This window comes from Coloeus monedula, assembly GCF_965178545.1.
Source record: "Coloeus monedula genome assembly, chromosome: 1".
NCBI lineage: Eukaryota > Metazoa > Chordata > Aves > Passeriformes > Corvidae > Coloeus > Coloeus monedula.
This window is the reverse complement of record NC_138781.1, coordinates 136,848,957-137,069,729: the sequence shown is the minus strand read 5'-3', so window position 1 is coordinate 137,069,729 and position 220,773 is coordinate 136,848,957. Positions and strand designations below refer to the sequence as shown.

At 40.4% G+C, this 220,773-nt stretch overlaps 4 protein-coding genes and 1 long non-coding RNA gene across 5 annotated transcripts; 2 read left to right on the top strand and 3 right to left on the bottom strand.

Annotated features, from left to right (window-relative positions):
* The first annotated feature begins 4,232 nt into the window (after positions 1 to 4,232).
* On the top strand, positions 4,233 to 8,096 carry RPL30 (ribosomal protein L30). Its single transcript, XM_082279885.1, has 5 exons — positions 4,233 to 4,330; positions 4,418 to 4,468; positions 5,363 to 5,508; positions 6,614 to 6,744; positions 7,989 to 8,096. Exons 2-5 carry the CDS (start codon positions 4,448 to 4,450, stop codon positions 8,036 to 8,038), a joined length of 348 nt encoding a protein of 115 aa, XP_082136011.1. The 5' UTR covers positions 4,233 to 4,330; positions 4,418 to 4,447; the 3' UTR covers positions 8,039 to 8,096.
* Positions 8,097 to 9,906: 1,810 nt separating this feature from the next.
* Positions 9,907 to 70,709, bottom strand: MATN2 (matrilin 2; the record flags this gene model as incomplete). Its single annotated transcript, XM_082282643.1, has 25 exons — positions 9,907 to 9,957; positions 12,842 to 12,939; positions 13,178 to 13,282; positions 13,833 to 13,904; positions 17,910 to 18,062; positions 20,550 to 20,963; positions 22,894 to 23,016; positions 23,182 to 23,304; positions 23,771 to 23,893; positions 24,058 to 24,180; positions 24,274 to 24,396; positions 24,488 to 24,610; positions 27,700 to 27,822; positions 28,030 to 28,152; positions 28,245 to 28,367; positions 28,760 to 28,882; positions 29,049 to 29,171; positions 30,038 to 30,160; positions 32,372 to 32,494; positions 36,404 to 36,526; positions 40,515 to 40,637; positions 47,064 to 47,186; positions 51,376 to 51,498; positions 55,635 to 56,204; positions 70,583 to 70,709. 25 exons carry the CDS (start codon positions 70,707 to 70,709, stop codon positions 9,907 to 9,909), a joined length of 3,681 nt encoding a protein of 1,226 aa, XP_082138769.1.
* A 22,953-nt stretch (positions 70,710 to 93,662) lies between these two features.
* On the bottom strand, positions 93,663 to 155,357 carry LAPTM4B (lysosomal protein transmembrane 4 beta). The gene is made up of 7 exons (XM_082297201.1): positions 155,225 to 155,357; positions 137,433 to 137,544; positions 130,318 to 130,391; positions 129,589 to 129,711; positions 121,756 to 121,854; positions 115,008 to 115,103; positions 93,663 to 95,628 (listed from the first exon to the last, which is right to left on the bottom strand). Exons 1-7 carry the CDS (start codon positions 155,318 to 155,320, stop codon positions 95,554 to 95,556), a joined length of 675 nt encoding a protein of 224 aa, XP_082153327.1. The 5' UTR covers positions 155,321 to 155,357; the 3' UTR covers positions 93,663 to 95,553.
* A 96-nt stretch (positions 155,358 to 155,453) lies between these two features.
* Positions 155,454 to 197,647, top strand: LOC309575096. The gene is made up of 3 exons (XR_014226584.1): positions 155,454 to 155,644; positions 155,821 to 155,893; positions 197,512 to 197,647. It is a non-coding gene; the product is annotated as an uncharacterized lncRNA (long non-coding RNA).
* MTDH (metadherin) lies at positions 169,432 to 204,078 on the bottom strand. Its single transcript, XM_082285308.1, has 13 exons — positions 203,465 to 204,078; positions 197,483 to 197,587; positions 193,123 to 193,204; positions 192,533 to 192,712; positions 191,055 to 191,123; positions 188,330 to 188,581; positions 185,576 to 185,662; positions 183,668 to 183,766; positions 181,408 to 181,532; positions 180,734 to 180,853; positions 178,197 to 178,316; positions 174,197 to 174,353; positions 169,432 to 172,579 (listed from the first exon to the last, which is right to left on the bottom strand). The coding sequence occupies exons 1-13, from the start codon at positions 203,867 to 203,869 to the stop codon at positions 172,509 to 172,511; spliced, it is 1,872 nt and encodes a 623-aa protein (XP_082141434.1). The 5' UTR covers positions 203,870 to 204,078; the 3' UTR covers positions 169,432 to 172,508.
* Positions 204,079 to 220,773: the final 16,695 nt, after the last annotated feature.

Genomic DNA, 220,773 nt, shown 5'->3' with positions numbered 1-220,773 from the left:
TCCACCAGTGATTTTTCTTGCAGTGTTCTCATTCCCTAATTCATACCTCTAACTGGTGCTTTCTTACACAACCTTGTCAGCATTTTAGTGGGGAAAAGTGGTGAAAGAACTTCAAGACCACTGCTCTCTGAATTAAGTTCTCTCTCTTTGTTGGAAATCTTGCTCCTACCCTCTCTTCAGGCAAGCACAGAGTTAGGCCAGGGTGAGGAGTGGTCCTGCTTTCCCCAAGTACTCTGCATTCCCTGCATGCTCATCTTCACTGCCAAACTGAGCATCAGCCTGCAGAGCCCTTGAGCCAGAGTAACACTGACTCAGCCTGAGAAGCAGTTGACCTCCCTGGCTGAGCATGGTGGGGCAGGCAGCGGGGACCACAGTGCCTGCTCTTAGTGCTGGGAGGGGTGCCACTGCTTTTTCTGAGGTTTCCAGCCGCTCCCTGGATTGCTCCGGCTTGAGACTTGTTTGTTGGAGATGAGACATTGCTGCTTCCCTGCCTTTGTCCATCTCTGCTGTATCACGACCTCGTTGTGGAGGGGAGCTCAAGATCCCGTGCTGAGGGTGCCTGGGTGCCAAACTTTCCCTGATGTGCCTTCCCTCATTCCTTAATTCTCAAACAGCTGCTGTCAAGGCCCATCCACTCCCAGCTGCTGTTTTTAACAAAACAGTGGCTGTATAATATTGTTTAAGGAATTTTAGTGGGGCAAAAGCATTTTCTTTCTTCTAGTGTAATTTTCATCTGATTTGGACTGGCCCTTTGTCTTTATAAAGGACGTTTTATGGACCACAGAGCCCCAGGAGAGGCCTTCACAGAAGGGAGATTTGGGGGGTGAAAGACAATAGTGCCCATTTCTGCATGTATTCCCACCGCCCCCAGCCTAATCCTTATTCACTCTAGATTTAGGGACAGAATTTAGGGTCCAGTGCCAAAAGTGTCTGTCAGAAAGTTCTTTCCGAAATGCAGAGATTTTTAAAAAGCACATTACTGGAAAGAACTAGTTTTATAAACTGCTAAGGGAAGTACTTTGTTCTCTCCTAACCTGAGTGGAGGTTGCAGGGTACCCTTGGAAACAGCTCCCTCTCCCGGAGACATGCATGGCTCCCACATCTTGCAAGGTGTCCTAAATCCTGGAATAGTCAAAAGGAATGGCACCGAGGACTTCAACAAGAACGAGAATTTCAACAAGAACAGAAGACGAATGTTTCACCAGACCACAGCCAACCGAGTAAAAGAATAAAGAGTTAAAAGCAAAGTCAGAGTTTGATGGGGAATAACAGCAATGCACCTGAGGGATGGGACAAGGGGAAAAAGAGGAACAGGAAAAGAAAGACATAGAACGGAGTTTTCTTTTCAGTTGCCAAAGAAAAGTTCGAAGTATACTTCAAAATTAATTTAATCATACTCTGTAAAGGACGAAACTATTTTGTTTCAATAAAAGAAATTGGACTATAGAGACACATCAAAATGTAACATTTTTATATTATTATTTATATACTACATGGATCATTTATGTGCTTAATAGAGACATTATTCCCAGAGAATTTTACCTTTAGAGATGGAGTTAGTCTGAGTTCGTTTCACTTGGGATATTTCAACTCCACTTAAGTTTGGTGACATACCTTTCTAACATACCTTTATCTCAGTGTTAGCAGTTTAGATGTTAATCTAGGTGCTTAAACTGATCAGTCAAAACCTAAGGTTGTTACCCAGAAAAAAAAAGTTTGGGATGATGGTTTGCATTTTGACCAAAGGATGCCTGTCACTGAGAAGGCCATCCTGTTGGAAATATTTTGGTAAGGTCTGTGATCATACACCAGGAAAAGGTTACCAAGGAGGTAGCCATACCTCCAGGAGAAGGGCATAGTAGTATATATTGCTATAAATTATTTCCCTTATTTGAAATAAGATCTATTAATATAAGCATACTAAAATAATTGAATGCAACGTTTTGTCTCATCCTTTTAGTTTGTTGCTCCATATTCCATATTGATAAAGGCATCAAACTTCCAACAAGCACAATACATTCCCATGCTTGTGCTAACCTGGGCGAGTCTAACAAAGCTCCTACGCTAGTTTTGCAATTTCATAAGAAATATACACGCTGGGATGCCTTTCCGGTGCAGTGTGTTAAGAGCACAAAGTCACACCAGCCAGCAGACCTGCTGTCTTGAGGCTGGATCTCTGAGCATCCTCTAGAGGGATGTCACAGGCAACCCCCGCAGCTCACACTCTGAGCATCCACACTGCTCATCCCTGCAGGCGCCAGCTGAGCTGGTGCTCTCTGCTGCTCCCTGCGCCAGCCTGGGGTGCTTGTTCTAGGGTGGACAGCACTGTGGGATCGAGCACAAATGTCCTTGGCCTGAAAATGGGAGCTTCATGTCACGGCCGTGTTCCCAAACAGTGCAGTGCGTGTGTGCTCAGTGAGATGGTTTTCAAGCTGGTGGTTTCCAGAGTGCACGGGGAGGCAGGAGGAGGTTTCCCTGCACTGTAACTCCGGCAGAGCCATAGCCTGAGCTGCATGGGGATGGGATGTTCTGGTGATACTCTGCCTGAAGTACTGTATTCAGCTCTGGGGTCCCCAGCACAGGAAGGACATCGACCTGTTGGACTGAGTCCAGAGCAGGCCATCAAGAGGATTAGAGGGGTGGAGCACTTCTCCTATGAGGAAAGGCTGAGAGAATTGGGATTGTTCAGCCTGGAAAAGAGAAGGCTTTGGGATGACCTGATTGTGGCCTTCCAGTACCTGAAGGGGACCTACAGGAAAGATGGAGAGAGACTTTTTTTCCACAAGAGCATGTAGTGGTAGTGACAGGAAAAAGGGAATGGCTTCAAACTGAAAAGAGATTAGACACTGGGAGGAAGCTTTTTACTGTGAAGGTGGTGAAGACACTGGTGCAGGTGCTGTGGATGCTCCCCAATCCCCGGGAGGTGTTCAAGGCCAGGTTGGATGGGGCTCTGAGCAACCTGGTCTAGCGGAAGATGGCACGGCAGCGGGGCTGGAACTAGATGAGCTTTAAGGCCCCTAGCAACCCAGGCTATTCTGTGATTCCATAATGGGAAGCTCAGGCCGCTACGGCTCTTCCCTCATGAGCGCCTGAAACCTTCCGCTAGGCTGTGATGTGAAACACGCGTTCAAAGCCGCTCTGCTTTTGGGAGGGACACGGCGGAGATGAGAAAAGGCAGAAGCAGTCAGCCGGCCACACCCTCAGCCGAGCCCGCCCCTCAGCCGGCCACACCCTCAGCCGAGCCCGGCCCTCAGCCGAGCCCTGTCCCTCAGCCGAGCCCCGCTCCTCAGCCGAGCCCCGCCCCGCAGCCGAGCCCGGCCCGCAGCCGAGCCCCGCCCCTCAGCCGAGCCCCGCCCCTCAGCCGAGCCCTGTCCCTCAGCCGAGCCCGGCCCTCAGCCGGCCACACCCTCAGCCGAGCCCCGCCCCGCAGCCGAGCCCCGCCCCTCAGCCGAGCCCCGCCCCGCAGCCGAGCCCCGCCCCTCAGCCGAGCCCGCCCCTCAGCCGAGCCCCGCCCCGCAGCCGAGCCCCGCCCCGCAGCCGAGCCCCGCCCCTCAGCCGAGCCCGGCCCTCAGCCGAGCCCGGCCCTCAGCCGAGCCCGGCCCCGCAGCCGAGCCCAGCCCGCAGCCGAGCCCCGCCCCGCAGCCGAGCCCTGTCCCTCAGCCGAGCCCTGTCCCTCAGCCGGCCACACCCTCAGCCGAGCCCCGCCCCTCAGCCGAGCCCGCTCCTCAGCCGAGCCCTGTCCCGCAGCCGAGCCCGCCCCGCAGCCGAGTCCCGCTCCTCAGCCGAGCCCGCCCCGCAGCCGAGCCCCGCCCCTCAGCCGAGCCCGCCCCGCAGCCGAGCCCGCCCCGCAGCCGAGCCCCGCCCCGCAGCCGAGCCCCGTCCCGCAGCCGAGCCCCGTCCCGCAGCCGAGCCCGCCCCGCAGCCGAGTCCCGCCCCTCAGCCGAGCCCGCCCCGCAGCCGAGCCCCGCCCCGCAGCCGAGCCCCGTCCCGCAGCCGAGCCCCGTCCCGCAGCCGAGCCCGCCCCGCAGCCGAGTCCCGCCCCTCAGCCGAGCCCGCCCCGCAGCCGAGCCCCGCCCCGCAGCCGAGCCCTGTCCCGCAGCCGAGCCCCGCCCACACAGGCTCGGCCTCCTCCCCCGTTCAGCCAGGCCCCGCCCACATGCACACAGTGCCCGCCCCCGTTCAGTCAGGCTCCGCCCCGCCCCGCGGCCGACGTGGGCCGGGGCCGGGAGTGTGCGCGCGGCTCTCGCGAGAGCTGCTGTGGGGTTCGCGCGGTGCTTGCTGGGAGCTCGCTCCTTTCTGGCGGCCCGGCCATCTTGGCGGCGCGTCTGCGGTGAGCGGGGTCGGGCCGGGGGCGCGGGGGCCGCTGCGGGCGCTGTTGCCGGGTTCTGACCGCTCCCCTCCATCCCCTGTGTTCCAGGTACCGCCCGACCCCGCGCGAGGCAGCAACATGGTGGCCGCGAAGAAGACGGTGAGTGAGAGCGGGGCCGCGCCGGGCGCACGTGGTGGCGGGGGGGGGTCCGGGCAGCGCCGTGGTGCGGTGGGGGGACCCCGGCATGGCCTGGGTTGGAGGCCGGGGGTGTTGGGGGGCCCTTGGGCACAGCTCGTCGCGTCCCTCAGAGCTCGGATCGTGCCCTCCTGACACTGGCCGCGCCCCTCGGCCGCTTCCCGCCGGGCTCGCTGTTCTCGGGTCTCTCCCGTGCGGTGTCCCGGGGTGCTTGCAGAGCCCCTGAGGTGGTGCCGAGTTCCTAGTGCGGGTGGAGTTCAGGTTTTGCCTTTCCTGCCATGTTCTGGCCTTTCTTCAGAGTGGCTCTGACAGATCTGGGTTTGTTGTTCAAAGCGGTGGCCCCGTCCGTGCAAATGCGCCTAATCTGTTGTGAGCATCACGCTCACCTGTTGTAATATCAGTTTAGTATTATACAGAATCACTTCTTTCTGTTGCCCCATATAACGTTGTCATTGTGCACCCTGGGGAGAGACCGATTAAACCTGTCTTAGATTTGCAAGGCAGAAGTGGTATTTACTTGGCCTTGACCAACTGAGCTTGACAAGAGCCTCTCCGATATGCGCAGATGTCACTGATTGATGTAGATAGCAGCAACAGTGCTTTGAGATGTATTTTCCTATTGTGAGAGATGGGGGTAAGAAAGAACTTTCTGAACTTGTGAAAACACAGTATCAACAACGCCCTTATCCATAAGCTTTCTTATACTCAAGTAACTGATTGGCTTTTCTTATTCCATGTTTCACATTATAGGGAGATTATGAAAAATGCATGTATTTGAAATTTCTTTAATTTTTAATGTTCTCCATTGTTTTGAAAATTGTGAAGTAACACAATAATGCTTTTTTACTTCTTCTTCAGAAAAAGTCCCTGGAGTCCATCAACTCCAGGCTTCAGCTGGTTATGAAAAGTGGCAAATATGTGCTTGGGTACAAACAGACCCTGAAAATGATTCGTCAGGGCAAGGCCAAGTTGGTCATCCTTGCCAACAACTGTCCTGCTTTGAGGTAAGCAGATGCGTGAGAAAATAATTCTAAAACGGGCTCTTTGTACAAATGCATTTTGTGCTTTATGCTAATTTCTCCAATGACTTAAAACAGAGGACTTTGCTGACATATTCTAGCGTGCTCTGAAATAAAAGTGACAGGTAATTTGCTGTGTAATGATTTCATGTCTAGAAGTGTCAAAATGCTTCCTGGTATTTTTCTAGCTTTCTAATTCAAGGAGTTTGGACTAGATAAAGTACTGGAAGCTTTTCACACTTGATAGCATTCACTAAGGGTGTAATGAGGCTGAATTCCCACGTTTTTCCAAAGTAGTGTATTGGAAAATAATTTTACAGCTAGGAAAACTGATAATTTATTTAAAATGTTTGAAGCACACAAAATTTGCTATTGAAGTTAGTTATAAATTTGGGGTCCTGGCCAGTGAAACTGGTTTTTTGAGAATGTAATCTCTACTAATACCGTGACATTTTCCTCATTGAATATCCGGGCCCTTTCTGTTGTCAAGGGATATTGACAGGCTCAAGAAAATGTAAATGTGAAACGCAGAAATTAGATACTTGAGAAATAGTAGGACTGTTACAGTAGGCAGCAATCCCAAATATTAGTGGGGATCCCAAAAGCGCTTAGGAAACATTGACTGCTAGACTCTCCTAATGGAACTCAGAAGAGAGGGCAGTATAGATGGACTTTTTGTTTTAAATTAAAATACACAGTTCCTTTTTCAGCTAGCAACAGCTGTATCTGTTCAGCATCTGGCCACCAGTGGGCATCAACATTAACTCTCTTAGTTTATGCACTTTGGCACAGCTCCTATGGCCTTTCAGAGGTCTGCAAGTGCTGAAACTTTTTACCGTGTAGAAATGAGCCTGTGTAGGAGCAGCCTGAAGGGTTTGTTGTTACAAACCTTCAGCAGACGTCTGAGTAAAGGTTCCTGAGCCACAACCCCAGGGTGATTTTGCCTTGCAAGGAACAGATGTGTTTCTCTGGGTGGGAAGGAGAAGCATCTTAAGGTTTAAGTGTGGTAGGGGTTAAAGTTGCTCTCTCTGTATTGCAGTCACTCAGAATTGTTTGTGGGTACTGCTAACACCCAGTTTTTGGATTTCAGAAAATCAGAGATTGAGTACTACGCTATGCTTGCCAAGACTGGTGTCCATCATTATAGTGGGAACAACATTGAATTGGGCACAGCATGCGGAAAATACTACAGAGTGTGCACACTGGCCATCATCGACCCAGGTAATTCCCACCTACAGTGTAGGGACCAAATGAGGAGGTGTCTGTGGATCCTCCCTTCTCCTGTGAGTGGCAGCACTGAGCAAGGAACGAGTAGGAGTGATGACACATTTTACTGCCTTTTTCCATCAGGTTTAACACGTAATTATAATTTCCTCTGACCAAGATCCTGTTCTTCTTTTGTGAGTCCTAGGTTCTTAGAACCTGGAAGGACTGCTGCTTCTCTTCTCTTGCTAAGCCCTGTGAGCATTTTGTCTACTTGTCAATCTGTAGGGAGGTTTCTGTGTCTGAGAAGTAACTGTATGGGACCTGTTTCTGAACCCCTAAGCTAGGACATGAACTTGCACAACATGCTGTTTACAACAGCCCTGTTTTACTGTTCTTAATCTAAGACAAAGGATTATGACTTGTCCTGTTTCCCAGAATAATACATAGAAAAATAACCAATAGGCAGGTGGATATTCATCAAGGGATGAAAATTATATTAAACACTTCATTTTAAAACTGTAAGTTTGTATGTAATTACTGTGGTTTGGTAGCAGTCTTTGTCCCAGAGAGTTGCTCAGATTCCTTATATAGAATGCTAAGTAGGTGACTTCCCATCCTCTTTCCAGAATGTTTTAAGAGAAGAATCAATCCCATGTTCTGTTGACCAGAATGCATACTCATGGGTTTAATGATTTCTGTAATAACTTAAACCAAATAATAGCTGTTCCCTAAGTCACAATGATTTGAATTTCCTAGTTCTTCAGAAAACTTTATTTAGCTTGCTTGTATTCAACTAGTAGCTGTAAACTTAGTTTTCAAAATGTCACTTTAAGGTTTGGTTTTGGGTGGGGTGAGAGCTGCAAGTAAATCCTAATGCTCTGTATCTAACAATGCGAATATTCTCGCTGTCCTGATATTTCTGTGATCAGGGGAGGCTAGACATTCGCTATAGTAAAACTATGCATTGTGTCCTCCAGGACTAGATTGTTGTTCTAGTACTGGCTTTGTAAATGCTGGTGACAGGTGCATAATTACTGGAAAATACTCTATTTGGATTAGAAAAACACAGTTACAAGTATTTTTTTATCAATCCATCAAAATTACTTGCTTTTTTCCTAAGCAGGCTATCTGTTGCTTTTAAATTGTTTTCTTTTTCTAGACTCACTGTGGTGGTTTTATGGGTGGGTTTTTTTCTTATTTTTATTCCTAAAATCATCTTTCTGTGGGACCTCTTTTAACTGTACATTTTTGTTTTACAGGTGACTCTGACATCATTAGAAGCATGCCAGAACAAACCAGTGAGAAGTAAATGCTGTAAAGGTGTTATTTCTACAATAAAACTGGTTACAGATATCTTTTAAGAAAAATTTGTATTATACCTTTGTTGGTTTTAGGGAACAAACTTTATAAATTAAGATTCATTACCATTGCTGTGCTTCCTGTTCTGTTAAGAAATAACCTTCACATGGCAAAATTTGCCCTTCGTTCTGTAGGAGTTGTGGATCTTGAGAGGTAAGTGAAGGAAGGCTTGATCATGGCAAGTACGGTGCCAAATCCCAACTGGCTAGGGCTTCCTTTGTGTTTGCTTTTGGAGTGCTAATGCAAACACAGGGCATAATGTGAGGGACAGTAGCAAATTTGGGATGTTGGTGGGGGGTCCTAAAGGGTTTACTTACATTAAAATAATTCACACTGTTTTTACCAAGTGAATCAAGTACTAATGTGCATTATTCCCTTTGTCTTTTCCTTCCAAGAGTACATATCTGTAAAAGGGCAAACAGGATATAGCTTCTAGATGTGTAGGTGTGTAACATACACTTTCAGTAAGATACCACTTAACTTCATAGAGCAGTTTTTAAATTAGTAGCTTTTTTTTTTTTTTTTTTTTTTAGTTTTCTGAAGATGCTGGAGACAGATAAGTTGGTGTTCTCGAGTCACAATTGCTGAGAGCATCAGTATCTTAAGAGATTTGTGCCTGTTTTGTGTGATACCATGACTGCAGGATGTTCCTTATTACTAGGGATTGTTAAATGAAGTGCCAGTGCTTTTCTGACATGTGGTGAAAGAAACACCTCATGAAAATCAGAAGGTACCTGTAACCTCACAATTCCAAAGTATACCGAAGTACCAGGTACCTGTCAAAGCTTGCTGTTGGGTATCCATGCACGCTCATCAGCTTATCTGAGATCACTTAATCACTTCAGTTCTGCTGCAACTACTTCTGTTATAAAATGGATGAAGTTGTGCATTGCCATTTGGAGATAGTCAAGAGGCAAACTCCAGTGTGTGTCAAAGCAAAAGAGGAAGTGCTGGTGTCTTTACCTATTAAACCACAAATCCAGATGAGTTGCAGCCAGGGGGAGGGAGTGAGACTTAAAGACACTTCAGTTGGCGACAATAGAAGCAATTTGCTGGGTTTGGTTGTGTTTAGTGTTTGACAGACAGGTGTGCAGCTAGGTGAATTGACCAAATAATGCTTTCAGAATTAATATATTACTTGCATTCAGGAAAGAGAATCTGAATACTGACCAAAGGACAGCAGGGAGAAGTTGGATAGTCTGGTCACGATAAGAAAAAGTTCTTGAAACTTCAGGTTGTGATGCCCTGATAATCCAGCAGACTTCCCACTTTAAACACTGACTTTCATCACAGTTCAAACACAGAATTTGTATTTTTACTTCCTCCTGATTTCAGTAGTTACTCTTGTTTGAAGAATCCAAGTCAAGCCTAATGGCTGTGAATGCTGTCCCACTTGTTCTGTGTATTTATGTATACATAAAACTATATATATACACACAAACTGTGCTTAAGATACTAAGAGGGGAGGAGGGAAATACAGAAAAGAAAGCCAAATAAATTCATTCCCTAAAATTACTTCAAAACATGGAGGTTTCACTTCAAAAAATAACAGCATTTTATTATTTTGCATAGCTTATTTCAGTTGTTCTGCTTAATTAGAACTTTTGCTAGTTACTAAATTGTTTATATAAAATTTTCAACATTTCTTATTTGTTCAATGCAAGACGGAACACATGGTGTATAGATGCAAGGATCCAAAATATTCTTTTCAACTTCAGACACAAAGATTTGTTATTTTACTTGGAACCAGTTTACGAAAATAGCTCTGACAGGTCTGTATGTATAAATATACAGTGTAGCATACACTTAAAATTCTGATCAGTATTTTAGCCTGTTTTCCAAGTCTTCCATTCTCTTCGTCATTTCTTCCAGTAGATAAAAGTTAAGGAAAGAGAGCTACTGATAGGATGCACTAATAGAAAAAGTCAGCTGCCTGATTGCTGTGGTCCATAAGCATTTTCTTGTTTCTCCTCTGACTCCCAGTAGTTTCTTATATGATACTCCCCTGTATTTTGTTATGATTTGATGAGCTGAGTTGAGAAAGCTGTGTGAAGCCCCATTCCTTAACAGGCATATCTTAACATGGAGTTCAGACTGCAGCTTATTAAAAAGGCTGGTTCTGAAAATTGATTGCTTTTCTCTCTTTTACAGGGAAGATTAATATTTATCTAGTTAATGCTGTTTAAAAAATGTTTCACTTAATCACAGGGAAAACTGCATGTAACTTAACAGTAGATTATAAAACTATGGGGCTCTGAGACCCCAGTAAGAAGTCTGTCTGCTCCTCATGATCTGCTTCTGCCCACATTTGTGATGGTGGTTTCCAGACAAATGTGGAATAGAATGCAACCAACTCCATGGCATCTAGGGCTGGTTCCATTTCCAGTAAGAAGCTGTAGCAAGGCAAAGTAGTGTTACAGCATCCCTTTCCTGATAAGCACTCCCAGTTGGCAGGAATTCTGTCTGCTGCAGGAAGAGGTTGGACCAATAGGGTTTACTTCAGCATCTCTCTCTGAGTGCCATGGAAAGGCTGCAGCCAGGGGAAGCTGAGAGGAAGAGGAGGCCTGTCATCAAGGGAAAACTGAAGGCACTGAGATCTACCTCAGAAGGATGAATTTGCTGCACCCCATTCCTTGCTTGTTTGACTAGGGTCTTGATTTCAACATCTTAAGGTCTTACACAAGGGAAGATAGAGAACTGGGCATATAGATTGGGATCTTGGAATGTTGCTGTTAGGAATTTTTTGGGGCAGACAGGCAAACTGGCCTCTTGAGTTTGGCCAGAACAGCAGGGACATGTACTATGTCCCCCCACTGACAGCAGGAGAATCTCTTGCTAGTAAGAGTGGGTATCCTGCTTCTGTGTGTGTTCAGTCTGCCTGGACATGGGGTTTGGTAATTTCTCATCTGTCTGCTGCAGCAAGGATTACTCTGTGCATTGGAGCACCATGTGAACTGCATTCTCTTCAACAACTGTATTTCTCAAGTGTTCACAGAGGCAAAGTTCAAGCAGTGAAACTGCACTCAACCACTTACAGAAGTTAATGTGGTTGGACACAAAACAGTTTGGACTGGTCCCTCTAAATTTGTATTGTGTAACTGGAGCTACTTTTGTAGCCAGTTCTTGGTCCCCCACCCCTCAGGTATCTGGATGAGGGGTCTGCAGTTATCAAGAACTAATGTATCATCTCCTACCTGAGCTGCTCTTGAGATAAGGCAGAGAAATTATGTTTCTAATAAAGAGGAAACTGGATGGTTCATACTCTGTTCAAAGCAGTGCCTGCACAGCGCTCTGAGAAAGTGCTTAGCACTGTTCCTATCAGAATTCCTAGTCTCTGGCTCAGTGTTGACAGGTTTTCATGACCTTGAGTCCTTGGAGTAGAAATCACAGGGTTGCCTGGTCAAATGGTAAAGCAAAAAACCACATGTTGCTAAGCTGCTAAGCTTAGCAACTAAATTCTTTGAGTAAGCCCGGAGTTCCTCATAGCCCAGCTGCAGTAGATTACAGTAAAGTGCTTCTCCTGAAGGGGCAAGAATTGGTCTCCTTTCTTGTTGGCATGCAGGTTGGAACTCTGTCATGCAACACTTAAGGGTGTGGGAAATTACCTAGAATTTTTTCTCTGAAGTCGTCTGGAGAAGTCCTGTCAGAGAAGTATGTGTGTTGATGAGAATTTGAAATGCCTAGCAATAACCTTACATGACAGCTTTCTCCTTTATGAAATCTGCTTTGCATGGAGTAATTTAATCAAGTGATTAGAACATAATTTAAAGTGTCTACCAAAGGATTCACTTGGGAAGGTGAGAGAGGCTGGCTGCTGCAGGGAAGGTCTGAACTGGTAGGCAATGTATCTGCATCAGGTTACCAGCCACCAGGGCTCTGCTTGCCTTACTCTGGACAGACTGTTCACAGGTACCTCGGTCTGAAGCTGTGCTTGTCTAGGAAGCACACAGCTACGAGCTGTTGACATCACTGCACTCTTCTGTACAGATAATAAGGGCTTACTGCTCTCGTACCGTTACAGAACTCGGGTAGAAGATGGGATGTACTATTTATTTGATCAGAAGCAGCTTTCATGAAGAAAACAGGAATTTGCTGCATAAATACTGCATGATGAGTTGTATTGCCAGTTTGCTGCTGTTGTTTCCTGAGATGTGGTGGATGTTACAGGTAGTGTAAAGGCTGCTGTACTAAAATCTCCCTTGAAAAAAACAGACTAACTGGGGGGCAGAAGCTACTGATTTGCACTTCGTTAAGTTTTATCTGCATTTCTTTTAATGCAAAATCAACCAAACCTGAGTACTCTTGATTTTCTCTTCATCTGGAGTATGGTTATAAATGATTCACTGCATCTGGTGCCTTACCAAGTAGTTCAGAAGGGAAACATCTTCTGTACTCTTGACACCTGTAGCCAGTAAATGCTATTTCAGTACCATCTGAAGAAGTAACCCAAAGCAAAGTGTGTTAGTCTTGAATTTGACCAGCCCTTTCTTTGCTGTCCCTGAATGTGTTTTACTGTTAGGGGTTATTAAAATTCAAGATCCTTATTAATATTTTGCTCCCTTCTATGAAGCAGAAGCAGATTAAAAGTCTTAAAGGCCTTGCTTCTTGGAAACTATCTATTACGTAGTTTAGATTTTCATTACAATGAACTCATTTTAGCTATGGACACAGTTTAGACGATGCAAAAAAATTTAGTTTGTTTTAACCTGTCTTTCTTATCTTACATGTAAAAAACCAGTTACTCAGAAAGGATATATCGCTGGGTGAGTTTTCTTACTTCACTGGTTGCATAGTTCTGGAATGTCACAAGGTTTTCACATTTGCACTGGTCGTTATCTTTTGAAGCTTTTGCTGAAAAACAGAAACACTTAGGCATAGGCTAAATGCTGAACAAATTGAATAGAATGGAGAGGAAATGACAAGGAATTATAAATGCAGAGCAGGTTTAATACAGCTTCCTGTTCTCAAAACAGGTCGACATCCAAAGGGTGAGGCAGATTCTGTCAGTACTGGAAAACAGTACACAATGTGTAGTCCCATATATTCAAAGAACAGTCTGGATTATTCTAAACAAAGGTAACACGATTACCTGTTGTTGAGTGAATGTGACTGTCTTCAAAAAGATACTTGTGGTGTACTGCAAGATGTGGACAGTCAATGACATCTGTGATGGCTATTGTGGTTGATTCAGGTCCTGCAGGAAACCCCCCAAAAGTCTAAAAATCAAACCCACTAAATTATAATTTTATTTTGTTTTCTACTCACATGCAGAGTTCTCCTTAATTAGTAAATAATCTCACTAATTGCAGTGAGGATCATTCAAGGAAAGGACTAGGGATACAAAGATGTGAAGGAACCAAGCTGTTAGGCTGTATTTACTGTATACGTGATTTAAGTTGTGGGTTGCAGAACTGAAAGGGAATTGTGAAGGTTTCTGTGAGAAACAGAAGTGATTGAAAGCTAAACATGCTTAAAGTGTCAAGCACAGTGTTGAACTACAAGGTTCCCCATGAAGCATTTCAGTTGGATGGTGTAAGAAGCATGCAGCCATGCTTTTGTTACAGTGAATCTCCATTCTTTGTGCTGCAGAAAGGAGGGTGACTGGGAGGGGTGAGGAGGCAGGAACGTGGGATGAACCACTTTGGCTGAATCATGAGGGTTCTCTACAGAAGGCAGCATGAAGAGGCAACTTAGCAGTGACTGGGGAGACAGCAGGACAGGACACTTGAGTTAAAACAGCCAACCTGAAGGCTGTGGACCAGTCTTATGAAGCCTCCCAGATGATGCATCCTGCTGGTGAGGTGACTCTTTCAAGGCTGGTAGATAGAAATCGCCAAAGGAAATGATATCACAAAAGGAGCAATAAAAATATTCACATTCTGTAGAAATGGAGATGTTTCTTGCCAGTAACTTGGTGTTTGTCTCTCATAACACATGGAGAATGCCTCATACCTGTGCAATTTAGAAGAGGTCCAGTGTTGATGGAAACTCCAGGACTTGCCCTTCAACTCAGACTATCAGAGGAACCCTTCCAAAACCAGAAGTGATTATTTAATAATAGTGAAGCAATCTGAAATGACAGCAATCTACTTTGTGTCCTATAGTGAAAATTCTTTCATGTTTCATTATAATCCATCATCCTTTGGGATGAACTGAATAAGAATAAGAACTGCTTGGAGAAAGGAAAAGTTTCTTCAGTTTTCTTCTTTTTAATTAGAAACCTTGATCAGGGAGTTGGGAGTTTCTAGATGAGAAGTGTGCAGTAGAGTCTATTTGATACACTACAGTTTTAAGCAAAAATATGCGTTTCTAATTCATGAAGCACCGCCTTTAAAAGGTAAGGATTTATTTCAGAGTCCACACCCCGATCTTTTTAGTCAAGAGATTGAGAAGAAACAACTGTTTGATTTGAGGTACCTCAGTCGTTGTGTGCCCTGCCCCTTTCTTGCCGCCAGAGGGCAGTGTGGGGGCAGCTTCAGTTCCTTAGGAATGGGTCTTTTGCTAGGAAATGAACACCTTCGACTGACTGGAGCCCTTCATGGCCCAGATGAGCTGAAGAGGAGGTATTTAACAACTGCACGACTTGACCGATGATGCCAGGGTGGATGGAGCATCTGGGACACGCTCCCTGCTCTGGAACCCAGAGGTCTTTCCCTGAAAGTGAATGCATGGGGGGTAAAAGGTGACAGTGCAAACTCTCCTGATATTGTATGAATATGCAGCAGGGAGATGGAAGATGCTTCTGTGACATCCAGGTTTGCTATAACTATTAGGATGGCTGCTGGTTTACTCAGTTTTGATAGATGCACAATAATATACAGCTGTGCTAAGTTGCACTGGGAAGGAGATGAGGCTCTCTTGAGTGGAGGTTGGAATTAGTGAGCATGAATATCAGGGAAAAACAGATGAGTGGTTGAATAAGACCAGAGATCAGGCAGCAGAACTATAGTCTTTATCTGTATATAGATATAGATATAGATATCTCAGTCTGCATGGGAACCAGCTGCTGGAAGGAACTCAGATTTTGGACGAGAGTTCAGGGCAGAGAGGTGTGGGATGAGATCACAAGGGAATGAAACAAACTAGAAGTGGAGTCTAGCTGAAGGATGATCAGGTGGGAGCATGGATGGCGAAGATTTCTGTTGTAGGAGAGATGAAACAGGTAAGATGAATCTTGAGTGTTTGACCCTGGGTAATGACTTGCTCTAGAAGTTGTTCAGGAGCTGCAAGCTAATGAGGGGGTTGTTTAGGAAGGGCAGAGGAACTGACCTGAAATGTTTGAGCTTTGGACACATGGCAGATATGGACAGAAAGTTAGGGACAGAAAAAAACAGAGATGCACTGGTAGAGGTGTGGCAGGAGGTCTCCAGTATAGGGTGGGAATTGGGCATTTCAGAAACTGCTCTTCAGGCTTCAGAAGCTGGTGTTGGGGCTCTAAGATTTGTAATCTCATTGCCTCTGTGCAGCTGAATAAACACAAGTGGTGACAGAGACTGATCATCCTGAATCCCTTGGTGTAGTCAGTGCAATGAATAAATTTGTTCGGGAACAATGCTGAAGTTGGATGTTCGTTTTTAGTGTTCTGTTTCATAACAAAACACAAGTAATTTGTTAGAAGGAGCCTGTGAGAAAGTGTCATCAAAAGCAGTGTCTGAATATTTGCTGAACTGATAACAATCTGCAATTTGGAAGGAAAACAGAATGTTAACCAGCTGGCTGCTGAGTACTGTCATCTGATCAGGGCTGGGGTCTTGTGACAAAAATAGTATATGACCATGTAATTAAAAGCTCCCATGTGCACATGCTCAGAACAGGGGTGAAGCTGCAATCATATTGAGTGCATATTATGTATGACATTGCCAGAGCCTCGTTAGTGCTTCCAGTCAGATGAGAAATTAACATTAACCAAGGCAATGAATGGGAGCCTTCCAACTGAATTCCTCTTAATAAGAGGCAAGAGAGAAAAAACCCCTCCTTTTTTTGCCTTTACTACTAGTCATCAAGAATAATTAATAGTAATCAGCAGCTATTCTACAAGCAGATGCTTTCTTGCAGAATGAAAGAAAAAGGCCTTACCCCCAAAAAAACATTTGGAGGGCTCCTGCTTTAGTTGGAAACATGCATTACATCCACAGCTGGGACTAAGGATGAGAGGCTTTGTCAGTGGAGTCCATGAGGTTCAGAGGATCGCCCACTGTCCTCACAGGCTGGAGCATCAGAAGACCTCAGCTAAGGATGAAGGCTGGAGTAAATATAAAGGTTACTGCTATTGCAAAGGAGGAGAAAAATTGGGCTGTAAACAACAGAAGGTAAAAAAAAAAAAGCCAACTTTTAGATTGTGTAACAGGTTTGGAGGCAGAATTTCCAGTGGAGTGAGTTGATGAGTAATAGGCAGTCCTGGAGTGTCCAGAAAAACAAGGCTTTGTCAGTCCTCGGTTGACAGGTGTGAGGCATTCACTGCCTGTTGTTGAGAGAGGGGGAGGACAGTGCTGCCCAGTTACCAGCGGTGTAGACAAGAAACTGCCACAGAGGGGCAGGATTTACTTATTTTTTCATGTTGTAAATAATGTAGTTGAAAAAAAAAAAAAAGGTGATTTCTAACCACTGTTGTGGGTACCTGAAGGATGCATTTCCATCACTGAGCTCTGGGGTTTGCTAATCAGCGAGAATTATTATACTGGGGTTTGCTAATGAGTGAGAATTATTGTTCTGGCTGCCAGATAGTTTTGGCTTTGGCATCTCCAAAAGCTTTTAAGATGACATGCTGTCATCAGAAGATTATCTGCCTGATAAGGTTAATTGAACTGACTTGGTTTTATGTTATCATAGTATTTATTATTTCAGAAAGATGAAACTAGGACTTCTTAGGACTGAAAGACAAAGAGTATGCAAGAAAAAGCTAAGAAACATCCTCAAAGTCTTTTACAGATTCTTCTTTGAGATCTGTATAAAGAAATGTCCTGCAGCTAATTTTATATAGTAATGTTAAAGAAGAAAAAAGAGCAAAACCTGTTTGCATTTAATTCCGAGAAAAACAACCAGATAAAAGCTAGTGAAAATTAAATAATCTTGCACAATTCTAGTCCCATGACTAACATCATTCCATGTGTTGTTTCTGAATTTTGCTTCAGGTACCAGTTTGAATGTACAAAAACTACTGAGTCTTGGGAATGTGTGAGTGGCAGAGATATGCTGTTCTCTCTGGCTGAATAGCTTTCATCCCATCTCAAATTCCCCCTTCCCCTTGCAAAACTTCATCTGGGAATGTTTATATACAAGCTGTTTGCTCCAGAGTGAAGAAGGGTGCTTTCTGAAAAAAACCTTCCACATTTGTGTAGCAAAACTCAGAGCTTATGCATAACTGAAATCCACTCTTTGTAGGTGTGAGTTCAATGAACTATTTTTCATTTTCTATAACTACACACAACAGCTCTTGATGATTTATTTTGCTGTGGTTTAGGTTTTTGCTGTTGGTCTTGGGAATTTTTTTTTATTCTCATTAAGGTATTACAAATCCCTGCTTATTTTCCCACATTCCTAATGAAATAGATCACGTTTATTTGGTGGAGTGGGGTTCACTGCGTGGCTGACTTAACTGTAGAAACAGAAAAGAGAAGGAGCAATTGATTCTTCTAGGCATAGAATTGTACATCTTATGCAACCTTTATGAAAATAAAGGGAAGATAATCACTAATACATTTACCCACTGATGGATTAACGGTATATATTCTTCACATATTAAAGGGCAGAAAAATCCATAAAGCGAAACACCTGTAAACATTCAGTTCTCGTCTATCTCAAGGGATATGGAATTTTGTTACCTGCACAGATTTGAGCTCTTAGCTCTTCACTTATGTCCTCCAGAGCTGTGAAATCCTCAGCATAGAAGAGATGTTTATATGATGGCTCAGAAGCAATTTCCAGCAGTTCTTCCTCAATTGCTTTTCCTATTCCAATGGCATAGATGATTATACCTAGATTCAAAAGAAATTGCACATATTTATTATTCAGCAGTTCTAATTCTAAGCACTTGTTAATCCATGAAAGGAAAATATGAGAGAAAGGGAGAGCACAAGAAATGCATATTCTATGTAACTTCAAAATAAGTGAAGAGGCTTAATATGCTTTAATTACTCTTGTTTGCTGTAATTACACTATAACACAGTTTTTGTGTTAAAGAGATGACACTTGCCTGGCCACTACTGATAGTAAATGGTCCCAGAAGGAGTATTACAATCCAAGAGAATCGCACAGCTCAGCCTCACAATTGCACTGCAAGTCCCTGGTTTGTGTGTGTCTGTAGGGTCTATGCAATGCAGCAAATTACTGGGCTGATGGGAACACCTGCCACATATTAGCAGATGGGGCAGAATCTTGAAAGGTGGCAGTAATTTTTCAGAAAAATGCTTAAGTGTTTCATTGAAATCCTCAGAGCACATTGAGACTCGATTCTTGCTCTCTAAGGGGCACTAACAGGCTGGAAGGCCCACTCAAGAGGGTAAGAATGGGAAAACAAACAATTTGTGGGGCTAGGAAAGAAAGAGCCTTACAACAGGGATGCTCAGGACAAGTATTTCCACAGCAGAGGTGCTAGGGAGAAGGTAAGTGAGGATGTGTAGTTTACTTAACCCTGGAAGCCAGAAGAAGGAAGTGGTTCAGAGCCCTCTCACCAGATAGATTTTAAACAAGCAATAACTACAAAGCAGAAATCTTCAATAACTTCTTTTTCAGCAGTTATTTTTTTTATGCTCATGAGCATATGATCTGATATAACATTTCTCTTTACATCAGTTCTGGCTTAGAAAGTGTCCACTACTAGTACTGATTTTGTGATTCATAATACAGCTATGAGGTTTACAGGTCTTTTATACAATTCAAGAGAAGAAGATGCCTTCTCTGGTTGGTTTCAGATAAAACTTGGGATGAGGAGGTTTGATATCTTTATTTAACATAGGGTAATAGCTGCTGCACACTCACTCAATCACAACTTTTAACCTTTTTGCTGAAGAATCATGGGCCTGATAATATTACAAAATACACATTTAACAAGTTTTTAACTTTTAACATAAATATCTCCTTACTTTTCTTCATGAATCTGCCTACCATTGCACTTTAGCCAGGAAAGGAAAATGTTCAACAGAAGCTGATTCAATGTAATGAATGCACCAGTCATGCTGAAGTTTGTTGCTATTTAAAGACTTGGGGATATCAGTGATAAAGTCAAGGTCCATTTCATATTGAGCTTTACTCTATCGGCTATGCTGCAATTACACAGGGGATGGGTTTGGCTTGTAGCATTGCAGAGCCAGTGTAAGCGGTCCAGAGCTGAGGTTTCATTCAGCAAATAAGAAAGCTGGCTTGTACTTCTTTCCTACTTCTGTAAATCCTCCATGCAATTTCAAACATCCCACTAGTAAGCCTCTAAATGTTTTGGGGTTTTTTTAAGTTATTTTAAAACCCACTTTATCTTTCATTGTAATGACACTCTTGTTAGCACATGCCCTTCTCATATCCTTGGATGTTTTTCCCATTTCTCCTTACAGAGAGGTATTGGTCCTAAATAATGCTCTACTGATCATGTATCAAATTCTGATTGATAGGTCATATCAATAAAATGAGCACAGAAAAAAAGATGTGCAGAATCTTTTAAAGTCTGGCTATTTTCTCTGTGTTGTGGCCCATCAGCCATGGTTCTTAAAGCAGTTTCTAATAAAATTTTAAAAAAAAGTTTTGCGAAGAAGAAGGGGATAGTTTATTTTCTTGACAAGTTTTGAAAATTTTCAGTTGACTTGGCTAAACAGATGAAAAGTTTCTGATTTGTGGTACAGGTGTCCTAGAGGATGGATTTCTGCCCAAACATATTCAAAATTAAAAATCACCAGTCTTCAGTCACATTTCAGCATATAGGCATGTAGAAACAGTAGGATAGACAGCACTACAGCTATATTCTTTCAAAAAGAGTCATCTTCCTTCCAGAACACCACTAGAACTATAAAACTGTTTAAAAATAAAGAATATACCCTGTAAACAAAAATATAGCCAATTATTACCCTAGTATTTCTCACAAGAATAGATTTCTGTATTTTGAAGAGACAGCTTAGGGTTTCTTTTATTGTTTTCCTAGAATTTTTGATGAAGTTCCCAGGTCTCTGTATCAAATGTCTACCCTTAGTGGATATGTTCAGGGCACCCAGGGCATGCCAGGTGGGTGGCACCATTACCTGTGGTGAGACATTCCCTATGGGTCCTGCTCTAGGGATGATGCACATCCACAAGGGCAGCAAAGGCCTTTGTGAACACAGAGGTCTGATGTGCAGGACAGTGGTCACTGTACTGGCCAGACTGCTGTGGCAAACACTCTCTCGATTAGCACACACCATAGCACATCCAAACTGTTACTACATCTTATTTCTAACAATTTTTGCCTTTTAGAATGAGACACCAAAAACATCTCCACTTACCACGTTGCTTTGCTCTGGTAGCCCACTCAGAGACCTCATCCTGGGCTCGTCCATCCGTAAACACAATGGAGATTCGAGGGACATTTGCTGAAAATGGTCTTGCTCCTTCTGTTTCTGTGAAGCTTCTCTCACACATTTGCCTCAGCGCCAGTCCTGTCATGGAACCTCGACCCATGTATTTCATTTGTGACACAGCTTTCTTCATGTCTTTGGCTGAGCTGAACTGCTTTAATGTAAACTCTGTACGAACCTCAGTGGAATACTGAAGCAAACCAACTCGAGCAGCTTTGGGTGAAATCTCAAGTGTATCCAAGATTCCTGAGACAAATTGTTTTACACTTTCAAAATTATCCTCTCCAAGACTTTTTGATCCATCAATCACAAATACCAGGTCAACTGGGCCTTCAGTGCATCCTGTGAAATGAGCAGCAGAGTGTTCAGACCAAGAAAAAACTCCACTAAGCTGGGAAAGGGATCCAGATACCCTGGAAAAAGCTCAGAGATCATCTAAAGTACCCTGATCCTGGCTCATCCTACTGTGCCAGTGTGTCTGAAGATGTTGTGTACAGGCTGTATCAAAAGCTAAGAGTGTGCCTGTGACTGAGAATTTAACAAAAATATCATCACAGTGAATATTTACTGAGATTTTTCTGCTTTGCAGAATACTACAACTTTTAAAAATGCAGCAACAATCAGTAGATGTTAGCAATTACTCTTAAGTGGAGAGAACTGAAGAACATAGCTAGCATATAGACACAGTTGTCAGAATTTTCTTCCAGGGATAAGCCCATATACTGACTTTGCATTTGTCAAATTTGTCAGCACTGAGAGACACAGAAGAGAATCATTGAAGCTGCATTTGTGTTGCAGGAGTTATAAAATAGTTAAAATCTAATTATTGAGAGAATCAGAATTGGCTAGATAAGGGGTTTTTTGCTTGTAACTGTCTACCAATTTTGTAATTAGAAGGCTTATGTATTGCTGCAATTAACCTTCTCCAGTTTACCCATTAGAGCTGGGAGTTTGTCAGAAGAATTTGTATTTCCCGTACTTTCTGGCAAATGCACATGCAAAAATCAAAGCAGTTTCTAGGTACTGGGCATCAGTAATGAGGTTAGGGAATTTAGAGATTGGAGAATGCCTTCCTAGCTGCAGACTGCTTCTGCCAGGTGGGTTGTTTTGGTTTGGTTTTTTTTTTATTCCGGAAAGGAATTGCCTTCAGCAGGCAAATATTAGTGTGCTTTGTGCAAAGGCTAGCTGTAGAGATACTCAGCTCCTATTGGATCAATGTAGTTTCCAGAAGAATATGCCACCCTAAGGAATGTAAGATTTGCTTCTTAGTCTGGACCAAATAAACTTTGACCTCCACTCACCTCTGATCTTCGTACAGGAAGAATGCTGTAAGCACTACACAAAAGAGAACTGTGCAGCAGAAATTACTCTGCAGAAATTACTGGAGATGTTTTTTACCAAGCCACTATACGAATAAGGGATTTTCAGCTTTACAGCCTGGACTTTTCTTCTTAGAAAATATCTATTTTAAAACTGTTCAAGAATTCCTTTCTGCAGTCATCTGAGAAAAAGACACCTCACATGTACTAAGGTGATGAAAATGCAATGAGTATACATATCACAACCACCTCAATACTACTGCATAAGTCAAGAAAGGGCAGCAGTTCATGGTGCATGGTGTTTGTTAGGATTGAGAACAGCGAGAACTTGTTACCATTCTTTTGGTAATCACAGTCCCCTCAACTAAGGCATCCATTTTTAGCAGAATAAATGTTTTTACTCAGTTCCAGTAGAATTTCTTCTTCAAGTATGAAGAGATTATGAGATAAATGCATGTCATGTTGAAAGATAAGCAAATAGAATTAATGATATTTTAAGGTAAAAGATCCACAGTATATGAACCTGATTAAAATGCACATTCCTTGATAATAAGATTCCCCTTTGGTTTTTTCCTGATGTTTCAAAAGAATTATTATTTTACTCAACACTGTACCAAAACAACTCTTCCAATTTGATAGATTTTTGCTTAGGAGGGCATCAAGTTAATGGTTTGAGACATTTTCTGCCACACACATATGCTCTTAGCTTTCAAATATTATATCATGTTTGAAATAAGAAGTTGCAGCAGTATTCAAAGCCAGTTGGATGGGGCTTGGAGACACCTGGTCTAGTAGAAGGTGTTCTTGCCCACAGCAGGGAGATGCAACTAGATGATCTTCAGTAAGGTTCATTCCAACGTTAACCATTCTATGATTCTATAATTTTTTGGAAGTGAAGTAAATTAATTTTAGAAATCAAAGAAACAAATGTGTTCTAAATAAAATGTACTTACTTCTGCATGTTTTCTGATCCTCTTTTAGTACATATCCCTCCTGGCATTTGCAGATATAGGAATCATCATTATTAACACAAGCATATTCACAACCATGGTCAACTGATTTGCAGACATCTTTATCTAGGAAAAATTGAAGTATTTATCTATATTCTATTTAACATTTTATAAATTCAAAGACTCCAAACATGATATCTGAAGAACAGATGACAAAGGAGTATAAGATCTTTGCTTATTTATGTAGCAATGCCAGAGAAGAGTGGCTGACAGACATGATGAGTTACTTACATCGACACGTCTTCCCATCTCGTCGCAGAACAAAGCCCTCATGGCACTGACAGCTGTATGAGTTGTTATTATTAATGCACATATGTTCACAGCCATGCTCAATGGATTTACACAGGTCTTTATCTGAGAATTGTTAAGAGAATTCCCTTATTAGACCATTTTTCAAATACAAAACTGTCATGAACAAGCCTTGAGTGAAATTAGTCTGTTATTTCTTTTAAGACTCAAAAACGTATTCCCCATGAAAGTTTCAGCTACTCACTCCTGGATGTTTTCCTGTCTTGCCTCAATATAAATCCCTTGTGGCACTGATACATGTATGAATCGCCAGTTGGAACACAGACATGTTCACAACCATGGGTGACTGTTTTGCAGACATTTTAAACTTGGAATAATGAAAATTGTATTTAGCACAGTTAGCTAAGTAAATAACTTTCACTAAATATAAAAAATTTGGCAATAGTTCTTCATGAAGGAGCTCACTTACATGAAGCTGATTCTATAATAAAGACACAAATAACACACTACTGTTGTGCAGTGTGTTTCATTAACAGTTCAGGAAGTACAAACCAAAGATTAAATAACTTACTCCTGCAAGTTTTTCCATCTTCTCTCAGTATGAAGTCTTCATGACACTTGCAGACATAGGAATCATCAGTATTAACACAAATATGTTCACAGCCATGGTCAACCAAGTTGCAAGCATCTTTATCTGAGAAGAGTGGACAGGGTTTGTGAGGTGAGGCTTGTTAGGGAGACATGGTATCATTTTTAGAAGCCCAAATAGTTGGAAGTCACAAACATACACGTGTACTTGCACCCACAACACTTGAAAGCCTCAAATAAAATCATACTTTTATAGCTCAGGCTACTCACATCTACATGTCTTTCCATCTTCCTTCAGTATGAATTTTTCATGACACTGGCAGATGTAGGAATCTCCAGTATTCACACAAACTTGTTCACAGCCATGGTCAACTGAGTTGCAAATGTCCTTGTCTGCAAACAGAAGAGTTGGCAGTCAGCACACATCAGTAGAGGCCTTCATTATTATATGTGTAATTCATCCAATCAAGTTCTTGTGCTACTTACTTCTGCAGGTTTTCCCATCTTCTCTCAGTAGGAACCCATCATGGCATTTGCAGGTATATGAATCACCAGAATTAACACAAACATGTTCACAGCCATGGTTGACTGATTTGCAAAAATCTTTATCTAAAAACAGATGACAGCTTTTGCTGGTTAGTGCACTTCTACACAAGCATGAGCTGCAGATAAGTATGTTGATAAATATCAGACTACTTACTTTTGCAAGTTTTTCCATCTTCTCTTAGCAGGAATCCCTCTTGGCACTTACAAACAAATGAATCACCAGCACTAGCACACACATGTTCACAGCCATGGCTGACTGATTTGCAAATATCCTTACCTAGGAACAGTTAGATAATATTTATGTGGCTTGTTAGTTAAACTTTTTTTTTATAAATGCAAAGACTGGGGGGTTAATCCTACAAGCAAAAAAAGATGGAAGCTTGTAACTGAAAGCAAATCTCTGGCTAGTTAAATGGTGGACATCCTATCTTACATTTGCATATGAATTCTTTATCATCTGACCAGAACTTCATGGTTTGGATGACCTTCAACTGAAAATAAACCATTTTAGGATTAATCTGACTAGATTAAGGAGGAGGAGGACTTTACATTAAGAGCACTAAGAGTGAAAGGAGGGAATAATTTAGTACAGTCATTTAGCACAAATTCATGCTGGTAAAAACAAAACTAAGAAAAACACCACAGGACATGATTTAACCATAATTCTTAAAATCCTTACATAAGTGCCAAGAGTCTACATAAACAAAACCTGAAAGAATAGGAAGTACTTATTTAAGACGATAAATAAAATCTAACTGGATTGCTGAAAATTTATGCGAGGACTTTGTATGACTGCAATGTTAAACCAGTTGGTTAAAACCTCTTCAAAAAGGACAGATGGAGAGAAAGTGCAGAAGAAAGTGGAGCAATCTATCAGCATTCCCTTTTTCTTCTTTATGCAACACAAAAGAAAATATCAGTTCCTAAGGGAGAACTACCTTTACACAAAAAGTGGAAGAGTCCTGACAGCCAAGTTCAACTTGACTCTTGAGGATTATATTTTTACAAGAACTTCAATCTGAGCCAAATTTCATGGGGATCTCCTGCTACCAAAACAAAAATTCCAAAAGCTACTACATAAGACAATCTTTTAACTCAAAAATAATTATATTTAAGATGTGGCAATCTAAACTAGATCCCGTCATAGTGGATAAAAGAGAAATTATAATGTAAGTAAAAATTAGCATCTGCTTATACACAGCTGTGTACAACTTGGACATACTTGTTTATAAACAGAATCAAATACCCACCTTCTATTACTTTAGAAGGATGAATTTTGCATCGCTGAAAGCAAATATGAGCCAGATGATTTTGGGATTTGGGGGGGGGGGGGGGAATAATAATAATAATAAAAAGCATCAATGATTGCACTATTTAAGGTTATTTTACTAGACACCCCCCAAAAATGTAGTCTCACAATCTAAAAAGAATGCCAGGGTAGTTAAAAATTTAGAAATTGAAGTTGAAAACAGCTATAAGATTTGAAAAATGACTGAAAGAAAGAAACATTCACAGTATTTACTGAATGTGAAAATATTAGGAATTTGAAAACACTGAAATAATAAGAAAAAGGACAAGGGAGTAGATGGCCAACTAAATAAAGGGTAGTATGAATACATTATTTAAATACTTTTAGGAACAAAAAGCATTCAAACAATGTATTATTAATTAATAGACAGAAAAGTAGAGTTGCCAATCTTAATGCAGAAATATAAAAAATTCTAGTGTATTCAGATCTGACGATATGAAATAGGTTACTGATGATTCTGTTGGAGTGAAGAGTTTCACACTGTGTGAAGTAGGTCACACAGCACCTACTGAACACACACACACACACACACACACACACACACACACACACACACACACATTCTTGAATTGGTAACTCCAGATAACTTGCAGCAGAGAGTTGTAAAAGAGGTTTCTGAAGGATATCTTGGATGCTTAGTGTTAATTTTCAGTAACTCCTAGAACTCTGAGGAAGCCCCAAAACACTGAGCTATCTCCATTCCCAGTGTATGCACACACACTGAAAATAGTACTATGGTTCCAGTGTTTAAAATATGAGTAGTTCACTGTAAGCCTGTCAGCTTGACATTGATCTGCATTAAAATAATGCAATAGATAATGTGGAACTTGAGTCAGAGTAAAATCAAAGGAAGAGGACTAACATCAGTCAGCTTGGTGTTACAGAAAAATAAATCCTGGAAAATTATATAAATATCTTAATTGATGATGAGGTTGGTTCTTAAAGCTTATGCTGTTCATACAGTGGAACATTCAGAAAGGCAGCAGTCTTGGTATTTATTTTGATTAAGGAAACAGACTACAACATTATATTGCTTAACACTGGCTAGAAAGGTCCTCACAACCAATTGCAAATGGGCGACTATCAAGTAGCTTTCTTTCTAAGAATTTGCCTTGCTCCTCTACTACTTAATATTTTTATGGACAGCCCAGGATAAAACACAAAATAACCAAAGTTTGTAGATTACTCCACTTTTGAGAGAATGGCAAATAAAGATAAAGCAGCTGCTGACAGAAGGTAACATGAATCTTTCTGAGTAACAGCAAATCATATATATTTTAAAATAGCCAGAATTAAGGATATACATTTAGAAACAAAAAATGAAGGCTGTACTTACAGGACATGGGACACCTGTAATACTGAGAATCTTAAACAACTTTTGATCATGGTAGATAACTAATTGAACACAAGTGCTAGCAGAATATTTTGGTCAGAGACTATCTTTTGTCAAAAAAAAAAAAAAGATTAAACAAAAGATAAATGATTTTAAAAAAAGATAGGTACATTCAAATAAGAATTAGATGGGTTATTATTCCTCTGCCCTGGACCCTGCTGTGTCTTCTCTTAGAAGACTTTCTTTCACTGCGGTGCACCCACAAGGACGCTGATAAATAGCAGAGGTTTTAGGGGAGCAAGATTTATAAAAAGATTAGAAAACATAAAAAGCCTGAAGGAGTTTCATTTGCTTATCATTTGCAAAAGAACATGCTAAGAGGTTAAGGAACAAGTTAAGTCATGATCTGCATGAATATAGACAGAAGAACACAGTGGTAATTAGAACTTCAACCCATTACAGTAAAATGCAGCAACATCCTATGCTCAAGATTAAAACTTAACATACACAATTTGGAAATGAAGTTCACATTTTAAAACCTACATTCAAACCTTAAAATTGGCTGATTTTTCTGAAATGTAGCTTTAGTTCAAACAATACTTAATTCATACTTAAGTCTTGTGATCTATAGAGAAAAATATTCCATTCTGGCCACTATGAATCAGTGAATAATATTCTAACAAGACAGAAATTAAATTCCTTCTTTCATCAATAAACTACTTACTTCGGCATGTTTTCCCATCTTGCCTTAGTACAAATCCATCATGGCATTGGCAAGTGTATGAATCATCGTTATTAACACAAAGATGTTCACAGCCATGACTGACTGATTTGCAGATGTCCTTATCTAGAAATAATCAGATTTTATTTACTACAGTTTGATGAATCAGAACATTTCCAAAACTTTAAAGACTAACAGTAGTAATCTCCTAGTAAATAAAGAATTTATTCTCCTTTTTGTAGGCAAAATCTCCTATAAGAACTGCCTCTAAATAATATGTTTCTTCTGTAGGTGTCTAAATATAAAAAATATAGTAACATTAAAATAACTTACTTTTGCATGTTTTCTTATCATCTCTTAATACAAAACCCTCGTAGCACTGGCAAATGTATGAACTATCAGTATTCACACAAATATGCTCACAGCCATGGTCAACAGAATTGCAAACATCTTTATCTGTTAAAAAAAATAAGGTTGCCATATTTAAAATACATCTACAAATTCACAGATTATAAAGAAAATCTTCTACTAAAGAGAAGGATACTTACTTCTACATGTTCTTCCATCTTCCCTTAGTGCAAATCCCTCATAACACTGGCAGATGTAGGACTCATCAGCATTAACACAAACATGTTCACAGCCATGGTGAACTGAACTGCAAATGTCTTTATCTGAGAACAGTTGACGATATTTGGTTAAAGCACATCTACAGTAAATGTATCATGCAGGGAGAAGTAACAGCTTTCATTAGGTCTACTGATACCACTGGAATAAACACATAACATGTTAGACAGCAAACACTTAACTCCTGATACCTGAAAATTTTTGAGTATTTTCTGTTTCCAGTCTGTCAGCTGATCTATTAAAATATGCTATTTTTGTCCACAGAGTCTCTTACAAACATTTGGTAGGTCTAAATGTATAAAAATATAAATGCTACTCCTATATTATACATATGAGGACTACTCATTTATTATGACAGTAAACTGTTGTATTTGTTTGAATGCTTCTCAGATCTACATACGGTAGATAAAATTCTGTGAATAATTCTCAGAGTACTTACTTCTGCATGTTTTCCCATCTTCTCTCAGAAGAAAACCCTCATGACACTTGCAAACATACGAGTCATCTTCATTAACACAAATATGCTCACAGCCATGGCTGACTGATTTGCAGATGTCCTGTCCTGGGAATGATTGATATAAATGTAGGTTTTGAATGAAAATATGTTAAAGAAATGTAGCTATCAAAAGGCAGTTTGTTGCTTCTTTTCCACTAAGAAGTGAAAAATACCCGTTTCCTTCCTTGCCTGCTGTACATGCGAAAGTGGTCAATAGATACCAGCCACTCACTTCTGCAGGTCTTGCCATCTTCTCTCAGTATGAATCCCTCACGACATTTGCAGATGTAGGAATTGTCAGAATTAACACAAACATGCTCACAGCCATGGCTGACTGATTTGCAGACATTTTTACCTGGGAATAATTTCATATATAAAAAATTCTGTTAGTTAAGGGAAGCATCTTCAAAGTTGACTTGCTTTTAGTGTATCCTAACTTTTTGAGACAGGCAGAATTTGCTTCTGTTTGTGCAGAATAACAAAAGAGGGCGATGTTGTGAAACACCAGCTAAGAACAAGGAGCTTTTCATTCATCATGGTAATATCTGGATGCCTTTAATCTTTTTTCTGTAAATGTTTCTGAACAACAGATGTTCATGTTAGACATTATGGGGATTGCAGTTACAAAATACTGAATGCTTATTCATGATTCTTCTCTGATCACTTAGTGACTTATGCTATAAAAGTTGAGAAAAATTTACTATTAGGTTTTTTTCTTGATATCTGCCACTCTTCATAACTGTGTAACGTAGTCAAATTTGTAATATAACTATGATATTTCTTTTGCAATCATCCTCATCCCATGCTGGACAAAATGAACTTTTCATTAATAATGTTGCAAGCTTCATGCTGGGTAAGACTTTATGAACATTATATATTTTTACCTTGAAATTTTAGAAGAAAATTACAGTCGTCCCAGCTCTGGATAGTTTTGGATCCACAGCTGTCCAATTTCAGGGCTACTTTTTAAATGGCACAGATGTTTAGGGTGTGATTCAGGTGCCTAAAAGTATGCATTCAGTACCATTATAGATGCCTTAGCATATCCAAGATATTGGCATACTGCTGGCAAATATGACAACAAAGAGGAAATATGACCTCTTGAAATCCTTGAACATTTAAAATTACATTGCACTGCAACATTTAGGCAATCCAATCCTACCTTACAGATTTCTTCTATGTTTGTAATATTATACTCTGAGATGCTCAATAATAACTTACGTTTACATGTTTTCCCATCATTACGAAGCCTGTATCCTTCAAAACACTGACAAGTATAAGATGTGTCACCATTTACACACAAATGTTCACAGCCATGATCACTTAGAGCACAATGGTCAACTCCTGTAGGAGCAATCAAAATTATTAAAACATTTAACCAATAATGACTCGATTATTTTTCATCTCTAGTATTTGCATTCCATATGAGCAAGTAAATATAAGTACATTGAACTGCTTAAACAATAATTCAGTTTCTCATCTGATTATATAGCTTCAATAAACTGTAAGAGGTCCTAGTGATGTACTTTTCATTGACTGCTTTAAGCAGAGTTGAGAAATCATACTTTTCTGTGCTTAACATAGCTGAAGAGAGTCCATGTCTGGATTGGATTAAAGTGGATTAAAACAAAACAAAATACTTTGGCAAAGATTTTATATAAGACACTGGCAAAGACATAAAAGCTACCTTGTGAACATTCTTTAAATAGTTTCTAAATGGCCTGAAGTGAAGGTGGCAGTCCCCAGAACTCACTTGTGGACCTGACCCAGTTCCTGTGGCAGCAAGAAGAAAACCTCTCAGATGTCAGTGGGATTTGGCTTGGGCTATTCAAGCTTTTACAAAGAATTGCAAATGACAAGTACTGTCAAATATGGTTCACTTTTCATCTCAAATTTCCAAGTGTTTCTTCTCTGTAATATAAAGACATAGGGCTCCTGGGACTTTGCAAGCAGCACTTCTACTGTCTGTTGGCTACACACACTTACTTTTTTGTGATGACTTGTTAAGGTACAGATTTGGTTACCATTCAGGTGTTCCCATAGCTTTCTTAAGATACTTGAGCCAGTGTATATGACAGTAGAACGTCCCACATGTTTTCTCACTAGGAGAGGTATATGTTAAATGCTTCCATTCAGCTGCTCATTCAGGATATTACAAAGTGTCAAAACTCTCTTCATGGTAGCCTAAAAATGCTCATGAGGTTTCAACATCTCACCTAGAGCTCAGGAACAGGACAGATCTTTCCTAAATAGATATGAGGACAAGGTTATGAGAAGAGGAGCTATTGAAAAAAGCTCAGTTTCATTGCACTCAGCACCATTTTCATAGAATCACAGAATATCCTGAGTTGGATGGGACTCACTAGGACCAATCAACATCCTACTACCGGCCTTGCAAAGAGCAGCCCCAAAACTCACACTATCTGCCTAAGAATGTTGTCCAAATGCTTCTTGAACTCTGCTGCTGATAGGCTTCCAAGTACAGACTGGAGGAAAATAACTCAGGAATGAAAATTATCTCTTGTTACTACAAAGGAAAAGGGATTTTCCATTTGCAAGTTGATAAAACTCCATTATTTGGCTGTTTCTAAATTTTCAGTGGTACTACAGATAAATATCTAAAAAAATTGGTTTTAGTAGACCCTATTGCTGTTACACATACACTAATTATACTTTTGCGTTACTGTCTGCCCCTTTTTAGAGAGCTGCAGTGGCAGACAGAAGCAAAGTCTGTCAAGGTATTGGATGGGGCTAAAAAGGTTACCATGGAGGCAAACACAAGGATACATACAAAGGCAAACTGCCTTTGCTGATTTGCCTCAATTCTGTTTAGATAATTTTTGTGATGGAGGACTTGCAGTTTGACTTCTCTTAAAACTGTGTTGCCTGAGAGCAAGAAAAAGGATGAACTCTGGAGCTGCTCCAACACTCTACAAGCTTGAAAAATAATGTACCTCCAAAATTTGTGGAAAAAGTGGACAGAAGACTCTCACCAAAGAGGTCTAAAAAGTCAACAGGTAAAATGCACTCATATCCTTCTTTTTCTCGTCCTTTCTATACATTATTTTTCCAGTGAAGGAGGCAATTCAACTGTTTGTGAAATTGTATCAATTCTCAATGATCCTTAGATTTATAAAAAGCAGAGAGCTGCCAGGACAACTTCTGCTCACTTATTAAGGATTCCCATGCTAAATGTAAAGCTCAGTGTGGGGCTATCAGTTCTCCTCTTGCCCCAGGTAAAGTGATGCAGTCTGCCTGGGGGACACTGCTGTCCAGATGACCTGTCAGACACATTTATCATGTGACTGAAAAATTATCCTCAACACCTGGGGATGAAGAGGTCTCCCAAACCTTCTCTGAATATGTGAGGAGTAAGAGTTTTCTTGACAAGTATTCTTTCCTAAATACTTTTTCTGTTTCTGCTTTCAAATAATTATTAAAGTATTACTGAAATGCAGACTGTAAGAATAAATTGAAGACAAGTCCTCTACCCTGTATGGAAACAGAAACCTTTCCCAAGGGAACTGAAATGAAGGATGTTCTCACAAGACTTACGTGTGCAGGTTTTTAGATCCTCATTGATGACAAATCCTTCAGAGCACTGACAGACATAGGAGTCACCTGTATTCAGGCACAGTTGCTCGCAGCCATGATTGCTTTCAACACAGTGGTCCACTCCTATTGATTTGTGTTAATGATTGAAGAAATCACATTGGTGTCTTAGATACATAAACTATGACACTGTAGTTAGTACCTGATACATTTGCAGAGCAAGGGGAAAAGATCAGTACAGCTTTTTACTTATGCAAGTATCTCCGACTACTTGAGAAACCTGAGTTAACAACACCTAAGTGAAATTAATTCAACAACCCCACTTGGCAGATAGCAAACTTGGTGAAGAGCAGATTTCCCTTGCCAAAAATTGCGATGTGGTTGAACTATCATGAAGTGGAGAGAAGGGAGAACCCTGAAGTCCAATCTGGTACTACCCACAGAATCATGCTTTCCTTCTTTAAAAAACAAGACAGTCTCTTATGTTCACCATTAAATTTTTTCACCAAATATGAGTATTAGTAATTTTTGAAATAGAAATTATGGCTTTCAGATTGTTTCACAAAGACTAAATTCTTTTTTCAACAGGATGAGAAATCACCAATTTAAAACTTTAACCTGCCAACAGGTTCAAGCAGTTAAAGCCTAGTGGGGGATAGGTAGAAATTATGAGAGTGAGAGTGTCTTAACATATTCAATTTCTTTGATTTTCCTATTCCTACTCCAAGTAAGATAAAATGGAATACGTCTTCTACGTCTTGTATGCAACTAGTGTGAAAGACAAAAGGTGGGGGAAGGGAGAGAGGTGTGAACTGGGTTTAAAAAATATATTTCCTCACAGTGGACAGCAAAGCTGTAGGGTGAGATACGTGCGCTTGCAGATGTACTATGCAATTTGCTGACTCTGTGAGTATAGAAAAAGGATATTTTAGGAAAAAAGCTTTGAACTTCCTCATAGTGTTTTCCTGCTGGTTTGTTAATGTCTAGTTTTAGTTTATATAGGCCCAAATCACTTTAGCATAACTTGATCAAAAGTATTGGAGTTCCCTCAGACACAAACACAGTCTCACATGTCTCCAGTTGCAAATAGTTTACAGATGTGAACAGATGTGTCTGCAGCAATTTGTTTACATTAAAAATAAATCTGTACTTAATGCTAAATCACTTATTCTAAATATTTCTGTTTATTGGTTTATTTAACTAAGCAACGAGTTTGCAGTAACTGGTCCAGATTTACCATTATATATAGAGAGACATTGTAGGCTTGAACAAATGAAGCTGAGGTGTCAGTTTTTACTAGCTAAAGCAAGTTCCAGCTGGAACCTTCTCCTTTTTCCAAGAGTTCACATCATCATGAAGAAGCTTGTGTAACTTCTCAGAGCACAAAAAAAAAGTGGAAAAAAAAAAGAAAATACCCATATTCTCTGTGAAAAATTACATCTGTTTGGCTCCATCTTTTCAATACAAACACCCACACAACAACATGAATTTTTAACATTTAAGTACTTGGGGATCTCATACAGAATTTTGTAACACACTCTTTCAAAGAGTGCAATAATCACAAAGGTGCTGATTACCAGGCTTTGGAAGTCACTATAATTGTATATTTTGGGATCACATGTGCTTTATTACATGTGTAAAAAAAAAAAAAAAAAAAACGCAAACAGGGAAAACGACTGGGGAAGGCTCACTGTTCTTACAGACAAGAAATGTCTTAGGATACTAATTTTTAGATATCCAGCTTGAGAAAGTCTTAAACTATAATTGTCAAAAAGTTGCAACACATCTAGGTTACCTTAAATATGGCTTTACCACAGTTTATTTAAAAATGATTATTCCCGCTCCTATCAAGTTTTTTAAAAATTTCAGTGACTTCAGTGATTTTTTTTTTAATTCGAGTATTCCTTTGGAAAAGTATGTTTTAAGTACATTGGGGAAAAATGCTGCCAATATTTTAGGTGATATGTAAAATGGTTCTCTGCAACAAAACTATCTTCTAAAACTGGGTGATGCCAAGTGGGCAGTGCTGTTGGGTTTCTCTGGGCCAACACCAATCCTTTGTTTAGCAACATTCTTCTGAAAAGAGGACATTTCATTGAATGGATCACTGAAGGTGTAAACATACAGAAGAGATGGGTCTCTTCATATCCCCACATATCAGCATACAGCAATATGAGGTGTGCTGCGTGTTACACAGCCCATAGCAACAATACAGATGTTCAGCAGCAAACACTGTCCTTGTGTCAGACAGTGCCTTTGTGTGAAATGGCTGAACACATTTCCCCAGTTATTTGGATAGGAGAAAATGATGCTTTAGTTCTCTGTTGGATCAGGGATCTCACTATCGCATTACTTCACTAGGCCTGGCTTGTGGTGGACTTTGCAGTAACATAGGTTTGCATGACTCAAATATCTCAAAAGGGACCCAGGAGTGTTTTCTCACTCTGTTCACACCTCTGCCTTGCAGTAAACTAGTCACTGCAGTTCATGAGGCACACTCATCGCTGCACGTATCGCCATGGTGTTGTTGGGCGTATCTGAGATGACATTTGCACACAAACAACTCTTCCACGTTAACACATTCATGCTCACAGTCATGCTGACCTAAAGCACAGAAGTTTACTTCTGTGAAGAGAAAAACTGAAGCCAGCCATAAGGTTTTCTGAAGTAAAACAGCTTAGAAAAGCTCACTTAAACAATACTGGATTCCATGCTTTGGACACCTACTAAAGCTGACACTGAGATGAGGATCTGACACCAGACTGCAAACACTTAGCTACGTAATGCTTCACTTTGACCCCCTAGATCTCCTCCTGTAGTCATCAGAAGTCACACGTGGTGGCGGAGGAAGAATGCCTGGTTCTTGTCACCACTCATCTATTGACCCTGATTTCTGAAAAGGCCATATATGCAAATATTCTGCTTTATTTTACAAGCTTAGCTTAGCTAACATGACCCTTGTTACAACAAGATTTGGAATAGGAGCTTCATCTTGGAAACATCACCAGATTTGCAGCCAAATCCAAAGTCCTACAAGGAAAAATACCCCCAATGGGAATTACAATTTGCCTTTAATTTGCAATTACATCCTCAGCAATAAGTATTTTTTACAATGCTGCTCTTTTGCTTACCAAGGCTTTTGAATCTATAAAAATCTGAATGTATTAGAATACCATACAGATAATAAAAAGCAGAATAGCATGGATTATTGCAAAAACAGCACTGTGCAAACGAAAACGCTTTGTGAGATTGTATCTTTAAGACTGAACAAAAATACCAGATACAAAACCAGAAACAAAACCAGATAAATTTTATGAGTGTCTAGAAATAGAATTAGATTGCTCCAGACAAGTTTATAATATTCATGAAATACCAGTAGTACAATTTTCTCCCCCCAACAAAGGAGTCACAGGATCAGGATATTTCATTTTGCTGAATATATTCTCCCTAAACTTGAACACATTACATTAAAAATCTGCTGTGATTCCAGGCCCCACTCAAGAAGAGCTGTAGCACTAAATCTTTCTAAAGTAAATGTTATGTGTGATTGGTTTATAACACTGACACTGCTCATGCTGTTTTTACAATTTTTTTAGGAAACTGTGAAGTTTTGTGTCTGACTCTAAGTTGATTTTGATAGCTGTGTTGCCTGTTCAACACATTTCCAAGCTGATTAAATGTATCTGTCCTTGGCTAAACCAACTGGGCGAAATAAGCTGCTTGTGTTTTTACAAGCCAAGGTCAGAAAGTTTCAAATAAGTAATGAACTTATTTTAAGTCATTTTGGTTCCTACATTAATCCTCACGTTTCCATAAAAATCTTCAAAAATGTCTAATATACAAAGTAATCTACAAGGCAGCAAAATGTATATTTTCCCAGCATGATTCATTCAATTAAAATTCAAGTTTATAAAGAAACATTTGTTTCAACTTTAATTACAGAGAAAACTTCCATCCTTTCAGAAGGGAAACGATTCACTGCAGGTTCAAGAAATAAAAGCAGATGAACTTTATTATGTCTAAAGGATTACTCACTTTTGCATGTTTTCTTATCTGGATTAAGTCTAAACCCTTCTCGGCATTGACAAAAATAGGAATCATCTGTATTAACACATTCCTGTTCACAACCATGGTCCTGAAAAGAACAATAGTCTGGTTCTAAACAAAAAAAAAAGCGTCTGTGTCAGTGAGTAATATAATTTCTCAGAAATAAACTAGGTAAAAATGAGTTACTTTGTTTTCTTTTCTTTTGCCTTTTTTTCCTTAGGCACCATTTTGGTGTTTTACCATATTGTTTCAAACCATGAAAATAAAATGTTTCTTTTTTTCCAAATATCTGCGATACTGAGGTACACCTGACATATACTACAAAGAATTATTCAAGAACAGAAGTTCATGTGGTAGAGAAGTTAGAATCTTAAATATTTCTTAATATTTTGCAGCTAAGCCTTAAACATTGTCTCATCAAAATTGCCTCTATTCACTCAGAGCATGTTAGACATGATCTGTAATACACACACAAACATGCTTTTGAATGCCATTCATTGTATCACAGCAGGCCAACCAAGACATCAGGAGTGTGGATGCTTTTAACAGCTCTGAGTGCTTGCTTCACAATTCTTCCATTTAATATACCCATGGAAGAGAAAATAAGCAGTCTAGAAACAGCTACCACTACTGGATAAAGTACCTTAGAAAGGAAAGCAACTGTGCACTGAGCACTGAGATATTTCCATATAGAGTTTATCATTATTGATGAAGTCAAAGAATCTGACATTCACTTAGATGCAGTGTGTGCCCATCACTTAGTTTTGTGTCAGTGTGGTTAATTTATACTAGTGAAAAATGGTCCTAACCCCTCAGCACGGCTAGAAGTAGATAAACAAGTCACAAATTACGTAAATCACACTTCACAAAATATCCAGGCACTTTTGAACACCTCGTTATTGAACAACCTGAAAACTCAGGGGGTTTTGTTCCCAGAAGTTAATTATTTCCAGAGGTGATTTGCTTTAAGAGGCATGGACAGTTCTTTCTTTGGATTTGTGGCAGGTTAATTGAATTGAGTCTTTATATATGATGAAAGCCCTTAGTGATAATAAACCATCTATATTTACTGAATAAACAAAGTGGAATGTGACTATCTAAGAAAACTCGGAAGGACAATTTTATAATTTATGAACACCACTCTGTATATTAATTAACATTAATAACATTAATTAACATTTCCTTTACCAAAGCTTTTTTTGACAGCGTATGCACATAGATATATACATAACATGGGGATATCTTATCTGTTTACTAAAATGAAGATTAGAAAATATAGGTTGTTGAAGAGTGCACTGAAGAGACAGAACCCAAAAAGCCACATGTGTGCACCAGAGGAATATAGCTGTATGCCTTCTGGACTTACTCAGTGCTGTGATGCATTTAGCTGCTCAAATCCTTGCTCACTCAAGTGTGCAGGAGAGACTTTTCTTGGGTAACTGACTCTGAAGATGACCACAAGGGTTTAAAAATAGGTATTGTTATTTCTGTTAAACCTTGAGGCTATTCTGTTTGGGACAGTAAAAATACACTTCACAGGGCTTCATTAACACAGCCCAGATTAATGATGTTAACAGAGCCTTGCCCAGCTACAAATTATGTGAACCCATCCAGAATTCAAACGGGCCATTCGTAAAGAGCAACAGGTGAGGCTCAGCACACCCCAGTACAAGGAGAAGCTGCCATCTGTTCTCTTGAAGGGAGCAGCAAGAGTGGCAGAAGTCTCCTTAATAGTAGCTTGAATGTCCTCCACCTGCCTCACTGATAAACCAAATTTGCTGTGCTCTTCCAGCCATAGGGCACTCTGATGGTGTTGGCAAGGTTGCCTTCATGAGCATTGCTCCTTGTGTTTCATTCCGAGAACTTTGGAATAGTTCCCAGAGAAAACATTTGTCAGATATGCATGACCATACTGACACCACTTACATTTCCAAGCATTTCTTTGTAGCCATGAGCATAAAGGCTTACTTTCTATTTTTGAAAGGGAAGTCAGGATTCTGAGACAATCATGAGATCTCGGGAGTGGGCGCCTCAGGCCTGCTTGCTGATGCAGAGAACTTGTCTGGCATGGGTGTGGGTCTTGGCTAGTTGGCCATCATCCCTGAGACTCAGTACATAAGCCAAATATGTAGAAATTTATGTCAAAAGTTTTAAAGTCACAAACATTTTAAATCCAGTGATCTGTAGTTTGTTTGTTCGCAGCGTTTATGCTGACTCAAACGCAGTGTGATTCATAACATGGGAACTAGGGGACACTTTTGCTCTGAAGAGCTCTCATGCTGTTTTGACTTGCACAGCATTAAGAGCTACACAGTTCTTTCATTCATGCTTTAATTTATTAGCAAGGCTCAGAAGATATCAAGCGTAAGGAAAAGTGGCTTAGTAAGTTTTATTTATGCTTATTTATGCCCAATATACTGTCTCAAGCAACAGATAGAGGATAGAGAAAGGGCAAGCCTGAAATACTACTTTCCCAGAACATTCTCTCAGATGTCAGCATTCTGTGGATCATCAATTTAAACATCTTAAAATAATGCATACAGTTAGGCCATAAACTAAAAATCAGTCAAGGTATAAGAAACGTTTATGCAGTTTTAAGGACTTTCTTCAGTTCAAACTGGAAGGCAAAACACTGCTTAAAATCCACTTTCTTAAATCAAAGAAATTAACAAAAACTTACGCTTGGGCAGTGGAAGCACATTAAAGTAAGATTTCAAATATATATGGATGTGGAAGTACATGTGGAAGTATAATTAGCCAGCCCTTAGCTGACAGATACTTGACAAATGGGAATGTTAATACAATCTACACTTTATGTTAACCACTACAAACCATACTCTGACCCTTGGGAAGCAGAAATTTCATCTCCCCTGACTCTGACCATCTAAAAATTATGTGTCCAGTCTAACAAGTCATCCAGGCTCCCTGCATACTCAAGGAAAATACAGGCAATTCCATAAATTTGTGTCAGAATTGGGAGCAATCACCTTTGAGAAGTGTACATCTCTTTCCCTTGATCGTAAGAACACATGTACAGCCTGGATTACATGTTTTCTTCCCAAGTGTTAAATTTAAGTGAAATAGATACCAAGCATAGTACACAATACAGATACAGTCTATAGGCTAACCAAGTCTCTCATCAGAAGGACTGAAATGCCCCAAAGCCTGTGAAAACAACATATATTGATGCATTTTTTTAGAAATAATGTTTGAATACATTATTCAGTGATATGGGTTAAATTCACCACTGGCAGCCGCCATCATCTAAAACTAATGGAGCTTGCCTGCTTATAGGTACAGTAGTATTATTTCTTTATCAAAGCCCACATTTATGAAGAAAGGTAACTAGAAAGGTACATTAAGGTTTTCCCTTGACATTTCCTGAAAGGGAGTTATGACATTAAACACTGTGGAGGTATTAGCTTGTTTTCCCCATTACAGGAAGCCTTGGCATGAGTATTTTCTGGTCAGTTCCCCTCCACTTCATGTCCATTCCTAACTCCAGTAATTTTTGATCTTTTTAGCCTGGTATCAAATTTGACGAACAACAAACAAGCAAAGCCATGAAGTTTTTACAAGCTGGTGGTAATATGGAAGCTTGGCAGAAGATACTGATGTTACCAGAACTTTGTCACACTATCAGTGAACTCACTCTGGAGAAAAATCCACAGAAAAATAGACTGTAATGTTTCTTCTGATTGGGAAACTACTCATAATTTAAATCATTTTACAAAGGAAACTGATTACAAATTGTCTTGTGCAGACTTGTTTGTTTACCTAGCTAGGGAGATTACATTCTAACTGAAAAAAGGTGAATAATCAAGGAGAAATCCAAGACAAAGCTTTGGCTTTTTGCTGTTGAAAAGGAGCTGGATTTCATGTTAAAAGTTTCCTGTTCACAGGAGGAACCCCTACCCTTAGGCTCTACCCTCAAAACAGCTTGCTTTGCTCTCAAGACCTTTGGCTTCCAGAGCACTCCGACATTTTCTATACCTGATGCATTACTCAGCATTCCCAGGAGCAGTGGGAGTATTACTGCTGACAGCTGGAAGACAGAATAAGTGCAAATTGTTAAAAATTAAACTTTATCACAACTTACTTCTGCAAGTTCTTTTGTCTAGATTTAAAATGAAGCCTGGGTGGCATCTACAGTAATAGGAGTCTTCAGTGTTAACACATTCGTGTTGGCAGCCTTGGTTATCCAAAGCACAGTAGTCTACAACTGAAAAAGAACAAGACCAACATGTGCAATTAGAAAAAAAAATCAGAACTATTATGCATAGATATTATGGTACTAGTGACACACAGTAGCTATATAAAAAAAGGAAAAGCTGATGTAATTTCTGTCTGCAAAAAGTAGTGCACTTACAACACCAGTTGGTAAATCAGATTTTAAATGAGTCCTGAATCATTTCTCAACTTTGAACATTTATCAACTCTCAGATTGTCAGGAGCCTTCTCAACATGTTTTCTCAGATCTGGAAACCATGCCTCAGTAACTCTGTCCAGATGTTCACACTGTAGGCCAGGACATAGCAAAGTTTGTTTGATTTAGTTCTGTCTTCCGTCTCTCAAGTTCCAGTCCTGGAATTGCTCTACTTTTCCTTTGTTCCCTCCCAGCTGTATTAATTCTCAAGAGCTGTTCCTGTAGCCTGAGTATATAGGAGAATCTTGGCATAATCTTCTACACTGAGGACTGTCCCAGTACATTCATTCCCTCTAATGTGCTCCAGATTTATTCTGTACAAAGCAGCTACAACTACAAAGCCTGAGAGCTTCAGGCTGACATTCACCACTGATATTTTGTTTATATAATGCCTTTTACAAAAAAAAAAAAAAAAAAAAATCACAGGCAGTCCAGTCACTTATTTCATAAGTCTGGTCATTTATTACACAAATCCATATTTAGAAGTTAGATCGACAAACAGTAATACTTCAGAGTTTATTCTGTCAAGCCCATTCAAAGTTGCTAAAGAAATTAAAGGATTTTTAAAATTTCTTGCTTCATCTTCACAACAAAGAAGAAATTAAAGATAAGTCACAAAGCTGGTGCTCTGCCTGCAAAGAGCAGCCAGGCCTACATTAGGAAAGTATATCTGATTCTTTCTGCAGAATACAGTAATGTGCTTCGTTTCATACCAAGACAGGTTCCTCTTTGCCAACTGAGTAAATTTTTTCATTACTTTATACTGCTGAGCCTCACAAATTTCTTTAAGAAGCAGTAATTTGTTTTAATGAAATCAATTCTTTCTTCAAGTGCCCCACCTATGTAAATAATGCACACTCAGGTGTGCTACTATATTTAGTCAAGATCATCTACTCAGGAAAGCAAATAATCTATTCAGTTACTTTGAAAGAATTTCTTTTAACCCTTCAGAATATTTGTGTTGAATCAAGTCAAATTAAACTACTTACTGGCTACCACGTGATACCACTTTCCTGGCAAGCACCTTCCTGTTTCCAGAGTGAATCGATTCATACTAAAACCTGTTTACTGAGTACATGTTTCAGGGATATAATGTGTCATACAATTAGCTTTCCTCTTATATTAATTCTAACCACATGCACATTTTCAAGTGTGTAAAAGACACATTAAGAAATAGGTAGGCCAAAGAATATATTCTATTTAGCATCATGCCTGGGAAATAGCCCATATGAATGTCTCTGTAAAGTCACCTCCTCCTCTGCATTTAAACCTTAACAAAATTAATTTCTATTGCAATACCTACAACTGCCCAACTAATGATTATAACAGTGAGAATAGAAAACTCAGTTGGAAGAGATACACAATGACCATTTAGTCCAACTGCTTGACCAATTCAGAGTTGGCTTTGTCCAAATGCCTCTCACACACTGACAGGCTTGGAGCATCCACCTCTTGCAGGAAGCCTGTTCCAGAGTTTGACCACCCTCAGTAAAGAAATGCCTCCTAATGTCCAGTCTAAACCTCCCCTGGTGCAGCTTTGAACCTTTCCCACATGCCCTATCCCTGGGAGAAGAGCTCAGAATGGAGCTCCCTCTTCACATCCCCTCCACATTAAGCTGTACAGAGAGATAAGGTTGCCCATTTAGCCTTTTCACCAAACTAGACAAACCCAGAGTCCTCAGATACTTCTCACAGAACATTTCTTCCAGCTCTTTCACCAGTTTTGTTGTTTTAGAGACAACTGAACAAGACTCAGAATGCTTTATTATGAGCATCTGAGCAACTCTGACCCTAAGCACTTTCAGATTACAATCTCTAGAGGGAAGAACTGTACCTTCTCATGGCTATGCAGTTGCTAACATACCTTAGACAGAAAGGAAAAAAACAAAATTAATAACTCATTTTTTAAGGCTTGATTTTTAGCCTTTGTAGCCTTCTGAGCTCTGACTCTCAGAAGGAGGTCTGTTGGCCTGTAAGAACAATGAGCATATTAATTTAAGTAATGCCTTTCTATTAACACAGTGAAGAAATAAGACCATTCACTTGACAGTTGCTTTTGGAGATAAGTATTATTCCCTTTTTTCCAAATATTTTTATATACAAATTGCACTATTTACAGGCAGGCTTAGCTTTGCAGACTGACAGTAGTAATTGATCTATAAACTCATTTCAATTTCAGCTTTGTGCTTCGTTTTGGTGATACTTGTTTAGAAGGGAAACTTGTCAATAGCATTCCAGTCAGCAAGTAGGTAAGTTGTCCACGGAGTTAAATCGTCCTAAAAAGACTGAGAAAATTTATAAACTTGTGTGTCTTATACTGAAGTACTGTAATCCTTTAGTTGGTATACAGAAAATATACAGGTTGTATAAGAGCAAAGCAGAATAATATTTTCTTAATTAATAGGAGTTTCACTACTTTCATATTTCTATGCTGAGTCACAAGATATATATTAAAATGTGAACACTTAAGAGATTTCACTGTTCTTAATTTTATCTCATGTCTATGTCAATAAGAAATTTTTCCAAATTATTAGTGTCCTTTTTAGCGAGCAAACCATTAATTGAGTTGTCATCTCTGCGTATTTGTTCCGTATTTGTTTTTCTCAAACTTACTTAGTTAGTAAGTGATGAGAACCATCTTTTACTTCCAGTTACCAGTTCTGCACTCTGGGTGCTTACATTGTCCTCTCTGAACCATGGACTGCATGGGTCACCTTTCTCCTGAATGGTTGTTTTACCCCTATGATGTTTATACAGATTATTCAAGCCTGGGAGAATTAAGTTAAGGAGAAGGGTAGGAGAAAAAGGGGATAGAGTAAGTAAAGGCATAAGGAGGATGAAAAAGAAGATGGGGGAAGATAGAGCAGACTCATGGAAGACTCATAAGAATCTAAAAAGCAGCCAAAAAAATCCAGCAGTGCCAGCACTGCAGAGAGGTGCCAGCACTGCAGAGAGTGCCAGCAGCCAAACCACTGCCAGGAAAAGAGGACCCAAGCCCAGCAGCTGCAGCAATATGGAGACAGTCTAGCATTACTGCCAGGAAAGAGAGGACAGCATGTCCAGCAACACCAAGGTGGAGAGACTGAGTGTCCAGCAGCATGATGGAGAAAGGATGGCTCATTACCACCAAACTTCAACTGACTTAACTTTGTCCATGTGAAAAAAGTTCAAAAAAAGGCAAAATTATAGTGCCCTGCCATCCATACTTACTGCTGAGCTGACAGTTTCAAATACTGTTTAGCCTACAAATTTGTTCATAAACTGTGCATTACAAACTCTCAGAGTGGTTGGTTGTTCAGCGGTCAGCTTGAATGGATACACTGTGAGTTCTGGCTGTGAGATTTCATATAATTATTGCCATTCAGGTAACTGGCTGGCACATGTCAGTAAAGCAATTACTATCACCACTGATCCTTAAATTAGCCCATCAGAAAAATCTTAACAAACATGCCTGTGAAAAGAATTTTCGGCACTTTCTCCTTCGCTTTTGCTGGAGTTCAAACTTTAGAAGTCTTAAATATCTTAGATGGAAACCTTTGACTCTTTGCAAGAATACGACAAAGTGTATTTCCTACTGAAATTCTCTTTCCATTCTCTGGAAGGGGAGGAGACAGTAACCTTAATGAAGTCACTGCTTTTTGCAAAATTGTTATTGTTCTCAGTGATCTCTAGTATAGGCGTACATCAAGATCTTTCTTCTGATCCTGCTCATTTGATAATAAATACTTCACAGAAAGGAAGGGTTAACTAGCTTAAGAGTAATGAAAACTGAGAGTTATCACTGCTGATTCAGTACTATACATAGTCTCCCTTATAAAATTTTCCAGGGATGATTATTTGTTGGTGATCACATCTGCAGAAGCTGTACATTCTTAGTAGTAGCATATTCCTCAAAAATCTCAAATTGTTCAAACCTGAAAAGTCAAATCCTGGAGGCTGACAATAGGATTGGCAGACAAATTAGCATCAAAATCCTAAGTTACCCAGACACGCTTTTCCTGTTCAAGAAATATAGAGAAACTAAGTTCTGCATAGATCAAATATAATTAATATACATTGAACCATTCTTGTACGTCAGTAAGAAATTAAAAAGTTAAGTGGCCAAATACGCAAATGCAAAAGAAAACTAAAAAAAAATAGAGATGTTAATAATGTGCTTTAAAATCCCAATTAATACTGCTAATTATTGTACTGGTATGAATCGCATGTATTCATGCTTTGTTGCTAAAAGGTACAAATGAATAGAAATCAAGTGGAGAAGAAAAACTGCTATAAAATGCAAGATAGTGAACCATGCATGCTGTATTTTGAAAATAACTGAAGAGAGAAGATGATATCTTTAAATGTCAACAATAGAGCTTATAATAAACCTATATCTCTTCATGCCAAAGAGAGTCAGTGAGGAGGTAGAAAAAAAAAGGTCAAAGATGTATCATACCTCCAAGCAGCTCTCTCCCCAGGCTTTGCAGATAAGTTATTAACAGGCAAAAAACACATACCAATGCAAAAAATTTAATAAATGGCATAGAAATATTTTGAAGCTTTAAATAACAAAATAGACTTTGTATTTATTACAGAGGATAATACTAGACTTGACATACTAAGAATTTCACCAGAATGATGCTCTGGTAGCTACCCTCCTGGTAAGAATATCTTGGCTGTCAAGGAACTTCAACTTAACAGAAAATAGTAACAACAGCTGATGACACTAAGCGTGAATATTTTGGATTAGATTATATAGTAGGAAAGAACTGGGGATGAAAGAATCTACCAACAGAAGTCACAAATTTTCTGTCTCAGGATATAGTCAAATAAACAGCAGAGAAGTATATCCTTTATCCTAATACAAATAAAGGTCAAGAGGGTCAGCTAAGGTTGTTAGATGAATATTAGATATAGAAATTTGGGCCAGAACATAAAAACTTGCCTAAATAATCAGTATTATCTGCATTTTCAAAACAATTTGGCTTCAAAAAGCAGGTTCTTAAAATGATACAAGAGAAGCAAAATTATTCTGGAGACAAATTATGTTGAGACCTTTAAATACTCTTATACTGAAATCATGAAGCTACAAGTAAAGGAAACATTTCTGAAGAATGTTCTTCAAAACCTCATGTTATCCCAGGCCTAAAATACCCCAAAACCTTATTTGTATGTCCTATGTGAAGCTACATGCAAAAAGTTCCATAAATTGTCACCTATTTTGCATCTCAAAACAGGGTTATCCTGCAAGCCAATAGCTCTTCGAAGGCAATAAGAGAAAGATATTTTAGAGCTGTCTTAAAACAACAAGAAAGTGTAGGGTGTTGGACAAAACCATTGTGATGGTCTGCGGCAGATTTGAGGCCACGGATTCACTTGGATTCATTTCCACGGGACTTCAATATGTGTTTGAAATTCAGCATGCATCTAAGTGCTTGCCTGAAGATAATACCTAACAAATATCCAGATCTCACTGGGGTTTTTTTTTGCAGTGGAAACCAGAAGACAGTATTTTCTCAAAAGGTAGCACGGTATGAAAAGTTTACTAGAATAGGTGCATAGGCTTGTAAAAGAGATTATACTAGAAGTATTTACCATGTATAAACAGGGAAGAAGAGTGAGATACTTACAGAGTAATAGGTAGGGAAGTATGTTTTGTGTTAAAAAATTATTGTACCATATTTTCACACTCTCTCTTTTGAGTTGTAATTCTTGGAGCTGATACTTACTTCCTTACTGCCAACAGTGAAAATTAAAGGTACATAGTAGATGGATCCTTAACGTGGCTAAACTTTCCTTAAAGTCGTCTTCCCAAAAAGGGGTTGAAATCTCTCCTCACATGACCATGAAATCAAGTGAAAAAACACCAAGAAATTGTCAATTTTCAAGTTTTTCCATGCATAACTTCTGTCTGAAGAGGAGTTACCGAGTTTGTCCGGCTTTGTTTTTTTAATGGCCACATATGTCATGCCAGTACATTGCTGGCCAGCTAAAAAGATCTCAAAAACATTGGGTGCGTTGTTTTAAAACAGAAAATTACTTTCTGTGTGAAGTTGGTTGGAACAATTTTCCCAAGACACCATTCATTATTAGTAAAGGCCTACAAACATGTCAATTATGTGTTCTTTCTCATCTACCACTCACGCAGGAGAACATCATTGTCTATGGCTAAAGCGGATACTAATTTATATTGAATTTTCCTTTGGTTTGTGTCAAGTGAATTGCTGAATTCATACTCACCAACACAATTCTTTCCATTTGCATCAAGTTCATACCCTTCATAACACTGACAGACGTAGGACCCAGGTGTGTTCACACAAATCTGCTCACAGGCATGTTTCTCCACAGCACAAAGGTCCTGAGCTACAACACATAATTGCATGAGTATGAAATTCTTTGACCTTCTACAATGCACAGGTAGACTATAGATCAAAAATAAATTGCAGGAAGCTATGGACAGCTCTTTTGAGATGAGCTCATTTTAACACAGATCATGCTACACTGAAAGCCAATAGGATCACTCACTCAAAGCTGAAGCACTTGTCCCTTCAGCTGAAGGCAATGACTATTAATAGATCAATGGTGCCTAGTAGAGTTGCTTGATGTATGTTTCTCTAAAAAGTTCAAAGGGCATTCTTCAGGGATTTTTTTTGAAAAAGAGAAATAATTGGGTTTATTTGTGTATATTTGGGGTTTTTTTTTGCATAACCAGATAAATGATGACAAGGTTGGAAAAGGAAAGAAAAGGAAAACACAACAGCAAAAAACTTGGGGATATTTAATTTCTGAGTTTTATAATCTTTCAGTTTTATGTAAATACCGTAGCAAGTTACCCCTTCCATGCAAAAGATCCCATAAAAAAAAATTACCATGACAAAAGAGGTCAGTTCAGCACCTAGCCAAATCAAGCACGCTGGACTTTCTCTTTAACGGACTAAAGCTTTATGAGAACCCCAAGTTTCCCCAGCGAAAGCTCTGGAAAGCAGAGTACTTTGTGTTGCTCAAAGACTGCTCAACACATAATGGTCATTTACATCTACAAAATAGGCTTTTGGAACATGTTTGAGGAAATCAGCCAAGCAAAACCAAATTTTCTTTTATAGCTGTCTGCTTCATATCAAGCGGCATGATGAACAGCACAAACAGTCGCTTAACTCTTTTGTTCCAGTGTAAACAGCCACAAACAGATAATTTTCCAGCTTGTTTCAGCTACATTCCTCTTTTGTATTATTTTGTTTATTAATGTAAGATTTGAGCATCTCTAGAGAAGAATGGGAGAGATTAGTTAAACAAACAAATACAGTGTAATAAGTAAAGAACACCCATTATCTGACACAAACACTCTTCTCTAGAAAAGTTAGACCACAGTACACGAAAGGAGCATCCTTTCATGGATGCAAAACCATCATAATTAAACAAATGTAAGAATATTTTATGTTGAACACACAAACCATTTCCCAGCCTGAAGCAAAGTTGTCAGTTCATTACTGATTGAAGCCATTTGGTTAAGGGCTTTTAAGAACTGCATACTGATAGCATTTATTCTCACAACATTAAAAAAAAAGGGAACAAAAGAATAAAAACAGAGTCTAACTTTAGGTACAAAAAGAATGAAAAGAGAGTATAACACTACGTACATACCACTCATCTTTTCTGCATTATTTAATTCAGAAAGTGTTAAATTATGTATATAAGGAAACTATTTGTTCATGGAAGAGCTGCTGAAGACATCCAAACCTTAGATAAATAAATCTGGTTTATGTTGATCATGTATTGTACTTTGCATAAACATGATGAAGATTTATTTTACTTAGATGTCAAGTGAGGAATCTATTGTCCCTGTGCACTTGTGGGCATTTAACAGCCAGTGAAGGTAACTAAAATACTCACAGACTGTGCATTTTTCTTTTGCTGTGGTTCCCCTACCTCCAGAACTAAGGTGTCCCCTTTGTCCAGGCTTGGCTCCCTAACCTCATGAATTCTGTTACGTCTCTGTGTGGGTTTTAGATGTAATGGTTTGACCTTCTCTAGACTGATACTGCATCATCTCTCTCCTTCACCAATGATTTGCACCATCCTAGCACATTTAAGGCCATTTTGATGACTCCCAGATTTCCAGTGCTAATTGCTAGAAGTAGTTTATAATTTGGTGATGTAAAAAACCCAAAGGCTACAAACACATTGAAGGACTAATTTCCCTTTCATATTGCTTAAACTGCAATCTGGTATCATCTGACTGATGATCAAAGCAGGTACACAAAGAAATCATGTGTGACGGGTAAGTGGGGAAAACTAATAGAAATCATAGCTAAAAAAGAAGGTAAAGCAATGCAGGAAAGGGCTTTGAAAAATTGTAGAAAGGGAGCATATTGAGGGCTACTGTGCATGGGTCACCAGCAGAAAAATTACACACAATTCAAAAGCTCTTGGAAATTAACCTGTATTTGAAGCAGTGCAGTGCCCAAATGCTAAACTACTGGCTGAGAAAAACTATGGAAATGTAACAGAGTAAAAAGTAGAAGAGACAATGAAGAATTTCTCATACTTGTAATCAATTTTTAAAAATCTATTCACAAAAAAAAAAAAAAGCCAGAATTGATGTTAGGGATGAGAATTGGGACAATGTGTGAGAGACAATTAAAAAAGAAGACAAATTTTGAATTTCAAATAAATTTCAAAAAAATTATTTGTTAAAATTCTTTAAGATATTTAACTGCATGTGGAGGGTTTAAAAGAATACAAAAGTTTTAAATAAGAAGCATTTTAAGAAGGACACAATGAAGAGAAAAGGTTAGACAATAACAATACTACTGAAATGTGATTACATAGTTGGAGCCATCATTTGTAATGATGATTACATCATATGACCACCTTCTTTCTGATGAGTTATAGCAAACACGCAGAAGCAGAGAAAATAGGCTCTATGAAAAATGTCCTGGTCAGTATTCTTGTCTTGGCTGAGTTACTAACCTAAATAATTATTAGGAAATATTCCAGATTGAACTCTTTTTTTTTTTTTTTTTTTTTTTTTTTTTTTTTTTTTTTGTTTGGTGCATCTTCTACAGGAAACAAAACCACTGAAGTATTAAAGTTTTTTCACTGAAGTGAAAAAATAAAGTGTTACATTTGTTCCATTTAATGCAACACATTGCCTTGTAATTCACAGAAATGCTTATGACAAATGTCTACATTTGGTGAAGGATGTGGTGAGAAGGAATAGAAAACAAATTCTCACAGCTCAACAGCATAGAAGGTGAACAGCTCAAAAGTGGTTTTCCTGCTGTAGCCCAAAGGGTCTGAAGATGCTTCCATGCAGGAGAGAGAATATCCTGATCTGTCCGGAGCTGACACTATTTAGATCCCATTCCTATTTACTGAGGCTCTGAAACCATGTATCCCATTACACATGTAAAGAGTCCAATCCCCAGGCTGCAGAATCACCTTCTGAGGTGACATACTGACATACCCTCACTTGTTCATTGGTGCTTAGTATTTGATACGAAACACAGCTCTAAGCAAGAGAAACTAAGAATCCACTAATCTCAAGATACCTGATAGTTTTATGGTACTCTCCTGAGATACAGAACATCAAACACAAGAACAGGATTTGAGCCTGCAGTCTTCACCTTACTTCTAAATTAGAGATTGTAAGAGGTACATCCTATGCTCTCACGATGACTGTCTCCCACAGCTTCTTGAATAGACGTTTTCCAAAATTTTTCTTCTGTCTAAAATCAGTTTAGCAACTTTAATTTGAATCTATGCACTTTCACTTGAATCCATGCACTGCTGTGTGATAAAAACCTGGATTTTTAGCAAATACATTTTCCACAAGTAATTAAAGATAGCGTTACATAATTTCTTTAAAGTAAGGTGAATACAGAAATAATTTGGGCATATCCCTCTAATGTAAATTGCTGTTACTTACTAGGAAGCAAGTTAAAATGGACTAACAAAATGCCGATCATGATGATCAAAATTAAAGTGAAATAAAGTTTGTTATTAAAAACTATACAGCTAATTGCTAAAAACTGAAAAAAGTCAACACTTTTAAAGAGAGGAATGAGAGCATAAGCAAGACTTCTGAAACGTTGCAAACCCTTCTATTTCCAGCAGCAGTTCAGAAGAGCTTTTCAGAATGTCAAGTTATTTCACAGCTTTCTAGTATGGGGCTTATTGCACCTTTCTGTACTATTTAGTACTGTTGCTAGCTGGACAAGTTAGTAAAGTATCTAAATTCACTTCATTTGCGATGATAAAGTTATTTATTTGGTTGTTGTTTCATTGTTGAACTTAATATACCAATAAAATTCAAATGCAATTTCATATAGTTACAGTGTACCTCTGCAGAGCTGTGTATAAAATTTAGCTTGATGTATCTCAGAAAGATTTGTAAGAACTTCACTTACACAAAGCAAGAAAAAGAATTACAACTTCACCTTTCCAGACACTTTCTGATGATTAATTATTTACTGAGCTCAGTTCTTACAGAAAGGGTAAGTGATGTTAAGCACTTTTTGGGAGCATGAAAGAGAAAAGAAAGATAACGTACTGCTGCAAGTCTTCTGGTCAGCATTCAGAATGTATCCTTGTTTACATCTGCACAGGTAGGAGCCAGGGGTGTTTATGCAGAAGTGATCACAGTGGTGCTCAACTATACTGCACATATGAGGCACTGAAAGAAAAAAAGGAAAACATTACTAAGTGCTGGTCTTAATTACTTGTGGCCACTGAAAAAAAAAACTGGTGTAGAAAATTTTACTGAAGTAACTTAGAAATTTCAAATTCAGTATTGCTAGTAAAGACAAAAATGAGAGCTTAAGAGAATAAAAATACACAAGACAGTATGTGAAAAAACTAATTATTTGGTGATCCTACAAAGACAATGAAACAAACCTATCATATTCAAATTAAGAAAATAAGTGTAATTTAAGTGTAAGCTGATTTAGACGACATTCAATTTCTTGCCTGAAGAAAATCACCACACAGCACCCAATAATAAAGAAGAAGAATGACTAAAAACAACTTAATGAAGAGACTATTTTGCTTGCTTAGTTATTAATGTTGAGGAACATGCAAATAATACATGATGACACTGAGGACACGTATCTCCAAGATTCATTAAGCAGGAGCTGGGCTGAGCTACACTCCAGACTGTAGGTCTTTCTATTTTTGTTCTGTTTGTATTTTATGTCTCAAATAGCAAGTATTAAAATGCAGCAGACTGAGACAATAAAAGAGAAAAAGAATAGAGGCTCATTCAGTCAAATTCATTGTTCAACTAATTTTCTCCAGGTCAGTGTTTGGGGATTAAGAAATTTTGATGTTTTCTTTCCACTGCAGCATTGCTTGTATGTAATCTCTATAAAATACAGGTGAATTACTTCTCAGAGAACACTGTGTGGAAAATTATCTATTTTGCAACAGCAATTAGGGATTGATGTGCTCCTTAATGTGCTAGGTCAACAAAGCTCAAAATTTATGGAATAGATATTAAAAGTAATCTTTTAGAAGCCACAACAGAAGCCTGCTAAATAACTTAATGTGGTAGGTGTGATACTTGTGGAAAAAACCCACATATGATTTTAAGATATATACACTATGTATCTGCTCTTTGGCATGTTTACAAGAGTTAGGTATTTATTGCTAACGCACAAAGCACCACAATTCCCTAATCTCTTAATCAGCTTGTTGGATCTCACAAATTTCTGCCATAATAAAACTTCTCAAGTACTTTTATTTGTGTGAATACAGACCTACTTCAACTTCTTGTTTTTTCATCTTTCTGTCATTCTGAAAAGGAAAGCATTCAATGACAGGAGACCCAGTAATTCAAGTTCCTTCTGAGAATACATTTTTACCGTCTGTTACCAATCTTCCCATCTACTACGCAAGTATAGTGTACATGTTCTGACGTGTTTCTGTCGCACCCATTTACAAGCAGTGATACTCTGGTCATCAGTCCGATTTCTGTAGTGGAGTCTGCTCTCTGAATGATTTCTGCAACTCATCTGTTGCAGGAGCTGTTTGGTGGTCACAGGCACGACTGAAGTAATAGAAAGGGTGATCTCATAGTTAAGGAATCTGAACACAAGCCTTGTTGTGAATTAGATTTTATCTTGATATCACAGGGTCCTTATTGGATTTTGGGCAAGCCAACAATATCAGTATCTTCAAGAAAACATCAGCCTTCACACTGTATCTGTTCAGATAGAGACACCTGAATCTGTATTTGCAAGCATGCAAGTGATGGCTGTAGAACTGTGAATAACATGTTGTATTAGTCCAAAAACATTCAATGCCCCCAAAAATCACATGAGGGATTGCACTGAGTCAAATACTTAAAGTTAGTGGGTGGTTTTGACAAACTTAACCCTGTTTCTGTGCCTCCATTCTCCCAATGTAAAATGGGGATGACACCACTATCTACTTTACAGGAATATAATAAAGACTTTATTTGCCCCTGACTGCTCCATCCCAAGTTTGGTCTTTCTCACGCTTCTTCTAATCTCCACCTCCTTTCCTGGATTCTGTCCCCATTTTCACCGATATTTTTCTGCGTTTTCAACTCTTGTTTTATTCTTCATGCCTCTCATCCCTCAGAATACTCTTTGCTTCTGTTTTACCTTGCTGACTAGTAATAAAAAGAGGTCCTGGCTTCAACTGGTGTTTCTGACATCCCCAAATCTTTAGCAGCCAGGGGCAGCAACTGTAGGGAACCTCTGACTTAATGGAATGGAGCATATCCAGTTTACAGGGATTCTTTTGAGAATACAGGTACTAGGTACTTAGTAGTCTCTACCACCCAGTAGTAAATAGTGGTTAATTTGGCTTATTTTTCATTTCCCCCACAGAGCTTCATCATCTGGCCGTGGTTTTCTACTGTCATCACAGGAACCACAAAGACACATTCCCACAGACATAAGAGTGATTCAGACACAAGGACAGCTCAGGGGCCAAGGTCTTCTCCCACAGCATGAAGCCCAGCAGACAGTATTCCAGGAGACTTGACCAGAGGGGTGACTTCAATTGCTTTAGCAAAGCAACAAGGTGTCCAGATGTTCCATTCAGCTACAATGATACTTCCTCTGGGTCCACAAGTGGGAGGACTTAAACTAACCACATTTCCTAGGAGGAATGTAGGTGCTCTAGGAAGCAGGGGCTATGATTACTCTCTTGAAATTCAGCAAGCTGAATGCTGCTTCACAGTTGAGAACAAATAAAATGGTATGGATCCTATCTGCAATTTAGTACCTTATGTTGAAATCCATATGAATCTAACAGCTTAAACTCTCTGTTGAATCTGGGTCTGGATTTTTAAATATGTCTAAGGATCTCACTTCGAATTTCCAGCACAGCAAATCCTGGGGAGGCATTCCCTGGAGCAGGAGGCAACCGCTACCCTTGTCACCTCCATACTCCTCCATCTGCAGTGGGAGGTTAGCTTTACTGAAGAACACATGTGTTTGATTAAAAGTGAGCTAAAAAACTCTAATAAATTTCTTGGACACTGCCCAGTCAGAAAAAAAACAAACCAAAAAGCAAAAAACAAAACAACCCAAAAAAAACAACCAACCAACAAACAAAAAACCAAAAACAGAAAAAAAACCCCAAACCCCCCAAAACCCTAAACCAACCAAAACATAAAGAAATGGTATTTGGACTGGATTTGTTTCTAAAACACGACTTTAAAAATCAGCATTTGCTGTTCATTCCATTTAAACTCTGAATCCATTATTAGTTTACTCTTTCTTGGTTTTTAAATATATCCTACTACACCAGCTAACCACACAGCAAGGAAGAAACAGGAAAAAAATCTATTATCGATGAATGTCTGTGTTGTTGTGTTTTGTGCTGAGGCAGTTCAGTTGCTCTTTGAAACAATTTTGGAAAAGATCAAGTAAGGAAAATTCTCCAGACTACCCTTACAATAAGCTTCAGTTCTTTTCTGGCAAAAGCATTCCTAGAGATGAGTGAGCATTTAATCTCACCATGCATTCTTTTTCTGGACTCTACTGAAAATTCATCAGCTTAACACCAAATTTTTATGAAATACTTTCCTACTTATCTCAGGAATAAATAAAAAAGAGAAGTCTACTAAGTACACAGATTAATATAAAATTAATTATAAATGCCACAATATTTGCAAAAGGTAATTCGTTATCAGGGAATTACAGATGGAAGTGATATCTCTATTGTAAATTAATACCTATTAAAATATTTACTCTATAGTATGAATGAATAATATCACTGTAATTGCTTTTCATAACTTTCTGTATTTAAAATAGATGGAATACAAACACTACCATGTCTGTGTTTCACTTTCAGTCACAAGGCATGTACAGAAATTATTCTTTGCATAGAATTAGTATGTAAGTTTTGGAAGAGGAATCCGTGGACTCTCAAGAATATTTAAATAGCCAAAAGACTGTTAAGCAGTTTAAAGTTTCACTACTAAGGGAGATCACATTTAAAATGAATAGATGAAACAACTTATCTAATATTCAAAGAGAAGAGATCGTAAATTTATTGGTATTATGCAATAAATAGGAAAATCATGATACGTGTGTTTGCCTAACTGCTTATGAGCATGAGGAATTACGTCACACTTTATAGCACTTAACTGTAGCATGAGTTTTCCCCATGTGTGAATGCTGTTCTGGATATTATCTGGCTAGTATATAGCCAGTATCTACTTCAATATATATTTTCTAACAGATAAGGTTTCATGTAAAAAAAGTTGAATTATAATGTATATTTTTTCTGTTTCACTTTCATCTGTGTATTCAAATCTGTAGATAAAAATCTTACCACAAAGTTTAGTCTGGAAGGCAGAGGTCAGTGTTTCAATCTGACTGAAATTAGCAACCAGAAACACATGTTCTTCATGTGGTTCGCTCCCAATGGACTTCAGAGTGTTCATATCCACTCTTCCCACTCCAATGGCAAAAATGAGGATTCCTGAGTTACGTGCTTTAGCAGCAATCTCTGCCACAGGATCCTGAGGTCTCCCATCTGTCACTATCATGATAATTCGGGGCACATTCTGCCTCAGAGGTCGAGCCCCTTCTGTCTCTGAAAATGCGATGTTCACTGCATACTGCAGAGCCAGCCCAGTCATGGTGCCCGTTGCCAGGTGCATCATCCTCCTCACCGCTCGTTCGATATCCTGCTTCCGCCTGAAGGTCTTCAGCGAAAACTCCTGTTTGACGGTGCTGCCGTACTGAATCAGACCCACGCGCGTGGTGTCAGGGCTGATGTCCAGAAACTGCAAGATGGTCAAAATGAACTCCTTCACTTTTTCAAAGTCATAATGGTGCACACTGCGAGAGCTGTCAATGATGAAAACAAGGTCCAGATGTTTGTTGTTGCAAGGGTTTTCTAAAAGGAAAATGCAAACAAAAATACTTTACAATTTCCAAACACTCTGACAAGTGGTAGGAAAATTCAGGAAAAACAGAAGATACCAGAACTAAGGCTACTTGGGCAATATAAGTTTGTTCTCCAGTAAATAACAGAAGCTGCCTGTTACTTGATCCTTATATGTACTTTTTTGCATGCATGTGTGAAATAAGTGCCCAAAATGATTAATGGCAGTGGAATGGGGAGATAGAATCATAGAATCAGAGAATACCTTGGGTTGGAAAGGACATTAAAGATCATTGTAGTTCAACACCCCTGCCATGAACAAGGTCACCTTCAACTAAACCAGGTTGCTCAAAGCCCCATCCAACCTGGCCTTAAACACTGCCAGGGATGGGACATCCACAACTTCTCTGGGCAATGCGTTTGAGTAAAGAATTTCTTCCCTATACCTAATCTAAACCTGGCCTCTTCTAGTTTATTATTAGTTCATTACTTGTTGTCCTACCACTACATGCCCTTGTCAAATGTCACTCTTCAGGTACTTGTGCGTTACCCTGTTGTGCCATTGTTGAGATTTTGACCTCATTCCCCACGCAGGGTGGAAATCCCCTCTGAATGACATAGTTAACTATTTAAGTGGGCTGCACTGTGATGCTTTGTGTGGCAGTGCCTGAGAATTTAGAAATCTAATACTGTGAAAAGTCAGAGGGGTATTTCATTACAAACAGGGAAAACAGAACACAAAGAAATGCAGGTCAAAAGCATTTGTTAATTGCCCTGAGTGATAAGAGACCTGAAGGGACTGATTTTTCAAGGAAGTTGGCAGTAAGCAGCACTTTGCATGTACAAAGTACAGGTGTCAGTGATGTCAACTGCAGTTGTGAGTGCTTAGCAGTCCTGCAATTCAAATGCCATGATTTCAAACATGTAATTAATACTCATCTGGGGAAAGTTTCATGTATTGGACTAGCTCAGCATCAGAGAGAAAATCCTGTTGTCAACAGTGGCACTCCACTTGGCCAAAGAAACACTCATACTGAACGCTCCATGAAATCTATGTCAGCCATCAGAAGTCTTTTTTTCCAAGAGCCACTGAAGCAGAAGTATTACAGACAGAGTATGTCTATATCTGACAATTGCACAGTTGGGCCAAGCTAGGATAACAGCAGAAGTGAAGGCTGGCTGCCTTCTAGGCATCCTACGAGCTTTCTGGGACCATGGCTACCTCCTCTGGCTTCTGCTCAGCATCTTTTTCTAAAAGAATATGAAAAACATGAGACATATGTGTGAGTTGGATGGTGAGAATAGGGGATAGGGACTGACCATTCACAGGAAGCCAGCACATGGCAGGCTTAAGGCAAGCCTGTGAGGTGACCTATCAGACTTGCCACAGAAGAAGACGGCATATGGAAAAAGATTAAAAGGACTTTGATGGGATGCTGATGAAAAGAAATCAACAGAGGTTTAATGTGTATATTAAAGACTCCTTCAATTTAGGAAATCCCCGACTCACAAAAGCATGGCAAAAAATAGCTGCAGGTGGCATTTTCTTGTCCTTAAACTATTTCACATGCATCTACTTTTGACCTCTGTCAGAGACAAAATACAGGGTTAGATAGACCTATGGCTTCAATCATTGTATCTGCTCATCTTCTCAAATTCCTGTGGCTATGAATAAACCTGTGAGGTTGTTAGTTGTGTTTGTATGCCTGGCTTGAAAGATTAAAGATGGCAAGAATGTTCATCAGACCTCAGTGGCATCCTCATTTTACTAAGATGAAACACCCCTAATCAGTAGTTTCCCTTACTGCCGAACCCAATTCAATGCCCAGTGCACTGTCATTCATCTTGTGCAGTGAATGAGGCAAATGTTTGGTGGAAAAGTAGTGTTTGACTGTATAATCAAAGGTCATGTCATACTGCACCAGAACAAGTGGGCCAATCAAAGACTCAATTGGAAAAACGTCTGTCTGTAGACTGGCCTTTAAACAAGTTCACTTGTGACTGCTGATGAACACTCATCATGCACTTCTGCCAAGGCAGGGGGTGAGAAAGATGCCTGTTTTCACTCATTAACTCAGAAGCCTCTTTCATAGATTACGAAGAACAGTTGTTGGCATAGAATAAAAATGCTCTTTAATGACAATAAAAATGACTGCCTGGATTTATTCATGTGCAGTCTACAGTACAGCTTTATTCATAAGCGTAGGAATATGCTCGGGTTGCTTATTCTTTCAAAATCAGAGCAGGTTGAATACAAGCCAAGCTGACCAGAAACAAAATTCCAGTTCTAATGGGATACAGATATTCTGACATAACTATTTTCAACTTTATTATCTTAATTATAATTATCCTTATATATATATAAAATTACAAATTATCTTTACTAATATAACATGAATGATTCCAGCAATACAAAGATAATTCTAAGTTATCATTTGTGGGAGCAAAGCAAGAGGAAAGGAGGATAATTACAGAAAAAAAGGCTAAGAATATGTGTGTACACAGGAGGGGAATGACAGACAAGGGAGAAGGGTAAATGGCTGCTATTTTATTTCCCTTAAAACATTTCAGCATGGATTCACTAAAGGTGCTTGACCAGCCTGATTGCCTTCTGTGATGAAACAACTGCCTGGATGGATGAGGGAAGAGCAGGGAATACTGTCTACCTCGACTTCAGCAAGGCTTTTGACACTGTCACAACACCCTCACAGGCACACTCAGGAAGTGTGGACTGGGTGAGTGGACAGAGAGGTGGTTTGAGAACTGGATGAACAGCAGATCCCAGAGTCCTAATTAGTGGTACAGCTGGAGGCCTGTTACTAGTGGCATCTACCAAGGTTCAATACTGGTAACAGGATTGTTTAACTTTTCATCAGTGACTTGGATGAAGGGGCAGAGGCCTTCTCAGCAAGTTCCCCAACAACACAGAGCTGGAAGGAGTGGCTGATACCCCAGAGTGCTGTGCAGCCCTTCAGACAGACCTCGACAGGCTGGAGAGATGGGCAGAGAAGAACTGCCTGAAATTCAACAAAGGCAACTGCAGGGTCCTGCACCTGGGGAGGAATAACCCCAGGCACCAGTACAGGCTGGGGGGCCAACCTGCTGGAAGCAGCTCTGGAGAGAAGGACCTGGGGGTCCTGGAGGACAATGAAATATCCATGAGCCAGCAATGTGTTCTTGTGGCCAGTAAGGCCAAAGGTATCCTGGGGTGCATTGCCAGCAGGCTGAGGGAGGTGATCCTGTCCCTCTGCTCAGCCCTAGTGAGGCCACATCTGGAGAGCTGTGTCCAGTTCTGGGCTCCTCAGTACAAGAGAGACATGGAGCTACTGGAGTGGGTCCAGAGGAGGGCTACAAAGATGATGGGGGGACTGCAGCATTTCTCTTATGAGGAAATGCTGAGGGTGCTGGGCCTGTTCAGCCACAAGAAGAGACAACTGGGAGGGGACCTCATCAGTGTCTATCAGTCTCTGAAGGGAGGGTGTCAAGAGGATGGAACCAGGCTCTTGTCAGTGGTGCCAAGCAATAGGACAAGAGGCAATGGGCAGAAACTGGTGCACAGGAAGCTCCACCTGAACATGAGGAAAAACTTCTTTACTTGTGCAGGTGCACTGGAACAGGCTGCCCTGAGAGGTGGTGGAGTCTCCCCCACTGGAGATATTCAAGAACCATCCAGACACAACCCTGTGCCATGTGCTCTGGGATGACCCTGCTTGAGCAGGGAGGCTGGACCAGATGACCCACTGTGCTCCCTTCCAACATGACACATTCTGTGATTCTGTGAAAACAAGTCAAAACTACAGCCATGGTGTTGAATCCTTTTAACTGGAACATAAAGATTTGGATCCCAGTCTGAAGAGACTAATTTTTCTCTATTCTGAAGTCTGGAATGAATCTTGGTGGGAAAAAGCCTGGAGAGCATTGGTGGATAGTAGTACCAGAAACACATGACATTGTGTTGAATTACTTCAGAAAAATCTATTCATCTGAATGAAACACAGTATATTTCAAAGTTCTATTTATAGAAATACCACACATTTCCAATCATGTTGTATTTAAAATCTTTGTCTTCTCATTTGGTATGAATTTTTTTAAAACTCTGTAACTATTAAAGTTGGTTTAACTTGGGCTCAGTGAAAAATAAAATGTAACTCTTCTACAGATAAAAAATCTAGCTCGGTGGTATTTTGAGGAGTGGCGATCAGTAGTAATGACTAACAGATCTAAACACTCATCCCCTCAGATATATTTTCAGTGATAGCTTTTTAGCAGTTACATGCTTCTCCATTTGTCCTGTGAATTATAATCTCCTCCTCTGACCAGCTCTCATTTTAAACAGGGAACTTTCTCACAACTTTGGCAAACATCTTCATAACTAAAAGTAATTCCCCTTCACTCTTATGAAAATTGACATACTCATTGAAAAGAGCTACTCATCCATAAACCTACTTCTAAGTCAGCAGAGGTCTTGTACTGCCAACACAAAAGTTAAAAAAACCCCCTCAGTGTGGGTTGTATTATCCAAAGGGGAAGCCAGGAGAGGCAAGACAAAGACAGAAGGAAAGATCAATTCAGTAGTAAATATGTTCTCCTTCTCTACTCAATATCCACTTTGTAAATGACAGTTACAGTGATGCCACCTTTGGACAACTAACAATGCAAGGAAATTTCAGTTCTTTTGGGAAGAATCCAGCTGGGATCAAATTACTGAGAGATACACAAAACAAAGCTTAAAGTAATATTGAGCATCTTAATTTCCTCTAAAGTTGAAAATTCTGTTAAGTCATTTTATTGGATGAGTGCAGGTTTCCTTCTATTCCTTTCTCAAAGCAAATTATGCTCAGCCTATTTTGGCTTTGACAAAGCTGGCTCTGTTTTGATTTTGCTCACCCACCCAGGGTCTGTGTCTGAGAGTGTGTTTCTATCTTCTCATCTTATTTTTCAGTAATGCTACATTCCCTTAATACAACTAAAGTAGCACTAGGGAGCTTTCTTGGGCATTGGAATTGACTCTTCTAGGCTGTTAAATCATTAGAACTGTTCCTGATACTGTTGTCTGAGGACAATTCACATTTTCTCAAGCAGCTCTCAGGCATGATATGGGAAGCAGCATGAGCCAGGGATCCATCCTATGTGGATGGAACTGGTCTGTGAGCTCAGGGTGTTCCCCAGCACAGAAGCAGGCCACGTTGTACCCACTGGTCTCAGTGCCACAGAGCAGTCTAAGGTACCAGCTAAGCTCAGAGGCCAGCTGGCCTGCATCCACGGTGTTAAACTCACCTTTCTGCTCAGAGTGGCTGTATGCAAGAGGCCTCCTGGGAATAATCCCTGTAGGGATTATTGTCTGTACCTTCTGAACGACGCATGGAGATTGCTAGTCACTGTGGGCCAGAGACAGCTCCAGCCATTTAACAGCAACAATAAGGGTGGAGTTCCAATGCCCAAGAACGTTTCCAGCACTGTTTCATTTCCTCAAACATTTCCATCTGCGGATATTCAAACTGAACACATTCAAAGGACACAAGTTTTAGATGATGATTTTTCAAAAGTTTTTGCAAGCTGGTTCTCTTGAAAAAACTGCTTGTTTAAAAATGAGTTAGCTATTTTCTGGTTTTGTCCTACATCTTTATGACTCCTTAATATTTTCTTTTTTTTTAAATCTAGATATTACTTATTTGGTTATGTAGGTCCTTATCCTAATAGATGAGAATGGATAAATGTTAAAGAAGGTTAGCTCAATTTGGTAAACACTACAGCAAAGTTTAGACATTGAAAGAGTAATTTACAACAAGTAAATATTAGCTCCATGAAAAAGATGTTTGTTATAGAGTACAACAATTCAAGCAAAAAGGAAGGATTAAATCAGTTAAGAAAAAATGAGGTCATAGAAAAATTATTGCCTGAGCAGGCTTTAACGGTAATTTTCATGTTTTGTGTTTCTTAGCTCACTCCCCAGTAATGCATACACAAAAATTACATGTTCTGTGACAGTGCCAGCAGTAACACCAGGTTTATTTTTAGATTTTATCTTTGAGTAACAGAACAAGTATTCACTCAACATTAAATAAAAGGGGGAGAAAACTATTCTCCCAGTTATCATATTTTACTTCTTCCTAAATGTATCTTTTTTCTTTGCCATTTTATTATTTCATTTTCCATCAAGCCCTCAATATTACTTGCCTGTCTTCTTTTTACAGCTTCTTGGCTTATAAATCTCTGCATAACTCCTACAAAATTTGTTAAAAGACGTATGAACTTGCTGGGTGTCAAATATTTTTTTCTTAAGGTCCAGAATTCTGGTTTTTCCTAGCTAAATATCCAGCCAGAAAGATTTTGTTTGACAGGTTCTCAGATAACTCCGAAGGATTTCGTAGGTCATCAAGAAGGTTTAATCTTCTTGCCATACAATTATGCAAGTGAAGAATACCTAAATTTCCAATTCATTCATAAACATACCAAGCACAAAATGCTTTGGAAAACACATTTTGTGGTTATGATTGTTGCAAAGAATAAATGAAGAAGAGCAGTAATTCCAAGAACTTCTTGTCTCTAGTGAGACATTTTGAGCAAGTTAGCTTCCACTCCTTTTGGGTTTTTTCTCATTTTAAGTCAAAGATGGACAAAGTATGGTATGGTACATTTCAGATATAATACAGTTCCTGAAGGAAATGTTAGAAACTGCTCAATACCCCTTTCCTATCACACATACATGCTGCACTTGGTTCTGCAGGTGACGCCACCTCTTCCCAGCTCTGGGACAGGCCCTGGATCCAAGGCCTGCCCTGTACTCTCTGGCCCCATCCTTGCTCTGAATCTTTCCCCAAACACACAGGCCTATGGCCCTAACCCAAACATTCATTATGAGTTTGGCAGCTCACCCACCTTTCCTTACAAATTTCTTCATCTGGGAACAATCACTAAATGGAACACAGCCTCCAGACATTTCTTTATTGCCTCTGACAAAATCTTTTCTGAACTTCAAAAATTGCTGGGAGAACTGTACAGCAGGAGGCTCTTGTCCAGAGATTTACATTTCCTTCTACATGCAAATACTTCATTATTAGTCACTGCAGGGGGGTATATTACTTTGTTCTCATTTCACGTCACTATTCCTATTCCTTCCCTGTCATGCTTTTCAAAATAACAAGGTCATTATTAACACTGAATCTCTCTAAATCCAGAGTCCCAGAACTGACTCCTAGTATTTCTTCATTTCTTTACCAATACTGGTGCTGTCTCTGGTATGAAGCCAAAGCATGGTGTAGGGATAGCCTCAAGTTTCTTAGCTCTTTCTGGTTATTTCAGCTGTTCTGAGATAGAAACTTGCATTTCCTGACAGCAGTCAAACCTGCTTTCATGGTCAGGAGGACCAGGGAGCAGGTTGTTTTCCTTGCAGGCAGTGGAACACCTGGACAGAGGGATAAAGTATCCTGATATCCTCAGGCATATGGCAACATGAACATCTACCCACCACTTCCTGACAGAAACAAATGTTATGTGCTCTCGGCTAAGGATAGCTTACACCCATAAGAGATGAGGAATTAATTTTCTGAGCCATGATGGGGAAACTTGTGGTACACACACTAATCCTACTTCGCATCCTGTTCCCACAGGCAGCCTGGAAGCACTTACTCTAATTGTGATTGTCTTTTCCTGCACTCACCTGCCAAACATCAAATCACAACCAACATGAAAAAGGTGACTGTATGGGAGAAGGTGATCTTTTTATTTTTCTCCTTGAAGATCTGAGACTCCTATCTTGCCTAAGCTACTTGGGGTGCCGTTGGAAGGACACAGAAATTATTAGAGAAGGAACAGATACAGAAAGTAAACAATTGTTAGTAGCAGCAGAGAAAATTTAGGGGGAAAATGTGACTTTAGTGAGTTTGTGGTGTCTTGCTTTCACAACATTAGCTTAACATTTTAAAAACTCCTATCCATACTTTTTTTTAAAGTTGCCCATGTCTTTGTTTACAGGGAAAGCTGTTAGCAACCTCAACATTACTCATTGATCAGCTGACCTGAAACCACATATTTCTATCTATTGGTAACGGTCTAAGTATTAGATTCTTTTCCAGAACAAATTCAGAAACAGCATGCTGGGATTGTGCTATATACCATTCCCCGTGTCTCCCAAAATATGTGGGACATCACATCCACTGGCGAACTAGTAGTTCTACCACTTCAGTAGTACTTAAATAAGATGGTGTCTTCAAGGTTCCAGAGCAATTTAAGGTGTGTTTTCTTCATCCACAATAATGTCTGATTACCTATTCATGCCTATAAAATGAGATGTTCCTTAAGTCATGCAAATGCTGTTTCCAAGATTTTCAAGTTCATTTTGCACATACGTGCTTTTTAAATTAAGAAGCTAAAGTGCTCAAAGTGAAGTCAAAACCAGCACACTGCTGAACATCAGGGTTCTTTCTTTTCGCCTGATTTTTCTTCAAGACGTAATACACAGAGGAGGCTTTGAGCTCCTTGAGAATATACACATAACAACAGTTTTTTTACTCACAGTAATTTTCCTCACTGAATTATTGTCAAGGCAAACTCTTTTTCAAACAGAAATGGTATTTTACAGTAATTCGTGGGGGTTGTAACAAACAAATTCAGAAATACAAAGATCACTTGATGTTCAGTTCATGACTCAGTTTTTTCTGTAACAGCAGATATTCTTTCATCCTGTGGAAAAATTATAAATTACCTTTAAAAAAAAGGGAAAAGAAGAAGAAAAGGGAGAGGGCAAATTAAAAGAATAAGAAAACAAAACAAAGAAAGAAGGAAGGAAGGAGGAAAGAGGAAAAGACTTTGTTAGAGGGAATACACATTAAAGAAATACAAAACAATTCCTTGTGATGCTGGAAATCGAATTATATTCCATATAACTTAAATTACAGAAGTACCCTGTAAGTGGCTTAAAAGTGAATGTGATTTTGACACATGAAAATTAATAATGAATACTAAATAAAAGAGTTGGCAAGCATAATGTTGTTCTGTGGTTAAAAACTGCTAGCACAAACCAAAATGCAAACTTTCTGATCTCCATGATAATTGCCTGCAGATGAGCATACTCAGATTAGGACATAAATCCCTGAGGTCTGTCATGGTCGCAGCTAGTCCTCATGGCTCATTAGCTGGGGCTGTTTAAGGGATAACAGCTGCTGCAGGGAACAACTGGCTGGGCAGGGATATGACTGCTGATCAGATCCCTCTTTCTCAGACTCCAGGACCTCTGTTAGGGGCTGGGGAGGTACAGTCTCAGCACAAACCAAGCCACAGAGAGAGGGTGTTCTACTGTTCTACCTCAGAATCTGAAAAAGCGGCTCCTATGGAGGAGGGGCCAACAGCTCAGAGATTAAGATGAAAGTTGAAGTTTTGAGAGTCAGCATAAAGTTCATGGGTGACCTCTCAACTATTGAAACAAGCGCTACTGGGAAGCAAAACACACCATTACTAATATTGCTTGAGGCACAAAGATTGCAGTATGTATCTACACACTTCAGAAGGAAGAAACAGGTGATTTTGCAGACTGTAAAATGCTTTGTTTGCCTTCTTTCAAAACATAATATGTTTCTATTTATATGGCAACTTCAGGTTTTGAATAGAGAGTTGATAGGTAAATAAATGGATAGGTATTTGATTACCCCGTACCCTTACAAAAGTTTGGCTAGGATTGTGCTTATTTTTTAACTAATTATGTGGTAATTGAAAAAATGTAATTTGCAACTACTTCCTACCTTCATCAGCTGCACGGAAGAGCTTTCATCTCCCCTAGTACTATACCAGTACAGTATGTCTAATACATGATATAGTTACTGTGACACAATTCTGATTTCAATTGCAGTTCAGTTACAATGATTCTACTTTCCGACAGGATTGTGTCTGAGGACATAAAACTTGGCAGGGTTGCATTTATGTGAAGAAATAATATACATGCACATACATTGAGGCTGTGACTGAGTTTCTTACAGCAGAAAGCATCCCACATTGGCTTAACAGTCCACATCAGAAAAATTTAGAGATCTCTGGCCAGCTCTTACTGTATAAATATACAACGAATTAAACAAAACTAAACAGGAATCTTATCTGTGCTCCACAGAAGCATCATGGGTTGGGCTCACTTTTGTCACATACTTTCCCCTCTGATTTGCTGCTAAAATAACTTAGAATGTTTAACCTGATAATGTCTTAAGCCCTAAAGTTAACTCAAGTTTAAGAACTGGGTTGGATATAAGAATCTTTCGATTAATTTTAAGTGGCTGTAGCAAGTGATTCATAAATTTAGTGAGTGCTCCATGTAGTTCCTATTACTTCCCTTCATATTATTAGTGGAATCACACATATACAACCAAGAGACAAATAATTGTTTATTTTGTTGTAAAATGTAATTTAACACAGACAGGGGTATTCGTGTTTTGCAGCAGCTTCCAGTGAACAGGAGCCAAGTACATTTCCTTCTTGGCCTCCTTTCCCCTCTGTTTTAATTTTGTGCAGTATCAGTTAATTTTTTGTAGTTTCTACTGGTATCATGTATTAGCTAAAGGAATACCCCCTAAACTAGCTTTTCTCCTTACATAGTTATTTTCAAAATCATGTAGCTGCATGTTTTATATTCCTAAGGAACAGAAGGAATGCTATTGCTTTGAATAGTATTCTACAGCCTTCACTGTATTCACTACAGCTTTCATGCATTCACTTCATATCTTTCCAAAGAAGTATGCCCATGTGAAATGAAATACATGCCCAGTTTACAAGAACAGAGGTCATCAAGAAAAAAAGCAAACACAAAAACTTGTGGGGTTTTTTTAATAATGTAGGAATTTTGATTTGCTTTGTTTTATAATAAATGATTAAGATGCAGTAGGGCCTAAGTCCAAAATCCGCTTCAATAAAAACCCCACAACTTCAAACACCAAAAAAGCACCATATCTTGCAAGGACTGGTCACATGTTGCTTCTAGATATGGAACCTGAAGGGTGCTGTGGTACCCTGACTGCCCTTGCAAACATGGTATGGAAACCACCACTCTGGACAACTGACCCAGCTCTTCATCAGTCTGTTTAGGTACAGAAGTCCACTTCACTATATCTGAAGGGAATCAGCTAATCTAAGAGAAATAATTTTATCTTTATAACCATGTAGCAAGTATATTACTGCTTTTCCTTAGAAGAAAGCAAAATATTATTTTCCTTTTACAAATCAGGATAAGGCAAATTTGATCCAAATTCTGGATCAAAGTACTGATGAGGGGAAAAAGAAGGCAAAATTTAGTTCATATGTCACATAAGGGGAGAGGCAACTGTTGTCTGCTACAGAAAAGAAAAACTGACCATCCTATTTCTTTCTGTTGTTTCACATGATCTTGCACAACTATGGAAACAAGCCTTTAAAACATAAATACACCTGCATGAAAACAGTATCTTCTAGCAACATAATACAAATTCTTTTATTACTTGAAATACATGCATATCTAATATGCTGCAAGAAAGATTTAAGAAAATGTTTAAAGTTGATTAATTTGGCACAACTGACAAGTTTTTAATACTTGGAAGTCTGACTCAGTGTTTAATAAAAGAAAAACCTGCAAAGCAGTTTGGCTTTCAAGGGCCACATAGTGAGAGTTCCAAAAACTCTATTTTCTATAGATCCTTGAACAAAATATTTCAGCTCTTTAAGAGAAGTTATTAGCTATAGCAATAATGGTTTAAACAGCAATAAGCAATGCAAAGACCTGCCAAATTAAAACAGCGTACATTGAGATTCAGTTGAAAAATTGAGGAATAAGAAAAACATGTCTTTTCAGACATAGCTCATTCCTTCAGAAGACTTTGTTAAAATGTATAGGCAATTAGACCTACCAAGACTTTTAAGAAATCTATAAAGTATTAGTGCATGGCTGATGAAAAATTAAATCCTCCTAAACCTGCATCTCAAAGTACCTTTCTCTCTATATGGACAATCCCATAGAATTTTTCATCCATTTCATTTTACTTATTTAACTTGTCAGTTTCCTAGAGCAATGACTTTTACTTCTGTACATGGACACTACTGGTATTTTACCAGTAAACAGTTATCACAGCAGTATAGTTTTGTTTTAAAAATGGTGAAATTAAGAAAAAGGGAATAAAATTATTTTCATACTACTATACTTACATAGCATAAATCTTCATTTTAGTCCTGAAAAGACTTCCATCCAAAAAAACCCCAACCCCCAACCTTTACTTTTATTACTTTTCCAGGTACCTGTTGGTTCTTCACAGCTATTTTGCTCCCTTTTGTCTGCCAAGCAAGTCTTTACACAACAGCAGCAATTATCATCACCACCATTACTTATAATACGCTTACTATATAGAATGTGACAACTTCTAATCCCTGTGAAATTGCTGGAATTCCCGAGGGATTTTATTAAGTCTATTGACTTGATGTCACTGAGATCATGTTTTGGCCCTGTTCTTTCTCATGCCATTTAAGGAACACTCAGCTTTCCAGCACAGTGGCATTTTACATTCTGTTCTTCACAGAGAGGGATGTTTTTACCATGCCGCTGTTTCTATCCATTGCTGAACCTGAAGCAAGTGGCCTAATTTCTTGAAACAGAATGCAAGGCCCAAGAGTCTGACTCCAAACTGCCACGTACTTTTATGGGCTGGATCACAGATTGTTCCAAGTTTTTTGCATCATTTAATGTCTTGAAAAGGTTCCTTTAGCCAAAACTGTTTGCATCCTGCACATGCCAAATTGAGTAGGGATCCAGAGGTTTCCAAATACAGGGACCAGAAATATCGTGGCTTTTGAAAGAAGAAATAAATAATTTAATCTACAGATTTTGATTTATACTGAGTGCTAATACCTTTCATCTATTTCCCACTATTTAAATTTGAAAAAAGAGGCTATAAAAGGAATTTAAAAAAATCACAGGTAAAATGGCAACTGAGAAATGTGACACTTTCAGTTTCTCCACATAACACCTTGCCTTTGCACTCATTTTCTAGAGGGACAGGCAGTTTCTTTCTTAAAATAATAAGCTCACTTAGGGTATTTACTAGGAACCCTAAAATTTTCGGGAAGAGTTGCTATAAATCACATTTTAGAATTCAGGATTTTAGAAAGTTTGAGATTCGTAAGTAAGGTGTGAATGTGGGCATTTCTCTTTGTTGTTCTATATCTATGTTTTTTTTGTGAATTACATCTCCAGGGCTGTGGTTTTCGGCCTTCAGTGGCAGAACTCCCAAGTGTTTCAAGACCGCATCTATTAGTTTTGGGGAAGATGAATAAGAAATGGAAATCTGTTGTCTTTTGTTTTAAATTTGTCCTATTGGAACTGAAAACTGGTGTTTTTAAGTTAACACATGTGAATGGTACTTTATGGAGTTTTACATTATTTAAAGGATTACATTTTGTTTAGAGAAATGTTTCACTGATAAACTTGGTGCTCTCCTCTCTGTCACCCATTCTCCCATATTATTTCCTTCTTCTTCTTTCTTTCCAATATATCTTCTGCAGGACATTTCACATTCCTCATGTTCACTTAGGTTAGACGACCTTTATGGAGTCCACTTACCATCTCCCAGTGGCTGGAGAAAGGTATCTGATGAAATCTACAACTGATGTCAATCACTAATCCCTAGTGACAGGCTGTGTCCAAACCCCATCCACACTGTGTTTTCATAACCTGGCAATTACTTTAAACAATTAGCAAAAGACAGTTATTCTAAGTCACAAACTGTTAGGAGATGAAAAAGTTGACTTCTAGGTGATGCATAGGTGATGACCCACAAGAGAGAGATGAACCTTATGTTTTAAAATATGACAGCCCACAAGATGAAACTGATACACCCTGTCCTAAGATTTTTGGCAAAAGAGAAAAAAATTAGCTCATTATAAAAAACTACTCATTATAAAATAAGCTACTCATTATAAATAAATCTGAAAAAATGAAAGGATTAGCATCAAGTACTGTAATGAGAAGCCTCATTTCAAAAGCCACAGATTTCCAGTCAATCATCTTTATGCACATTACATACATATCGACAGCTAAAACTTTCTGGCATGGTAAAAGGCACATTTGACAGAACCTCCATGGACCAGCAGGTATTTTCTCTAAACACTGAAAATGAAGTTGTTTCCTTTTTTCAGGCCAACAGTCCTGTACCAAATATTTATTTCATACCACTTACATAAAGTAAATCTGGTACCCCAAAAGTAAACACCTTCTTTTAACAGCTGCTACCTGGTCAACAAACTTTATCACATACCTGCTGGCAAATAAAAATCTCCTTTTTATTATAAACGAATTCAGCCAAGGTTTGGCCAGCTTCTTATGCCTTTTATCATTTGGATTTGAGACAGCTTTTGGTAGTGGTGTTTGGGGTATTTTGTGTGTAACTTACCCAGTAGAGACTGTGTGTTAACATCCCTTCTTCGGGTGAAATGTCTTCCAGGGAGATCTTTTGCCATGACAGTGGAAAGCAGAGCATGTGCAAATAGCAGAAAGAAACATGCAACCATTTTCTTCATCTTCAAGAAACAGAAGGACACACAAGGATGTAAAACTGCAATACAAGAGAGAAGGAGATAAGTTCTCTGATTACATAAAAGGATGCACTCCAACCACATCAGCCACCCAGAGGCATTGCTTCCCTTCCACCACAAACATGCAGACACACTGGCACGGAATAATGCGTATAACTTCAAGAAATAAGGTCTACATAATAATGTAGCAGTTGGCAGTCCCTGTATAGAATCTGTAAGTATTGTTAGTTGAAGTCTATAGTTAACACCTACAACAATTCATAATAATCAAGTATTTTTAAAGCAAGAAAAGGAACTTTGTTTCACTCAGCCTGTCTGCATAAAAAGGTTTGAGGAGGACACAAATTTTTTTTGTTATTCCACTCAGTAGTTTTTTGCTTTTTTTTCAGAAGTTTAATGGTTCCTGTAGTCTGAGGGATTTTTGCTTCAGAAAATCGTGGAGAATTAAAATAGAAAGAAGAAAATGTATTTCAGAAACAGCAACTCTAAATGTGAGCTGGTGAAAACTCATGCTTCCTTTTCAGAAGACAGTCCATAGTTGCTAACATGAAGATAACAGTGAAAGATTAATCTTTTTTTACAGGAATAGACTCCTGAGGACTGCCAAGGAGTCTGCCACAGGTTCTGGAGAAATTTTATCATACAGAAGAACAAACTGACAGGCAAAATTCTTACATTAAGAGATGATTCCTGACCAGGAACTGGTTAATGCATCATGAAAAGCCATGGCTGACTCTGAGTCTGCCACAAAACAGAAAACAAAGATTGACATGCTAGAGACTCATTTTCTGGCTGTGTTCCCCATTGGTGGCTTCCTCAGATGGAGACTCCTTCTACCCTCCCCCAAAACTTTATTGTTGTGGTTGAGAGCATCCCACAGGAGCTAGATTCAGTCTTGGAGTGGGTGATACGATGAAACTTAGGAAAGAGCTCCCCTAGGTGTGGAAGAGATGGATAAAACTTCCCACTTTCACAAGAAAGAACTGTTCTGAGTGGAACTTCTGGAGCAGTGCAAATTTTAACAGTAATTCTTGTGAAGTAACTAAGACATTGAAAACAATTTTAACAGGGCCCTAAACCTGATAAGCAGATATGTAACAGAAGGCAACTAAATGCTTCAGTTCTGAACAATAATTTATTTTCTTTCCCACCATGAGGTGTTCACTTGCAGAAAGGAAAATTCTGAATAAATATTTTCTCTCTAATAAAGATATGTTGTTCATTATTTTTCAGTCTGTCCCACACAACCATTATACATAATGTATTTTTCTGACTATCAATCTATTTTCCCTTTTGTGTATCCTAGTCAGCAACCCCAAATGCAAACACAATGTTCTGGTGCATATGCCAAAATGAGTCTTCGCTCTCAAAATGCCCAACCTTACTTCAATGTTCAATATTATCCAGTAATGGGCAATACATGATTTAAGGACATTCAAACTTGGAAAGAGATGGAAATAGCTGGTGTTTATTAAACTGGCCACAAAACAAATTAAATTTCTGGGCATCTGGATGGTATTATTGCTAGAGGTTTTCTAGTCAGAAACAGATGAACACTGGAAACAGCACACACCACTGGAAATGGGACTAAGTTTTGCTGGAGGCAACAGGCAGCAGTTGTTACAGTGGAGATTACCAAGCCCAGGTTGTCTCTTCACTCCTCAAAACATCAACACACACAGGGCTGTGCTGGGGGGTCTCCTCTCGCTCAGGCCTGTTCCTTCAGCACACAAGGCAAACAGACTTCAAGGATACATGCCAATTCTAGCACCAATGTTTTAGAAAAACAGTAGCCATGCTCTCAGGGCTAAGGAGAGTAGAGAAATATCCTCCTTGAAAGGCTGTTACAGGAACTAGGCATGAACAGAATGCTCAGGAGGGCTTTCTGGCTCTCACCTACTTATCAGAGGCCTAACTCATCCCTCCTTTCTATCCACCCTAAACACCTGTGAAGATGTCACTAAACTCTAAGTAAAACCATTTTAGCGGTGCCTGATGGTGTTAAAGGAGAACCAAGGACAGTGCAGCAGAGCCTTCACAACACATTGCTAAATGACCCAGTAACAGCATGATGCCAAAGAAAATGGTGATAAAGCAGTGTCTTCAGGACAGTCCCACCCCAAACTAAACCCTCTCACATTCCATCACTTAAAATATTTTATACCTTTGTAGGAATTTTTGATATTTGGTCAGAGTTTCAAATCACTACACTCACAGCCGTCCATAAGCAACTCCAGAATTAAGAAAAAAAAAGTGTTTATTTGCTGTGATTGGAAGTCTTTGAATTCTGTTAGGAAAACATTTACATAGCATGCAAATATTATATGATTAACTGACCATATAAACTGAAATGTCTCCATAAACATTCATTAGCTGTCATTGAATTCTGAAATACATTAAAGCAGTACATTTTCAATTGAGTGCAATTTTTACCAGCCCCTTTGAAAAGTAAGGTTGGGGTACTAAAGAAACAGAACCACTGAATAACATATTGTTCAATAGTATTTATGTATGATTCAGAAACCTTATCTCTACTAGTCTGATAATCAGAAAAAAATCTACTTAGAGATCCACCAAAAAGAATCCAACTCTTGCTAAAGAAAAATCTACTATGAACCCACACAAAATACTGTTTTAAATTAAAGTGATACTTAACAGAGAAGAGCTTTAGTTGCCTCATCTTAAAAAATGATACATATAATCTAAAATAAAAATGTAAGTGTAATTACAACCATTTTCAGTGAGGAGAAAAAAACAAAAAAAAAACCCCAAACCCAAATTCCCAAAGCCAAAGGCTTTGTGATAACGTATATGGATCCAAGCCTGCTGTCACTTTCACCCACACTTAAAGCTTCTGTGCTGCTTTCCTGAGGTGATGACATCCCAGATTTGCGTGCTTTGCTCTAGTTCCAGGTACATATTTGTGTCCACTGTCCATTTTTACATGACCAATCTGTATTGTGGTTGCATGGCTGCTCCACATACAGTCCTCCCATTGTTCTCTGTTTATCTTCTGGGTCTTCTGCAAGTTCTCCTGTCTTCACTCTAAAAGCTAGATGGTGTTTACTGCACCACATTTGGAATTTAACACCTCCTCTTCCCAGCAGGCTAAACCCTTCTGCCACAGACCTCTGCATCTTCCCACTGTTGGTTAACCCTTGCTCTACCAGCTGAGAACACATTCCCAAAGTACCAAACTTACAAAGTCTTATTTTTGTGGCTACCTGGAGATTACGTTTGGGCACTTTGATTCCAGCTGTCAGCACTCCCCTGGGCAGACCCAAGACCAAGTCCCTGCAACACAAACATCCTGAACAGCTCAAAAGAAAAAAACAGCAAGAGGAGGTGTGGCAACCCATGGGGCTCTACCAGGCTGAGCACCAGATTCACCAGCTTCCACTGCTCCACTCCTCTACCCATGGTGAGAGGAACAAGAGTAGGGCTTTCACAGCAGCCTTGGAGCACTCAGTGCAGCACAGTGCTGTGCTGTACACGTGAAGGAGCTGCTAACAGAGAAGAGACAACTGCTGCTCACAGAGGTACAATCTGATGAGGGCTGCTTGCTGTATCTGCAGCTGTCTAGAAGTTTGGCATAAAAGGAGATTCCCCTAGAAGATGGCAAGTAAACAGACAGGCTCTCCGTCCTTTTAAGACTTCCCTCGCTCCCTAACTGGCTGCTAGTCAAGACCTGAATATTGCCACGGTGGGTTCTCATCAATTTTACCTGTGCTTGCTTAGCCATATACCAATCCATAAGAGTAATTTTTCTGATGCACTGTTATGGATTTTCATGAACTACAGTGTAGGAATACTGAAATATAAAATTGAGATTTCATCTTTAAAATACCTATTTCCTTTGCTGGACAGAAGTGAAACAATACAAGCCTGTTTCTATGCTTTCAAATATCTTTCCATGGAAGTCTCCTCATAAGGTATTGATGACTATTTTGGACAGAGACACTACTGAATATTCAGTGTCAACGGTGATAAATCAGTGACCTTCTCCTGCATGGTGCAGGTTATTAATATTTGTCCTCTTCACTCTGATAACTCTTAAATAATAACAAGGGAAAAGAGATGCTCTGTGGCTTATGCTGAAGTCAGTGTCCTTTCATCTTTTACTCCTCTCCAGGAAAATTTCTTTTACAGAGAATCAGGAAACTCCTCCACTGGCCTGGAAGACCACCTTTTCTTCATTCAAGTACCTTAAAAATGTACCTGTCTTTGCTGAGCAGATCATGCTGAAAAAGAAATTAGAAAACTAGGGTAGTAATATGTTCCAGCTCATGCCTTCTGTTCCTCTGTATGGTTTCCCTCCTTGTCTTGCAGTATAAGTTTCCTTCCAAGGCTAGATCAGAAACATAAACTCCACAAATCCCTACCTCTCCACCTTCTCCAGCTACCACCAAAACTGGCACAATGCACAGAAGGGGAAATTCTCAGTAGTTACATGGAACATCAACACCTGCAAATAGTATCCCCTCTCTTAAACACTACATAATTTCTCATCATAGATGAGAGGGAAAGAGAAAACAAAAAAGCACCAGAGGCAGCAGTTACCACTAAAGAGGTTGCCTTCAGCTTTTCTTGTTTCGTAGTTAAAGAGACAACCATTTACTTTCATTAAGCTGCCAGCAGACCTAACCTCAGCATTTTTAAGTTATAAAGAACATAAGTGCATAGAAGAGAACCATTCTGAAGTTCTTTCAGCATTCCTTATTATCCATCTATTTTTAAGATAACAGGAAACTGTGATCAAATCAAAAGCTTTTACTGAAGGTAAATGAACTGCAAGCAAACTATGTAAGTCAATAAAATCAGTCTATGTCCCCAAATCAGCAAGCACAGTGAGTTACTTTGAAAAAGAAATGAGGTCTTATTGCATGAAAGCCACAAAATACCTCCTTCTCAACCCACCATCTCAGAAATTTTAAAAAAAAAAATGGACTGCAGATACTGTAAAGCCCTTTTAACTATCAGTTACAATATGTTCCGAAGTACTTCACTATCCACAAGCCAACACATGCATTACTAGTTCACTACTCATTAAAATCACTCTGTGTGGCATGGGCATCAGGACATAGAGTATTAGCAATTTCCTCTGTCTTTCTGGACCAGTTGCTGACACAGGCATTTTCCAGTTCTAAAAAAACAACTACAGTGGCCCACAGAGTCCAACATCATAAAACATCTGTCCCTAGCCATGCAGGTGTTGTATGAGGGCAGGTAGCCACGATTGGAAGGGTGATATTTAGCACACCAGCAAGAAGCACCATCTTGCCTTCATCATTACAAAGGAGCACTCTACTGTCATCCTGTTCCACCAAGTGATGGACTGGATTTTCTGTGACTCCTTGCTGCATGAGGAGGGCTTCTCTAGACTTAGCAGCACAGGACAGGACCTTTTCTAAATCATGACTGTCAACTGCATTTCACCAATAGGGTTAAATCACCAAGAGGAAATGAGGTTGCAGGTGCTGTAAGTTTGTAAATTCCTCACATGCTGCTCAACCCTGATGGCAGGCACTAGGTGCACATGAACCTACCCACAATTGCACCATGTCCTGCAAAGCAGCAGAGCAGTACTCATTTGTTACTACATTCTTTAGCTCCTTTTAAGAGGCTAACTTTGACCATTCGTGCTGTCAGTAGTATGAGATAAATCAGGCAAACTCATTATCTGAAAGTCAATTAGTAATTCTGGTGTATTCTGAGACAGCCAACCCAATTACAAACAGCTTTCACAGTAGCGCAGCAAGCCACCACAGTAACAAAAGTAACTGTTGACCTGGCAACATCAGTCTTCTATCAATCTGAAATAATGAGCGTCCAGACAGGGCAAGTAACCTGAATCTGCAATGGATTTAGGACCAGAAGTTGTGTACTCCAGTGCAAGAAGACTGGGACAAATTATTTGCATGGGTCCATGAAGCTTCATGGCTAGCAGCTGTTGTTTCATGTCTGCAGAAGGGCACGTGATAGCAACATGTCTGTTCCAGATGTGTCTGCATAGTGGTGGGGACAGGGTGACAACCAAAGACTCACAAAGTCTTTCACCTTTGTCTCCTATGCTTCCATACAGTCCTACTCATCCAGCACATATCCCTACCCCAGCAACTAAAAGGATATTCCAATGCTTTCTGTACTGAGAGATTCCCCTCCCTTGGTTAAGAATTAGGCTGTGGCTGAATCTCCACCAGTACCTATTTATTCCAGCTGCTGCTACAAAATCCCACAGTGGAGTTGTAGCTTGGACTAATAAAATCAAATGGGACAGTAGAGTAAATTAACTTAGATTTTGAAACAGTACAGGGAAGACCCAAAATGCATTACAGAGCAGTTCCTAGAAGGGGAGGTGAACGACATTTGGTAGTCAGCCAAATATTCCCACAAACCCAACACTGTACATGATACCCATGTGCAGAGCACAGCTGAAGGTGCTACAGGATACAGGAGGGCAACCATATTCTGAAAGCTGTCCAAAGAGTGCTGAGGATGGGGAAAGGAGTTGTCCTTTCCCTATCCAAGCACAGAGGACAGATAAGCACACACATGAATTGATGAGTACAGACACCAAAACATATCAGAAAGAGCAGAGATCAGTATTCAATTTTATTGTCAGGTGTAAATATCATGGTAGGACTTCTACACAACAGACTGTTATCTAAAGGGCTTAGAGTAAATGTACTACATATATAATTTAATTTTCTACAGTTCTAATGAAATGAAGAAGACTAAGGGATCTGTTACTTAATTTAAGTCGTCCATCTAAATGACATACAGACTTCCTGGTATCACTGCTGTAAAATGAATAACTATTAAATCACATAATCATAGAATGATTTAGGCGAGAAAGGACCTCTTCAAGCCATCAGGTCCAACCCCTGCTCAGAGATGAAGCTGACAACCATTTCAGTAACTTCAGAAACTCACCACATAAAAGTTAATAGTGGTGCTATAGAACAGTACACCCATAATATGGTTTACTCGGCATAGTTTCCAGTGGTCAGACAGCAAGCTTTAGCAGTGGGAATTCTTATTTTATGACAGCACCAATCTCCATGCTATGATTTTCTTCAGTTGCCACTTGGACAATAGACCTTTTCATTATCTTGTTCTTTTGAGGAAGACTCATTTGCACTTTCTGGTACTGAATCTCATCTAGACATTAGAGTTTTCACAATGTTTCCAGAAGAGTAGCATGGGAAAACTGAGAAAATTCACTTTTAGCATGCAGAGCAGGTATTATATGACATATATTATATGACATATGATACACATGTAGGCTGCTTAGTTTTGTCTCTGAAACAGTCACAAACCATAAAAGACTCTCAACTGCAAACAGAAAGGTTTGAGAAAAAACAGGATACAACAGTTCTGAAACTTATTTGCAAAGTCACACTGACCCCATTACCAGCACCACTGTAAACCAATAATTTGGGGATTAAACCCACTCCATGCCAAATACTCTATGCTCATAATGAAAGCACTAACAATGAGTACACTGTATAAAAAGAGCTTGTTAATGATACCCATATTATAATTAAATGGTACTTACTGTTTTACCCTCCTATCGAGATGGTTTATAAGTCACGAGAGAGTATTTAGATCTGATTAGCCTTTCCCTAGTTTGCCTGGACTGACTAAAACATCTTTTTTCATCACAGCTGGGTCCCCGAGTCCCAGCTCATAAGCAGTAGAATGTGCATTCCCCTGTTCATGAGAAATCCCAGTGAAGTCAATGGAGACACTCACATAAAGTAATTAGGTGTGAATACTGAGTGCAGGATTAAGGATCTTAAGTGCAGCTTTGTGTAACTGAGTGCTGCATTTTCTGAAGATATAAAATAAATCTAATTTGTTGAATATCACAGTGATATGCAGCACATGAGGAAAAGTTTAGAAAGTCTCATGCTTAAAGCTGAGCATCTACAGGAGAAGTGTAATACTCCAAAATTATTTTGTAGATTCTGTAGGATTTAATGGAAAAGCCACATGTGTATTTTATTAAGCTCTTGATTTAAGGAGAATTTTTGATGGGATACAGTTCAATAATTTCTTCTGAAGCAGTCAGCCATCTGACAGAAGTACAGATATAACATGTAACCCAACATGCCACCTTTTCAGACCTCAGTCAGGATCATTCACCCTTTGAATGATGGTCCCACAAGCAAACCCAAGCATTTAGGAAGTATTACATAAATCAGCAGGTTACATTCTTCTCTCTCAGTCAACAATATTCTACAGCTTAGCAGTGATAGAGGCCAGTTTGACACAGAAAGAACTGTCTTCTGAAATAGGAATATGTAGTCATTAAAGATACCATGATAATTTTTGTCAGACTAATGAGCACCATTTCAGTTGGGTTTCCAGGGCAAACACATTCAGAAAACCGTCCCTCACTCCTTCCACCTCCAGCAAACGCAGGGCTCTCAGGAAGCTCGGGTAGCCCCTACCCATCAGGTCAGAGGTGATCCCTGCAGCGCAGCGCTACCTGGGGCTGCAGCTCTTCTACCCTGGCACGGGGAGAAGCCGCCGCCCGCCCTGCTGCAAGCTGCTAAAGACACCTGCAGGCTAGTCTCGAACACTTTTCTACGCAGTTTGGTTCCGATTCTACACTGATCTTACAATACAGTGGGGGGTTTTCCTTACACTGCTAAATGAGTTACTGCAGCATGCACGGGGAAGAGGGTACATGAAGAGTTTGCTCAGACCCACCCAATCCAGAGGAAAGGGAAACCCTTCTCCTGCGGGCTGCACCACGAGCGGCAAACCGCTCCAGCGGGACCCAGCAAGCGAATATCCAACCGAGCCCCAGACGCCGCGGCGGCCCCTCGTCTCGGCCTCCCGCTCCCCGCCGGGCCCCGCCGCCCGCGCTGCAGCCCCCGCCGCCCGCGGGGCCTTCCCGGCCGCCCCCCACCCGAAGAAGCCCCCCGGGGCAGGGCCATCCCTCCGCCGAGCCGGGGCCCTGGGGCGGGGGTGGCCGCCGGCAGTGCCGTGACCCGGGGTGGCAGCGATGCCGAGCCCCGCCGGGCGGCGCGGGACGCGGCGGGGTGCGCTGTCCCCGGGCGGGGCGCCGCGGACCCGCCTGGCGGGCGGAAGAGGCGAGCCGAGGCGGGGCAGGGCAGGCGGCAGAGCCGGGCTTACCTGAGGGGCTGGCGGGGCCGTTCCGCTCGGCGCGGGCGGCGGCGGCGGCCGAGAGCGAGCGCGAGCCTCCTCCCCTCGGCGCGGCCCCGGACGGCGCTCCCCCGCCCGCCCCCCGGGAGCAGCCGCCTCCCGCCAGCCCCGTCCCTGGCGGCAGGGGCCCGGCTCAACCATACCGAGGGGAGGGAAAGCGGGGAGTCCCGCTAGGGAGACACGGGCTGCCCTGCCCAGACCTCCAGAGCCGGCGCGGCCCCGGGAGGCCGCGGGAGGACCCGCGGAGGGCCGGGTTCCTCTCTCCTCAGCCGCCTCTGCCGTCAGGGACGCGGTCCTGGTCCTTCCCTCCTGCACACCGAAGGGGTACGACCTGTCGTCCCGCTCCTTCCTGCCCGCCACGTGTGAGGGACGCGGTCCCGCTGTTGTCCCGCTCCCTCCCGCTTGACCCGTCTATGAGACGGGGGTTCTCCGGCTCCTTCCCGCCTGCCGTGAGGAAAGAGAGGGAATCGACGGCTCTCGCAGGGCACGGGCCATCGGTCCCAGGCGTTCCCGCCTGGTGCCGAGGGACACGGCACCCGCTCCCTCCCGCCAGCCCCGTCAGGGCCAGGGGCTGCCGGCCCCTCTGGGCTCCCGCCGCGGTGGCCCCGGCCCGGCCCCGCCGCCCCCCGCACCTCGGCCCCGCTGCCGGTTCCTCCCTGTCAGAGCTGTCCCTGCGCTGTGGCGGGCGGCGAGGAGAGCTCCCGCAGCCCCACGAGCAGCGCCTGCTCCGGCCGAGGGGGCTCTCCCGGAGGGGGCCGTGAGGTGCCTGCGAGAGAAAAGCGGTGCGGTTTCGGTCTGGCGGCTCAGCGCATCCTTCCCGGCCAGAGCCGTGCTCCCCGGGTAGGCCCGCGCAGCCTTCCAGGGAAGTCGACCAAGGGAAACGTCGGGGAATGGAAATCCCATTCCCCGAGCGCAGGACCCGCGGGCCAAGGCAAACAGCCCCTGGTGATTCATGCGGTGTCTGCCACCGCGGCGAGCCGGTGAGAGTCTCCGTCGGGGAAAACGCTGAGGGAAGCGTGAAATAAGTTGGCCAGGTATCAGGGACCGTCGTTTCTTAGCTGACACAACAGCGGCGCAGTCAGTAATCCAGGTGGAAAAACTAAGTGTGGGATTTATATCAACACTTACGGTATCATGTATGAAGAAGAAAAAGTAAAATTCCTGCTTTGTTCCCAAGCAATTGTGATTTCTGTTTCCTGGGAGAAAAACAACAGTGAAAGCCATTTAAATGGCAGAAGTGAGCCGGTCTCACTGTCACTGTCCAACAGGAAAGACATAAATCGCCAAGCCATGCTAATTCCAGTACATCAGGTGCCAGAGGAGTCTGACAGAGGAGACTCATACCCCTCAGGGTTGCTGGGATAGTGAGTAACTCTGGCAATCAGCAGAGCTACTTTATGCAAGTTTTGTAAGACACAGTTAATTGTCTGGGATGTGAGTGTACAAAATTTAATCTCTAAAAAGTCGCGTATAGATAACAAGCAAATCTCAGACTGAAAGGGGTTGGATTCACCTTATCTTTAATTCTGAGCACTGGCTCCTGAACCTTTCTTGTAGCCAGAGAAAAGGGAAAAAATAAAAATGCAACTGAGCACTGATAGACGTTATAGCAAACCCAGCAGAGCCAAGTGCAGAACAATTCACCCATTCTGTTTCATGCTGGTAATGTAGCATAGGATGAGGCCCCAGTCACAGTCCTAATTAATGCTCTGCCATCTTGAAATACAGAAACCGTACTTTCGTTTCGCTGTACTGTGACTTCAGGCCTCAGCTGAGTTGCCAGAGGAAGACAAAAGTCAGGAGGAGAAAATGTTGTAGTGCAAAGATCATGTGAGTGCCCAGAGTAACTGTGGTAGCTTTAGCTCCAGTTTATGCATAAGAGATCCCAACACTAGCACTCTTCCCAGAGGCCACACCGCCTGCTGCTGTTGGCAGGTTGAACACATGGAAGGTATCCCTGCGGGACACTGGAGGAAAGGGTATGATGCAGTGAGTCAGCACAAAGCATCTCTTTGTTTCATAAGGTGGGGGATTTTTATTTGACTTTATTTGACTTTGGTATTTATTTAATACCACACCAGAAGTACCGTGTAATCCCCACATTACAAAGTCTCAGTCTCTTTGCTGCTTGTTATTTCTCAAATGACGAGTTTCTTGTCCTCCACTCCCATTGTGTGATTTCTTTTTAATTTGGGAGAGACATTGTTCAGTCTGTCAACATTGGAGACAATGGGTTGGAAGTTGGAGGCTTCTATCAAGCCATGCTTCAATTTGCAAGTAATCAAAAATGTGGCCAAAAAAAAAAAAAAAATCAGGCAATTATTAAGCTCCTTGAAGATTGTTAACTAGATACCTGAGGCTTTGAGTCCTTTCATTCCTTTCCTGTCTTCTTAGTGCTTGGAAGGATTGTTCTCAGTCTGGAAGAAACTCCCAGTGATGCTTTTCAGTTATCACAGGCAACCACATAATGTAAAAACCACATTTCAAAAAGTAGGTTTCATATTATAAACAGGTGCTTTAAGTAAAACAGCAGTGAATTTATTTTCCTCCTGCAGTTAAAGGACTGTTTCAGACCTTCCTGGTAGTTAGACACTTCTTAATTTCCAGTCTAAATGTATTCATGGCCATTTTGTATTTGTTTCCTAATATCAGCGTTGTCTTTTAACCTAAACAACTCATTTTATTGTCCAAGGCTTGCCTAGCTAGGGCATTTAGTGACAGCAATCATTTTCTTTTTCAGCTTTCACTCTTGTTTCGCTCAGCAAGTTCTTGCTCTGTATGTGGCTCCTGAGAGGGTGTGTGGCAGAACTAAACATGATACGCCACACAAGCCCTATCCACATAATTTCTATTTACTGAAAATACTTCTTATGTGGTCAAGGATTTCATTATCATTTTCAGTGGCCACAGTGCCACTGATGGCTGATGGTTACTTTTGTGTTCAGTTTATATATGCACCTGCACCTGTTTGCCAGTGGATAAATCCTCTCGAATACATATCTTGAGGGTTTCTTCCAACCTGGACAATTCAGTAATTCTGTGATTTTATACTATGGTATTTAATCTCTCTTTTAGTTCTTTAATTTTTTAGTTTCTAACTAGCATTCCTAGTTGTACTTATTGTAGATAACAAAGTAGATAATTGATTTTTCTATCTTGTGAAGCGAAAAGTTTGTTTATCTTACTGTGAGTGAAACTCTTCCTTTGTGTTGGGTTCAGCGTCAGTATTAGAAGCATCCTTTCACCACCTGATCAGGTTTAACTTAGCTACAAACCATACCAAGAATACTACAGATCTTCTTTGCTTCTACTGCAGTTTTGCTTTTATGCCTTTTTCTGTGAAATATCATCTTACATTTGGATGGATTTTCCAGATATTATGGGGCAGGGAGGGTTGAGGAGTTTTTTTTTCCCCAACATTACTAGGTACATATTAAATTAAGGGGTTCTATACCTACAATATCATATCTATTACTTTCTAGTAGTATTTTCAAGAAGCCTTTCATCTTTTGTCCTTCCATTACAACTTCTTTTTCAAAGTTTTCTTCCTCTTCAGTCTTTTAAGACACAGTGATTGGTGCAGAGCCAAAATATTGGCAAATGCCACCACCACCACCAGTGATTGTACTAAAATAATCATGTTTTGGAGAGTTCCTAAGGTAAAGTTTTTTGGCTTCAGGTAAAACAGAAGATTCATCATATGAGGCTATAACTTAGAGATGCTGAACACCATCCTTGGGGGTTTTTTTTGGTCACTTCCTACCTAAATTTTTCCATAATACTGTCATTCAGTACATTACTCACAAAACTTATAATAGAACACAGGACTGCTTAAGGAAACAGATTTTGTCAAAATATCCTTTTTTGTTTCTTTTTAACAGGCTATGAAATGGATCAATATGGGATTGAGTGTAAACATGATACACTTGGACATTTCCTAGGCACTCACATAACACAATATTTTGACCAGGGAACTATAATGCTTCAGCAACAGCTTTGCACATATGAAATAGATTCCAAAACAGATGATAAATCTCAGCTGTATGTGAGCAAAGAATACTCAGTAAGTGAGTGTGTTTCAAGAGAAACTGCAAGGATAAATTTTTGACTCCATAGTGCTTTAAATTCTTTATACACAACATTAAAGAAAGCATATTCTATTTTGACTACAACTTAAAGGTCCGAATAATTCAAGCAGAATGTTTAAAAAACCTTGCAGTGGGATAGCAAAGAACTGAAAGAACCATTAGAGAACTGGTAAATATGCCATCAAGTGAAAAACTCTGGAAATGCAATGCCTTTAATAACCCAGATTTAGGAGGTGACTTAAGGACACCATATAAGTAAGTATATAAGGGACAAAACTTCAGTGAACGATGTCTTCAATGCAGCCAACAGAAATGTAATAGCACTTAATGATAGAAACTTGCAGATAGAAAACTCAGACTAGAAACAGGCTGGTTTATCTACATCTCCATCCTTCATATTTGATAACATTTTGTAAGGGATTTTTTTTCTCCTTTGTAATTTTCTGAGTAATAAAGGACTGCTGTTGTAAAGCAATTAATAAATTAATGCAGAAATTAACCAGTTTGGGGTACTTCTTTATCTTCTTGTATATTGAATGCTCAAAAAAGGTCTTTTTAATTCAAAAACTGATGCCTAGACAGCGTGTCCAGTGGTTGCTCAACCTTCAACTTGCTCAGTTTCACTGCTCCCTTGGTGCCTGCAGTTCTGTGTTGCGGACCACGTTTTCTCCAACCTGTGGAGCTTGGCATTCATCTCCTGCCTTGGCCCCAGGGGGATCTGGTATGGAGAAAGACCCCAGTTTGCACAAGGCTGAGCAGGCTGGTGCCCAGCTCATGCACAAGCTCCCTGCAGCTGTTTGGCTGCCTGAGTTCCCCTGTGTGCTCTTATGTCACACCCAGCACAAACCAGCAGAAATCTACTCCTCACAAAGCACAGAAGTGGCTCCTAGTGTCTTCTGCAGGACAGTCTGAGGTGCAGGTGTGGCTTGGCTGCTGCTAACTGCTGTTTGCACAGAGGGTTGGAGCATCTGTCCTGGACGTGTGCCTGAGAGTGAGCACAGGGTGACCAGCACAAGGTCTCAAGGAGAGCTGGACAGACCTGCCAACCCTCCTTGGCTCCCGAGGTCCTCTGCACAGCCCTGGCAGCAAGAATCAGACTCCTTGTTTTCTGGATGTTAGAACAGGATTGGCAACGAATGGAATAACATTTACATTTCCTTATGAACTTCATGAAGCACCAAGTTACTGCAGTGATTGCCACAAACCTAGGTGTTGCAGGGCCAAACTTTCAGGAGTCAAATATTTTCTAGGGTCATGGTTTTTTTGAGAAACCACCAAAACCTCTGAACATATATTTAATTTGAAGACCATGAGTAATCTCTCTTAAATATAAATTAAGTGCAGGGTTTGGTGCCTCCTGTTAGCTCTTCAAGATGGTTCATGAGTCAGGCTTAATTTGGGCTCAGCATAACAGCTATGCCATAGCCAAAAGAAAAGATGGTTCCAGTACACAACATTTATTCAACACCAAGGTTTTTGTATATATACATATACATGTACATATATATTCTGTATAATAATGCATATAATGTATATAATGTATATTAATAAATTATCGTAATATCCTTTTAACAGAACATATTTCATCTGGGACATCCAGAGCCAGGCAACTTTAATTAATTATAATTCTTGTATTAACTTTTTCTTTTAAATATGTATTTATGAGTTTAAGTACCACACTCTTGTTGATGTGTGCTACAAGACAGTCTCTTTCCTCATTACTAACGAGGAAATCAGAGTAAATCTCAAGCCAGGAGCCACAGCAATGACAGATCAGGCAGATATTTCTGCTGCAAACGTTGCCACAAAAGCCCCCACAGATCTGACTGGCCTGGCTACCCTTTGGTTGCTGGGCATCTGAAACAACAAATTCTAAATGTTGATGTAATTCTCTTCTTTTAGTCTTTAATCTATATAGTTCTGTACAAACACCATTAGGTCAAGAGCAGTACTGCCTAAATTCTGCCAAAGTTGTAGCTTGGATGATATTTGGGTGCTTATTTGAGCACAACAGAGACATTACATAAGATTCATTAATAACCTTGTTATTTCATTTAAGATCCAGATACGTGAAAATCCAAAGACGTTACTACGTCTAGGATATTTTTCATTGTGCAAGGACTGATTTAGAGTTAGCAATTTGCATGCTTTCTGAAACATGTTGTAAGATCTAAGCTGAGCTTCTTGTGTGTGTGATGTCAATTTTGTCCCAGAACTGAGTAAAACGTTGTCTTGGATTTTGAAGGAAAGGAAAGTTGAATTTAACATTGTCTTGGATTTTGAAGAAGAGTTGAATTTAAGCATGGCATGGCTTAAATTACCAAGGGAAATGCTGGAAATGCAATTTTACTGATCACATGCTCAAAGTTACAGCAGAAGTAAAGCCTGTGAATATACTTGGCAGAGTAGCAATCCCAGGACAATTTTTCAGCTAGCTAAAGTAGGTGAATGCTGTCTGCAGATGAATTCAGTATGTATGTATGTATTTTATTGACAGTATATAACTTCATTGAGTCCTGCCTCTGATGATATCATGTATCAACTTTTTTTTCACAGTAAACATTATCCAGTCTGGATGGTAATCATAAGCTTGCCACACAGTTCTGAGGAAAATTAAGAAAAGATGTAACCTATGTGTAAGGCAAATGCTTGCTTTTCAGTTACCATCCGCAAGAGTTCTGATTTTCTTCTTCCAAAACATTTTAAAGAGTCAAATGATGTTTCCAAGAGAATTTCAGTAGGAAGAACTTTATTAATTGCAGTATCTGGGCCTCAACAATCAAAATTTTGCCTTCTGTCCATTTCTCTGAGCCACTGTGGCTGACCTCAGCTGCTATCCATGGCAACCAGAAAGATGGAAGTCTGCAGTGGTACAGAGATAGCAAAGCAAAAGGGGACTGAGCTTGTATGTCCAGCCAAGCACACCAGGGAGTTACTTGCCTTTTTCTTTTGCCTTAAGAATGTGAAATTATTCTTAGAATTATGTACAAAGCCAGTCAGGAGAAGATTCTAATCCTCAAACATCTGGAAATGAAACACAGCAAGATGACCACTGAAGTGTGGGAGAGAAGTGCAAGCTCTTTACATATTCATACTTCTTCAAATCCTTTGATCTGTTTCAGTTCCCCTGGTTTTATATGTATGTAATGAAGATCACAAACCTTGAACAGTGAACAGAACCATGCAATTCAAGTATCATTGGTTTATCAATAACACTCAGGATAGTCCTTTTTACCACAAGTGAGAAATAAACACTTTTCATTACATGTGTTTGAGTCTTTACTGAATTTGTTTTTAACCAGCAGCATGTTCCTGGAATTATGGAAAATGTCAGCTGAATGCAAGAGATTCAAATAAGAAAACAGTATGGGTTTTCAAAATATCTGTCTCTTAATTTCTTTTTAGAGGTGGTATAGTGTTCCGTGTACAAATTAGAATCATGTAAGCATCAAGCAGGTGGCTATCTATAGGAAGAGATGCTCAAAACAGCAAAGAAAAAAGTGAAGTGCACATCTAAAGTAGAATTTGTGGATGTAGCAAAAGGATGATTTTTTCTGGAGGGATGATGAAATAGAGAAAATTATTTACTTACTTATTCAGGAAAACAGATTACATTTAGCCTTGAATCCTATATCCTATATTCTGATTTTTAAGTGATAAAAACGGAAAATCATAAGGTAATTGACAAACTGTGCCAGTACTGGTTTGTCAGAGCGTTACTGACCAACTGTGACATAACTGCTTTAAATGACAGTAGTTTGAACCACAGTAGATACCAAAACGAAACAAAACAAAACAAAAAAGTCTTGTCATTATTTAGGAAGAATAGTAGAGAAAGAAAAGATGGATGAAGTTTTACTTTCAAGATATTGTAGGAATTTAAAAAAACCCACTGTAACTAGTAGGAACTTGTGTTCTTCTTTTTTTAAGATACCAAACGTGCTGATGTGGGGCTTCAGAATTCAATGGAGACAGTTTCATTTCAGTAAGCACTGGACCCAGGAAAGGGTGTCTCTTCTAATTATACAATTAAGACTGGTGCTTCCATTGATAGACTCAAATTTGCATCTGCATTGCAAACTGCTTGATTAATTGCAGTACAGTGTGATTATAAACCCTATGACCTAGCATTACACATACATTTTACATTTCCAGTCATAAGTCTGTCAGATACAAACATTTTAAGTGATTTAGAAATTATGGTTTGATTTCTCTGTAGACTAATAAAGACACTTAATAGTACAACAACATTATAATCTAGTTTATATAGCATTTTAAACCTTGCATGTCAATAAATAAGAAGCTGAATTTCTCCACTGGCAAAAGCCATGGACTTTTTATTGCACTAACAACGATTTTAATTTATTTATTTCAAACTACTTTTTACTAAGATCTCAATTTTTCTTGTTTGCAACAGAAACTAAACCAAATTTTATCTAGGTACTTGGTTCTGTTTGTCTATCCAATGCTGAAGACTTTGCTGTCTCTAAATATTTTATTGCAGTCAACACAAAGGCAGGATAATAAGTGAGAGCTGCAGCAACTACAGACAAGGGAGACATGAACCTTAAAACACATTCACATCAAGGGGAGGAGACAGTTTCCATCCCAGCAGAGGTATACCAAATTGAAAAGCAATAAATAGCTTAGACCATCATGATTTTTACAAATGCCATCTCAGCTTCTATTCTGATCCAAATAATACTAAAGACCTCAGAACAAAATTTGAAGGGGAAAAAAAAAAGAAAAAAAATTACAGATATTTCAGAACATCAACTGGTGATAAATACAGAATTAGTTTTTCAACATTAGGCTGTGCTCATCCAACCGGTTTTTCTTTTTTTAGACAAAGGAAATGTAATAGTTCTAATCTGTCTGCATTTCAGAAAAGCATTGCTACAGAGGGAATTTATAACTGCAAAATGAACTAGCAGAAGGAATGTGAGCTAAGTATGGACGTAGCTCATGGCGAGAAAAGGCACTGTATGTTGGGTGCATGTAGATATCACAAATATGATCAGGGATCACATCTTGAAACTTTCCCAGCTTGTAACTCTATGTGTTCTCAGAACCCCTGAGACAAAGCTGTATTTCCTCAAACATCTACCTCCCTCCTTTTCTTAGACAACCCTTTTTGTAGCTCATCCTCAAGCTGGTCATGTAAAATGGACTGGTCCCAGCTAAACTGGGACTGTGCTGTTGGTGCAGGCTTTTTCACAAGAGCCACAGATAAGGCAGCTCACATTTCAATTTTGCTGCTCTACACCTGCACAGTAGCAATTATGGAACCATGTATGTTCTGCTGCTTGGTGCTAATAGGAGTGCAACAGCTGACAGAGGAGTTCTTCTGAGGGTCCCTTTTTTACCATAGGCTACTTTTCTAGACCCCTGGATGTTTACAGTGTCTGTTGAGTGTAATGATACACTACCTTTATTTGAACCTTATTTGTCCAAATTACAATGTAAGGACTTTTTATCCAGGCTGAAAAACTGAATTGCAGACAAGAAAAAGTAACCAAAAGGTAATGATGTATTATGTTGTGCTTGGGGCTTTTTTTTTTGCTGACAATTCACATGATAAAAAACCACCAAGAAAATATACATTTGAAACAGAAACCAGTCAGTTCCAGATGAATATATGGCCACAGACACCTTGACTAAATATCTATGTATTTAAAAGGAAAACATTTGCAATAAAAAATAAGAAAAGTTCAATTTCTTTTAAGAAAAAACCCTGTGAAACTAGTAGATCAAATAGTCTGGTTTTTTAAGAGCATTTTGAATACTTTTAGCTGCTTTTTTTAATGAGAAGCAAAGCAACAGGATCACAGAATAGCAGGAAATTTAAGCTGTTCTGTCCAACTGATAAAGCTAATTTCATCCTCTGCTCTAATGCAATGAAAGAAAAAAACTCATCCCATTTTTCTAATGACTTGATCAGCAGAAGACTTTATAAATTCTCAAAAGATAAAATATTTTTAACTAATTGCCAGCTCTTGCCTTTGTTCCTTTATTTTCATTGCCCTTGCTGCTCCAGGTGAGTGCATCTGATACTGCCAAGAATGACCACATTCATATAAATAGTATCAATCTCCCAGAGTGTCCCACTAATTTATTTTTTTATCTGTTGATCTTAAATTGGTGTACTGCTGATACACAAAATAAAACCATGTAAGTACTTGCATATCCAGACACCTTTTCTCCGTAAGGGACAGGATGCCTGTTTTGTGCTTGCCTCTGGCACAGAATGAAGGATGAAGTATCTGCCATCCATAAAGTAGAACATATCTCATCTTAGGATGGTATCTGTATTTTGAAGAACACTTTGCCCATCCTGGCATTGAATGGGATCAGAAGATTTGATGCTAAAAGTTTACCCAGGTTGGACCTCCAATTTCATGCTTGCCTCTGCTGTCATAGGAGGGTCCCGAAATGGGGAGCTTTGGAGGGGGAAACAGATTCAATATTACATGAAAAAAGAGGAATCTTAACAAAAAACTCAACCCTTCAAAAACCACAAGTATTTGCATACTTAGGGCAAGTTTATATGAAACAGAAGCCTGTTAGTTAGTAGCAGGATGCACACAGGTATTGTAATGGAGCGTGGGTTCAGGGCTAAAGAGCTGTATGTGGCTCATCCCTGCTATTGCTGGTCGTGTTGACCTCCAAGAGCAAACAGAAGTCCTCTGAAATGCCTGCAGACTCTGCAGTGCTGCAGCTCCCTCCCTCAGAGCAGCTTCACAGCTTTTTTGTCTCTGCTGGCTAGCAAAGCTTCTCATGTAAGCCAAGTAGCCAGCCTTGCTGCAGGCCTGATTCATCTCCTTGCTGCTTATTCAGCTTTCCAAGTGACCCTGTGTCCTCCACTCAGACTAATAGTTAAGTCCAGCTCTGGCTACAAACAAAAACATTTCATTACTTCCTAAAAACTCTCCTGTCTGAAATGTTTAAATAATCCGTGTCCTGGTTTCAGCTAGGATAGAGTTAATTTCTCTGAAGAAAAAGAAAGCAATTTACTGCATTAAATTTCATTAAGGTTCTTCACTAAAATAAACTACTGTTGTAGCTCATTGTGTAGGGTATAGCTGTAGAACTGCCTTTTTGCTTTGAAATAACGTTGTATCTGCTGGCTGGATGACAATGAGGCTTTCACTCCTATTGCCAGAGTATCCTCTTCTGCTGGAGGTAGACACAGGCTGCAAGCAGAAGGTCACAGATCTGTATTCCACACCCTGCTGAGCTATTCAGCTGAAAAACTGGCCACATTGCAGAACCATTCTGGGTCAAACCCATGGGTGTGGAGACATCTTTTACAAATACCAGAGTCCTTCTTTGAAAGAACACTAATCCTGATTAATCCAAGCCTCCCTTTAGATAGATATAGCTGCTGTTTTGGATTTCTCAGAGCTGGGAACTGAGATCGGGTTGAAACATCTCCATAGTGAGTTTTGCAAGAAATGCTTTTTTGTGGTATCTGACTGCAGTTTCTACAGCTAAGACAGTAGTAAATGGGAAGGATACAACCTGGCTCCAGAAGAGCAGCATCTAAGGAGAGCAGCCTCTATGGAAAGAACATCTAAGAAGTCTCTAAGAATATAACTTAGCTCCAGAGGAGCAGTTTGGAGTCCTCTGTCTGACTAGATAGTTTGGCAGGCATTTAACCAATACTCCTTCATGCATTAGAACAAGTAAGACGAAGGTATATCCACTTGAGTGATAGAGTTCTGGAACAGAGCTTGTCTAACAGCTAATATAACAGGGTACATGACCAATTATATTTCCTCCTCATCATAGCAGAGGAGAAAGAAGGGCACATAAGCCAGCCAATACTGCAGCAGTGAACCTTGTCTCTGTGCGGTTTGAAAGATGTACATGAATATTGCCCTCCCATGTTCTGTTCCTGTTCCTGCTCCTCTTTCCATTCTGCCCTTAGTAGTAGCCAACTCTTCCATTTTGCACATTCCAAGCACCCGTGTGCACAGACTTGTTATTAGCAAAAAATTTTTAAACTGTTCATGGTATCCCTAGCCAACAGGATAGTGGTGAGGAATGCCCTAATTTGAAAGCACAGAATTTGGAATTTGTTTGGAACTTGTTGACTAGTTATCATTTCCTCTGCTTCCTTGCCAAGATTTTATCTAGCTTTAAATCGATTTGATGTGGCCTTTGCTAACATATCAAGACTGGATTGTTTTTACAAACCAGAGGTTTTCCCAAAGAAGTACAGACAGGCTAACACCTAAACTGATGGTTGTTAGTAATTGTTTTAGAAAACTTCATGTACTTACAAGCACAAGTGCCACACTGTTAGGTCACCACTACAAATTCCTCGTTGCTTTCTCCAGTACGATGCATGGGTGAGTGTACAATGAAGGAAAGCTGCATGGTTCAATCAGGAATAAAAGCATCAGGCACATATGCAAGAAGCTGGATTTGTGCCTTAACATGTGAAGGATTCGTGAAGCCTGCAATGCCTTGTAACAGAAATTTAAAAAAAAACCAAAAGAGATTTCAGCAAAAGATCTACTTATATTTCTGGTACTATTGAAATTTAGATTCCTGTTTGCTGGTTTTGGCCTTATACTTACGATGTTTCATGCCAACATTTCCTGAAAGTATTTTCTTTCCACTCCTAAGTTACTAAAAATTATTAATAAAAAAGCTGCTATATTAGAGTTTCAGATACAAAACCAGGAGAGCATTTGAGTAAGCAGATGCTCCTAATATCTGTGAGAAAGGGAAAAAAATGCAAAGAACATTGGAAAAAACTGTTAGGAGTAAGCAGTTCCCAAAACACAGAAACTTAAGAAGCCAGCTTTTTAATGGGCTTTCTGTGTCACAAATGACTATTAAAAACAAGTTATAGAATAGCTGTGGTGTAAATTCTCCAGGATTATACATGGAAATGGAGAACGAATTCAACATCTGAGGACAAAACTCCTTCAGCTGGAGTTCACGTCTCTTCATGTAACCCACAGAATCTCATTTTTGTTTGCAAGCAGTGGAACTCATCTCTCATAGGGATCCTCCAATACGTCACCAGAACTGAACTTATATTACATTATCTGTTACCTCCTACCCAGCTATTTACTCTGTGTGCAAGAATGTCATGGCTTTGATACCGCAACCTTCCTGCCCTCTTTAACTCCAATGGGACCAAATCCAAGAGGAGTTCTGGCAAGACACACTGTACTCACATTTATGCACGCATGGGGTGTGTGAAGAAGTCTTGATTCTTTAGTAAGACAAGCTAAAGTCTAAAGAAATTTCATGTGAATTAGCCCATTATCCCTACTATGGTGTGGAGAAAAAGTAGCCCTAACTTTCAGTGTAGCTCAGTTTAGCCCTGTTCTGTATTACACACTTCATCAGACCTGAAAAAATGCTTGCAGTTTTGGACAATGAACTAAAACCTTGAATTATCTTTTGGTCTTATTTTGCAATAAATTATAGAATTTATTGTCCTCTTCTCTATTTATACAGTATGGTGGGAAAGCTGGTGAATTGACTGATGAGTGGACTAAAAAACTCTCTTTTAGTCCTCTACAGAGAAAATTCTACCGTGACAGACTGATTGGACAGGAATTCGTATATGTTTGTGCTTGAAGACCATAAAAAATTATTTCCATAGTCTTGAGGAAACACCCTTTTATTGTAGAGAAGTTTGTATACACAGATGCAATGTATTTACAACCAGCTTTTCTCAAACAGATGACTGTTTAAAATCCTTCACAAATCTGTCAAGAATGAAAGAAAATGAAGCTCAGAAGCTCAGCCAGCCAACACAACCCCCAAATTCAGATTATTTCCCAAAGATATCTGTAATGAGAGTAGATGGTGTTATTCAGAAGGAAAAAACAGGACTGTGACAAAGATCACTGGATGGATTTCAGGATTGGTTCATTCAAATGCATTGCTTAGTTTGATCTCAGAGTAGATAAACTGTGAAGTAAAATTCCAACAAGCAGATGGGGACCTGCCTTTTGCCAGGGGTGTGAAAGAGACAGGCAGAAAGAGCCTGTCCTTTCCTTCCCTGGCCTCTGCAAGAACAGCTCACAGCTGCAATCTCTCCAAAAAGAATTTGTTGGTCCTGTGTTCCCCTGGAAAAGCTCTTTTCCAGAAAAAGGCAGGAAAAGTTCCACATTTCTTCAGTCTGCAGAATGGAGACAATGCACTAAGGGTGAGAACAGCTAAGGAATCCTCCTTAGGAAGGGTGTGGACTCACGTGCCAGCCCAGCCACAGGACAGATAGCACCTTGGTGTCTTCTGGTGCCCCTCCAAACTGTGACCCAGCTCTGCACTGACCTGGGGTGCTGTGTAATGGCACCAGTTTAGCTTCAGTCTGTTCAGTCACCTCAAATGCAAAGGAGACAACACAGGGGGAAACAATGAGAGGTAGAGACGCACATTATATTCCCTTTTCATGTTCCTTTTCAATTAAAAGCAGAAACTTCGTCAAAACAAAAAGTCACATGTGCAGGAGGCACTTCTCTGGAGAAGCAATAAATACCTCACACAAGCATTCATGGATGGATGAGTCCCATAAGAAAGATTCTCAGTACAACCAGTTCAGTCATAAAAGGAATCTAACCCCCCAACACTGATGTATATGAGAAACAGGCAAAACATATCTGCTGGTGCTCAAGGAAGTTACATGCTTAAGTTCCCCACAGGTTGGAAACATGTATCTTAGAATCTGCATAATTTAGTCTACACTCAGCAGAACATTGCGGTATTTACAGGCACATTCCAATGGGAAAACATTTGCATGTTAAGCGTGCAAGACACAGCTTTGTCACCTAGTCATGAGACTTTAAAAGCAGGGATTTTGTGAAGTTATTGGGGAGGAAAAAGGTGTGTAGGCAGGAAATGAAAGTTATCAGAATTTGCTAACTTTTTTTGAGCATTAGAATGGCTTCAGGCTGGTACAAAGTGATTCTGTGTAGACCACAGGTTCTGGCTTGTTACACATGGAGTGCTTTGTCTATTCTCATTTCCCATATTTATCCTTCCCAATTCAATATGTTTCCCATTAGCCCGGTTGATGAGAACAGTGCATAAGACTAATTCTTCTTGCAATCATCATCATTCATAGCATAGTAACTTCAAAAATTCTTGCAGAACAGGAATGAATTGGAATGTGACTTTTTTGGACTTGGTCTGTATTCTGAATGTGGGCATCTGAGAAACATATTTGTAATGCTTTGGAAGTTTTACAAATAAAAAAAATAAAGTTACACTCTGAACCTGATTGAGAATGCTAAGTTCTATGTTCTCTAGCACTGCAGGTCAGACATGGTGGGAAAAGCTATTCAGTGACTACTGTAACCCTAGCGCTACCCCAAATTATTCTGAAACTGGTTCACTAGTTTCTGAAACACTACTGTAGTTGCAGCAAATTATTAAAACTACCTACAGAATATTAATCATACAATTTAGGTTTCAATATGTCAGCAAAACAGCAAAGTGCAACCCACAGAGGTTATATCCTGGAAATGAAATTATCAAACTATTGCTTCAATGTCTGTAGAGTAAAGCTATCCTTCCCAGGGACACAGCACTCTCACTTATGCTGACACATAAGGTGGTGGTGGATCTTTAGCAGTTCCATTCACAGGATCATCATATGGTGGTAACAGGACCTGCAGGAAAGAAAAAAAAGTGTGTATTTTTCAAAAAGAAGTCAGAGATAAAATTTACAGAAAAGAAAACCCCTAAGGCCTTGTCCAAAATCAAACAAACAAACCCCAAACCTACAACAACAAAAAACCCCAAACCAACAAAAAAACCCCTCAAACAAACCCCAAAACCAAAAACCAGTAAATTATTAAGCAGGAGCAGAATAGCTAGGAAAATAAATAATATTAGCTTGAAATTCCTCCTTTTCAATTTGTACACTGTTTTCATTATGAAAGAAAACATTATTTCATTTCTTATTAACCCCAGTGACAACCTGATTTCAGCCGTTCACTGCTGGTACCTGAATTTGTTCAGTTTGGCAGTGATAGTGGCTGCTTCTTCTGCAGTTCTCCTCTGCCAAGAGCACTAAACCTTGTCTCCTGGAGGAGTGCTCAAACTGCCAGAGTGAGAAAAGTCCCAAAATTCTCTCCTTCTGAGCCCTCCCTGGAATAGCCAATAATTATTTTGGAGTGGGGAAAAAGAAAGTAAATGGAGAACAAATTACCCAATGCCTAAATAAATCTCCAGTTTTATGCTTCTAGAGTACTCAGCCACGAGAAGGAAGATCTATACCCTCAGAGGCATTTCAGTGAATACTTCAACATCTGATAGCAATTAGGAAATTAGGACAGGTTTAATCATGTATCATCATCCCCATTCACTAGAGGACAGGCAGCTTTCTAGGACATGGGAGATGCAAGTTCAGGCCACACAGGGCAGAGGAGAGATTTGAACCAAGATTCCTACTTGTTTAGGCAAGCATGCTAGCCATCATGCAATTTTTAATGGCATCAGCACTGACATTAGTTAGCTTGCATGTGAAAAGGCGAAGGAGGAGCTGGTCTGTGAACCCCAGCAGTGAGTGAGGATAAAATAGATGTCTGAATGAAGAATGAGTGTACATTTCCTAAAATATCCCAGTAATGTGTAAGAATATCACTGAAGTGCACTGTCTGAGATACTTTATGCAGCTGATGATAAATTATTCGTAATGGAATTTCCAGATTTCTCAGCATTGCTTTGTGGTCATTAAAGAGCTGATTGTTTAAATGTACATTGGGAAAATCCTGATGTCAATAAAGCCAGTGGGAATTTTGCTATGAAAGGATTTCACCAGTTCTTAAAGAAGTTGATAACATGCCTTCTGCAAAGAAACATCCATAATCATCCCTTTTGGACCTCAACCACAACATACAAAATCAGTATGAATTGTTTTATAGATTTAAATAGACTTTGGATCAGACTTTTGTGGGATAGTTCCAAGTGTGATTCACATTATACTCATGTGAGTTTACAAACATGCATTGATGACCATGTGTTCAAGTACATCTGTGCACATTTGTTAAGATTACAGAATGGCTACCTTGGCATCTTTAGCTCTTAATAAAAAAAGTTTCATTACTTAGAAAAGGAAATAGTCAGAGCCTTTGCTCTTCATTAATACCATATGTTTGAGCTTGTAAATGCGGTATTTTATGCACTACACAATCTAGAAACCCTTGTATTTGAAAAGCATTTAATATATTATTAAATTTATTGCACCTTAAAGGATGCAAGCATCTTATGATTACTTATCTAGTGAAATTAGGACAACACATAGAACTTCAAATAAATATTATGATAAAAATCAGAAATATATTTTGCAATGTAACCTTAGTAAATCACAATGCTAAAGCATGTTAACTGTGAAAAGCACTACAGATGAAATCCCCTCCCTAGCGCTGCTCACTAGTTTAATAACAGGATTTCTAGTTAAATCCTCATGTTACTAAAAAAAAGCACTACTTTCTCAAATATACTGAAACATATTCATTTGTTTATTATGATGCAATATGATTAGTAATTAAATCTGATCTACAGATGACTGAAAATTAATCAAGTTCCCTTTGTGAAGATTTAGGTGTCTTACTGCACTTTTGTAATGCTATGCCCCAACCTGTGGTCCATTTCTTTCAGGTTCAGAGTCTGTTTCATCAGGTGTGACAAGAAGTGACAGCAGATGCAGTTCAAAGAGCTGTCCATCTTCCAGCTAATAAAGATGAGCTGATGAATACTGGACAATACCTCTTCCTGTGCTCTGGTCCTCTTTTAGATCCATGTGTCCTAAGACTAATGTGTTTACATCAATATTACTATTTCAGCATTGAGGTTGCTGTCATGTCCAGTAGGTCTCCTGGCCTGGAGGATTACTGACATGAGTGAACTTCTCCATTCCCTTCACTCCTGTATGAAACAAAATCTGTCTGGTAGGAGAAAAGCCTCCTGGTGAAGCTTTTACATCTTGGGAGGTAGGCACTCTTCTTCGTTCTGCAGACCCAAACCTCACATAAGGGTCAATAGCCCCAAGGACCCTCAGAAGACACTTTCTCACTTACCAACAGTTCAACAAGAAGTGAGAGGAGATAGAAATGCCTGTAGAAGTCCAGACAGCAAGGAGACAATACACTGCTATGCCTCCAACACTGACGACCATTCAAGTGGGCAAGTTGGAACAGAACGTTCCTGGAAAGGTAGAGCTGTACAATGGCAGGGCAGTCCCTTTCTGGGGGCAATTTTCCTGTTCTGTGGTGACCACACAACATACAGCACAAGTGCAGAAGCAGGGTCAAACAGCAGCCATATCCCTAGAGAGGACTATGGACCACCAAGGACTCCAAACACCCTCCAACTCTTTTTGGGAACTCTCCATTGGAAAACTATGTGTGCTCCATAGTGTTGCATCAGACTCAAAGAATCCCCTCCCTGGAAAGGATCTGGGTGCTCCTCTGCTAACTTGAAGATACATAACCTGATGAACTTTTTGTTTTGTGGGCCCCCACCCTCAGTGAAGCAAAAGTGTGACCATTATTTTGACCACAGACATCAAAATTACAACCACCAAATCTTGTCACTGGATCCACGGGCAGTTATGTCTTTCCTCTCCACTATCTACTCTTAACCTTTCCCTCTCTCTCTCTTTCTTTCTTTTCCTTATATATTTTCTTTGTGATATTTTTATAGAAAAGAACCAAAAAGGCCACATTCCTCCTTTCTGCTGCAATTAAATTGTTTTAAAATAAGTCTGTGTTATATTTACACTGGTCATTCAGTAATATTTCACTCTAATTCACCCCAAGGGGTTTATTAACAGGAACCTCAGTTACCCCACCTCAGTGGCAGGTCATAACAATACCTCCAGGAGCCATTTTGGAGAAGTCACTGGCTAAATCCTAAGGCATATGGATTTCTATAGGAATATTCGAAGTATGTGGGATATGAACTGGGGAGGCTGTTGAAAAGGTTTGGAAGTTTCACAAGAAAATATTTACACTAGAAGGCTAAAGCGTATTTGCCAAATGTTTTTGAAGTTTAGTGTCACCTTATTACTGGCAATGGTTTTGTTTGAACAGTTCTATCAGTGAAGACTTTACAGGCTTACACACCACACATTTTTTTGTTCCAATATTTAGATATCCTGATCTTTCATTCCCTAACATGAACAAAATAGTCATAAAAATAATCAGTGTAGAAGGAGCAGAATTCAAAATTACTACCTTCGCCCAGCAGTGTTTGAGTTAAATGAAGAAAATATGGACAGAATATTAGACAAAGGTTATGGTAAATAAATGTAATGGACAACAAATGGAAGAAAACACTCAGTTTGTTGAATACATGGCACCAGCTGGGATGCCAAGTGTCTCACATCATTCATACAGCAAAAGCCCTTCAAATTAATTTAACTTTTACTTTCCATCAATGTGGTTTTGTTACTGTTACCTAATCATGTGTCAATTTTAAGTCTAAATAATCATCCTTCAGCTTCCATGACAGTTTGAATAACTCTTCAGCCACCTCTAATTACAAATCCTGCAACTCTGCCTCTGTAAAAGATTATTTTTTACAAAAAACAGAGTTTCAGGCCCTTACTTTCCCTTAATATTTTTTCCAGCTTTCCTCAATTCAATCTATTTTGGCAAAAGGGAGAAATATCATAAAACCTGAATTATCTCAGCTTTTAACTGCTTACTTTTAAAATGACCAATATTTTACATGAAAAGATAATTTCATTAAAATTTTAATCACTGAATTTATACCAAAGTAGCTGAGATGAAAATCTGGATAAGAGTAATTTTCTGGAGTAATTTCTTGTGTTAAATTTCAGCATGGCTAATGGAAGCAGCTAAGTGCCTTGAACATAAGCCAGCATAGATATTCAGGCACTACATTATGCTCTCCAGAGACATAAAATGGAAGCCAGTCACCAAGCCAAAGGGTGAGTTCAGAAACTGGAAAAATAGAAACTCACTATTCAATCTTATCTATGAATCTACTTAGAATGGATATAGTCTAAATTAATTCACAAAGTACAAAAAATATATGCATATTTTAGGTACATGGTACCCCAAGGCAGAACATCCACTCAGACAACCGACACATTTTACTTCCCAGGCATTCCATTTTTGCATTTCCTTGTTTCTTTGTTGTGAGTTGAGAAAAATGTATGTTAGTTGGCTGAATGCTGTGGGATTAATGTTTGCAGAGTGTTTGCGACTGTCACTCACAAATTACTACAAAAATTATGAAGGACCCCCATTTTTTGGAACTCAGTGATCCCTATGTAAAGACATTCTGGCTTTTTATCAGTAGACCAGCAAGCGAGTTTGGAAATCAGTTAGTTGCAAAGTTCAGTCCTATAGCATGCCTAGAATCTAAAGGACAGAAGCTCCTAACTTCTTTCACAAGCCCTATAACTGCATTAATTGTTTTTAAGAACCATGTACCATTTTAACACCATCCTTTAAGACGCAGCCAGAGGTAACATTACTCACTGTACAGTGTAAAGGCATCACACAGAGACTCTCAGATCAGAGCTCTAGGGGGTCTCAAACCAAGAGGGGTCAAACCCACAGCTCCAATCTGCCATATAAGATTTTCAGTTAGGTTCGAAGGGCCATTTTTTACTGTCGGAAGGAAGGAAGGAAGGAAGGAAGGAAGGAAGGAAGGAAGGAAGGAAGGAAGGAAGGAAGGAAGGAAGGAAGGAAGGAAGGAAGGAAGGAAGGAAGGAAGGAAGGAAGGAAATAGAAGAAACTGGGGCTATGTAGCCCATGCTCAAGTGGGACAGGGAATGCTGAGTGCTGGGCTTTGCCCCCAATAGCATTTAAGCATTTTGTGATAAGCAGTTTTGTATAATATGCAGAAGTAATCCATAAATGACCCATAAGAAATCCTGTTCCTGACTTAGCTGGTGTCATCTGAGTGGTTTGGTTAATTGTATTACATAAGCATCTCTCTATTATAAAGCACATGATACAGGATGACCTTCTCTGAAAGAAATAATTACCAAACAAGTTTGCCAATGGCTATAACATATTCAGTTAATATAAGCATATGTCATTTCATATTTTTTACATCCTGGTTAATCTGGTTTTGGAGAATAAGTTTTTTAAGGCATTGCTTAGAAATATATCTAAGAAGAAACACAGGTAAATACTTGAATATTCAAACAGTTTGTAGTTAATCTTGTCCCAACAGTGTTTTGTTTCTTTGTTTGCCTGTTTTGGGGCGCATATTGCATAATTTCAATAATCACTCCATATCTTTGCAGCTGATTCCACATTTACTTGAACTTCCAGGAGAAAATTTTCTTTCTTCAGCACATGTACAAGTTTTCTCATATTGCTGGAGTGATTCCTGTTTGAACTCAAGCTCTTAGATCTCCCCTTTCTAAAGGAGAAAATGTGTTTGGTTCCATATAAGTAAACTAAAATATTTCATCAATTGATTATTTCTGCATTCTCACCCAAACCTCACTGAACTCAACAGAAGTCTTTATGTGTCTCCAGAGAGCTTTGGATTGCTTTTTCCAACAGCCATTTGTATTCTCCACTGGATGGAATGGTACACAACAGCTTTGAGTTTGAACAGCATTCTGTTTGGCTGATGTATGAAACATTTGTGAGTTCTCATGACAAAAAACCTTGTTGATGTCTTGTTAGAAAAAAACACAACTGTAATATACTTTTACCCAACACCTTCTAGAACTTAAATTACAAAAAGAGCTATAGATTAAAAATATTTTTGATAAGTACTGATGGTTATAGTGAACATTCAGGATGTTTTCTCAAACTTTAGCTTTTCAGTAAAAACACTGTCACTTCATGCTGAAGGAGTTCAGGTTGCATCACACAGGAGACAGGGACAGGTGACAATAAATAGTTGTGTGGAATTAGAGTCATTACTACTGCAATTTAATCCTGGTCCCATTGCTATCATTTGGAGCTCTGACAAATTGTTTGACTTTGCCTTAGAAGGATCTCACATTTGTAAAACAGGCATATTATTTGAAACTTCTTAAAAGATGTTGGAAGCATCAAGACAGAGTCAAAACTCTCTTGATGATGATGCCTTTTCCTGGTCTTAAAATCAAGAATCATACATGGTTAGAAGGGGAAAAGGGATTTTACCTTGGTATTTATTTTAAGGACTCTTAGGTGCACACGTCCAGGTCATATGCATTGAGATGCACCCCACAAAAAATGCCCCCCCCAAAAGATCTGGTATAACATTATAGGTTTTACTTATTAGCATATCTATCAAAGATTCCCCAATGAGAGGCTCAAGTGAGCCCCCTCTCCAAGGAACCTTCCCCTGGATGGTTCTATCTTAGTTTACAGAACGTGTTCTGGACAGAACCTTGGGGTCTGGGGCACACTGATCCCTAGCTACGAAGCTTCTAAAATGTTTAGTCTCTTAGCTTGACTAACAAGTCCAAGAATGTAGGGAAAAGCACTAAGAATACAGAAGTTGTAAAAAGGTATAACAGGGGTATAAAAGAAAAGGCAAAAAGTCTTCATGGCATCAATGACACTTGCATATGACTGTATGAGATATGCTAAATTGTGGAAATATTTACAAATTAAATATGTATTTGAAGAAATTTCAGCCTGTGCCTGCAAATGCTTATCCCAAGCTCTTCACCACAGCTCTGTATGTACTGCACATCATTCTTCCACAGAAGTGACCTTGACATTTTACACACCCAAAGCCTTAGGGAAGGCCAATGTGAATAAGTGGGGAGGAAAAGAAGAGAGGGCAAAAGGAGCCTTTTCTTCCACACAGGTCAAATACAAAGTGTCAGCGGGCTCAGGCCATATTCTGTGTTTCTTAAAAAGAGCAGGGAGAGTAGCCACAAGATGAATAGTGTTAGACAGATGGGAAGCATATGCCAGAGCCAGTGCTGAATACAGTGCTGAAATACAGTCACCGCATGGTGATGCATCAGGTTCAGAGACAACTGAACTGAAAGAGGTTTTAAGCAGCACGTGCCTAATTGCACCGATCCTCTACTCTGGGTTCATTTCATCTCAGTGATTCCAGCCATGAACAACTGACTTGCACCAATCTGACACCATTGTGTGGTTTGGAGAGGCTTTAATGGTATGCAATCACATTCACTAATTTCATGTTTACTTGCCTGCTGTCCTGTCATTCACCCAGCCAAGAGGAGCGGAATTTCCCCCCACAGCTGTGGTGCTTTGAGGAGCCATTAACTGCAACCTAAAGCATGTTCAGCTGCAGTGAAGTGGCAGCCAGCCTACAAACAGCTCTAGAGGGAAGGCTGCCACTGAGACCACCTGTCTCATTCAAGATAGTCCCAAACGTACTGTTGGGAACTTGACTACACAGATGTTATGAAGATCACCTGGGGAAAACAGAAGATGTCTGTGCGCATACACAGCTACAGCCAGCTAATTGCTTCACTCTGTAGGCTGAAAAGGCTTAGAATAATTCTCTCTTTGCAAGGTTTTCTTGTCAAGCTTGACAATGTGGTTTTCTTCTGAGCAGTCCAAGATTACAAAGGAAAACATAAAATTAAGGTATATTTTTTGCTTAAAAGTTTCTGAAATCCAGATCTTCTCAATTCAAGCTCTGTTTTGGAGACTCGAGCCACAAAGTGGTAGCTATTTCCTTTAGTACTTTGTGTGACAATGAGCTCTGGACTGGATGTAAATATCACTGATTATATAATCAATTTTGTATTTTATTTGAAAGGAAATAAGCCTACTAATGTAGCACTTGTTTTATTTCCTATACAAAATTTACTGGAAGCTACTAAATATACTGATTTTATTGAGGCTGGCCTTCAAAAGTTTTTAATGTTTCTCTGTGTAGGGAGAAAAGAAGTAGCATTTATCAAATGTCTGAAGAAATGTGTTTTTTCTATAATGAGTTCCCAAGAGTTCACAGAATCATAGAATATCCTGAGTTGGAAGGGACTCACAAGGGTCATTGAAGCCCAACTCCAGGCCCTGCACAGTACAGCCCCAAGAGTCACACCATGTGCTTTACAGCATTGTCCAAACACTTCTTGAACTCTGTCAGCCTTGGTGCTGTGACCATTTCCCTGGGGAGCTTGTTCCAGTGCCCAACCACCCTCTGGGTGAAAAACCTTTTTCTGATATCCAATCTAAATTTCACCTGACACAACTTCAGGCCATTCCCAGTGGTCAGCAGAGAGAAGAGATCAATGTCTGCCACTACACTTCCCCTTGTGAGCAAGCTGTAGACTACTATGAGGTTTCCCCCCAGTCTTCTCTCCTCCAGGCTGAACAGACCAAGTGACCTCAGCCACTTCTCACACAGCTTCCCCTCCAGACCCTTCACCATGCTTGTGGCCCTCCTTTGGACACTCTCTAATATCTTTATATCTTTCTTACATTGTGGTGCCCAAATCCGCACGCAGCACTCACCAGTGGGAGAAACAAGAAGTATTAAAACTAAATCCACTGAGAATTCAGTTTTCTATTTAATCCCTTAACAAGAATTCACATTTTACACGGACTGTATGAAAAGGCTGACAGCCTTCAGGAGAAGAGGGAGCTTTTTTCCAGTAGTGAAAAAAGAGGAATAATAATAATTCTGTGGTGAGATGCAGTCAGATGTTGCATACAAGACAAGCACCGGAGACAGAAGTAAGGATTAGCTTTCATAATGCTGCAGTTAAGTGTTTGCATGTAGGAACAACTCTCCTGGATAAGTTAAAAGGTCCATCCAGATCACAGTAATTAGTGATGGATGATAAAGAAACAGAAGTGCAAGACATAACAATGAAAGAAATTAAGAAAGGGCAGTGCAAGCATACATAGTTAAAATTTGCCCAGAATATTCTCTGAAGTGTTAGAAATTTGAATGTCAAGGACTTGCTGGGCTACTGGTCATTAGAGGAATTTTTTCTTCCACTGATTTTTCTAGCCTATATTTCAATCCATGTTGATGTCTAACACTGCAATGTCCCCTGGCAAGCAGTCCTACAGTTCATCTAGGTGTTCCATGAAGAAATACCTTTGGTTTGCTATGAAACCTGCCAGTAGCTATTTCACTGAGTGTCCCCTAGCTCTTTTGATAATCCAGGGACCACCTCCTCTGCCACTCATGACTTTAAAGACCTCTCTCTTGTTCTGCCCTCTTTCATCTCACTAAGGATCCTCACTCCCCTGCAGTGCAGTCCCCACTTACTTTCTTCATACTAAGAAACCCACTTGACAGTTTTGGGTCCAGGCTGAAGGGAGAGCTCCAAGACCAGGTATGTGAAAGGTGCTGGGGAGGTAGCTGACCTACATTCATGCTCAGGAAAGCGGCAGGCACTTTCACCCACCTGACCTGGGTCAGATGATCTTCCAGATGAGATTGACTGCCCTTTAGAAGCAATTCTCATAAGTAAATGCTTATAAATATGTGCTTCAAAGGTGCTTGTTTACAATGTAAATGGATGCTCTTGTCAAATAAGTCCAGTCAAAGCAAATGTTTCTGAGGTAGTAACAGAGCAATGTCTAAAACAAAATGTCCCTATCTTTTTCTTTTTCTTCCTCCTCGTCCCCAGATAAAAACAGCCCTGAGTATAGGGCCAAAACCAAAGCTTCATATCTGAGCCAAATCTTATTTAATATCAAATGAAAGATGTTTGACTTTGCTCTATACACAGATGCTGTTCTGGTTTCATTTGGATGCTATTGCTTGAAAAATCTGTCCAGAGTGTGCTGGTTAATTACTATTTAAAGACTTCATTGTATGTTGTCTGTCAAATAAATCCCAAGAAATCTTCCTCTCAACATGGACAGGAAGTATTTTCATGTTTATATGTATGCATTTCCTTTAGAAACCACACTAGAACAATTACAGATGGAGTAACTGGAAGCAGAATAGCTCAGAGATAATTTATAACCCTATTCAGCAGCGAAGTAGGGCTCAGTGATGCAAAATCATCTGTGCAAAGTTAGAGCTGGTATGGCTTGTTTTTCTTTGGTAAAACTGCTTGTTTATTCCAAGCCACTAGCTCTCCAAGACACTATTTAGGAAACTTTACATGAGTTTATGAAATTCTGTAATGAAGCAGCACAGTGTTTTCAGCACTCCAGATAGATGAATAAATGCATATATTTCTAGGATACAACAATATTTAGGGACAGATTGTGATTACCCTTGCCTGGGAAGAAAATTGAATTCAGGAAGCTATTGTCTTTTTTCATCATGTGCAACCTCATAAAAGTAATCCAGAATAATGGTGTAATTACTCTCTCCATTCAGAGGCATGGAGCAAAAGCCCTCTTCAGGTCACAGATGTCTTTCCTACATCTTGGTCAGCCTCATAGTGCTTCATTTCTAGTTGTACATCATGATTTTGTACAGGCAGAACAGTTATTTTTTCAATTTTTCCTCATTTTTTTTTTCAAAATGAGCATTTTCTGGATGAGCACATGCTTTCTCAAGGTGTATTCATCTACAATTCATCAGTACTGAAGACATTGACGCATACTTTCATTCTGTGTAACAAATGGTTGATGTGTTGTCTTGAGTGCAGAAAACTGTGAGAGAGCACTACTCTTTCAATGGACTTTTTAATTACCAAACGACATCTCTTTCTAATCTTATCTTTTACAATTACATCGTGTATTCCACTCAAGAGTTAACAAGACAGAAACCTGGATATAGCTCACACAGGACAGCCAAATTGTTTAACAAGACTGGTTATCTGCCAAGAGTGTGGTTATCACAGCCGTGCTTACATTACAGATGGTGCTGGAAAGGCTTCTGTGTATATAAAAAAATCTATTACTGTCAGTAAATCACAACTGTAAAGCACCTGTCAGCCAGAAACTCCCACAAACTTTTGCAGATCTTCTAAATTTAGTAGATGAATACCCACTCAGCCTTGTTCTTTCTGAAGTTGAGTGTCTGTCCCAGAGTTAATTTAAAACAGACCTTGCTTTCCTCACTGCTCATAAGACAGAGGACCAAACCCACAAGTGCTGTGCAGTTTGGAAGAGACCGCAGCGGACAAGTCCTGTGTCCATAGAGAGTCCTGAGGGATGCTTGGGAAGAGCGCAATTGCTCTAAGGGAGCCACTAAAGTGAAATGAAATGAGACTGAAAGTCCATAAGTTAACTGAAACCACTAATAACCACAGAGAGACAGACCTCTTGACCACTGCCAAACATGAGCAGCTGGGTGCTCCTCCCTGGTAGGGAGCTGAGCGTGGCCTCCAGGCGATCTCAGAGAGAACACAGCCACCCGCTGAGCCACCAGCTGTCACTGCTCCCACCCACCCAGCTGATGGTTCTTCAGCATCTGCATGGTTTGCAGGGTTGGGAAAGCTTTGTCAGAGAGGCTTGGGGTGGGAGGGACTGGGATGTGTGAGGAGTTCCTCCTCTGCTTGGAAAAGGTCAGGGTTGTGCTGTGCTGTGCTGTGCTGTGCTGTGCTGTGCTGTGCTGTGCAAGGGGATGTGATGAGGTGACACCAGATGAGGTAGTGCTGGAGCTGCAGCAGGACCACCCCTGGGGGAGAGGCTCTGCAGCAGGGCAGGGCTCCTGTGCAGGCCAACTCTATGGCTATAAAGCCTGAGTACATGGCTCATTACTGCTGGGACTCTGCCTCTCACACCCTGCTGCAATTCCCTGTTTGAGCAACACCTGCCCAAGTGGATTCTCACCTCCCCCGTCCGTTGTTGCACAGCGTAACTGTGACTTGAGCCTGACCTGGAAAATTCACACACAGCTCAGCTTAACACCCATATATCCTTGGCAACATGGATTTAAGTTGTCATTGACTTTTGCTGCACTGATACTTATCCTTGGAATTATACTGAAGACTTTGACTTGTGTTTTGAAGGCCAAAATGCAGCAGCTGTCAGATGGTAGTGAATCAATCCCATTAGGATAAAAATGACTAAAGAAAGAAACTGCAAATTTATAAACACTGTTTTTTTCCTACATTGCAACACACCCAATTAGTGAATCCAAAAAGATTTGGAAGATTTAAATTACAAATCCCCATTTAATGTCTACTTTTTAATCTAATTATGAACACTGAGAACAGATTTGTTAATTTTATTGTAAATCTCTCACAAATTGTCACGTATTAAAAAAAATCCAGTATGTTAACTGCAAATAAATATAGATTTACAATCTACTGAGGAAAATAGATAAACATGTATATTTTGATCTTGTAATTTAGCTCACAGGTAAATTTAACGACTGTCATGACAAATGAAAATGCTTTGGAAATCTTATTTTTAAACTTAAGAGGGTATTTGCCCCAAATTGACACTGTTAATAGCCTGTTCCAAACAGTACAGCTGGCTTCTGACAGCAGCTACCTAATACTAGGTGAGACCCATAACAAGAAGTGTGATTAGCCAATTGCACTAAGCAATAGAGTAAACAGGCAGCATGAAGTAATTCAGACCACAGAGGATGCTGGATTCTAATTTAAAAAATCTTCCATAAACAGGGAAAAAGTGGAAGAAAGAGCTGAGTATAGATGATAAGATGTAAAGTTTAAAAAAGCCCAGGAAATAAGAAGGAACAATCTCTTCACTAAGATGAAAGGCCAACTGACAAGGCATGGGACTTCACTGCAAGTAGAATATGAAATGCTGGAGCATCTGAAGAGCTGTTTGTTGGCAGATGCAAACCATCATGATACTTTTCTGCAACTCAGAATCAAACAAAAGAGGAACAACTGCACATGTGGCACATGCATACTACCAAGATGTGAATGGTGGCATCCATGTGGATCTGGAGCCCTTTGAAGATTCTCTCAGTAAAGAAATTACTTGTATTGTTATGCTTACACTGTGCAATTCTGAAGAAAAACAGCTCCAGCATTTAAACCACAGTTCTAGGTCTCATGTAGACTATTGCATGTGGTTACTAATGAGCCATCCCCTTTACTTACTGCTCTGAGTAGTTCTATTTATAATCTTTATTTCTTGCCCCTGATTGTTCTTCCTCTTCTCTGTGTCCTGTTTCACCTGCTTTTCCTCTTGCAGGTTTTATCAGACAGTTTCCAATACGGAAGGTCAGGGGTCCTCTGCCTGGACTCTGTTAGGAGGCCCTGAAAGGACTCAGAGAGTGAGTCACAGCAGGGATATTCATTTGTGATGTCAGCTCATTTTAAAGTATTTCCCTGGTTACTATTCACTGCAAAAAGATGTTTGTGATCTAGTGGCTCAGTAACAATGTTATACACACAAACTGCCACACAAGACCAGCTACCTGGTGGACATTGACAAGTTTGTAGGATTTTTATGGAAAATATCTTTAAAGCAGAATTTTTCTCTAAGCTGTCTTCTACTCTGACATGTACCATCCTGAATCAGGCTTGCCAGTTGGAAACCACAGGTTCCAAAGCACCTATCAGAAATAAGAGCTCTTGTCTATGGTTTATCTGTCTCTGGGATCCATCTCATGCTTCAGCCTGTTTAACTGGCATGAGTTTAAGGGTCCTTCCTTCTGCCCATAGCCAAATTAATCACCAAATTAATAACACAATAATATAAAGAATGGCTCTTCCAACTTTACCAAATAATATTCCTCTGCTCAGAGAAATCATCCAGCAGAAAAGAAAGACCTAACTCTGCACTTCTCAAATAGGTCCCCTATTGCTTTGGGAAAGGGAAAGCAAACAAAAGTGTTGACCAATTAATTACAGGTTACTTATTTGAAGTCGTGTCCACAGAGGGAAGATATCAGCATTTAAAAAAAAAAGTAACTTATTAACCATTGTGGATAAGTGTATGTAAGATAAAGTCTACTGAAGCCATTTTATAAAGCACATAAAGATCTAAATCCCACTTTGAAGAGAGATTTACGGCTTTACATTTTATCCCCACTGGCAGCATGACCGGAGATGAAACTTCCATTGATTGGCTTCAGTGAGAGTAAAAATAGACTGAAATCCCCTGGCTGTCCAAGAGCATAATAGAGCTGCTACTGCTCCAGAGAAGAAATGTCTAACTTTGGGTTATCTTTTGCACCTGTACACTGAAAATTTTTCCAAATTGGATGAAATTTCCATGGTACTGCTGTGACAGTTTAAATTTGTGTGGAAAATTAACTTTCATCCATGGTGCTTTTGAGAAGCTGGCAGCAAAAAACAATCCCAGATTGGGAAACTGAAAAAAACAATCCTCAGGTTACTATAGATTGGGAAAGTGGAAAAAGCAATCCTCAGATTGTTGCAGGGGAGCCACCTTACTGCCATGCTAAAACCTCCTACAGACACGTCCAGAAACTGAGGGGAGAGAAGTATTGGAAAAACACTCAGAGAAGGGAGATCCATATTCCCTAGAGACTCAGCTGTGAATGTACATAGCTGGATTCTCAGGTCCTCAGGAGCATAAGAGTGTCGCATCCTCCCCCCTCCTGGGGTCCAGGCCATTCCCCTGCCCAGCATCAGCTGGTCCCCCCACATCTTAACAGAGCCTGTTGATGGAGCCAAGCCAGGCACATTCACATGGTGTCAAACTTTGATCAGAGGTCACAGAAGGAGGATCTCTCACCTAAAGGGCAGCAGGAATATCCCATTCATAGCCTGCAGTGGGAGGAGGCATGTTTGTTCCAGATGGCACATGTGCAAAAAGGATGGCTTAAACCACTTACACTGACTGACAAAAATCAGATTATCTGGTAGCTGATAACAGGTTAGTTACAGATCAGATCTATGAGCATTATTTATAAGAACCAGTTTGACCAGGGGAACTAACTGGAAATTTCTGTGCTGGGAGCAACAGAGAAAATGGGTAGCATGGAGCAATTCACACTACAGGGAATGCTGGATTTTAAGACAAAATCCTTCTATAAACAAGAAAGCTTGTTTCAACTCTGGGGACCTCATCATAAGTACGACATGGACCTGTTGGAGCCAGTCCAGAGGAGGACCACAAAAATGGAGAAGAGAAGGCTCCATCCAGGGAGACCTTATAGCACCTTCCAGTATCTAAAGGGGGTCTACAAGAAAGCTGGAGTGGGACTTTTCACAAGAGCATGTAGTGATAGGACATGGGGGAATGGCTTTAAACGGAGGGTAGGTGTAAATTAGATATTAGGAAGAAATTCTTTACTGTGAGGGTGGTGAAACACTGGAAGAGGTTGCCCAGAGAAGCTGTGGATGGCCCATTCCTGGAAATGTTCAAAGATGAGGCTTTGCGCAGCCTGGTCTAGTGGAAGGTGTCCCTGCCTGTGGCAGGGGGGTTGGAACTAAATGATCTTGAAAGTCCCTTCCAACCCAAACCATTCTGTAATTCTATGATTCCATAATATTTAGAAGTTTTACTCTAAACTATAGTAATTACACCCACTCTCATATTTAAGCTTAGATTTTTACTTCCATTTGTACAGATTCTTTTAGCTAATGCTGATGACAAGTATATATCAAAAACCACCCCTGAAGACGAGAACATACTCTGCAGGTATGACCTGCAGCTCTGTTGGAATTCAGGTAGCAGGTTTGATTCTAAAAATGACACATTTATTTCAAAGAAGAGGGCAGAGACGGACTCATCTTTTTTAAGAAATTTGTAGCTTATGATTTAAAGGCATATAGGTATGAAGAAGCCCTGCTGAAAGAAGTTTACCAGCATTCATAAAAATGAAAACCCATAATTTTAATACAAAAGTTCATTTGAATGTTGGGAGAATACTATACAATTCAACTGACTGTAGTGGCCTATCACAGCATTTCAAAATTTTGTAAGGTTTTCTCAAGAGTTCTAAACTCTCACAGGTCCTCGGTATTTAACTTTCAAAGCCCTATTCTTCCATGCTTCATTTTGAAACCATCTTTAACCAGCAGTGTTGAGACTACTTTTTTTATAGTCAGGTGGAGAGGGGGTTTTGTTTCTGTTTCACAATGTAGACATACAAAAAACATAATCTTCTTAAGTCTGTGATTTCAGGGGGTGAAGGAAGGGAAGAACTATCTTCTGACTGACGGTGGAGAATGATGAGGATTTAACCCCACATACTGTCGTTCCTTCTGAAGCTCAGCAAAGTGCAGAAGAAAGAAAGAGGCTGCTCAGGAGCACATCAGCTCCTCCATCACATCACTGAGTGCACTGTGCTGGTGGGTGCTCATGCAGCTTGTCAGGGAAGGATGTGAAAGAGATGGATATGGACTATGTCACCTAAGGCTGAAGGTGCTCATCCTGACTAGAGAGGAGTAGTTAGACATGGGTTTGAATGAAGCTTGCCTCCACCTCAAATAAATAATGCAAAACCCAGTCTGGTAATGATTCTCCTCTTGCCTTTCTGTCTGGGCCTGAGAAAACCTTCCGCAGCAGCATTGCTGCTGAGCCCTTCTGTATTCACAAACAGGAATCTTTGAGTGAATTTTTTTGGTTAGCTGATAAATTCCCAAACAGCTCTCTCATTTAATGTCATCTTATTGAACTTCCTTAGAAAGATGCATCATACCTGACAAGACCAAATTCTCACCTTATTAAAATCAAAGAAGTATAAATACTGGGGAAGGAAGAAGAGTCCAGTGGTCAGAGCCCCCAAGCTAGGAATGCACAACCTTTCTCAAAACCTGCTTCTGCTTTAGATGTCTTGTAAGATCAAGATAAGCAAAGTTAAATTAAAGGCTCAGTCTACCAATGCCATCTGTGAATGGGATAAAAGGGCTTCCTTTCCTCACAGAAACATTTGGTAATTACTAAAGTACTGAGAAGAGATTTGGTAGCCAGGCATCTCTAAAAAACAGTCTTTTGTTTATGAAGGCAGCAGTGAGGCAGGTGGTTTTAATGTAACTTTTAAAAAGTAAGTTTAGTTTCCCCTCCCGCTACAGAGCCTGCCAGCTCTGTGGGTTGTAGAGTTAACAATGTTTGAAGCTGAGTTACAACTACCTGCAGGCTGAACAAAAGAGCTATCAAAATTATTTCACATAAAACTCCTGGTTATACTCAAAATAGATTCCAGTAAAGAAAATAGTAATACTTCTTAGCTTTCAATAAATCCATGCTTTTATACTTAAATGTCCTGGTTGCCAGCTGTGATCGTGATCTGTAAAACTTCTAATGTTTGTCTCAAAGCTTCAGGTATAGAAGACAAATAACTATGCAAGAGTTACATCTTTCACGTAAAAGTAGTGATGGTTTTCTAAGCCCTTGCAGCACGGGAATCATTCATTCCAAGGGATTACAGTTGACAGTCTAATACCTCAGTTTGTGGAGACCACCCACAATTAGGAAAACCTGAGGAAGGCATACCGGGATTTTACCCAGAAGATCCAAAGGACCAAGTTCATGCTGCTCTCCTTCTGTTATGTAAATAGTGTAAAGACCCTTGTTACATAAGCCAGTGGGTTGCCCCAGGGGCTGATCTGGCACAGCAAGCTCAGTGTGTAGCTTGGACGGAACTGAGCGGCTCCATGGCAATACCACTGCAAACAGAACTGGCTCTTTTCCAGAAACCCTTTCTTCCTGTATTCCTTCAGTGCTGTTGGGGTTTTAGGAGCTCTCCTGGGTTTTTTTTGTTTGGGTGGTTTTTTTTTTTTTTTCTGTTAAAGGAATTTTCCCCATACGTGTTGCTAGGGGGACAAATGGCTGGATATTTAAGAAAAACAAAAGAGGTGCCTATGGGGTGGGGTGCATCTGGCTACTCTTTTGTTTCACCTGGGTGCGCAGGCAATCGGTCTCCAGCGTTTGGACAGAGAGGGAGGCTGCTTTTTCCCTTCTGCTGGAAAAGCCCGGGGATGCCAAAGCCCGCCTTCCCCGCCCCGCTGGAGGCCGGGCTGCAGCCGCCCTGCCCCCGCCACTGCTTCGAGCCTTCGCTGCATTGTAGCCCTGCTCGCCCTGCCTGCCCAGACCTCCGGGGGGTTCCCCGTTTGGATGCATCTCGTCTGCCACCAGGAATTTGTGCTCGTCCCTGCTGTTCCAGCCTGCCGTTCCAGCCTGCTGTTCCCGAGGGTCCGGCCGGACACCGGGATCGGCTGCCCAGGGGTTTGCGAAGCCTTTGTCCCATCCCTTCCCGGGATCCCAGGGCGCCAGTGCCGCGTGCTCCCCGAGCTCGCTCCGGAGCGCCCCCTGCAGCCGCGGGGGAACCATCGCACCTGCCCTGCTCACCGGGAGCCGCCAGCGCCCCTGCCGGCTGCGAGCGGAACTGCACCCGAGGGGAAAGGGCCCGACAGCCGAGAAGGCTGGCACTGGGTTTGTGATTGTTTGCTGGTACTGCCACAGTTATTGCTGTTTGTTTGACTGGTTATACACATATAGATAGATAATAGTGAAGAACTGTTATTCCTATTTCCCATATCTTTCCCTGAAAGCCCCTTGATTTCAAAATTATAATAACTTGGAGGGAAGGGGGGTCGCATCTGCCATTCCAAGGGGAGCTCCTGCTTTCCTTAGCAGACACCTGTCTTTCAAACCAGGACAAGTGCCTTTTGCAAAAAGCAAGACATCATGCTTAGCAATCATGTCCTGCACATGTGCATGTAAGCACTAAACTACTATAAAGTGAACTTACGCCTTCCATTCTTTGAGGTTAAAATTTGCTTATTAATTGCTTTCATGTTGATCTTTGTTTCATTTGGTCTCCTTACCATACAAACCCAATCATGCACTGGGAAACAAATCACTGAACTTTTGCTGCCTTTTAGCTCCTCTCTGTGAGTTTGTAAAGCACTACACCCCATGTTCAGGGTCCTAAATCACAGTTTCTATAGATAAATCCAAATTTCATAGCAGGTGTAGACCATGGCATCTTTGAGTCCTAATCAGGCCCTCCACTGTCCACATCATCACACAGCTGGAGCTCAGAACCGGGGGTCATTCCTGGGGCCACGACATCAACTGTTGTTTATGATTAACACAGATTATTTAACAGATTATATGCCTAAAATCAGCATTTTAGCAATAGATGTTATTTGCAACCATTGCATGCCAGTCCCTTGAGTTTCAAGTCCAAACACCACCAGATGAGGGCTGTCAGAGGAATTAAGGTGGTTAACTAAAGAGTCAGAAATATAAAATCAAGCCTTTAAATGCATAATATTACACAAATGTTTGCCATCTAACATCCTTACCGCGGTGTCATTGGTGGTAATGTACACCAACACGTCCGAGTTGTTTCTGCCATTAATGTACCGGTAACAGTTCCACACACAGCTTATCAAGTAACCCTGCAAAGAAAAGAGATTTATTATTCTGTGCAGAAAATAAACCATGGACTTTTTCTGTTAGAGCATTTCCATTCCATATATAAATATGAATATCAGCATGACAGAAGCACAGGACAGTCACTTCCCTGGTTGCAGTGACTATGAGAATGTCTCGGGGTTCTGTGAGTAATCCAACACTCTTCCTCATACTGACAGATTTGGGGTTCTTTAGAATTGAGAAGAGAAGGTTCTGGGGAGACCTTACTGTGGCTTTCAATATATAAAGGGGGCATATTAAATCACTGTATTCCATATGACTGGAATGGTCTTGCTCTTCTTGCCTGACTAGAGAAAATTGCCAAAGTAAAAGTTTTTATTGACATCTGAAGTTATTTCTGACCTTTTAAATATTGTTTAAAATACTTTTTTTCCCCCAGTGTAAAAACCTTGCAATAAACCTACTGCAAGTTTATAAAGTTCACTGATTTTGTTCTTTTGCCACCTGTCAGCTAGTTGTCTCCACTTTTTTAACTGGTTGGGCAAAATGCTCACAAGTCACCATCTCCTTCACAAGCAGGAGAGATTCCAGTTTGGGCAGCAAAGATGAGCAAAATGACTGGAAGGAAGATAAGAGGCAGGAAGATGTGGAGGAGCTGGAGTCAGATCTGCAGGATGTTGGTAACAGCTGGCAGGACTAAAGCAGCTCTCTCTGGAGCTTTCTGCTTCCCATTGTTGGAGGTTAGGGTTTTTCCTTTTGTTTTCTTTCAAACCAAGACACCCATGTAATCACACATGACAGTGATGAGGAGAACTTTGTGTTTTGATAGTGCCCAACTTATATTTTTACTTAGTAGGTCTGCACAGCAATTCTTCCCCAAACCTAACACATGCAGATTAAACTGCCAGCACTGAATTTGCATGTCTCACTGAGTGAGTCATACTTTTGTGACTCACTTGCACTGATGGCCTTCCAAAAGCCTCCTATCCCTTTCAGCTGCCTTGTGCTTCCTCTGTCTCCAGAGCCGACAGACATGAGCTGTGTTTTTCAGGATTCCACGTGACTCACTGATGGCTCACTTCCAGATCATGAAGTTTTTTTTCCACCAGGGCTGACCTGGCTAAAATCGGGTAAATTTGCCTCCTCTTTTTTTCACAGCACCTTACAGACCCCTGGATTGACTTGGAGGTGTTGCAGACTTTGACAATACTTTTGGCCATCAAATGGAGAAAGCAAAAGGCTTCTGGAGTGAGCTAAGTCCCAAGGGAAGATTAGACAGGCTCTACAGACCAAGCTGTGGGCTGTACAAACCTGCCCCAGGCTACTGAAACAAGTAAAGGCACATACGTGGAGAATTGCATCTTTTCCAGAATTAAGTAAAATGTCATCGTTAATTTTAAGTAGTAATAAGTAGTTCTGCAGCTTTCACTGCTCAGATACTATGGCCTGCAAAAGGCATAAGAGCCAATGAAGAACGGAGAGTGAATATAGTACACTTCTGTGGGGACACAGCCTGTCTTTATAAGAAACCTTTTATATTAAGCCTACCTATTTTCAAAACTATTTCTATACTCCTCCTGTCAAAATCCAAAGTGAGGGAAGCCCTGCTTTGGATAATATAATCCTATCTGGGAAAAGCTAGCAGGAAATTTATTTTTGAATGCTCCCATTCCATGTAGTAAATAAAACACACTTAACCCCACAATGAGCCCCTACCAGCTCTCCCATCTCTGAACCCTAGCTCTAATCAGCCCTGCTTCTGCATGCATGGGCTGTTTCTCAGTGGGTGAGGTCTGTTCCTTCAATTAAGGAGGTCATCAGCCAGCACACACCAAGGAATTGGCCCTGAGACACTGACCCACATAGGGTCAGTGGCAGCAACTCGGAGCACATCCTTGTCCAAGTGCTTTGGACATGTGCTGCTGGCCTGCAAATCATGAGTCACAGAAACTTGTTTTCCTCAACCTGTAACTTTATTTAAGCTTGTTCCCAGTAATTATTTTCTACCAATACTGCTGCACCATTAAATGGGGTTCCTGATTCAGTTACCAGTTTTCTTTCCTGAAAGACTTGGCTGAGGTTTCAAACACTGCCTTAAAATGCGTGGCTGGACACACAGTATATAAATATATTGATTTTTATCTCAGGAGACTAATGTTCACACTTGAAATTGGCCCTGCATAAAAGGCCTGAACTCCCTCAGCCTAATCCACCCTTACTGGATCTCCTGCATACCACAGCACAGACTGGTGACAGACACCTTTTGGGGGAGGCAGCCCCAAGCAACCACCACGAGAATGGACAGGTGTGTAAGAAGGCTGAATGTAGAAACAGGCACTGTGCCCACTTCTAACCAGTTTTCACTCTTCCCCTTTGGATGGTGGGAAATTACTTGAGACCCTAAGGATCTGAAACCCACAAAACCTTGTCACCTTGCCTCTTGCTGTTGCAGCTGCAGAGACAGTTGTTAGGCTGCATAACAACAGTAATGAACTGCAGACCTGTGCTCATCAGGCGTGCCTGACCAGATGACTGACCAGCATCTTTGTGGAAATTAAGACGTTCTTGTATTGAGCTGCTTCTTGTAACACAGCAAGGGAAAGTCTGTGCTGATCTGGGTCACAGAAGCCCTCTGTGTGATCCCTCGCTGGCAGCAAGTGCAGGGTGAGCACCACAGACCCAAGAGAGCCCCCTCAGGTTAGTAGCTGCCTGCCCTGAATCCCATTTGACTCCCCGGCTGCTTGGAATTTTCTATTTACAGAGCTGGGATGGGCTTCAGTAACTGGTGAAAATGACATAGAGATTTCTATACTAACTGAAATGTATATGAAGATTTCAGAGGCATGATAATAGCAGACCAGTTGACCACATATATTTCCCATGTTGGTGTTACAGAAACAATGGGTTGCTGTGCTGATAAAATCTGCAATTAAATCCTTCTTCTCAGCACACTAGAATGTGAACCTTGTGAGTATAAAAAGGCTGTACAAGAACAACTGCTTAGAACTGAAAGAAATGTTGTGACTGGAAAGAATTAATAATATCAAACCAAACCAGTGGTCTGCAGCACTCTATATGGCACCTTACAGTGGCCAGGACATCACCTGTTGGCTCACAGTCACACACACTGAGGTATGCAATTTAAAACAATTGACCCCTGCTTTAGAAATGCTTCTCTCCTAAGTATCCTGTCATCATCAGTGCTGGGACTTGTCCTAGGCTTTTGTGGAACAGGTGGCAACCTCATGGCTATGTGTTGGCCATTCCTGGGAGTGGGGATCAGAGCTTGGCTGTTGGGGCTGTGTTCATGGTCCCAACTGCTGCTCCATCAGCCCTGCAGGAAGGTAGCAGATACGGGGGGATGTGTTGCAGGTCAGGGCTCCCCCTGCCAGGAAGCATCCCCTTGGGCTGAGATACCAAATCCCTCAGGGCGAGCACATAACTTCATTCTACATTACCCTTTCCCATCTGCTGAGGACACCAGGATGTGCAGAGCGGTCTCAGCTCCAGGCTCAACACCTTGTACGTGCAGCTTACAGGCATATTATGGAGAACAGTGCTAATACTCAGTTTGCTGAAGACCAGCCTGTCTCACTGAACCTTTTGGCTGCCCCACTGGCAGCTACCTCTTCCTACCTGCTTTTCAGAAAGAGAAAGGCCAGGGAAGAGCTGCAGAGTGCTTGGGACAGCCTGGGGAAAACATTTAATCTGGTTGTGTTTGTGCTCATCTGAGCTCATTTGGGCCTGCCCATGATGGGGAGGGTGAAGCCTCAGCTACTCTGACTCAGCAGCTGGGGCTGGCTGGAGAAAACCAAGGCCCTCTTCTCCAAACCAGCTGCAGAGCACACGATTCAAAAGCCACTGTGTTGGCTACATGCCATGTGAAGTCCTGTGTACATGTATACAAACACATTTATGCTGCTGGATGCCCCTCCTCAGACAGATAGGAAACATCTATGTTTCATGGTATGCAACTCCAGTTCAGTTTCTAGACAAGAACAGTGAATGGAATAACACATTTTGGTCTACTCTGAAAAGTGTTTGGTGTGAAACCACCTGAAATTCCCATTAGGTGCTTCAGATCCAAGTAAATCATAAGGACTAAAAAGACAAGCGTTTGTGTGTGGTTAGCTGGCTAGCTTTCTTATCACCCTCTCTTGTCTCCCTTCCCTTTTCACAAACCCATGACTGCAAAACACAAACCCAACATCTAATATTGCATAATGTTGCTTTCTTCTCAGTAGTGCTTTCCTATCCATGTAGCTTCACCTAAAAAAAAGAGTCATAATACCAAATATTTCTGAGGAATTAGGTGATTCTGTTTTGTATTTCCCACCAGTTGAATGCGGCTTTTCCTACTGTAACTTTTCCTAGGTCACAATGTCTTGGTTCCTCTCCCTCTTTCTAGTTGAACTCCAGAGAGAGAGGAAGCTCAGGCGTATTTTTTTACACACAGTACCTTCCCAGTTTCAGTATATAAATGTGGTACCATCTGTTAAGTCTATCAGAGATAAAATGTGATGCATCTGTGTGTGTTCAGCTTTCAGTTGATGGAGCAGATTCTGTAAATCTGCACAACAGCTCTTCTGGAAACATAAGAAATTAAAATGAAAATGCTAACTGGAATTTAGCATGTGTTTCTGTGTGAGTCATATTTTTTGTGACTCATTTATATGATAATATATTGCTAGAATGAGCATTATATGAGCCACATATACTCTTGGAAAAAACACAAGTTACCACTTTAAAACAAAATGACTCTTTCGCACTATTAATTTCTTAGGTTTCTTGCCTCTGTAGTAAGCATTTCTGCCATTCCAATTATAGTTGCCTTTTTTTTTAATAAGCTTGAAGCTTCCTTGACATACTTACTCAAGGAAACACCAGGCCCACATGGGGTAAAAATGAGCTGTTGGTTGCATCAGAAAAAATTTTTTGGAACACATTCCTTGTGGAACCTGAAAAATCTATGTATTTATTAAATTCACACATATTTCTTAGAAGTGCAAATAAAATCAACTGTACGGTTGTGAACATATAAGGCCAGAAGGCTAAATTGTATTGCCAAATCACAGAAAAAAAGTGAACACTGCTTCCAACAGCTCCTTAATACACCCTATCTGTTAGGTTTCTTTCCCCAGTTTTGAAGTAGCTTCAATAACCTTATCTACCTCTTTTGCCACAGTAACATTCCCTGTATATCCTGTCAAATGTGTTGCCTGGAAGGAACATCTTTGGTGTCATTGTGACTCTTTGGGACTTCTCTAACCTAATGCAAAATTGCTCTGCAGAGAGAGCAAGACTAATCTGAAATAAAGTCCCACACAAGAAATACAAAACCAGCAGCCCTGTGCTGTGAGAAACTTGCAGAAGGGTGCAAGAAGAGGGCAAACATAACAGCATACTTTACAAGAGGTCCAATGCTCAGAGTGCTAGTTGGAGCCACAGGTTGTTGTTTTTCCTACACTGATTTGTCTGATCTTATTCTGAGCTCTTTTTGAACTTCTGAGCCACAGCAGGTGAGGGCTGGACTCACTGGACAATCAACCTGGTTGTGGTGGTTTCACATGAGTCCTTTCTGGCTGCTCTGGGTGATGCTACATCTCCTCTTTGCCTGCTACATCTCCCCTTTGCCCAGTACCTGCCACCTCCAGCCCTCTCACCCACTAGGTTTTCGTAACAGCAAATAAATTCTCATTCCCTGTGTCTTTCTGTTGCCTGGTCTGACAGTTCTTTATGTTGCTCCTTCCAGGAGAGATTGCTTGGATTTACTTACCTACTCTACAAAATTCTTTCTGACACAGGGCACCAGAAGGGAAGCTATGCTTCCAGAGACAGTGGGCATCAAAACTGACTAAGAAATGATACAATTTATATTTTTGGCTTTTCTATTGCTTTCTTAACATTCTTAGCATTTGATTTACTTGTTTGACCAGAAATGAGCTAAGCTAATATTTTCACAGGTCTATCTGTTACAGCTACAAGACCCCTTTTACAAGTGGTCACGCTTCCTTCAGAGTCCACTACAGTGTTTGTAAAACAAGAGCATGTTTCCTCTGTGCCCACTACTTAGCATTTTTCACCACTGAGTTTTTCTGCCATTCCATGAGATTCTCCTGCAAGGACTTCTTGGCTAATTGCTTTCCCTATTTTGAATAACACTAAAAAAAAAAGGTTGTTAGATTTCCTTCCCCTTCCCAGATCTCTTATGACTGCACCAAAATGCATGGGTTGCAGTGTTGGAAAGACTGATAATCTATCTTTATTCCCTATTCCCTATCCACAGTCTGTGAGACTCCCTTTTGTTGTCTCCCTACACAACTTAAGGTGCTTTTTAAAGCTTTTGATGAGAGATACTGCCAAACATGTTCTGAAAAAACAAGGAGTCTGTATCAACAGGCTCTCCCTTGTCCACTAGATGATCCTCTGCTTCAAAGGATTCATAAGTCATGAGGTCCTCCTACAAGCACCACACTTCCCCATTGTGGCCTATATGTTCTTGTGGTTGTCTATGAGATTTTTCACATTTTTTTCATGATGTCTGTAACCCTGTTTCATATAGGTATCAGGCTGCTGGGGGTGTAGATACCCAGACCTCTTCTAAAGACAGACCTCCCAGCAAGGGACATTCCACCCATGATCAGAAGAAGACTTTATACACAATAATGCACTTACCTTAAAAGCCAAAATGATACTTATGAAAAGGAGGATAATCACAACCAGACACGTAGGGTTCACAGACATAATCTCTTCCTTGTAGGGAAAATTGTTGGGCTGCATAAGCAAAAATAAGCAACACACTGTGAGTCAATTGCACAAGTCATTGAAGAGCCATTCAACTAGTGCATTCAATAATTAACAGCTTACAAATCCTTCTGTGATCTACGAAATCAGCTCTCCCCACCAGCAACCAGTTTCCGTAAGTGTGGCTACAACAGGCATTGTGAAGACTCAGATGCCAAAGGCTTCCTGGAGGGCTGAGGGATTTGCTTTCTGCCTTGGATGTGGTGTGGGCTCTCTTTTCTTCGGTGCACACTGGGTTTGTATCTGACACAAACTAGGAGAAGTCTGAGAACCTTGCAGCAGGAAATCTTCCATCATGGGAAATGGCAAGCAAATCTTACACTTACTGAGTAACCATTACACTGGCACTGGTTGCCAAAGAGCAGTAGCAGCTCTTTCCAGAAAGTCAAAGCAGGAAAAACTGGACAGCGTAATCCTTTCACCTAAATATTTTATGACATTTCAAAATACTCTGAGTCTATTCTGCTCCATCTTATTTAGGCCAAATTTGGACTACTTCTCTGGGAGCCGTGTCACGATTTCAAGTTGAAATGTGCCCCAGGCCCTTCTGTTACTGCATACATGAAATAGAGGTGACAAAATGAATCTTCCTGCTCAGCACAGGTTCTAGTGATTTACAGCTGTGAAACACTTTAGGATCAGTGACTGAAAAACAGCCTCTAAAAATGTTACTGTATTTTTTATTGCTTAAAATCTCCACGCCCTTTAAAATGAATGTTCCAACTAGTTCTAAAATATTGCAAGACACAAGTTCCTGTTTCAGTTAGAATAAACCATTGTTCATAGACAGAGCTGCTCTCCACAAAAGATAGCTCCACTGCAACAGTAGCTCATTATATCTGAATGCAAGAGTTCCTTCCACACAACTCCCTTTTCCCTTACAGGTCTAATTACTTAACCAGGCCAGCTCTGCATCCTTGTCAGGACAATTAACTAGACCAAGCTACAACTGTATTCTTGGCAATGATGGTGTAAATCCAGAGTAACCCCTTAATAACCCTTATTCCAGCACTCAGCCCAGTGCATCAGGAAATTATCTTTTTTTGGACAGCTGCTACTGAGAATAGCTCTTTATTTAGCGCTTCCATGAACTGTTCAGAGTGGTTAACATCAACAGCAGCTGTAACCATTTGCAGATAAATGTTACATAAGCACATTTTCCGCTTCTTGACAGCAATGTTTCTGTTCCTCTACTGAATTCCATGGCTGAAGTTTTTATCATGTTATCTTCTTTATCGAGGTACAGTTTTTGTAGGGAACTAGCTTGCTATAATTCAGTAAGTTACTACTTTTTTTTTTTTTTTTCCCCACAAAAGGTTATTCTACATATAGTGGATGCAGTTACCCAGAGACCAAGAAAGCAAGACTATATGCCAAGAAACAATGCACTAAAAATTAAACAAAAACCTTATATGCATAAAATTTAAGTATTAATGCCCCAACCTGCCCTCCTGCTTGCAGGAGGGAGACACTAAGTTAGAAAGTTAGAAAGTCTGGTCAGTCAAGGACAGTTACAGTAAAAACTGTACCCAAATGATTTTTTCAGTACTGATCTACCATTAAAAATAAAGTCAAAATAATTTGTGAATGTAATAAAAAATTCCTATTAAGACTTTGGTTCTGCTACACACTGGTTTTTGGGACCCAGCCACTGGTCAAAGACTGGATGCTATGTTCTTGGCCATAACCTAATGGCCTGTTTCTAGACATCAGCTCAAATGGGATTTGCATGGGGGCAAGAGGAGGGCAGGAAAATGACCAAGGAAGTTCCCACTACCTTTAAAAGCAGGAACATCTGGAGCCATGAACCCTGGTCAAGTCTGGTGCAGGATGTACTGCTCAGCAGTGCCTGGCCTTCCCTTAAGTCAGCACCAGTGTTTCAGCACATAATTCAGCAAAGCCAGGAGAGCGCATGAGGAACAAATACTGTGGTTTGTCCTCTTCAGGCTCAGCTTTCTGAGTCTCTGTCCTGAAGAGATGAGAGGTGTAAGCAGCCCCAGCGAGGCAGTGGGTGCTGCACCCATGCCGTGAAGATGCCAGAGCTGCCTGTGAGATTTTGGTGCAGGGTGTGAAAACTGAAGTCAGTCCCTTCCAGAGCTTCCAGGCTTTCTGTATGGGAGACAAAGCCTTCAGGGTAATGGATAGCCCAGGAGCATTGGATCAGCATGGAAGAAATCCCTTTGTCTTTTTTTGCTAACTGGGCTGGGCCAGCCTAAGAGAAGTCTGATATTAAGTCACAACTACAGACCCCTTTAGTGCTGTAGGAAAACCAATTTACAAAACCTGCAGCTTTTGGCAAAGAAGCAGGAAAGATTGTAGGAAGCATCTCAACTGGCTCCAGTCTCACCTGGTACATGGAACTGGTGCCATCAGGCAACGCTTGGGGTCCCATCCCATGGCTGCAACTGTTCCCAAAATCTCATTAATTCCTGCAGAAAGCAGGTACCAAGAGTGGTTTAGATGAACCAAACCATTGGCCTTCACTGACTATAGTGATGAACTTAAACACTGATATGGATGTGTGAGGTGGGACAAGAAATTCTGCTCCTGTGCTGGGAGTTTGCTCTCCTGTGGGAAGACCAGTAGCTGAAATCGTGCTGCTGGGAAGGTTCCAGGCACCAGGCTTGGTGCTGCAACTTCTGGAAAAAGATCAGTGTCAAATGTTGTGCAAGGTTTGATGAAGCTGAGACTGAAATACATCTGGGTGGGAAAAATCAAGCCTACAGCTGGAAATACAGGAGTGATTTTGCAGCAGAAGATGATGAAATTTTCTATACAAACAAAAGGTAGTTGTAATGGTGTTGCACTGCCATGCTAAAGTCATAATTAAAGTGTCATTTATAACCTTGTCACAGACAGGGAGAGGGCTGTGTGCATAATAATATACCTGACACACTTCTAATTTTAAAAAATTACTGCTTATTCATTTCAAGGCCCTATTAAACACTTAAAAAGACTCTAAAACATGCATGGAAAGTACATTTCTACTGCATTGGTACTGTACAAATGCACAAGAAGAATAAAAATGACAAAGCTTAAGCCGTTTCTCATTCCCTCAGCCTGCTTGCATAACCTTTCATAACTTCCTTCCCCTTGGACCACAAAAAATCCCCTTTAAAATATGGTGCAGATTGTCATTCCAAGTTACAATCCTCCAAGTATCAAAATCTTATAAAATTGAAAGAAAACAGCAATGTGTCTGTAGAATTTGCAAAGCTCTGCTATGAAGTTAGTGGTACTTCTTTGGAATTACAAAATGGCATTAAAAATGTCAGAAAGGATATTTTGGTTTTCAGCTTTAGTTTATAGGAAAAATTTCTTTAGGTTAATCTCTTTTATGTTCTCTAGGCATTTCTCCATGGATTTAAAATCATGACTGATGCCACCTGAACTGTCAGGCAGCAGCATTGCAGGCAGTCCCACAGTTAAGCTACTTAATATACTTCGGAATTTTGTTTAGATGAACTGTCACAGTCTTGTACTTTGATTAAAAAAAAGTTTGCATAACTAAGTTGCAGACCATCCTGTTCTGCACCTCTGCTTCAATCCATTTCATATATGAGAAGTGTTTAATTTGACAGCTTTAAAATGCCCATATATCAAAGATTTAGTGGGGTTAAAAGAAAGAAATGTGCTTTAGGTTAAACTACTTTAGACCTCTGCTTAGACCAAGAACTAAAATGATTTTTATTTTACACATGTTGGATTTGCTGTATGCAAAAGTTTTTGCTTTTTAAATGACAATGATAATGACCAAGACATCCAGTGTAACTCTTAGAAACTTTGATCACATGATCACCATCAAAGTTACCAAATGCAAAATTTGTAACATTTACTTATTTTACACGACCCTTCATGTTAAGATGCTCTTGCCATCTATGGCAATTAAGTAGCACACCAGTGCGCAGTTGGGTATCTAAAGGCAACAGAAAGTTTCCAAAGACACTGTGGCTAGGAAAGAAGCAGCCAGTACAGACTGATGTTACCAAACACCTTGTGGACATAATTGCAACATTTTCAGCTATGGCCCTGCCCAGCTTACTGATATGTACTCACCATCTTGCTAAAAATACATGGAGAATTTCACAGTAGCTATAACTCATCACTGACAGACAGACTGAAATCTGGCAGATGTGCACCAAAGTAACTATATAATGATCCCAGATACTACTGAAGGGAAGTAGAAATGGTTAAAGACACAGGATTTTCATCACCTTGGAGCAAACAGAAAGTTCTTCTGAGACTGCTAAATGTATCCCGTTACCTAATGCACAGTTTCTTCCAGATTCAATTCAGTAACGAATTTGAAGAACAATTGGTATTTTTCATTTACCTTATGGAATTGTGCCCCCTAAAATATCATTCCCCAAATGCAAAGCAGTTTTAGAGGAACAGAAACTGTAAGGATGCCAGGAAGAAGCACAGTCCTGGTTTCCTGCCTACCCCGGCAGACCACTGCAAAGGGATTGAGGGCAAGGCAACTCCAAGGCTTATTTGCAAACCATCAGGAGGGATCACACCCAAATGGCACTGCATTTATGATGTAATTGCTTGCATTTAGTTTCATCTTGTCCCATGTCCGAGTATCTGATAACAGTGGATGTACCCTTCACATCTCCCCTTTGCTTTTTCCCGCTCAGACAGAGTGTATTTACTCTGAACCAAATATAACAACCTTATGCCAACTGATGTAGCCCTTCCAGGTAAAGGTACATGGGGTTCCAGTTGAACCATTTGTACTTGGGACCACAGCTAAGACACAAGAGGCGTAATCAGCTTCAAAGCAGATGCAGAACAGCTTCAAAACTTTGTTAAACAGGTGGCATTAACTGTTCAAAATTCATCACAGCTCTTGGTAGTTTTTCCCCATCACTAATCTCCAATACAAATGACAAAATACACACTAATTCTTGGTTTTAAATGAATTTAACTTGGACTAGCTTCCAGCTGCTCATTAGCATTATGCCTCACATCTAATTTAAACAGCCTGCTAATACCTCATTATTTTGCATGTGAAACCTCTGATGGCCCTACCTCTTGGTCTTCTTTCTCGTAAATGAAGCAGGAAAAGCTGATTGTCTCTCATCATACTACAATATATCCAGCTTTTATATTTTTTGAGGAAATTTTCTGCATGTTCTCTGACTTTTAAGCACTGTTTTTTACAACCAGACTCCATAAATAAATGGAGAAAACCCACATTACCAACAGAGAAGGGAAGTCTCCTCTCTATTACTATTAATTGCTCTTTTTTCTGTCCATAAATCCCAAGAGCAATTTTTGCAAACAGCAAAACAACCCAGGGACTCTGCTTTTGGCTCTTAAATCCCTAGGCTGCTTACAGGGTCACTGCATCCCAGGCACAGTTGTCAAACTGTATGCTCATCTGTATTGTTCAGGCTTTTACATTTCTTTGCATTTATCTCTGTAGCACACATTAGTGGCTGAACTCAAGTTCTCAGGCAGTCTAGCTCAGTGTCAGCCACGGGTTTTATTAGAAGTGAATTTGCTGGGAAAAGTCACAGGTACTGCCACTGGGAAATGGCGAGATGTGCTCACTCAGGGCAGTGCAGGGTAGGGTCTTCCAGAGAATGACACACAAGAGCCAGATTATACTCCTGTTCACAACCTCCCACCAAAGGACTCGATCCCTCTAGAAAATGAGCCTGGAGAAGCTCTCCCAAGGCTGACATTAGCTTTTGTGAAGTGCCTCTTGGATTCCAACATTATTAATGGAAGTTAGGAGGAGCATGACATCTACTGCTGATTCCTGAAGACCTTCCTCTACCCAAAATAGAAACTCACTGGCAGATGGTCGGCTTGACCACGACCCTTTGCAGTCTGCCAGCTAACCTCTCCTAGTCCATGTGATACATCCTGTATTGATCTAGTGCTTTATCGTTGCTCTGAGCATCATGCTGTGAAGTCAAACATCTCAAGAAAGTCCATTATGCCCCTGCCCATCATTATTGATGAAGTCAGTAATCTTGTCAGTGAAGGAAAATGAGTTTGCCTGCAGGACTGATTTTCTATGAAACTGTGCTGGCAGTCATTAATCACTTTTCTCTGGTCTAATCCTTTATCAATGGACGGCCCTCTCAGCCCCAGCCCTTCTGTTATTATTCTGCTTGGTAGCAAAGTCAGGCTAATCAGCCTATAATTATCCTGGAAATCCCCCTTGCCCTTTTGAGCACTGACAGTTTAGCGCTCCTGAAGTCCTGGGGCATTTCATTACCAGTCCAGAATATGATTTACAACAGCAAGACAAGGATGTGTGCAACCAAAGATTCTAACACTCCAGAGCAGCAGCACAGACCACAGATCCCTTCCAAGGCCTGCTCCTTCTATTTCTGCTACAGAAGGGCCTATTATTATTTTATCTGCAAGGAAATACAGGGATGTTTTAGCACACATTTCAAGAGGAACAGCTGCTCTTTGCCCTTCTAGTGAGTCAGCTCCAAATGCAGCAGCAGATTTTCAGCAGAAGAGCAGAAGCTTTTAAGTGCATGTTTCCCAGCCTGCTTTTGTCCCTGTCTTGTTCTTGCACAGTGACCAAGACTGACAAAATCCTGGTGACAACTCATGCTCTGGGAAGTGGGGGGAGCTCCTGCAGCCACACAGATGCTTGTGCTGCCAGAAGAGCAGGGCTGGCACCGATGCAGCAGCAAGGGTCTGTAGGCAAAGGACAGGCAGGAGGGCTCCAGCAGCAGCAGTGCCAGCTTTAGCACTCACTGAACCATGGCTGTAATTTGCTCTTTTCCACTCGTATCTCTGAGAACCTTTTAATTTATTACTCTACTTCTCTTCCAGCACACCATCAGCTGTGAATGCAGGTGGGTGCTAAATAAGATGAAGGATAACAGCCTCCTGATGCATCCCAGCTCTCACTGGCATGACACATTGCCTCTTACTGCAAATTTGTGCAGCTACTTATCTGCCTGCTGTTTCTCATTACCTGTTATTTATACCGGCCAGCTTTCCATTCACACAACAAAGTTCACAGCCAAGCTAATCTGTATTCAGGTTCTCAAGGCATATTTTCAGAGACATTTGCAGCACTGGCTTCTCCAGAGCTCTGTGACTCCACGTGAACCCTGCTGGACATGGGACATGGTCCTGTGATGAGACAGAGGCTGGTGGGCTCTTGTCTTTGCTGTAGGGGGTTGTGATCCTATCGTGTACACTTAGGCAATAATGGCCATAGATGTCTGGCCAAAGCAGAACAAGAAGGGAGCCTCTAAATGTCCCTAGGACAGAATCCAAAATATTTTCTAGCAAAACCAAACCTACAATCAATCAAACTCCTGCTTAATGAAACGTGTTATAGCTACCAAATAAATTAAAAGGAGCAACAAAATATCCTTGAAATAGCATCAAAAATAAGCCACTGATATGAACACAATAACTCTTAATGTAAAAGCAATTATTTATCATCTATGTCTTGCAATATGAGTCTCACTCCAAATGAATGGTGCTGAGAGCTTTCATGTCATTGCAAAACTTCAGAGCTTTTCACAAATGTTGTAGTAAGTTAGTAATGTAGCCTTGCAAGGATGTTGAATTCAGACTAGCAAGGACTGAGAGAACTTCTCAAGGACTGCATGAGAAGAATACCACTAGCTAAAAATACAGGACAAAAACTGCACCTTAGAGAGGTTTTTTCCCCCAAAGCCCCCAAAGGCTTGTGAACATCAAGTGATTTACCAGTTGACGGAGGTAGTCCTGAATTGTGCTGGGATAGACGAGTACACTGATGGCAACCAACGTGTTGAGAGCAAAGTCAAAGATCTGGTAGCAGAAGAAAGGGATGATCCAAGCCGCATGTTGCTAAAAATGAAATAAATTAGAAAATCATCAGCCATAAGTTAAAATAAAGGCATATATGTCTTTCTACAGGAATCTAAGGAATATTTGACATTATGCAGTAATAAATCAGCTAAAAGAAATATGACATTCAGCCAAAGGGTTGGCCAAGGCAGTTCGGCCACTGAACTGCAGAAATATGTCCAGTGCAACTCCCACAACTCGTTACATTAGGACATTTAGAAACCACATGATTCTTGTCCTTTCTAATTAACAGGATTAATGTTGGGACAAACCACAGGCTTGGGAGGTGAATGGGAAAAAATTCCCTTAATTTTGATAGGTACAAGATTCAGTTCTCTGAATTCACCATTTGCCCAGAGCTTACTCATATTTGAAACTGCAGACAATCAACACAATGGGGCAGTCCCGCTGCCTGCAGCAGGGGCCCTGGGGTACCACTGATTTAAGGAATCAGTTCTGTTGCCTCTTCAAGTTCTTTTTTTTCCCTCTCTCAGTTTCAGCTAAACAAGTAAAGAAGAAATTGTCAGAAAACAGTTTTCTTAATTTTGTTTCTATGGAATTGTGTAGTTCACTTTATTCCTGTCTTCACTGAATAAAATGAATTACCTTATATGCGCCATACGTAGCCATTGCACAGATCAGAATCATAAGGAGAGAAATTGCGGTGGCAATGCACATATCTGGAAAAGACACATCAATGATTGCAGATAAATTCAGAGCTTGGTTCAGTTATTTTGCCATCTCCCTTGTGCAGAGCATCTCAAAGGGCAGGGTGGGAGCTGGGTGGAGATCGGGTCAGGTGCATTGTTCAGCCATAGCTGAAGGAAATCTCTGGCTTTTGTGGGGAGCCTCCTAAATACAAGAAGCAAAGACAGTGCTTCTGTCTGTGCAAGCCTGCAGCATTACACTGTGTTTACACTTACACTAACACTGTGCAAACCACTACAGCCTCCATAAGGCTGTGGAGATGAATGGTCTAATTTTTCTAAGGATTTTCAAAACTCAGAAGCAGCTTTGACAAAACTTTACAAGATTTTACTGGTGATGCTGACATCTGTAGTCAGAATGTGTCTGCTTTTCTGCACTACAGATTGTTTCTTCACCAACAGCTGCTGTATACCATTGCTCATATATCTCTATACTGGAAAAGGAGCAAAACTGGCAGATAAAGGCATCTGTCTTGGGGTGACTTCATGATGTGTATCCCCTATCACTGCTCTATGCCCAGAAATTAATTACCACAGAAATAACATCTTGAAAATTTTCATTTCAACCAAGAATACCACAGAGATATATTTATTAATGAAAATGTGTAAGTGTCAGGAAAGGTAAAGCTGTAAAGGAAGAAAAATATTTTTAAGGTTTTGACTGGAGTAATTACAGGACTCCTATCCTTTTCTTCTACTGCTGATCAGCTTTCAATTAACTTTTCATTAGATTTAAGAAGTTCTTAAGCCATGAACAGTTGGAAGGAGATCCTGAGGGGAAAAAATTACTTAAGTTTGGTCTTTCCATATGCACCTCCCTAGATATCATTACAGACCACTGTCAGGAGATCAGAAGTGAATTCCTGAACCTGACCTTACAGTGAGTTTGGAAGTGCAATGGAACATAGTGCCTATTTTTCTGAGGTTAAGTCAGTGCACAAAGAGGATAGAGGATGTGAGGTAAGCAGGACATGGCTTCAGAGGTGCCACCTCTGTTGGTATTGGTGAGGTACCTGCTGTTCACATTGCTGTCACCAGGTGTGTTTAAACTCCCTGCCTTGATAAGGCACGTGGAGGACCCAAGATGCACAAACACATGACAGTGTTCAGGATGTTCATTACTGTGACTTTGGAAGCATTCAAAGTGTAATTTGATGACAGAGTTGTCACAACTTCTAACTCCAGCACATGATAAGGAGCATCCCACAGCATGGGACAGGCCCTCAACTCCCTGGATGCATCACAGTCAGGTTCTGTGTAGGTGCCCTGGAGCCTTCACCCAAGTCTCTGACAGATCCTGATCTGGTAGCTGTGAACAGGTCTCACCTGCCACCACCAGGAAGCAGTGCAGGCTCACCCAGGTCATGGCTGAAGAGGAAGGACAGGCACTGAGTCTTGTCTGTCATTATTTCCAGCCTACCAGTGTGATCATCCATGCAGAAGACAAAAGACCCAGTCCCTGATCCTCCTGTGCCTGAGGGAACCCAAACCTTGCCCTAGATGGCACTAGTCCAGATTTCTGCTGGCCCTTGATGCAGAGAGGAACCTGAGACTTGTGAAGCTGGTGGAAAAATGAGCAAGAGGAGACTGCTGCTGGCAGGTGAGGACATCTCCAGAGGTGCTTATGTTCTCTGGCTCCTTGGGCACTGTACCTACCCAGTACCCAGACCTTCAGCCTGGTCTCTCCTTTTCCAGAACACTGCCTGTGCCCTGGGTTTCAGGACTCTTGTTCTCTCTCTTTTGTCCCCAAACTTTGTCCTTCTGAGTGTGTAAGGACTCAAATGCCACAGAAGAAGTCCTATGGCAGGCTACTTCCTAATTGAATGGATTAAATTTGAAGGATAAAGCAATGTGTCCTCGCACTGGAAGGAGCACATTCAAACCACTGTAGTCTCTAGTCTGATGAGGCCCTGGAGCACAGATATCCTTTCTCACAGTACAAATGCTCGAATCTTTGTCTTATTGTCAAAATAAGCAGGTCTCACCCAGGAGAGGGGCCTGCACTCAGCAGTGGGTTTAGCTGCACCCTGGTGCTCACTGCTTCCTTCACAGTGGCATCCTGCAACTCAGCTCATGGGTGCTACAAAATGCCATCAGGAGGCAGCTGGGCTCCCTGCTTATCATTCAGGAGGGGATGACATCTCAGTGCATCCCAAACTGCTCTGCAAAGGCACCTCCTTCTCCTCTTAGAATGAGCAGAGAATCCAGACAACCAGTGCAGGTGTTTGAGCTGCATTACCTTGACCAGTTTCTAGGGTTTTAGGAGCTGTAAAGGCTGTGTTGTGCCTGTTGGAAGTGATCTGAATTCTGCCCTCAAGAGAAAGAAGCATCCACAAAATATACCTCTACTAATAAAAGGTACTGCAGCCTCTTCAGACACTTCTGGTTGTGTGGCCATTTACTCTGGCTACCTACATACATCCTGTGAAATCAAAATTATTTTTAATAGACCAGGTACAATTGAGGTAATGAAAGAAAAGGAGAAAAGTGAAAATGGCTGCTGTAGCCATTAACCTCAACTGAATCTCTTGTAAAAGAGACTCTTTGATCAATATTTTTATTCTGACCATCAGTTTGGAGGCACCGCTTAAGCATTTATTCTTGATCTCAGCCACATACTTCTTGCATCCAGGGGAAAGCTGCTGTCACTGACATTTGCAGCAGATGCAGCAGTCACAGGTTCCACTTTGCTGGTGACTGCAGCAGTACTGGTTCAGAGCCAGAGCCCAGCAAATTGTGATGAACTTGACATTGAAACTCTGGTCTGACACACTCATGTTCCCTGTCTCCCGTGTCTCCCTAGCTGTGCTCCACTATGCCAAGTCCTAGTTGGCTCAAGCTAGTTCTTTCTCATTTAAGGCTTCATTGGGTTTTTTGAGCTGTGTCAGCTTCAATTAATCAGAATGAAACTAGAAATGCAGCACATTAAATGAGAAACTGACAGGGGTGTGTGATTTTTTTTTCCAGCCATGCTGTGCTTTCTGTGGCATTCATGGCTAGAAGGGCTGTATTTGGACCACTGAAGGGGTTATCCAGCCTATTGCCCAAGATGGCTTTTTGAGTTTTCTCCTTGGATTTAAAGAAACCAGTTGAGTTTTTAATTCTTATACCTTGCAGTGACATCCTACTTTCCTGCCTCTTTAGAGAGCAGATGCTGCTGGGGCTGGGGAGAGCTCCTAGCATGGGGTGCTTGTGTGCACAGCAAGCTGCAGTTGGAGCTCCCTCGAATCCACCTCAAAAGTATTTACTTGCTTTCCCCTCCCCTCTTGCAGAGGCAGCTGATGGTGGGTCCTGCAGGAACAAGGAGGGGCAGCCAGCAAGGCCAGTCCCTGAGCCAGGACTTGTGTGGATTGATAAAGACCTTAAATCCTCATCACCTGCCCCAGCCCTGGAGTTAATCGCTGGCTCACAGCTTTGACAGCAGGGGCCAGAAAGCTGCTGATCAGCAGCCTGCAATCCTCAGGCAATTTCTCCCACTCTCCCAGCCTTATTTATCCAACAGCCTCCTGCTGACTGCCAGCTAAGGATTACTGCCTTGCTGTCCCCTCCAGGCCACTTGCGCAAGCTCGATGCAGCCCGCAAGCTCGATGCCTCTGCTGCCCTGCAGCCTCCTGGGTCACAACCTGCACAGCAGCAGCATTTTCTCCCTGGGGAAAGAGAACAGGCCAATGAGAAGCAAAGAGTACCCTGCACCTTCAGGCCCAGCACATTTACTCCAGAGTATAAAACTAGACTGAAAGATGCCACCCTGAATATCCTTGGCTGGGCAGTGATCTAGTTTTCTGCCCCTCCCTATATTTGGGACTCATACTACATGGGTGGTGTTGATGGAGTGGAATGCACCTACTCCCCCACTTCCATTTATCCCCTAGCAGAAGTCCAAGCCTGCTGTCTGTAAATTTCTTTATTAAAAATTTTCTATTTGAATTAGTATTTTTAAGTCCTGGGTGCATGTCATATTCAGCAGAGAGATCATCACATTATTCTCCCCTGCCTTGAGATCTCTGCTTGTCCTGTCTGCCCATCCCAGGGAAGGGACACAGGCAGATTTTGACCTGTGTTGCTGACATCAGCATCAAAGTTCCCCTCAGTTTCTGTAGGGCACACAGTGGATTTCATTCCTTGTTGTCGTGTGGCCTGTGAAGTATCACACACATCTCTGACACTGTGACAGCAGTAAATAAAACCAAGCAACACCCACTGCTTGTTTGGGCTGTTGACATGTCAGGATGATGGTCTGTGTGCCTGAAGAAGCTGAGCAGAAGGCTCACGCAAAACCCTCTAGGAAGTCAAAATGAATTACAGGGCTTTTCCATCTCCTGCTCTGAGATTATTAGTCTTTTAACAGCAGCAGTAGTACATTGAGCAGCTCACACATTTCTAATTTTCCCTAGTCCAGCTTCTAAACTCCCTCAGGAAATAATAAAAAGAAAGATGAGACTAAATGGGCTCAGATGAATATCCAGCCCAGGAGGAAGCCCAGCATTTTACCCAGAATTTTACCCAGCTCCCAGATGTACATCTTGGAGAGCCACACAAACCACACACACTGGTGTCTTCCAGTACCTCCATCTGCCACATGGCTAAGTCTTGGCAGACTTTCTTCCCCCTTGTTTCCTTTCCTAGAATAGAAGGGAAAATAAACAGCCTAGAACTTTTTCTAAGTGTTCAGGTAAATTCTTTCACTGCCTAATCAAACAGGCATTTTGGAGCATCTGGTAATGCCCTTGGAACCACAATAAATCCTGGAATTAGAACCAATGTTGCACTGGTATGTTCAAGCAGTTTGCATTAGACTGGCTGTGACTCTGCAGGTGGCAGGAATTTTTCCCACTGCTGGAACAGAAAATTGATAATCCTCCATAAACCAGGCACAGCTAGAAATAAATCTGAATACAAATACTGGGGGAATCCTGGTTTCTTGGAAGTCAAGGGAAACCTGTCATTAACTTCATTTCAGTACTGTGACTCAGCTGATAAGTTTATTTCCAGATGATGTTTTCAGATCTTTTATGAGGGATCCTCTTAGAGGAGAGAGAGAAAGGGAGTGAAAAATTTTACAAGTAAAGGCTGTGTCTGCCTTTTTTTGTTGTTTGCTACTGATAGAACCATAAACAATAAGGAGAATAATGGCTATTAGTGTTTACATCATTATTATTTCTCAACAGAAGTACATAAAGATAACAACGTTGGGACCTTCTTCAGCACAAAAAATTATGTATCTTCCTGTATTTTATATACATGGTTTCAGTGCATGCAGCTAACCTGAAAAACATTTCTTAAAAAAAGACAAAAGTAGAAAAAGATAAGAGTATGTGGAAGTTTGTCTGATGATTTATCTCCTAATAAAACATTTCATTGCATTTGAACAAATATAGTCATACTTAAAGAAAAGAAGAGAGAAATTATCTCCTGCAAGTTATTTTCAGTTACTATAAAAGTCAGTAGCTTGATTCAACTGCCTTTACTCAGTAAGGCACCAAACCAGAGGGAGTCAAAGAATAAAAGGAGACATTAATTCAAGTGTTCATTCGCAATTTAACTGCCTGTGAAATGTTCCCTTTACCAAATGGAAATGAGGTCGCTTGGCCCATAAGCCATCCTTTCATAGTCTTGCAGGGTTCACTTCAGAAGCCTTGATAAAAATATACAGAAAACACAATTTTCAAGTGTAGATGGAAATCCCCAACGTACTTGATCTGACAGCTATTGCATTACAAAACAGAATTACAATTTTAAAGCCTTGGGCACTGGCAGGCCTCTGATGTCAGCTATATAAAACCACACTGACAGACAGTCATTACCAAGGTTAATCTCTGAGAATTAGGACAAGGCAGTCAGTTTTAATATGTCAGAATCAGCTAGGAGCCCATCTGTATCTACTATGGTCCTTACTTTCTTAAATCCAGTTATATAAAAAGATTTTTAGTCGGAAGTTGTAGGTGGTTTTTCAATGAAGACACAATAAAGTAGCTATCACTCCTTATCATTAATTCAATGTAGACCCTCCAGGGATATTTGCATTAAAGACCTTGTGGAAATAAGCATCCCTTAAATGATACCCAGCAGTTCTGACACAACAAAGGGCAATTATTTTTCTCATGTGTGGGGCTATTGCTTCTATGGATATTTTTATTGACTTCAGTAGGAATGAGGAAAGGACTTAGAGCTTTAGCTGGGGATGGGGGAGATTCTGAGCAGAAAGACACCAGTGTGATTAGCAATAGACCTTGTTTCTGAGTATTATGAGAGAAGTTGAATGTAGCCATCTTGCGAGCAGATATGAAAATAAACAGACATTTTCATCAAAATCACATTGAGGGAAAACTTTACTACATATGAATTAAACAGTTAATTCAACAAACATCACCAAATAATTTGAAAAAGTTATTGAACAAGGAAACATTTACAAAGGACGGGAGGTTTTGTAGGAGACATAAATGACCTATCTTACGCTTCCCTGAAATTGAAGATTTTCTACAATGCCTTTCAGTAAGAGAAGGAACGGCTCTGTGACTATACAGCTGATATTTATACTTGCATTGGTTTGTGCAAGTCATGCCACATGCACATGGGGGTGCATAAATACATCCACCATGAATGAATGCACTCAGCTGTATAAACAGCAGTGTGGGTTCCTGTGCATGTGCAGGCATGCTCTGGGACATGGTGCTGGGAGGTGCAGAGGCTCCATATCTCCCTCTGTCCTGCAAAATTCCCCTGGGGCTTTCAGCACCATGCTCAGTGATACATCTCCCTGTCAAGGGCTGGCTCTGCTCCTGCCAAGCCAGGACACAGCAGAGCAGACGGATTGATTACTAATAGGTAGGTGGCAGATAAGGTTACTACTAGGACACATGTTTGAACTGTGCCATGACACCCTTCACAATAAAAATGCATCTGTAAGTAACAAAGGTGAAGCAATAGTTAAAAGGACGGTAATTATTGAAATGATAGGACAGTTACATAAATGCTGGAGCAATGAGTGCTAGTAATTAGGGAGTTTATACTTACTGGCATCATCCATAAATTCAAAATCACCCCCTAATTCAGCACTAGTCAGATGGTACTGGTCAGGATCAGTCAGGGCACTCAGCAGAATCAGCAAGACCACTGAATTTATAATCTACAGAGAGGAAAAAGGGAAAAGGATCAGTGAAAGCAATCCATGAAAAACCTCTGGGCAGCACATACCCACCATGTTTCACACTATCTATGACAGAGACTGTTTACCAACTGCACAACTGCAGTATTTAACTAACACTGCAATTAATTTCTCTAAGTTGGTGTAAACAGGACTTAACTTCTTCCCTAAGCAGCAGCATGAAAATAAACATAATGTAGATTACCTCTTTTCATTCTGACTCTATTCCACACCAGGAAAGTTACTGCTGCTCTTTCAGACTATAAAACATGTTAGAACATCCACCAGTCATTTTGAGATTATTACATATGGGTGCTATAATCAAGAACTATCACCATGGCAGAACCAGAACTGGGGACAGGCCCTGTAAAATTGCTAGATGATCACAGAGGAACTCAATTGCTGGAAAAGGCTGTTTTAAGAGGCCATGAGTGAGGAGCTGGTTCAGGTGAGCTGCTAAATGATGAGGCCTGGGGGGATGGGAGGAGGTGGCAATGTGAGCCCAGTGTCTGATCCTCACATTCCTGTGTCATATGGCACAGAGGGACATTCACAGCCACCAAGGCCTTGGCTGTGAAATGCAGTAAGTGATTACATGCCAAGAATATAGTATTGAATGATTCAGAAGAAGCGGATTTCCAAGTATCAGCGATGAGCGGATTGGAGAGGTAGCCAAGAGCTGTATTTTAAAACAAATCTGAACAAAATGCTCATATCACTTTGAAGTGAAGAGAGCTAATTGCAGAAAAGAAGATTGCTCAGCACGAAAACAATGCAGCCAGGCCAAAAGCTTATTCTACAGAACTAGGAAGATAACTGGTGAACAAGAAAATGCAAAGAAGAAAGATGAAAACAGTATGCTTGAAAAGATGGATTTTTATTGCTTTGGTTATCACTTCAAAGTCATTCTACTCAGATCACAGGTTACTAACAAACAAGAAGGTGTAGAAACACAGGTTATTTCAAGACATAACAGGCTAGAGAATTTCTCAGGTAAGATAAATGCTTTTTGATAGGCAAATTCCATTAAGTTTAGCTGATACCAGATCTGTTAGCAATCTTTGAAAACTGTTGAGAATAGATTGAGTTCACAAGACAAGGAAAGAGCAAGCACAGTTTATGCATTTTCAAAGCAAGAAGGTCATGTAATCAATTTCTGGCTAGACTGTAATATTTAAGAACAAAATAAGAACAGAAAATCAAGCAGTCTTCCCATTAGCACTTCAAATTTGTATGGCTACAAGCAACAATCACCATGGGCTTGTTAAGGACAAACTGTAAGTAATTTATCTCATTTTCCTTGTCTGACAGACTAAGAGGCCTTATGGACAGGGCAGAAGCAGTATATACCATCTCTGCATCTTAGCACACCTTTTGACATTATGAGATTCTCATAAATGAGCGAGGAAAAGCTGGTTTGGTTGAAAGTGCAGGAAGGCGAATGCACTGCCAGCTGGACAGCTGTACTGAAAGAACAGCTGTCATGGATTTAAGGATTCACAGCCAGCACAGAAGATATATTGATTAGGGTTTTCCAGGACCATTGAGAGACTTGTTATTTCAAGTCCCTTGTGACTTCTACCTTTCTCTAATTTGCAGACAATACCAAATTGTAGGCACTTTGGGAGATAAGATTAAAAGTACTTTGACCAGCTAGAGCAGAATTTAGACAACAGAACACAATTCAGTACCAAAAAGCATAGAGAATTACATTTGTGAAGAACTTCAGAAGAACATGAAGCAAAATAACTGAGTAGGTGACAACTGCTCAGAAAAGAGTCTGATATTGAATTAACTGAATGTGACTCCATGGAATCCCATAAGCTCATCTTTGTGGCTACATGGTGGTGGGCAGTACCGCAGAAACCTGGGTATTAGATGCATGAACCATCCTCCCACTTGCCTTCCATGGGTCCCTGCAAAAAGGATTCAAAGTCCTTCTAAAATGTACAAGGAAAAACCCTGGAGAGGATCCTGCATCAGAACAGAGGGTAGTCAGACATCTGGAATGTAAGACAGATAGGGAAATACGGGGGTTGCTTAGCAAGGAAGAGGTAGGGGGATGTGCTCTCAGTCTTTTACAAGCAGAAAGGCGGGGGAAAAGAACACAGCAACAGAACTTCCTCCAGATCCACGGGGTAAACAGATCTGAATTACAGCAAAAGAAACATTAGGTTAGACAGCATGCTGAATCATAAGAAGCAGATAGAGATTGTCTGGAGGGGGTTAGAGATCTTCATTACTGCATTTTTACATAGAGCAGCTAAACAGATTTGTGTTGGGAATGCTGTAGCATGGTCTTATCTTGGCTTTCTCTTGTCTTTGAAGACATCAGATGACTGTCAAAATTCAAAGTTACATTCCATAAATCCTGCTGGGTTTTAAGATTATGCATAGCATATATCACAATCTGTTTCTTGTTTTATACTCCTTTGTAGAAAGCTAGAAAACATAAGCCAGTACTAAATATGTTACCTAAAAAGAGTACTCAAAATAACCAAGCAATCAGAAACCATAAACACATAGTGTTACTATTTTAAAGACTTTTTTTTGTACAGATATAGCCAGGAAAATTCATAAAATACTGACCTATGCACTCTACTTTCTCCTTCTGGATATGTCCTGATTCAGATTATGTGATTGTCAGCATTGCCTTAAATTCTCATATAAGACATAAACTGTGTTTGCCTGATCTGAAGTCTGCTGCAGTCAGTAAGAATCTCCCTAATGCTCTTTAGTGCATCACTTTCCTGTTCTATCAGTTTTTTCTCTTGAGATCCTCACAATCATCTGAGCACTTTCCAGCTGTGCTTTCAGCAGTGCAAGTGAAATACACCATGTGTTTGTTTGCTCCCTCTTTCTCTCAGAAATGTGTGCACAGTTGGGTGTACTGTGTTCATTCGGGTTTTCCTTTTGTTTTGAAAGTGATGTGACTGTTGAATTTTGAAAAATGCTTTAATGCATAAATTCAGTGTGTCTAAAAACTTAACTGATGTAATGTTTTCCAAGGACACGTGATCAAGGACAAGAGCATAAAAAATTATTCCCTGTTGGTATACACAGTTGGTATGAGAATTGAAATCCCCATTCTAGGAAAAGCAAAGGAGATTTCTGTGCTCTCTTGATAGGGCCAAAATTTCCTTCAAGATGTTTTACATTACTTCAGCAACAAATAGTGTAGCAACCAATTGGCAATGCTTAGAAAGCATTTTAATCATGCAAAGTTTCAGTGAGGAGCTGAGCCCTATACCTTCCAATGAGACACATTGCCCTCCTTTTACAGATGGAGAAACTGAAACATGTCCATGGCCATCCAGCAGTGATGCTGCAGCAGGATGCTCTCCCTGGAATGGGGCAAAATAACCTGAACAGTGTCCTATTTGCAAAGCTATCAGTGGTAGATGAAAAAGGGGAATTTGCGCTGCCTTTGGTATTGAATAATGCTGAAGCCAAGTCTGACTCAATCCTGAAGTTAAATATTCTGATAGTGAGATGGAAATGTGGTAGACCTGGTAAAATACCTGGACAAAGGAACAAACACGTGACACTGCTGATAATTTTTCTAAAGCTGCTGAGCTGACACAGCTGGCCTGGAGACACAGTGGCAGTCAGTCAATCACCCAGACCCAGACTTGAACAGCAGGGCTTTCTACCATACCCCTTCATGGAGTGCATGTGTAGAGATTTCTCCCTTGAGTGAGAATGCCCTTCAAGGTTACCTCTCAAGGCTGACTGAAAGAAACTGGCCCACTGTCTTTGATACGGGTGAGTAACACCAATCAGGTAATAATTAAGTATCATTAATAATTTTTTTTGCTAGCTTTAATACAATTGCTTCAATGTTGCTTCACAGTGCACTACAATAGTTATTATAGCTCCTATACTGCATAGTAAAAAATTCTGATTAAGATAGTTTTGTCTAATCATTACAATAATAAAAAATCATATCTATTTATTTAAATATATCTGGTTTGCTGTCCTTTATCCTGTGGGACAAAGTTGTGTAAAGGTTCAGTTATATAATCCTTTAGACATAAACTGTTGACAAAGTCTGGGGTTAAGACTCAATCCAGCTACACTCAGACTCTTCTACGATGAGTTTAAAAAACAAGGGGATCCTTTCTGCATCCTGTGACTCAACAGGAGGGCTTCTTTAATAAACTTTATCTGAGGCTCCCACTCTGCCTGTGACAAGTTTTCAATAAGAATAAAATGCAAGACTTTGCACTATCAAGTCAGAACTGTGGCCACTGGGTCCTACAGCTGATTGCAGCCACAGTGCTACCCAGGGTTCAGAAGAGGAGCTCCACGGACACTAACAGGCCTTACTTGACCTGCACAGCCCCACCCTGGGCCTCTCCATACCCCTGCCCATGGCCCAGGACCCCATCCAGGTCAGCCTGGGGTCATCAGTCTCTGTCCCAGTGGTACAACACAATGCCAGTCGCCAGCCATGCTTCCTGGGTGGACCCTGTAAATGCATGTTGCAGCTTGTCTCCAGCTGTGTCCCTGGTCCCAGCCCTCTTTGCTTCTGGTTGGCCCCCCTGGTTTACCACCTGCCCTGTTGGGGCTGTTGGTGAACCCCATGATTAGCCCCAGTTCTGCTCCTGGCTCAGTCCCTGCACGATGGTGTTCAGAGTGCCCTAACACCAGACTGGACAACAGAAAGTCCTAAACATTCTCAACTGTCCTCTTATTCTGATATGGAAATAAAATAATTATTTTATTATAAATATCCCGAAATCTTGCTTCTCTGGCAGCCAGATGGAGTACATCCACTTTTTAATCAGTGAAGGGGAGGAAAATAACTGCTTTACAGAGACCACAGAATGTATGAAGCCAAGGGGAAAGAGGAAATATTACGGAAGAGACATCCAGATATTGGAGCAGTAACTGGATTTCCTGCTGTGGGCTTACAAAACATAATTTCAGATTTGAGTAGAAGATACTTTAAACAGCAACAACTGTGTGAGGGAAGGTGCGTGCAGGCATGAGCAAGAGAGGCAGCAGGTGAGGAGACTGGGATGGGCACCACCAGCCACTGGTGCTGCTTCCACCTGCACTGTGATAAAGAACCAGCAGCTTATGCACAATATGGGGGCAGTTCAGATAGAGAGAATGTCCAGTGTTTAGGATGCAAGGACACAACCTCATGTCTTCCCCAGGCAGCATCCAGCAATTAGAAACTATAATGCAATAAAATTTCAGACTTCTACCATCAATGACTCGCCTTTTTTCCATGTCATTTGCTCCAGAGGTCAGCAGTGAATTGTGGTGACTCAGTGGGATAAAATGCAGGGGAGAGGAGTCAGAAAACACTACAGCAACAGGTGATCAGAAAAAAAGAATCTCTCTATAATTTCAGACCTTTTGTAGAAGTGCAGCTGCATGGTATCTATCCCAGCTTATCTAAAATAAAATTAGTTCCAGTAGCTCCTAAGAGCATGCCATTAACAGCGATCTACTGACGATCTCTAACTCAAGCAGAGAGAGAAATGCTTTCGCCAGCAACTTACATAAATGTCTGTAAACACTGAAAGAATTGCCAGGAGTTACAATGGCTTAATTTTTCCATCTTTCTCCATCTTACGGTCAAGAGTCAAAATAAAATATCTTTGATAAAGGAGTTTAGAAGAGGGAATATTAAGCTCACTTTAAATCATTACACTGCATTAAAAATAAAGTGATGTTTCTGTTGAAGTCTACAGGGCCCCCTCTAGAAATATTCTACTACAGTTCTCCCAGGACTTTCTAATGCAGTGAGGAGAGATACCTCTATTAACAGGAAAAAGGAAGAATCCTCCCCAGCTTTATTTCTATCGAGGGTTCAATTTATAACTGACTCCACGCATGCAGCAGTCTGAGTGTTATGTGTGGTGAAAGATGTTAGTACAGTTTTAATTCTGTGACTGTTTTCAGCCTCACTGAACTCAAGAGATAGGCACTTAAGCACACTGCTTAAATCTCAGCACTGGGGGAGAACTAACTCTCTGCCTGTGCCCTTTTTTACAGCTCCAGAGAGCTGGCTTCTTGACACTGTGAAGCCCAGTAATACGTAGGAACTGGCACATGAAGTTCTAGCAGATTTTTTATTTCCCACAAAACTGGCATGGTTTAGTCTGTTGTCCTCTACAGAGATACTATTGAAGCAAATCGCCAAGGACAATAATTTTACTAGTAAGAAACCCTAAAGTAAATCTTAGTAAAACCCTCTCCTCTGTTTGTCTCCAAAAAACTCAAGGCAATTTTATGAGTCTAGATACCTGTTCTCTACAGAAACAACAGAAACAAAACACCAGTCTTAAATGACTTTTGCTCCTTGAAATTAAACAGAAGAGTATTTTCTAGCATTTGGATATTTGAAGTCAGTATCACTATCAGAAAAAATAAGAATGTATGGAAAATGTCTATTTAAGTATGTCAATGTCTTTAATTCTCCCCATCTACCTTTGCCTTCTCACTAGGCATGTTCTTTGCATTTTTTCTTCATTTTTTCTTTAGGCATAGAAGATATTAAGAAAAGCAAGAACATTTTGTTCATCAAAAGGACAAAAGAACTCTACAAAGGAAAAAAAAAATCAGGTTCAGGATTTAACTCAATAGCTCAGAGTAGATTTGCACTATCTGGGGTTGGGGTGCCTTTCCCAAACATCCCTGTTAGTGCAGATAATGAATTAAGGTTTATTGCCCCGTATAGGAAGATTTTTCTATCTGTTCTCTGTCTCCCCCTGTTAGGCAAAGTGTTGTGTTTGTTGTGTTCATTGGGGGCTTCTTCTGGATTCTGACTAAAGAATAAACAAGGAGGAAGTTTTAAAAATGAAGGTTTTAAGCTGAGTGCTGTGAAGAGCAGGCAAACAGCACATGAAAAAAACAAGAAACAAGATGTTCCCTCTGTGTACCCAAGCTTCTTGTCAAGTCTCATGGCAATGATTCAATCAATTTCCCTCTGAGGGCACCACAGCCACTAGCTTGAACTCCAGGAATGAAGGAGCAGGAGAACCCTGGCTTTTTCTGCTGTGTAAGCCTTCTGCCTCATGCTAATGAAAAGGTTTCAGCTTTACAGTGCTCAGGGACAAGCTGCAGATGTGTCAGTGATGCACAATTTAATGAGTGGTCCAAGGTAGCAAACCCAGACACACTCAATTATCTTTTCATCCAATGAAAAAAAACAGCCTGAAGGGAAATGGAAAGAGGGACACTTGAACTTGGGTTAAAAGGGAGTCCTTCACTCCTTTGACCAGTGAAACTCATTATCAGGCATTATTACTGAAGCCGAAACGTTGAAGGAATTCAGAAAAGGATGAGCTATTTATTAAGGAAATGCAAGTGTTTAGTCATATCACAAAAGATCTTAAACACAAAATACAAGCCTTCCTGCTTCAGGTGATTGCCCAACCTTAAAATTATAGGAGAATAAAAGAAAATGATGTCCCTGCACAAGTTGTTCTTTCTTCCTGTGTGGTTTCTCAAAGCATGGTTCTGGCTGCTGTCTGAAATACTGCACTGGAATAGAGAGAGCATTAGTCAGGTCAAAAAGTAGCAATTAGGTTTTCATATTCTTTAATTTTGAGAAGACAGGGAGAAAACAGTCTGCAATTCCTGTCATTATTTTTCCATATTACTTATGAGAAGTCAAGGAATCATCCAGTGAGGCTCAGAGTAGCATACTACAAAGTCCATATTATAGAGAGCATATAGTATACATATATATATATATATATAAAGCTGCATAAAATACTTCAATCAGCCTTTATACACAATTTCAGCTTTGAATGCTATGACACTAAACACTGAACTTTAATGACTATGCTGATTAAATTGATATAGGAAGTCCAGAATAATTTACCAGCACTCTTCTATACAAATGACTCAACTACTGCCTCCTGCCAGCCTTTTAACAGGCTTAAAACCCAAACCACAAGAGGTCTGTTATTAATGAAATACGGTAATGATTAAATTTATTTTAAAAAAATAGATGGACAAATTGTGCAATACGCACATGAGAAGTTTCTGCCTCCCTAGAGAAGAGTTTAATTTGTTATATACTTGTGAGAGACTGAAATTTTATATGGTTCATGGCTTAACCATAGTTATGAAGGACTTTTTGCTCATTATGGCAAAACTGTATAAAGAAGCTGCAACCACCAAAGCCCACCCCTCCCTAAAGATGCCTCCTGAGGGGAACTTAACATTGTGAGTTAAGCTAAGGGAATGTGAGATAAGATAAAGGTAACACTATTGTTCAATTACCTCAGGCCTGGGGAGAAGGAAACAAGGCTTAGGGAAAAGAATGCATCCACAAGAAAGCCAGACCCAGCAGCTGTCCTGAAAATCAGCTCTGGCTGGGTTTGGGGTGGGGGAGGCCATAGCCCACAGAGTCATCTGCTGAGGGCAGGATTGCACAGACTACCCCCCCATCCAACTCAGGAGGAGGAGGGTTTTGGGTGGCATAACCTCAGGTCAGAGACAGTGAACACCCATCCTCCCTTACACACACTGGCCCAGCTGCGAAACCCCCAACCCCACAGGCCACACCCACAGGAGGTTCATGTGAGAAGCAGCTGAGGGGGTGCCATAATCCATCAAAGACCCCCAAGGCCCCTCCAGACTCCTTCCTAGGCCTTGCACCAGAGCACTGCACGTGATTCAAAGTGATGCAAATGCTCCAAAGTCTGTTGCAAGAGACTCTGTCAAACTTGTTCCCCGCAGGGAAGGTACCTGGGCATTCCCACCTGGCCTGAGCGCATATTTTGTGGGACGCTCACCACCAAGAAGACCAGAAGAACAGGATCAATCGGACACCGTCAGGATCCATGAGTGATGATATTTTCTACTTAATCTGTCTGTCACTCTCTTCTCCCCCCTCCCCTTTTCTATTTCTTTCTATCTCTTTTTACCTCCCATTTGCTGTTACATAAAATCCATACTATTGACTTTGGCATATGGTCTTGTTTGCACCTTAACTTGGGCAGAGGCATCTCATTCATAATTTTAATAACTGGATTGTAACATTATTTAATCTTAGTCCTGTCCTGGTTTAAGGAAATAAGTTATTTGTGTACAAATTTATCAGTGGAGTCTTCGTTACTTTTCCATTGTATTTAAAGAAAATTTAACCTGTATCTAAGGAAAGTCTTGAAAATGATTGCTGAGGTCTTCTGCCCAGCAAGACCTCTAGGGAAATATTAATGGGGAAATATAATCACATATACCCATGTTCAAATTGTATCATTGCCAGATCAACTGACAATTTCTCCTAAAGGTCATCTTGGTTCAGGATGCAGTGGAGAACTAGCAAAGAAATGGTATGCAATAAAAACTTATTAGAAAAAGGGTTGTTCAGCTGGTCAGTTGGGATTTGTTTGGTCTCTGCATTTGTCCTTGACAAAAATCCATGTTTGAGCCTTGCAGGTGACTGTGAAAGGCTGAGGGCAGACCTGCTAAAATGTGACTGGGATATGCATTGCGGCAGCTCGCACAGATCTAGACTTGTTTGGACTTGTGACAGAGGATGGGCCGGGCAACACCGCTGTAGCTGATTACCTCGGCTGGACTGCCCAGGTATCCACTGGCCCTGGCCAGCACAGTGTGTCTTACCCACAGCAGCCTACAACAGCGCTGGCTGTGCTCAGAGTCCCCTCCAGCCCCTTTGGACATGTGCCACTGCACTGGTGAGAGGACTGTGCTCCAGTTTTGAGAGCAAGCCACATGCGACCACTTCAATAAAAAAACAGCCAAAAAACCAACACCAAAACACACTAAACCATTGATCCATTATTTCTATGTAGCCCCCACAAGCAATATCCACAGAAGCCATACAAGTGAGTGCACCCTTGAAGCACTCTGCAACCCAAGGCCGGGATTTAGTTATGCAAGGAAGTGGAAGGATGGTACAATACAGATAATTACCGAAATAGTAAAGAACACAATCACATGTATCCTGCCTGTCTGGCCACAGCTGTTTTACTGTTAGGAAATGCATCTCTCCAAGATGAAAATCTCCCACAAACCTGTGTTTCTGCCAAAAGTATTTGTCCTGTCTGTTTTAAGTAGCTTAATATATCTCTGGATAGAACAAGACCTTGCTCAGCACACAACAGCAACAAAATGAAAAATAGTCACAGCACTCTCAAAACCCCTTTCAAGGCTGAGTACCAGGATGACAGTAGTTTGAGCTGACTGCAGACACCTGATAAAGAGCTGACCCACAGGAGGTCCAGGAACAGTGTGCTAGGCTCAAGTCCATATTAATTCTTCAGTGATGCCTCCCTGGCAGATTCATTTCACATCGACCAGGAACACTCTCTCACACCTTCAGACACAAGTGTGCATTTTTGCTTCTTATTCTGCTGTTTGGAGATTTGGGGCTTTAAACCTCCAGCCCTGCTGGAGAACAGCACAGAAATTACCCTGCACATTTTCAAGCCTCAGCCACTTTAAACTTTGAGAGTTTTACAGTCAAAGCACAAGCCTCACAATAAAACAAGAGAAAAAGAAAGCAATCAAGGAAATTAATTCCTGGCTATTTTGCAACATCCGTTCCATATGTCCAAGAATATATAAGACTAATTGCATTTTCACTGACGTCAGTCTAATCAACGATCAGTTTAGGAAGCTTAATGTGCTCTCCTCTGGCTCACTAGGAGATACATATTAACCTTCAACAGAACTTCCAAACACATTTTACTTGATTAATATAATACCTCCTCTCCTTTCTATAAATACATTCATGATTTTTTGTATAAAAACCCAAATGTAATTATAGCATACTGAACTCTTAATGGGATTCTTTCCTTCAACAATAATTTATATAAACTTTGCTCCTCTTACAACCAACCATCTGTTTTCTCACTGGAGGGAATTTATTATCCAACTGAATGCCTTAACAAGAAAAAAAAAGGTATTTTACAAAGGTTTGCAATTTCTGAGTTGATAATTGTATTGATTAGATGAGACAACTGTGCAGATTATCAGCTGCATTGCAATGATTACACACTCTGTGAAATATCCTACTGTGGTATTTGGGGATATAAGAAAAACTGCCTGTTAGGGGATTAGAGCTTAAAGACATTTTCATGAATCCTTGTGTTGTGTTACAGACTAATAAACAGTTCAGTAAGTGCAAGGGCTGCCCAAAAGACACAAGAAATTTTATCCCTCCAGTGACTTACAAGGTTTTTGCAAGAAAAAACATTTTTAATAGATGTTTTAACGTCATACTGATGTATGACAGAGTCTGAGACAGACTAATAAAATGATGCTTCTACTTCTCTCTGCAGCACAGGAAACACACAAATCTGGCTATTTTCACCTAGAAGAGAAATCACAGGTAACTTGGGATATGAACCCATCCTTTGCTCAGATAAACTTTCTGGCCTGTTCAGGGATGGATTCTGTCACACAGAGGTGAGTGATTAGGCTCTTTGCAAGCTATCTTATTGATTGTGCAATTTAAATTCCTCCCATACGTTCCTTTATTTTGTAATTCAACTGAAGAGGGCCTGAAGTATGCATTGGAGAAAGGAGGTAAGATAAGATCCGGCACTGCAGAAACCAACTGAGGCTTGTGCATAGCAGGGAAGAATTCTTTAAGGAGTTGTCCTGATGCCATTCTTGAAGCTATTAACTGTTAATGTTATTTAACAATGTATCTCTACAGGAGTTACAATCAGAATGTGGTTATTGAGAAGGTCGTTCACATAAGATCATTTTTTTCATGATAATAATAATTATTGGTCTTTATTCTTTGCTATGACACACCTAGAATGCATACATGTGCTTTCAGTTTGTTAAGAAAATGCCATACAGGCCCCGAACAGATATTTGTGTGCAGAATCAGTCATTTTTTCCCCCTGGTCTTGAAGATAATGAAATGGATGTGATCCAGTCCAAAAGCACATACCCTGAACCTCCTCTGACTCCAGTCTCAGTTGGATATTCAACATGTACATCAATCATTAGGGAAGCTTTTGAAAGTTAGATTCATATTTTTCTTTATTCATAATGAATTCCGAGTTTTCTCTCCACTCTCCTCAACAAGCAAGCATGTGCACAGGAAGAGTCTAATGAGTTACTGGGGAATGTACTACTTTTTTTCCACAATCTTGTCTTTCATCTTATGAAGGGAAGTACAGACAACAGGAAAACTAATGATCATTTTATAGACATAGCACTTGGGACATAAATATTTAATCAATTCAGCCATTTCTATTAGAAGAATTGGGAATCTCAAGTAATTTCACATTATGACACCTTCACTTGCTAGTGGAGAAATTTCTCGTGCTGCTGACACTACATCTCCTACCAAGGGGTGGGAATTATTAGGATGTCACTGGCACCACCCAGCTCTTCTCCCTGAATATACAGAGCCCAGGTCTGGGCCACGGAGGGGCAACCACCTGGGGAATCCACAGCAGGCCCCATTCTGCCAGACTTCTTTCCCCAGTGCCACCAGTACTGGACTGTCACTGGAGGTGGTAAAGCTCCTGTTGCCTGCAGGATAATCTGACCCAACCCCCAGCCATATCACACTGGCACAACACAAGAAGCGACATCCCTGGATGATACGAAGGAACTGGGCCTTCAGTGAGCTGGCTACTATGACCCTTCATGCAGACATGACGTTGAAAATCCTTTATTTTTAGCCCACTTCATTCCATATAAAAACAAAGCAAGCTAATTTTCTAAGTAAAACACAAGGCCTCATATTTGTATTCACTAAAATTCCCACAACCTGGCACTGAGATAACACATCAGGCTTTATAATCATGCAATTATGCCCTTTTCACAACTTCAGTCCTTTTTTCAGTTTTCAGAATCTCCTGATTCTCACAGGTTTGAAAATAATTAAGAACTTCTTCTTAGAATTTCTTTATTTTCCCTAAAAGGGCCTCTACACCCTCTTCAAGGGACCCTCACTTACAACTGTTTGCTGATGTGAGTAGTCTCAGCCAGTGTAAAGGTTGCAGGAGTGCAGACGGAGCAGCTTGGAAGGATCCAGTGTAGGGATATTTTGTTTACATGAGCAGTCACTGCTGATCTCTACCCCCTGCCAAGTAAGCCAAGATTACTGAAATCTCCTAGCTGGTATTTAAGCACATTGCCATACATGCTGTTTTGCATGAGGCTTGAAAAAGACCAGGACATAAATGTGGCCTAGTCACAAAATACATATCTTCATTCTCCTTTTGACATCAGATCCAGTGCACTCTACTGATCTTGTCAGGGTGTTCAACCTTAAATCAGTGAGACCACAGCACGCTGTGCTCTTCTTTTGCTTACAATGTAAGTCTACTACCAGTACATTTTTTCATCATTAGGATTCATTCCTTTTATTTAAAAATTACTGGGACAGAGACAGATATTAGACATGCTTTCGACAGTATATTCAGAAAAATCCAGAACTGGAATGTCACAACTAGCAATTCATGCTGAGCTTTCCACAAATAGCAGCTCAAACATTTAAGCTACCCTAGCTAAAAACTTCAGCTTGCTCTATTTATGTTCTTACCACACATCCTTCAGCAAGAGCTACACAACTCGATAACTTGTGGTTATAAAAGGTTCTCAGCCTTCCATTAGTTTTTATTTTTAGCCCCTCAGTGTGAGGGCCTCAGGGAGTGCAGAGGGAGGGCAGCAGCTCCCCAGGCGTGGCAATGGCTCCAGGGGTTCCCAGGGGACTGTGAGACCAGGGGAGGAGCGGCCTGAGCCCAGGGTACTGCTGCACTGAGGCAGGTAGCAGGAGGCACTGGGCACACAGAGCTCAAAAACAAAGGCTCTTTCTTTGTTTATTTTTTTGAACTGATGCCTTAAAATTTCATCTTCTCCTCACCAAAGTCCATCAGAAATAATCAGAATTCCTGTTATCCTAGATGGTGTCAGTGGATCCTCAGGGTGTGCAGAAACCCCACCGCCACTGCCAGGAGAGTGGAAAATCCTTCCATGACACTGTCAGCATATCTGATGCTATTCCTTCTTTGTGTTTCAGACAAGGAAAGTGGAGTCCATTTCCTCAGGAAGAAGACACACTGTGTTTATAAATGCTGTCACTGACAGGGGTGTTGTTACTCTGACTCACCAGCACTGACTGGGTCACCCAGAAACAGAAATGCCAGCTTTGCCCCGGACTCCAGCACCCACTGGAGATCAGAACTGAAGCTGGCTCATTTCAGCACTGCCACTGCCCTGAACAGCACAGTGACAAAACTAAGCTGTTGGAAGTGACTTTCTAATTTCACGTGTTTTGGGGTTTTTTTTGTTTTTTTTTTTAATACAACACTTGTAAGACTTTTGTGCCCCAGAATGTTTCTGCATTACTATTGTGACCTCTGATTTCATGTTATAATACAGAGAAGTGTAAAGTCCATCTCAGACAGATAAAACCCCAAAAATTAATAACCAGCCAAACCAAACTGGTCCTCAGCTTTGAAATAAGTATTAACCCCCAGGCAGCCATATTACTGCCATTTTAATCCTCAGCATAATGTTTCTATTTAACACTGCAGCACCCCCTTGTTAAGCTTTTCTCCCCAAGGCAACACACCAGTTCCTGAAGCGTGGGCTATTCTGCAACCTAATTAGATATCCTGTTTAGGAAATTTCCCCTGGCTACTCCAACCTATACAAGTTACTTTTTTCACTGAAGTACCTCAGTGCTCAGTGACAGTATGTACAGTGCATTATGTATGCTACACTGCAATATCACGCAGCAGTGCGTTGTATTATTCCAGATGTAGTACCAATGGCTCTACCAGGAAGAAACTACCAAAACACAAGAACTATAGAAACATTAGTATTCTGAGATCCATTATGTTCTAAAATAGAGCAAAGTTAAATATTTATTTACCAGCTATTGATACGTTATGAGACCATTGCAAGTGTCTGTGGCTGCTCTGCCTGTGTTGGAAAAGCACACTGTTCCTGCCCCTTTCTTTTGTGGGAAAGCATCCTCAACAGCACACTGATGACTCCATGTAAACCCAGCTTCCCACTCTCTCCACTATTTGTAGGACCCCAAACACCCAGTCAAAACATTAAAACTAAAGATCCACCCAGCTTATTGCTGGGTGGGTGGAATGTTGAGACACAGCACTGATGCTGTGCCAGCACTGCTCAGCAGTAGCCAAAACACTGGTGTGTTATCAACACCTTTCCAGCTCCCAGTGCACATCATGGCACTGTGAGGGTTGCTATGGGAAGATGAATTCCATCTCAGACGCTATTTTTCCACATTTACTCAGACATTAAATTTTGCCTCCTGAAATTATACTAACTCAAAACTGGTTCAGCATGTGAAAATGTTGTGTTAAAAGTCTGCCAAAACTTTTAAGCTACTGTTTTTAGCTTCTTCAGCTGCACCTACTACTGAAGCATTGTATTCATGGTCACAGAACTAACAAAACTTACACTTCACAGGTAGTGAGAAATGAAAAAGCAACAAGGAAACTATTTATTCTCTAGGCTGATGGATTTCCTCAAGTACTTTCCTCTAAAGAATAATGACAAAGAGTATACAGAATACATGGTCTGGCAAAAAATCAGAGGGGGCTTTTGTTTGAACTTCAAGGTAATGCTCATAGGTCACATGTGGTTTGGAGTAATGCAATCACCCAAAATGCATGCAGAAAAAAAAAATGCCACCAGGACAACATCCTTTTTTATGTAAACCCTCAATAGGACATTGTAACCAAACCATAACTGTTCTTCTGAGCCAAAAAAAATCTATTTGTATATGACTTTGTCAACCACACCTTCCAACCAGGGCCATTCATTCAAGGAGCTACTCCTTCCTTACTTATTGTTTCCTAACATAATAAGTGATCAAAAAGGTTTAGCATTTATTATCTACATGCATCTAAATATCTATTCTTACTGATTACATTTAAAATTCAAATACTTGCAATAGAGAAGAAAGCACAGAAAGAAATGTGTATCGTATCAGTTTGAAGTAATTTAGAAATCCACCATGAAAAAGTTATGAAAGCAAAAGAAGCAAGAGGTGTAAATCAGGAAATACCTGCTCATAGGAAAGGAAATTTCAAAACAGATTTTGCAGTAAAATACTATGTGAAATTGGCCCACTGGTATCTAAATGTTAATAACAGATTAGATAACAATCTAAAAAGCTATCAGGCTTTTCTTTGTATCCAAGCCCAGGTGATGCACTTCCCTCTTCTTCGAATAACTTTAGGTCTGCTGAACAGCTAAAATATCTGTATCCCTGTCTCTGTGGAGCCAATGTGAAAAGGCTTCATTCAGCTGAAGGCAGAAAGAAATAATAAGCACCCTAGAAGAAACGTTCAAAAGGTTTCAGGTCATATTACAACTTACCAAAACTTCACTGCAGCCAGGCAAAGAGAGGCATCTTTTTCAATACTGTCAGTATTGTAGATACTACAGGCAGTGGATGTTGCCATTAACCATATTTTATTAAACCAGGACCAAGAAATGGTTCAACTAATGCACAATTTTCTCAGTGGTGAAATATGTATTTTACAGGACATAGAACATTTTATATGATTTCTAGGATATAAATGTCAAGCTAGCTTTTTTATTACACTGGCTGAATTTATTTAATGAGTTGTCCTATAGTGGAGGCCAGCCCTGCATTTTTCACTTGCTTCTGCAGGGAATTTCAGTAGTTAGCAAATGAGCCCGGGTCTAATCTGCTTCCGTCTGCAATCATTTGAAAAATGATGCTTGGTAAACAGCTCTGAACAGCCTTGCCATCAAACGGAGACTGATTCCTCACACCAACAGGAGGCTGAGAAGGCTGAGAAGTGCATCTACGTTACGTACAGCAAAAAATCATTTCTTTTTATTCTGCAAACCCTGCGAGTATGGCTGGCCCAGCTCTGGGAAAACTGCTTTTCCTACATTGCAAGCGATGGAGAAGCAATTGTCTGAGAGGAACGGAGGAATTAATGTGGCTCCTCCTCAGGCCAAATAACTGGGTGCCAAGCAGCCTTTGGTTACTGATGGTAACCCTGGGGCCTCCAGGGTCAATTCCTCACTCATGTCCTGTAATCCTGGCAGAGGAAAGATGTCTTTCTAGTACCTGCGAACAGATGCATGGAAGGTTTCCGCTCCCTACCACGCCGCCCAAAACACTACTGCCGAACGATTACCTGCCACACAGGGGACAGCAGCGACAAGAACACCCGACTGCTTCATGAAGCAGCGACCAGAGATGATAAAACATGACTTTCTGCGCGGTATGGCCAGGGGCCGGGCAGCCTTGCTGGAACTAATGCACCGGCGGGGCCCGTGTGCTGCAGCCAGCCCCGGCCTGAGACGCACCACCCCGAAGTTTGAGGGGAAACCCTCACTCCAGAGGTCTTCACGCATCACATTTTCAACCCCCAAACAGCTTTTTGGTTGAGACCCTGCCGAGCCTGCACTGTATGCCCTGACCCCTGAACACGCACATGCTTCATGTCCCAGTTTCGGCAGAGCAGAGGCAGCAGCCTGTGCCTGTGCCCGCCGGGATGCGCGGCGGGAAGCGCGGCGCTGCCCGCGCATTACGCTGCTGTAACAACGCGGCTCCCTCCGAAACCCGCCTGGGCAGCCCGAGCCGCTGCCATCGGCATCCCCATCCACGGAGCAGCCCCTCAGACTGCCCCTGCAGCCGGAGCCGAGCGCCCGCAGCGAGGGACATGCTTACCAGGTACCAGACGCCGAGAATGATGGTGCCGGTGCGGACATGGCAGCAGAGGCAGCAGCTGTTAGAGTAGAAGCGCGCCCAGGGCGAGCTCAGCATCTCCGCGGCTCCTCGGGGCTCCGGCTCCGCGCCTCTGTCCGCGCCGCTCCGCGGGGCGGGGCCGGGCTGGGGCCGGGCCGAGCTCTCGGTCCCGCCCGCCGGGAGGGACGGCCCCAGCCCGGGGGGCGGAGGGAGCTCAGCGGGCCCTGCGGGCACCTGCACCCGCAGCACCAGCCCGGAGCAGCCGCGCCTAAGTACGGGAGGGGTTCGGGATGCGAAGTCCAGAGAATTCAGCGGGCTGGCAGCCTGGCCGCGGCCGTGCCTGGCCAGGGCCGAGCTCTGAGGACTCTCCCCGCCGCGCTGGCTGCGCTTGGAATGAGCCCGGTGAGGGCGAACTGGCTCGGCGCTTCCTTGGCAAAGCTTGTAGTTCGTCTCGCAGTTCTTGAGTGGCAGAAATAAACTCTATTTCTCTATAAGGAAAGATATTATCGGAGGAGGTCATGGAATGCTTTGAGTTTACCCCAAGTTCTGAAGCTGTGAACATTTGTTTTTTTTCACAGTGCCCTCCTAATCCAGTCCCAAAGTTGCTGCTGTTGGGGTGGCTGGAATTTCCTCGTGCAACTGATATAAAAGGTAACATTAAGATCATTGCCGCTACCTGTAGTTAGTGCCCTGATGGTGGGAGGACACACAGCATTAGGAGGAAGGACCCCATCCTGCATATTCAAGCACTGATGCAGATTTGAGCTAAACTTCCTACCAAGCAGCTGACTTTTCATGTTTTATTATTTGAGGCTTGCACTGTCCTCTAGATGAAATAATGAAGAAAATCCTGTCAGGATGTCTGTATGTCTACCCTGACCCTAAGCATAATTTATTTATTGCCATCCATCTTGGCTTGCTACCAAATTCCACAATTTATCATCAAAATATAACATTGAAAAGTACTCCAATGCTTCCCTATATGGTTGCTTTGGGACTCTTCATTATTTCATACATACATCTGCACAGAACAGGAACTTCAAGACAAAAGCTCACTTGGCACAGAGGACCATTGCTTTATCCCTACTTGTAAAGCCACTATAGTAAATTAAATTAAAAATACTTTAAGTAGGAACTTTACATAACCCCTGTTGTTAGTTTGTCCTTATAAAACTTTCAGGGGGTTGGCAGGGATTTTGTGTATGAAAAGAAAAGCCACTTAGCACTGAATTTATAATTTTGACTGGATTCTATGCACAAGCCAAGTATTTTCAAGATTCATATTCAAATATGAAAGTAAAATTCTTGTAAAATGAAACATCAGTATAGACAAAACAAATATTCAGCTGGCCAAAGGAAAATCACAACCCGTGGGGTCTGGACTATCTCGACGTAGCCCTGAGAGACCTTGTCCTTTAGTACCAGAGAGTAGGAAATTTAGCGATGAAACCTTTGCATAGGCATACCTTGTGGAAGGTAAGAGCATTTGCTTCATGAGGTCTATTGACCAAGGACTTGAGCTTTTCAAAGCAAAGGTGGCAATAAATTAAGGGGGATTCCATAAACAAGGGCACACATATGCAAACCTGGTGGAAAAGAGACAAGGGAGACAATGACAAAACCCAAAGTCTCAGGTTACTGATTGATGGGCCATTGAGGAGCTTTGGACAGGGTCATTTGGAGTTTGTAACTGATAAGAAGGGGCAAACAAGAAGAACGGGAGGGTTTGGGATATTTGAGGGGGAGTCTACAAAACTTTGGAAGGAATAATTAGAGGAAGGGGATTGTGAATGTGAAAAACGAGGTTCACTCTCCTGTGAGAATTTAAAGAGTTTAATATAAAGACAGTAAGAGACACATAAAATAAAGCAAAGGGATAACGGCCGGGTGCCTTGGCGCTCTGCCAAGAGCACACCTGATGCTCGAGGATAGTCCTTTTTATACCATTTTTACTGTCTGTTCTCTATTCATATTCAGACTTTTCCAGGAATTGATCTGCGTGGCCACTCCTTGGTTCCGCCTTTTTAGAGCATGCGTATTCTTCTGCCTTGTGGTTTTATTTCTTTCGATTCTTGAGGTTGGGCCCGCTAGGTAAGAGTCGATGGTGGGGTGGATCTCTTAATTCCCCAGACAGTCAGGGCTGATTGCAGCTTTGGCCTCTTTGCCCCCCGGGCGGAGCGGTGATAGCGGCTCTGGGGCCCCCTGGCCCTGCCATTCTCCGGGCAGAGCAGCCTTTGGGCCCCTTTGTTCCCTGGACAAAGTGTTGATCAGCAGCTTCTCGGGCCTCATCCTCTGTTCGCTTGGAGGTTATCTTACTTGCTCACACTTGCTAATATTCTTGCTAAAAAGAAAGAAAACTACATCCACACAGCAAAAAGCATTTCTAACGTTATATAATATCTACCTTTATACTTTCGAGAAGCCAATATTATAATATATGTTTGTAACATGAAGGAGCAAAGGGGAGGGAATAATTAGAGGAGGGGGATCAGGAAGGAGCACAGGGAGGATCAGACAGAAAGGTGTATAAAAGAGGTCGGTCCTGTGCAGAGTCTGGCCAAACACTGCCTGCTCACCCTCACTTCTTATAAAACCTTTCTTAAGTATCTCTCTATGTAGTTTCCACTCTCCACACTGGGCAGGGGGGCTGTAAGGAGCAAGTGCCAGCTGCTGGGGGGATCAGTGAGTGATCAGAGGGTGGGTGGGTGTTACTCACTTGCAAGCATCAAGCTGGACCAGCTGGTCTGTGTGTACTTGGGTCTTCTGTGAGTCCTACATGTAGGACACACAAATAAAAGCAGCACCTTGTCTGTGGCCATCTGTGCAGCTGTCCCTGCTGGGGTCCTGTGCCTGCAAACGGGAAAGCAGCAGCTGCATCCCTCAGCCTGGGATGGGCGCAACAAGCTGGGCTTTAGCAGCTGGGCAGGAGGAACTCCAGGTTCTGGAGCTGTGAGAGGCAGTTGCTGCTTACGATATTCTCCAGCACAGCCCTTGTCTCTGGAAGGAGAAATTAACTGCATGTCTGCTTTTGCTTATAGTTTCCCATCAATGGCTTTAACCTCCATATTCTCAGAAGAAAAAGGAAGAAAGAATGAGCAGGAAACACTAATCACTTCAGAGCAGTTTCCTGTATAATTATCAATTTCCATTCAAAAGGCCTGATGGAAAGATCAGGAAACGTCAGGCTTCATGTCACGCTCCTGATTTATAACTAGCTGTATTTGGTTTGGTTTGCTTGGCAAGATTTTGGTAGTGGGGAGGCTTCAGAGCCTGAGAATTGCCACAGATACCGACCCTCCTCAACCACAGCCTCTGTAAGTAAAACTTCCATGTCTTGCACTTTGCCTTACAAAACAAGAAATGGCAAGCACTTGTTACAGAGATGCCTGTGAATCCAGAATACCTGATCTTACACCCTGATGGTGGAAGATCATTTAAGATGCAACAGGGGCAACTTCTGAACTGGATGACACCTGAGTTTTTCAAGGTTCCCAGAGGTAAAACAGATACTCAAGATTGTCATCTTTATTCATCAAAATTTGAACAAGACTGGTATCACTGTCTTGCTCAGCAAGCGAGACAAACTCAAGAGAATCAACAGCTTCCTTACAAGCACTTGTTTTCGCTGTGCTGAAAAAGTAGATAATCTTTCCAGTGGGATCCATATCGTAGGAAGTTTTTCCAAGGGAGCATTCAATGCTGAAATTAAACACTGCACAGGGTCAAGGGCTGACACACCTTTGCTCAGCCGCTGGTCAGCGTGAAGGCTGTGGGATGTATCCAGAAAAGAAATGCAGGCTCATGGCTCCTGCCTGCCTCTCCTTACCACAGTGGAGCTGTAAATCACTAAATCCAGTTCATACAGCCACTCATTCCCCACAGCACACCCTGAGAGCTCTGCTAGCCAGCTGGGAAGGGACACAGCCCAACTTTGCTGCATTGCCAACTGTTCTCTGTGCTGCAAGCTGTTAAACAAAACCCAGTATAGTCTGTGCCCTGCTTCTGCTCCTGTATTCCCCATGTCTCCCCCTGATCTTCTCACTGCAGGGACAACTTCTACCTCCTGCCCAGCGATGCTCTGGTCCATTCAGCATTTTCTTGTGCTTTCTAGTGCTCACTAAAATTGGTTACTGGTACTTCCCAACCCTTTGAATTCCTGTCTGAACAAGATTGCTGGAAGAGGACAGTTGGCTTCCAAACTGTCTGTGATTCCCACCTTCTGTCTGTACTCACAGCCCACAGAAGTGGTGCCGCATAGTTCAACGGGCTTTGAATAATTCAATTACATTGTTGCCCAGCATTGCCTACAGCACATGAACAAAAGGGCAGCTCAAGGGAATCACATCTTCTGCTTGCAGGATTAGCCACGTGCTCCAGAGTGAACAAAGGCATTGTTAATTGTTTTGTATTTGGCTAAGTTAAGACAAGATAAGAAAATGGTTAAACATTGTCCAGAAACCAAGGTCTGGGAATTGTCCTCAGGCACAGGAAGATGACAACTTTGGGAAAATGACTTTCACTGTAGTAAAGAGCCATTTTAAGAGTCTTTTTGTTCAGCTTGCTCCAGAATCTGTGTTTCAGGATGGCTGTAAATGATTCAAGTATTCAGAGCTATAGAAATATGTAATGCAATGAAATTTAAAAACCACCTGAGCTTTCTAAAAGAAAAAAGCCTCCAATAAAAGTCAGACACTACCCCTCTACCACAAATATGGCCAACATGCAATCAAATAGGACTGCTGCTGTGATTCAAATTGGATTCAAGTGGTCATTCATTCCCCTGGTTTGTGTAAAAAGGATCAGAATGAGAACAGTATTTTTTCTCCAGCATGTTACAACCCAGAACACAGAGCCTGTAAAGAAAGCCATTGCAATGACACAGCTTGATGTGCAACTGCTTGCAGAGCTAGTCAAATTCTTGTGTTTCAGCACCAGACAATGGACAACAAATGGTTGGTTGGTTTGTGTTTTGTTTTTTTTTATTTCTTCTTTCTTTTAAAAGTTCTATTTAAATATTTAGAAATTGTTGAGAGAAATGCCTGGAACTTTTTAGCTCACTGCTGGGATGTTTTGTCATGATTTGTCTTATAGAATATAGTGATTATAATATCTTAGAAAATTGATATACTTACATATTTTCATTCCCAATAGCAAAGTGTATTTGTTACTCTAGCTTCTTCGGGCCACAGCTTCATAATTCTACTTTAAACTTGCTGGTCTTAAGAAACACGTCATTAAAATATTTTGATATGTTGCCCTGCCAAGAGCTCAAATGTCTTCCAAGGAAAAGCTTGCTTTACTGCATCCTTCTTTTTCCCCTTTTCTGACTTGAAAGCCTCTCAGTTTTACTCTGAAGATATAGGACTCACAAGACGGCTAATGAATTCCAGTGTACACTGAGATTCAGATATTTTTTCTTCCAACCTTATCATTCATTCCAGCCTCACAGATAAATTTTAACATTTTGGGTGAGAAGAAATCACCAGTAACATTTGCAAGAAACCTCAAAAATAGGCTGGGAAAATAGACTGGCAATTTGGTAACATGTTCTTGAAGATTTTCCTCAGATACAATTTACTTTCCATGGGCTGCAGTCTCCTCAGAGGTGTATCTGCTCCAACATGGAGTTCCTGCTTCCGAAAGTACATGGCTCTTTTGTGTCCACTCCCATTCTCCTCTCCCTTGCCCGTGCTGTTCTTTCTTAAGCACTTTTGCACAGGGCTGCCAGAGGCTCACGTTTTGCCTTGCAGGAGATGTTTACACTGGAGTTACAGCCTGGTTCTGCCAGTACCTTAACAACAAAGAACTCTCTCCTTTTGCCTTGGGAAGTCTGTAAATTTCTGTAATAGCTTTAGTTCTCCTGGCTTTTCCCCTGCTGGCTCAGCATGCCTGAAGATACTGAGAAGTGGAGACATCACCACTAATTGCAACTGTTATCAATGACATTGGTAGGTGCAGGGGTCCTGTATCCAACTGAAACTCATCATCTCTTCCTCCACCAGGCTAATGAGCCCTTTAGCACCTCATATCCTAGTAATTTCTACTCCACATAAACTCTTCTCCAAGCCTTTTTGATAAATTAATTTTCTGCTCCTCAGACACTGCTTTCAGTCCTTTAAGTATGTTTATTGCTTCTCTCACAGTGTGGGGATCTAGACAGTTTTGTACAAGCCTTTAAAACTGCAGGCATCAGACATAACAGTATTCATTTAATCAATGGATGCAGTATTGGGATTGTATTCCCACTCCTCTTCGCTCCTCAGATTAAAACATCCCCAGATTTACACTTGGCCTTTTACTACACCGACGCAGTGGAAGGTCATGCTTGGAGTTTTTTTGGTCTTTTGGCCTGACTCCTTATGCTGGACACCGTATGAAACTGACTGGGACATTTTATCCATAATCTGTAGCCAATTATAGAACATAAAGTACACCATACAAGGATGAGAGAGGGCTGTTGGATAAATTGGTTGTTGTGTTGCCAGCAGTCTCGCTGCTTGCCAGATTGCTTGAGCAAAGGAAATCTCAGTGACAGTTTTTAATACTGTGTTGAGTTTGCAGTCAGAGAGGTCACAGGTCTTTGATTGATAGGAGAGGCAAACCTTCTAAGAAAAGCTAATATACATCAAATAGCATTTACTTCCTTTTAGTTCCATTAGTTAGATTAGTTAATGTTTAATTTATGGATTCATTTGAGTATGGCTCAACACTGGGAATGTTGCCAGATTTAATTCCCTTCTTCATTATGCGATTATGGGTTTTCCCGTCTCTTTTAAAAAAATCACTTTTTTTTTTCTTTTAATATAAAAGAATGTAGATATTCTCCCCCCTCCCCCGATTTGATCATCAAGCATGTTTTGTTTACATACTTGTTTGGATTTTTGTTGGTTATATCTAGTAGAAGTCATGATCATTTTGTCTTCTATCAACAATCTCAGTGTAGTGATACATTGTGTTTTATTTTATTGAGAACCAATACTGATTTTAAGTGCAGTCAAGAGGAATTAAGACAACACATCTTCCATAACTGTAATTTATTACTGCCTGTAACTTACACAGCAAACACTTCCCAGTTTCAGATTTTCAGATGCCAATCAGGTTTCAAGCAGTAACTCACCACTTTACCTGGGGACCTGCCTAGACTTTCCCCCAGGTGCACTTTCTTCTTTAGTGTATTAAGCCAAACGTGCCAAAATCTGGAGCTTCGAGCCACCACCAACTTTAAAGCAACAAAAAGCATCAGCCTCATTACTTTGAATATCTGTGGAGTTATCCCTCTTTTCCTGCTCTCTTCCAAGTCTGCTGGACTCTTGAGCAAACTCCAGGACATGCTATCCAGTTCTCCACAGTGTTCACTGCAGACAGAGGTTTGCCTCTGGAACATTATGGAAACTTCTAGTCTCACATGTATTGTTTTCTATGCTAAAAAAACACTTAACTTTCTCACAGTGTCACGTCCTCTGCTTGTTTACCCATCCACAGTTTATTATGGAGTCACCAATGGAGATCAATTGCTTTCCAGCCAAGCCTGCAGAGCATGCCATAGGAGCTGGTGGCTTTCTACTGTGAAAATATCAGCTGGGTTTGTCCCCTTCAGCTGTCTGTCCTCAATCCCCTTGATGATTGATTTGCTGAGCTTATGATAGCAATTCAAACACAGCCAATATGTGCCTTTTTCTGCAGAGGCAGACTGCAAGTACTGTACATGCAGTGTAACCTTTCCTATACACTCTAAGTAATTACAGGTCTGTGGTATGTCCTTCATGAAGTGGAGAGATACAGCACTGATGGTATTACTACTTCAAGAGCAAGGGAAACACTTTTGTACAGTGCTGATGGTGCAGAAAGTTTAATTGTATTAAGTTTATTCCAATTTATGAACCTATTGTATGTATTAGGAAATGCAGCTAGGAAATCTAGATTTAAAGCTACAGAAGATGGAGCCACCAGTACCATGTGTATGTGTGTGGAGGATGAGACTGCAGCTAATACTGTATATTTTATATTGTTTCTTCTAAAGAAAAAAAAGATCAAGGCTGCCAATATTCTCCTAATTATAAGAACCAAAAATACTCTTGGCTTCTCTTCATTACATTGTCCAAAATGTCCTCCTAAGATATCTAATGCCAGAGGTAACACTGATTGTTTAAGTCATATCTCTAATATTCATTTTTTGTATGGTAAATCACATAATAAATACCAATATAATTCTACTGTAATAGCATTACTTGCCAGCTGATCTCCAAGTGCAGTATAAACATTACTTCAAAAGCATGTCTCACAGTCACACTGCTTTCTGCTGTGTCCCAATATAGGTTATCAATGTATATTACTATACTGTGACTGTAAAGCATTTTATAGGCATGCTCATCTGGACATGTTTGATTATAGCCTTAGGCAACTTTGGGAAATCCTGACTGAGCCAGCATTGCAGAGATGTCCCAAATCACAGTGGTATTCAGTAATGGATTAGTAAAGGCACAGAGAAAGTGTAATTGCAGTTAAGACACAATTGTAACTCATCATCTGCACTGTAACTCATTTGGTGCCAAACACCTGTGTATAAACCTTTGGAATACCAGAGGTTTAATATTAGCATTCAGAAACCCCATCTCTGCAGACCAAAATGAAACACATTTGTCACTTTGGGGAGAACTTCCTTTTAATTTTTAATGGAAAAATCACTGATCACCAACACTACATTCTCCAAACCCAAACGTGGTTTGAAAATGCAAATCTGCACATTTTTCCTGTTCCCTTTTGATGTTTAATATATATGAGCCTTTAAACCACTTAACTGCTACATAGCACAGCTTCGTATTTGTAAGACAGCACCCCTCACAGAGAGTTTTACCACGCTGATGCTGATGGAGACATCCTTAAAGCCCTGACAGAACACCCTGCTGATAGCTCACTTCATTTGGAGCAGGGCTGAGCTGCTGATTTCCCATAAGAAAAAAAAAAGAACTAAAATTCGCAATTAGGAATTCTTTCTTCAGTTAAACTTCAGTTAAAATATCTTCTTTGAGGTGGACTGCTCAAGAAATATTTGGAATGGTTAAGTCTGAAGTGTTTAGAGCCTCAAACTGTATCATGTGAAACACTCTGTGAAAGATAACGTGTGGTGCTCTCAGGAGATGGTAACATTATATTAAGTGTTCACATAAGAAAATGTGTTCCAGCACAATGTTCTCTGGTGGCACAAATTCCAGTGGCATACTAGTGCAAAGCCAAGATTTTTAGATGGAATTATTAATGTAAAGTGAAGCACTTGCAATCCTGGTTTCCCATGTTGATCTTGCGTTGCACAACTGATGTTCTGCGTCAAAGTGAAACAGGCCAAAAGTTATTTTCTGATGTGACACACACGGCTTCTGACTAAGTTTGACCATAGTCTGGCATTCACATGATGTGATTGCAGAAATCCAAAACACATGGCAACCTTTGGGTATGTAAAACCCTCTCAACTACCTGTGTCAGGACTTGGAGTCCTTCAATTATGCATCTCTACAAAGTATTTTTTTTATTCAAGGCAATACAAGTTAAAGTGTTTTAATCATTACAAAAACAGTCACTAAATTTGCTGTTCTGCATGCCTGCTAAGGGCTCACAGAAACAGACATGCTCCTGAAACCTCATAAAGAAGTTCCACAGTTAACAGGAGGCTGCATGAGTTGGATGACTTTGAACTGCATGTCTGTAGTACACGAATATAAAATAGCACAGTATTGATTTGCCAGCTCAATTCTATCAAGTGCTGAGCCCACTCCAGAAAAGCACTTAAATAGTTTTTACTACTAGTACTACTGTTCAGAAGTGTTCAATACCCAGGTCAAGTCCAAGTAATATTATTTTTGTTTATTAAAAAGACAGGTTCTCCTTTAAAAAAAAAAAAAAATTAACTAATCACATTAGTTCAGAGCAGATTGCTGTTTGAACCTCCATCCCTGGAAAATGCAGAAAAGAATTCCAGCAAAAAAGGAGAAAATATTTAAAATATCCACTATGATTAAGATTTTAAAATGTTTTAAAAACAATCAGCCAGGCATGATGGTGACAGACGGTATCTATGAAGGTGGGCCCTCACCTGTTAAAGACAACTGTGCAAGTCTCATACTTAATTTAACACCAATATTAACCCTACTCTACACAGGCCGCAGACTTGACTTGGAGCAGAAATACCAGAGAGCCAGCTGGAGTGAGAATAGCTCTCAAGTATCGCCACGGCCCTCACCTGATTTAAGAGCTGCCTTTGTGCCTGCTGGAGGCGAGTCAGAGGGGCAGGGCAGGCACGGATGACGGTGAGCTGGCACTGCTGCTGCTGGGTGTTGGCCACTGCTCTGCGAGAGTCACCGTGCAATCTCAGATTCGGTTCTTCCTGAAGTGGCTACTCAGACCATGCAGGCAAGAGTTCATGGAGAAAGAGTTTAACCTGAAAGAGTTTTAAAGCGATTGAAAGACTCTTAAATTTGCAGCCAAGCTTAAAAGCCAGTGTAACTAAGGCACAAAACTGGAACAACATACTTCAAAAGTCAAATGAAAGATGATGCTGGCACAACAGGGTTACTTGTAACAGATGACTTGAAACAGGCACCTGAGGCAGCTGCCCTGTCCTAAATTGCCCCTGACAAAACTCAGTTGGGCCAAGACTACAGCCTTTTTTATTACTGAATTTATACGTTTTATTCTACCTCACATTATCACTGATAGATTACAGTCTTCTTTAATTCAGAAACCACATGGTGGTGCTTATGAAAAGGATACTGTTTAACATTGCAGTAACCTAAAGCAGTAGATTCTTTGAAGAACACATGGGCCTGTCAAAGCCTCAAACTTCTGGAGAAAATCACCTTGATAGCTGTAGAATTTGGCTGACAGAAATACAATTCTTGAGATGCATTTTATGTATATCACAGGAAAAAACCCAAACCACTTATGGAAAGACAGGTAGCAAGCAGTCACGTAGAATTCTATAGTAGTCAGTTTTCTGTTTGTAATTCTACTGCACTCAATACAGTAGTGTAACTGGCCAGCCTTATGGCATTTGGTCGTGCCATTGCTTTTTTTCTTAAGGTACAGTACCAGAAACATCTGATCCAACCTTTCTTGGCAAAAGCACAGTTGAGATAAGACAGCCCAGCAATGTGTTCAGCCAAATGTCAAAAATCTCTAGTGTTGGGGAAATCCACAACTTCCCTGGGGAGATTATTCCAATGGCTGATTATTCTCATTGTGAAAAATTTTCCTCATGTGTCCAATTGGAACCTCCTCAGGAATAACTTGTACCCATTATCCCTTGCCTCTTCCATGTGACTTCTTGTAAAAAGGGAGTCTCCATCTTCACTTTAAATAGTGGAGCATGGTGATGAGGTCTCCCCTAAGTCTTCTTTTCTCAAGGCTGAACAAACCCAGTTGTCTCAGCCTTTGCCCCTGGGACAGGCTTCCCAGTCTGTGGCTCTTCTCCGGACCCTCTCCAGCCTGTCCACATCTTTTCTGCACAGCAGGGACCAAAACTGAACACAGTATTCCAGCGTGGCCTGATGAGCACTGAGCAGAGTGGGATAATGACTTCTTGATCTCTGCTGGTGATGCCCCTGTGGATGCAGCCCAACATCCCGTTGGCTTTCTGTACCAGCACAGCACTGTTTGCTCGTATTGATCTGATTGTCCACCTGGATCCCCAGATCCCTTCCACAGAGATGCTCCCCAGCTGGGTAGATCCTGGCCCGTGCTGCACACCTGGGTTATGTTTTCCCTTATGGGTGCAAGACCTTATGCTTGCCCTTGCTGGACTTCATCAGATTCTTGCTAGCCACTCTCCAGCCTACCCAAATCTTCCTGCAGGATGGCTCTCTCTTCCACAGTGTCCACTTTCCTACTCAGTTTGGTATCATTGGGAAACTTCATCAAGTGGTACACTTGATCCCGTCTTCCCAATCACTTATGAAGATATTAAACAGCGCTGGGCCCAGCATCGATTCCTGGGGGACCCCACCCGTGCCACGCTGACCATCTGAAAAGGAGCCATTGACCAGCACCCTCTGGGTGCCCTTGTCAGCCAGGTCCCACCACTACACAGAGCACTCATCCACACCACAGCCCATCTGTTTCTCCAGGAGGAGCTGTGGGAAACCATACTGAAAGCCTTGGAGAAATCCAGGCAGGCAATGTCCACCGCCCACCCCACATTGACCAAGCAGGTTACTTTGTCACAGAGGGTGGTCAGGGTTGTCAAGCTCAAATTGTCCTTAGTCAATCTGTGTTGGCTTTTCCCAATCCCCTGTGTCATCTGACTTGTGATATCTTCCAGAAGGATTTGTTCCATAGTTTTCTCAGGGACTGAAGCAAGACCGATGGGGCTGAAATTCCCTGGATCCTCCTTTAAGCCTTTCTTGTGGATGGGGGTACATTATCCTTTTTCAGTCTTTTGACATTCCATGAAGTCCACAAATTTCCAAAGATTATGGAGAGCAGCCTTGCAACATCAGCTCCTGTAATAACTGACCCCCCACTCTTCCTTCACTGACACTGCTGGATCTGTGTTTGCAGCAGCCTGGGTTTTTGGTCCCAAGGCCAGGGGCCCAGCACTGCTGGTGCAGACAGAGGTGAAGGAAGTGTTGAGAACCTCTGCCTTTTCAGCATTGCCAGTGACTAATTCTCCTGTCCTGTTTATCAACAGGACAGTATTTGCCTTCTGTTTCTGCTTGTTTCTGCACCTAAAGAACTCTATCTTGTATTTTTTGACACAATTTGAGCTTTTTCTTTTCTAACTGCATTTTTGCACACCCTGGTAATGTTCACATAGTTCTCAGTGAGTATTTATCCACATTTCCATTTCTGGTATGCTTTGCTTTTGAGCAGACTCAAAAGCTTGCAGTTAAGCCAAGGGGGCTCTTGCTCCTCCTACATCCCTTATCTCTAAAGAGTAGGAACTGATTTTGTGCTTTCAGAAGAGCATTCTTGAAAAAGTCCCAGCACACCTTAGCTTCTTTACCCTCCATGGAAGCTTTCCCTGGAATCTGTCCCTTCTCAAAAAAACTTAACACTGCAGTAATTTCAGCCATGGCTGCAGGTATTTTACACATTCACTAGCTGCCTCTGTGAACAGGTGAAAACGTGAGGTTACCGATCTTTCACAGTGCCTTGAAGACTTCTGAGAGCAGAAGCAGAGCTTGCACATGTCCTTAGACACATGTGCAGCCCCTCAGCAGCAGAGGGACAGCAGTCGATACAGCTCCTACTCGGCATTGGTCTCCTGGGTGCCATGCCTCTTCAAAAGACATATTAAAACCTGGCTGCCTGAGAGTGAGTCCAAGTTACAGAATCACAACAGAGAGGAATTATCTCCCATCCCGAGCTTTGTTTGCAGACATAGCTAAAGGCATGACTTTATTTGTTAGCTACATAGGTAAGAATGGCCAAGGAAATGGAAGTTACGAACTGCATTAAAATACTGAGCCAAGTTAAGGGATCACTTAATGCTACAAATAAGGCAAAAAATGTGTTTGGTTTTAGCTGCAGATGTTCCTAAGCATGTTTTTTTCAAGAGTATTGTATGAAATCCTGAAACCATGAGCTTCATGTTAAGAGTTTTAAATGCACTTTTCAGAATACACCAACATTAAGGACAACACAGTCTCAGTTAACAAGCCAGTCTTCAGCGAGCCAGAAACCTTCAGCTTGGTACAAACAGCCAGAAATTCGAAAGAGCAGAAGTTCAACAGTTCCCTCAACTGAAGGGACCCACTACAGAAGTCAGTTTTAGTAATTCAGTAATTCAACCAAGTTTCAACAGAACAATCCATGAATCATTAATAATGTGATACGGAACACAGGCAACAGTAATTCCCACCCCCCACCCATGAAAAAACAGAAATCATCCCGCCTTGCTCCCAATGTCCATCCAAACTAACAGCAGCTCTGATAGTCCTGCAGCGAGCAAAATCCACTGTGTTGCCACATTACCTTCAAGTTAAGAACTATCAGTCACATAGCCCCTCCTGGTGCTCCCCACCTGCCCCCCCCCCAATTCATTTTGCTGATGCTCTTTGCTCTTAAATGAAGCAATTCACCCAGAATTTTAACAGTAAAATATTTTTAGCAGAATATTTTAAGAAGCAATTAAATTTTCAGGATTTTTTCCCCTTCCAGCTACAGCAGAATAATGAAGAAATCTTTCAGTACTGGCCTGAAAAAACAGAACAGCTCATTTTTAATCAGTGGTCACACTGAACACTGAGAAGACTTACAGGTACAAGTGTCTGTGAGAGACCTGCAATTTTTAACAGCTGAAATCTTGACTGGCAACCTAGTTGAGTTAAAGGCACAACTATGATTAATAACAGACGAAAATCGGCTTAAACCATGTACTCTGATGTGTGCACTTTTCAAAAGCCTCATTCACAGGAAAATCCCATGGCTAGGAACTATTAATAGGGCAGTTTCAAATGAGATACAATTCAGTTACAACACAACAGTACTAGCAATATTTCTATAAATTTTGAAATGCTTTTAATATGTACATTCTTTCTTAGTAAATATTAAAGGTAGTGCTCTTCACTTGCACTTTTTTCTTTAGACTTTTAAAAGGGCATCAGAAATACAGTTTTCACCCCCCTCCAAACCAATGCACAGTTACCTTTGTAACAAGCACACATGAATTCTGTACACCTTTCCCTCCCCACAAAAGAAATAAAAATATGCCATGACTATCCAATTACACATCATCACAAGTTTAAATTACACATACAAATAATTCCAGAGTATTTAGAAAAAAACAACATATTGGATTTATGAAACCATTCCATGCATTCAACAACAGAAAAAAAAACCAAAGAAAAAAGAAAAAAAATGATTAAGTTTCTTTAAATGGTGTTTTTTGCTCTATCCAAGTACCAAAGTCTGGATTCAGTGTATCATTAAGACTAACCACTGCTTGAATCATAGAAACATGACAGTACATAGATAACCAAGTTTCTATTTATAGACAATATGATATAGTTACTACCTCTTTAATGAATGTCAAATAAAGCAAGTTTTGCTTTCTAAGACATTGAAACTGCACATGAAGAAAACAGTAAGAGGGTGCTGCTAAATAGGTAACAACATTTTGAAAGGAAGGCTATGTATTTAATATGACCCTGCTTCCCAGTAGCAGTTAGTTAGCAGGGTTCCTATGTTTTAGCTAGTTTGTTTCTTTTTCCAGAATGACAAGCTATTTGACTAACCCAGAAATACCACCAATTTAATTTTTAAGAGAAAAAAAAAAAAAGAATTTATGCAGTGAAAGTTCTTGGGGGCAGTCTCTTTCATTACATAAAATCTTTGTATTTTCTATAAAGAGGCTCTTAGCATAACACACAGGTTGAAAACAGATTTCAGACATACATTAAAAACCTGAATTCAAAGGTTATTTTTCAACCTTTACTATGAAGACAAGTAAAATTATAATATTATTTACATGCAAAGGACTCTGCATGATTTCATAATATCCTATTTTCCATGTTTACCTCCAGATACTCATTGAAAAGCTGTAGTTCAGCTCTAAATTTATTTTACATGAATCATGACAAATACCACTCTGAAACATTACTCCCTCCCAGTAAATAAATCAATACTGTCAATATGCTCGATTTATTTTAGCAAATCAATTTAGAGTGTCACATTCCTGATATACAGGAGTTAATACCTGTGCAAGTTAGTATCCATTTATTAGGAAAGCTCTCCATTAGCAGGTGCATTTTCAGTACAATTAAACCCAGCTTGCTGCATTATCTGCTCTTGCTTTGCAATAGTGTCCAACTGCAGTTGAGTACAGTAAGAGCATGATTGTTGATGAGTACCACGGGTTATAACTGTTAACAATTCTGTTTGTGCCACAAAACCGGAAGTCAATCATTTGAAAAGAATCCTGACTCTTTAACTGAACTTACCAGGTGATGTTAATTACCATCCTTATCAAACCAATTTTCATAAAGGCTATTTACAGTGTGCATGGCTGAGCATGTACCTTACAGACACAAACACATCTCCAGTTCAATACCACATCATTACAGTGCCTGAAAATGACAACACATCTTCAATGCCATTTCAATTAACAGTTTCAAGTGGGAAATGGTCTTTATTTTACAACTGCTTTACTTGCATAATTTTTTTTTTTTAATATAAAAACACTAACTCCTGTCCAGAAGTCTAGACACATTCTACATACTACAGGTTAAGGCAGTAAAAAAATGTGTTCCTGATAACTGTTTTTGACAATGTCAATTAAAGCTGTCTGAAGCTACTCCAGTTCTCCAACATATCTCTGAAATCCAAATAATTTATGAGTGAAAAAATCACTTTGCTTTGTTCAGAGTTTTATACAGACAACAGGATTTGGTATGGCAAGTTAACAAGTGTTAGGGGAAGGAAATGTTTAATTTCAGTTCATTCCATGAGTTTAGAAGTTGAAAGAATACAGGTTTTAGATAGGATTCTGAATCAACCAAGAACCGTTGGGAATGAAGAAGCAAACCAATTTTATGCACATTACTGCATTCTTAAAAATATACTGTTATCTTCAATAATTCAAGTAAGGTAATAGACATTATAAAAAATAACTTCATGAACCATACTCAAGTCTCAAATCACATTCTCGAACTTTTAACCCAAAGCAGTTTTATTGTGTTAACTTCATATAATAAACCGTGAAGGTCTGACTGTACAAATGGTTAATGATTTGCACTTGTGATTCCTGCAATAGCTAGCAGATTTGCTAACCAATTTACTGTAACGATATGGCAGATTATGTATTTAATCAAAGCACTTTGATTTAGGCATGAAACAAATTCAAATGGTTGACATTCTGTGCTTCTAATGCATCACTCATAAGAGAGGCAAGAAACACCCACTATTGTACAGACGATTATTTTTACAGAAAACCCTTCCTTGAAATTAATCTTTTATCTGCAGCTGTAGATGAGAGTATAATCTGTTGTAAACAGGGCACTGTGTTGTAAAACCAGTTTTTTTTAAATTAAGATCTCTCTCCAAAAGTTGGAAAAACAGACTCTTCAGAATGTCTTTCAAATGTAGCATGTTCAGTTTGCTATATCATAAAGTTACTTTCATTTGATTCCTTTTTAAAGATGTTTGTGTTCACAGCAGTTCTGTTTTTAAAAATTGTTTGAAATTTATATAAAATTCTGTACATGTTCACAAATTATTGCATAAACAGCATAATCTTCATGACAATATTCAGCAACACATGTCCATCTCAGGAAATTCACGTTTCCCTTCTTGCTTTTTTCTTCTTTTTAACTTGTTTGGGAGATTCCCAGCTTTCTTCAGACTTTGCTAAAAACCAAAAATAATTATAGTGTTAGGACTGAGAACATTTACACAGAATTGACTTTAAAAATCCTGGATAATACACGCTGTATTATTACGAAGTGATTCAGAATAATCAAGGAGAAGTTCTATTCACCTGCTTTTCCCAAATAATTTAATTTGAAATGCCTCTAAAACCAACACTTGCCAATTTCATCCTACTTTTTCACCCCACAAATACAAAGAGTGATACACATCAAAGGTCATTCATTTTGCAAATGTTACTATTTATACTAGAGTCATTGTTATTTTCTGGCCTACTAGAAAAAATGTACACATACACAATTGACATTAAATGCTCACTTTTACCAGATTACAGTTATTAACCACTACATACGTGACATGTCAGAAGAATATTTTTAAAAGTAATGAACTATGTAAAGATGTGGTTACATGGAATCCATACTCCAATACAGAAGCACTATGTTCTTAATAAAACAGACTGCTTTAAAACATGCTGGCTGCCCGAAGTGATAGAACACGCAAAGTATTGTATATACTGAACCTAAGAGATGTTCTTTCAATTGCTGAGGCATGAATCAATCACAAAAGATTTCATATTTTAGAACCAGAACAAAAAGTCGTAAGTTGATACATTGCCTTGAAAGATTCCATTGTTTCATGTATTCAAAACCAAGAAGCCAATTAATGCAGCCGAATGAGACTTTATAAAGTCATCATGTTTCTTCTGCAGTCATTAAAAACTCATTTAGTACTTCAACACTTAGCCAGCAGCCTATTACAGATTGTCAGTATTTATTAATTTTGTTAAAGAATCTGAACTAAAACAACTTTTTTTTTTTTCAAGCAACGTCTTTCATATCCTGACTTCCCTTCTAAATTTCCTGTTTTACTGTGTGAGTACTTTTGCAAGTACTCAAATGCTTGTGAGTACAAACACTTTTGTCAAGTGCAACAGAGGGTACATTTGATGTTTTTGGGCACAGCATATTTTCAAAAAACAATATACCTGCAGCAGTTAAGCCTGATCTATGTGCTGGCAGAATACAAAAAAGAGTCCATCACCCAATACCTTTCTACTCCTAAATAAGCAACTGTTTTCCTCTATGATTACATGGAAGCATATGGAAAAAGATGCTAATGAGCTAAATTGAGAAATCAAAAGACCTCAGTGGGCTGAAAATAGAATTTTTTGTATTTTTTCCCAAACTTCTGGTAGCTAAATATTCTGTCAACTGCAATGTCAGTAACCATCTGTTCTCCACTGAAGACTTGCAAGCAACCCTTTGAAACAGTGTTGGCAGAACTCCTTAGTCACAGCATGGAGCTCCAGTCCCAGTGGTGATGAGTACATTCAAATGTCTGTTAAGGACTGGACAAGCCCAACAGACATTTTCAGTGATCCAAGCATATGAAGCCAATTTTTCCTCACAATGAAAATAAATATATCAAGGTGCTTTTAACTTAAAGGAAGTTAAAAATATGGCAAGATGTATAAGTAAGACAAGTATCTGATACAGCACTTCAAACTCAAACTCCAGGGCAAAGCATTCTGACTATGCTTTATGGGGAAAAAGTACATCCTGAATTCACAGAAATAAAACTGTACTGAGAGATACTTACTCTGTGGAGGAGGCACACTGTTTTGCTTAATATTGGGACTAGAAACATCTGTCTCTTGCAGCATCTGTGGCACTTGGGAAGCAATCTTGTCAGAATTGCTCTCTGATACAATTACAGATGGCTCAGTGGAAACAGCAAGCGAAGGAGCCTCCTCAGACTATTTGAGAAACAAAAAAAAAAGTTTCCAAAAGTTTTGTTAAGTAATACGAAAATAAAAACTCTCATATGGTGTTATTTTGGCAATATACTTAGCAGCTGCTGAGAAGACGGCATTGAAAAATTGAACCAATATTAAAATCCTTAAAAATTTTAAACTGAGCCTGTAATACTATGACTGCCATCTAGTGCCAAAATTTTTAATTGCATACAAGCAAAGATAAATGACACAAATTAATTCTTAAAATACAGCACATGCAAAGAAACAGATCTATAAATCACCAAGACCCTAAATAGATTCTAGACTATTCAATAGATGTAAAACAGTGACACATATGCATTTGGTTGCAAGGCAAGCAGGCAAGTTACACAGGACCAAACAGATAACTCAAAATCCAAACAAATCATTAACAAAAAGCATCTCCAGTCATTCCTAGAAACTGCTCAAAACACTCTGCTTATAGTAGAACAACAAATATTGGCAAGAGCAGTCAGCAAGTATTTCAATGGAAATTACTGCAGAAATAACTGCCAAGTAAAAAGGTACTTGCAGTATTTTTCAATTATCTAGTCAATTTTGAAGGTTCCCACAATAGAGATGCTGGTGTGTAGCACTTACTGTAATTAAAATTACAGCAAAACAGAAAACAAACCATTTTGACATTCCAATAGGGAAGTTAGAACATAAAAACCTTAAGATCCCGCAGCAAGTCACCAAATGACAAAAGGCTTCAAAAATGAATGCATTAGAACACCGTGTCTCAGCCAAGCAATAAACCCCAAACTTAAAGATGTTATTAAGAAATCATAGCTGCAGTTGTGCCACAACAGCCAAGACCTGGAACTATGAAAACCAGATAGTGAAGTCTACATCCCTGGATAGAGATGTACAACAGTCACCAGTTTGTACTGCTTCCATCACTATAATGTAAGCATCTCAAAAATTCAGTCAGAACATTCAAGAGAGCAAAAAGATACAAATTTCTTCTTTAATCATATCATACTAAGAAAGAAATTAAACAGCTTTAATTGAAAAAACCCAACACATGAATTTAAAGGACAGCAGTTCTCTAACCTTTCATGAATAGTTTGCTGTGCCCTTACACATCAACTGAAACAAGTTTAGTATCTATAATTGCAGTTATTTCTCTCAATCTACTGAAAAATCAGTAATCTCAAATATTTTTTTATACATCAACCATGCTGATAAAATGAACTCCCATCTTACAGGAATTCCAAGCTTAGCTGATTCCAGTGTTGTCTAATAGTTAGCAATCATCAGCTACATAGGTAAATGAAACTGACAAACTGAAACGTGATTTCTAAAATAAAAGAAGGACATAATGCTTCTAGTGCAAGGTAATCAATTCAGGTTAACTATTGGTATCACAGTTTTGTTAGGACAGTCACACTTCACCAGCAGGTAAAGCAACTCAATTAAGATTTTAATAGGTCAGCTGTCTCAGGTTCACTAAGAAACATGTTGCAGCTTGCACGTTACAGCATGCACTATTACTGCAAATGTAACGACACAAATACATACAGCACTATCTGGACATTTTTCCAAATACTTCTGTCTAAATTTTGGATACAGGAAAGCGGGTAGCGATGTCAAACACTAAAAATTGGGTACTACGCTTTGCTCGGATATTCTCTGCTAACAAATTCATTCAGAAAGGAGGTCTGGAACAATGAATAAAGCCTATTTCATAATATAAAGTTATATACATAATTCTATGATTCAATAATGAAGCAGTGACTTGTCAAACTGTTACTTCTCTTTCCAAGTATCTCTCTTCATTTAAAACTTGTGCCTGCTGATAACATGCAAAAGGTTTCAATGCAGGCCAATGTGTAGCAGATATCATCACCAGATAGTGTGACGTGAAACACAAGGTTAGAGCTGTTTCTGATATTTATGAGGATATACTGATAATAACTTGTTCGTACTCAGTTTATTTTTCCCTATACTTCATTCTCATGTTTTGGAGCATTTGCTTAAGACTAGGTTACCTGTCTTGGAAACTCAAGTCATCCATTTCACACATCAGTCACAGACTGTTTCTAAAACTTTCTACAACAGCCAAGTCAAACAATATTGGAAGGCATCTTTGCATGCGTGAAATTACAATGAAGCCAAATCTGTTGTCAAGGAGATTTGATAAAGACTGACAGACCATCTGCACTGCCAGATGCAACAATTCACAAGTTGTCCTTTATCAACTCCAGTTCCAGAGAATGTTAGTAATAGTTTTGTTTGCCCTTTGCCCCCACACCAAGTTTAAAACAGAATATGTCTTGTTTCACCAAGAAACAAGTGTGTTACCACTTACACAGCTATACATAGACACGTATACAAACAGACTGAATTTAAGATTCAAGAGTAACAGAAACCCTCAAGCCCCTCAAAAACGGTGCAGTGTAGGTCTACATGAGATGCTGATGCCATCAAATCACCTAGGAAGTTGAGTATGACTATAAACAGTAAAGCACTGAGCAAATCCTACTGAAACTGAGCTTGTATTTTGGCAGTGCTGGCAACTTGTGAGGGAAAAAAAAAATTTACTGCAAATATTTTTCAAATCAATTTACATTTCCGAACAGCAAAAGCTACAGTCTTCTAGGACGCACCATTACACCTTTTTCTAGAAGTCAAAAAACCTCCACCTTGATGTCACAATCCAAGTTTTCTGTCTACACATATTCAACTAAAGCCTCTAAAATAAAACAACGTATTTGCTTTTAAGTTTTTTAAGAAAACCTCACACTGCCAGGAATAAAGCCACTTGCATACACACAGGCAGATGTCTTTTCAAATACAGCTTCAAAAAAACCACCACAAAAACCACCAATACACTAGTCAGATAGAATGGGCAGCTGTTGCCAACTTTGATTAAAGGCTGAACTGATCTAAACTAATCAGTTATAGGCAAAACCTGTAGCAAAGCTCTACTTTGATGTAGGGCATTTAAAGCAAGTCTTAAGTATGTCTGAATGAGCTTTTCAAGACATTCCCAACACACTTCTGTACTTTTTATTTGGCAACCTGCAGCCTCTTGTGAAAGATTTCATTCTAATGCTTTCATTTGACTCTTAATACCTCAGTATTTTTATGAAACTAATGCTCAGCAATTAAAAATTAAAACTCAGTATTCTGACATATACTCTCTGGTACCAAATTGCTGTGTCACTAGTATTGTTCACTCTTCACAGAAATAAAAAACAAAAATCAAAGCCACTAGAAATTAAATATTCTACACCTTCCTAGAATGTGATGCATTGTAGGGTAGCAGTACCTAAGAAAGCTGCTATTTGGAGAAAGACTGAAAGAGAATTTGTAGAATATGTTTCAACTGTGAGCTGAAGCAAACAGTTTGTGAATTGGTTCAAATAAAATCTTTTCTTATTCAGTCATTAAGCTCAGTACAGCTATCAAAAATCAATTCCAGACTGCATTTAAGTCAGAATATATTTAGTAGCACTTCACTCTGTTGCAACATAACAGCAGAATATGCTACCAGTCTTGGTGCTCAAACCTGTTAGTTCTTAGGTTTCTACATTTCGAAGTTTTAAACCATTGCTTGAATATTCAAACAAGAAAGTAACTTGCCAGTAAAGAAACTGGCTACTGATTTGGAAGATAGTGCTTTTCAGAGTAGACATACTTTTTAAAACTTGAAACTGATGTCTACCTAAAATTCAACTGCTCAATTACCTTTATATTCATAAACATACAGCCTGAAAGAGTATTCTTACCGTAACATTATCTACACAAATTAATGTTTCAAACTACTTGAGCACTTCTAAATCAAATTGTAACATAAATCAAATTTGGCATCCCTACCTTAGCTGGTTCACTAGTACTTATGGTCTTCAAAGAAAAAGCTCTTTCCTGCTGTGGTTGAACTTTTGAGGTATCCGCCTGAAATTCCTCTCCAGCTTCTCTATCCAGTTCTTCAGCATCCTACAAAAAGGGGAGTGGGGAAAAAAAAGAAGAGTCTCTGTCAAGTTCTGACTCTTCTGCCCTGTGAATGAGTTTTGTTGCCATAATCAGCTTCCATAACTAAGAAAATCTATCATAAAGAACAACTGAAGTAGTGGGCTCATACCAGCCTATGCTAACACTCACAGTTTATAGAACAACATAACAAAAAAAATACCCACAGAACCCAATAAAGCCCAGAAAGCAGGACTTTTCATGCAATTTACTAACAAAAATCCCAATCTCAGAATGAACTGCACTTCACACTCCTGTTAAATTACAACAATGTGAATTTAAACTGAATTAACTCTAAACACTTTGCAAAAGTATCACAATGACACTTGACTGCTCTCGATTCTGCACTTTGTTACAAGTTTTAAAATGCAAGCTCTGTATATTAACCTGTATAGGTTTCTATCACTATTATGCTGTAATATTTTTGCAACCCAGTTTTGTCTGCCATAATGCCTGTAAAATAAACCTCAGTAGAGAAACTGAAAATATATCCGAAGTATTCAAGAGTCTCAACCTTTACTCCTTAGACAATATAATAGTGGAAACTTTTAATTTTAAATGCAGAGTTGGAGTAGTTACACTTGTTTGTGGCACTAGAAGAATCCTGTGGTAGTGAAGAGGTCCCTGAGTTTAAACTGGAAACAATGTTCCTTCACTTATTACCACTGGAATCTTATGAAAATGTAGTCACAGCCCAAGTCTGTTGATTCTTGACAGGAAGGAACACATACTGGCTTACTCCAAGCTCCTCAGTTAGTTTCTACTGCCTTGACAAATACCGAAGTCAACAAATGAGAGTGAACGTTTAAGTATAATCAATGAGAAAGATGAAGATGTTTAAATGAACATGTTCCATTGTCAGAGGATAAATATACAAATTTTAAATGAGTTTGAAGTAGCACTGGTAAGTTAAATGACTAAACTGTTATAACAAGGGTAACTTCTGTGATGTATTAGCAGTTCAGTCAGCTCCTAGGAAGCAAAATTCCCAATTTTACATAAAAATTTAATACAGATAAATTCTTATGTGTAAACTGATGACTTCACAGACTGATGGACTGAAAGAAAAAGTAACAAAATTGGAACGGTTGGAGACCAATGACTAGAATAAACAAATCTGATTACATTAATATAGGAAGTAGGACTCTACTTGACATACATAATTTAAAAGACAGCTCACAAGCAATGGAAAAAGAAATTCAGAATGCCCTCACTGACCTTAAGATTCATGTAGGACACTCACAAACACCTGTTAACTACAACCTATTAACCTTAACTTACACTTAGAGTCACAGCAGAGAGCAGAATGGATTTCAATTACAAAAAAGCTGCAGCCCTAGTGTTTCCAGATTGAATTTGCCTCTAAAGAAACAAGAGAAATCAGCAGAAGCTCCACCTCCAAACAGACAATTTGAAAATAAAATTTCATCTAACAGGAATTCAATGTTTTAGAATTCTTAATAAACTGAAAATGTGATAACCATAAAAGCAAATCCAAAGCAAGTATGAGTGAAGTTTTTGCTTTCCCTCCCCAATTCATCTAGTGAGATTCCACTGAACATTGGTTATTTTGTAAAGAACGTAAACTATGAATGGCTGTCACTATAAGCACAAGCAGGATGCATTCTAATTATCAGCTATTAAAAGCTTTCTCCCATTAGGAAAGTACTTGTTTTCATCTATTCAAACATGATTCAATTGCCATGTGAAGTGCAATCTGCTGTTGCTATTTTTACAAATCTTTTTCAATGTAATTCTTCAAAAGCTATTCAAGTAGCACAGAAAACTCCAACCATCCTCAGTTTGAAAATATTCTTTCCCTCATTGAAATCTGACTCACAGAGTAGCCCCATCAACTGAGTTTGAAGGATTAGGACTTACCATTTCACATAAATCAAATTAAAACAGTACTCCAGAAAACTATTATATTCTCACACAATTGTACTTGAAGACAGCTGAAGAGAAAACTTCAATTTCTTTCATTTTCCTAACTAGCTATATTCACCAAGACAGCTGTCTTTCAAAGGGCATGAAGAGAAGGATTCCCATGCAGAGCAGAGATCCTCCTGGAAGCATCCCTACAGTACAGAATCCTGATTTGATAGAAAATAAATAATTCAGGATAAATACTTTCCATGTATTTCATGCTGTTCATAATAAATCCAGCAAAACTACAAGTTATCCCATGTTTGACTTGTGAATACAACAAATTAAGGAAACACCAGTAAAATAAGAATTTAAGTCTTGAGAAACAAGAGTAGACAATCCAAATCTGTAAAGAAATTAATTTCCCAAAAATAATTTTTGTTCAAGATGCTAATATTCAAAGATAAGGCAATTTCATGAATTCCTTGCAAGTGCCTTTTAAACCATCCAGATTTTACCTGTGCAGGAGAGTTAGCTTCTTCACCCTGCTTCTTCTTTTTCTTCTTCTTTTTCTTGGATTTGCCACCTGTAGAACTCTGAAGAATTTGCTCTGCTTTTTCTCTTTCATTATCTGAAATCTTCATACAGGAACAGAAGGTATTTAGCATTTAAAATGACAATGAAACGTACCTTCTATAGACTAAACATAAATTAATAGCTATAAGAAATTGCATATACAAGTGTAAATGAACACAGTCTTATCTGTTCAGTTCATTTTAGAAAGACCACATTCTTTACATGCTATCTGGTAATACAGGTAGAGGAGTTGGGAATGGAAGAGGCAACAGAGCACCAGGCACTAGTGGCATGGAAATGCTGTTTTTCATACTGAGAATTAAATACTGTCAAGAAGTATTTATAAAAACAGATCTAAATCCTCTAAGTCTATACTGACAAGGTGATCCTTGTAATTATGGCAAGACAGAGAGGTTTAACATGGAGCTAAGTGACTTCTCTCTTCTCAGTAACATTCAGCGTTTTCTTTCTCTGTGTACAGAGCAAACAATTGTGCTACTCTTATCAGTGTAACAGCGATGAGAGATTACCTTTATCATTACCTTTTACGTTACTTTAACAAATGGCAGTGGTAAGGACAAAGTCTTGCAGCTAAGGACAAAATACCACCTTTTACCTTCTGAGTATCAGATCTCTCTTCACGCTGAGGAACAGAAGCAATTTTTTCTTCATCTACCCAGTTTCCCCACTCTTCTGCTGGTGCATTCCAATCAGAGCTTGGATCAGCTGAAGAAAGTCCATCTACAAAGATTAAAAGGTTTTTTCAGGAATATTGCCTTACTCTACAGGTGCTCTTTTCCAATTTAAAAATGTAAAAAACTCCCTATGCATAACCCACTTCTTGATCTCAAGATATAAATACTAATTTCCTGTACTTCTGGGAAAAAAAAAGATGAAGAAAGACTTCATCAATAAGTGGAGGACTTTGTAAAGTAATGAGTACGACAGTGATTTTACGGAGCCTAATCACAGCAGCAGCTAGCCAGATGCAATTGCTTCAAGGTATTTTTCTAAACTGTGTGAAGAGATACAAATTTAAGAGTTGCTCTCCATCTTAAACTGTTCTCTAGATTTTCTTCCTAGTTTGTGAAAAAATTAGGATGAACTGTAACACAGACCAATCTTACCTTAGTAAGATTCCATTACAAGTGATATATCTTAAACTGTAAATCTTACTGACTCAAGAGTCATCCTATAATACTGGCATTTTAAATTTTTTTAATAATCTTTTTTCTTAAGTCCATACTGTATTTTACTATTGTTCATTTATGATGGAATGACAGGTTTAAAGAGTCAGATAAAAATTAAAAATATCTGAAAGGAATAACTAAGCCTAAGACTTTCTTAGTAGAAAGTTATAACAAGCTGATTTTAAAAGAGAACATGTTGTAAAAGATTGCATTTTCATTTCACATTTATATTAACATCACAAATATTTCTCCCCCCTGCCCCCCATCCCCAGTCTATACCAAATTGAAGAGCCAAACTTGGTCTGCCAACTATGGTGAGATTCAATTTAAACAACTGAAAATAAAGTCAAAATAAAAAGCAGTAACAAACCCAATTAAATTTACTGGCAAATATTATGAATCCAAAAATACACTAAGATCTTAAGATTAGTTGGAATATTTAGAACAATTAGAAACTTTCTTAATAAAAATATTATCTTAATTACACCTATTCCAGATGCTAAAATTTACTGATTTGGGGAAAAAAAAAAAATATTACTCAACATAACACTTTTCAGTTTATTTACTGCCTTCTCATTAGTTGCTTAAGAAAAAAAAATCCATTCTTAGTAATAATAAAACTTAGTAGTATTTGTACATCCACTTAATTTCCTTGTCCTGATCGTGAAAAAGCAGTAAGGTGTATCTGTGTATCTCACTGGATAAACTTGCATTTGCCCACTTCTGTTAGTGTACCCTTCAATTAGTTGACAACTATGATGAAATTCTATTAACAGACGCCACAGCCGTAAACATTCTATGCTCAGTTATGTGAATCAATTATGCTTTGGATAAAATGTAAAACCAATGAATTTCAAATGGTTAACTGAAATGTGCTTCCCTTATCCTTAAACAGAAAAAACACAAAAGGTAAGTTTCAAAATTATCTGGTATCAGAGCAGTCATGCCAACAGTGGTGAAGTCAAGGCCTACATCAATCTCTTCCACTTTTGCAGTCATTTAACTGCAACAAGTTGTTCTTAGAGAGAAGGTAGCATGCATGGCTGCTTTTGTCAACTTCTGGAACAATTTTTCAGGTCAATGCCCTAATGAGATGCACTACACTTTTTTATAAACAGGGAGGAGAAAGTGGGGAGTAAACACCAACTTTACTGTAACTCCCAAGCAATTCCAGTTATTTCTATCCTGTACATGCTTCCTAGATATGTAAGAACTTCCTACAATTCCTCATTTGCTAAATGAGAAAAGTTAGATTAAATACAAGAGTCTGATGTCACCTTAACTTTTCAGTAAGGTACAAACATGTAGAAACAAACTCTGACTCAAATTCAATTTACTAAATACATATTTTGCTGACTTGCAGTAGATTTTTCTCATCACTTGCAGCAAGATGGTTTTATTACAAAGATTTTTCCAGCAAAAGCCAGAATTACCTTAAAATGCATGAGCTTTCTCACTTCTGAGTTTGAATATCCAAATATTTTTCCTAAAATTTAACCATTTTCTATCAGAATTTTTCAAAATAGTTCTAATTCCTTTGAACTGTCCGTTAGTTTTACAGAAGTCAAACATTCCAGGTTTTTTCTCAGATACCCACCACTGCCTAATACAAGTAGCTAGTATAAATAACTACACTTTAATAGTAATTAACAACATTCTGTTAATGAACATTTTAGAGGAACATACTTAACCCAGACCATTCATCATCAACAGGGGGTTGAGCATGACTTAAATCCCACTGAAAATCAGAAGTACCAGCCTGAGAAACCGATTCACTGTTGGATCCTGAAAGGGAATAAATAAAATTGTAAGTTGGCAAGCTTCCTGAAGTTTTCTTGGGGAAACAAGTCCAATCAAAGTAGGAAAGGAAGACAAGAGGCCCAAAGAAAAATGTCAGATTCTAAGGACTGCAGAGGACAGGAAAACTAGTAGGCTCTTGTGCATGAGGTATATTCAGAAAACAAGGAAGCTGAAGAAGAAAGACAAAATAAAGTCATGAGAAGAACACAAAAAGAGATAAAGGTGAGTAAAGCAGTCTCCTCAAACTGAAAAACATATTTTATGGGTAATAAAATTGTTACTCTGTATCAATAAGATCTCTTACAGGGAGAAGTTTAAAAGAAAAGATCACTTGAAAGAAACCTCTTTAATTACATTGCAGATCAAACAATTAAATTATACATTACTAAGAATCCAATTCTCATTTAAAGCAAAAGTTTTCAAGAACATAAAAGCAGCAGGACGAACAACAGTAAGGCCGATACCATCATGATAGCAGAAGGTGGTACACATCTAACATAACTTTTCAGAAAAATATACAACAAACAAAAACATTTAATAAAAAAGTAAACCAAACAAAAGCTTAATCGTAAGCATGAAATAAATTAATATTTTACTATATGATGAGACTTCTGAAATTCAGTTTGAATAGTTCTGGGTCTCTATTTTACATACACCTCTGCAAAAGATACCTCAGACGACAGAAACATGGACATGTTCTGATTTCTTTTGCAGTCACTTTGCATTACAACGTTGTTGGCTAAGGTGCATCAAAGACAACAATACACTTCACTTTTTCATATTTCTCTTGAAGTTGAAATGGTGTCATTACAGCTGAATCTTAGCTCAATCTGCCATTCTACTTTATTTAATAAACTTTCCTAAGTTTTAGTTTAGAGACTGAACTTGGATTCAGGTGGCTGCTTGGGATTTTTGGTTTTTTTTTAATTAAAACTCTCTGTCCAATTAAGATGCTGGACACTAAGCCTGAGTTCAACAGTTAAAAGCCTGTAAACTGCAATACAAGCAAATACAGCCTAAGTGCATAAGCACTTGGTCAGCTACTTCGGAAAAGAAAACTGACATGCCAAGCTCATGGCGTAAGCAAGCAAGAGCAGAAAACCTGACATATGACCCTTTTAATGTATAATAAATCATTGTAGGACTTATGTTAGTTGTTTAACACACAGGATTTATTATGAAGCCAGGTTTGTACTCTAGCAATTTCACCCTTCAAAAAAGAAAACCCCAGAGCTCAGCATTTCCATTTGTCATACAGAAAAAAGACTCAAGACTTCAAATCCTGCCTATGGAACATATTTTCGAAGTAGTGATTCAGTTCCTTGATAGGGAAAAACTCAATCATCAAAAAACAAACCTCCCAGAAGACTGGGATAAATGGGCTTTCCTAGAAGGAAATCTTCAGATCTCTAACTTGAAACATTGCAATGCTGAACAATCTCTTACACCCATTATTTAGACTTAACACACGAACAGGAAAGCTAAATAAGAAATCACAGAATCATAAAATGATTTGGGTTAGAACATACCTTAAAGATATCTCATTCCAACCCCCTCTAGTTCCAACCTTCTTACTAATATTCTGTGAATGCTCTAGTTTTTGATTATCAACTTAAAACAGTTACTTTACTGCATAATTTCAGTGTAACAAATAGCTTTTTAAGTGTCTTCCACCTCTTTACAGCACTATTTTCAAAGAAAAGTGAGAAAATGCATATTAGTAACACTTTGCAAACTCTACTCCACCTGGTGGAATAGAAGAGAGTGGAAAAGCCTTTGGAAAGGCACACATACCAGAAACTCCAGGAGTTAATCCAAATGAGGAGAAAGAAGTAGAATTCTGTTCAGAGGTATTAATCCTTGCATCCACATTCCAAGCAGCTGTGGGGGAAGGGGAGGGAAAAAAATAAAAAGAACTTCACACACTGCTGGCAGTGTTGAAAATTTAGCTATTTAATTATGAATCAGATCAGAAAAACAGTGGCTACTCCAGCCATGATGACATTTCACACAACTGAGGGCATTAATCAGTGCTGACAGAGATGTGACTTTATGAATACATAGCCTGAAACAATTTTCAAGCTTTCCAAGATCATCTTCCCTTTATAGCCTTTTCTATATATAAACTTCTCACAAAAGAAAAGTGAATTGTTTTTTGAGCCCCATACTATTATATCTGCCATTACTGCAATCATTAAGTTTTGGCAAGTACACATAAATGGAACACATCTTGGAGTAAATTATATATAGGTTAAAGAAAGGAATTCAAAAATTCAGAACAAATTTTGACAAATAGGAGATACTGCTTAAAAATGAAGACATACTTGACTGTTCAATGTAGGGCAGAAATATGCAGAAATAGCCAGTAAAAACTACTAGCGGCTTTTATTTAGAATTACATTGACTTAATTGGGGCAGAAGGGGCTAAAAACTGGACAGGTATTCCAGATGTTGTCCAAAAAGCAGATAGTCACTACCCCACAATTTACTGACTCCTGTGTTAATGCATCCCAGCATACTATTGGTGTTCTTTGCAGCTAGGATCTATGGCTGGCTCATGTCCAACTTGGTGCCCACCAAGACGCCTTACTCACAAAGCTGCAATCCAGGCAGTCAATATCCAGGTAGGGTTGCTTCCAACCCAGATTCAGCACTTGACATTTGTCCTCACTGAACTTCCTCGGGTTCCTGTTGGCCCTTTACTCCCATCAGGTTTAGGTCCTTCTGGATGGGATCCCTGACCTGGACTGTTTCAACTGATTCCTGCCTCCGCATTTAAGTTTGCTGTAATCTGGAAATGGGATGTGAATGACATGGTTGCTTCCTCCAGGTCACTTACAAAGATGATAAATAGGACAGTTCTAAGTACAGCCCTGTGATATCCCCTTGTTACCAGCCTCCTGGGAGAGTAGGACTTACTAACCATTACCTTTGGCCTGACCAGTTTTTCAACTGTTCTAGTTTGGATACAACAACACTGTGAGAGACAGTGTTGAAAGCATCAGTCAAGTCATCATGAAAGACTTTCACTGCTCTCCTTCACCCCCAAAATTAGTAATTTTATGAGAAGCAAAGCAGCCTGGTCAGACATGATGTATCCTCAGTAAAAAAACCAAAAAAAAAGCTGGTCACAGTCACTAAGAACTGCCTTATTAGAATATATAGCAGAACACATCTAGCCAGAACATGAAAAAAGCCCTTTGCTTCTACTTGGCAACAGTAAAGCTTCCAAGGGTATATCAGATCCAGCCTCAGGAACTCCATTTCAAGATATGCCAGAGAAATAAAACAAGGTCTAGATTTGTGCAGATTATGGCTGGGGTAGGGTTGTGTTTTGGATTTATGCTGAAAGCAGGGTGGATAATACAGGGATATTTTTGGTTTTGCTGAGTAGTGCTCCCATAGAGTCAAGGCCTTTTCCACTTCTTGTATCCATGGCAGCAAGGCAGCTGGGGCTTGTCTTCCCAACAAGAAGTTGGAAAGAGACACAGACTGGACAGCTGACCCCATCTGGCCAAAGGAATATTCCCTACCATGTGGCATCATACTCAGTACATAAAGTGGGCAAAGAAGGAGGAAGGGAAGGACATTTGGAGTTATGGTGTTTTGTTTTCACAAGTCACCATTACATGTGATGGAGCCCTACTCCCCTGGAGATGGCTGAGCACCTGCTTGCCCATGGGAAGTAGAGAATTATTTCCTTGCTTTGCTTGCAGGCATGGCTTTTGCTTTCCCTATTAAACTGTCCTTATGTCAACCCATGAGTTTTCCAGCTTTTATCCTTCTGATTGCCTCCCCCATCCTGCTGGTGGGAGAGTGAGCCAGTGGCTGCAAGGGGCTTGGTTGCTGGCTGGGGTTAAGACACGACAAGACTAAAGTAACACTGCTGACTACAAAGGAACACTGCCTTCCACAAGAGATGAGGATTACTTAGACTGAGCAGTGGGAAGGGCCATGTTACAGCATTTAATAGTAAGTTGATGATTGTTGTCCAGAAAGAAATCATGAAATCTCTTCTCCATCACCACTGTGGACAGCGCAAGTGACAGAAGCAGAAAATTGCGCTGGATTCTAAAAACAGTTTCTAATGAGAAAAACAGTGTAACACTAAATGTCACAAATGTTGAACAATCTTTATGCCTGGGGCCTAAAAAATGCCTGCCAAAACTGAACACAGTTGATTTGATCATGTTTGACCAACAGAACAGACTTACAACCTGGGGTTTATGACATTATTTAAAAGAAGTTACACTTTAAAATGGCTTAGTAATCATCTTCAGAACTTTATGAAAGTGATATACAACATTGCATTCCTTCACAGAAATGATTTTATGTTAGACAAACTCAAAAATCCCAGTTTTAACTGTACAGAGACATAGATGCTAAGCCATCAGAACTTACAGTAAACAGAAATTCAGTTAACATTTCACTAGACCACATCAAGATTTTTTAAAATATATAAATCTAAAAATATTTCAGAGATCCACTACTAGAAAATACATTTATGTAAAAATGCTTATGTGAAGCAAGTTCTTGAAAATAGCTTACCAATGGGAGTGAACAAAGAACGCTCTTTCCAGGGCCTGCCCACCAGGGTTACACCCCAGTCCTTTCCACTCCCATTAGCATCTCCAGCATCTTGGCCCCAAGCCAATGTCTCAGTCTTCCTCTTCCCAGCTGCAGCTGAAGGAACAGATGTCCATTTCTCCTCCCCTACACCAATCTGTGAGGAGATTTTTACAGACTTCTCATTCCAGCTTCCTCCATTTACTGTATGGCTTTCACTCAATCCTGGAGAAACTTAAATAAAACAACAATGAAAGGATTATTTAAAAGAAGAACTGGATGAAGAATTAAAATATCACTTACATGCATGTTCACTTAAAAAACCACTGAATGAACAGCAGCTTTGCTACACCACTGTGATACAGACAGGGCTGCTGCTCTGTCTCAGCTGATTTTCCAGTTCAGATGATATGCACCATCTGCCTACTAACTTGAAGAGTGAGGAAAAACCAGCACCAACTGCACTCTCCTTCCTCATCCTTTTCTTTATAGGGCTGATGTATTGGTGAACCAGTGCCTCTAGAATAAAAAAAGGATGCGGAAAGTGCTTTCAACACTGTCGGCTAATTTCTCTCACAGAGTATGGTGATGACTTGTGGAAAAGTCCATGCACTAAATGGAGAATATTTTGTTTCATAACTGCATGCAGCAGTTCTCCAAGCAGGATGTAGACAAAATTACCAAGTATTAGAAAATACCTCCCAAACACTACACAGGATTTACAAAGAGCATAGCTATCACATTGACCATAGAGTCCCTCGCAGTAAGAGATAAAAATCATAGTAACACTCAATTTGTAAGTAACATATTTTATGTTACACTAAGGTAAAAGACCACAACACTGCAAGAGTCTCTGTTACATGTTACCCTGATGAGAAATTACTAGCCACCGCAAGTTTAATGTATACTTTGAGAAGTCAGAAGTACAGCAGATCATAATAGAAGTTTTTAAAATTTATGTCCCTATAAAATATAGGGGCTAGTGCACCCAGCCTCACTTCCTATATATCACAAACCTTTCCCAAAGTGCTTTGTATATCAAATCCCCTTTCTCTTTTTATATATGCAGTGGAAAAACCAGAAAACCTGCTCTTTTACAAGCAGTTAAGAAATATTTGCATATAACAAGTGTAACACTTAAACAGTAAGCCAAACCCTCATGCACAAGTCAGTATCATATGCCAACAAAAACTACAGATCAAACATTTTATTTTTCAAATGAACTTGTAACTCAGACAGCATGAACATGCCCAATTCGAGCCAGCCTCACTGACACAGAATTAGTTAGGTGAGATATGCCTAGATTTTCTCAGACAAATCAATTCCAAACACAGACGTCTGTAAGGTCACCACTGCTGTACAAAGAGCGCTGCTCTTTCTCTACAGCACTAGCATTGCTCCTATCAGTTAACTTCCTCCTAGCATAATATGACGTCTTAGGGAAAGGCAACAAAAGAACACTGAAGAGACAGAAACCAAACTGCAGCTGGTAGAAAAACCTTTCTGCAACTTTGCAAAAAGGCAGCTGAGGTTCTAAAGCAGGAGCTTGATTATTCTCTGTTTATTATACCACTCTCCTGTCAAAAACTTTAACTTCTAAAAGACCACCAAGTTTTCACTGAATCACAGAAAACTTAAGATTGAAAAGGATCTCTCAAAGTCACCTAGTCCCACCTTCTGTTCAATGCACAGCTAACTTCAAAATTACACTACATTATTGAAGTTCTGGAAACCATAAATGCTGACTGCCCAGAGTTGCTTTGAACTACCTCCTGAAGGGCTTTTTTCCTCATGACCAGTCAGAATTTCTCCTTACTGAAACTTTATTATCTCCTCCTGTCCTCCCATTAGGCTTCTCTCAAGAATACAGCTCCCTTCTTCTGCGCCATGGTACAGGAAGTTTGCATGTGAAGTAACACTCTCAAAAACAGGCAGAAAGGGATTCACTTTCTGGATCTGCATGCTTTTAATAACTTATTTGTTGACTTGCTTATTTACACTAGCTACTTTTCATTAAAGCAACACAGCTAATGTTGGCTGTAAGAAACAACCATCTTGATTTCATTCTGTCAAGCTAATTCACTTCAAGCATTATTATAGCAGTATCTGTTATTAGAAAACTGCTAAGATTCACTAGTCAAATATTTTAAGTTATGTGTATGACATATGTCAAATATATTCTTTTACAAACATGCATTTATATTTAAGAACTTCCAAAGCAAATGTATCTATGCATGTCAAAGGAGTATGTAAAGAACTGAGTAACTTGTGTATACAACCTGAAACAAATGTAAACAATAATCAGGACTTGTGAGCTCTTTGCAGTTATCTACACCATGGTTTTCTTTGAGCAAATAATTCATTAACACAAATAAGTGATTAAGTTTGAAAAGCTAGCATAAAGAATTTTTCAGCAGAGCTTAAAAATAAATGTTACTGTTCTGTATATAAATATTTTTATCATAGATAATCTGTCTGAAAATTCTAGATACTGAATTGTATTTCCACATGTAACCGAGACTGTTTTCAACTTCTTAAGAAATAACTGCAACGTAGAAGTGTAACATTTGCCTAGCCAAAAGAGCCAGATGTATAGCAAAGTTTCATGTCAGTAGCTGCTCAAAATCCTGCACTGACAGTTGCTGCTTTCACTTCTGTAAAATACTTCTCTAGTCACTTACGATGCCCAGTAATGAAAACTTTTTACCTTGTGGAATTGATGACTCCCCCTTTGCAGGTTTAGCGCTGTTAATCTGTGCATTTAGAAGTGCATCACCTGATTAAGAAGAGAAACCAAAGCTAGATGAAGCCTTTTCAAACAGCAACACCCGTAAAAATCTTCTAACAATCCATTACTGATATTTTAAGAAAAGAATATATTAATACCTCACACAATCCAGAACACGTAAGAACAAAATTAAAATGCTCTATTTTTTATTATTTGTATTTATGTTGCAGACAGAATGAACTCAAAGTGACTTAGGACCCACATACCAAGTAACGGCACATTTCAAAGAACTTTAGCTACTCTCCCAGTGAATGAGGAGCAGAAATCTAAAACACAGCTTGTCATTTACAAGGAAAGAGTGGCTCCAAGTGTTTCAGACCTGTAACTATTTCTAACTTCTGCCGTACCACGAAAACACTATACAGCTGAATTCTTTTTGGATTAGTTTTGCACAAGGTGATACATAAGATACAAAAAAAGTATGATACATAAAGGATTCTGACTAGAGAGGCTACAGTAAGTTATGGTTAGCAACAGTGTATAAAGACAGTTGGAACTACCATTTCTTGAAGTTCTGTGTAAATGGACAGGGGGTAAAAGGTAACAGGAAACAACTGATGTAGTCCTCCAGGCAAGAACTATGCACTCAGTCAAGGTGCAAACGAGTGTCAATAAAACAGGAGGGTGAGGCATACAAATTTCATTAAACTGTTTCAAGGTACCAGACAGTTGTTAGGCTCAGTCTTTTTGTCACTTTGCCAGAACATCAAATTTCATTTAATAAAAGCACCTATTTCTCAGTTTTACCTGAATATGAATTCCTGTGTCTACACATACTTTAAAACAGCCCATGCAATCGTTCTTTTCTATAACAGCAGCAGCCATATCTATTGAATCCTCAACTATAGTAATTGACTACTAAATCTCAGCCACATGGGCCTTACCATTATGAACAGCTTTAGTACAGGATACTATTAAATCTACATTGGAAAAAAACCCGCCTACATGTTATGCAGTGAATGATATTTAAAGAGAACTTCAGGGGCATAACCTTCCCACAAGGAAGCACTCAAAAAGTTAAGGAGTTAGTGCTGCCTGCAGCAGTGCTGAGGATGCCTTTGAAGTTTCTGGAAACAAAGGGCGAGGTCACAGAGCACAAGTGAAGGAACAGGGACATGCCTACAAAGCAGTGCAGCAACTGACAGTGCACCAGTATGGACGGAGGCCAGTGTCTTAGCCACTAACTCCAAAACACTCTCTTTAGCTTCCCCAAAAATATGGCTAAAAAAAGGGGGGAGTTTTGCACTATGAGGAAGTACTTTTTCACATCTTGAAATAATTCTCTCAAGAGTTTCACCTCCAAATATACCTATCATACATCCAAAACAGTCACTATTTAAGCATTTGAGTAAAGCTATCTTTATAGGACACATTCACAGACCTATCAAGCATCATACCTTTATTTTTTCTGAGACCAACCAGAAGTGATGGTGTAGGCATCAGTTGTTCAATGGATACAGTAACTGTATTTTCTATACCCTGGAGATTTGCTTCTCCTGAGCCACCGTCATTGAGCACCTTGTCTCGCTTACGCTGCTGACGCTTTTCTCTGTTACTGATTTTTGTTTCCCAGGCTCCTAAAACATCACCCAAATGAAAACATAACTAAGTCAAAGAGGAAGGAAAGATTTTTAGCTTGTACCATATCAAACGAAGTCTGAGGGCAGTTTAACCAGTCAGCTTCAACATTAGTTTGAGAACACAAACAAATGGCCAAAGGTTTTTCTGTGATAATACTTGGCTTCACAGAGCAAAACATGAATAACATGAGCACCCTACTGTCCAAAACTTCCCAGTTTTTGTAAGACTACTTTCAAAAATATCAGTTGAAGTTACTAAATACTGTTGTTTCAAAGATTAGATTCCCAGATACAATATGTGACTGTGGAGTTATGAGTTTATGTTTCTTTATGAACCAAACACAAGTAAATCTTAAACAGCGTTTAAGCCAAAATGTTTGCATTTTGTGTATGTTTGTGCTCAGTACCTTCGTCAACTTCCTTTCCATCTAGACGAGATGTATCCTGAACCGTTTTGGAATCTGCCTTTGATTTCTTTTTTTTCTTTGACTAGAATAAAAAGAAAACATTATCTTAATAATTACTTACTGATCACTTGGCATAGTGATTCAGAATTCCCTCCCCCCTGCCAAATACAGGAATAAATTTAAAACAGATTTTCCTGAACAACCCTCTGTGAAAGACTTATGCAGCACAGAAATGGCAGGTGGGGGGAACATTACTTATGCTACAGAGTACAAAGCTGGGTAGAAGCAGCTGCTGGCAGCATCACCGCCACAGAGGAGTAATGAGCTGTTTTAGCAGGCAGATACCACTCTGTCAAAATTTGGTTTGTGCAGAAGTATAAAGTTACCCATGGAGAAATAAATAATGCCAGTAACTCCTTTTAAAAAAAAGGTAAAAAAAATCCAGCTTGGAAATTACTTCAAAACGTAAGGGGCAATTAGTGCCCATACATCAAAAACTTTTTCCCCCCCCGCAAGGCTTCATCAGTTATGGCTTCTTGGATATAAGAGCTAAGCTAAACAAATAGGAACACACATGACTACTGCAAATAGTTTTGGCGCAACAGGTAGCAATTATAGAGTGTTGAAAAGATAGTGTTGAGAAAAAAACCCCAAGATATTGGGAGAAAATATATCGCAGAAAGCCTTGGAGTTCAATTTTTTGATAAGCTAAAGTGATGGCAAATTGACTTGACTACCTTCTTAGAAAGAAAATACAGTACTGAAAAGCTTTTCAACCCAGTGAAGAAAGGTGTAAGAACTACCAGATAAACATGAATGAAAAACAACAAGACTTTTAAAAGAAATATGGTTATCCACTCAAATGTTATAAGGGGAACTATTCACTTATTCACTGTCTCTGAAATAGTCTAAAAATGCTGGATGTCTTTCTGAAATACATCTGCCACAGTCAGACTAGCAATTTCCAGCTGTATACCTGAGTTCTCACTATTTGGTTTTCTAGTCCTAAATGTCCAAGAAGCATCTAACAATCCCTCTAGAATTCAGAAGAGGTAACACCTAGATTATTACCACAGCTGCTGCAGATATTCTATGGGCCCCCACAATGGCATGCAGGTGACATGCCATAGAGTTACCACGCCCCAAAAGGCATCTGCAGCTTCAATACAGGTACTGAGAGCAGTACAGCTTGTTAGTGCAGCTGAGATGATAAAAAATTCCCTGTTTATATACAATGCTGCATCACCACACCTATAACATTTAGGGAACTGATTTTGAACAGTTAACTCATGGTTTAATGCACTAGGGGACCCAAACTACAGATGCACCCGAACTGAATTCTCATTTGCTCAGCAGACTACCTTTACCCACACACCAGCTAACTAACTTCTGAAAAGTCTCCAAAAGAGAAGGGCTCGTTTCAAAATCAACCTTAGAAGAATTGATTCTAAAAATATGAACAAGTCAAATTATTTGCTAGGGAAACTTATAAGGGAAGAATTAAAAAGGAAAGTGAAAATTAGCATTAAAATGAGTTTAAATTGCCTCCTGAAGCTCAAACAGAGGAAAGATTAGCAAGTTTGTACCTTTGTCTCCCCTTTGCAACCAACCTGAGACTGGAACCTGAGATCTTAAAGCTTCCATCTACAAAGCCATGACTACCCAACTGCCCTCTGGCAATAAGAGAACACCTGAAATTACTTCAAAAGCCCAGACAACAGCTCAAGATGACTAGTCTTCCAAATTGTAACTTCAGTTTCCTTACATAACTAGCTCCTGTGGAAGTACTGACATCAAAATTTACAGTTCTCATGAAACCATCAAAGTTTAACAGCCGAAAAAGAAGTTTGTGATTAACAAACACTGTTTTTAAAAAAATCAAGAACGCAAATCTTGAAAATGCATTTACTTTCCTAAACTGTGTTACGCTGTTCTGAACAACCAGAACCATCATTTTTTTATCAAATTTACTCAACACCTGCTAAACTTTGTACCGTACCAGTCGCTATCTCAATAACAAACTGACTGTAACAGCAAGAGATGTTAAAGCCAGAGCAAGCCAGCCGGTCATTTTGCAGAAGTCTATGCACTCAGAGTGTCACCTTCTGCAACACAAAGATGCTAGTGTTGGCTCTGCCAACATCCTAAGAGCACACGAGGAATACTGCAGGCCTGACAAAATTTTTGAAGTCTTTAACATGCATTGTATCCCATGCAAGAACAAGAGAAAAATAAACCTTTCTTCCTGATCCCTAGTTGACTAATTATTTCTAGTATTCAAGACAAAGCAGTTAAGTGCTTACAAACAGAATGGAGTATGACATTTTAACTTCCCACAGTCTCATTCACAGAGTCACTTCTTAAGTAACAGTGCCTTACACTAAACACTAAAAAATCCCCTGTACTGTGGCAAGTCACTAACTGCAGAATCATAAACCCTATGAATGGCCACAGTCCAGACATTACTCAAAGATTCCCCTCCCACAAAGCAGAAAAACATGCATGAAATTCACAACCCTGAAGCAGCCAAGAAATACAGAAACAGAGGATATGTGATTTTCACTGAAAGCATATGTTGAAGCACAAAAAAATAACCATGCCCTTCAGGCCATAGACTATATGTATTCATAGACGTATGCACATGCACATATGACTTTAAACACAGCCATAGTCTTATACCATCCATCCCAAAGATGGTACACAAAGACACATACACAGCACTCCTCATAACCTTAGCAGGTTTATAATGTCACAAATGTAACAGATGCCCTGAGAAGCCTTACCAAATAATTAGAAGCCTGTACAGTTACCTGTAGTTCAAACAAAGTTCTTAAGTATGCTTTTAACTGAAGGGTAACAATTTACTCCTGAGGCAATAATGTTTTGCCCAGGATCTCCCAAAGTGATATGAAAGCACAATTTGAATAATCATCCATATCCACTTAAGTGGTACTCATTTCCTAGAGCTGCAGCTTCAACTTCACATTTTAAAACTCAGATCACTATGTTTGCAGTTTTAAGGTGAAGTTGAGTTTAGGATTTAAACACCTTACCTACTTGAAAACCTGCAAATAGAGTTATTCATTCAGGTTCAAGTTGTGTTATGTTCTTGGGAAAAACCCAGCAAAGTCAATCTGATATGCAAAATGTGGGGAAGAGAAAGAGGCACACAGCACGAAACTTCAAGGCAAACCTATTTCACAGAAAAGTCACTCAATTTGCCAATCACAAAAACATTTAAAACCCTACAGCAAATTAAAAGGACACAGTCTTTTAGTACTAACAGCAAAAGAAGCTATTAGAAGGTAGTCAAGTACATTTATTGAAGCTGGAATGAGCTAAAGAAATGACAATAATCATGGAATGGCTTGGGTTGGAAGGGACCTTGAAGATCATCTAGTTCCAACTCCCTGCCATGGGCAGGGACTAGACCAAGTTGTTCAAATCCCCATCCAGCCTGGCCTTGAACACTTACTTCCAGGGATGGGGCATCCACAACCTCCCTGGGCAACCTGATCCATTGTCTCACCACCCTCACAGCCAAGTGTTTCTGAGTGTTTATACATAATAATTTATTTTTCCTCAGATAGAGTTACAACAAAAGCACTTTATTGAAGAAAATAAGTCAGAAAACAATGACAGAGGGAAAACTTCATGCATAATGTTAGCAAAAAAAATTATCAAAGGCCTATCAAGTATATCCATGTTGCCCATAAATGACAGCATATATGATAAGACAAGAAGATTAGTCCTCACAATTCAAAAAATAACACTGCTATTAGTGCGGTTACGTTTTAGGTAACACTGCAGATCAATGTTTAAAAATATATTTTTAATATAGCTGTTTAATTTGCATAACAAAAAGCTCACACCAGACCTCAAAGCTCACGTGTCATCAAAAATCAAGAACTCTAATTACAAATGGATACATCAGGCAAAAGAAATAAGCAGACACATGGTCTTAATCCTTTGATTAGTAGTCCGCCAATCGGTAGACCATTTACAAGGCACTTAACAATACTATCATTATGCTGCATCGCCATAGAAGCCATCAAAGATGAAACACAAACTTTATTTCTGTAGGCTTAACACTATCACATGATGAACAGAGATATCAGTGTTTAGTGGGGGGCTGGGAGTGGAGTTTGCTTGACAAACATTCTGGGATAAGGCATGTCTCAGAAGTTAAGAAAATACTACTTTAGCTCTTCCCAACTCCAAATTAGATTAGTACCCTTCACAGTAAGAAATACAACTCTTCATTCATATAAGTATTTGTGGTTTGAAACCCTGTTAGAGTTATTAGACATTGAAATGACATACATCAAACTTCAACACTTGCTTTGTATCCACAACTGACCTTTTCATTTTTCTTTTCTGTGTCCACAGGCTGCTTTATATTGTCTTTACGGACAGTTTGTATTACTTCATCTTCAGATACATCAAGGAAAGACCGTCCATTAGGCTGTAAACAATAAGCATAAATAATAAAAAAAATCAGAGAAAGCAGATGAAGCAAAGCTCAAATTATACTACTACTGAAATGCAATTGCTTGTTGACTGAAAAATGCTTGTAAGATTATTGAATAAAGCAGACCAAATTGAGGATTGGTGTTCAAAGTATCTACTGCAATTCTGTATTTACTAAACACAGAAATTGAAAAGGAAAGAGAACAGGTTTTCTCATTTCATCTCACTACTATTCAATCCAGCAATTTCATAACAAAAGGTAAATTTCTGAAATTTACCAGCTTTTAAAGTTACCTGTAGCTGTTCTGAAAGCTGATTCAGAACAGCTACAGTTGTACGTGCCATAAATTATCTAATTAAATTAACACAATTACCACTTTGTAGCAATTCAGTAACAGGACTAATTTTTAAAAGTAATTTCTTCATTGACCAAACATCTGCAATTTCTATCTATGTATATCCCTCCCAGCTCACTTCCTTCACAAGTTAAACTTCACAGTAGAACAGAAATTCAAAATCAAACATGAAGCATGACTAAGCACGACACCCCATTGTTCTTTTCAGACAGACTTGATTACAAGCATTACATTAGTCTACCATTTCCCCCTCACACAATTAAGGAAAGAAAATTAGCATGTATTATTCAACATATAAAATTAAAACTCTGGACAATCATTAAATGAGTCTTTATCTTTGACAGCAAAGGCACACACCTCAGCCTATATATTCCCCCTACAAAAATGTAGTAATTTAAAAGTAATTTACTTTTAACAAAAAGCTATGACTGAAATTACTCTGCTTAACTGCAGAAAAGATCAAAATATGCATAAATTATACTGCTGTCAGCCATTAATTTCACTGAGTGAAAAACAATTAAGAACAGTAATTGATAAGAGTCCACACAAATGTCACTGGTTCACATGACCCGGATAAATTAATGACTGAAAACTAAATAAGCATAAATAGCTACTTCATAGTTGCTTTAATTTCTGCAATTCTTTCCAAATAAAGTTCAAGCTCTATTACCTTTAGTTATCTTTCGTTATTAAAACCCCAAAAGCTATTTTTAACCCTGCATCACACAAACCTAATTGCTTTCAAGTAAAACAAAAGCCATATCACAACTTAGTGTGGCCTGTTCCTTCAAACATTAGATCTGATCCTCAGTTTAACTGTTACAGGCATTTAAGCCTTGCCACATTGTATTATGCTTACAAACCACCCTAGGCATGATTTCACCAGCGTATAACATAGCATTGCTTACTGTAGTTGGCAAGCATGTTAACTTCTTCAAAGTAACTATAAATAGAAATTGAAAGATCAGGTCACCTAACCCCTCTTCTCCTGCAACAACAAGTTTTAAACTGGACTTCTCATATCTAATACGCAGTACATTTCCCTCATTATTCTGAAAAAGAAGTATATTTTACAAATCTCTGTCTAGGAACTCTCTCCAAGAAAGTCCTTCTCAACAAAGTTTTGGTATATTCCACAGGTATACCAAAGAACTGATACTCAATCTTGAAAATAACTCATTGCCAAAACTCAGTTCTTGTGCCTATTTTCTCCAGTCTGTTTAGCAGTAGAGTTAGATAATATATTTGATGCATCTAGTATTGGACGTATATCAAAAAGTTTACAGCAAACTAACTTTTTAAATTCTGTACCTTGCTTGGCTTCTTTGCTATTACATAAATACCTTAAATTGAAAAGTACTTTCTTAATCCCTCCCAACTACTCAATAAATAGAAGTTTTAATCTTTAATTAAAAAAACCTTGGTGGTTTCTCTGAATTAGTAAACTAATTCATATCCATTAAGAACCCTCTGGAAAAATTCATCCACATGACTGTTCAAAATGCTGTCTGATCATCTGATCATGTAAACAACAACCTTAAGAAATATGTTTGAAAACTTGCACTTTGATACATTCAGGGGAGACATACATCCCTTAATTGTAACACCCTCCTTTTCAGTGGAAGCTTTCCACACTTATTTTCTGCCCACAGATGAATCACAGAATTTTAACCAAAATCCAAGTGACCATTTTTGGATATACCAAAGAAAGCAACAGAAGCAGGAAAGAAAAAAGTCTTTCTACAGTATTCATGTTTCATTTTAAAAAGACAACCACAGCCCAAAGTTTTAAACTTTATGGGTAATATATTAAACATCCACCGACAAAATTAATTAATTCAAAATTGTGCAATTTATTATTTGCCATCTTTTTTACCCTCATCTTAAAGCTTCCAGGCATGATGCCACAAGGCAGAAGTAGTGCTGTCAGTAACAGTACTGATTACTGAATGCTTTTCTTGCCTGAGGACCTTAAAATTCCAATACTTGAATAAACCTTTTTCCACACACATTCATGAGGATAGTAAGATATACTAAACGTAGAAAAGGTTTTGGTTGGACTGTCAAAATGAAAAGTACTCTTTAAGTGTGGTAGTGCAAAGGGTAACTCAGTTTCACACTTCAGACAGTATTAATGAAATTGCTATCACCTCAATCTTACCATGCAGTACTAGCCAAAGTCCTCGGTTACACATTATAAAGATACCTCTGCTTAGAATATCCTTGGCCAATGGAAGAACCTGTTTACCAATGTTTTCTGTAAGCTTCTCTTCAGAAAGAAATTAAGCAGTTTTCTCTACGAGGCCTGAAGAATCCTACAGCCCTGCTTTTGCCACTGGACCATAACATATACACAAACCAACACGAGTATCAGCTGAAAGTATAAAGTCTTTACACAATCTAAGTGCAAATAAGCACTAAACAGCCATAGTCCCGAAAGTTCTTTCAAGGAGACCAAATATGAAACTTCCTCAAATGAATGCAAATACTTTTACTAGAGTATGTAGCATTTATTCTCCAGGTGTATGACAAACAATAGGAAGTACATAGTCAAAGTGGTATTTTCCACATCTACAAATAGATGGTGTGAATGGCTTTCTAAGTGGTAGCAGAGCACAGAAGATGGCTACTCTCTAGTTTCTGTGGTGTTTGGCAGATTGCACAGAAACCATGTAAGAACAGCTTCACCTTTTTCTGCTGAAGTAGGAGGGAGAGCCAGCAGGGGAAGGAATTAAATTTAAATATCAAGTTTTACGGACAGAAAAAAAAAATCTTAATGGGGCCAAAGAACTCTGTTACAGGAGAAAAAGAGCTCTGCCTCTTCCAGGAGTTAAAGCAAAAAGAAGAAAAAAGCAGCTTCAGGTTTACTGCACAGAATCTGATGTAAAGACACCATGACACCTTGCTCCAAGCAGCCTGAGAAAGCCAGAACAGGCTCTGTAAACTGTAATGTTAGTGAAAGCTAAACAGTTTCAGCTCAATTTTTTTCTCAGTCTGTTCACAGCAAGTAAATAAAATAGAATCTCATAGGTACTACTGTATTCAGTCAGTGCAGTGCTACTCAAAGAAACCTGTTTCACTAAGAACAGGAGGTAAGTTGTACCCTACTTATACAGGTACTGAACAAAGCCACATGCAAGAAAAAAGACAATTAATACTCTTCCTCAGAAAAGCTACAGTAAAGAACATTTCTGATCCTGACTGATGAGTGTTACACATCACCTGCCATACAGTGAGCTCAGTAATTCTGTATTAAAGTAACCCTACGGCTTTTAATTAGACATCTGTAGTGTGTTCTTAATGCTACAGACCAGTTGCTCTAAGCTTTCTGAAATGCCCACAATGGAAATCTAGACCCTGGCGCAGCAAGCCCTGTAGTAAATCTACTGGTAATAGGCTTACTCTTTTCCCCTCGCAGACCTCAGTATTAGCATCGCAGCACACAAAACCACAAGATGAAAATGACCAGGCAGCAATCAGTAAGAATTTTTGTTGCATCTCTGAATTTCCAATGTTATTTTGAGAATTTTTCACATGAAAGTCAGAAAACACTGGGACATGCTAATACTGGTCTCTCTAAACTCATCTTGGAAAATGAGCACGAGGCAGGCCTACTAAACTTTGTCACTGGTATAAACTTATTTGCTCTACAGTTAATGATTCCATTTGTGCATTTCCTTTTGGAGAAAGGTAGGATTTTTTTTCATCTCACCATGGAAATAATGAATACAAAGTACTATAAAAATAACTTTCAAAATTGTAACAATACAGAATGACATCTTAAAAACTACTTTGCTCTTTTGATTACAAAAAGATTTGCTCTTACACTGCCTTAACTTTATTCTATGCCTATGTAAACCAAGCTCAATAGAGTACAATTATTTATATCCACTAAAAATGTCAGTTAGTTAAGTTTTATATAAAGTTACTAAAGTTAGCTTTTGTGAAGCCCTACACTACAAAGCACTGTCAAGTTAACACTGAATATCTACTTATTCACTCTATCATCTGTGGTGGCATTTTTAAATGTCTTAGGCAATGACTTGCAAGAGTTTATGCCTTGTTTTCATATTGGGGTTTAAACTAAACAAATTAAGCAAAATCTAAATAATTTCTAGGATTAGTTTTTGTTGTCAAGAAGGCATAACATATTTATTTAACACTGAACTATTTACTTCTCAAGATGGCAAAAAAAATTACATCTTTAGCATGCCATCTCCAAAATGGAGAACCTAGCTACAGTGGAAAGATTCTGAATCATGTTTCCTCTTCTTGGTGCTCAGCATTCAGTCTCTTGCATCTTCCAGAAACAACTTCAGCGTTCAATGCTCAAAGACAGGCTGGTGGCATATGCAGACTTTTTTTTTTTTCTGTTTAAGATGGTCTAGCCTTAAGTTCTCATAAAAAAACTTCCCAAACTCCTCAAATCTTAATACTGCCACAGACTCAAGTGAAGACACAAACCCACTGTCTCTCCTTTCTCTCGTCATTAGGGAAACAACTCAGATTTTATAGAGAAAGATATAATTATACGACACAGTTGTAATAGGCAGGGGACATCTGCTACACTTTCATTCCTATAATCCATTTGGACATAAACAGGATTACAAACATCCTAACAACATAAAAGCTATAGAAGCAATCCCTTCAAGCCCTAAAACTGTGACAACTGTAACCTTTAAAAGGACAGTTGACAATTTCTGCATTCTACTAATTTTCTCATAAGTGGATGCCTACTGTCAAAGGTGGAAGGTTCCCACACCACATATCGAAGATTTAAAAAAATTTAAATTACAGGAATGATCTTTTTTAAGGGGCTAAGACACAGACTTCCTTATTAAAGGAGATGATCCTCACTGTAACAACTAAATCAGACATACTCCTATTGAGACAAGCTCACAGCAACATTGACACTAGCATGTTCTGTTGAAAATACAGAGCAAAAAGCTTACTCAAGTTTGAATTATCGCAACATTTATATGGCTTAGAATGCTGCTTCCTATAGTTTTTACTTGCCTAGACTACAACTCCTGGCTTGAAATTCTAAACTATGCTAAGGTCTCCACCGCTGGTTGCTAACCCTGCAAGCATTCAGTGAATAATAACAGTAATAGCAGCTTTCATATAATTTTTGTTTACAATAAAACGCTTCCAAAAAGCGAGCCGTTTCTTCATCACCCAGGACTATTAACATGTAATTTACTTGTGGCAGCGCTGCTCCTCCAGGTTTTCAAAGCAATCAAATAACCCAGACGACACGAGACGGCTCCAGAGCAGTCAGGACCCCCCCCCCACCCCTTACTTCCACAGGCAAATATCGCACGGCGGCACGGGGGGAGCTCTATGGCACCCAAATCCTTCCCACCGGCGACAGGGCCTGGGGAGCGGCAGCCGCGCTCGGGGCCGCTCGCCAGACGCGACCCCCTCGCCTTCCCACTAGGACCCGGCCGGGTGTCCCGCTGCTGTCAATAAGCCTTTCACCCCCGCTGCCCTCCCGGTCCTCACACCCCTCTCACCCGCGCCGCTTTCTCCGGCAGCTTCTTCCTGTTTCGCTTCTTTTGCTCATCGCCTTTGAGGTTCAGCTGCCCGGGGCCTGGGCCCGCCGCCTTGCCATGGCCTCCACCGGCCGTCAGGCCCGCGCCGGCCGCCTCGTCAGCCTTCCTCACGGCCGCGCTCCGCGCCGGCTTCTTGCGGAGGCCGCCCCCGCAGGCCGCGGCCAGCAGCAGCCCCAGCAACACGAGCCCCAGCGCGGCCGGGACCGCCAGAGCGAGCCAGGTGGGCAGCGCCTGCGGGTCGAAGCCCAGTTCGAGGCCCAGTTCGGCAGGCAGCAGCGCCAGCCCGCCCGACAAGGCGTCCCGCACCCGGGCCGCCGCCTCCTCAGCCCACCGGGCCGCCGCCTCCTGCCAGCTCCCCGCAGCCATCGCGGTCCCCGGCCCCGCAGAGGCCCGAACCGGGCGGGGCGGCGAGGGCGCGCTCAGGCCGAGCGCATCGCGGTCTCGGGAGAGCCGCGCCGGCCCGCCCGAGCCGGAGGCACCGGGGGTGGGGGTAGGACAGGACGCGAGGGGAACCTCGGCGGGACGCGGCTGCCTCAGCCCCAGGGCCGCCCGGGTCTCCTCCTCTTCCTCCTCCCCGCCCTCCGCCTCGCGCGCGACGTCACCGCCCCGCCGCGCGCCCGCCGCAGCGCGCCAGCAGCGCCATCACCGCCATCACCGCCGCGCGCGGGGCGGGCGGGCGGCACTTCCCGCCTCCGCCGCCTCCTTCTCCCTGGCGCGCCCTGCCCTGCCCAGCCCAGCCCAGCCAAGGGCAGTGCCGGCAGAGAGGGCGGCGGTCTCGACGTGGCAGGCGGCGAACGGGGGAGGAGCGGCGGGGGCGGCCGAGGCCGAGGGGTTGGAAAGGACCTCTGAGATCATCGAATCCTACCTATGACCGAACGCCACCCTGTCAACTAGACCTTGGCGCTAAGTGCCACATCCACTCTTTCCTTAAACACCTCCAGGGTGGGTAGCCCATTCCAATGTCTGACCACCCTTTCTGTGAAGAAATTCCTCCCGATGTCCAAAGTGAAGCTCCCCCAGCACAGCTTGAGGCGATGTCCTCTCGTCCTGTCACTGGTTTCCTAGGAGAAGAGGCCGCCCCCCCCACCTGGCTACACCATCCTTTCAGGGAGTTGTAGAGAGCGATAAAATCACCCCTGAGCCTCACTCCAAGCTAAACATCCCCAGCTCCTTCAGCTGTTCCTCACAGGACTTGTGCTCCAGACCCTTCACCAGCTCCATTGCCCTCCTCTGGACGTGCTCCAGCATCTCAATGTCTTTCTTGTACTGAGGGGCCCAGAACTGGACACAGGATTCGAGGTGCAGCTTCACCAGTGCTAAGTACAGGGTGACAGTCACTTTCGTGGTCCTGTTGACCAAACTATTTCTGATACAGGCCAGGATGCCATTGGCCTTCTTGTCCACCTGGGCAGACACTGGCTCATGTTCAGTTGCTGTCAGCCAGCACTACCAGATCCTTTTTCGCTGGGCATCACTGTGCCCTAAGCCTGTGGCATTGTGTGGAGTTGCTGTGACCCAAGTGCAGGACCCAGCACTCAGTCTCACTGAACCTCTTAAAATTGGCCTCGGCCCATCAATCCTGCCTGTCCAGATCCCTCTGCAGAGCCTTCTTACCCTCCAGCAGAGCAACGCTCCCACACAACTTGGTTCCAGTTGCAAACTTCCTGAGGGTCAGCTTGATCCCCTTGTTGAGGTCGTTGATAAAGATGTTAAACAGAACTGGACCCAGTACTGACCCCTGAGTAACACCACTAGTGACCAGCTGCCAACTGGATTAGTTCCATTCACCACCACTCTCCGGGCCTGACATCCAGCCAGTATTTCATCCAGCAACCAGTGCACACTCCCAAGTCATCAGCAGCCAACTTCTCCAGGAGAATGCTGTGAGAGACAGTGTCAAAGGCTTTACTAGAGTCCAGGCAGACACATCCACAGCCTTTCTTTCCCTCATCCAATAAGTGGGTCACCTTGTCATAGAAGGAGTTCAGTTAGTCAAGGATGCTTTACCACAGACTGTTTACATCTTTCAGAAACTAATAACTGTCATTGTTGCAACTGTTTGTTGCACATTTCAGCCACGCTAACAACCCAAATAAATTATTCTGTAAATATTTTAAGACGTTTAAGATGTTGCACTCTATAGATAGAGGTGACAGAACATGATCATGTAGTTTTAGTTTTAAATGCATTAATCAAAATATATCCCTAACAATTTTGAAAGCATCAGTCAGCTACAGTATATGTTTTGTGTTTTGTGTATATATATATATATATATATATTTTTTTTTAAACTGAGGCCGTAGAACAGTAGATGTTGTTCATTTTAAAGGAAGCAACCGCAAGAACCTGGTGGAGCTGAGTTCCACAATCCAAGCGATTGACACGATGGTTTTCACTGTAGCACCGGGGCACCACCAAGTGGCAGTATCGTGAAGAGCCGAGCTGTCGTCGGAAAAACATTTGTCTTTAAAAAGAGCAAAGGGAGCAGATCCGGACCTGGAAATAGCCAATTTCGGTTTGATTCGGAGGTAAAGTTAATCTGAAAGGAATAAATATATTTTTATTCTGAACCAATGAGACAGAGCCATAAATAGGCATACAGTTTGTAGCAAATTGAAATACTTTGAAGAAAGTTTGTCTGACTCGTTATAACTGTTTGGAACAAATATACTACGCTGACAGTACTCATCAAATAAAACAAATGTCTTCTTTGGAACTAATTTCAACACATATTAGTCTAGTATTACCCTTCAACTGTATTAATAGATCTGATCAAAGTTACCCCAAAGACTCTTCCAGCAGTGCTATTATAAAGCATCATCTTTCTCATGCCATTCTCCCAAAGATCACAGCATAGGATTGAATGACACATTGCAAAAGAGAAAATAATGGAAAAAACAGAAAGAATGGAGATAAAGCTTATTTTTTTTTCTTTAGGTGCCATCTCTGTTGGCCCTGCAAAGATTCCTTGTTTTACCACAACAGCTATTAGACATACCTTACACAATACCTTTCCACCATATTTAAACTCCATACTTTCTGGTTGTCATGGCATGAAGAAAACCTAATCATTTCTTTACAGTCTCAAAGTATCTGTTTCAAGTGGTTTTTATGATTATCGTGAACGATATTGAAGCCATGCGTCTTGCAGCTGTAGACATTCTTTAGACTAGAAGTCAGGTGGACACAGCAGAAGTGTCTGATCAGTTAAATAAGCAGAATCCCAACAAAACACATTCAAGGTTGTTGTGACAGGAAATTGAAAAAATCTTGAACAATAAGCAATTTTGCTGTCTTATATGGATCATGAATGACTCTGAGTTGCTTTAAGGTGAACTCAGTACATAATTCACTGAAAATACTAAGTTATAGACTCATTATTTTTCTGGAAGGAGGGAGCAACAACAGAAACATCCCTGATCCAAGAATCGCCATCCTTGGCAATGTTAACAAGTTAAGGAAAAGGGAATGAGTAGTCTGCAGACAGAATTTTCATTGAGAAATTGCTCATCTAGGTCGTGACTGGGTGCCTTGAGCAAAGACTCAGCCCAGGCTGAGGAATGGGCTTAGAATTAAGGGTTGGAATTAGGAGAATGAGGGTCATCATGCCTAGAGATGCACTTAGTGTGGAGCTACCAAAAGCTGCCAAAAAGGGATAGGACACGAAAAAATTCTTCCCTGAGACATTTTTCATCCAGGCAATGGCTGGACATGTTGGGGAAGGCGCAACTGATGTCTGGGATTAGGGTTACTGTTAACATTATATACCTGTTTGGGAGAGAGATAAAACCTAGAGCTACAGCTGGTGCGTGTGGGGAAGAAAAGGAGCAGCTGGAATAAGGTGTAGGCTGCAAAAATACCTCTTTCCTGAAATCTTTTTAATCTGAATTCTAGTTCAGGATCTGGGCTCAACCCATCCTTTGCATTCAGACTGAGTTAGACTTTTAACAAGGCAGAGCCTAGAGCTCCATTTTGATAAAAAGATTTGCTGTAAGAATTCTCTTACGATAACTTGTTCATCATGGCTTGGGGTCTTGGGCTGGTCTCTGCAGATACCAGGTGTTGGAGCTGCGGCTACAGTTAGGCTTAGGGACAGGAAACAGGCCAAGTTTGAATCCCCATTTGGAGTGGGACAGGAAAGAATTATTTTCAGGGAAGTTTCTCATCTGGTTAATGGTTAGGAGCTTTGGGGCTAAGTTGCAGCCTGAACCTATGGTTAGGGATCTGGTTATGTTCAGCTTTGGGAAAAAAGAGAAAGCCTAGCATTTCATTTGGTCATGGATTGCCAAAGGAAGGGACAGGGGCAAAAATAATTGCTTCCTGAGGACACACTCACCTGGGCTATGGTCCAGTTCGCTTCAAGAAGATGCCGAAGGATTGCTGCTGTATCCTCTCCAAGGCCAGGGAAAGGAAAAAAAACCTTCTGTCTGGGCTAATAAAAAACCCCCAAGCTAGCCAAGCAAAAACTCAGACTGCATGGCACGCCAGACGCCTGGGGAGTAAGGCTTTGGAAAAGCCTTCCGAAGAGCCCCAAGGCTCCCCCCTCCCCCCAGACCCACCTTAAAGCTTCAGCAACCATTTTTGGGCATAAAGCAGATGAACAGGGAATAGACTAATCATAAAATCACCCCAAGAAAGCTGTGCTTCAATTTACATGAGGGCATGTTTATTTGAGTCATAGCTAGGAATTCAAAGTCTCATCTGACAGTGTCTGGGGTAGTTGGGGCAAAGTCCCCATGAACACATAGATTTGGGGTTGGGAGAGAGAAAAAGCACAGAGCTCAGTTAGGAGAAGAGCTCAAAGGGGGTTGCTGAAGGAAGGTGTATGTTGCAAAAAAATATTGTCCCCTGAGAGCTTGTTCACCTGGGACATGGCTGGCAGACCTGGACTAATGCTCAATGGCCTTCTCTTCTCAGAGTGGTCAATGATTTCAGCAAGACTTTGAACAGTTACAGTTTTTCTGATGCAGTGCTTTGGAAGGATTTCTTTCCTAAGGGAAAAGGAAGTGTTCAGTTATATGAGTACCCATGTCCCTCTCTGACCTTCAGAGTTCACCTTATTTTTTTTTCCTGTTGGCATGACCAGATTTTTGAGCTGAGACAGAATCCTAAGTCAAAATTCACTGTTAAGGAGTAATGTGTTCTTCAAAGTCTTTCTCAATTTTACATTATTTTTCATTATAGTTCACATTCTTGGGCATAACCGTATCATTCAAATATAGAAACATTCTGATCAAAATACTATACTTAATTCCCCATACGATAGGTAAGTGTGTTCTCGTTAAACCTTTGACATAAGTAGTGTTTAGTCATCAAAGCTAAGTTGTCGTTATGACTGATAGAGCTCATGAGTGCCTTGGGAGGTGAAGAACACTTTGGCAGACTCTTCATGTTCAAATTTCTATCAGCGCTAAACACTGAGAAAAATAAATATGCAAAGACTTGTTACCCAGCTGAGAAAAAACTCCTTGAATTAATGGAAAGCAAACACCAAATTATAGGCCTATTAACTTGTATCACTGGTTGTATGAAATTGTATTAAGTGTACATTAAATATCTCCTGTAATATGTGTCTTTGGAGAGTCTTCACAGTTTTTTTTTATAAGCAAGACAGTTTACCTAACACAGCATTTTAATCAAGAGGTGATTGCTGTTCATAGAAATGGCACCAAGCTATCTTTAAACGATGTGGTTCATTTATTAGCAATCCAGGCATGAAGGTTCATTTGCACATTTAGCCTGCAGCACTGCAGTCTGTGTTGCTCACTGTCCTGTGCTGTCAGTACCAGAGCTAGCAAGGATCAGAAACTGCAAGGACGTCAGTGTAGACATATTCAAGTTCTTTTGGTTGTTCATATATGTCCTACTCTAAATAATTTTATTACAGGCTTGGACTGTTTTCTATCATTCTGTCCCAGAGGTAGGTGAACGTATTCCAAAATACCAGAACAGCTCAGGGAAATGACAGTCACAAAGGAAAATGTCTCTCTTTCAGTGAGCTTTTAATGCAGCACAGCCGAGGCGCCACAGGAAGCCTCATCTGGTCCTGTTCTCTCTGATGGCTTATGTAGCAGGATGCTGTGAAGGTTGGGCACCCTTAGCTGTGAGGTCTACCACAGAAAAGGCCTGTTCTTGGCAGCTGTGCTCTTAGAAACCCAGAAAACCAAACTCCTTGCCTGATGTAGGAGATCATGTGTTTTCTGTCCCCTTTTTTAGTCAATGGAAAGCTGTATAGTCCCATGGGAAGAGAAAAAACCCCACCAGTCAATCATGAAACTATGAATAATACATAGAACATATGTGAATTCAGTCTGAACCGTCAATCCTCGAGATGGTATTTTCTAACTTTTGGGTACTTGATTTGGCATCCTTAATTATTCTTAACTGAAAAATTTACATACAAGTTAGACCTTTTAGAAAATCAAATAGGAAAAAAAGTTTTCCTGATTTTCAAATCTACTTCAGAGTAACATTATTCCCATACAGAGTTAAAACCTCAGCCTCATTTAAAACTAATTGAAACCTGACTCCCTGAAAGACTGCACTATCTATAGTATATGTGCCTATGGTGCTCGATAAAACAATCCTGGGGATTGTTTCAGTTCCTGACCCTGGGGTGGCACACTCTGGCTCACACCCAGTACTTTAACTGATGAACTGTGTCCATACTGAATAGGTTGTGCCTCTGGGTTTCATTCGGGTACCATGTGGTGTTCCTATGACCCTGAGAGATAACTGCTATTTTTTGGTATGTTTTTTCTTAGGTCAAGCTGTTGGACACAATGTGAGGGCTGTGTTGCAGCTTGCCGGAGAGAAGATTTTGTAGAATGAGATTGAGGGTTGCGTGCTTTGCTGTGCTCTGTAAGGATCTGTGAAGATATTTCAACACATGAGGACTGTGTAGGTCCAAGGAAGCCAAACCATGTCAACAGTGCTTAATGTAAAATATCCGGAGCATGCTGCCTCAGTTTTGGTTGGAAAGTTAGCTAGCATGGTCCAAACCAAGTTCAGGATGCAGATTTCCTCCTAGGCATTGGCCAAGCTCAGCCTGAAAGTCTAAAGTAGACCATGAAATACCTCTTGGATTTCTATGGAATGTGTGCATTAGCTGCCAGACCAGTGCTTTTTGGTAGTCGTGTAGTTGTTACTTAATCATTCTGTGGATTGTTTCGTTCTAACCCAGAGCACTACTATGCAAAACATTCACATTTAGAAATACAGAGTAAATTAAATTGGAGTGACCCATGTATTCCCATCCCTTGCAAGAGGCAGGGGTAATTCTGAAGTTTGATCTGGGTGCTCAGCCATGTCCAATCAGGTTTTGAAAGTCTCAAAGAATGGAGATTTTTCAGGTTCTGTAGTTTCATGTGCCAGTGCTTGGCCACACTCTTGTGAAAAATATTATCTGTGTCTCCAGCTGGAATGTCCTGTGATGTGGCTTGCAGCCTCTTGTCTTTCTGCTGTGCCCATCTGAGAAGAGTCTGTGGCTGTTTTCTCTACAACTCTTCTTTAGTTAGCCAAAGATGGTAATTAATTTCCTCTTAGCCTTCTCATTTCCAGGATAACCAAAACTAAATCTTCTTCCAAGGCATATGGTCCAGCCCTGTAAGTATGATAAAATATTGAGAAAACAGTGACTTTTACACTGAGAAAATAGATCTTAGAGCCTGAAATTGGTATGTAAATAAAAAGAAAGCTCAGAACGAAACGGATACTTGGGGCTGAAAGCTAAACGTGGACAAAGGCAAGAATTCCTTTCTGAAAAGGTAAAACCAATTTTGGCCAAAGAAAATGTGAAGCATGCTTTCATGCTTTCCCCCCCCCCCCCCCCCCGATTTCTTTTAGAATTAAATCTTTTGCTTAGTCTTTTTCTTGTTTTAGCTATTTTTAAAAGGAGAAAATGTTATTTTTAAACAAAAATTTTTATTTTACAGCTTTTGGCTTTTCTGAACAGAAATATTTTATTGAAAAGAAGTTTAGCTGTTTCAATCTATATGGATTTTCCTCCCTGTTTTCCAACTACAACTTCTACTCATGAGTTTGACTCAAATTCATTAGCACTTCCCGTTAGTTTCATTTTACTATATTCACTATTAATTGATTTTTCTGTGTGTTGAGCTTTAAGAAACATTTTATAGCTTCCGAAAGGTGAAGACGCATATTTAATTTTAAAAAAAATGAAGACCTAAGAAGTCCCAGGTGTTGAATTCCACATATTTTTAAAGGTGTTTCCGTGATCATGGGATCACTGGCAATCACTGACGACTGCACACTGAATTTCTGAGCAGCATCCCAACTTTCTGCCTGCAGTTGTGCTTTCTCTGTGCCATCAGAATGTCTTCCTGGACTATGGCCTTTGACCTCAAGAAAATTCTGCATGTCCCCTTGCCTTCTTTTTCTCCATTCTATTTGTAAAGGCCTTTTGAAGTAAAAAAAAAAAAAAAAAAGCAGTCCTCTAACCTAAGGACTAACTTTTATCATAATTAGGTTTATTATGTTTCATTTATGCAGACTATTCAACAATTGCTTCTCCATTTTTACTGTGTCTAAAATAGTCATTCTCTTTCCTGTATTAAAATCATTCTCTCAAATCTTCTCATGAATTGCAGGATATTTTTTGGGGACTTCTACTCAAAAACAGTAAGAAAAGATTCTCAGTACATCAGCAATCTGTGTGCATTAGGGAAGAAATAACATTTCTTTACAAGACAATGGACTTGTATTAAAATTCAGGGCAATACAGTTGTGCAGGTGCCAAAGTGCCTCCAGCAGTTACATTCAATTCCTAATTTTTTAGAGTAGTTCTATTTATGGCGACCATTTTCTCAAAGTTTTCTCTGATAAATCCTGAAATACTGCATTTCTTGCAGTATCATTTGAACAGTAATGGAGGTAGGAGATTTTTTAAAAGGCCAAAGAGTGTTCATTTATTCTGCAGGGCACAAATAACATACTGCATGCTCCTGAGTGGATGTTGGAGCTTTTCCTTTCTTGATGGCCCTGTTTCTTTTACTACCATTCCTGCAACCTCAGCTGTTTATGCTCTGACTTACCTTCCTCCTAGACCTTTCAGTTCCCTATGACCCTGCAGTGTTTTTCATTCCAGAGTTATGCCTGCACTCTTGCCCTTTTCTAATTCCACGGTCCCTGTAATTAATTCTCGGATACTTCTTGTTATTAAAGATATAATGCTATAATAATATACAATATAACTGAATAAAACCAATATAATAGAGCTTAAAAGTTTGCTAGCCTTTACTAGAGTTAGTGCATGTGCATGTTATATCTTGTTTTTATCCTATCTGTGTCATCATAAATTGTCAGACTTGCTACAGAGTTGCCTTAAGCTGATGAAGAATTGGTGATGCTGGTTGGGAAAAACATGAGCTGAGCCTCTTGTTTATCTTGTACCTGGCTGGAGTGAGGCCGAACAATTGAACGATGTTTAGAGCAAAGTGGAGGCCTCACTGCCCAATGTTGTTCTAGTGAAGCACAGAAGAGCACCCATGCCTCCAGACCACCCATTGGCTTCACTCCCCCTTTCACCACGTGAAACATGACCTGCTACCAATAGGGTCCTTTAAGGAGATAAGTATGCATGAAAAAACTCTCTGGTGAGTGTCAGACAGCCTTTACTGCTTCTTTTGTAGGTGGAGGAGGACCAAAGTGTTTATTTTACTCTTTGTATCAACTATGAATTCTGAGCAAAAATAGCCAAGACTGTCATTGAGTGGTTTGCTTATTAACTTTCACCCCCTAAGCATGCAAATGAGAAGAGAACATGCCTTACATGTGTTGTCACAGTAACCAAACCCTCACCTGTAACATGCAATTGTTCCCTCCTTTTGATGGGCTAAAAGTTATTGTATAAAAGAAGAGGGGCTTGGGGCAGAAAAAGAAAGATAAAAAGATAAGAAAGGGGAAAAACCACTTCTGCTTGCTTGGGATCAGTCAATGGACTGTGTCTCTCCTCGTTCCCAAAAGGAAGCATTTAGATGAGCAACTGTATTGGAGCAGTCTCAGGAATAATTATTTACATATATATGTACATACATATTTATAATAGATCTCTGTTACCATACCTTCAGTCTCTACACATATTAACTCTCTGCAGTTAGTGCACTAACCACAATCAATCCAGAACCTGTTTTCCTGTTTCTTCAATAAACCACATTTGTGACTCTGGATCATGTAAGTTCTTACTGAACTTGGCCAGAGCTCTGGTATCAGAGTGGTAAATCACACTGTTCCTGAATCCATGCTCACATGCATTCATATTGAACATGATCAGACTCCTACTGTCAAAACTGCCCTACGTGTGAACCTGTGCTCATCAAAGTTCTTATTAAACATGGCCACTCTTAGAGTGCTGAACTGGTTATAATCATAAATTAAGCCCAGCCACACCCAGCCTCCCTGATCTCTGAGGACCAGCTGGAACACAAAGGGTTTATATTCTGCCAAATTTCTATACTCTTAATGGAACAAGTGCAAACTGTACAGGGCAAGTCAATACTTTTGATACATCATTTCAATTTTTTTTTTGGTGGGATTAGGTACACTGGCATCCCCTTTATGTGTCCTTTGGGACACCTCTGGAACATTGCTTTTTGTTATTGTTGTAACAAAAAAGCAATGTTGTAAGGACCCAAACATTGAATGGATCAGGCTGGCTGAGAAAAGGAAGAAAGAGGCTCCATCTGCTATATGAGTTAAAGAATGACATCCTGAAATAAGGAAAAAAAAATTGACTTAGTGTACTCCATTTTTGGCTCTTTAGAGATCTCATATCAGTCTTGGCTGCTAGGAAGTACTTGGCACATTTCCATCCTCATTAATTTGTCTGTCTAGACTGATAACTATCCAAACCTCAATAAAATTACAGCAGAAATGCAGCTTTTGGAACTGTCTTCTGAAGAAGTAGAGAACTAGAGTAGTTTAATCCTCAGGAGAGGGGAGAAGATGTTGTGGTACTGGAGAAGGACCTATCAGGAGAATGAAGAGTAGTGAGAGACTTGCAGTGTTGGAAAACTGTCTGGGGTAGCTTAAAAAGAAAACTTTGATCTGGTCCCTTGTGCACCCTTTACCAGCCATGGTAGCAATCCACTAGGGTGTAAGGGGAAAGCAAGAGCTGCATTAAGAGTAATAATGACATGAAAATGGCTTATTTCCTTTTATTACCAGGATTCCTAATCAATTAAGTGACATTTTAAAAAGAAGTAACTGATTAGGAACACTGGATGTGGTTGTTAAGATGCTGCAGCAAAACATTAGAAAATCAGATTTCCAAACTTGCATCCATTTAAAGAATTTTGTCTTCTGTAAGATTTATTCAGCAGATTTATTCAGCACTGAAAAATGATGTGGGTCACCTAGAAAGCTTTACACTGTGGAGTCAAGTAGAAAAACCAGGTGAGCAGCACCCAGAGAAAAAAGACCAGGTGTTGGACTGGTGTAGTTTATCACACCTTCCTTGCATTAATCCCCTCAGTCTACCTCAGAAGCTACCAAAAATAATAGCAGGACTTCACACTTCTCTTTGTTTTCTGAGGAATGTGCTGAACACATTTCTATTTTTTCTCAGTACTAACAATCTGACAGTGTTGAAAATGTAGTCTTTAGATAAAATTCATGTTAGACTTGCACATCTTGAACATTAGGTATTGCTGAACATTCCTTGCAAGTGCACAATTTAAAAAGGAACAAAAAGTGGGCTACAATTTAACTACTTAAATTAACTTTGGATCATCTAAGTTCTTCAACTGCTTATTTTTTGTATTGTTCCTTGAGTTCCATTGAGAAACCAAATAATATATGTACTCTACAGACAGGAAAAAAAATGACAGTTTCTGTCCACGAGACCATAATTCCTTTATGAATCTTGGTAGATATCTCCTATCCCCTCTTCTTGGTTCAGAAATATTTATTGAGCATATAGTCCTTGGTCATGTTATCTTTGGTCCCAAGCACAATATACACAAATCTTGAACCTGTGCACATGCAGTCAGTTCTCTACACAGGTACTTGGTGCCCTCTTCCAGAAATATTTTTGCCGTGCCCTTACCCCTTTTGTGCCTCTCTTCCAACTTTAGCACTCTGGTGGCTTTGAATATTTGGCATTATTGTAACAAGTGGGAGGAGTTTAAAACTAAGATGGACTACCCAGAGACCAAGGAATTGAAATGCTTCTTAATGCAGAGAGAGGCATAAAGACTTGCCAAAACCATGAAATCATACCAAGAAGAAAAATGTCACAAATGGTCCCACTGAACTCAATATGGTTTTTTGTATTGGCATGTGCCTGTGAATTTAAGCTCAAACATCCAGAAACTGGGCTACAGAGTGGCAGCAGCAAGGTCCAAGTGAGTCTCAAAAGGCTTTTTTTAGCTCTACCTTGCTGGGGTCTCCTCTCCCGCTGTGTAGCCCTGGCAGAGGGGCCCTGAGGGCACAGGCACGGGGTTCCCCTGCCCCTGCTCAGCCTCGTTCCCATGGGTTGGTTTGTGTTCCCTGCGCGGGCAGAAGGACCCTCGGTCCGGTGACTGGAACAGTTCCTCGGCAGAGCCCCGGCCATGCGGCTGGGGAAATAAACATCTCTGAAACATCTATCAAGAATCTGTCTGTCCATATAAATTTCCTTTCCATGGGACTCCTGGTTTGATATATGCATGTTGCAGAATCCCCACTGCAACAAATGGTGAGAATGCGGGCAGAACGATCCCCAATCCCTAAGTGACTCATTTGTGTGAGTAAACCCTGGAAACTTTGGATTCCTCTTCTTGGTTTTGCTTTGCTATTCCATATCTAAACTATGGAGGAACGGTGGGAAGACTCTTGGCTCTCAGAGCCGCATATGGACATTTATCTTAAACTTAAAATGATTCTTGAACAACGATTTGTAAATTTTAGCTTGATTCAAGCTCAAAAAGAACTGAAACACTTCCTGGCATGGTTGTTTAAGAACTTTTTCTATGTTTCTTGGGATTTAATTCTTACCAAGGGCTTTTGGAAAACCGTTTGGACACAGTTAATATTGGAGTCAAAATATATGCCGATGGAAGAATATTTTCATGAATATTATTTAATTACTGAGACTGTTGAGCAATGTCAGCTGTGTCCTGGTGAAGGGAAGCCTGGCGCAGGGACCGTGCGGCCCAGGCCACGTGCACCGAGCGCTCTGCGAGCAGCAGCGAGGCAGTTCCCGCGTGCGGGCGGAGCCACGCGAGCCGCAGTGTCGGTGGCGGAGCGAGGCGCGGCGGGAGCGGCGGGACCCGGCGGTGCCCGCCCGGCCCCGCACAGCGCGTGGTGGAGCGAGCCCCGGGAATGCCCGACCGAGAGGGGCGGCGCGCTGTCGGCGGCGGGCGGCGATGGCGGTAGAACGGAGCGGAGCCGAGCCCAGCCGAGCCGCGCTGGAGCAGGGCACGGGGGAGTCATCACTCGGGGGCCCGGCCGAGACGTGGGTGCAGCGCCTGGCAGCAGCAGTGAAGCTGCGACCAGAGGAGGCGACGCACGGAGAACTGAGCGGCACGGCCCGGCCCGACCCGGCCCGCGCAGCCCCGAACGCGACCCCGGGAAGAGCGCGCAGGCACGAGCAGCCCCGACAATTCCAACACGGGAGCGACCGAAGGAGAGAGCAAAGACGCAGCGAGACAGAAAACAGCAGCCACTCGAAAAAAGGAAAAAATCATAGTAGCTAAGATCTTAGGGATAGTAAAATGGTATAATGTTAAGCAAAATTATGGTTTTATAACAAGGTGTGAGAACCAGCAAGACATATTCGTGCATAGAACTGCTATTAAAAAGAATAACCCTGAAAATGCATCCCAAGCTTGGGAGATGGAGAGGTGGTGGAATTCAAAATTGTACTAGGGAGAAAAGGGTTACAAGCATCGCAGGTCACTGGGCCTGATGGTGTTCCTGTAAAAGGCAGTATATATGCAAAAAAATCGTAGTCATGTTAGACAGTATCTCCATTGTAAGCCCCCCCTACAGTCTCCCTTTCCTAATCCCACCTTTCCCTTTTACCCTATGTCTTACTACTGTTGGGGTTTTAGTTTAGTCTTAGGTTTTTTTTCTGTTAAAGGAATTTTCTCCCATATGCATGTTGCTAGGGGACAAATAGCTGTACTTAAGAAAGACAAAAAAAGGGAGTGGGGCGGGCCTGGCTACTCCTTTTGTCTACACCTGGGTGTGGAGTCAGTTCGCTCTGAGCGTCCGGAGAGAGAAGCTGCAGAGAAAGGAGCTGCTGTTTCTTTTTGGCCGTTCTTCTCTTCCTGCTGGAAACAACGCCGGGACCCCAAAAGCTGCTTTTCCTGCCCTGCTGGAGGCCGAGCTGTGGCTGCCCTGCCCCACTGCTGCTGCTTCGAGCTTTCGCTACGCTGTAGCCCTGCTCGCCCTGCCTGCCTGGGCATCCGTGGGGTTCTCCCATCTGGATACATCTCGCCTGCCACCCGGGATTTGCGTTCGTCCCTGCCGCTCTAGCCTGCCGCTCTAGCCTGCTGCTCCAGCCTGCCGTTTCCAGCCTGCTGTTCCTGAGAGTCCGGGATCGGCTGCCCAGGGGTTTGTGAAGCCTTTGTCCCATCCCTTCCCGGGATCCCAGGCCGCCATTGCCGCGTGCTCCCCGAGCTCGCTCCGGAGCGCCCCCTGCAGCCGCGGGGGAACCATCGCACCTGCCCTGCTCACCGGGAGCCGCCAGCGCCCCTGCCGGCTGCGAGCGGAACTGCACCCGAGGGGAAAGGGCCCGACAGCCGAGAAGGCTGGGACTGGGTTTGTGTGTGCTGTTACTGCCAGAGTTGTTGTTGTTTTGTTTGACTGGTTATATACATATACATATACATATACATATACATATACATATAGTAAAGAACTGTTATTCCTATTTCCCACATCTTTGCCTAAAGGCCCTTGATTTCAAAATATAATAACTTGGAGGGAAAAGGGGTTATATCTGCCACTTCAAGGGGGGCTTCTGCCTTCCTTAGCAGACACCTGTCTTTCAAAACCGAGACAACTACCCCCAGTGTATTCCCAATCCGTTTTTTCATCCATGGTTTCCCTCACAAAACCATGCTTTTGCGAATTGTTTCCCCAAAAATCCCTTTCCAATGCCGAGTGGGGGATGAAAAGGGGGAGGGAAGAAGTTAAACCCTCTCCTGCCTCAGTTTCCCCACAAAGCATGCTCAGAGAGTTCTGTCTCCCTTCTGTCAGCCCTAAGATGTTCCACAGAATCTGTTTGGACATTTAGAGACTCAGGAGGGTGGCTTGTTTTGTCTTGAAACTGTTCTTGTTATGTTTATCCAGTTGTTTTCACTCTCCTTTTATTAAAATAAAACGGGTGAGGTGTTGGGGTCCCTCCCCCGCTGTGTAGCCCTGGCAGAGGGGCCCTGAGGGCACAGGCACGGGGTTTCCCTGCCCCTGCTCAGCCTCGTTCCCATGGGTTGGTTTGTGTTCCCTGCGCGGGCAGAAGGACCCTTGGTCCGGTGACTGGAACAGTTCCTGGGCAGAGCCCCGGCCATGCGGCTGGAGAAATAAACATCTCTGAAACATCTACCAAGAATCTGTCTGTCCATATATATTTCCTTTCCACGGGACTCCTGGTTTGGTATATGCGTGTTGCAGTATCCCCACTGCAACACTACCTCAATGTTACCAGCTAAGGGGGGGGGGGGGGGGGGGGAGAAATTTTGTGCATGGGGAATAAATATACATCACTTGACATTTGAAGTGTATGTGTGTGATTTTGATTCTGTTTTCCTGACACAAGTCCAGGAGAGTGAAATAATTTTTTGATCCTACAAAAAAAAAAAAAAAAAAAAAAAAAAAAAAAAAAAGTAAGAGTATTTTCAAGATGTCATTATTTTTCTTTCTGGTTTTGTTCCTCCTGACAGTAATTAGCTGCAGCACATAAGTCAGAGTTGCTATTGCACAGCACAGCTTTTTCTGGGTACTAGGCAGCAATACCATAGGACTCTGCACTCACATGAACCCAAGACGGGAACAGGCATGGGTGGACTGAAAAAGAAGAAAATAGCTTAGAACTTAGAGGAGGTTTAAAAAACTCTTATTCTGACCACTTTGGAAAGGTTTGATGCCCAGGAACCTCAGCCACCAGAGAGCAATGGAAGCCTTGAAGTGCACACATCACCCACATAGTTTAAAAGACTCCCTTTTCTGTCACTGAATGACATGGGTTGTTCTTTCATATTTGCTCTGAATCCAGTGTAAAGAGACTAAAGATCAGTTGTGGTAGTAAGGCTCTCTTAAAAGTACATGAATTATACTCCAGATGCAAATATTTTAAATATTTTAAGAATTTGAAATATTTGAAATATTTGAAACCTTCTTTTATTCTTTTTTTTTTTTTCTGTTAGTTGGCAAAACACATTTTACAGAGCATTAGATATTTTATATGCAGCTTTTTAGGGAGCAGTGGATACCTATCTATTCTAAATCCACTCATCCATAATATTATACACATGACTAAGTTTCCTTTAATCTCATGTGCATTCTTCCTCTTACTCTCATGGAGATGAGCATTTTCACGACAGTCTTCAGTGGATAGGGGCATTATGAAGTGTGTCTGTGTTACTTTCTCCCCATTCCTCAGTTGCATGAGAAAAAGACATCTCTTTATTGCTGAAGTGACAAAATAACTTATATTCTAACTATGGTTATGAAAATCCAAAAATAATTAATTACTAACGGTCTTTCAGGAGAGTGCCCCAAGACCAATGTGGTCTTCAAAAATAATGAGTAAACTGATGGGAACTCTTGAGATTTGGCTTCTCAACAGAGTAAACATATGGCCAGGGACTGAGTGGGATCTTCATATTACCCAGTGCGAGAAATGCAGCAACTTCCAATCAGCCTGTGCCCACTGCCAGCTGCCCGCAGCTCTGCCCATGCATCTTGTCCTCTCCAGCCTGGGGTTGTCAAAGTACTGGCTCTCCAAATGTGGGTTTATACTTTTCAGCTCTCTTCATACCAGAAGAAACATGAAAATACTTGAGGTTCATTTTTTAAAGCAGCATGCAAGAATGAGGATGGCACCTCTACAACAGTTTGAGATGGCAAGATCACCGTCTCCTCCTTCATACCTGCTTCCCACTCTGTTAAGGAAACGTAACCTGAGCGAAATATATGCATACACACACATATACAGCCCTCCTAAGGGCTGTGGATATACTTGGAAATAGCCAAGTTAAAAACAGACTGTCTTTGATAGGTAGTATGTTTACTGAATAAAATTCTTCATTCACCTCTGTAAAAAGCAC

Excerpts from the sequence above, each read along its gene's own strand:
- MTDH (XM_082285308.1), bottom strand. The coding sequence starts at position 203,869 with ATGGCTGCGGGGAGCTGGCAGGAGGCGGCGGCCCGGTGGGCTGAGGAG. Across the intron at positions 197,588-203,464 it reads TGCCGGAGAAAGCGGCGCGG|CCTAATGGACGGTCTTTCCT; the intron begins GTGAGAGGGGTG and ends TATTGTTTACAG. Across the intron at positions 181,533-183,667 it reads TGATGAATGGTCTGGGTTAA|ATGGACTTTCTTCAGCTGAT; the intron begins GTATGTTCCTCT and ends TAATCTTTGTAG.
- RPL30 (XM_082279885.1), top strand. The coding sequence starts at position 4,448 with ATGGTGGCCGCGAAGAAGACG. Across the intron at positions 4,469-5,362 it reads TGGTGGCCGCGAAGAAGACG|AAAAAGTCCCTGGAGTCCAT; the intron begins GTGAGTGAGAGC and ends CTTCTTCTTCAG. Across the intron at positions 5,509-6,613 it reads AACAACTGTCCTGCTTTGAG|AAAATCAGAGATTGAGTACT; the intron begins GTAAGCAGATGC and ends TTTGGATTTCAG.
- LAPTM4B (XM_082297201.1), bottom strand. The coding sequence starts at position 155,320 with ATGCTGAGCTCGCCCTGGGCGCGCTTCTACTCTAACAGCTGCTGCCTC. Across the intron at positions 130,392-137,432 it reads TGAATTTATGGATGATGCCA|ATATGTGCATTGCCACCGCA; the intron begins GTAAGTATAAAC and ends TGTCTTTTCCAG. Across the intron at positions 95,629-115,007 it reads TTACCACCAATGACACCGCG|GTCCTGTTACCACCATATGA; the intron begins GTAAGGATGTTA and ends TCTTTCCTGCAG.